The sequence below is a fragment of the Schistocerca nitens genome, chromosome 8 (genome assembly GCF_023898315.1).
Source record: "Schistocerca nitens isolate TAMUIC-IGC-003100 chromosome 8, iqSchNite1.1, whole genome shotgun sequence".
Lineage (NCBI taxonomy): Eukaryota > Metazoa > Arthropoda > Insecta > Orthoptera > Acrididae > Schistocerca > Schistocerca nitens.
This window is the reverse complement of record NC_064621.1, coordinates 511032273-511320630: the sequence shown is the minus strand read 5'-3', so window position 1 is coordinate 511320630 and position 288358 is coordinate 511032273. Positions and strand designations below refer to the sequence as shown.

Sequence of the window (288358 nt, the reverse complement as noted above, 5' to 3'; positions counted from 1 at the left end):
TATCCTCAAAACCTTTGACATAATCTATCCAACTGGTATGATTCTTTCTACAATATGTTCTAAACAGTCTTCCAATCTCTCTAGCATATCTTTCTGCAGGGCTACTCGAAGGATGTTACACTGAAGTTAGAATATGTCCTACCTTTGTGTGATCAACAAAATCTTTCCAAGCTTGTGATATAAACTGAGAACCATTATCAGAAAAATTGTTTTACGAATACCCACCTAATGAAAATATGTGTTTTACATCTTAGAGATGATTTGCTTACTTGTAGCTTTCTTAAGAGGAAACAGCTTTATGAACTTTGAAAATAATCGACCACCACAAGAACATAACAAAATCAATTCTTAGACTTAGGTACAGATCCATAAATATCCACAGACACAAGATCAAGCTTACTATTAGCCAGTATGTTTTGTATTTGGCCTCTACTTGTTTGGTTACTTACCTCCACTCTTTGACATCTGTCACAGCTGACAATCTTCTTCTTGATTCTCCTATCTATGTTATAAAAATAGATGTTTTCCTGAATCATTTGTATGCATTTGGTTGAGCCACAATGACCAAAACTCTCATGTTTATAAGTAATTAAAGTATCAACACACTGTTCCGCCCTACATAATATCCATTCCTCTGAGTCAGTCTTATGTTTTCTGAATAAAATACCTTTGTGTACCTTATAATACTGTTCTTTCTTTTTTCCTCCTTTCTTACCCAACATGCTCGTATATATTACATTCATGGCAAACAAAACACAGTTACATAGTCTTAAAAATCTACGGACATAGTGAATATTTTCTTCTAGGTAAGGTATCATTATGCATCCACATTCGTATATCTTGTCTCTATGCTTAATGTTAAATGTACCTGAGATTTTACCAATTTGTTTTGCTTATCTGTAGCTCCTCTTACCTTTACACATACAATGGGCATTTCCACAAAATTCTTACTTTATTTAATCTTGTCTCTAAATTGTTCAGATATACCACAAATTGGACTACCTGTATCAATCAAACAGTTCCCTTCCCACTGATCAATCTTAACCTTAATGTAAGGACATCCAAAATCTGAATCATCATCTTTGTTACTGGACACTTCATGTAAGAGATCACTTTCAATTTCAATTTTATCAACTCTACTTGTATCATTGCATTACTATGGTTACATATGTTTTCAGGTAATGATTGAATACACTGTATGGGTTCCATAGCACAACTAACATCACTTGTTACAGAAGCAACACAAAATCTATTACTATCAAAATTACACTTCCTACTTAGCTCTTCTTTCACTTCATTCCACCAATTTGGATACAAATTTTGACAAACCACAGGCAACTTGTTCCAGAATGCATATTTATCTATGTTATCATCAAGTTGGTTCCAAACAAATTTCAAAAAGTTTTCACCATTATTCTCTACGCTTACAGATAACTCACCTTTACTGTTTGGATCATTACTTTGCTTAACATTAATGAAAAACTGCTTTGCATGGACTGTTATTCCATGTTTCTCACTCACATCATTGCATGCATCACTTACCTTACCTATATTTGCAAATAACTCTGAAACTTCATTATTCTTAAACTCCACAAATACCTGATACTCATCATCATCATCATATTCTTCCAAAATTATTTCATCAATAATATAATTAACACCACAAGTCTCATCTCCATTAAAGTCACACACCTCACCTACATTCATTTCCAATAAGCTACCAGTCTCAGACTTACCAACCTCAGTCATTTCATAGCTCTCATTCACATCTACATCAAAAATACCACCTAATTCAGATCCAATACAGTCATCATCTGTTTCACATACATCAATAACACTGTTTTCTGACCAAGAGAAGAAATCATTAGTACACACTGCATCAAAATTCTCATTACTCGCTCTTTCTGGTTTAGGGTTAGTATCTACATTACTATAATTAAACATAGTATTCCAAAACTCTTGCTCAAAACATAAATGAGAAATCTGATATTCCTTCTGGTCAACTTCAGATACCTATGCCACATTAATAATATTTTTATTATTGTCTATTTGTAAGTGTAAATTGGGGGTCATGTTCTTGTGTCAAGAAACTGTCAACCTTCAATGAGGCGGACTGCTGTTTCCTGAACAGTTTCCTCTATGATTGTTTCGCCTATTAAAACCCACGGTTATCCCCATTGTTCCTATTCTTCTGATGTTCAAAGTTCTGTCTCTGTTACCATTCTGACCCTGATAGAAATTACCATTATCTCTGTTTCTTAGTTGTTACCATTCTGATCTCTATCATTACAATTGTTATGGTAACATGTTTCTTTCTACTGCCCTATCCAGCTTGTCAACATATCATAAAAATTGTTCAAGGCAATTGTCAGGTCCATGTACTAGATCCCACTGCAATCTTACTGGTAATCTCCTTTTTTGTGCATCAATCAATGTCATTTCATCAAATGGCCTGCCAAGGTGTGTTAATTTATAAAGTTGATTTTTACAAAATTATTTTGGTGTGCTGTCCCTATTCCTATAATTAGGAACATCCAAAAATTCACTTTTAATTCTCCCCTGTTTAGCTTCTAACCACCCATGATTATCCCCATTGTTCCTATTCTGCTCATGTTCAAAGTTTCTGTCTTTGCTATCATTTTGACCCAGATAGAAATTATCATTATCTCTGTTTCTGTAGTTGTTACCATTGTACCTCTATCATTACAAATGTTATGGAAACATGCTTTTTTCTACTTCCCTGTCCAGCCTGTCAACATATCATAAAAATTGTTCAAGGCTATTGTCAGGTCCATATACTAGATCCCACTGCAACCTTTCTGGTAATCTCGTTTTTAGTGTATGGGAAACGGGAATACAGATAACTGTATATGCAACAAACTGTTCCCATAAATGTCTATATATACATAAATATTTCAGCACAAATAAAGATACATGTGTACACTGTACAAGGTACAAAGGCTGACTGGAACATTAACATGGGGTGCGGTGTGCGAGAGTACCAGCCCCTAATGCAGATCAAGCCGAGGAGGTGAACGTACGAACTCTTGATGGATCGCACTCTCAGGGAAGAGACAGGCTATGCACTATCTTGACATCTTGTTCCTCGTTGAGTGTCGAGTCTGCACTGTCTGTAAGGAGCATGAGCACATGGATGTCGAAAGCAACAATCGACACATCGTTGACGCGGTTAGGTGGTACATTCCAGCACAGGTTGAAAGACGGGGAGCAAGTTTCTCCAGTAGATGAAACGTCATCAAAACCTGTGCATGGGGTTGATGACGACATGCTTGGAAAACCCACCAACTGCAGTGACAAATCATCAGAAGGAGAAGACCCTACCATGGGATGAGCTAACTCATTATCGGGCTCGGCAATGGAAAATTCCGGATGGTCCAACTGGGACGGCAGAGTGGCGTTGGAGTCCACGAAAGCAGGCTTGAGCCTGTGTAGCGAAATGGGCTACGGGCAATGTTTAACCATAATGTCGAACGTTGTCTCACCCATCCGGTGTACGTCAAAGAGGCTGAGGTATGGGGGTTGTGTAACAGATTCATCCCTGAGCATAACATGGGAGCATGTGTTGAGTGCGGTTGGCATGTAAGTGTCTGGCAGGGAATGACTGATAGGTGGGTGTAGCCGTGCATGTCTAAAGTGGGTGTGCATTCTACTAATAAAGTCTGGGTAGGTGGGGAAATCCTCGGGTGCTTGAGGCAGATGGTTCCCTGTAAGTCAGGTTTAAAGGTCGAAAAGAGATCGAGTAACACCCAAGGAAGTGGCTCAGACCAGAGGCAGTCAGGGCACCTGAGTGCTATTTTAAGGGTGCAGTGCCATCGTTCCACTAAACCATTGCTTTGTGGGTGGTAGGCTGTTGTATGAATTTTTTTTTAATACAGCAAAGGTTACATAGGACTGTGAAAAGTTCAGACTCAAACTGTCGACCCTGGTCGGTGGTGATGGTGGACAGGCAACCGAACCTAGCCATCCATGATGAGACAAATCCCTTGGCCACGGTTTCTGCTGTGATGTTGGGTAAAGGAACAGCTTCCACCCAACGAGACATGTGGTCGATTGTGGAGAGAATACATCTGTGGCCCTCTGACAGTGGCAGAGGGCCGATAAGATCGATATGTACATGACAAAAACGTCCTTGAGGAATGTGAAACTTCCCAAGGGGGGGAGAGGTGTGGTGTCCGATTTTGTTGGGTTGGCAGGAAATGCAGCTGCGTGCCCAGGTTTGACAGTCTTGCTTAACATTTTTCCAAACAAAATGCTTGGTGACAAGGCATGTGGTGGCATGGATGCCAGGTTGGGTGAGGTTATGCAAGGTGTTGAAGGCTTGTCAGTGCAATGTGGGAGGGAGCAATGGCCACAGAGTGCCAGTAGAAGAGTTACACCACACTTTGTCTGAAACGCCGGGGAACTTGCTTTGGTAAACACGAGCGATGTCTGAAGATCCATGATGAAAGCTTGAGATTCCTCATCAGAGGCCTGGAGAGCGGTGAGGTTGGATAAATCGACGATGTGTGAGACATTATTGGTCCACAAATGGAAATCAGCCGGAATGTTTTCTGTGCCTTTGATGTATCATATGTCTGTAATAAATTGAGAGACCAGGTCGAAGTGGCAGATACGCTGAGGGGGTGGGTCCTTGGGAGAGTTGCAGAAGGCATCCACCAGTGGTTTGTGGTCAGTAAGGATGAAGAAGGAATGGCCCTCGATGTCAGGGCGAAAGTATTTGACGGCTTCATAGATCACCATAAGTTCTCTATCAAAAGCGGAATATTGCTTCTGTGCTGTAGACAGTTTTTTGTGAAGAAATGAAGGGGTGAAACCGTGTTGCCTTTGCGTTACTGTAATACTGCCCTGTCTGCAATGTCACTGGCGTCCTTAGTGATGAACAACTCAGCAGACAGATTGGAGTGGGCTAGTACGACAGCGTGAGCTAACACTGTCTTTAGAGCCCTGAAGGCCTCTAGCATAGGTTCAGTCCAACAGACTGGCTTAAGGCCTGAAGTCTGTTTGCCAGACAGCGAGTCCGTCAGTGGGGCCTGCATGGTGGTGGCAGAAGGCAGATGTCAGCGGTAGTAATTTGTAGTACCCAGGAAACATCAGAGTTCTTTGTACATAACCGGATGTGGCAATGACATAATAGCCTACATGGGGGATTTGAGAGGCTGTATTCCGTCTGTGGAGACGGTGTAACCCAAAAATGTCACAGAAGACTGGCAAAATTGGAATTTATATTTGTTGACCTCAACACCGTTGGTGTTCAAGGTCTGGAGGACCTGGGATAAGTGATCTTTGTGGTGTTCAGTCGACTTGCTGAAAATGAGGATGTCATCCTGGTATACAAATCAGAACTTGAACTGTCATAAGATTGAGTTAGTGAAACGTTGCCACATTTGCGCCACATTCTTTAAGCCGAATGGCATGAAGTTGTATTGGAACAAACTGAGCGACATGATGATAGCAGTTTTTGGAATGTCTTCTGGCGCTACAGGAATCTGGTGATAGGCACGTTCACAGGCAATCACACTGAAGATTGTGGCGCCCAATAACAGGTGGGTGAAATAATTCATGTTCAGCACTGGGTAATTGTCCATGACATTACGAGCATTTAAGCATCTGTAATCACCACACATTTGAAAAGAACCGCCATGTTTGGTGACGAGGTGAATCAGTGAAGACCAATTGCTGTCCGATGCCTGTACAATGCCTGCCTCCAGAAGTTCGTTAGTTTGCTACCGGGCCAAACGCAACTTAATGAGGTTGAGGCATCTAACCTTGTCCCTAATAGGAGGGCCAGCAGTGGTAATTAACTTGTGTGTCATTCCGTCATTGACGGAAGAGACTAAGAACTGCACACAAGGCTGAGTAACATCCTGATGTGAAGTTTTGGGACGAGAGGGGCGCAATGAGCTGTAGCCATTAGGGCGAGTGGGAAAAGGCAGCACGAAAGTCACATGCCTATTACGTGACCATGGCAGGCGCTTGTTTGGAGAGGTCAGCTGCGCATGCAGCATGGATCGGATCGGGACGCGCAGCGACTGTCTGTTGTTAGCTTTGCCTTGAGTAACAGTTGCGGGTGAGAGAGGCATTGGTGTCACCCAGGGAAGGGCGATGGCCACCGAGTCACATGGTTGGCACCCGAGAGAAGAGGAATATTTACCAACACACGGGGCAGCTACCTGCATGGTGGGCATGTTCGCATTGCATGCACGACTGTCTTAGAAGCACTGTCTGAAACACATGGCACTGCACATAGTGGGTAAGTGGCAGGTGCAGAGATCACTGAACACGAATCGTCACACACAAATGAATGTTTTTGAACTAACCTGATGAGTGACCGTGCTGGTGTCTGCTGATGAAAGTCGATCATGTGAAGGAACTGTGGATTGCAGTTGCAGGGGGACGAGGGAGGCTTCAGAGTATCTCAGAAGGCCTGCTGTCCCATGGTGGGATAGTCTGTCCTGTAACCCAGCACTGCTGGTGTGGGCGTGTTATTAGCAAACACATCCCGGACAACGGCCAGTTGCAATTTCCCTGATGAGTCACGGAAGCACGGTGCGGGCGGCACAGTTGGTAACATGGGAACGAACGGATGTGCAGCATGTGAGGTAGGCCTGTAAACTGGACTGGAGGTTAAAGGCACAGTACTTAAATTGTCCACCTCAGAAGTGATGCGGAAGTCCGGCACGGCAGGCACAGACAGTACTGCGGAAAGAGCGTGCGGCTGTATGGTTTGAATCAGGGTCCCCCATGAGTGAGGGGGGGAGAGAGAGAGAGTGGGGAGGGGGGGTGGGGGGGGGGGGTGGTAGGTGGGGGTGGTTTGGTACTTGGTGTGGCAACAGCAGCGAGAGTTTACTGTGCACATCGGAAATGCACCCCGTGTGGTAGGACCATAAATCACTGGTGAAACTTGCTGGGCGTCACATTGTCATGGTACAATGTTCCTGGATGGCGAAGCACTGTCGGGTGTGCTTGAATGCAACTGGTCGAGAAACTGGGCAACATCTGGTGGTTGAGCCTGGTAAACTTGATGTATAAAAATGTCCATTATTAAATTGTGAGGAAGGCAAAACTGGCATAGCTTGATAGCAGTTGACCGCGTGTGCATTTTGCATGAATTGCAGCATTACACATGGAACTACTGTAACCGACAATGCAATGCGTAGAGGATCAAAGCATGTGTGCAAATTTGGGTCCCTTTGAACACTACATGAGTGATCGGTCATTACACGATTCTGGAAATTGTTCACTTCATCTTCCACATGTTGGCGTGTACAGTCCGGCGACATGAAACCTGAGTCCATTGTTTGAGGTAACGGTGTAACACTCTGCCATTGTAGATCTGCATAGTTTGAGCTTAACTTAATTGGGGATCATGAATCACTGTCTGTTAGCAGTGAAAAACCATTGGCAGGGGATTGGAGTGGCCTGGTAGTAGTAGCTGAGCCTCCAAATCCTCATATAAACGTTGGGTGGGGCAGCCATGTTGTTGAACGTAAAATCTGTTGATTCCACACAGCCAGCGTGGAAGTCACAGAAGACATAGAAACTTCATAGTCATCAATATGGGAAATGGGAATATGGATAACTGTATATGCAACAAATTATTCCCATAAATGTCTACACATACGTATATTTCAGCACAAAGAAAGATACACATGTACACTGTACAACATATAAAGGCTGACTGGAACATTAACATGGTGACTTGTCAGAGCAGTTAGAGTTCAAAAATCATGCTTTACATGTTCAATGTGACCTATCAATGGTACAAGGGCATCAATCAATGTAATTTCATCAAATGGCCTGTCAAGGTGTGTTAATTTCTTGAGTTGATTCTTACAAAACTCTTTCAGTGTACTGTCCCTATTCCTATAATTAGGAACATTCAAAAATACACTTTTAATTCGCCCCTGCTCAGCTTCTGACCAAAATTTATTTAAAAAACTTAATTCGAAACTTTGGTATGTTTCCCACTGACTTAAATTTAGATTTACCCAAGAAAGAGCTTCACCTTCAAGGCATCTTTTAACAAACTTAATTTATCATCACTCATGCCTGGCACAGAAATACATCTACATTGGTCTAGGAAAGCCACTGGATATAAATTGTCTGATTGAAAACTATTGATTGGAATGAAACTTCCTGGTAGATTAAAACTGTGTGCCCGACCGAGACTCGAACTCGGGACCTTTGCCTTTCGCGGGCAAGTGCTCTACCATCTGAGCTACCAAAGCACGACTCACGCCTGGTACTCACAGCTTTACTTCTGCCAGTATCTCGTCTCCTACCTTCCAAACTTTACAGATTGATTGATTGGAATGTTGGACCATGCAATATCATTGTCTGAATAATAATTTTTATGAATATAAGTATCCTAACTTAATGAAATTTTTTGATCTAAAACATCTACATTACTTAGCATACTGTTTTCAACATTTAATATTTTTTGACCTAAAGTTCTGTTCCATTTTTTCCTCTTCAATCTTCTGTTGAACTCTGACATCATTAAATTTCTTCTCCTGTTGTGAAGACTGTGCAAATAACTTATTTTCCAAAACAATAAATTTACTTTATAAGACACAAACTTTTTCATTGATACTTTTTAATCCATCTGACAACCCATATTTTAGTTCCGAAACCTGATTACCAAGTTGATCTATTTGGTGTTGCACCCTGTCCATTTTGCTATTGTTTTCAGACTGTTCTGTTTTCATTTCCTCTAATTTTGCTAAAATCAACTGCAAAATATCAGTTTTAACTGTTTCTTTGCTGACTACACTTTCACTTGGTTTAAACATGTCTTGGCTGGGCCCTACAGCTTTCACTTCATCACTACCCTCATCTCTATTCATTTTCCTAGAAATCATGAGTCCACCAAGAAAATCTAATTTCACAAATGGTTTTTACTTATCTTTTCTGATGTCCTTCGTCATAGTTGTCAAGTCCTCTTTCAACTCACCTGGTCAGTCATTGTTGATATTATCTCGTCACATTTGTTATGACTTTGCTGGGCAGCTCTAGGGTCTTCTTTTGTCGAGTGATTGAAATTCATTTACATAAAAACCTCACACACAAATAATTGTCCTTTCTTCTTCTGCAACAGACAAAACTTCGTTATCAGTCCACAGACCACTGCTGATGCCCACACTTGTAATCTTACCCTCCCACACATCTCTATTAAAATTCTCTATCTATAAAAGTTTCGAAAGCCTCAAGAGGCATAATATACACGAAAGAAGAACTTTTTACTTATCTTCATTTTCTCTTCTTGTTGTTGGCTCCAGTTATTGTGTCCAGGGGTACAGTCTTGAAGCTGTAATTTTTATAATGTTGTGCGTTCCTGTTGAACTGAATAATTGATGAAGATTTGCCTGTACATTTCTTGAATTACATTCTTTGTCACATTATTAAATATCACACCATCTTTACATTTTGCAAATTAAAAAAAAATAATCATCATCATCATTACATTGTTGTTGACAAACATAGAAAAACATCTACTTCCACCAGAGTCATGCCCACCACTACTTACATTCTGCAGTACTAACAGTTTTCAAAGAGTTTACAAAACAAAAGAGTTTACAAACTTTCTTGTCAAAAAAATAATCCCTACCAAGATATAACATTATTTTATAGACAAATCAAGAAACAAATTTAATAATTCACATTATATTGTGCAATTAATAATATGAATTTTAAGTATGCCAGAAATTTCGTAATTTCAAATATTTCAGAAAGAAGAGTAATTTTAACTGTACATACAGAGTTCTAACAAATCAATTTCTTTTTACATATTTTAGCCCAAAACATAACACATTGTATACAAAATCATATGAAGTTCATTCAGTTAAACAGTTGATATAAAGTTCACCTATACAAGAATCAATAGTGTAAATGGAATCAGTTATTTCTATAGAAAAAAAGGTAATATATCTATTTTATATATATTGTTTCCACGTGGAATGTTTCCCTCTGTTATATTCGAAAAAAAGGTAATGTTAGAAAAGGGTGTCCCATTGCATGCTAAAAGACTCCAATACCCCTTGAGCCAAATACAGCATTCTGAAAAATTAGCTCTTTGTTACAGCCTTTTAATAAATTAATTGTTTCTGACTCATTTAATGGAAAATAAGATAAGTCATAAAATGGTTAAATAAGCATATCAAAAACCCAGATATTGTATGATGGTTCAAAAAATATGCCCATGGTACAAGTCCTTTCCTTGTACTAATCAAAACCACAAAATCAACTGTATTGGATACCGCCCTGAAGACTTTTTTTTTTGAAAGGGACACACAATTTCCTTCCAAATTCTTATGCAATTTGAGGTTGTACATCATTTCTGAAGCCATCATTATTGCCAGGATTGAAAACTCTGATCTTCCTGCTTTCCTTTCTTTGAATAAAAATTTGTCTTATGTAATTTTGCTCTAACTGTATTGAGTTATAATCCAATAAACAAACACTTAATTGAAAAAACATCCTGTGCAAGAATCAATATACTTTTGCAGACAAAAAATTAAAAATATATTAAAACGTTAACAAAAGGATCAGTTCTCACTGATTAATATTAGAATAATAATAAAAATAAAAATGAAGTACTAAACATTTGATGCTTTCAGATTCCATGTCAATCTTTTGCAGAGAAGTTGTTTGGGTTTCATAAATATTCTTCAGCAAATTTGTGTCTGTGAGTAGATCTGTAGTTCTGCACTTGTGTGGTGTGACTGATAAAATAAACCATGTCTTTTTGTATTTTTTAATATGGGATGCTGTTTTGCTACAAGAATGACATCATTTTGCGTAAATAATATTGAATTTTAGGTGAATTTCATGAAGGCCTGTGGCCTTCACTTTATATTGTGTGAATGTACATTTTGAGTTATTTGAAAATGGAAGAAGCATAGGATTAATGCAGGAAGAAGCAATCATGGAAGTGGGGCTAGAAATAATTGGACAGCAGCAGAAATTGGAGATGCTGTATAGGAAAGACATGAGACCCACACATAAAGGCAAGATCAGGATAATAACTGTGGTTATTAATTCATTTAAGGTAACTTACATCACTAATAATACAAATTTCAGTGGAAACAGATTTATTACATACTGAATAACTAGACACAATTCAGCAGAAAACATGAGTGTTACAGCACGTGAGAAAGCCATCATCAGACTCAACCAAAGAAAGTCGTTCACAGATAAAACACACTTTTAACTTGTCAATAGTCACCACATAACCTTTGAATGAAAGCTGTATGAGTGACACAAGGGAATATTAGTGGAGTTTGATGTAGATAGGAGAAAGGGACTAAAGGAGGTTGAGGCTACATGGGATTCCGTAGATGAATTATATGTTAGAGTCTAGTTTCTCAACTGTACAGTTCATAAAAGCTGTTGTCATAAGGGAAAATCAAGATAGTAAAGGGTAATTCCACATCAACTGGATAAATTTTAGGAATCAGTTCCACTTAACTGTCTCCAATTGGAACTAAATTTTACACAGATGTTCACTATACAGGGTGGTCCATTGATCGTGACCGGGCCAAATATCTCACAAAATAAGCGTAAAACGAAAAAACTACAAAGAACGAAACTTGTCTAGCTTGAAGGGGGAAACCAGATGGCGCTATGGTTGGCCCACTAAATGGCACTGCCATAGGTCAGACGGATATCAACTGCGTGTTTTTTTTTTTTTTTTTTTTTATAGGAACCCCCATTTTTTATTACATATTCATGTAGTACGTAAAGAAATATGAATGTTTTAGGTGGACCAATTTTCTCACTTTGTGGTAATAGTCACAAACATTTGGCTCACAATTTTAGACGAACAGTTGGTAACAGGTAGGTTTTTTAAATTAAAATACATAACGTAGGTATGTTTGAACGTTTATTTCGGTTGATCCAATGTGGTACATGTACCTTTGTGAACTTATCATTTCTGAGAATGCATGCTGTTACAGCGTGATTACCTGTAAATACCACAGTAATGCAGTAAATGCTCTAAATGATGTCCGTCAACCTCAATGCATTTGGCAATACGTGTAACGATATTCCTCTCAACAGTGAGTGGTTCGCCTTCCGTAATGTTCACTCATGCATTGACAATGTGCTGACGCATGTTGTCAAGCATTGTCGGTGGATCACGATAGCAAATATCCTTCAACATTCCCCACAGAAAGAAATCCAGGGATGTCAGATCCGGTGAATGTGCGAGCCATGGTATGGTGCTTCGACAACCAATCCACCTATCATGAAATATGCTATTCAATACCGCTTCAACTGCATGCGAGCTATGTGCTGGACATCCATCATGTTGGAAGTACATTGCCATTCTGTCATGCAGTGAAACATCTTGTAGTAACATTGGTAGAACATTACGTAAGAAATCAGCATATATTGCACCATTTAGATTGCCATCGATAGAATGGGGGCCAATTATCCTTCCTCCCATAATGCTGCACCATACATTAACCTGCCAAGGTCGCTGATGTTCCACTTGTCACAGCCATTGTGGATTTTCCATTGCCCAATAGTGCATATTATGCTGGTTTACGTTACCGCTGTTGGTGAATGACACTTCGTCGCTAAATAGAAGGCATGCTTAAAATTTGTCATTGTCACGTAATTTCTCTTGTGCCCAGTGGCAGAACTGTATACGACGTTCAAAGTCATCACCATGCAGTTCCTGGTGCATAGAAATATGGTACGGGTGTAATCGATGTTGATGTAGCATTCTCAACACCGACATTTTTGAGATTCTTGATTCTCGTGGAATTTGTCTGATACTGATGAGCGGATTGGCCACGACAGCAGCTAAAACACCTACTTGGGCATCATCATTTGTTGCAGGTCGTGGCTGACATGTCACATGTGGCTGAACACTTCCTGTTTCCTTAAATAACGTAACTATCTGGCGAACGGTCTGGACACTTGGATGATGTCGTCCAGAATACTGAGCAGCATACATAGCACATGCCCGTTGGGCATTTTGATCACAACAGCCATACATCAAAACGATATCAACCTTTTCCACAATTGGTAAATGGTCCATTTTAACATGGGTAATGTATCACAAAGCAAATACCGTCTGCACTGGTGGAATGTTACGTGATACCACATACTTATACATTTGTGACTATTACAGCGCCATCTGTCACAAAGCGAAAAAAGTGGTCCAACTAAAACATTCATATTTCTTTACATACTACACAAATATGTAATAAAAATGGGGGTTCCTATTTTTAAAAATGCAGTTGATATTTGTTTGACCTATGGCAGCGCCATATAGCGGGCCAACCATAGTGCCATAGTGCCATCTGGTTTCCCCCTTCAAGCTAGACGACTTTCGTTCTTTGTACTTTTTTCTTTTGATGCTTATTTCCTGAGATATTTGGCCCTGTCACTATCACTGGACCACCCTGTATAATCAAACTAAGTTCTGCAAAGTTTGAGCTCAAGATACAAAAACTTCAAAGATTTAGGAAATTTTCATTAGAGAGCGGTAAAATTTTGTGTGAGCTTCACAACAGTTCGGCCCAATTGCAGATGGCTCAAAATTAAAACTAGTAATAATGTAATTGATATATTTGATTTAGATGCACAAATTTTTACATGCTTTCAGAATTAAAAGTTTTAAGTCTAGTCACACACTTACAACAATTTTTTGACCATTTTGTGATGGAAATAATTTTTGAGCAAAATACACTTTTTAGTAGTTAGGCAGAGACATTAATTTTTATCTGTTGTACAAAACAGCAGCAGTTATTTGTAAGTATTATAGAAGTCACTAATATATTGTAAAGTAACAATGAAACCCACTGGTTGTAGTATATGATACGTTTCTTCAACAAACATCCTGCTACACTGTAATTTAGTTATGTAAACATATATGTATGGTCATGTCTTAGTTTTCAACCTGTACTAATCATTATATAGTAACACTAGGAATAATAATCAGTCCACTAAAGAAAATAATGTAATAGATGGTGGTGGTTAGTGTTTAACGTCCCGTCGACAACAAGGTCATTAGAGACGGAGCGCAAGCTCGGGTTAGGGAAGGATTGGGAAGGAAATCGGCCGTGCCCTTCCAAAGGAACCATCCCGGCATTTGCCTGAAACGATTTAGGGAAATCACGGAAAACCTAAATCAGGATGGCCGGAGACGGGATTGAACCGTCGTCCTCCCGAATGCGAGTCCAGTGTGATAACCACTGCGCCACCTCGCTCGGTAAATAATGTAATAGAAACCTATGTAATAATGTGATTGATTGTTCATAGCATAAACAGTTTTCAGTTTACTAGTCTTCAGTGCATATTGGAAAAACGTTTTGTTCATAGACTGAAAGTAAGTTAGAATTAGAGTTAACACTATTATCAGGAGTTGAAGTACTGTTCTTTTTTAATTACAACTTACATGTTGCAATAGCAATTAAAAATGAATTTATTTTACAAAATTAGGCATAGAAAAGCTTTGTAATTGTCAAAACAGTTAAACAAAAATATTTATTTATTTTGTATTGATATTGATGTCACATGTGAATTTATTTATGTTAATCTTTTTTCACTGTAAGTGAATTAAAACATTAATCATAACAAAACTAAAAACTGTTTAGTCAAAACTCTATATAAGGCTGATGTTATGACAAAGCAGTTAGTTGTTACTCATTTGTGGTAGTTGTGCTTAAGTATTAAACAATCACAAGCAAGAAATTATTATGATTATGGAAATAAGCAAAAAAAGAGGTCAGGTTACCTTTCACCTGTAATTGATTATAGAAATGCATTTCTTCAAGTTCTGGACACAACCACACCTAATCTTTCCCAGACACACAGAGGCTATTGCGTGCTGTGTTTTAAATATTGCTGGCAGCCTAACTGTTAACATGTTGGTTTTGTGTTGCCACAAAACCAGGTGGAACAAAACTGTTCAGTTTCATCAGCGACTTGTGCAAGCAAGTGCCGCATATGTACTGCAGCTGGTAGCACAGTTTCAAAACTTGGTTCTGTAAAGTAGTATCATCATGTAAACATGCCTTAAGTTATTTCCATATGCTGGTCCTGACCGTCTTGTACAGTTGATTGTTCAGATAATTCAGTATACCATAAGGCTCTTTTTATTAATTGTAAAAAAGGACTGTGCAGGATCATACCATAGACCTGAGAGGGAGGGGAGCAGGAGAGGCGAAGGGGGAGTCACATATATTGTTCACATTACATTGTTACACAGTTTGTGAAATATCCTCAGTGCTGTCATCGACACGGTGAGATGATGTGGCAAACAGTGGCAGTACTGTCAAGTACCCAGCCAGTGTGGCAGATTTGCACAAAACCATGATACGTTGTGGTATACAGCATCATCTCTGTAGGAAATGTGGTACCAGCAGGAGTGCATACATAACAAATGGTACACAGAGTGTGGTAGGCAAATCCTTACTTTATTTACATCATGGTCTACACTGGTCAAAAGTTCAACAGATAATGTCTCATGACAGATATTATTGTTCACTCTACTGCACAGGGAACCGATATTATTGTGTCACTATGTCATCACAAAATAAATAAATAATGATATTCCCAGAGTGAAATTTTCACCCTGCAGTGGAGTGTGTACTGATTTGAAACTTTCTGGCAGACTAAAATTGTGTCTTGGACCGAGACTCGAACTCGGGACCTTTGCCTTTCGCGGGCAAGTGCTCTACCAACCGAGCTACCCAAGCATGACTCACAACCCATCTTCACAACTTTACTTCTGCCAGCACTTCATCTCCTACCTTGCAAACTTCACAGAAGTTCTCCTGTGAAACTTGCTGGAGTAGCACTACTGGAAGAACGGATATTGCAGAGACATGGCTTAGCCACAGCCTGGGGGATGTTTCCACAATGAAGTTTCACAGGAGAACTTCTGTGAAATTTGGAAGGTAGGAGAGGAGGTATTGGGGGAAGTAAAGTCGTGAATATAGGTCATGAGTCATGCTTGGGTAGCTCAGCTGGTAGAGCACTTCATTAGAAATTTCATCTACTCAGCTCACTTTCCCTCAAGACAGGAATGATAGTAAAACATATTCATGACCAAATATTATAGGTATTATAGAGTAGTTCGACAACAAATTCAGCACTCACATCTCTCCATATCATACTTCCCCACAGTATTGACTGATTATACAAATAAGTTCACACAAAAAGATATATACACATATTCAGTCATAGATTTTTGTGGATCAGTTGCTACATGCAAAGTTTTGAATTTAGTGGTGTTGTCAAATTCAATGCCACCCACGATTTTTGACGTGGAGGTTTAAATCAGTTGGTAGCTAGGTGCAGATTGATGACTTATGTCGGGTGGTATCATATAAAGACAGGCATATTGATAATTTGTTAAATCAGTGATCAAACGTTAAGCAATTCTGAATGTGGCATTAGAGTCAGTGCATGAATGATGGGACACAGCATCTCCGAGGTAGTGATGAAGTGGTGATTTTCCCACACAAGTGTAAAGTGAATATCAGAAATCTGGTACAACATCAAACCTGTGACACTGCTTTGGCCAGAAAAAGATCCTGCAAGAACGACTGAAGAGAATCATTAAACATAACAGAAGTGCAACCCTTCCACAAATTGCTGCAGATTTCAATGCTGGCCCATCAAAAAATGTCAGTGTGCAAATCATTCAATGAGACATCATTGATATGCGGAGCTGAATGCCCACTTGTGTATCCTTGATGACTGCACAGCAAAAAGTTTTATGCCTCACCTGGACCCAACAACACTGACATTGGATTGTTGATGACTGGAAACATGTTGCCTGGTTGGGTGAGTCTCAGAGTCTCATTTCAAACTGTATCGAGCGATGGACGCGTGTGGATAAGGAGACAACCTCATGAATCCATGGACCCTGCATGTCAGCAGGAGATTGTTCAAGCTGGTGGAGGCTCTGTAATGGTCTGAGGAGTGTGCAGTTGGATACATATGGGACCCGTGATATGTCTAGATTTGACTCTGACAGGTGACATGTACATATACATCGTGTCTGATTACCTGCATCCACTCACGTCAATTGTGCATTCCAATGGACTTGGGCAATTTCAGAAGGACAATGTGACATCCAAAAGAACCAGAACTGCTACAAAGTGGTTCCAGGAACACTCTTCTGAGTTTAAACGCTTCAGCTGGCCACCAGACTCCCCAGACATGAACATTTTGAGCATATGCGGAATGCCTTGCAACACACTGTTCAGAGGAGATCTCCACCACCTCGTACTCTTGTGGATTTGGACAGTCCTGCAGGATTCATGGTGTCATTTCCCTCCAGCACTACTTCAGACATTACTCGAGTCCATGCCACTTCTGTGTGGCATGTGTACCAGTTTCTTTGGCTCTTCAGGCTACAAGAATTAAATTTGTAGTGGTGTCATTCTGGAGTGTTAGATACTAATTTTGTTTAACTTTATGCTAGGTATGTATAAAAGTATTAAAACTGAAGGTACTATTTGATTGATACACTGTACACCTATGTGTTGTAGTGCTAAGTTTCATGTTAAATTCTCAGCTTTGTCTTCTTTTTTGGTGACTTTGTCCTGCATCGCAGAATCTCTTCCACTTTTGCACACACGTCCAGGGCACACAGTGTTCACCATACATAGTGGACATGCAACAATGAATTTTATGTACATCGGTACCGTCAGCCACCTCGAATCATACTTCTCCGCTCTTCTTTGCTTGCCATCATGTGAACAACTGGATGAACAAAGTAGACCAGTCCACCAACAATCAAGGTCATAACCTAACATCTGTTTGCCCTTTGATGTAGCACTAAGCCATTCCCCTACCACATGAATGACAATATTGAACCATAAAAAAAAATGCAGCCAACTGTCATGCAAATAGTGTGATATGGTGGGTGTTCAGTTTTGATTTGACTGCCTCTTATGATTATCTTTGTAATACTAAATCATATCTTTAGTGTGCATTTCTGTGTTTGGCTTGTAAACAACAATAAGCAAGCAATACGTGTTTGTTGACTTTGTTGTCTGTATATATTTTATATATTTGTGATTAAAAACATGTTTGACAGAAGGAAAGTGGTATAAATACTTGTAGGAAACCTGCAACTAAAATAATAGATTGCTATTCATCATAAAGATGACACATCTAGTTGAAGACAGGCACAGCAAAAATACTTATATAATTTAGTTTTCGGCTAAAGCCTTCTTCAGAAAAGGAAATACACACACACTCACTCTCTCTCTCTCTCTCTCTCTCTCTCTCTCTCTCTCTCACACACACACACATACACACACACACACACACACACATTTATTCACATAAGCCAGTACACCTCATGCACACGTGACCATCATCTCCAGCAAAATGCAATTGTCTCATTGAACTGAAAGCAGCAGTCTGGAGGAGGTAGGGACGGGGAAGGCATAGCGAAGTGAGGATAGAGAAGAGTGCTGTTTGGTGGAGCATGCAGGGACTAGATGGAGGCCTACAGACTGCCACACACAGTTTTGTTGGGATTCTGTTGGGCAGAGAGGTGGGCAGGGGGGGGGGGGGGGGGGATGGGCAGATACTTTGGTAGAGGGCAGCACACTGTGAGAGTGATGGTACATGAATGGGGAGGAGTTGGTTGGACAGTGGGCGCAGAAACTGTTTTGTGGAGTGTGTGTGAACAACAAGTTACCACAGGTTGAGGCTGGATAATTTCAGTAGCAGAGAATGTGTTGCAAGTAAAACTCCCACCTGCACTGTTCAGAAAAGCTGGTGATGGAAGGGAGCATCCGAGTTGTTATACCGATGCCTCTTCTTTAGTCTTTTCCTTCTTCTTGTTTATCCTGGCTTCTTGAGATCTCTTGTGAAGAGACATGATACAACAAGTTCCATATGGTGTGGGTCAATCAATGAAGTTACACAATAGTTAATAATTTAACTTTTGAAACTGCCAGTTTATTGGCATTTATGGAAAGAAAAACACTCTCATACTAAAACATTACTATGAATTAATTTTGATTTAAGTTAAAGTACTGATCATTGCTGGTGGTCTGTTGCAGCGCAAGTCCTGGAAAACAGTGACTGTAGGATTTAACTATAAAGTTAAATGAATATTTAATCCAGTATAATGTTTCAGCTGAATATTTACTATGACCTCAAAGTAAATAAAAGCATCTTGACAAACATGAAATAAGTTGTAACATACATACAATAATGAAATGAATCATGCTCAGCAAGCTACATGCTTTCTGTCCAAATGCACACAAAGTACTGACTCCCTACGCCAATATGACTACCCCTATATATGTATTCCAAACAACCCCGAACAATACTCAGCATTGTTTAGGATCATTTTTTGATTAACTAACAATGAAAATTAATATATAAAAACTGAAAATACATATATAAATGTATGTTACTCCAGAACAGCAAGTACAGTTCTATGTTGGGTCATATTTGTGATACTATTTGAGTATAATTTCTCAAATACATCATTACAATAACGCATTTACATATCTTGTTAATTACTTGAGGCTTCCGTCATGGAAATTGTTCCCTTCATTTACAGATCTTCTACACTTTGAAGTAAATTAAATCAAACAATTATTTTTGCTGTTACAATTTTTTATAGACGAGTTACATATTTTTGTATGCATGTGTAATTCCGAATTCATCTGGAGAATGCATGTTTTAAGTGAGTCTAACTGGGCTCTCATGCCGTCAGCAAACTTCATGTAACATTTTGTGTGTGTAATGGGCCTTACTACGTCGCAAATTGTTCTAATGAATTAATTAAGCTGCTTTACAGTTTTGCTAGGCAACGTAATCAACAAGGTGATACATGTCTGAATTAAAATTGGACCTTGATATTTTAAATAAACTTTTGGTTCATTTTGTCAAAATCAGCACTTGTCTCAAAATTAATTTCCAACTTTGTGCATTAAGTCCAAATGCATTTACAACTATTGTATGCTATTTACTGGACAGCTCTATCATGCACTGGCATGTAACGTATTTCAAATCAAGCATGAAGGTTTCAGTTTTTTCTAATGGCTAAATTACTCATTTGTAATAACGTGATGTGTCTATCTCATGTAAAGTTTAAATGAAACTGGATTTACTCTCCAATCGGGTCAATATCACAAAATAAAATTCACCACATAGGTCAGCAAACTGTACACACACACTTTTATCACTCTAAGTGACAACTCATCTCAGAGTAAAAGCCACACATAAATTCACACTTTTTTATGCATATAAAATTCAAAATACCTTTTTATTAAACAAATAAATCATGGCATGTAATTACTACTTAAACATTTCCAATTCTGAATAAACTTCAAGAACTTGTATTAAAATTTTATCGCCTAAGAGAAATTATTAGTTTGCTAAAATGGATTCAGATTACAGTCAACTTGTGTCTAGACGTTGACATCACGAACTGACCCTTGCTTGGAATTAATGAAATACCTGTACTGAAAAATATTGTCCATTGAGTAATGTACTGACTTTTATAACAAATTTGGTACCCCTTGCATTACTACATTGTGAAGCAACCGTTGAAATCAAGCATGTTATGCTCATCTGCATATTGTGCCACAGGGTGGCCAACTTTGCTCTTCACCACAGTTTGGCAGTGGTCATTCATCCTGGTCAACAGCTTGTTGGTAGTCACACCAACACAAAAAGCTCTGCAATGACTGCAGCAGAGCTGGTATAGGACATGGCTGCTTTTGCAGGTGGCCTGGTCTCTGATGGGGTAGGATAAGCCTGTAACAGAACTGGAATCAGAAGTGCCAGGTGAGTGTGCTGGGAAAGTATTGCACCTGGGTCTTTCACAGTGATATGATCTCTGTGGAAAGGGTTTTGGATTGGGAGTGGTACAGAAATGAACTAGGATGATGTTGAGGTTGGGTGGTCAATGGAACACCACTTTAGGAGGGGTGGGAAGGATCTTGGGTAGGATGTCACTCATTTCAGGATGTGCTGATAGGTAATTAAAGCCCTGACAAGGGATGTGGTTCACTTGTCCTAGTCTGGTGTGTTACTGGATGACATAGGGGGCGCTCCTTTGCAGCTGGTTCTTGAGGTTTTTGGTAAGATTGGTGGTATGTAGGGAATGGCACTGAAGATCTGTTTGCAGCCTAGGTCTGGGAGTTCTTGCCACTTTAAATATGCCATCCAAGCTGTGTGGGAGGGATTTTTTGGTGTGGAAGGGATGACACCTGTTGAAACGCAGGTAATGTTGGTGGTTGGTGGGTTTAATTTGGACAGAGGCATGGATGGAGCCTTCAGAGAGGAGGAGGTCAACGTGTAGGATGGTGGCATGCTGGGTTGAGAAGAAGCAAGTGAAACGCTTGGGAGATTGTGAAGAATGAGGATAGGGTGGTGCTGAGCCCAGATCATGAAGTTATCATCAACGAACCTGAACCAGACCAGGGATTTGGGGTTTCAGAAGGATATGAAGGTTTTCTCTAGATGGCCCATAAACAGGTTGGCACAGGAGAGTGCCATGTCGGTGTCCATAGCCGTGCTGCAGATTTGTTTGCATAGCTTCTCTTCAAAGGAGAAGTAGTTGTGTGTTAGGACAAAGTTAGTAAGTTGTATAAGGAATGAGGTAATGGGTTTGGATTCTGGAGGATGTTGGGGAAGGTAGTGTTCGATAACAGGAAGACCATGGGCATGCCATCCCTCGTGCCACACTTTCTATTCCATTCCTGCCACAGGACTGTTCTACCCCATCAGTGGCCATGCCACCTGTGAAAGCCATGTCATATACTGCCCAGCCAGATCATTATGATGACCAACCTACTATAAATAAAAACCCAACCAGGTAATAGCAGCATCACCTGGTGAGGAATGACTGCTAGTCAGACACTTGTGCGGTGCACATAGTATCAGTGAGTGTGTTGTCTGTGTATAGAATGGGGAAGGTACACAGTCTATATGAGTCTGACCAGACTGGTAAAACAGGACAGATGATGAACTGTGTTGGAACTAACTTAGACTTAAAGAGTACAAGTATGACTGAACACACAGTGCACCAAACACCCCTGATGATGGGCCTCTGCTGCCAATGACTCATGCTTGTGCCAATGTTAATACCATGATATCGGCAACTATGACTGAAATGGGCACATGACCATTGGTGCAGTAGCAGAGCAGTGCATGGTCTGATGATTCCATCATATTCAAGGGGAACAGCTCCTTGACAACTGTACTGTGGGACAGAGACAAGCTGGTGGTGACTCCAATATGCTCTGGGGAACATTCGTGTGGGCATCAGTGGGTCCAGTGAAGCTCATGTGAGGTACCACAACAGCCAATGAGTACCATTCATTGGTTGGAGACCACATACACCCCTTCATGACAATCATGTTTCTTGATGGCAGTGGCATTTTTCAACAAGATGATGTGCCACGTGACAAGGCCAGAAATGTGATTGAGTGGTTCAAGGAACACAGTGGCAAGTTCCAGTTAATGTGCTGGCCCCCAACTTGCCAGATCTGAATCCGATTGAAAGCATCTTGGATGTGATTGAAGGATTGAATGTGGCATCAGAGCTCATTGCGACCCCCCTCCCCCCCTGCCCCCTGCCTAGAATTTACAGGAATTAGGTGACTTGTGCATGCAGATGAGGTGCCAACTCCTTCCAGCAATCTACTGAGGCCTCAGGGCTTCCATGACACAACGCATCACTCGTATTATCCAAGCCAAAGGTGGACATATTGGCTATTAGGTAGATGGTCATAATGTTCTGGCTGATCAATGTACACCAGCTCTCCTCTAATCGTTGCACAGCTTTTTATAATGGTATGACTACCAAGCAGCTGTCCGCCAGTATGAAGCCACTGCCAAACAGTGGCCAATAGCAAAGTTCACCACTTTGTGGTACAATATGCAGCTTAGCATAATATGCTTTATTACGATGGCTTCTTCACAATTTGGGCTATCTGCATCCTCCCCTCCACCACTAACTTTTCTGAACTGTGCAGATAGAAATATCCTTACAACACATTCCTTGAACCTGAAATTATCATGGCCACAACCTAAGGTAATCTACTGTCCCCATACCCCACATCCAATTGTTACTGCCCCCTCTGTCCTATCACCTCCTCCCCATTCATGTCCCCTCACCCTCATTGTCTGCCATCCTCTACCACTGCACCCACCTGTCTTTCCCCTTCCCTGGTCTTATGCTTCTCCACACCATGTCCCCCCTCCCTGCCCCGCAGACTCCTGGCACCGTGCCTGGCAGTCATCATGCTTCCATCTAGTCCCTGCACACTGCCAGACAGCATTCATCTCTTTCTCCTCCTGCACACTGCTACCCTTCCCTTTCCCTGACTGCTCAAGATTGCTGCTTCCATTCGATGTCTCAGTTGCATTCCAGTCCAATTTGTCAGAGATGGTGGGTGGGCATGTGTCTGAGAGGCATGCTTGCTTATGTGAACGAATATGTGTGTGTTTTCTTTTCTTAAGAAATGCTCTAGCTGAAAGCTAAATTGTAGCAGTCTTTTTGTTGTGCCTGTCTGCAACTCAATGTGTCATCTTTATGGTGAGTAGCACTCTATCCTTTTCCTTATATTGTTGATATTCCAACCTCAAGCTTCCACTGTTAGAAGTAAAGGTAAGTTAGGGGGAACAGAAATGAATAGCACAATTAGGAAAGAGAGAGAGAGAGTCACAATAAAGTAGATATATATGAAAAAGGGAGGGGGATGTGTTTAATGGATATTAATCCCAGGAGGGTGTTGGCATGCAAGGGTGTGTAGAAGGGCAGGTTTCCATCTCTAGACTTAAGGAAAATTAGTATCAAGTGGGGGATCTGAATAGCACATATGTTGTAGCGAGCACTCAGACAACTTGAGATATGCTGTAGAGCATTTTGAGCTACTGGGCACTGTATGTTCTCAAGGTAGACAGTTCTTCTATGCCCATTCCTATACTCAGCCAGTTATGTGGTGGTCATGCCTATATAATCATTGTGCAATAGGCACTAGTTAGTTGTATGAATTTTCCTTCGAGACAATACACTGAAACTGTCAGTCATCACTTTCACTAGTTGCTGTGAGCTTAAGGTGAAAGTTGTCTATGTAAAAGAAAAACCAAAGATTCATCTTCAATAATTAGTTCCTCATCTCAAATTTTAGATCTTCTACCATCAGTAAAATTTTGACCCCAAAGTTATGACATACTCTCTAGACCATAAATTAGTGTGTAAACATCAGATAAAAGTTAGGTGAATGCTACAATAATCCAACTTTGTTTTGCTTTCAAGGCATAGAGTGCTTGTTAAAGGACAGCCTCATTTGGCTGTTGAATATAAAGACAGAACATTTTTACTTGCCACTGAAGAATACTTACGTACATTCATGAGACAACCACAGAAATATATCAGTGAGGAAATGCACTCAATAAAACTAAATAATCCAGATATACAGGCAAAACAGGTAATGTAGTGGTCCATTTAGATTTAGTGACATAGACGAAATTTTATATAATTTTAATAGTTTATAATGTTTCTTGTTGTTTTCCTCTAGTGTTATATTAATTTGTTCCAAATGCAACATGCTAAATTAGCACAAAATATATTGAACATAGGTCTTAATCATCTTTAACATTGTAAAGTAGGTGCTTTACTTTTCTGAAGGGACTGAATTAGTTTGGGCCACATTTCTCTAAAAGAATACTCATATTCTCAGAGACAGTGCATTACAGTGCAGATAGGTGTCTTTTGTATTTTTGTGCATGATCTTAATCTATTACAGAAATATGGACATTCTTTGGTGAAATGCATATTTGATTTGTTGAACTGATCACCCATACTTTTATAAAATTATTTTCACATGCAGTATTTTTTGGCAATGCCCACCTTCTGTCACATCCTCTTAGTTCCATGGACCTTAAATCCTTAGATTGTCATTTCTGTGTAACAAAAAAAGACAACTTCAGATATGGAGATAGAGACTGTTGCATATAAGCGTAGACCCAGCACTCTGTATACTGATTTCTTTACTGCCACAATAATGAAACTAGCTAGCCTTCTTTTTTTTGTGCTATTACAATATTTTTGTTATAGTAGATAGAGTTTAGGTGTATGAAGAAATCTTGAACTTTTTTTTGCCCATTGCATCTATTGCACAAATTTGTTATCCATGTCCAATAGAAAGCAAAATTATTAGATTTGTTCATTTTGCATCAGAATATCATCATCAAACAGAAAATTATTTGATGTAGGAGAATACTTATAGTTGAGAAGAACACTCATCAAAATTTCACACATTTTAGCTCCAGTGATTCAAAAATTGGGGCTTGCAAAACCCCTAATTAAGCTGGTCATAATATCTGCATCCTGGAAATTAATTTTCTGTGGTAAAGTCAGAAGTTTAACAGAGGCAGGATTAACATATTTATTTCAAATATTCCATCATTTAATATGATGTTGCACTGGTACATCCAACTACCGATCTTATAGGAATGATTTCCTTCTGTAACAGTAGTCACTGTTATATAGTGTGGATAAAGCCAATGATGATACTTGGAATGTTATGACTAAATTTTCATCCATGCATGAAACAAACTGGTTAGTAAATTAATAGGTAATAATATGTTTGCACTGAGAAACACATCAGTGTGTACGTAGTGTTCAAGAATATAATTCAGAAGGAAAGATGTGTCCTCTGCAATAGGGTTTTGTGTAATATTTGCATTGTATGTCTGTTACATGAATGTATTAAAAACAAAGATTCCATGACTTACCAAACAGGAAAGCGCTGGTAGATAGACACAATAAAAAAACACACAAACACACACACAAAATTTCAAGCTTTCGCAACCAACGGTTGCTTCATCAGGAAAGAGGGGAGGAGAGGGAAAGACGAAAGGATGTGGGTTTTAAGGGAGAGGGTAAGGAGTCATTCCAATCACGGGAGTGGAAAGACTTACCTTAGGGGGAAAAAAGGACGGGTATACACTTGCACACACACACATATCCATCCACACATATACAGACACAAGCAGACATATTTAAAGGCAAAGAGTCTGCTTGTGTCTGTATATGTGTGGATGGATATGTGTGTGTGTGCAAGTGTATACCCGTCCTTTTTTCCCCCTAAGGTAAGTCTTTCCACTCCCGTGATTGGAATGACTCCTTACCCTCTCCCTTAAAACCCACATCCTTTTGTCTTTCCCTCTCCTTCCCTCTAAGCTTGAAATTGTGTGTGTGTGTTTGTGTGTTTTTTTATTGTGTCTATCTACCAGCGCTTTCCCGTTTGGTAAGTCATGGAATCTTTGTTTTTAATATATTTTTTCCCATGTGGAATGTTTCTTTCTATTTTATTTATATCATTGTTTACATGAATGTGTTCATATAACTCAGCTATCTTTCAGGTGTTTTTCCTGCAATAAAATAGCTTTTGATAAAAAGGTGTGCAGTTTTGCCTTCAAGAAAAACGTGAACCATATCTCAAACAAATATATTAAGGAAGGGCACAATATCTCAATAGAATTATGTTGACATTTGGACTTTGGTAATAATCTACTGTGTGTTACACAAGGACAGTTGACTGCATTGGCTGTAGAAGTGCAGGATATGAAATTTAATTTGACATACATCAATGACACTAATTTTCATATCTCATATGCACTAAGATTTTTCTGCAGTTAAAGTGTCAGTAATTGTCAGAAAATATTAGTGTACTGCTGTAATCATTACCTTTGCCTTAATTGATGTAACTTAATAAAACCCACTCCCTACACTTTTTCAGCAAACAAAGCCTAACTTTCACTCCTTTTCTTAAAGCAAAATTTTAATTTTGTGCAAATTTGCATGTATCTGCAATTGGCAGTTATTTTACTGTACTGGTGAGCTAGTTTATATGGATGTATGGCAGTGCTACTGAATGGACTGTGTGATTAACATTATTTTCCCATTAAACAATGAAATCACTGTCTCCCTTTGCACAAATATCACCTAAATTATAATTACAAAATTGTAAAAATATGCCACACACTTACTTCAAAATAAACTTTGTAATTATAGGTCCAGTTGTTCCCAATTCTTGGTTTCCTGCAACAGTTTGCAGCAGACATTGTCAGTCAGTGTATTATTTCTGTTGGATCTCTGCGCCCAAAATATCCTTTTATGAATCCAGCTACATCTGTTGCTTTGTACATTGGTTTCTACCTTAAAGGTAAGTGGCATTTTCACTTATACATAAAAAATAACTTTTTTTGAAGTGAATACGGGCAGATAAAAGTTAGTTTGAGGTTAGCCTGTTAGTGCCATGAAAACAATAGCAGATTCAAGTATGGAAGTATAAAGTTAATAAACGTAAGCAAGCAGAATGCAAGATAGCGCAAGAGCACAGTCTATAACTCTTACCCGGTCCTATGCACTTAAAAAAAAGTGCTTATTCCATACTTCAATCTGCTTTTGCTTTCACGGCAGTAACAAGCTACCCTCAAACACAGCCAAAAGTAAAATTGTTAAGACTTTTGTGGCCAGTTGACAAATTTCCTGTTGGCTTCTGACTCAGGTTCTTCAGCTGATGTATGTTTCATGATTTTTCTGACATTTCATCTGCACAAATGGCTGGCATTGTTAAAGCTCCATCCTCCATTGCTGGTGGTGGATTGGCATTGATCTCATGGCCACTGAACAGGTCTGATAGCTCTTCTCTTCAGTGATAACTTCTCTGCTGTAGAGAAGAGCTTGTTCTAGGAAGCTATAGAAATACTCAAGCATGACAATGGCTTCAACAAGAAAGAAAAAAACCTCAAGATGAACAGATCCTGGATTCCCATACTGCAGCAAACAAGCATTGCGAGTAGCAAGGGGAGTTGCCCCCCCCCCCCTCCCCCCCAACCCTCAGTTTCCCAGCAGTAATTGCTTCAACAATGCCAGCCTCTTGTGTCTGTGAAATGTCAGAAAACTCATCAAACAAACATCGGCCAAAGGACTGCTGAGAGTGCTTCAGAATTATATGACACTTCACGTATTAAATAAAAATTATGATATAATAAACAACATACACCTCCAGTCCCTATGTAATCTGTCTGACAATTAATTTGGTTACATTTGTTAACTTCATAACGTGTTATGTAAATCTACTTTTGACATCGTGATAATAACCCTTCAGCCTCCTGAAAATGCTTTCTGAGCATATGAAATTATTTTTGATGAAAATAATTTACTTTCCTTTTAGTTCAAGACAATTTTCCTAATGTTTTCTCCATTGAGAACTTTCCAGGTACCAGGGCATGACTTGGTGTCTGGCAGTGAGGCTGGAGGGGTAGTACTGGATGGCTTCATAAAGAAGATTTTGAAATGGGGATAATTGCGCGTCTAGAAAGTTTGGTGTTTGGTCTGTCATATATCACATTATGGTGTCACATTATACCTGATGATGGTTCATTTTAAATCAAAACTGGTTGTTTAATGCAGTGATAATACAGCTAGTGGAAATCATGGTATTCCAAAAATTTCTAGAAGTTGTAAATCACTGCCTCTTCAAAATAATGTAGTTATAAGGGCTGAGGAATGTCTTAAGACTAAGAGGGAAGGCCGGGGCCCCTATTCTGTATCTTTCCGCCATTTGGCAGATCAGTTCAGTATGCAAGTACACCGAATGGTCTTGTTTCTGAAGGAAAGCTCCAGCATTATTCTGTAAGCATTTTGGAAGCGAGACACTGTTGTCAGTTCTTGCGCCAACCAATCAAAAGCAATCTGCCTCAGATCTGCACATGAGCACTGCAGCGCCACAGCGGCATGAACCCAAAGCGTCTAGCAGCCGATACAGTCAAGCTATTCTTCACAGTACCAAAAAGTGTGGTTAGAGCATGTAATACTGTTTAGATTTTGCTGACCATGTGCTTCCATGAATGTATGATAATGATAGGATATTGACTGTGTTCTATAAACTGTCATAAATGTCACATTATGTCATTTTATTCTCATTCACATCAACGTCTTGTTTTGGATTTTATGTTTCAGAATATGAGTAAGGAACAGAGTGTAGTAACACATTGTAAAAGACATCTATATAAAAACCCAAAAAATTCGCCATTTTTTTCAGTTTTCCGTCATTCCTTATTGCTTCATATTTCATGGAGGTGCATTCCATCTATGCAACTAATTGAAGGCAGTTTGTTTATTGCCACACACATTTCACTTCTTTTATTTGTGAAGCATCTTCACAAATAAAAGAAACAAAATGCTTATGGTCTTCAATTAGCTGCATAGACGGAACATACCTCCATGAACCCAAAAAATACCTTAAGAGAGTGTCAAAGAATAAGAAGATGCATAGAATGTGGTTGTAACTCACTCCTGGAGACCCAAATGATGAAGTAGCCTATTTCCCTATGTGATATATCAATGATTTGGTTCTTAAAAACAAAATTTAAAAAACACCTTTTTGAGAGTGTGTGGCAAGTGCAGCTATTGAAGTTCCTTGTAGTTTATAACATACATATGATGAATCTAAATGTTTCATATATGGTGGCATAGTCTAAAAATATTATGGTGGGGATCTTTCATCTCTGTCTACTATTGTTAAGGATCCAATGGCTAATTTATACTTGAAACAATAAAGAGTATAAAGACGGTTGCTGCTAGTTTCACTCGCAATAATTTAAGTTGTGCTCTTAGATTCCTGTCTGACCACACACTCAGAAATTGCTACATATTCAGAAAAAAATGTTGAATTATTTGTGACAATAAAAAATACATATGTCATTGTCAGTTGTTTCACGCACAGCAATTTCATCTTTCATTCCTTAAATATACGGAAGTCATGAACTGAAAATGACATCACTACAGATGCTAACACATTGCGCTGATCGGTATGAACGATACAGAATAGAGCCCCTGGGAGAGGTTGTTGGTGTAAGAGTTGAGGAATTTGGTGGTGGAGGAGGTGCATTTGTCATTGATACCTAAGCTGTAAGGAAATGAATGATGTGAAAGTGGTAATTGTGTCAAAGTGTTTATTGTTGCTTATTGGTTGATTTCATATGGACTGAGATTGGGTGTGGGCTTCAGTGAGGTGGAGTTCAGTGTGGCACTGAGTTTGGAAAAGGAGCAGGTGAATATGAGTTGAGAAAAGCAGTTACATTGTTGCATGAAGTGGAGTTCTTCTTCACCATGAGTCCAGACCACAAAGATGTCACTGATAACTTCGTACCAAGCCCAAGAGCCCAACTTCGGAGTCTGGAGGAATGCCTCCCACAAAAAGGTTATCATAGGGCAGGATCACACTGGTTCCCACAGCAGTTCCCCTGATTGTTTGGAAGTCTAACCATCACAAGTGAAGTAGTCATGGCTGAGGATGAATTTGGCTTTGGTAACAATAAATCAGATTTTAGGAAGTCTTTCGGTTGGCCACTGCAGAAATAGTGTTCTAGTGTTGAGAGGGTGAGTGTATGAGGGATGTCTGTGTAAAGCAAAGTGCACATCAGTCATGACAAAGAGAGTTCCCGGTGGGAGATAGGAGTGGATTTAGACGTTTCAGGAGGTGATTACTATATTTTATGTAGGACAGGAGGTTCTTTGTGATAGATTGGAAGCACTAGATAAACAGGGTTCATTTGGTTTTGGTGGGGGTTTTAAGGCCAGCTAGTATGGATTATTGTATAAGGTCCATTGCCACAGTCCACACTATGCAGATATCATTATCTAAATCATTTTACAATTTGTTCTGAATTTCTAATGACTTTACTATGTGGTAAATGACAGAACGACCTGCAAACAATCTGACTGTTCAGATTCTCTCCTAAACTGTCTATATGGATTAAGAACAGAAGAGAGACTAAAACATTTCCTTAGGGACCCTCAGTTATCGCTTTGGTTTCACTAGATGACTTCCCATCAATTACTATGAGCTGTGACTTTATTAAAGAGGCAATATTGAATCAAGTCACACAAATGAGATGATACTGCATACTCACACAAATTGATTAGAAGATCATTGTGAGGAAAGTTTTCTGGAAATCTAGAAATATAGACTCAACTTCAGGTTCCTTGTTGACAGCTCTCACTACTTCAGGCAGAAAAAAATCCAGTTATGTTTTACGGAAACAACATTGTCAAAATCTGTGTTAGTTATGCATCCATAGATCATTTCCTTGGAGATATTTCATAATTGTGGAACACGGTAAATGTTCATAAATCCTACTACAAATCAATATGAGTGACATGGGATATTTAACAGATTAGCTGTCTTTCCTTTCTTACAGATTGGAGTGACCTCTTCAAATTCTAGTCTTTCATCTAGTGAGTAGTTGTATATGGTTACTAAAAATAGAGCTATATCATCAGCAGATTCCAAAAGGAACTGAATTGTTACAGAATCTGGACAGGTTAGACTTGGCTTTATTAAGTGACTGAAGTTGCTTCACTACTTCGAAGGTATCTGTTTCCAAATACCATTGTTGTGCTTGGCCAGTCTTTACTTCCGCCAGTGCCATGTGGTAGTAAAATGGTAGGTATTGCTTGCTAGGTTCCATTACCAAACTTAACACTGATGGCAGTTATTGCTGCACTTTATATAATCCCAGCAAGTACCGGTCCGGTAGAAACAAATTAGTGCTCAGCTGCCCATATAAAGTGTGATTTAAAGCTTCCTCCAGGCAAGTCACTACTCCCTGCACATCCCACAGACTGTCAGCTACTACCTGCAAAAGTCTCATCAACATGGTCCTGGTATAATGCACTTCCAAGCATCCCTATAATGTTCCTAGATTTTGGTTCATGATGTCTTCGGATATTTTAGCATACTTCTCCACCTTTTCTGCCAACTTACAAAGTAGCCATGTATTGTTCAGGACTACCCCTTCCAAACTCTATATTTGTGTCACATGCCATGCCTCCATTGCTTTATTCTCCTCTGCCAATTTCTTTACAGTTCAATTCCCTAATATCGCATTCATTGCTCATTCCGCATTCACCCCGATGAGGATGACGAGATGCACCAGGGTCAAGGTTGCCATTTTTGGTAACCAGAGGACAGGAATCACCTTTGCCCTTCCTCCATTTTCAAGAGACTGCTGCCCCTAGTAGTCTCTATAACACACATAAAGTCAAACACATAACTAAATTACAACAGAGTGGAATGGTCAGTCACTACTAACTAATAGAAAAAAATTACACCTACTTCCTACTACCACCTAAATCGCAACGCATATGGCACTTCACGCTCTGGCTCAATCACATCTTACTGTTTCTCCCTTTGCTCTACCTTTTCTGTTTCCCCTTTTTTCATTCCAAAATAGCCAGAATTCCATCTGCACATCCATTAAACAACCACAGATGCCCAGTGTGCACAGTTGACTAGTGGGCAATTGAAGTGTAATGTTGACAGGTGATATGGCTTCTGCTACCTCATGTCACCCTTGATACCAGGTGATGAATTTCTTGGTCTCCCCTTTTGGCATATATGAGCTCAACAGCATCTCCCATTATCCCACTCTGTATCATGACAAACTCACCATCCATCTCACTGCCTCCTCCTGCTTTTCCATTTGCTTTTTGCACTCACTTCCACATGTCCCGAACAATTATCATGAACTCATGCACTGATTCTCCATTTCTTCCCTTTCCCACCTTTATCAGATCAAATGGAGAAGGCATTTTCCATCCTTATACTATCTCTTCTGGAGACAACCTGGTATTCATGTGGACATTTGGGTTGTAAGCACAGATGACATACCCCAGATATTCATCCCAGTCCTGATGATGTGAGTTCATATAGTAACCCAGCATCTTACCAACCATTCTGAACACACATTCTGTCCTCCCATTTGCCTGCAGATGCAGCATGCTCATCCACAACTTCTTTACCTTCAGCAATCAACAAAGTTCTTTCAATAGAAATGACATAAAATTGGTACCCTGGTCAGCATTATCATTTTGAGTACACCAAACTTCAAACAACACTTGCATGACTATCAAGCCTGCTGATTCAGCATGGCTACCATTTCTACATACCATGAAAAATGGTCTATTATTATTAGAATGAATATGTTCCCTGCTGGTGTTCAACTGAACAGTACCATGATATCAGTCTCCAACACAGAAAATTGCTTGATGTTTCTGGCAATCTCTACAGTTGTATCTGCTTCTGGCTCAAATAACCCCTTTGCACACACTATATATAGCTTCTCTCATACTGGTCTACATAATTCATTGTTCCCTTCCACCAATACCTCTCTGGCACTCTCCTATTCATCTACCTACATCCACTATTACCAGACAATACATCATCATGCACTTCCCTTATACTTTCTCCTTTAGCTTTGCTGTCACCACTACTTGTGATCCTAACCTCATTTACCTGCACAAAAGACCATCATGTGTGCTACACTGTGCCTGTGTCCAGTACCACTTACAATCACCATAAGTATCCTGTATTTTCTACCATGCTGCAGGATCATGACCCAAGAATTTCACCATTGCCTCCTTTTTACTTAGTGTGTCCATATTATCACGCTTTTTCTCTGTCTTGTGTAAGACGCCATAGTCAAACTAACTAAGCCTTAAAGCCTACCTTGCAATTCTATTAGATGGATATTTCAGTTCCAGCAGCCATTTAAAAGTGGTGAGGACTGTTACCACATGAAATTTTTGCCCATAGAGATAACACTTAAAATATGCAACCTCATAAACCACACTACACGTTTACCTCTTTGTCATTAAGTGATTCCTTTCTACTGCATTCTGTTATATTGATGCATAGGCCACAGGATGCTCCTTCCCCTCAAGTTACTGGCTATGAATACACCCCAGTGTCTGATTATATGTGTCACATGCCAGAATAAACTCCTCCTCAAAATCTGGAAAAACAAGAATCAGACTCAATGTCAGCACTTCCTTTAATTTGTCAAATGCTTCCTGATACTCCCCCACTCCCCTGTCCACTTAAACTTCACACCCTTCTGTAAGAACTGTGTAGAAAGGACACTACTTGAAGATAGACATAAATTATCCCGAGAAAACTTATTATAGGATAAGATTAGAATAATTACTGCATGCACAGAAGCATTCAAACAGTCATTCTTCCTGCACTTCATATGTGAATGGAATGAGAAGAAATCATAATAACTGGTACAATGGGAAGTACCCCCTGTTGTGCATCTCACAGTTGTTGCAGAGTATAGATGCAGATGTATATGTAGATTTATTTTCAGGATTGCTTTGGGAATTTAATGTTTTGCTTGTTACAAAAGCATCAATATTTGTTGTAAGTTTAAAATACTGATTCTTGCTTGTTATAGCTTACACAACTTTATTATATTTAAATATGTCTGCTTGTGAGATGTCTGCTTGTGTCTGTATATGTGTGGATAGATATGTGTGTGTGTGTGTGTGCGAGTGTATACCCATCCTTTTTTCCCCCTAAGGTAAGTCTTTCCGCTCCCGGGATTGGAATGACTCCTTACCCTCTCCCTTAAAACCCACATCCTTTCGTCTTTCCCTCTCCTTCCCTCTTTCCTGATGAGGCAACAGTTTGTTGCGAAAGCTTGAATTTTGTGTGTGTGTTTGTGTTTGTTTGTGTGTCTATCGACCTGCCAGCACTTTCGTTCAGTAAGTCACATCACCTTTGTTTTTAGATATATTTTTCCCACGTGGAATGTTTCCCTCAATTAAATATATATAAAAACAAAGATGATGTGACTTACCAAATGAAAGTGCTGGCAGGTCGACAGACACACAAACAAACACAACCATACACACAGAATTCAAGCTTTCACAACAAACTGTTGCCTCATCAGGAAAGAGGGAAGGAGAGGGAAAGACGAAAGGATGTGGGTTTTAAGGGAGAGGGTAAGGAGTCATTCCAATCCCGGGAGTGGAAAGACTTACCTTAGGGGGAAAAAAGGACGGGTATACACTCGCACATACACACATATCCGTCCACACATATACAGACACAAGCAGACATATTTAAAGAATTCTGTGTGTATGTTTCTGTTTGTTTGTGTGTCTGTCGGCCTGCCAGCACTTTCATTTGGTAAGTCACATCATCTTTGTTTTTAGGACTGTTACCACATGAAATTTTTGCCCATAGAGATAACACTTAAAATATGCAACCTCATAAACCACACTACACATTTACCTCTTTGTCATTAAGTGATTCCTTTCTACTGCATTCTGTTATATTGATGCATAGGCCACAGGATGCTCCTTCCCCTCAAGTTACTGGCTATGAATACACCCCAGTGTCTGATTATATGTGTCACATGCCAGAATAAACTCCTCCTCAAAATCTGGAAAAACAAGAATCAGACTCAATGTCAGCACTTCCTTTAATTTGTCAAATGCTTCCTGATACTCCCCCACTCCCCTGTCCACTTAAACTTCACACCCTTCTGTAAGAACTGTGTAGAAAGGACACTACTTGAAGATAGACATAAATTATCCCGAGAAAACTTATTATAGGATAAGATTAGAATAATTACTGCATGCACAGAAGCATTCAAACAGTCATTCTTCCTGCACTTCATATGTGAATGGAATGAGAAGAAATCATAATATATATATATATATATATATATATATATATATATATATATATATATATATATATATATATATATATATATATATATATAGAGGGAAACATTCCACATGGGAAAAATATATCTGAAAACACAGATGATGTGACTTACCAAACGAAAGCGCTGGCACGTCGATAGACACACAAACAAACACAAACATACACACAAAATTCAAGCTTTCGCAACAAGCTGTTGCCTCATCAGGAAAGAGGGAAAGAGAGGGAAAGACGAAAGGATTTGGGTTTTAAGGGAGAGGGTAAGGAGTCATTCCAATCCCGGGAGCGGAAAGACTTACCTTAGGGGGAAAAAAGGACGGGTATACACTCGCACACGCACACATGTCCATCAACACATATACAGACACAAGCAGACATATACAGAAGCATATATATATATATATATATATATATATATATATATATATATATATATATATATATATATATATATAGAGGGAAACATTCCACGTGGGAAAAATATATCTAAAAACAAAGATGATGTGACTTACCGAACGAGAGCGCTGGCAGGTCGATAGACACACAAACATACACACAAAATTCAAGCTTTTGCAACAAACTGTTGCCTCATCAGGAAAGAGGGGAAGGAGAGGGAAAGACGAAAGGATGTGGGTTTTAAGGGAGAGGGTAAGGAGTCATTCCAATCCCGGGAGCGGAAAGACTTACCTTAGGGGGAAAAAAGGACAGGTATACACTCGCACACACACACACATATCCATCCACACATATACAGACACAAGCAGACATATTTAAAGACAAAGAGTTTGGGCAGAGATGTCAGTCGAGGTGGAAGTGAAGAGGCAAAGATGATGTTGAATGACAGGTGAGGTATGAGTGGCGGCAACTTGAAATTAGAGGAGATTGAGGCCTGGTGGGTAACGGGAAGAGAGGATATATTGAAGAGCAAGTTCCCATCTCCGGAGTTCGGATAGGTTGGTGTTGGTGGGAAGTATCCAGATAACCCGGACGGTGTAACACTGTGCCAAGATATGCTGGCCATGCACCAAGGCATGTTTAGCCACAGGGTGATCCTCATTACCAACAAACACTGTCTGCCTGTGTCCATTCATGTGAATGGACAGTTTGTTGCTGGTCATTCCCACATAGAATGCATCACAGTGTAGGCCGATCAGTTGGTAAATCACGTGGGTGCTTTCACATGTGGCTCTGCCTTTGATCGTGTACACCTTCCGGGTCACAGGACTGGAGTAGGTGGTGGTGGCAGGGTGCATGGGACAGGTTTTACACCGGGGGCGGTTACAAGGATAGGAGCCAGAGGGTAGGGAAGGTGGTTTGGGGATTTCATAGGGATGAACTAACAGGTTACGAAGGTTAGGTGGACGGCGGAAAGACACTCTTGGTGGAGTGGGGAGGATTTCATGAAGGATGGATCTCATTTCAGGGCAGGATTTGAGGAAGTCGTATCCCTGCTGGAGAGCCACATTCAGAGTCTGGTCCAGTCCCGGAAAGTATCCTGTCACAAGTGGGGCACTTTTGTGGCTCTTCTGTGGGGGATTCTGGGTTCGAGGGGATGAGGAAGTGGCTCGGGTTATTTGCTTCTGTACCAGGTCGGGAGGGTAGTTGCGAGATGCGAAAGCTGTTGTCAGGTTGTTGGTGTAATGGTTCAGGGATTCTGGACTGGAGCAGATTCGTTTGCCACGAAGACCTAGGCTGTAGGGAAGGGACCGTTTGATGTGGAATGGGTGGCAGCTGTCGTAATGGAGGTACTGTTGCTTGTTGGTGGGTTTGATGTGGACGGACGTGTGAAGCTGGCCATTGGACAGGTGGAGGTCAACGTCAAGGAAAGTGGCATGGGATTTGCAGTAGGACCAGGTGAATCTGATGGAACCAAAGGAGTTGAGGTTGGAGAGGAAATTCTGAAGTTGTTCTTCACTGTGAGTCCAGATCATGAAGGTGTCATCAATAAATCTGTACCAAACCTTGGGTTGGCAGGCCTGGGTAACCAAGAAGGCTTCCTCTAAGCGACCCTTGAATAGGTTGGCGTATGAGGGGGCCATCCTGGTACCCATGGCTGTTCCCTTTAATTGTTGGTATGTCTGGCCTTCAAAAGTGAAGAAGTTGTGGGTCAGGATGAAGCTGGCTAAGGTGATGAGGAAAGAGGTTTTAGGTAGGGTGGCAGGTGATCGGCGTGAAAGGAAGTGCTCCATCGCAGCGAGGCCCTGGACGTGCGGAATATTTGTGTATAAGGAAGTGGCATCAATGGTTACAAGGTTGGTTTTCGGGGGTAACAGATTGGGTAAGGATTCCAGGCATTCGAGAAAGTGGTTGGTGTCTTTGATGAAGGATGGGAGACTGCATGTAATGGGTTGAAGGTGTTGATCTATGTAGGCAGAGATCCGTTCTATGGGGGCTTGGTAACCAGCTACAATGGGGCGGCCGGGATGATTGGGTTTGTGGATTTTAGGAATAAGGTAGAAGGTAGGGGTGCGGGGTGTCGGTGGGGTCAGGAGGTTGAAGGAGTCAGGTGAAAGGTTTTGCGGGGGGCCTAAGGTTCTCAGGATTCCTTGAAGCTCCGCCTGGACATCGGGAATGGGGTTACCTTGGCAAACTTTGTATGTGGTGTTGTCTGAAAGCTGACGCAGTCCCTCAGCCACATACTCCTGACGATCAAGGACCACGGTCGTGGAACCCTTGTCCGCCGGAAGAATGACAATGGATCGGTCAGCCTTCAGATCACGGATAGCCTGGGCTTCAGCAGTGGTGATGTTGGGAGTAGGATCAAGGTTTTTTAAGAAGGATTGAGATGCTAGGCTGGAAGTCAGAAATTCCTGGAAGGTTTGGAGAGGGTGATTTTGAGGAAGAGGAGGTGGGTCCCGCTGCAACGGAGGACGGAGCTGTTCCAGGCAAGGTTCAATTTGGATGGTGTCTTGGGGAGTTGGATCATTAGGAGTAGGATTAGGATCATTTTTCTTCATGGCAAAGTGATATTTCCAGCAGAGAGTACGAGTGTAGGACAGTAAATCTTTGACGAGGGCTGTTTGGTTGAATCTGGGAGTGGGGCTGAAGGTGAGGCCTTTGGATAGGACAGAGGTTTCGGATTGGGAGAGAGGTTTGGAGGAAAGGTTAACTACTGAATTAGGGTGTTGTGGTTCCAGGTTGTGTTGATTGGAATTTTGGGGTTTTGGAGGGAGTGGAGCTGGAAGTGGGAGATTGAGTAGATGGGAGAGACTGGGTTGGCGTGCAATGAGAGAAGGTTGAGGTTTGCTGGAAAGGTTGTGAAGGGTGAGTGAGTTGCCTTTCCGGAGGTGGGAAACCAGGAGATTGGATAGTTTTTTGAGGTGGAGGGTGGCATGCTGTTCTAATTTACGGTTGGCCTGTAGGAGGATGCTCTGAACAGCCGGTGTGGATGTGGGAGAGGAAAGGTTAAGGACTTTTATTAAGGATAGGAGTTGACGGGTGTGTTCATTGGCTGAGTTGATGTGTAGGTGAAGGATTAGGTGGGTGACGGCAATGGATTGTTCAGTTTGGAACTGGTATAGGGACTGATGAAAAGAAGGGTTGCAGCCAGAGATGGGAACTTTAAGTGTGAGGCCTTTGGGGGTAATGCCAAATGTCAGACAAGCCTGAGAAAATAGAATATGGGAGCGTAATCTGGCTAGGGCGAAGGCATGTTTGCGGAGGGAATGTAAATAAAACTTAATGGGGTCGTTGTGGGGGTGTTGTGAGGGTGACATGGTATTACAAGGTGGAAAGTGTAACATGAGGCTGAAATGAAAATGAAAATAAAAATATATGGGGAGAGATAAAGGTGGACTGGAAAGTAACTGGAGATCTGGTGTGAAAAAAGGTGAGAAGGTGTTGGTTACAGCTGGGCTATGTTGGACTTGGGTTGGTAGACAACGATGTGCACAAAGGTTAGGTGGTTGTGTTGCCGCCAAAACACGTTAAAGGACGGAGAAATTCGGGAAAATTTCGAAAAAACTGCGTGTAATATATTAAAAGGAGTGGTTTTGTGGTGGCATCACCTTAGCCAGCTTCATCCTGACCCACAACTTCTTCACTTTTGAAGGTCAGACATACCAACAATTAAAGGGAACAGCCATGGGTACCAGGATGGCCCCCTCATACGCCAACCTATTCATGGGTCGCTTAGAGGAAGCCTTCTTGGTTACCCAGGCCTGCCAACCCAAAGTTTGATTCAGATTTATTGATGACATCTTTATGATCTGGACTCACAGTGAAGAACAACTTCAGAATTTCCTCTCCAACCTCAACTCCTTTGGTTCCATCAGATTCACCTGGTCCTACTCCAAATCCCATGCCACTTTCCTTGACGTTGACCTCCACCTGTCCAATGGCCAGCTTCACACGTCCGTCCACATCAAACCCACCAACAAGCAACAGTACCTGCATTATGACAGCTGCCACCCATTCCACATCAAACGGTCCCTTCCCTACAGCCTAGGTCTTCGTGGCAAACGAATCTGCTCCAGTCCAGAATCCCTGAACCATTACACCAACAACCTGACAACAGGTTTTGCATCTCGCAACTACCCTTAGGAGGAAAAAGGACGGGTATACACTCGCACACATACACATATCCATCCACACATATACAGACACAAGCAGACATATTTGAAAGAATCACATATAATAGGTTAATGGAATTTCTGGATAAGAAATGCCCAACATGGTTTTCAGAAAAATAAATCTACAACCAGAGTTGTTGTATGTTGTTGTTGTGGTCTACAGTTCTGAAACTGGTTTGATCCAGCTCTCCATGCTGCCCTATCCTGTGCAAGCTTGTTCATCTCTCAGTATTTACTGCAACCTGCATCCTTCTGAATCTGCTTAGTGTATTCATCTCTTGGTCTCCCTCTACAATTTTTACCAGCCACGCTGCCCTCCAATGCTAAATTGGTGATCCCTTGATGCCTCAGAACATGTCCTACCAACTGGTCCCTTCTTCTTGTCAAGTTGTGCCACAAACTCCTCTTCTCTCCAATTCTATTCAATACCTCCTCATTAGTTATGTGATCTACCCATCTAATCTTCAGCATTCTTCTGTAGCAACACATTTCGAAAGCTTCTATTCTCTTCTTGTCCAAACTATTTATCGTCCATGTTTCACTTCCATACATGGCTACACTTCAAACAAATACTTTCAGAAATGACTTCCTGACACTTAAATCTATACTCAATGTTAACAAATTTCTCTTCTTCATAAACGTTTTCCTTGCCATTGCCAGTCTACATTTTATATCTTCTCTACTTCAATCATCATCAGTTATTTTGCTCCCCAAATAGCAAAACTCCTTTACTACTTTAAGTGTCTCATTTCCTAATCTAATTCCATCAGCATCACTCGACTTAATTCGACTGCATTCCATTATCCTCATTTTCCTTTTGTTGATGTTCATCTTATATCCTCCTTTCAAGACACTGTCCATTCCGTTCAACTGCTCTTCCAAGTCCTTTGCTGTCTCTGACAGAATTACAATGTCATCGGCGAACCTCAATATACAGATTGAATAACGTCGGGTAGAGGCGACAACCCTGCCTCACTCCCTGCCCAACCACTGCTTCCCTTTCATGCCCCTTGACTCTTATAACTGCCATCTGGTTTTTGTACAAATTGTAAATAGCCTTTTGCTCCCTGTATTTTATCCCTGCTGCCTTTAGAATTTGAAAGAGAGTATTCCAGTCAACTACAACCAGTCCCATATATAATTTCTTAGAAATTAATCTAGAAGCACTGGATAATAAACAAAATGCTGCTGGTATTTTCTTAGATCTGAGCAATCCTGTTGGAAAAACTCCAAAAGTATGGCATAAGAGGCTCCGCATTAAAATGGTTCTCCTCATACCTTACAAGCTGAAAACAAAGAGTACTGTAATAATAACATATGAACTAAATGCTAGTACTAGAACATATTTTTCAGATGCAGGCATAATTAAAACTGGAGTCCCTCAAGGATCCATTCTCGGGCCTATTCTTTTCCTTCTGTATATAAATGATGTAGGTGTAAGCATAGACTCACACCTAAATATTTTGCTTGCAGATGACACAAGCATACTTCTTAAAGGGGAAACACAAACACAGCTAAAAGGAAACATAAATAAAGCTACAGACTAGCTAAATGACTGGTTTGGAGGAAATAAACTAATAATAAACACTTCCAAAACAACTGTGCTTAGTTTCTACTTGAAGGAGGAGGCCTGCAACACTTCTGTGACAATAAACACCAGTGGAATTACACCCTAACTGGAAATAAAATTTTTAGGCATATGGCATCAAAATTATTTTAGATGGCAGACACATATAACAAAAATGAATACAACAATGAAAAAAGTATGCTGCAGCCTACACTTACTTGCACACAAAGCAAGCTTCCACACTGTTAGAGTTGCATAACTTGCCCAGTTCCACGGTATTCTACAGTATGGAATTATATTCTGTGGTAGCAAAGCTGCTAGCTCAGTAATCTTCCAGACCCAAAAAAGAGCTGTAAGAGCAATGCACCATGCAAAACTGACTGACTCATGTAGTTCTCTCTTTAAAAGTCTTTCATCCCCCCTCTCCCCAGTCTTTTTATTCTAAAAAATTGTAAATATGTGAGGAAAAATATCAAAGAGATAAATAAAACATGTAAAGTACACGAACATAATACCAGGCCAAAAAAAACCCTCCATGTTCAGTCAGTACGGACAACAGTCTATAAACTCCAGTACAAATAGTGCAATACAAATGTACAATAGTCTGTCACATAAAATTAAAGTTATTTTTTCATTTTCTCTGTTTCACAAATTCCTAAGGGCATTCTTATTAGATCACTGCCTATATTCAGTGGCAGAATTCTTAAACCATGTAAAGTACAACAGACATGAAGTAAGAATATGCAAAAACTACTACTGCTGCTAAAGCAAGATCAAATATAACGAATTTATTGTACTATTAAAATGTACCTTCCACATGTGAGGTTGAATATTTTATGACTCAATCTTTTTTCAGTGAACAATTGCAAGGCCCCAGTGGAACAGCAGCAGATATTTGCTGAAAGATGGAAGGACTTCAAACATAAGTGTGCACTACTTACGTCACCTGAACATCAAACATGTATGCTAGAATTATATCCTGTGAAGAATATTTCAATATAGTTGATTCTGAAATAATGTTGCACCCTTTCTCTAGAAGGCATTGTGTTCTAGAAGAATTGCTGACTAACAAGTTATACATGTTAAAATGCTTACTGTTGCTACAATTTATGTAGTTATGACTGTTTCTTGTTTCCCTCTTTCTTAAGTGACATTAGAAAGTGGTAGAGGAAGTAAAAGCACCATTAATTTCCCCTTTGTTATTCTAATTACTCATCCAATAAAGAGTACGATATATCACTACTAGTGAAATTTTTGTCACTTGTAAATATGTATAAAAATAATAAAAGACAATCTAAACTCAGGATTATTACTATTTCACAAGTTGAAGCTAAAATAGAGCACAGCTCATTATGTTCCACTTTTCCCTATCATGCTCATTGTTTTCAGTCATGACTCGCACATGCAAGTGGTAGCAGCTTCCTTTGGCTACCGTGTGTAGGTTTGAGATTCTTCTGTTTCAAACACTGTTTCTCGTCAATAACTTAAGTTTTACCATAACTGTTGATAACTCATCTTTTAGATAACTCATCTTCTACTCATTTATGTGTTTGTTTCTACCAAAGGAAATGATAATCTATACTTACATATAAAGGGGAAATGTTATTAGCAAAAGTCTCAAAGTTCTTGATTGATTTTTTAAATAACATTGTACAGGTTTTCTATTAAAACTGATTGCAAGGGAGAAAATGCTGTGCTGTGAAACGTTTGGTTTCATTTTCTTTCTCACAGCTGGTTTTTACTACACTAGCATAAAGTGAATGAGTAAATCCGTTGGGATCATTGGTATACACGGGGTATGAGAGAAACCTCTCTAGCTGTCACATCTGTGTAGATAATAGTTTCAATGACATTATTTTGCATAGTTTCAATCTATGAATGTGTAGCGTTACAAAGTTACAGAGTTTCCATTGCAGTGACCTACTGTCCTCCTCCCAATGCCTGCAATGGAAACACGTCTGCGCCACTCCAACCAAAGCCAACCTAAGTCTAACATTAAACCTGCCTCTCCCAGTTCATACCAATACCCAACCATGATCCTCCCCCCCCCCCCCCCTCCCTCCTACCAACCACCCGCTGCCAGTCACCTTCCAGGAATTCTTTAATCCAACTCAGCCTCACCATACTTCCTCAGGTCCCTTTCTCAGAACAACATCCATTCAGTAGAAGGAATAATAGCCATACACTATCTCAAAACAAATCCTGACCTAATCATCCTAACTGCAGACAAAGGTTCCACCACTGCTTTTATGAATCGCAGTGACTACCTGGTGGAAGACCTCTGCCAATTACCTGACTCCTTCACCTGTAAACACGGTCAGAGTGATCCTATCCCAGAAGTCCAACACAACTTCCAATCCCCACTTAAAGCCTTAGGCCCTCCCCTTGATCTCTCCCCTGAATCCCTTTCCTCCTCCCACCTATGACACCTTGCACATGTACTTTTTACATGCTCCCCAAAATCCACAAACCCAACAATCCTGGATGCCCCATTGTGCATGGTTATTGTGCCCCATCTGAAAGAATTTTCGTCCTCATTGGCCAACACCTCCAACCAATTTCATGTAATTTAGCATCCCACATCAAAGATATCAACAACTTCACCAACTCTCCATCATCCCCACTCCTTTAACTACTGCATCCGTACTCATCACTGTTAATGCCAGCTCCCTAGACACCAAAATCTCTCGTGCCTTTGGCCTTATTGCTGTTGAATACTACCTTTCCCAATGTCCTTCAGGCTCCAAACCCACTACCTCATTCCTCATACACCTTACCAAAATTTACCCTAATCCACAATTAGTTTTGCTTTGAAGGGAAGGTATACAAACAAATTTGTGGCACAGCCATGAGTACCCGAATGGCACCCTCCTGTTCCAACCTGTTTATGGGCCAACTAGAGGAGACCACTTAGCCTCCCAAAACACCAAACCCCTGCTCTGGTTCAGATTCATTGATGATATCTTCATGATCTGGACTCATGGCCAAGAGACCCTACCTTCATTCAAGACATCGTACTTTCCCCCTACCACAACCTCAACACTTTCTCTCCTACCCATTTCACCTAGTTCTCCTCAACCCAGTGTGCCACCTCCTTAGACGTTGACCTCTTCCTGTCTGGCGGCTCCATCTGCACCTCTGCCCACATTAAGCCCAACAGCAGCCAACAGTACCTGCATTTTGACAGCTGTCATTCATTTCACATCAAAAAATCCCATAGAGCCTGGCCACCCAGGGACAGCGTATCTGCAGTGACAAATGCCCAGTATGCTGAATATCTCACCAAAACCTCCACAGACAGGCAAACCCCCCTCCCCCCCCCCCCCACCAGACCTAGTCCACAAATAGATCTCTCATGCCATTTCCCCTCACAAATCCAATCTTCCCACCAGCCCCCAAGAACCAGTATCTGACTGTAGATCCTTTCCACCCCTCCTAAAGTGTTGTTCCATCACTTACCCAACCTCCACAACATCCAAGTTCATCCCCATCAAAGTCCCAATCTGAACTCCTTACCAGAAAGATGATATCCCTGTGGAAGACCCAGGTGCAAGACCTGCCCAATACACCCAACCATCACTTCCTATCGCAGCCCTGTCACAGGTTTATCTTACCCCATCATGGGCTGGGGCACCTGTGCAAGCAGCCATGTCATTTACCAGCTCTGTTGCAGTCATTACTTTGTATGTTGGTATGACTATCAATCAGCCGTTCACCATGATGAACAGCCATCATCAAACTGAGGCTAAGAGCAAAGTAGACCATCCTGTGGCACAGCAGCTGATCACAACAGGCTCAGTTTCAATGGCTGCTTCATTACCCAAGCCATCTGGATTTTCCCCTTGACCATCAGCTTTTCTGAACTCTGCACTTGGAAGTTATCCTTATGGCACATTTTCCGCTTCCGTAATAATCCTGGCCTGAACATATGGTAAAATATTCCGCACACCCACGATCCAAAAGTTTCCACCTTCTCGGTTCTATGACCTCCCTATTGCCTTCTCCCATCATCTTTGTTTGCTGCCCTCTGCCAATGCACCCACCTATCTTTTACCATTCCCCTCTCTCTCTCTCTTTCTGTTTTTTTCTGTTTTTTTTTTTTTTTTTTTTTTTTTTTTTTATCCGATTTCCCCACCTCCCTGCCCCACAACACCTGATTCTATGCCTGTTAACATTCTAGTCCCTGCACACACTGCCACGTAGAATTCATCTCTCCCCCCACCCATACATTGCTATCACTCCCTCTTCCATCCACCCCCATTAGCTGAGTGGTCAGTGCGGTGGAATGCCATGCTAAGGGGCCTGGGATCGATTCCATGCTTGCGTAGATTTTCTCCACTCAGGGACTAGGTGTTGAGTAGTCATCATCATCATTTCATACCCATCTCCGACACGCATGTCGCACAATGTGGCATCAAATGCAAGAAGTACTTGCCCTTGGCGACTGAACTTCCCCAAATGGGGGGGGGGGGGGGGGGGGGGGGGGACTCCTGGACCACAATGCCGTACGCTCATTTCCATTTTCACTCCCCCTTCCCTGCCACCTCCCAACTGCTGCTTCCATCCCATTCTGGCCCAAGCTGCTAGAGTTGGTGGTCATGTGTGCATGAGATGTGCTTACTTGTGTGAGTAGATAGTGTGAATTTCTCTTTTTCTGGTGAAGGCTATGGCCAAAAGCTTATTTGTAAGTGTCTTTCAATTGTGCCTGTCTGCAACTTAATGTGCCATCTGTATGGCAAGTAGCAATCTATCTTTTCCTTCATTTTTTATATTCCTACCTGGAGTTTCCATTGTTGGGCAAAGGCCTTTGCTATGTATAGAAAAAACATACACATTCATACAAGCGGCAAGAGATGATAATGGCCATGTGTCTGAGAGTAATGTTTATGTGAATGTCTGCGAGTTTTCTATGTCTGATGAGTTATGTGGTCCAGTTGCTGAATATATGTAGCATTCTTTTTCATTGTCTGCTGTTAGAAGTAATAAGCTATGTTATTTCAAAATAATGTATGTAGAGTTTAATAAGTTGTTTGAAAGAAATATATAGAGAAAATTGTTGGTTGGCATTTAGTAGGCTTCCTGCAACAAAGAAAAAGAGCTAAAATCTTATATCACATTGGGTTATCCATGTTACCAGCAATAATTACAGTATTTCAAACATCTGATGCTCAAATTGCTTGAAAAGAATAGAAAACGAATGTGCTCACTAAATGCCTTTATTTTTCAAATGCTGTTATAGTGATGTTCGTGTCCATATGTAGTGATTGTGAGTTGAATTCCCAGTAACATCAGCAGTATCCCACAAGTCCATTCTTTTTACAATTGCAATGAACCTTCTCCAGTGTACACTAGATGGTGTGTAGTTGCAAATAACCTAGTAATGCTGGAAGCACCCTACACAATTATTTGAACCTGTTGTGACTATTTTTCCATTCTATTTTAATTTTTTTAATTAGTTAGTTGCATTTTTTGTGGATCATAATTGCATATGTGCATGTCCAGAGGAACTTTGCATCACAGTCAGAATAACACAGGCACTGCAATATCACGTATAACTGCCAATACTGGGCAAGCGACTTTCTAGTAAAATGTCTGACCTGTATGGGAATATACATAACTGATACAGGAGTACAGGCTATGGACGCATGGTTGATGACATTTGGAAGTTTGGGTCTGGCTGTGAATCATGCACGGGTAGCTAAATGGTAAGGTGACCACTCTTGACAAATGGGAATTCCGGGTTTGAGTCCTGGGCCGGCAAAAATTTTCATTGTTGTCATTCCATTCTACAGCTGATGGTAGTCCTTATTTGCAATTGTGAATTCATTTGTTGTGTTTTGTAATGGCTGTGGTCACCACAGTGCCCTTTCCTTTGGATATACATGCATGTACCAAGGAACTTTGCATCATAATCAGAATAACACAGGCACTGCAATAACATAATTATCTGCCGATACTGGGCAAGTAACATGAACATACCAATGGATGTACGAGTACAGATCGCAGACACAAGGCTGACGACATATAGAAGTTTGGGTCTGGCCATGGGTCATGCACAGATAGCAAAATGGTAAGGCAACAGCTCGTGATAAGTGGGAAATCCAGGTTCGAGTCTCGGTCTGGCAGAAATTTGTCATTCCATTCTCCAGTTGATGGATTGTAGTCCTTATTCACAACTGCAAATTTATTTGATGTGTTTTGTACCAGCTGTGGTTGCCACAGTGCATGCATACATTTCCAAAGGAACTTTGCATCATAATCAGAATAACACAGGCACTGCAATATCATATAGAGGAGATGTTGAGCTGCAGACAAGCACAACACGATTGCCACACATTTGAGCTTTCAACCAAAAGACCTTCTTCTAAAGTAGGAAACACACACACAATCATGCAAGCACAAAGCCACACACACACAAACACACACACACACAAATGCGAGCACGAGTGCAAGTGTGTGTAAGTGCAAGTGCACATGTGCGCACATGCCTTTGACCTCTGTCTCTCGACATTGAGGCCAGAGTGTCAGCAAAAGCGTGTGATGGGAGAAGCAACCTGTGAGTGGTGGGGGTAAGGAGGAAGCTGAGTCATGGAAGTGGTGGAATAAAAGGGTAGGGGTGGGGCACTACGTAGTGCTGCTCGCGGGAGCATGCAGGAAAGTGGTGGGGACAGGACAGGGATGCTACGTGCAGTCAGGAAGTCTGACGGAGGGGGCACAGGCAGTAAGTAAGAGAAGTAGAGGAAAATAAAAAGATTAATGGATGCATTGGTGGAATAGGAGGCTGTGTAGTGCTGGAGTGGAAACAAGGAAGGGGATAATTGGGTGAATTCTGTAAGTGCAAATGTTGCTATTCAGTGTAATCCTTAACGTGAGAGACCCTCTCAATACACCAATAGTAATTGGAATGCTTCCCAAGGTAGCAGGAACATTTCAATGTGTTGGAGGTGCTGGGATTGCACAAAGGTGGTCTTTAATATGTTTGTATGTTCGCAGACAATAGTGTGTTGCCATGTACAAAATTTGCACATGGATTTGCGAATAAAAGAACTTAATAAGTGAAGGATGACCAAATCATCACTGGACTGCCACACAAAAGATGAGTATGATATTTTTCAGTAGCTAACTTTCTGTTCAATTCGTTTTCATAGTGTTTGTGAGTGACTATATCGGAGGCAGGCTAAGGTGTTAAATGCATGTGACAAAGTTTGGGGTTAGGATTTGCTGTTGTGTATATTGTGCCCTCCCATAACCATCACCCCTCTAGCTCTGAGAATATAGACATTACAGGAGAAACATCTACTCCATTACAACAAACCCACATGTCGACACCAAACTGGCAGCTATCATTGAAAAGCCCACCATTTTTGGGATTTGGATCAAGAGAGCAAGCATCTGGTTTACTAGCGAACTTAGCAGAACTATTAAAACAAAATAACAAGGATCTGCAACAAGGTCTACAAAAGGACGTTAAAGACCTGAAAGAGGATACTGATAGCAAATTTTAAGGTTTAAATCATACTATTGATAACCTGAACAATTAACAAGATATTAAAGACTCTGATGAATATGTTAGAAATCAGTCAGCTACGCGAATCTACTGCCGTAGGTTTTCAAACAGTTAATGACAGGTTGGAAAATGCAGAATCCCCTGTTAAGAACTCGATAGACGCAATGCAGAGTTTAAGGTTATCAATCAATACATTGAGCAAGAAAGCTCCTTTATTGAGGAAAGACTAAAACTGAACGATAATCAAAAGCAGGGACTTTTTTCAAATGTTAACCATAAAATAAGTGTTGTTTCTCAAAATATGCAAACTTTCGAATCTCGTCTGAACAATGCAGAATCAACTATGGTGCACCTACAAGTTAACGGTAGCTTTGTACCATCCTGCAACTTATTGCTTAAATATTTTCCCAGGGATTTTAAGGTGCACCTCATTGATTTTATCTGTCAGTGTAGAGATAGCTTTCTTGCTGGCTTGTCTCACTCGTCTAAAATAAAATTAGCAAAACAGTTTCTTGATGGTCAAGCCCTGTCTTGAGCCAGGTAGCATATTCAAGCTGAAATTACATTTAAAGAATTTGAGCAGTTATTCTTAAACACATTCTGGTCTGCAGACAAACAGGCCAGCATTAAAAGTGCATTTTTAAATGGTAGCCATTACAGGCCTGGTAATATATTGATGAGGGAATTCTGTGAAAGACAGCTGCGCAAGCTTGCTCATCTCGACAAACCGCTAGATGATTTAATACTTATAGATACTTTAAAAAGACGTTTGCCCAGAAGAGCTCAATGGGGCCTAGCCTGCAGTCCCGATGACACAATTAATAATTTCTTAAGGCACATTGATAAATTAGAAAAACCTTTAGATGAGGAAGACAGTGTGATGTCACCGCCAGACACCACACTTGCTAGGTGGTTAAATTCGCGGCGGTCCGGTAGTATACGTCGGACCTGCGTGTCGCCACTATCAGGATTGCAGACCGAGCGCCGCCACACGGCAGGTCTAGAGAGACTTCCTAGCACTCGCCCCAGTTGTACAGCCGACTTTGCTAGCGATGGTTCACTGACAAATTACGCTCTCAATTACAGAGACGATAGTTAGCATAGCCTTCAACTACGTCATTTGCTACGACCTAGCAAGGCGCCATTATCATTTGTATTTATCTTGGGATGCATGTACAGTCAGACTGATGTTCACCAATTATGGATTAAAGTTAAGTATTCCAGCAGCTACGTACTTTTCTTGATAGTATAAGTACTTTACCTGTTCCAGACCTCACACCAGCCTGCGTGAGCTTAAACGCGTGCCTTTCGGCTTCCTCCAAACCCTGTGAATTGGCTCCTGCCAATTCACAACATTGGCGACGAGCTAAATCGCGTTTGTACCAATTGATACCCTGATTTACTTGTCATGGCTTCGCCACCATCTCCAGATGTACTGTCCGAATTTTATCGCTTACAGACCCAGCAGACGCAGGCCTTGCTGGATGCCCTTGGACAGCTCGTCCAGGGTCAACGAGCAATGCAAACCGATGCGGCAGCAGCCGCTCCACCGCTACCGCAGCCACAACACGCTGTTGCACCACCTTTTCATCTGTTTAATGCTGCACTAGAAAGCTGAACGGAGTGGTCACGCCAATTTGGATTCCATCTCACCGCCTACAGAATTCAAGGTAATGAGTGGGAGCCTTTTCTCCTTTCCGCCGTAGGCGTCCAAACGTACCGTGTGATAGTGAAATTATTTCCCCGATGCGACGTAGCAACTCTGTCCTACGACGAAATTTTGTCTGCATTAGATGCATATTTCAAAGAATCAGTCAATGTAGTTGCGAAAAGGTATACCTTCTTTCGTACAAAACGTACGGCCGGTCAAACTAATCGGGAGTGGGTTGCAACTTTGCAAGGCCTTACTCGGGATTGTGCTTTTGAGTGTGAATGTGGACTCCCTTATTCCGATACTATAGTTGCGAAAAGGTATACCTTCTTTCGTACAAAACGTACGGCCGGTCAAACTAATCGGGAGTGGGTTGCAACTTTGCAAGGCCTTACTCGGGATTGTGCTTTTGAGTGTGAATGTGGACTCCCTTATTCCGATACTATGGTGTGTGATGCAATTGCACAGAACATTTCTGATGTTCGAATAAGGGAACAGATTTTGAAACTAGTCAATCCCTCCCTTCAACAAGTGATGGACATATTGAATCGGCAGGACACACTTGACTTTGCTCAGGAATCATTTGAAACTTCACCAGCCATGTGTCACATTAACCGGCCCGCCGGGCGAGCTGCACGGAACAGTACACAGCCCTCGCGCCCGTCCGCGCAGCTGCCACCAAGCTCTCCGCCACGTGTCCCGCGCCGGCAAGCAAATGCAGTGAAATCATGCCCGCAGTGTGCTACTAGACATTCACGTGAGAGTTGCCCATCACGCCAGGCTATTTGCTTTTTCTGTAATAAAAATGGACATGTTCAAAGTGTTTGCCAGAAAAAGCTCAGAACGGACACTCACAACCATTCCAGGCCCTTTGCTTCACGCCGGAATCGAACCAAGAATACTCAGGCTTGTGAATATTCGCCCATGGAAATTCATGTAGTTCATTCCACTGCGCCCAGTGCTACTCTCTCTAACAGTGACTGTGTTCGTCCCACAAATAGTGTGCGTCGACATCGCCGGAAATTGTGTCAAGTCGCAAGTGCTTCTGTACCAGTGTCTGTTCACGTTGCACGAGACAGTCGCTCTTGTTGTCAGCAGGACAATAAACTTTTTGTAGACTTGGACATTCATGGCAACATGATACCATTCCAGCTCGATACCGGAGCTGCAGTTTCCTTGATCAATCAAGACACGTACAAACAGCTGGGCACACCTCCGTTGCGTGCCGCAAATGTTAAGCTCAGTAGTTATTCAGGACAAGCAATCCCTGTGTTAGGACAGTGCAGCCTTCTTGCAACATACAAGGGACAAACAAAACTTGTGTCATTTTACGTCCTTCGTTCTTCTTCTGCGGTGAACTTGTTTGGTTTCGATTTATTTCAGTTGTTTAACTTGTCTATAGTAAATCAGGTCCTCTCAGTGAACCTGACTGTGCCTTCAGACAGTGTTTCTCGTCTATGTGAAGAATTTGCAGACATTTTTGCACCGGGCCTTGGTTGCGCTAAGAAATATGAAGCACATTTGGAACTGAAAGTAAACGCACAACCAAAATTTTTCATAGTGCGCAATGTTCCCCACGCATTGCGTGATGAGGTCGCAAAAACATTACATGATTTGGAATCACAAGGTGTGATTGAACGAGTGCAGGCTTCTCTCTGGGCCTCACCCTTAGTAATTTTGCCAAAACCTTCCGGAAAATTGAGACTTTGTGTGGACTTCAAGGCAACAGTGAATCCACAACTGGTGATTGCAACTTTTCCTTTACCCCGCCCGGAAGATCTTTTTGTCAAACTGTGCCCGGGTAAATATTTTTCGAAGTTGGACCTCGCAGATGCGTACTTGCAAATACCGGTGGACGAAGAATCCCAGCGCATTTTGGTGGTTAACACGCATCTTGGTTTGTACCGATTCAAACGACTGCCATTCGGGTGTGCATCCGCCCCTGCATTGTTTCAGCAATATCTGCAAACTGTTTGTGTGTCAGTCCCTACTGCAGCAAACTATCTGGACCATATTGTGATCTCTGGAAAGACAGAAGAAGAACATTTAGTCAATCTCAGAACATTATTTCAGGTCTTGCGACAAAATGGTCTTCGCTTGCGGAAGGACAAATGTGTGTTTTTTGCTCGTGACATACCCTATCTGGGACATGTGATTAATGCCCAAGGCATCCATCCCAGTCCAGAGCACCTCCGTGCCATACAAGACTTGCCTTTGCCGCAGAATTTGAAGCAGCTACAGAGCGTGCTGGGAAAAATCAATTATTATCATCGCTATGTGCGCCACGCCTCTTCCATTTCAGCTCCGCTTCATCGCTTACGCCGTAAAGGTGTTCCGTTCGTCTGGACGACGGAATGCGAATGCGCCTTTCGCCAGTTGAAATTGGCGTTGCTTTCCAATACTTGCCTTACGCCGTTCGATCCCCAGAAACCCCTTTTGTTGATGGTAGATGCATCGGATTTCAGGATTGGTGCTGTGCTTGCGCACAAAGATGGATCACATGATCGCCCTATTGCCTTTGCGTCCAAATTGCTCTCGTCTGCGCAAACAAATTATTCACAGATTGAGAAAGAAGCATTGGCTCTCGTATTTGGTGTTACTAAGTTTCATGATTTCTTGTATGGTCGTCACTTTACCATCATCACAGATCACAAACCTTTGACATCGCTTTTTCATCCGAACAAGCCTGTACCTCCACGTACAGTGCAGAAATTCACTCACTGGTCTATTTTCCTCTCGCAGTACCGCTACGATATCTTGTATCGGTCCACTGCTACACACGGAAACGCCGATGCGTTGTCCCGTTTGCCTGTTGCTGCGGATAGAGAATTCGATTCCTCCGAACTTGCTTGCATGTTCATTGATGCGGAAACCGATGACGTGGTCGAATCGTTTCCGATTGATTTTCATCGTGTAGCTACAGCCACAGCTGCTGACCCTGTCCTTGCTACCATTTTGCGTTTTGTTGCTACGCAATGGCCCTTGTCAAAGTCACGGATCGAGGATCCGTTGGTTCGCCGATTTTTTGCTCACAAGGAGAGACTTTTTGTACAACGTGGTGTTTTGCTGTTGCATTCTGATAATGATCAGTCCAGGGTCGTGGTCCCACGTTCGTTACAGTCCTCTTGTCTTACGGCTTCTCCACCAAGGACATTGGGGTATAGTGCGCACGAAACAACTTGCTCGTCAGCACTGTACTTGGTTCGGACTCGATGCTGTGATTACGAATATGTGCTCTTCTTGCATGGCGTGTGCCAAACAACAATCCGCACCACCATGGAAATTCTTTGCATGGCCGAAAGCCACTTCTCCTTGGCAACGTTTACACATCGATTTTGCTGGTCCATTCTGGAATGCTCGATGGTTGGTTGTGGTCGATTCATTCAGTAATTTTCCTTTTGTTGTCCGGATGTCTTCCACGACGTCATCTGCCACCATCCAAGCGTTATCTGCTATCTTTTGCATTGAAGGTCTTCCAGAGACTATTGTTTCCGACAATGGCCCACAATTCATGTCTGCAGAATTTCAGTCATTCTGCAAGGCCAATGGTATTCAACATCTGACATCCGCGCCATTTTCGCCTCAGTCAAACGGTGCCGCTGAACGATTGGTCCGGACTTTCAAGTCACAGATGTTGAAGTTGAAAGAGTCGCATTCTCGGGAGGACGCGTTATTGCTCTTTTTGTCCACCTATCTTTGCTACATCCACCGCATCAGGTTCCTGTGCAGCGGCAGACACCTGCTTTTGCCCCAGGTGACGTTGTATACTATCGCAACTCTCGAGGTTCACGGCGTTGGCTCACAGGGCACATTCTTCGCTGCCTCAGCCGCGCTTTGTATTTGGTTTTGGGGGCCTCTGGTGAGGTGCGTCGGCATCTCAATCAGCTGCGCCCCTGTCGTCGCAAGGGATCTGCTGCTCCCCGTCTGCTTTCAGCGACAGTGCGGTCCGGTCAGCGCCCTGGGGACCCATCTACTGGCTCGCCTCAGCCCCAGGTGTTACCGATGCTGCCTTCCGTTTTGCCCCATGGCGATGCGCCGCTGCCGCTGCCTGTTCTCCTGCCGGCGACGCCCGCAGTGGATGCGTCGCTGCAACCGCCGGGCGCCTCCCTGGGTCACGCCCCGCCGATCGCTTCCCGTGACCCGTTGTCCTCCGCCATGGACTTCTTGCCCGCTCCGGACCATAGGACGTCTTCGCCCGTCGGGTGCCCCGACTCGATGGAGGTCGACCCTTCGGCCCCTCCTGTCTCTCTACGGGCGCATACACCGCATGTTGGCGTGCACCCTGGACTAGGTTTTCAGGCGTTTCCTAGCTCCCCTCGGACCGAATGGCAGGGTGCGGGTGGCACAGCCTCGCCTGTTGTTAGGCTCCCCACCTCATCGCATACGTCAACATGGGGTCCTCCCCACGGTGGGCGGAAGCCTTATAACACAACCATACGCCGATTTGCGGGGGAGGAATGTGGTGTCACCGCCAGACACCACACTTGCTAGGTGGTAGCCTTTAAATCGGCCACGGTCCGGTAGTATACGTCGGACCCGCGTGTCGCTACTATCAGGATTGCAGACCGAGCGCCGCCACACGGCAGGTCTAGAGAGACTTCCTAGCACTCGCCCCAGTTGTACAGCCGACTTTGCTAGCGATGGTTCACTGACAAATTATGCTCTCAATTGCAGAGACGATAGTTAGCATAGCCTTCAACTACGTCATTTGCTACGACCTAGCAAGGCGCCATTATCATTTGTTCTTTATCTTGGGATGCATGTACAGTCAGACCGATGTTCACCAATTATGGATTAAAGTTAAGTATTCCAGCAGCTACGTACTTTTCTTGATAGTATAATTACTTTACCTGTTCCAGACCTCACGCCAGCCTGCATGAGCTTAAACGCGTGCCTTTTGGCTTCCTCCAAACCCCGTGAATTGGCTCCTGCCAATTCACAACAGACAGATACAAAAATTCACATAACACAAATGGTAACCATAATGGTGGTTCTGATAATCATAACCAGCAGAACTTTTACAACAGACACAGAAGGAACCACCACAACAACAGTAACCACAACAATCACAATAATTGAAATGGTAATAGGAACAATAACCACAGCTCCCACAACCAGGAAAACCAATAATTCCTTCACTTGAGGCCTTTCAAGTGGTGTACTTAGAAATATTCAATAATAACCATACCAGTTATTCAATGCAGAAAAGCCAACTAATTCCAAGTAGTCAACATACTGAAACTGACAGTAGAATTAAGGAACACTTCAGAAACTGTGGGGAGGTTGCAACAGATAATATGAATATCACCAACTTGATGTGAACAGTCAGTTAACTGCTCACACCAATCCCATCTTCAATTGTGAATCAAATCAATTAAGTAAAGATGTTCTTAACATAGAGATACCCATTCATCCTATACAAATGTCCAACAATAGTGTAAACCAGTTATGTGACTTAGACTTTAAGGAGGTTGAGAATGATTTATTGAGAGAAGATAATGTTAAAGAACAACATAATTATACGGGTAGCCCATACATAAGAGATATTGGTTGGTAACTGGACAGGTTTATGTCTGACACTGGCAGTGCAATTTCAATCATATCTGATAAATTTAGAAACAGAGTACAGAATAATCCTGACTACATTGAGTTTCCTATCTCAGGAATTAAAATCTAAGTTGCAACTGGTAAGTACAGCAAAGTGGTTAATAAAGAAGCATTAATTACCTTCCATATAGGAAAAACTGTGTTTGAGCAAGGTTGTCTGATTGTCAGTGATATCAACGATGAGATACACCTGCGAATAGATTGGATCTTAAAGTATAATATGTCTTTTGACTGGATTAATTCGGAGGTTCAGTATGGAATTGACTGTTGTGAGAGCGAAGTTCAAATTTTGGTCATACTAAGCTATATCTAAGAACTGCTGATTCTACAACTAATAAAGTGTGTGGCTATGAGGTAGAAGTAAAGAAAGGAGTTTTAGATGATCTTACGGGTGTTGATGTTACTGTTAAGGACTTGGATCATTTGGTTAGTGATAAGGTCAATGAGACTGATAGGCTTACTGAGTACAAAAAATCTGAACTTGAAAGTGTACGGAGAGAGTTCAAAGATATTTTGAGCGTTTGAAGATATTTTCAGTGAAAAGCCAGGTAAAGTTAAGAATTATTCTTGTAAGCTTCAGCTGAAGCGGCATCAGCCCTTCATAAGACCATACTCAGTACCTACATGCAAGAAACAGATTGTGGAACTCCAAAAGTTGCAAGAGTGTGGAACTATTGAAAGAAGCATAAGCCAGTACAACAACCCTCTTGTTGTCGTATCCATAAAAGATGGTGGAGTCAGGGCTGTACTTGATTCCAGACATCTTAACAAATATTTGGAAAGGGAAACACATCACCCAAAGTCAATGAAAGAATTATTAAATAAGTTACATGGTGCCAGGTACTTTATTTGTTTGGATCTGACATTAGACTTCCATCAGATCACTCTTGATCCTAGTTCCAGAAAATACACTGCCTTTTTATTCTCTGGAAAAAGTTATGTCTCAATGTGCCAGTTGTAGAATTTATAAGAGCCTTGGATTTAGTGTTAGGTAGCGAGATACTATCCACGCTGGTTATTTATGTTGATGACATTCTCATAACGAGTAGTTCATGGAATGAACACATCAAGACAATTAAGAAGGTAGCAATGAAATTCAGAAAAGGAGGTACGACCCTCAAATTAGCTAAATGTAGATTTGGGCTTAAATCTTTGAACCTCTTGGGTCGCACCATCAGTGACGAAGGATTTCTGCCCAATGTAGATAAAATTAAAGCTATTGCCGGTTTTCCCAGACCCACGAATAAAGAGGAACTGAGATCCTTCTATGGATTATGTAACTTCTACCATAAAGACATAAGATCACAATTTCTGAATGAACCATGTTTACTTCATTTATTAAAAAAGAACACATTAAGGGAATGGTCCACAGAATGTCAAACAGTTTTTGATGAAATCAAAAAACAGCTTTGCAATAGTCAGATTCTATGTAGGCCTGATCTTTCCTTACCATTTTGTCTTATGGCAGATAGTTGTGATTATGGGCTTGGTGCCTATATTTTTCAGCAGAAAGAGGTTGATGGTCAGATGGAACAATGTGCAATAAGTTTTGCAAGTAGGAGTTTACTTAAACACGAAAGGAATTACACAGTCACTGAGAAAGAGTTTCTTGCAATTTTGTGGGGTTTCAAGAAATTTAGGAACCATCTCATTGGACATAAAGTCATCGTATTCTTGTACCATAACCGAATCACTCACTGGGCATTATTTCTTCAGCAATTTTATTACACTATTTCCCAGATTGAAGGTGAGCAAAATTCTGTTGCTGATGCCTTATCTAGGTTGTCAGTTGGTAATGATCAGGAGAATATTGAGATTCAGAAGGACAAGAACTTTAGAATTATGTTCATTAAGGCAGTGAAATGTGAGAGAGAAATTAGAAAAATTTGTGAACAATTACAGAGACACCAAAACCAAGATGAGGACTTGAAACTAGTGAAAAGCTTACTCAGTAAGAAAGGTGAGGATAAAGTTGGACAGTATTACCAGGTGCACATGCGTATTTTGTTCAGGAGAGACAGACCAGACTCTGATAACTGGAAGCTATGTTGGCCCTAACAACATACAGACTTACTCATCAAGTTTATACATGAGAGTTTTGTCCACTGTGGTATTATGAAATGCACTCAAAAGCTACAAGAAAATGTTTATTTTCATAATATATCCAGGAGGGTAAAATGTTGGCTAGCTTCTTGTGATAGATGCCAGAGAGTAAAGGTAACAAATCAGTGCCATAAAGATTTTTTAAATAGCATTATACCCAAAGGTAAATCTGAGTTATTTGGAGTTGACTTCTTTGGACAATTACCTCATTCCACAGAAGGATACAGTTATATCTTTGTTGTGGCTTATTTGTTTAGTAAATTAGTTAAATTGTACCCATTGAAAAAGGCTACCAGTACAAAAATTATACAATGCTTTGAAAATGATTATTTCACCAATGCTGGCAAACCTAAAGCTATATTGTCCAACAATAGAAGCCAGTTCATCTCACATACATGGAAACAGTTTATGGCAGATCAGTATATCATATTTGCATTTCCATTTACTCACCATCTTACAGTCTTACTGACAGATATGTGCGTGAGATTGGTCGACTTTGTAGGACATACTGTTGCAAAGATCATTCAGATTGGTACTCATATGTAACACAATTTGAGGATATTCTCAACCATCTGCAACACATAACTACTGGATTTTCTCCTTACACGATACATTACAATAAGAAACCAACTAATTTATTGTATGAACTAGCAAAGTTTCCCAAGTGTTCTGAGTTGTCTCCTGATAAGAGAGAAGATATTGCGAGGAGAAATATGGAGATGTATCACAGCAAGAAGAAGTTAAGGTATGACAAAAATGTTAAGGTGATTCAGTACAAAGTTGGTGATCATGAGAAATCAAAAGCTATAAATAAGGTGATCAAAAGTTTATGTCCTTTTGAAATTTGTGAAATGCCACATCCCAATGCATACAGACTCATCTATCCTAGATCCAGGAAAGTGTTTGGATTGAGAAACACAGTGCAGCTTAAACCGTATGTACACTACTGGTCATTAAAATTGCTATAACAAGAAGAAATGCAGATGATAAACGGGTATTCATTGGACAAATATATTATACTAAAACCGACATGTGATTACATTTTCAAGCAATTTGGGTGCATAGATCCTGAGAAATCAGTACCCAGAACAACCCCCTTTGGGCATAATAACGGCCTTGATACGCCTGGGCATTGAGTCAAACAGAGCTTGGATGGCGTGTACAGGTACAGCTGCCCATGCAGCTTCAACACGATACCACAGTTCATCAAGAGTAGTGACTGGCATATTGTAACGAGCCAGTTGCTCAGCCACCATTGACAAGGAGTTTTCAATTGGTGAGAGATATGGAGAATGTGCTGGCCAGGGCAGCAGTCAAACATTTTCTGTATCCAAAAAGGCCTGTACGGGACCTGCAACATGCAGTCGTGCAGTATCCTGCTAAAATGTTGGGTTTCGCAGGGATCGAATGAAGGGTAGAGCTACGGGTCATAACACATCTGAAATGTAACATCCACTGTTCAAAGTGCTGTCAATGCGAACAAGAGGTGACAGAGAAGTGTGACCAATGGCACCCCATACCATCACGCCGGGTGATACGCCAGTATGGCGATGACGAATACACACTTCTAATGTGCATTCACCGCAATGTCACCAAACGTGGATGTGACCATCATGATGCTGTAAACAGAACCTGGATTCATCCGAAAAAATGAGTTTTGCCATTTGTGCACCCAAGTTCGTCATTGAGTACACCAACGCAGGCGCTCCTGTCTGTGATGCAGCATCAAGGGTAACCACAGCCATGGTTTCCGAACTGATAGTCCATGCTGCTGCAAACGTCGTCAAACTGTTCGTGCAGATGGTTGATGTCTCGCAAACGTCCCCATCTGTTGACTCAGGGATCGAGATGTGGCTGCACGATCCGTTACAGCCATGCGGATAAGATGCCTGTCATCTCGACTGCTAGTGATACGAGGCAGTTGGGATCCAGCACAGCGTTCCGTATTACCCTCCTGAACCCACTGATTCCATATTCTGCTAACAGTCATTGGATCTCGACCAACGTGAGCAGCAATGTTGCGATACGATAAACTGCAATCGCAATAGGCTACAATCCAACGTTTAGCAAAGTCAGAAACATGATGGTACGCATTTCTTCTCCTTACACGAGGCATCACAACAACATTTCACCAGGCTACGCCAGTCAACTGCTGTTTGTGCATGAGAAATTGGTTGGAAACTTTCCTCATGTCAGCACGTTGTAGGTCTCGCCACCGGCGCCAGCCTTGTGTGAATGCTCTGAAAAGCTAATCACTTGCATATCGCAGCATCTTCTTCCTGTTGGTTAAATTTCGCATCTGTAGAACATCATCTTCGTGGTGTAGCAATTTTAATGGCCAGTAGTGTATCATAAAGTTACACTTCAGTAGCACATCACTCATATACGGATTGATACATCTGATTTTCTGTTGTTGTTTTGCATACATTTGACAGTGGTGAATTTTGTCTTTTGAAAACCTGAGTGATACATTTGAAAAGTACTTTTTGGTACTGAGACAAATTGGATTGAGAATTTGAGAATGTTGATTGATGAAGAAATTGTTTTACATTTATACATCAGCTTATGACATTTGACAAAGCTATCAGGAATTTTGACTCTGAAGGTGTTTTTCATGCTCGATCCAGGGGTGACATCAGCAGATAGGGGAATGAGTTGGTTGTGCGATGTTTCGAATTGGTGACTCCGCTTGATACCATCACTCTTGTAAAGCTTTAGGATTTTTGGATGATTTGGTCAGTGAATGACCAGCCTTTTCAATATTTGTGATATACATTTTTTAATGAACATGTTACATTGGTTGATATCACTTGAGTTTTTTTAGCTTGTTAGGATTGGTTCATGTGTGTATGGCAACATATTGCATCTTGTTCCACCCTTATCAACAGGCTGGGGGGGGGGGGGGGGGGGGCGTAGTTTTAACTTAATGATTTTTGATGTGTTTAGGTTAGATGATTTTAACTTTGCATAGTACATATGAGCGATATTGTGAGTTGGAGGAGATGGTTTCCTTAGAGGAACAGGTTTAACACTACTGAGATTGAAAATAAAAATTGACACTTGGACTTAGACTGTACAATTTCAGTGACATAACTTGGATAATATTACTGGAAAAAAACAGTTAGGTTAAGCTATTTTGATGATTTTGTATTACTACTTTACATAAATCTCTCTTACATTGTACAGGGTAACTTATTGTTGCTGTGTCATACAGTTAACACACCTATTGCATGTATGTACAACTTATTCTTCATGAAACCTCAAGATGACGCTGTGTATCCTGAGACTCTGAAAGAAGATAAAACCTTACTTGGCTCTGTGCAATTAGCACAAACATTGTTGTGGTTATTGATTCTAAATCCACACTCACACTAACTACACTGCTTATAGTAAACCCATATTTACGTTGTCCAAACTGTTAACATGAAATGTTTGTCAAGATAAGTTGAGCAAGCTATTTAGATTCGGGGCATTGAGATTACCTTGACTTGGCTATTCGATACCATACCTGAATTTGACTTTTCCATAACTACTGAGGGGGACATGTCAGAATGAGAACTAGCCTACGATTATTTTTCTTACTTGTATTTTGTGCCATTTTCATTTATCTTGTTTAGTGTATTTTCTATATTTTGTATATATAGCTGGATTTGGCTTAAAAGTAGTCAGTCTGGTTTCGTGCCAGAACTAAAAACATTATGCAAATATAAAGAAACGTTCATTATACCTGAGAGACAATACATGATAAATAGAGAACTTGTAATGTTTAAGGTATAAGGACTCTGATTTAAATGATTGTGTATGCAATATATTCAAGTGGAATGGAACCTAATAAAACTAGTTTCAGGAACTGAAAAGTCTAAGATACCTGAGACTAACTAATTTAAAGGACCAAATTTGAGAGCAGACACCTCTCTGCAAGAGACTTGGTCTCTGACAAAATTGAATTAATGTAAAAAGAAAACCTCTGTAAGTAATTTACATGGTAGCTTATACTTATTAAATTCTGTTACATTAATTCTAGTAAATATTCATTGTCAACTTTGATAAAATATGTTTCACTGCCTCACACCAATGTATGGAAAAATTTATAGTGTTTTGCTATGCCAATTTCCTTATAGAATTGTAGAACAAACTTTTTCATGCCACTTTACTAGTTTTTCGTAACTTTTGCATTTTGGTTACTTTTGTTCAGGTGCTTAACACCATTTAATACAGTTTTGTAATTTATGCTGGCAATTGTGCTTCACACGACACCACTCTCATCTACTTCATTTATTAATTTCACTGATGCTTTACACCATTTAAAACTTTTATGTACGATTTTGCACTTGCACATTTGTATTTCTACATTAATAAATCTGCATTTTGAAAGTAGGGTTTAAAATTCACAAATATATCATTCCATTGACTCTCATCATGGGTACTGGAATTTTGCTTACCTTCCCAAATTTCACATACAATCCACTTGCTGGTCGTAGAAGAGTTTTCCATGAAAGTTCTTCAGGGGATATTGAAATGGAACCACTTTCCATTTCTATCCTTCCCATTACTATGTGCAGATCTTAGTATCTAATTTCTGTTTTATGCAAATTATGCGCAGATCTTAATTACACATTTTTTGGTGTGACATAATTATTGATATTAATTTTATTGTTAATTCAAACAACTTTATATTATGTGCAGATCTTAATTATACATTTTCTGGTGTGACATAATTATTTATATTAATTTTAACTGTTAATTCATTAATCTTCCATTTCCGAAGATGTTAATGTTTTGTCAATTGTTTGTTCTTTGGAAGAGAGGTGTTTTGAAGCGAAGTTTTTAATGGCAGTTGAGTGCATGTGGCTGGTGGTGATGGAACAATTGGGCAGAGGAAATGTTTTGTATTTTTCATGAGTAAACGATGATGACTCAAAATTTCTGCAGATTATTATTGCAACATACACATATAGGAAGACCAGCTGCAGTAAGACCTAGGATTCTCTTTCCTAGCGGAGCAACCCATGTCCCAAGGATTTTACGTGAAGTATTGCTTTTGCCAGCAACAGAGAACTGACTCTGCAAATACAAGTCTTTTAGTTTTTCCAGATTTTTCTCTGGAGGAACAAAGAAATGTGTGTCTAATTCCTTAACTGCAGACATTACTATTCACTGTAATCCTTAACATGTGAATACCCTCTCATCACATCAATAGTAATTGCAAATGCTTCCCCAAGGTAGCAGGAACATTTCACTTGGCAAGGGACCATTTACTATAGCCCAATGTGAAGAATGAGTGTAAGCTTAGGACTCGTACATGCATTCTGTGCCAAAGAAGCAAGGTATCACACCATGCTCAACCAACCACCCCTGCAACACTCTGAAGTCCCAACAGGACGTTTTCTGCATGAGCACGCTGATCTCGTAGGATGTCCCATCTCTGACGGCTATCGCCACACCCTGTTGGTGATCAATTGCATCACTCAATGGGTAGAAACCGCACAGCTTAACAATATTATAGCCAAATCCACTGCCAATGATTTTATTGACACAAGGATTTTTCAGTTGTCTCATATTCATAATGACCAACTGAGGCTGGCCGTTTGAATCGGCCCATTTTCCTTGAGTTGTGCAATGTTGTCAGCACACATCAATTGAGAAAGGCAGTTTATCATTCAAAGAGCAGTGGGCTTGTTGAGCAGTGCCATCACACCTTAAAGGTGGCTCATGTGCCACAGCAGATGCTGGACAGAGGTAATACCATTAATACTCCTGGAAGTCCATATGTCCCACAAACGTGACTTTGGAGCCTCAAATGATGAAATTTTGTACAGCAAATTGCTCTCTCAGCCTGCTAACAACAACCTTCAACTATGCCTCCTGATCAGCCTCATCTATTTTCTCAAATAAAATGCCATGGCATCCAATTCTGAGTACCTACCCTCTCCCTTACATTGCACCTAAGGTTTTCCTCCACAAGACTCCAAAAGTTGTGAGATTGATATGTTATGTGATGACACAATCTGATCAGTTTTCAACCGTCATACTCAGTTGCCCACAAGGTACTTAATGGGATGACCATACTTTTGTCATATTGTTATATGGCAAACCTAAGACTGGGTCTGTCAATCACCTTAAGCTGAAGTGGACTCTGTAAGAAGCTTTAGTGAATGATGATCTCTGCCAACTTCCCTCCACTACTCTACCAGAAAAACCATTGTCTCCTGGCGACGTACCCCTGACTTCAAATTATGCCCTGATGTTCACAGTTTTCTTCCTGAAGGGCTTAGCATAAACTGAGATGTGGCATTCACACCACCAGATCGCGGACGGCTCTATCGCCTGTCACTTCGAGGGAACCGTCTATATAAAGTAACATCGCTCTCACCTCCCACTTCGCCGTTGATGGTTTCCTCACCATCATGGCTGCCTGTCTGCCCTCTTTGAATCATCCCCCCTCACCAGTGCCATCCAGCCCCGGTGACCTCTCAGTCACCCCTCCAATCTCCCATACCAGCATGCATTCATACTTCAGCTGTCCCCATCACATGCCAGCATGTCTTTATGATTATCACCTGTACACCATGTGGCACCTACTATCTCCCTGCATGGACTTCACTAGAGATGTCAACACATTTGTCATGCCCACATGGGACCTGGACGATCTCTGTGCCCCCACGCAACCCCTTCACCTCTCTCACTCTACACATCTTCCCCAACAGTGCTCCACACTACCGTGGGAGGGAGCTTTGTAGGAACTCTGCGACAAGAAACAATAAGACTGCAGCCATGAGTAAGAGATCCTGACAGACAATTCATGTAATGGCTTCAAGCACTGTAGATGCACCACTGTTGTACCAATTTTATGAGAGTAAATTGTGCACTTATCCAGATGTGCTATTGTTCATCAAACATCCCATCTATACTACAGCATTACAAAGTTACTGATGTTACTTTTTAGCTATTATTACCACTGGCAACAAGTGCAACATTGTTGGTAGAAATGCAACTACTTATTGTAATGGGTTCATTCAGTTGTATTTAATTTTTGTTATTTTAACGGGAGGGAATATCAAAATGGTGTGCTCTTACACTAAAAAAATCACAATGTTGCAGCTTTCAACATCAAAAAAGAAACTGGCAAATTGTATGGAAAAGTTTGAGTAAATACAAGGCACTGGACAGTTTTGATGTCTTATGATCAGTGATCTGAACTCCAGCTTTGGCAACTGAAATAAGGTTTTTCTTTTTTAAAAAAATTCCTTGTTTAAGTTGTAAACTGAGAGAATTGCTCACCAGATTGAAAGAGGGTATTTTTATTATTGTTTTAGGGTGCAAAACAGCTATGGTCATAAGCGACCATTCTGTAGCTTAGTGAAGGGTAAAAACAGGAATTTAAATCAGCAGCAATGGGAACAAAACTCAAGAAGGAGGGAAACTAAAAACGGAAGGAAATCCTAGAAAACTGCTACTGAAGGGGTGTTGTTTTCCCTGAAAAGAGCTTTAAATGACCGATGTCATCTCACTAACACTTATAAACTCAAGGACATGAGCGGCTGAGCAAGTCATCTGCTAAAACGGAAGATATGTCAGGCGACAGCTGTAAACGGGCATGTATTGGGATTGAAATAGGGGCACTGAAGTAAAAGGTGTCTCACCGCCTACAATTGAGAGGAGTGGGGACAAAGCAGGGAAGGATCGCCACTTAAAAGATGTCAATGGCTAAAAAGACAGTGCCCAATCCAGAGTCTAGTTAAAATTACCTCCTCCCGATGATGAGGCTGGGAGGAAGAGGTCCAAGCACAGGGGAGAGGTTTTATGTCCCATAATTTATTATCCTGAAGTGCAGACCAATGTGCGTGCTGTCAAAGAGCAAAACGATGATATAAAATGCTCTGTAGATCAGTAAAGGGAACCGTGCGAACAGCGGGCCGAAGAAGAAGAGAGACAGCGGCCTTTGCTGCTACATCAACTGCCTCGTTTCCACATATACCAACATGCCCTGGGAGCCAGAGGAATGCCACATAGATGGCCCTCAAGTGGAGCATGTGGAGGTAGTCCTGAATCCAGTGGACCAGAGGGTGAACAGGATAAAGAGCTGCTTGGAGGTTGAGAAGAGAGCTGAGCAAATCCGAGCATATAATATACTGTATCCACTGATGGCGACGGATGAATTGTACAGCCTGGAGAACAGTGTAAATGTCCACAGTAAAAAACCAAAAACTGGTCGTGAAGAAGAAATCTTATAGGGGTGCCGTCGATAATATAGGCACTCCCGACACCAAAGGTGGTCTTTGAGCCATCAGTGTAAATAAATGTGGCATCCTCCATTTGTATGCATAGAGCAACAAATGCCAGACAATAAACTACAGGGGGAAAGTTGACAAAGGTCACAGAGAAGGCAGGTCTGGGGGCAAAGCCAAAGTGGCTTCGTATCCCCATTCGTCAAGAAAGTTTTAGGAAATTGGAAGGGAAGTGAATGTAGAAGTTGACAGAAGCGGACTCCCAGTAGTAGTTGAGAGGAAATGCTGCCTGCATACCCTAAATCCAAGGAGGCGTCGAAAAAGAAAAGCATGGGTTGGATGAGCAGGCACGGAAGAAAGGGGACTAGTGTAACAACTCAGAAGGACAGCATGCCGATTGGACAGAGGAGGTTCAGCAGTCTCAGCGTAAAGGCTCTCCACGGGTCTAGTGTAAAAAGCTCCAGACGCTAAACACAATCCATGGTGATGGACAGAACCTAGATGCCAAAGAACAGATGGCCATGCAGAAGAGTAAAGTATGCTTCCATAGTCCAATTTCAAGTGCACTGAGGCGCGATATAGGTGGATGTCCACAAACAGAAGATAACAGGGCCTAGATGTAGGGAACGCAGATAATACTCCATACAATGCCACAAATTTACACAGACGGTCTTACTGGTAGAAAATCGGAAGCTGGTTTCAATGCCCATGAGTGGAGGGAATCGAGACATCCTTCAAGACGTCGTTCAAGAAGGCTTGTCCATTGAGAGCTGTAGTAGACTGCAAAATCATTGAAAAAGAGGGAGCCCAAGGCAACGGGAAGGAGACAATTCATAATTGGATTTATGGCAATGGCAAAGAGTACAACACTTAGCACGGAGCCTTGGGGCATCCTGTTTTCTTGGGAGAAAGTACGGAATAAAGTAGTGTTCACCCACATATTAAATGTGCGCTCTGTCATAAATTCACGGATGAAAAGGGGTAGCCAACCTTGAAAGCCCCCCCAGAGAACAGTGTGCAGAGGATGTCTGTCCTCCAACAGGTATTGTATGCCCTCTCCAGATCAAAAAATATAGCTACCGTTTGGCGTTTCCTGAGAAAATTGTTCATGATATAAGTGGAGAGGGCAACAAGATGGTCAACAGTGGAATGATGCTTTCGAAAACCGCATTGGGAAATTGTTAAAAGGTTTCAGGACTCCAGCCACCAGCCTAAACGGCAATTTACTATATGCTCCAAAATCTTACAAACACTACTTGTGAGAGGGATTGGGTGATGGCTGGAGGTGAGATGTTTGTCCTTTCCAGATTTTGGAACAGGAATGAAGACAGCTTCCCACCATCTTCTGGGAAAGGTACTGTCGACCCAAAGTCAATTATAAAGGCAATGGAGGAAGCAAAGTCTAGGGTATGACAGATGTAGAAACATTTGGATGTGGATATCATCCGGTCCCAGAGCAGAACAGCGAGGGAAGGAGACTGCATGTCTGAGTTTCCACATAGAAAAAACGGCATTATAGCTTCCACAATTTTGGTGGGTAGTTAGAAGGTGTGGAAATCTCAGAAAAGTGTCAACCCAATGAGTTAGAGATTGCAACTGAGTCCACTACAGTATCCCGCATGACAGTTAGCCCAGAGGTCACGGAAAAACTGGACATGCTGGATTCAGGGAGTGAAGGTACTAAAGGCGCTGGCAAAAATTTCCAGTTTGCCTTCTTGCTATCATGTATGATGCGATGGCGTCACGCACGTAACTGCTTATAGCAGATACAGTTGGCCAACATAGGATGATGGCGGAAAAAGTGAAGAGCACATCTCCGATAGCCCGCCTTGTTCCACCAAGGAACTGGAGGACACTAGGGCAAAGGGGAGGTATTAGGTATTGAAAATTCCATGGCTGTAAGAATAACTGCCATAACATGAGTGACCTGATCACTGGTGCTAGGAAATTGACAGTCATCAAATGTTGCTAAGGAGGAGAAAAGTGTCCAATCGATTTGGGAAAACTTCCAGTGTTTTGCATGAATAGATGACGGTTGTGGCTGTTCTGGTGTAACCACAAGCACCAGAATGAAGACAAAGAACACAAGATCAGAAAAGGCGTTGAAACGACATTAGCCAATGGTGCACTGATTAGGACCATGCCACGACATGAGCGACACCTGCAAGAACTGGATATAAGTGCCGTTCCCCACAAGCCTCATCCGGACATTAGTGGACAGTATTAGGGTGACCTAGCAGAGAGTGCTACAATAACAGATTGTAGTGATCCATATCCATTGCTTATTTGAACATTGTGTATAACAAAGACTCAAATTTATGTTGCATGTCACTCATCGTTTGTAACACCTTTGCACATTCAAGTTAAGTATTGTCAACCTGCTTTATTGGAATAAAAGTGTGAATGTTATTTGCTCGAATTGTTGTATAGCATTCCAAGAATGCAGCATCCTTTAGGTGCCCTATACGAGACGAGTGGGCAAGACCCAACAGCTGTAATCAAAGGACACAGGGAAAATGGTCACTCGAGTGTGTATCAGCAAGAGTGAATCATTCAAAGCACCAAGCTAGCTAACAGTACCAACCGAAAGGTCCAAATGAGAGTAGGTTGCAAATGAGAGTAGGTTGACGTGGAAGCAGACAAAAATGTAGGTTCCCCAGTTTTGAGGCAAACAAGGTCCACTTGGTGGAAGAGGTCAATCAATAGGGAGCCTCTTGGACAAGGATGCGGAGATCCCCTAGTAGGTGGTGGGTGTTGAAGTCCCCAACCAGTAAATATTATGGCAGTGGGAGCTGACCAAGGAGATGAAGGGGATCAGCTCTTGCTATTGGTGTGGATGATGGAATGTATATGGTTCAAAGAGAGAAGGTGGATCCAGAAAGGGAAAGACGTACAGCAACAGCTAGGAAGGAACTGTGCAACTGGATTGGGTGATATTGGATAGTATCATGGAGAGGAACCACAAGTCCCCTATGTGCCCGCACGCCAGCACCAGAGGGGAGATCAGACCGGACTGAGTGGCAATGTGGGAAGACAAAGTGATCATGGGGACATAGCTTTGTTTCCTGAAGACAGAAGATGACTGGGGAGTCAGATTGTAAGAGGAGCGACAGTTCATCCCAATTGGAGCGAACTCTGTGGATATTCCAATGAATAAGTGACATAGGGTGGACGAAAAAAGGAAAAATCTCACCATTGATGCCATCAACTCAGTGACCGCTGAGAGCCAGCGGCCGAAGGTGTGGAATGGCATTCAGCCAGAGGCAGAAGATCCTGATCCATAGGTTGTTTGGGGGCAGCTCCTGCTGCCAGTGATCAGCTGGTAGATCGGCCACCAATGGTGCATCTCGGCGACACAGAAGATGGCTGAGGGCAGCTACCACTGGGTGGTGCTGTAGAAGAGAAACGCTGTGGTGGGGACGGAGAGGAGCCTTCTTGGAAGCAGGATGTTGAGATGAAGGACGAGTTGATGGTTGTGAGGTCTGGATACATAAAAAATCTTCATGAGTAGACTCTTTTTTGTAAGTCTGGGTGTTTGATTTTGGGGGCCATGATTTAGCACAAGCCAATGAAGATTCAGCCTTAGAGTGAGCAGGTAATAGTGGGGAGGTTGAAAGGGCAAACTTTGGGCTGGCCAATCTGACGACAAAAGCACTAAAGGCGAGATCCCAAGTTTGCGTGGCTACCTCCTTAGTAGTTTGAGGAGAGGTGAGGGTAGTGCTATATTTACCCGCTGCAAGCACAGTGAGCTTTCTACTGGTGAATAACTTATGAGCCGCAAAGGTAGACACCTTTTCCTTCACTCGGATTTCCTGAGTAATTCAATCATCTTTAAAAGTAGGGCAATCTCTAGAGGAATGAGCGTGGTCATCCGTACAGTCGATGAGGGTGGACAATCAGCCTCAAGGGCATTCCTGTCACATGTAATGCAATTGATCATTTTGGAACAAGACTGGCTGATATGATTAAACTTCTGACATTGATAGCAACACGTAGGGTTGGGGACGTAAGGGCAAACTGAAATTATCTCATATCCTGCTTTAATGTTCGATGGAAGTTGCACTCTCTCAAACATCAAGAAGAGAATGTGGGTTGGTACCAACCCTTTTCATTATTCAATGAAGAGCTGTTACTCCCTGATCAGACAGGTAATTGTGGATGTCCTCATTTGATAATCTGCTGAGTGATCTTGTATAAACCAACCCATGTGAAAAGTTTGACTTTAAAGTACGGTGCACTTCAGCCGGTCAGGGAAGGTGTGTAGCAGTGTAGTTTGAAGCATTTCTTGTGCCTGGTGGGCACTCTGTTTCTAACGACAAGGTTCCATTTCGTAACCGGGAACAGTACTTTACAGGACCTGCAATTGTGTAGTCACCTTTCTGAATTATAAAAGGGTTTACTGTTGAGAAGTCTTGACCTTTGTCAGACCGAGAAACAACTAGGAACTTTGGCACTGATGGAAGAATTTTCTTTGGCTAAGACTCATCTAGCTTACTGTTGTGGGCAAAAGTTGTAGAAGTAGAAGAAACCATTACGAAAGTAACCCCATGATTACCAGCATATCCGATGGTGTGCTCCTTCCTAGTGGGGGCCCACTCTGAGGGCATTCCCACCTTAGGTGCTTGTCCATACCTCAAGCACACCTCCTGAGAAACGGACAGGACCAATCAGCATCTTCGGAATGTACCAGCTCGGGTAATCACCCCTCCTTGGACCTGGCCTTTACCAGGGGGTATGTACATGTCCTACTTGTCTAGCTGGGCCATGGAATTACTCGTTACCCCATCACTGGCTATGCATGGGAACGCATGGGTTGGCTTTCAAACATGCACAAGAAGGAAAGAAATAAAAAGGGAGGAACAAAGAAAAGGAAAGAAGAGAAGAATTCTCAAATGCTGCAGCAGAGAAGAAGGTAAAGAAAAGAACCAAGGAAAGAGAAAGACAAAGTAAGGACAGATACTTTACATTGTAGAGATAAAAGAAGAGAAACCACTTCATTCATTCACAAGCATCCATCTACAGATGTAGGTGCAAAACATACTCCCAAAGAGAGGGAGAGGGGGAAGGGAAGGGGCGGGGGAAGGATCAGGGACAGGGAGGGATGTGGAAAGGCAAGGTACGCAGCCCAGAAAGGAAAGAGAGCTGCATGAGCTTAGGTCCTGTGCTCACCACATATCCACAAAAAGAGTTGTGAACTCCCTGTGGGGAGACAGAGAGAGGGTGGGGTGGGAGGAGGGAGAGGAAAAGATTAATAAAAGCCAAATTTCTTTAGCAAAGTGACAAAAATGACTTCATTATAAAATCTGAAAAATGAAACTAATAATATATTTTTGCCTTCCGTAGTTATGCGAATGTATTTTAATTCATTTGATAGCTCCTGGTCACAGAAATCAGTTTTATTTTCATTTGATGTGGGAGCTATTAATGAGGAGGAAACAGCAAAATCATTAAATGTAATCACAGGTCACATGGAGTCTAACCCCCCTCCCCACTACAGCTCACATTGCTCTGCACATGCGTGAATCTGGCTGCTTGGGTGCGCCCAACGTCTGGCTGCTTGCTGCTACTGCCTATACAGCTAACAGCCACACTTCAAGTAGCCAGAAGCGGGAGAAGGTACTGCTCATACACGACTCAACCTCGTATGCACTTTATCCCGGTGGCAACTGCACAAATGAACCTAATGAAATCATCAAAAGCAGTTTGTTGTTAGGAAGTATTGCATAGCCTTTGTCCTAAGGCCTTTGACACATTTTGCTGTTGGCAGGCACTTGTGTGTGCACGGTGTTTTGTGGTTGTAAATGGCATATTTTCTTTACAACTAAAGTATTATTTTTTTTCTCATTTCTGTTTCATTGCTGCAGTACTATTCTGCAATAGTGGGATACAGTAATATTCCTTGTTAGAGTATCAGTTCTTACCAGTCACAATAATAAAAATTTAGCTGAAAACTAAAACAATAAAAGATTCCCAGAATTCCAGAAGGTTCCCAAATTTCTCCCGGATGAAAAACATCCTCGTGTTTTTCCCAGGGCATATACACCCTGTAATTATAACTAAGGACCTGACTTTTTGGCCCTAACAATACATCTAAATGGAGGGAAGAACGATTAGTGCTTAATGTTCTGTTGAGAATAAGGTCATTCGAAAGATCACAAGCTCAGATTGGTGAAGGATATTGGCAATCTAGCTGCCGACTTTTCCAAAATAGTATTGTATTCTGCAATAGTATCTCACCTTAGCAGCCCTCATCAAATCACAGTTTGTGAATCAGAAGGGTTGTTCTAATTCCTCATACCCAGCATTGCTTCACAACCCTTCCTCAGGTCCCTACATGACCTCAACCTGTCCTCTGCAGAACTCCAAGCTCTTTGTTCCCTAAAAGCTAATGACTCCATCATTATCTTCCCAGCAGACAAAGGGTCTACCACTCTAGTACTTGACCAAAAGGAGTATGTTAGTGAAGGGCTATGCCAGCTGTCCGGCATTTCTACATACAGCATCTGCCATCAAGATCCCATCCGTGTGATTCAAACTGGCCTGCCGTCCCTCCCTAAAACCTCAGACCCCTCGAAAGGTTTAAAGCCTCAATCCATAGAACTTCTCACCCCACCCAAACTATGCACTCCTCCCACCTTTTACCTTCTTCCTAAGATCAACAAGCTGAATCACACCTGAAACCCATTGTACAAAGACTTCCCTCCTATATCAAAGATACCAACCATTTCCTACATTGTCTGAAATATGTGCCTGTTCCACTCCCACCACACACTTTGCTTGTCACCATTAATGCCACCTCTCTCTATACTAACATGCCCCACGTATATGGTCTGTCTGCTGCTGAACATTTCCTCACTCAGTGTCCACCTGATTCCAAACCTATGACATCCTTCCTACTCACCTTAATCAACTTTATACTCACCAACAACTACTTCACCTGTTAAGGGGCAGACATACAAACAGACAAGGGATATGGCCATGGGAACTAGAATGACTCCTTCCTATGCCAACCTTTCCATGCGTCGCTTGGAGTTGGGGTTCCTAGGATCCATAAGCCTTCAGCCCCTGGTTTGGTTTAGATATATTGATGACATCTTTACCATATGGACTCATGGTGAGGCTGACCTGTTACAATTCCTGGAACCTCTGAGTACATTCTCCCAATTAAATTTCACATGGTCCCGTGCCATTTTCCTTGATGTTGATCTTGTCCTCAACGAAGGCACGCTACACACTTCTGTCCACATTAAACCTACTAACAAACACCAGTACTTAAATTTTGACAGTTGCCATCCTTTCCCTGTCAAATGTTCCCTCCCATTCAGCCTTGGCATCCGAGGCAAACATATTTGTTTGGATGCCGATTCTTTACAGCAGTACACCAATATTTTCACCTCAGCCTTCATTGGACATAATTACCCCATCTGCCTAGTTCAAAAGCAGATTTCACGGGCCATCCCATCCGATCCAGGTACTGCTTATGCCTTCAAAAAACAACTTTGGAGCACACCACTGGTCACTCAGTATTATCCTGATCAAGAATGTATTAATAAGCTACTTCGACAAGGCTGCGACTTCCTAAAACCATGCCCTGAGAATGAGATCCATTATGTCAGATTTTGCCCACTACACCTAGAATAGCTTTTCGCCGCCCTCCTAATCTCCGTTATTCTTGTCAGACCCTATGCTGCTTCTGCGCCCATCTCCCTACCATATGGTTCCTACCCCTATGACTGTCTCCGCTGCAAGACTTGCCCTATTCACCCTCCTACAACCACCTATACCAGCACTGTAACTGGCAACACATATACGATCAAAGAGAGAGCCACCTCTGAAATGACACCAGCTGTTATGTAAATACTGTTCAGCCTTTTACATTGGTACAACTACCACCAAATTATCAGTGAGGATGAATGAGCATAGGCAGAGGGTGTATAGTGGCAACACACGACATGCCATTGCAGAGCATGCTCCACAATATGACAATCGTGACCTGTAGCTTATTTCACCACATGCGCCATCTGGATTCTCCCCCCAGACACCAGTTCCTCAAACCTCCGCAGGTGGAAACTACACTACATGTCCTTGGTTCTTGACACCCACCTGGCATTAATTTAAGTTAATTTGTTGCGTATCACCATTTCTTCACAATAACTACTTCTTTCTTCACTCCGTTTTAGTGTTCACTTTATTACCTGATAATTATCGCCATCCCCCTACCACCTCTATTATGTGCAATGTTCTTAGCTTTTCACTCTTATTAACTTGTGAATGATGTTTAAGCAGTAATCTCTGTTTTGCATATTACCCTGCCTCCCACCTTTGAGCTCAGGTTTTCAAATCTCGTCCGGTGTAGTCCCCTACAATCAGTCTTCCCTTCTCATTCCACCTGGTAAGTCTCCCCTGACTCACAGTTCTGGGTGACTTTCCCAAACTCTATCCCCTTTCGTAGACCTCTCCAGTCTTTTTCCTTCACCCCTCCTCCTTCCCCCTCAACCCTTCAGCCAGAAGGAGCCAATGGCTCCGAAAGCTTGCCAAATTATAACCTCCTTTTATGTGTGTGTTCTGCCGCTGCTTGGTGAGTAGATTTTTTATCTATCCATTTATATTAAATAAAAGTAGTGTGTACTACAAAGTTTCAGGGAATGTGGACTGACGAACATTTAAATTGGAATGAAGATGTTGTGTATCTTGCAGAAACTCAGTTCAACATGTTTTGTCTTGCGAATAATATCGAAGGTATGTGCTACAGCTGTGTACTTTAGTTGTTTCCAGTCAGTTTCAAGCTACAGCATAAGTTTTTTGGACTTCTTTTTTTACACAAAAAAGAGCTATTGGTATCATGATTTACAGCAAACCACAAACACACTGTAGACCTTATTAAATAGCTAAAGATACTAACAATACCATCTATATATATTTTAAAATGGCTGGAAAAGATCAGTGAAAATCACTGTAATCTTAAAACCAACTCTAACTAACATAATCAAAATACAAGGCATTGTAGAAACTTCCAGTTTCCATATGTAGCAAAAACTAAAAGACAGAATCATGTGAGCCACTTAGGAATCAACCTTTTAAATGCACTTCCATCCCAAATCAAAGAGCTGGAAGCATCCAAGCATGAAGTAAAAAAATACCTGATGGACAGATGCTTCTACAGTGTCAATGAATATCTGTCTCAGATAGTAAACTGAAACCTTTACTTGCTTTCAATAATTTACAGAAATTTAAATTTATTTTCAAATTACAAAATACTTATAAAAATTCTGTTAAATGCCCTCCCAAATACATTTTGTTTAAAAGCCACATATGTTTATCACAAGTATGTGTTTTTTTGTGTAGTAAGTGTTTGTTCTCTATTTATAGACTATGGGTATGTAATCTGCTTTGCCTGTTTATTATGTTATGCATAGTTATCATGTGTTACAGGTAAACATTATAGGTTGGTTGGTTTAAAGATTAAAGGGACCAAACTGCAAAGGTCATCGGTCCCTTGTTTCATAAAAACACAGAGCACAGTAAAACTATCCACCAGTCAGGCGAAGCACTAAAATAAAAATTCCGGGGGAAGAAAAGCCCCATGGTCAATGGTAAGACAACACGGAAAACGGAGCACAGCAACAAAAACAACATAGAGAACAAAGGCAGAAGGAATTAAAACTGCACAGCAGAGGACTGTGGATGGCTGATCACGAAAATAATAGGATGAGCCAGCCACTCTGCAACACGTTAAAACCTCCAGCATTAAAGATTAGGGTGGAGTCGAATTACAACACAAAACTAAGTAAAAGATACAGCACAATAGAGGGTGATGCAATAAAATTAGAGGGACCTATAAAAGCCACTTGCTCGAATAAAACTTAAAACACGATCTGCCATAGACACATCGTCACCTAAAAGAGATTATAAATCACTCAGGACATTAAAAGTTCGCCTGAGGGCGGTTAAAAGAGGACATTCCAACAATATATGGGCCACCGTCATGGTTTCACCACAGCGACAATGAGGGGGGTCCTCTCGACGCAGCAGATGACCATGCGTCAGCCAAGAGTGACCAATGCAGAGCCTACAGAGAATAACAGAATCCCTGCGAGAGGCCCACATGGAGGAACCCCACACGGTTGTGGTCTCCTTTACACGCCGCAGCTTGTTGGGTACAGACAGAGTGCGCCATTCATCTGTCCACATCCCAAAGACCCGACGGCGTAACACCAATCGGAGATCAGTTGCCGGGAGGCCGATCTCCAACGGCAGTTTGCGGGTGGCTTCTTTAGCTAACTTGTCGGCGTGTTCGTTTCCTGCTATCCCAACGTGTCCCGGGGTCCATATGAACACCACTGAACGTCCACGCTGTTCAAGAGCATGAACGGACTCCTGGATGGCAACAACAATGGGGTGGCGTGGGTAGCACTGGTCAAGAGCCTGTAGACTACTGAGAGAGTCACTGCAAATGACAAAAGACTCTCCAGTGCTGGTACGAATACACTCAAGGGCACGAAAAATGGCTGTTAGCTCTGCGGTGTAAACACTGCAGCCGTCCGGCAAGGAGCGCTGGTCTACATAGTCTGCATGAGCATAAGCGTAACCCACACGGCCATCAACCATCGAGCCATCTGTATAGATAGCCTCTGAGTCGCGGGATGCGTCGAGGAGAGCAAGAAATTGGCGGCGCAAGACTGCAGGAGGAACTGAATCCTTTTGCCATTGTGAGAGGTCCAGCCGAAGCTGCGGTCAACGAATACACCAAGGTGGTGTATGTGGGTGGACCTGAAAAGCAGATGGAAGAGGCAAAGACTCGAGGTCACTAAGGAGTGACCGAACACGGATCCCAATGGTATGGCCTGATCGAGGCCGCCGGTGTGGGGTATGGACTGCCGCATTAGCGAAAAGGAGACGGTAGTTAGGGTGACGAGGCGAACAACGAACGTGGGCAGCATAGTTGGCTAAGAGTTGTAGACGCCGAATGTGGAGCGGAGGAACCCCAGCCTCAGCAAGTAGGCTATTAACAGGACTGGTGCGGAATGCTCCTGTCGCCTGTCGAACCCCACAGTGGTGAACGGGGTCCAGCAGTTGCAATGCTGAGGGCGACGCTGAGCCATACGCCACACTCCCATAATCCAGTCAGGACAGCACGAGGGCTTTGTAGAGCTGCAGCAGCGTATTACGATCTGCACCCCAAGTTGTGTTGCTGAGGCAGCAGAGGGCATTCAGATGCTGCCAGCACTGGCGCTTGAGCTGACGAATACGTGGAAGCCAAGTAAGCCGGGCATCGAACAGCAATCCCAGAAAACGGTAAGTGTCAACAACCCTGAGCATGGCATCCTGAAGATAAAGCTCAGGGTGGGGATGGACAGTTCGACGCCGACAAAAGTGCATAACACAAGCCTTCGCAGGAGAAAATTGAAACCCATGGGCTAGGGCCCATGCCTGCGCCTTGCGTATGGCTCCCTGCAACCTACGTTCTACAACAATAATGGTGGAGGAGCTGAAAAAGATGCAGAAATCGTCAACATATAACGTGGGTGAGCAGACGACCCTACTGCTGCTGCATGGCCATTAATAGCCACAAGGAAAAGGGGCACGCTCAATACAGAGCCCTGTGGAACGCCGTTCTCCTGGATATGAAGTGAACTATGGGATGTGCCAATTAAAACGCGGAATGTCCGAACAGATAAAAAATTCTGAATAAAAATGGGGAGAGCGCCCCAGAGACCCCACCCGTGCAACGTGGCGAGAATATGGTGCCGCCACATCGTGTCATATGCTCTGGAGAGGTCAAAAAAGACGGAGACGAGGTGTTGGCACCTGGAAAAAGCAGTGCGGATTGCAGACTCAAGGAAGACCAGCCAGAAGACCCCGAGACTCGAGCAGCCAACACAGCCGTCGACTCACCATACGTTCCAGTAGCTTGCACAGAGTATTTGTCAAGCTGATGGGCTGATAGCTATCCACATTAAGCGGGTCCTTACCAGGCTTCAGCACCGGAACGATGGTACTTTCTCGCCACTGCGACGGAAAGACACCATTGCCCCATACGCGGTTGAAGATGGCAAGAACACATCGCTGACAGTCCGGGGACAGGTGTTTGAGCATCTGATTGTGGATGCCATCTGGCCCAGAGGCTGTATCGGGGCACTGTGCCAGGGCGCTTTGGAGTTCCCACAAACTAAATGGGGCGTTATACGCCTCAGGGTGGCGAGAAGCAAAAGAAAGCCGTTTGCCTTCCTCCCGGCGTTTGAGCGCGCGAAACGCAGGCGGGTAATTCCCCGACGCAGAGGCCTGAACATAGTGCTGTGCGAAATGCTCGGCGATTGCATCGGCATCGGTGGATACCGCCCCGTTGACGGTAAGCCCTGGGACACCTGTAGAGTACTGCAATCCAAAGATGCGCCGGATCTTCATCCACACCTGGGAGGGTGAAGTACGGGAACCAATGTTGGAAACGTACCTCTCCCAGCACTCCTGTTTCTGCCGTTTGATAAGCCTCCGGACCTGAGCACGGAGACGTTTGAATAAAATGAGGTTCTCCAGAGACGGGTGCCGCTTATGTCGCTGAAGAGCCCGCCGACGTTCTTTAATGGCTTCAGCGACCTCTGGAGACCACCAAGGCACTGACTTTCACCAGGGGCACCCTAACGAACGAGGAATGGTACGTTCCGCAGCGGAAACAATCGCTGCAGTCAGTGTCTCAACCGCCACATTGATGGTACCGTGGGGGAGAGATTCAACAGTGGCAGCAGAGGAGAACGTGTCCCACTTGGCCTTGCTAAATGCCCATCTAGGCAAGCGTTCAAGGAAGCGACGCTGTGGTAGTGAAAGGAAGATGGTAAAATGGTCACTACCACACAAGTCCTCGTGGACTCTCCAGTGGACCGATGGTACAAGCCCTGGGCTGCACAACGACAGATCTATGGCTGAGAAGGTGCCGTGCGCTACACTGAAATGTGTGGAGGCGCCAGTGTTTAAGAGGCAGAGGTCGAGTTGGGAGATGAGATTCTCGACCTCTCTGCCTCGGCCAGTAACCTTCGTTCCACCCCACAGGGGATTGTGGGCGTTAAAATCCCCCAGGAGAAGAAAAGGCGTGGGGAGTTGGGCGACAAGTGCAGCCAATTCGGTCAGGGAGACTGTACCACCTGGAGGGAGATAGACACTGCAGACGGTTATGTCCTGGGTAGTCCTTACGCGGACAGCCACAGCTTCCAATGATGTTTGAAGGGGCACAGGAGCAGTATATACAGAGGTAAGGACATACACGCAGGCTCCACCTGACATACTATTGTAAGTGCTACGGTTGCAGTAATAACCCCTGTATCCATGAAGGACAGGGGTCCGCATTGCCGGGAACCAGGTTTCCTGGAGGGCAATACAGAAAGCAGGTGTCATGCTCAGAAGCTGTCGTAGCTCAGGGAGATGGCTAAAATAACCGCCACAATTCCACTGGAGGATTGTACAAAGTGTGTCCTGTAGGGGCATTAAGGTACTGAAAAAGCAAATTACTTCACAGAGTCACATGCTGCCACCGACTGAGTGACAGACGTCGCAACTGCCATTGTTTCTGAGACGGCGAGATCGAGGTCATCAGGGGACGCAAGGAGCTCGACGTCATCCTCAGAGGCTGAGCTGACAGGAAGCATTGGCGCGGGAACCACTGGGTCCTTAGGCTTCTTAGAGAGCTTCCTCTTCTCTCTCGTCTTTGGGAGGAGGGTTCGCATGCTGGGAGGGCTTTCCTGATGCATTGTCAGGAACAGAGGAAGAGCGTGAAGCCCTTCGACCAGCAGCTGGTGGCTTCCTCAGCCACTGGCTAGCGTCTTGTGAGACACTGGTAAAATCCTTGGAAGGGACTCCCCCAAGGGACCCCTTCAAAGCGAGTGAGGCCTGAGGAGGCTGTTGCCTCTCCGGCTGAGCAGCCGGAGGAGGCTGTTGCCTCTCCGGCTGAGCAGCCGGAGGAGGCTGTTGCTTCTCCAGCTGAGGAGCCGGAAGAGGCTTTTGCCTCTCCGGCTGAGCAGCCGGAGGAGGCTGGTGCCTCTCCAGCTGAGAGGTGGGGATGGATGTCACCAGTTGTTCGGGGTCCACTGCTCCCAAACCGGGTGTTTTGGAAGCAGTGGAAGAGAGTGTGGCCCCTACCAGCGGTGGGGCAGGCGTAACTTTACTGTTCTGTGGGCCAACTGAGAAGGGAGTCTTTGCAGGAACTGGTGGCGGCAGAGTTGCAGCAGCATAACTCCTCAACATAGATGTGGGGTTGAGCCATTCTAGCTTCTTCCTTGCCTCTTGGTAAGTTAAACGGTCCAGGGTCTTAATTTCTTGTATCTTCCGCTCTCTTTGGTAGACTGCAGTCTGGCGAGCAGGGAGAACGATGCTCCCCACAGTTAACGCAGGTGGGAGGCGGAGCACATGGAGCATTAGGATGTGAAGGTCGTCCACAATCATGACACGTGGGGCTGGCATTGCATCTGGAGCACATATGTCCGAACTTCCAGCACTGGAAGCATCGCATAGGGGGCGGGACATAGGGCTTGACATCGCACCGGTAGATCATGACCTTGACCTTCTCAGGCAAGCAGTCAACCTCAAAGGCCAGGATGAAGGCACCGGTAGCGACCCTATTATCCTTAGGCCCCCTAAAGACACGACAGACAAAGTGCACGCCTCGTCGTGCCAGGTTCTCCCATAGCTCATCATCAGACTGTAGCAGAAGATCTTTATGAAAGATAATCCCCTGGACCAAATTTAAGGACTTATGGGGAGTGACGTTAACGGGGATGTCACCGAGCTTCTCACAAGCGAGTAACGCCCATGACTGTGCAGATGAAACTGCTTGTATCAAAATAGCCCCGCTCCTCATTTTTGAAACAGATGCCACTTCCCCAAACTTACCTTCAAGATGGTGAACAAAGAAGAGAGGCTTAGTCCCCAAAAATGAATCCCCATCGATTCTGCTGCACACAAGGTATCGTGGAGAATACGACTCCTGTCTGTCCACAGCCCTATGTTCCTCCCATGGCGTGGCTAGGGAAGGGAACGATTTGGGGTTATATGTCACAGCATTAAATTCTGTCTTATCGCGCTTAGAGACGTTGGCGGTCGTGCGACCACCGGATTGAGACTTCACCCGCTTCATTGCGGGGCATCCGCCCCGATGCCACCCACTCCGACCAGGGGCTCTCCCCACGGGCGCCACCCAGCCACAGCAAAGGCCACCCAGCAGAATGGCCATTGCCGGGAGTCCTGATGCCCCAGAGAGATGAGCATTGACTCCTTGGCTTACGTGGGGAGGTGTCAGCTCAGGCATCGGCAGTACGATCCCTGTGTTGTCAGGGGGCTACAACCTAGAGGGTACATGACGACCCCACCACAACGGGCTGGCTACCGTGCTGGATTTTGGGTGCCATGGGTAGTCCATAGTGATCGTGGGTGCAGATGGTGACGCACTAAGGGCGTAACTTACACAATCCATCAGGTGTGTAAGCCCAAAATTAGGGATGGAGGGTGCAGTGACGACGCCAAGGCGATAAAGAGTGCCAAGGTCTTAGGGCAAAGAGGACTCATGGTGCACCACGTAAGGAGTCCTTCCTCAAAAGGCTCGTACTTCTGTTGAATTTGGAAAAATGGAGGTCAAACCCCAATGGGGACCATCACATTAAAGGCCGAAACAGTTGAGACTCCTTTTAGTCGCCTCTTACGACAGGCAGGAATACCGCGGGCCTATTCTAGCCCCCGAACCTGCAGGGGCGGGGGAAGGGGGGGGGGGGGGTAAACATTATAATGATAGATCTTATATCACATGTGAGATCTTTTTGATGATGATGTAAAGCATCCACTACAGTTCAAAAGGAACAATGATGTACATAATTACAGTACTAGAAGGAAAATGATATTCATTACTCCATGTTAAGGTTGTCTTTAGCACACAAAGTTGGCACAATGCTGCAAACACAAATTTTTGATCACTTACCTATTGATACAAAATGTCTGACAGACAGCAAAGTAAAATTTGAAAACAAACTGAGAAAGTCTCTCCTTAACAACTCCTCCTAATCTGTAGAAGAATCTCTATTATTGTAATGTGTACAACTAGGTGGGCAGGAATTTTTAAATTACATCTGTATATCGTTTTTCTATTTGCAGAGAAAAGGAAAAGAAAGAACTTAGAAATGTTCAGAATTTAGCCATACATACAAATTAATTCACAGTGTGAATGTAAAATGACTCGTTCTGCATCATTACTATTTATCATGCAAAATGATCCATGGAACATGTAACTAACTAAATCTTTTTCGAAGGAAGCATCTTGGTATTTGCCTGAAGTGATTTAAGGAAACTACAAGAGACGTATATCAGGGTGCTGGGGTGTGGATTTGAACCACCATCCTCCCAAATATCAACAAAGTGTCTTATCACAGTGACATCTCACTTGTCCTCTAAACGGAAACCAGAATGAACAGATCTGTTACTACAACAGGTTATGAATTTTAAAAATTATAAGGTGGTGTTCTACAGTCATTTACTTATAAAACTCTACCCGAGTCTCTCCAGTCACTGCCCTAAAGCAATCTTATGATGTTTCTATTAGACGAGTACAATTTTCAACTATTTGTGTCAAGTTGCTACATGTTTCATCTATGCACATTACTGTAAACCATATACATTTTTTACTTAAAGCTGTGTTGCAATAAAATCTGAGGATAATCATGGACTTCTAAATGGAAGTCAAGCAAACAGTATCAGATGCACGCAATAACTTGAACTCTGCTGGTCACGTATGTAATAACCAGAAGAGCTTTGAAGCAGTAGACGGTCTGTTGGTTTCTGAAGTGACTACTTAGTGACAAAGTAGTTTGCTTATTTAAGTAACACACATTTAACCACCAAAAAGGAGAAGGAACAGTCTTAAGTATTCAGCAATTCACATGCATCATTATAAAACAAAAATTTTATTATAACTCTTTAGTGTGAAAATTGATTGCTACAACATTTGACTGTCTGAGAAATGACAGTTCTAGTGAATATCCTAAAAAAGTCTTCACAAGTCACAACTCTTATATTGCTCTCTTTTTATCTGTAATGCAGTACATCATTAATATATCAGGAAAACATGAGTCACATTGACCAAGTTATGTTCACATTTTTGACATGTCTGTGTACAGAGTAACAATTCCCACTTCATTTTACCAGCTATTACAATTTAAACTTGGTTTGTACTTGTTTACTGCAATACTTTTTCTTCCCCACTGATTTTTTACATATATAAAATAATAATATTTTATTACAACCTCATTTTTTTCTACTATTCTATGTGGTGACTGTAATTTAAGATGTTTCCACAAAGCATCTGATGGATCCTGATAGAAATCAATTATTACAAACCTTCAAATTCTTGCACAAATTCAAACATCAAATTATGACGACAAAAATTTCAGTATGGAGACAACAAACAAAAATAAAGCAAGGCAGCTATCCATTTGTATCTGATTAATGCATGGAATATAGACATTTAACAGCACAGATTTAGTTTCCTCCAGCTTTTGACAACTGCTCTTCTCTGGTTCACACTTTCAACACCCAAGACTTTCACCTGCAGTTGCAGCAACACCAACTATTTCATCATAGCTGTAGGTGGATGTGTTTGGGTGTGTCTGTAAAAGTGGTATTTAAACTAAAAAGAGTGGTAGCTCAATAGCTAGTAAACACTCTCCATGCCACACATCCATGTACTAGTCATAGGTTCCCTTTTTCATTTTTATATAAATATATCTTATTAGAGCTTTTTGAGTGAAATGCCAGTCTCTGTACACAGTCTATTATTTTCTAGTGAAAAGCATCAGCATTCCTGTGAGATAATAAGTACTGGCCAACCACCATTTCCCAATATTATTGCTATTTCCCCTAACCTAATCTTAAGTTTTACAAACTTTTTATTTTGTATTTCAACCTGGCAGTTTTTAACAACATACTCCAGAAAATTAATGTTTTTTCTCTTAATGTTTTGTTTTATTTGTGTATATCCTCTCTGTTCTTTCTTATCATCACTGCAATTTCTCTGTTTCATCAGGTGAGGAAACCCAGGGCATTTTATATGGCTATTGACTGTTATATGCCATGTCTGTGTTAAAAGTAACACACTCCTGTTCCATTATTCCCCCTCCCCGACACCTACCTTCTGTGTGCTATTACATCCTACCAAACAGTTACTAAAAAGGGCCACCATTCATAACATATATTTAATTTTACTACTATATAAGAGACAGATATTCTCAATGAACCTTGTCAGATTTCAGCACTTGAATTTCATAGTTTGTAAGAAACGGTCTTTATGGCCTAATTTGGAAAATTCCTCATACAAAACATTAATAATGTATGTGATTGTGAAGATAACTGGTATTTTGTTCCTATCAGCTCCGCATTCAAATTGCATATTTTTTTGTGACAGAAAACTTCAATAATAATAATATAGCATTATTCCAAAACAACAAAATTTTTCACACATATAGTTCATAAGAATTTCACCTAGCTCGCTGAAATAGTTCTTACTTCTCTAAATCATTATTACAAGTTTCCCTCTCAAATTATTATGTATTTCAATATAAATGCCTATAGGAAGCTCAATACACTTGAGACTTACTACCTCTCCCACCAACACCTACCACATCTGCAGCAGCCACATAAAACTAGATACAGAAAATGTAATACATCAGTCAGTAGAAGGATAGTCATGACTGCTTACAGTTTGTAAAGTCAAATGATATGTTACATTGTATAAAAACATATGCTCTTTGACATTTATAACACAAAACTTATCTCAAGTTACATACCATAGCATATTATTGCATCTATTTTTAACAGTCTTCTTTTCGCTTCTCAAATGGAATTAATCAAGGATTCATTTTTATACTTTTTACATTGTGCACAAATTTCAACTCTTGAGTAACAAATCATTCAGAATACATTACAAACAGATACACAAAGGCACAGGTACTTACAAATAATAAAACCTGAACACAATGCTCATTACGCTCTGGAGATAAATAAAACCTTCGTTACTGAGTTTTATTTTTCAGAGCTTCACTAAGCTATTTATGATGTCACTGACAGCAAATGATTACTGACAGATACTTTCTAACTGTGATGCTGGAATATATCAGGTCTGCACAAATTACCGTGTGTTTGATACACTGTTTTGCATGTGTGACACTCAGCTGTCCACTGAACATTCACTGACATGTGCGCAGTCATTTTGAATGTCCTGGGTTGTCTCTGTAACTGGCAACAAACCTTGCCATAAAGAATCAGTGTGGACTGAGTGGTTCATAACATGCCTTGCCATATTAGACTTATGCTTGAAACCCTTGCCACATACTTCACATTTGAATGGCCTATCTCTGGAATGAGAAGGAAGATGCCGTGCCAGGTGAGACTGTGATGTGAATTTCATTTGGCAAACAGGGCAATACAAAAGCCTTTCCCCTGAATGCACTCTAATGTGAGATGTTAGATGTGATGAATGGGCAAATAGTTTCCCACAAATGCTGCAGCTGAAAGGTTTCTCACCTGAATGTTTTCTATAATGAGATTTTAGTTGAGACGACTGAGAGAATGCCTTTCCACATTGTTCGCACGAGAATGGTCTCTCTCCAGTGTGGACTCTTCTGTGGACTGTGAGATGAGATGATGTAACAAATGTTTTCCCACATTCATGACAAGAAAAAGGTTTTTCACCCGTGTGCTTTCGTAAATGTACTACCAAGCTTGTGGAACGTGCAAACTTCTGGCCACAGTGTGCACAAGAAAATGGTTCTTCACCAGTATGGATCCGCATATGGACAGTCAAGTGGGATGATGAAACAAATGCTTTACCACACAACTTACAAGGAAATGGTTTCTCACCAGTATGTGAACGTATGTGAACTGTTAACTGGGATGATGAAATAAAACGCTTGCCGCACTCTATGCATTTATATGGTTTCTCACCAGTGTGAGTTTTGAAGTGAACGCTCAGCTGCGAGGAAGACACAAATGTTTTGCCACATTCTATGCATGCATATGGCTTTTCACCAGTATGTATTCTCCTGTGTATTGTTAATTTTGATGAAGACACAAATGCCTTTCCACAATCAGGACACCCATATGGTCTTGTTTTGTCAGTTACATCTTCTGCAGGAAATTTCTGGGCACTTCGTTGTGGTGCTTGTCGGCGAATATTACTCACAGCTGCATCATCTTTCTTGAGTGTAAGTAATTGCTGACGAGTTGCTGCATGACTTCTACTCCTGTAAAATAAAAAAAATTAAAATATGTTGAAATTTCCACATTGTAAATTGGGAAGCTGCAATCAATAGAGTGTAAACAATAAAGAACAATCAATAGAGTGTAAACAATAAAGAATATTGATGTGGTTCTTCAAAATGCTCATCAAGAAGAGAAACGTTAGGCAAAAGGATTAAAGCATTTTCACTGCTAATGCAGAGTGTGTCATAATCGAATATACAACTTTGGAATGATATAGAAATTTATTGAGATAACTTACAGAATCGGTAGATGTGTCGTTTTGTAGCAAACTACCTCAAGTTTCACAAAAAGTGTCAAGTGTCATGTTGGTTCAATGTGACTACCACTTGTGATGCTGCAAACATACCACCAGTAATCAATTTCTTCCTACATTTTTTTGCAGCAAACTGGGCACAATTTGTGCAACAGCAGCTTAGATTTGATTTCTCGGGTCAGTTAAACTGTTTGGTAGGGAAGAAACATACACATGGTCTTTAATTAAACCACAGAGAAAGAAATCCAGTGCTGTCAAAACACAGTGAGCATGCTCTGCACAAGTAAAAGTAGCCATTTTAACTGTGCAGTATGCTGGTGCTTCTGGTGGCAGAATGTGGTGCTGGTGCACTACATGAATTACACTTGATGTTGCTTGCTACAAAATGACACATCTACCGATTCCGTAAATTATCTCAAAAAAATTCTATGCCATTCCAAAGTTGTAAAGTCCTTTTTGACTCACCCTGTATAATGCTCTAGATCAAAAAGAACTGTTAGCACAGTATTTTTCTTTGATAACAGAAATATCTGAAAAAAAAATAATAATTACTTTCTGTCAACATTAATATCCATAGAGCACTATTTTGGAATAGACCTAAATGAAGGAAGGAAGCAACTGCAAAAGAGCATTGCTTGCATTTGACTTTTTGATTTCATTAAATCATAGAAAACCTGAATAGGTATGGCAGCCAAATAGGGAATTGAACTCAGAACCACCTGGAAATGAGTCTAACGTCCTGACCAGCCAACACCAACCAACCTGGCCACAGCAGTATTCAGCTAAGTATCAAAATCCGATTGACACAACTGTTCAATTACACGGAAACATAAAGACTGGCCAGCTCTTAGCTTTTGGAGGTGTAATTTCAAGTACTGCTGGTAGAAACACTTAAAATTAGAAAAAAACTTTCAAATTTTAAGATCTTTTATATTTGTTCAAAAGTGACAGATTAGTTGGGGAATTTGAAAGAAAGGAGGGGCAAGATTGAGAGTGACCCCCCTGTTGCGCAAGCAAAATTACCAAACTTCTTGCAGAGAACTCTTTAAGAGTTTTGTAATTTTTCCACTCACTTCCCAGTAAATTTACTCTTTAATCGTACATGCTTCTGGTGATAAAACAAAAAAACACTGTGTCAGTTGTACTGCGATTTTTCATTCACAATACAAGACACAAAAATAGCACTCACCAACAAGTTTCCCTCTTGTCAATGGTTCAGGGTGGAGTTATGTACTCTGTTCCAAAGGTATTCACAAAGCTTACATGTTAGATTAAACAAAAAACTGGGAATGTCATTAGTTGTGCTAATACTACTCATCTAGTTTGAAGATTCCTTTTACTTGCCTATAAAGTAACAATGTTAACTGTAAACACACTTCTATTATAACATTTCTCTGCAAAACGTTTGGACAAACTAGGTAAAGTAACACAATATGTTTTATAATACGTTAACTATTCAGGACAATGAAGAAGTGTGGGAACATGTCAGAAGTCTCCCAGTAGCGCACAGAAAGTTGGACATCACATGGCATGAGGTCAGTGTGACTGTAGCAGCAAATGGGGCTGGCCCCGTAACAAAAGACAGTTGAAACAACAAGAAAAGACAGTGTGTTCAATCAGTGAGCAGTTACACTGCATTGTGGTGGTTTTCTTCATTACAACATGGCCTGGAGATAACATTTGAATGACTTCACTTGGGAAAGAATCATAGGGAAACTGGAAGAAGGACAAAGTGTGATGAGGTATTGCTCACAGCAATTGTTTCACGTGCAGGGAAAGTGTTCTGGACCACAGGCACTGCTGCCTGAGGGGGAGGAGGTGCCGACCACAGTAAACTATCAGCAGCAAATGATTGCTACATTGTGCAGCATGCAAGATGGGCCTCACATCAAACAGCAGGTGCAGTTGCAATCACATTTAACAGGACTACAAGGCACACAATCTCTCAGTCCGCCAAGGCACAGCTACTGCATGGGGGGGTGATCTCTTCGGCCAATGGACAGCATGTTGTGTTCTACAGGCAACCGCACATCAGTGGCACTATTTGCGATCATACCAAGAGCATCAGGACAATGCACCCAGGAACATCGTTGAACATCATCATTTTGGTGGTCCAGGTTTTATGGTGTGGGGAGGCATAATGTTGCATGGGCATACTGACCTCCAAATCTTTGAACACGGGACACTTACCAGTCAACATTATTGTGACACCGTATTCCTTGCTGCAGTGACTGCCACTTCACGTTGTAGCCAGATATGAGAATCAAGACAGTCCGAGCAGCTGCAGCACCATCTTCCTACCTCTACCTCAGCCAATCCACCAAAGAGATTAATAACAACAACATCACCAGCCACAGCATGCCAGGAAGGCTCGCCAGACAGGCTGACTCCGATATGTCTGACAGAGGGTGAACCATTGGTATCTAGAAGCGAGTCCCCCCTTCGGCCACCACTACGCTCATGCAGGTGCAAACACTACTTGTGGTCTGATTTAAATGAGCACACAGACCACTACAGCCAGTTTATCTCAGTGTGCTGTAGGACAAGGACTCTGAGATCAAAAAGTCATTCCAACATATCTGTATATGGCTTTACTAAAAATACAAAGAAAAGTAGGAATATCTTCCCCCTAAGCAAGACAAAAAGAAACATTTAAGATTAACTGAGTGGTACAAACATTTCATCTGAAGCAATAAATGTTGGGTTTTTAATGAAAAAAGTTCAGTACACCTTAAACAGGTAAGTGTCCAGATCTTAAACAGGTAAGTGTCCAGAAAAGTTGTGAGGGATATATGAGACCCTCTGTGGTTCAACAGCCATGTTAAAAATATACTAAAAAAGCAAAGAGAGCTTCACTGCAAATGCAAATGTATCTAAAGCCCCACAGACAAACAAAAACTAAACGAAACCAAAATTAGTGTAAGAGGAGCCACGCGTAAAGTGTTCAACCAATTCAAAAGTAAAATACTACCTAAGAATCTATGTGATGATAATGACATTGAAATGGAGGATGACATAGAAAAGGCCCAAATACTGAACATATTTTACAAGGCTGCTTCCCAGAGAATGATCATACTGTTGTACCTGCTTTAAATCTCTGCACAAATGACAAAATGAAAGACACCAAAATAAGAGTCCACGGGATATAAAAGTAACTGAACTTGCTCAACAGAGGAAAGGTCATTGGACATGACTAGATATTGGTACAGTTCTAGACAGACTATGTGAAAGAACTTTCCCCTCTTCTAGCAGCAGTGTACCACACGCCTAATAGGTCTCCAGAGGAGCGAAGAGTTTGTAATGATTAGAAAGAAACACAGGTCATACTTGTTTTCAAGAAGGGTCCAACAGACACACAAAACTACAAGCCTCTATACGTGATGATGTACTGCTGTAAAATTTTGGAACGTGTTTTATACTTACGAATTATGGTATTTCTGGAGACCAAAAATCTCCACTGTAGGAGTCCATGTGGGTTCAAAAAACAATGATTTTGTGAAATCCAACTCTGTCTGTTCATACACGACAGTCAGACAGCAGTAGATACAGGGCATTCAATACAGTTCTGCACTGCTGCCTAGTGATCAAAATATGAACATACAGAAAATCATGGGCTCAAAAGTCTTTTTTTTACATGTCAAGTTCCTAGGACCAAATTGAGGAGCAAATCTCCAAGGTCATGGAACATGTCAGTACATAAAATTACAACATAAAAGAAATAACAGATAAAAATAAAATGTTTATGAACCCGACAAAAGTCAAGCCATAAGTTTAAGTAAACGCAATCAACAATACAACAAGAATCAGCTTAATGTTTCAAGGAACTCCTCGACAGAATAGAAGAAGTGACCCCAGCGCATGGATTACTGTTAATATTTTTGAATCTGAGTGGTACCTTATTGAAAATGGATGCAGCACTATATTGCACACCTTTCTGCAAAAGAGTTAAGGAAGACCGATCCAAATGCAGGTTAGATTTCTGCCGAGTATTAACTGAGTGAAAGCTGCTTGTTCATGGGAATAACATAATATTGTTAACAAGACACGACAGTACATCTACATCTACATTTATACTCCACAAGCCACCCAACGGTGTGTGGCGGTGGGCACTTTACGTGCCACTGTCATTACCTCCATTTCCTGTTCCCGTCGCGTATGGTTTGCAGAAAGAACGACTGCCGGAAAGCCCCCGTGCGTGCTGGAATCTCTCTAATTTTACATTCGTGATCTCCTCAGGAGGTATAAGTACGGGGAAGCAATATATTCGATACCTCATCCAGAAACGCACCCTCTTGAAACCTGGACAGCAAGCTACACTGCGATCCAGAGCACCTCTATTGCAGAGTCTGCCACTTGAGTTTGCTAAACATCTCCGTAATGCTATCATGCTTACCAAATAACCCTGTGACGAAACACACCGCTCTTCTTTGGATCTTCTCTATCTCCTCCGTCAACCCGATCTGGTACGGATCCCACACTGATGAGCAATACTCAAGTATAGGTCGAACGAGTGTTTTGTAAGCCACCTCCTTTGTTGATGGACTACATTTTTTAAGGACTGGTACCTGCCTTACCAACAATTAATTTTATATATTCATTCCACTTCAAATCGTTCCACACGCATACTCCCAGATATTTTACAGAAGTAACTGCTACCAGTGTTTGTTCCGCTATCATATAGTCATACAATAAAGGATCCTTCTTTCTATGTATTCTCAATACATTACATTTGTCAATGTTAGGGGTCAGTTGCCCCTCCCTGCACCAAGTGCCTATCTGCTGCAGATCTTCCTGCATTTCACTGCAATTTTCTAATGCTGCAACTTCTGTGTGTACTACAGCATCATCCGCGAAAAGCCGTATGGAACTTCGAACACTATCTACTAGGTCATTTATATATATTGTGAAAAGCAATGGTCCCATATCACTCCCCTGTGGCACGCCAGAGGTTACTTTAACGTCTGTAGACGTTTCTCCATTGATAACAATATGCTGTGTTCTGTTTGCTAAAAACTCTTCAATCCAGCCACACAGCTGGTCTGATATTCCATAGGCTCTTACTTTGTTTATCAGGTGACAGTGTGGAACTGTATCAAACGCCTTCCGGAAGTCAAGGAAAATAGCATCTACCTGGGAGCCCGTATCTAATATTTTCTGGGTCTCATGAACAAATAAAGCAAGTTGGGTCTCACACACGATCGCTGTTTCCAGAATCCATGTTGATTCCTACAGAGTAGATTCTGGGTTTCCAGAAATGACATGATACAAGAGCAAAAAACATGTTCTAAAATTCTACAACATATCAATGTCGGAGATATAGGTCTATAGTTTTGCGCATCTGCTCGACGACCCTTCTTGAAGACTGGGACTACCTGTGCTATTTTCCAATCATTTGGAACCTTCCATTCTTCTAGAGACTTGCGGTACACGGCTGTTAGAAGGGGGGCAAGTTCTTTCACATACTCTGTGTGGAATCGAATTGATATCCCGTCAGGTCCAGTGGACTTTCCTCTGTTGAGTGATTCCAGTTGCTTTTCTATTCCGTGGACACTTATTTCGATGTCAGCCATTTTTTCGTTTGGCCGAGTATTTAGAGAAGGAACTGCAGTGCGGTCTTCCTCTGTGAAACAGCTTTGGAAAAAGATGTTTAGTATTTCAGCTTAACGCGTGTCATCTTCTGTTTCAATGCCATCATCATCCCGGAGTGTCTGGATATGCTGTTTCGAGCCACTTACTGATTTAACATAAGACCCAGAACTTCCTAGGATTTTCTGTCAAGTCAGTACATAGAATTTTACTTTCGAATTCACTGAACACTTCAGGCATAGCCCTCCTTACGCTAACTTTGACATCGTTTAGCTTCTGTTTGCCTGAGAGTTTTTGGCTGCGTTTAAACTTGCAGTGAAGCTCTCTTTGCTTTCGCAGTAGTTTCCTAACTTTGTTGTTGAACCACGGTGGGTTTTTCCCGTCCCTCACAGTTTTATTCATCATGTAACTGTCAAAATGCATTTGTGATTGCCTTCAACTTTTTCCATAAACACTCAACACTGTCAGTGTCGGAACAGAAATTTTCATTTCGATCTGTTAGGTAGTCTGAAATCTGCCTTCTATTACTCTTGCTAAACAGATAAACCTTCCTCCCTTTTTTATATTCCTATTTACTTCCATATTCAGGGATGCTGCAACAGCCTTATGTTCACTGATTCCCTGTTCTGCACTTACAGAGTCGAAAAGTTCGGGTCTGTTTGTTATCAGTAGGTCCAAGATGTTATCTCTATGAGTCGGTTCTCTGTTTAATTGCTCGAGGTAATTTTCGGATACTGCACTCAGTATAATATCACTCGATGCTCTGTCCCTTCCACCCATCCTAAACATCTGAGTGTCCCAGTCTATATCCGGTAAATTGAAATCTCCACCTAAGACTATAACATGCTGAGAAAATTTATGTGAAATGTATTCCAGATTTTCTCTGAGTTGTTCTGCCACTAATGCTGCTGAGTTGGGAGGTCGATAAAAGGAGCCAATTATTAACCTAGCTCGGTTGTTGAGTGTAACATCCACCCATAATAATTCACAGGAACTATCCACTTCTACTTCACTACAGGATAAACTACTACTAACAGCGACAAACACACCACCACCAGTTGCATGCAATCTATCCTTTCTAAACACCGACTGTGTCTTTGTAAAAATTTTGGCAGAATTTATCTCTGGCTTCAGCCAGCTTTCCTTACCTATAATGATTTCAGTTTCCATGCTTTCTATCAGCACTTGAAGTTCCGGTACTTTACCAATGCAGCTTCGACAGTTTACAATTACAATAATGATTGCTGCTTGGTCCCCGCATGTCCTGACTTCACCCTGCACCCTTTGAGGCTGTTGCCCTTTCTGTACTTGCCCGAGGCCATCTAACCTAAAAAAAAAACGCCTAGGCCATGCCACACAACCCCTTCTACCCGTGTAACCGCCTGCTGCGTGTAGTGGACTCCTGACCTATCCAGCGGAACCCGAAACCCCACCACACTATGGCGCAAGTCGAGGAATCTGCAGCCCACACGGTCGCAGAACCGTCTCAGCCTCTGATTCAGACCCTCCACTCGGCTCTATACCAAAGGTCCGCAGTCAGTCCCGTCTACGATGATGCAGATGGTGAGCTCTGCTTTCATCCCGCTAGCAAGACTGGCAGTCTTCACCAAATCAGATAGTCGCCAGAAGGCAGAGAGGATTTCCTCCGACCGATCGAGGTGGCGCAGTGGTTAGACACTGGACTCGCATTCGGGAGGACGACGGTTCAATCCCGCGTCCAGCCATCCTGATTTAGGTTTTCCGTGATTTCCCTAAATCTCTCCAGGCAAATGCCGGGATGGTACCTTTCAAAGGGCACGTTCGACTTCCTTCCCCGTCCTTCCCTAATCCGATGAGACCGGTGACCTCGCTGTCTGGTCTCCTTCCCCAAACCAACCAACCGATTTCCTCCGATCCATAGCAACACACATCATTGGTGCCGACATGAGCGACCACCTGCAGGTGGGTGCACCCTGTACCTTTCATGGCATCCGGAAGGACCCTTTCCACATCTGGAATGACTCCCCCCAGTATGCACACGGAGTGCACATTGGATTTTCCTCCCCTCTCTTGCTGCCATATCCCTAAGGCGCCCCATTACACGCCTGACGTTGGAGCTCCCAACTGCCAGTAAGCCCACCATCTGCGACCGCCCGGATCTTGCAGACTGAGGGGCAACCTCTGGAACAGAACAAGCAGCCATGTCCGGCCGAAGACCAGTATCAGCCGGAGACATAGCCCGAACCCAGTTCGTCAGACAAACTGGAGAGGACTTCCGTTCAGCCCTCCGGAATGTCTTTTGCCCCCTGCCACACCTCGAGATGAGCTCCCACTCTACCACAGCTGAGGGGTCAGCCTCAATGTGGGCAGTATCCCGGGCAGGACTTATTGGCCTAGCCAACCATTTCTGAGCCAAAAATATCCTTTTAGAATGGGAAGAGTTACCTCAAAATATAATACCATACAACATATGCAAATGAAAATAAGCAAAGGAGACTAATTTTTGTGTTGAACGATCACTCACTTCAGATATCATTCGAATAGTAAAAATGGCAGCATTAAGTCTTTGAACAATATCTTGAACATGGGCTTTCCACGGCAGAGTACTATCTATCTGAACACCTACAAATTTGAACTGTTCAGTTTTACTAATCACATGCCCATTCTGTGAAATTAAAACGTGGGGTTTTGTTCAATTGTGTGTTAGAAACTGTAAAAATTGAGTCTTACTGTGATTTAGCGTTTATTTTCTACAAGCCATGAACTTATGTCACGAGCTACACTATTTGAAACCGGCCAATGTTGCACACAACATCGTTTACTATCAAGCTAGTTTCATCAGCAAACAGAAATATTTTAGAGCTACCCACAATACTAGAGAGCATATCATTTATATGGAACAGGAGTGGCCCCACACTGATCCCTGCCCCCCTGCCGCCCCCCCACTTGACTGTACCCCACTCAGACCCCATATCACAGCCACTCTCAACACTGTGAATGATGACCTTTCTGGCAAACAGAACACAGTATGTCATTCTTAACAGACTGAAGTCTTCAGAAGTAAAAGTGATTGGATAAAACTCAAGGAAGTGTTATAACACCATTACTTTTCATAATATATTTAAATGACCTAGTAGACAAGTCAGAAGTTCAATATGGCTTTGCGTGGATAATGTTGTTGTGTACAGGGAAGTTGCAATGATATAAAATTGTAGTGAAATGCTGGGGAGGGGATTGACGCCTTATGCAGGGACTGGTAATTCACCCTTAACACAAGCAAATGTAACGTATTGCACATAAATAGTCAAAAAACTCTTTATTTTGTGAGTACACAATTGCAAAATAACCACTGGAGAAGTTACTGTTCAACAGTCTTTCTCAAACTATTTAGGGACACAACTTGGTTGGAAAAAAAAAAATCTCTCCCATATCATTGCCTCATTCATCAGTTTTATGATGAACTGCCTACCATTTTGTTTACAGTAGCAGATATTAAGCATGCTACTGCATGAAATTTGAAAACTTTGCAATGAAAATAGGGTTCCTTTTGAGTATGCATTACGTGTATGTTAGGTCATGCAATGCTGTACACTGGTAGTAGCTAACATACTTAAATGCAATAATGGAAGTTCCAGGATGGAACAGTATGTAAAACCACGTACCTATAGCGGCCTGATGTATGGAGTATAGAAACACGTAGTGGTTGTGTGAGTGAATGTTTGTACATTTGCGACAAAAAGAGCAAGAGCTCAAAAGAAAGCATGAAAAGTGTTTCGTGTTATGTGTTTCTATGCTCCACACACCAGTCTAACATATTAAATTAAGATGAGATCCATATCTGCCTCCAATCTCGAGAAAATGGATTGTATATAGTGCATTCACTTCCAATAGTGCATGCAGACACTACAGTGAAAATGAAATATTCATAACACCCCTCATATCTCGTAAACGGTTCAAGATATCAAAACAAGTTTTGGGCACATGACACCATGAAAAGCAGAGAGTATTTTGTCACATAGTTGACATGACACACTTTATCTGCCATGATATATGAAAAACGACAGGTTTTTTATTTAAAAAATTTAATTATTTTAAGGGCCAATGACAGCTGGTGAAATGAGAATTAGTAAGGGTTTGCAACAACCTAATTTTTCATAAGCTATTAACTTGACTTGTCCTCAGTTTTTCCTTGTATGTGATGCATTAAAAAAGAAATGAACTAGAGGCTATAACATGAAAACTACTGAAAGAATCATAATGACGTTGCCTGCAGAAGGAGCGGACCCTACAAGAGCACTTAATGTCCAAAACTTGTCACTAGAGGAACACAGATGCACACCCACATGATGACAGAGCAAGCACGCACACACTTTGACCACCTACTGCACTGTCTGCTGCAAACAGCGAAATGGAGGCTTCAAAAGAAGAGCAAAGGAGTGTAGTGCATTTCCTGACAGCGGAAGGAATGTGGGGAATGGAAATTCATTGAAGAATGGCACAAGTGTACGGAGAGCACTGCACATCCTATCCCTGCAGCGATAGCTGCTACCATAACTTCTGGCCTTGAGTAATGAGGGCATCCACCTGCCAGACAATGGTGTTGGTAATGTGATGTGTCATTCCAGACCATGCATCAATGGCCAAAAACATCCATCCTTCCCAGAATTGCTTGTGCAATGTTTTAATTTTGCAACAGATGTGCAACACTCTCCATTCATTCTTGAATGAATTTCCATTCCCCACATTCCTTCCACTGTCACAAAATGCACTACACATCTTTTCTTTTCTTTTCTTTTGAAGCCTCCATTTCACTGTTTCCAGCATGACTGAGTGCAGCAGACAGTCAACATGTGTGTGTGCTTGCTCTGTTGTCATGTGGGTGTACACAAATGTCCCTCCAGCAGCAAGTTTAGGACTACAGCATTTTATAGGAACCAACCATTCTTCCGAAGGTAATGGCATTATGATGTTTTCGACAGTTTTCATTTTACAGCCCCTGGCTTGTTTCTTTAAGGCATCAACAACAGACTTTCAGGATTCTGTCACAATTGCAACTGCATTACTTGAAACTGTGTAAATCCTGGTGTGTTTTGATGAAAGAAGCTAATTTTAACATAACGACAAGAGAAAGGAAAAATGGGTTTAGAAGTCAGGTGAGAATAAAGTGCTCCTTCTTGTGCAATTTCAATGTAATCTTGTACCCCACAGTGGTTTTAATAATGAATGGTTGACATGTTGGACTATGGGTCGTACTGACAATATTATCATTTGGAGACTCACTAGTTGAGCTTACAAGTTTTGCTTGTGATCAAGCTTCAGCTTGCACCTCAGCTGCACCTTCCCTACTGCACTGTCTACTGGCAACTAGTAATGCAACCCGAACCATTACCTCACCTCCTCCCTACTATGCTGTTTGCACAAGTAGGTGCCAAGTTGTTTTTTTGAACACTCTGCATCATGGAATGGCCTCCATAAAACACCAAACACACTGAGAAGCCATCCTGATTCATAACCACTCAACCATGAATCACATGTGCAAATTATTCAGAGCTGCACCCTAGTCACGCACAAATCATTCAATTACGTCCCAAATGTACTCATTAGGACTGATAACAGGTAACTGGAGTGAGGCAGGGCACATAAGCTGGATGCTACAGGCAAACAAATAGATGCAAATGATGAAACAGTAAGTTTCTTTATTTTACACTGGTGAAAGATGATGGCAGACATATCTGGGAATTTGTTTCATCCTGTGTAAGCAATCCCTACACAAGAACATCTCCATCATCTGCTTGAAGAGTACCTTTTACAAAGTGGTTTGAACTGCATCATGTTATTTTAAATATGTTCATACTCTGTGATCCGCAAATACCAAAATGTACCATACTCATCAGTACAGATAACCTTTCTCCTTATTCTAAGTGTTCCATGAAAGTGCTCTCAAGTCCATTTAATATTAGTGTTCTGGGGCATGCCATTACCGCTGCTCACTGGTTATTCTTATCCAGCTCGTAACTGGCAAGTGATGAGCGAGACTGTGGCTCGTCTTGTGAAGTTATAAAGGTAAATTGAATTAAATAATTATACATTATATCCTATTATAATAATACAAAATATTATATATAATTATATATTTTACTATATAATAATATATCTAAAAACAAAGATGATGTGACTTACCGAACGAAAGCGCTGGCAGGTCGATAGACACACAAACATACACACAAAATTCAAGCTTTCGCAACAAACTGTTGCCTCATCAGGAAAGAAGGAAGGAGAGGGAAAGACGAAAGAATGTGGGTTTTAAGGGAGAGGATAAGGAGTCATCCCAACCCGGGAGCGGAAAGACTTACCTTAGGGGGAAAAAGGACGGGTATACACTAGCGCTCGCGCACACACACACACACACACACACACACACACACACATATCCATCCACACATATACAGACACAAGCAGACATATTTAAAGACAAAAAGTTTGGGCAGAGATGTCAGTCGAGGCGGAAGTACAGAGGCAAAGATGTTGTTGAATGACAGGTGACGTATGAGTGGTGGCAACTTGAAATTAGTGGAGATTGAGGCCTGGTGGGTAACGGGAAGAGAGGATACATTGAAGAGCAAGTTCCCATCTCCGGAGTTCGGATAGGTTGGTGTTGGTGGGAAGTATCCAGATAACCCGGGTGGTGTAACACTGTGCCAAGATGTGCTGGTCGTGCACCAAGGCATGTTTAGCCACAGGGTGATCCTCATTACCAACAAACACTGTCTGCCTGTGTCCATTCATGCGAATGGACAGTTTGTTGCTGGTCATTCCCACATAGAATGCATCACAGTGTAGGCAGGTCAGTTGGTAAATCACGTGGGTGCTTTCACACGTGGCTCTGCCTTTGATCGTGTACACCTTCCGGGTTACAGGACTGGAGTAGGTGGTGGTTGGAGGGTGCATGGGACAGGTTTTACACCGGGGGCGGTTACAAGGATAGGAGCCAGAGGGTAGGGAAGGTGGTTTGGGGATTTCATAGGGATGAACTAACAGGTTACGAAGGTTAGGTGGACGGCGGAAAGACACTCTTGGTGGAGTGGGGAGGATTTCATGAAGGATGGATCTCATTTCAGGGCAGGATTTGAGGAAGTCGTATCCCTGCTGGAGAGCCACATTCAGAGTCTGGTCCAGTCCCGGAAAGTATCCTGTCACAAGTTGGGGCACTTTTGTGGTTCTTCTGTGGGAGGTTCTGGGTTTGAGGGGATGAGGAAGTGGCTCTGGTTATTTGCTTCTGTACCAGGTCGGGAGGGTAGTTACGGGATGCGAAAGCTGTTGTCAGGTTGTTGGTGTAATGGTTCAGGGATTCCGGACTGGAGCAGATTCGTTTGCCACGAAGACCTAGGCTGTAGGGAAGGGACCGTTTGATGTGGAATGGGTGGCAGCTGTCATAATGGAGGTACTGTTGCTTGTTGGTGGGTTTGACGTGGACGGACGTGTGAAGCTGGCCATTGGACAGATGGAGGTCAACGTCAAGGAAAGTGGCGTGGGATTTGGAGTAGGACCAGGTGAATCTGATGGAACCAAAGGAGTTGAGGTTGGAGAGGAAATTCTGGAGTTCTTCTTCACTGTGAGTCCAGATCATGAAGATGTCACCAATAAATCTGTACCAAACTTTGGGTTGGCAGGCCTGGGTAACCGAGAAGGCTTCCTCTAGGCGACCCATGAATAGGTTGGCGTACGAGGGGGCCATCCTGGTACCCATGGCTGTTCCCTTTAATTGTTGGTATGTCTGGCCTTCAAAAGTGAAGAAGTTGTGGGTCAGGATGAAGCTGGCTAAGGTAATGAGGAAAGAGGTTTTAGGTAGGGTGGCAGGTGATCGGCGTGAAAGGAAATGCTCCATCGCAGCGAGGCCCTGGACGTGCGGAATATTTGTGTATAAGGAAGTGGCATCAATGGTTACAAGGATGGCTTCCGGGGGTAACAGATTGGGTAAGGATTCCAGGCGTTCGAGAAAGTGGTTGGTGTCTTTGATGAAGGATGGGAGACTGCATGTAATGGGTTGAAGGTGTTGATCTACGTAGGCAGAGATATGTTCTGTGGGGGCTTGGTAACCAGCTACAATGGGGCGGCCGGGATGATTGGGTTTGTTAATTTTAGGTAGAAGGTAGGGGTGCGGGGTGTCGGTGGGGTCAGGAGGTTGATGGAGTCCGGTGAAAGGTTTTGTAGGGGGCCTAAGGTTCTGAGGATTCCTTGAAGCTCTGCCTGGACATCGGGAATGGGATTACCTTGGCAAACTTTGTATGTGGTGTTGTCTGACAGCTGACGCAATCCCTCAACCACATACTCCCGACGATCAAGTACCACGGTCGTGGAACACTTGTCCGCCGGAAGAATGACTATGGATCGGTCAGCCTTCAGATCACGGATAGCCTGGGCTTCAGCAGTGGTGATGTTGGGAGTAGGATTACAGTTTTTTAAGAAGGATTGAGATGCAAGGCTGGAAGTTAGAAATTCCTGGAAGGTTTGGAGAGGGTGATTTTGAGGAAGAGGAGGTGGGTCCCGCTGCGACGGAGGACGGAACTGTTCCAGGCAGGGTTCAATTTGGATAGTGTCCTGGGTAGTTGGATCATTAGGAGTACGATTAGGATCATTTTTCTTCGTGGCAAAGTGATATTTCCAGCAGAGAGTACGAGAGTAGGACAGTAAATCTTTGACGAGGGCTGTTTGGTTGAATCTGGGAGTGGGGCTGAAGGTGAGGCCTTTGGATAGGACAGAGGTTTCGGATTGGGAGAGAGGTTTGGAGGAAAGGTTAACTACTGAATTAGGGTGTTGTGGTTCCAGATTGTGTTGATTGGAATTTTGAGGTTTTGGAGGGAGTGGAGCTGGAAGTGGGAGATTGAGTAGATGGGAGAGACTGGGCTTGTGTGCAATGAGAGGAGGTTGAGGTTTGCTGGAAAGGTTGTGAAGGGTGTGTGAGTTGCCTTTCCGGAGGTGGGAAACCAGGAGATTGGATAGTTTTTTGAGGTGTAGGGTGGCATGCTGTTCTAATTTGCGGTTGGCCTGTAGGAGGGTGCTCTGAACAGCCGGTGTGGATGTGGGAAAGGAAAGATTAAGGACTTTTATTAAGGATAGGAATCGACGGGTGTGTTCATTGGCTAAGTTGATGTGTAGGTGAAGGATTAGGTGGGTGAGGGCAATGGATTGTTCAGTTTGGAACTGGTATAGGGATTGATGGAAAGAAGGGTTGCAGCCAGAGACGCTCCCATATTCTATTTTCTCAGGCTTGTCTGACATTTGGCATTACCCCCAAAGGCCTCACACTTAAAAGTTCCCATCTCTGGCTGCAACACTTCTTTCCATCAGTCCCTATACCAGTTCCAAACTGAACAATCCATTGCCCTCACCCACCTAATCCTTCACCTACACATCAACTTAGCCAATGAACACACCCGTCAACTCCTATCCTTAATAAAAGTCCTTAATCTTTCCTCTCCCACAGCCACACCGGCTGTTCAGAGCACCCTCCTACAGGCCAACCGCAAATTAGAACAGCATGCCACCCTACACCTCAAAAAACTATCCAATCTCCTGGTTTCCCACCTCCGGAAAGGCAACTCACTCACCCTTCACAACCTTTCCAGCAAACCTCAACCTCCTCTCATTGCACACCAACCCAGTCTCTCCCATCTACTCAATCTCCCACTTCCAGCTCCACTCCCTCCAAAACCTCAAAATTCCAATCAACACAACCTGGAACCACAACACCCTAATTCAGTAGTTAACCTTTCCTCCAAACCTCTCTCCCAATCCGAAACCTCTGTCCTATCCAAAGGCCTCACCTTCAGCCCCACTCCCAGATTCAACCAAACAGCCCTCGTCAAAGATTTACTGTCCTACTCTTGTACTCTCTGCTGGAAATATCACTTTGCCACGAAGAAAAATGATCCTAATTGTACTCCTAATGATCCAACTACCCAGGACACTATCCAAATTGAACCCTCCCTGGAACAGTTCCATCCTCCGTCACAGCGGGACCCACCTCCTCTTCCTCAAAATCACCCTCTCCAAACCTTCCAGGAATTTCTGACTTCCAGCCTTGCATCTCAATCCTTCTTAAAAAACTGTAATCCTACTCCCAACATCACCACTGCTGAAGCCCAGGCTATCCATGATCTGAAGGCTGACCGATCCATAGTCATTCTTTCGGCGGACAAGTGTTCCACGACCGTGGTACTTGATCGTCGGGAGTATGTGGCTGAGGGACTGCGTCAGCTTTCAGACAACACCACATACAAAGTTTGCCAAGGTAATCCCATTCCCGATGTCCAGGCAGAGCTTCAAGGAATCCTCAGAACCTTAGGCCCCCTACAAAACCTTTCACCGGACTCCATCAACCTCCTGACCCCACCGACACCCCGCACCCCTACCTTCTACCTAAAATTAACAAACCCAATCATCCCGGCCGCCCCATTGTAGCTGGTTACCAAGCCCCCACAGAACATATCTCTGCCTACGTAGATCAACACCTTCAACCCATTACATGCAGTCTCCCATCATTCATCAAAGACACCAACCACTTTCTCGTATGCCTGGAATCCTTACCCAATCTGTTACCCCCGGAAACCATCCTTGTAACTATTGATGCCACTTCCTTATACACAAATATTCCGCATGTCCAGGGCCTCGCTGCGATGGAGCATTTCCTTTCACGCCGATCACCTGCCACCCTACCTAAAACCTCTTTCCTCATTACCTTAGCCAGCTTCATCCTGACCCACAACTTCTTCACTTTTGAAGGCCAGACATACCAACAATTAAAGGGAACAGCCATGGGTACCAGGATGGCCCCCTCGTACGCCAACCTATTCATGGGTCGCCTAGAGGAAGCCTTCTTGGTTACCCAGGCCTGCCAACCCAAAGTTTGGTACAGATTTATTGATGACATCTTCATGATCTGGACTCACAGAGAAGAACAACTACAGAATTTCCTCTCCAACCTCAACTCCTTTGGTTCCATCAGATTCACCTGGTCCTACTCCAAATCCCACGCCACTTTCCTTGACGTTGACCTCCATCTGTCCAATGGCCAGCTTCACACATCCGTCCACATCAAACCCACCAACAAGCAACAGTACCTCCATTATGACAGCTGCCACCCATTCCACATCAAACGGTCCCTTCCCTACAGCCTAGGTCTTCGTGGCAAACGAATCTGCTCCAGTCCGGAATCCCTGAACCATTACACCAACAACCTGACAACAGCTTTCGCATCCCGTAACTACCCTCCCGACCTGGTACAGAAGCAAATAACCAGAGCCACTTCCTCATCCCCTCAAACCCAGAACCTCCCACAGAAGAACCACAAAAGTGCCCCAACTTGTGACAGGATACTTTCCGGGACTGGACCAGACTCTCAATGTGGCTCTCCAGCAAGGATACGACTTCCTCAAATCCTGCCCTGAAATGAGATCCATCCTTCATGAAATCCTCCCCACTCCACCAAGAGTGTCTTTCCGCCGTCCACCTAACCTTCGTAACCTGTTAGTTCATCCCTATGAAATCCCCAAACCACCTTCCCTACCCTCTGGCTCCTATCCTTGTAACCGCCCCCGGTGTAAAACCTGTCCCATGCACCCTCCAACCACCACCTACTCCAGTCCTGTAACCCGGAAGGTGTACACGATCAAAGGCAGAGCCACGTGTGAAAGCACCCACGTGATTTACCAACTGACCTGCCTACACTGTGATGCATTCTATGTGGGAATGACCAGCAACAAACTGTCCATTCGCATGAATGGACACAGGCAGACAGTGTTTGTTGGTAATGAGGATCACCCTGTGGCTAAACATGCCTTGGTGCACGACCAGCACATCTTGGCACAGTGTTACACCGTCCGGGTTATCTGAATACTTCCCACCAACATCAACCTATCCGAACTCCGGAGATGGGAACTTGCTCTTCAATATATCCTCTCTTCCCGTTACCCACCAGGCCTCAATCTCCGCTAATTTCAAGTTGCCACCACTCATACGTCACCTGTCATTCAACAACATCTTTGCCTCTGCACTTCCGCCTCGACTGACATCTCTGCCCAAACTCTTTGTCTTTAAATATGTCTGCTTGTGTCTGTATATGTGTGGATGGATGTGTGTGTGTGTGCTATAGTTCAATTCTTTTATCTTGGCGGCTCGCGCATGCCCGCCCAGACGCGGGAGATTGCTGCGTTGCCAGTTGCACATGACGCACGCGCCAATAGAAGCAGCGCCATAGTATAGCATAGTTCGCAAGCTTACATTTAGGGGGGAGCGCGCAGTTCATGAAGTAAAGCCACCACAGCCACATTAACCCTTTAGCTGCTACAAAGATGTGCTACCTGCATTCCGCGCTGTGAGCGATTTTGTCACTGCACTGCTCGCCTGTGCAGACACATCGTGTTCCGACTGCTTTAACACTCTTATCAATCGATTGCACAAAAACTATTTGGCCCAAAAATTAGATTTTTACACATCTTCTTGACTGATACCTTCCCCCCATAAACGACTTAATTTTGTTTCGATGTTCAACGCAGTTATTATGCAGCATTAAATATAGTAAACCATTGCACGAAATTTTGAAGAGTTTGCAGAGGTAAAAAAGTCCATAGAGTATACTTTCCGTATGGTCGATTTTAGTTGCCACAATGTTGAGAATGAAATGTGGACAAGATACCTAAATTTCATATAAAATTTACTGTATAACAATAGCTCATTTAAGTACGACATAGGTGTCGTATGTAATATTGAGAAATATTCAGTCTTTCACGACTGTAACAAAAGTTTTATTTACACTGAGCACATTACGCTTTATTTTAAAGCACTTCAATCAATCAAAAGGAAGTAGACAAAATACATTAAACAAAACTGTGGACTTACAAAAACATTAGGACTTGAATATACCGTCTATCAGTGAAGTGCTCTGAGCTATGTCAAATATAATTTTTGTGTGTGGCACACACAAACATCATTTATTTGCTAAAACACTGATCTGCCAACACAAACGTTGAATATTGTGTTACCGCAGCACAAAACTACGAAAGGTGACTTCGCAATGGAGGAGACAAAATACTGTCCACTGAAGATGCTTCAAAAGAGAGAAGCGCGTCTGGTCTAAATAAGCCCCTCATTACAGTTGCAGAAGAGGAATATATTTCAGTACCATTGGTAAAACTGCGGCTGTGGAACAAAAACAAGAAAGAGAACATGAGTACCATTGTGTATGTGCCATACCTTTCCTTGATTGAAGTGCTTTAAAATAAAGCCAAACGCGTCCGATGTAAATAATATTTGTATTACAGTCGGGAAAGACGGGATATTTCTCAATATTACATATGACACCTGTGTCGTACTTAAATTAAATGAGATATTGTTATACAGTAAATTTTATATGAAATTTGGATATCTTGTCCACATTTCATTCTCAACATTGTGGCAACTAAAATCGACCATACGGAAAGTATACGCTATGGACTTCTACCTCTGCAAACTCTTCAAAATTTCATGCAGTGGTTTACTACATTTAATGCTACATAATAACTGTGTTGTACATCGAAACAAAATTAAGTCATTTATGGGGGGAAGGTATCAGTCAAGAAGTGTAAAAATCAAATTTTTGGGCCAAATAGTTTTTGTGAAATCGAATGATAAGTGTGTCAAAGCAGTGGGAACACCATGTGTCTGCACAGGCGAGCAGTGCAGTGATGACAAAATCGCGCACAGCGCGGAATGCGGCGAGCACGTGTCTGCAGCAGCGAAAGGGTTAATGAAGAGACAAAGCACTAGAAATTTGAAAAAAATTGCGTTCAAACGAATATAATTCGTGAAGTAAGGCACTTCGATATTGTTTTTAAATAATGAAAACGCTAACGCACCTCGTCTGACTATATAACGCCATGAGGACTATAACACGTCACGCAAAATACTGACAAACACTATTGGTATGACTATGAATTACTCACGCTTAGTCGAAGTACAATAGGAAATAAACAATTACCGCTGTTCTTTATTGCGAAAAAGCGGTTCGTGAGAGTGATACAAACACCTTTCCTTGCTATCGCCTGAATTAGGAGTCTTATTGCTTGTTTGGTTTAATTAATTAATAGAATATGAAGCAATTGGTATAAAGAAAGCTTTTTCCAAACTTTCTATAAAAGAATGTCTGCTATCAAGACATTGCTTTTGTTCTATTACTTTATTTATGACTGAATGTTTCTAAAACTAAAGACACTTGTCCATGCTCTGCACTGCAGTCGAGATGTGGCAACGTCGTTCTCTGTTCATTGGCTGACTGTTTTTTGTGACGTCAGATGCGCAGAACGAACCTAAACTCGGCCGCCAACATAAATGACGTGCACTTTAGTGTATACCCGTCCTTTTTTCCCCCTAAGGTAAGTCTTTCCGCTCCCGGGATTGGGATGACTCCTTATCCTCTCCCTTAAAACCCACATCCTTTCGTCTTTCCCTCTCCTTTCTTCTTTCCTGATGAGGCAACAGTTTGTTGCGAAAGCTTGAATTTTGTGTGTATGTTTGTGTTTGTTTGTGTGTCTATCGACCTGCCAGCGCTTTCGTTCAGTAAGTCACATCATCTTTGTTTTTAGATATATTTTTCCCACGTGGAATGTTTCCCTCTATTATATTACTATATAATAACCTGTTCTAAACCAAAAACATAAGGAATCTGCAGTATTCAGTGTTGGACAATGTCATCAAAAAATGGCTGTTCACAGCAGTTACTAGTGGGGGTGGAGTTTCCAAAATATTCAAGTACTAAAACTACGTCCTTCACATTGCAGCACAATGAAAGCTGGTGCTTTGATGACTTTGGAGGTGAAGTGCTCCTTATTTGATATAGCTGTGATTAAATGTTTCAATATAGTACGTGTTTTGCAACCTGTGCTCTGCTGTCGTAAGAACGGACAGTACAAACTCTGACATCTCAAGTCACAGGACACACTGAAGTATTACTTCTGCCAATGTAACAAGAGCATTCTGTGTTCTATACAACTACTCCTAATTAAACTACTTATTTCAGCTCTATTCTTCAACTTTTCAATAAAATAATAATAATAATAATAATAATAATAATAATAATAATATCATACAGTGGATTATAAGAAAACTAATACAGACAAAAAACTGACAGCTGGCAAACACAATCTGAGAATGACACTGCAAATAAAAGTGGAACAAAACAGCCTGAAGAAAGAAAGAGAATTCATGCAGAAAAAATGAGAGCTGCCTAAAAACATAAAAATGAATCCTAAGACTTTGATACAAACATATAAATATGATCCAAATGCACATAATATATAAATTATTATTATTATTATTATTAACTAATGAGGAGGTATTGAATAGGATTGGGGAGAAGAGAAGTTTGTGGCACAACTTAACTAGAAGAAGGTATCGGTTGGTAGGACACGTTCTGAGGCATCAAAGGATCACCAGCTTAGTATTGGAGGGCAGCGTGGAGGGTAAAAATCATAGAGGGAGGCCAAGAGATGAATACACTAAACAGATTCAGAAGGATGTAGGCTGCAGTAGGTACTGGGAGATGAAGAAGCTTGCACAGGATAGAGTGGCATGGAGAACTGCATCAAACCAGTCTCAGGACTGAAGACCACAACAACATCATCATCAACATGATTATTATTATTATTATTATTATTTCTTTCCTTTCTCAGACCTTAGGTCTGGTTCGAAATGAAAGTGACGCGGACCTTGATCAAGCGTGACTTCCTTTTAACTGTACTGTATATGTTACATTGCGTTTAGGAACTTTCGGGTAATTGAACATGTATCAATAATTACGGATTTCTGTAGTTGTATATATATGTTTGGATGTAGCTGTATTGCGTTGATGTACGGGTGGATATTGTGTGGTATGACTCCTGTAGTTGATAATATAATTGGTATGATGTCAACTTTATCCTGATGCCACATGTCTTTGACTTCCTCAGCCAGTTGGATGTATTTTTCAATTTTTTCTCCTGTTTTCTTTTGTATATTTGTTGTATTGGGTGTGGATACTTCGATTAGTTGTGTTAATTTCTTCTTTTTATTGGTGAGTATGATGTCAGGTTTGTTATGTGGCGTTGTTTTATCTGTTATAATGGTTCTGTTCCAGTATAATTTGTATTCATCATTCTCCTGTACATTTTGTGGTGCATACTTGTATGTAGGAACATGTTGTTTTATAAGTTTATGTTGTAAGGCAAGCTGTTGATGAATTATTTTTGCAACATTGTCATGTCTTCTGGGGTATTTTGTATTTGCTAGTATTGTACATCCGCTTGTGATGTGATCTACTGTTTCTATTTGTTGTTTGCAAAGTCTGCATTTATCTGTTGTGGTATTGGGATCTTTAATAATATGCTTGCTGTAATAACTGGTGTTTATTGTTTGATCCTGTATTGCAATCATGAATCCTTCCGTCTCACTGTATATATTGCCTTTTCTTAGCCATGTGTTGGATGCGTCTTGATCAATGTGTGGCTGTGTTAGATGATACGGGTGCTTGCCATGTAGTGTTTTCTTTTTCCAATTTACTTTCTTCGTATCTCTTGATGTTATGTGATCTAAAGGGTTGTAGAAGTGGTTATGAAATTGCAGTGGTGTAGCAGATGTATTTATATGAGTGATTGCTTTGTGTATTTTGCTGATTTCTGCTCGTTTTATAAAGAATTTTCTTAAATTGTCTACCTGTCCATAATGTAGGTTTTTTATGTCGATAAATCCCCTTCCTCCTTCCTTTCTGCTTAATGTGAATCTTTCTGTTGCTGAATGTATGTGATGTATTCTATATTTGTGGCATTTTGATCGTGTAAGTGTATTGAGTGCTTCTAGGTCTGTGTTACTCCATTTCACTACTCCAAATGAGTAGGTCAATATTGGTATAGCATAGGTATTTATAGCTTTTGTCTTGTTTCTTGCTGTCAATTCTGTTTTCAGTATTTTTGTTAGTCTTTGTCTATATTTTTCTTTTAGTTCTTCTTTAATATTTGTATTATCTATTCCTATTTTTTGTCTGTATCCTAGATATTTATAGGCATCTGTTTTTTCCATCGCTTCTATGCAGTCACTGTGGTTATCCAATATGTAATCTTCTTGTTTAGTGTGTTTTCCTTTGACTATGCTATTTTTCTTACATTTGTCTGTTCCAAAAGCCATATTTATATCATTGCTGAATACTTCTGTTATCTTTAGTAATTGGTTGAGTTGTTGATTTGTTGCTGCCAGTAGTTTTAGATCATCCATGTATAGCAAATGTGTGATTTTGTGTGGATATGTTCCAGTGATATTGTATCCATAATTTGTATTATTTAGCATGTTGGATAGTGGGTTCACAGCAAGGCAGAACCAGAAAGGACTTAATGAATCTCTTTGGTATATTCCACACTTAATCTGTATTGGCTGTGATGTGATATTATTTGAATTTGTTTGGATATTAAGTGTGGTTTTCCAATTTTTCATTACTATGTTTAGGATCTACTTTGAATGTTTCCAATATTTGTAGTAACCATGAGTGGGGTACACTATCAAAAGCTTTTTGGTAATCAATGTATGCATAGTGTAGCGACCTTTGTTTAGTTTTAGCTTGATATGTCACCTCTGCATCTATTATCAGTTGCTCTTTACATCCTCGTGCTCCTTTGCAACAGCCTTTTTGTTCTTCATTTATAATTTTGTTCTGTGTTGTATGTGTCATTAATTTCTGTGTAATGACTGAAGTTAATATTTTGTATATTGTTGGTAGGCATGTTATGGGGCAATATTTAGTTGGGTTTGCTGTGTCTGCTTGATCTTTAGGTTTCAGATAAGTTATTCCATGTGTAAGTGTATCAGGGAATGTGTATGGGTCTGCAATGTAACTGTTAAATAATGCAGAGGTTAAATAATGCAGAGGTGACATATCAAGCTAAAACTAAACAAAGGTCGCTACACTATGCATACATTGATTACCAAAAAGCTTTTGATAGTGTACCCCACTCATGATTACTACAAATATTGGAAATATTCAAAGTAGATCCTAAACATAGTTAAAAGTATTTTCACTTTTTTTGTATCTCCTAAGTCGTTTGGCCAATGCTTGTAATTTCTGCTTCTTCTCATGTGATGATTGTGTTGATAGTTTTTATTGTTGTTTCGACTTGTGGGTTACTTGGCAGTCTATGCAAGAATGGTCTAATGTCTGTATTTGTGTCTTTGTATTCTATATATGTCAGCTGAAATTTTTCTTCTATATCTAACATGTGTTTCACTTCGTGTTCTATTTGTGCTTGTTCTGGTGGCTGTCGTAAGATTTCGTTTTCCTCTGATTGTTTAATTGATGCGTGTTGTTCTTTGTTTGTTTGCTCTGGGATGTTCGAGTCCATTACTGTATTTTCTTCTTCTTCTTCTGATTGCACATTATTTTGTTCCAGTATTTGTTGTACTTGTTGTTTGATGTTTTCTAATTCTGACTGGGGTATCCTGTTATTTTTGATTATTACACGGATCTGATCAGCTAGTCATTGTTCTGTTAAAAATTTTAATTCTGGGTATCTGGTAATAAATGTTGTGTATACTTGTGATCTGTATCCAGTTGTGTTGGTTCCCAGGTTTGTTGCTTGGTAATAACAGAACATGAGGTGTAGATTAACTTCATCTGACCATCTCATCCTCTGTCTTTGTTTTCCTTCTAGGGTGGTTGTAGGAAGCATATCCTACAAAACACCTCTATTTGGATTTAAATCATTTTCCAGTTGGCTAGCAGTGTCGTTACCATTGTGAGCGGGCATAGGGTTCAAGCGTCGTCCCCGACAATGACGGCGCTTGTCCGAGGCTTCTTTAGTTCTGTCCTGAACCAACTCATCACACTAAAAGGGGGGTTAGCCCTATTAGTGGTTTGTTCTTTTCGTCGCCTTTTACGACTGGCAGAACATACCGGAGGCCTATTCTTTTATTATTATTATTATTATTCTTTACTTTCTCAGACCTTAAGTCTGGTTAAAACTGAAAAGTGACGCGGACCTTGATCAGGCGTCACTTCCTTTTAACTGTATGGTATGTGTTATTATTATTATTATTATTATTATTATTATTATTATTATTATTATTAGACTGTGTAAATGTACCACATTCGTGGACGTCCATCAGTAAAGTAATTAATGAGTCTTAAATATAGTACAGATGCAAGTAGTGTCTCCAAAAGTGGGTACTACTCTGTTGTCTGTACTACGCTACAATTACAGTCACTTGACACCTAAGCACAATGGATTTAGAAACATAACAAAGACTATGTTTTATTTACAGCCTTTCTTTTTCACTGATGTGACTAATGAGTATTCCCAATTCAACAGTTCAAGGCACTCTGAATTGCCCCCTTCCTTCCTCTAAGAAATATGCCTCTACACCCCGCCTCCCCCAACACGACATTTTCAGTACTATACTATGATGCATTCATAATAAATTATGGATACTGCAGTGACTGCCACTTCACATTGTAGCTGGATATGAGAAGTAAGACAGTCCGAGCAGCAACAGCACCGTGTCCAACACTGGCACCTCAGCCAATCTGCCAAGGGATTAACATTAACAACAACAGCCACAGCATGACAGCAAAATTCACCACCTGGAAAGACATGCTGACTTCAGTACAGCCAAAAAAAGAGTGAATAATCGTGACCTGGAAGTGAGTCTTACCTTTGGCCACCACCATGCAAACACAACACAAATACAACAAGGGGCCTTATTTAAAGCAGAATGCAGGCCACTACAGTCAGTTTATCTCACTTTGCTGTGCTATGCTGCTACTGACACCAACAATAGAGAGTTATGGTCATGCTCTGAATTCTGGACTAGCATTATGGTGTATTGTGCCATTCACCGTCTACGTTTGGCTGGACTATCTGCACACTGTTAATCAGAATGGACTTTGGGTTGTGAACTGGACTTGTATTTTTATGGTGTGAGTAATAACTGTGTGTCAGTAAGTGATTTGTGTTCTTTCTGTCATAACACAGAAACTGGCACAGCCTAATAATGGAGTCAACTCAGGCATATGACCATATTGTTCAAGTGATCACTCAACGGATGGCTCAGCAAAAGAAACTAATGTAGGTGCAAGCACAGACACACAGGGCGATCATGGCTCAAATGCAAATTATGATGCCCTGAATGAAATTTTCACTCTGCAGTAGAGTGCAAGCTGATATGAAACTTCCTGGCAAATTAAAACTGTGTGCCAGACTGAGACTCAAACTCAGGACCTTTTCCTTTTGCAGGTAAGTGCTCTACAATCTAAGCTACCCACGCAGGACTCATGACCTGTCATCACAGCTTTAATTCTGCCAGCACCTTGTCACTACCTTCCAAACTTCACAGAAGCTCTCCAACAGACCTTGCAGAACTAGCACTGCTGGAAGACAGGATATTGTGGAGACATGGCTTAGTCACAGCCTGGACGATGTTTCCTGAATTAAATTTTCACTCTGTGCGCTGATATGAAACTTCCTGGCAGATTAGAAGGTAGGAGATGAGACTGCAAGGTAGGCATATGAGGTACTGGAAGAATTAAAGCTTTGAGGATTGGTCTTCAGTCGTGTTTTGGTAGCTCAGATGATAGATCACTCGCCCACGGAAGGTAAAGGTCCCGAGTTTGAGTCTCAGTCTGGCACACAGTTTTAATCTGCCAGAAAGTTTCGTATTAGCACACACTCAGCTGTAGAGTGAAAATTTCATTCTGAAACATCCCCCAGGCTGTGGATAAGCCACATCTCCACAATATCCTTTCTTCCAGAAGTTCTAGCTCCACAAGGTCTCCAGGAGAGCTTCTGTGAGGTTTGGAAAGTAGGAGATGAGGTACTGGTGGAATTAAAGCTGTGAAGATGGGTTGTGAGTCATGCTTTGGTAGCTCAGATGATAGATCACTTGCCCACGGAAGGTAAAGGTCCCAAGTTTGAGTCTTGGTCTGGCACACAGTTTTAATCTGCCAGGAAGTTTCAGGATCCCCTGTTACAGCAACAGCATCCGCAGTCACCATGCTTTCCTTTGTATGACGAAGCCACTGAGGAATGAGGTTTGTATGAAAATCATATTCAGGAGAACGCACAACTTTTAAGGTAGGAGATCAAGTCATCAACAAATCACTTTTTCTCTCCTGTTGCAAATCTCAAATTATATCTTCTTCTTCTTCAGTAGCTCTACAGCCCTTGGTGAGCCTTGGCTTCTTCAACAATCTTCCTCCACACGTCTCGGTTATTTGCTGCTCTTTTCCACCCCCGGACTCCCATATTGCTGATATCCATTATTACCTCATCGATCCATCTTCTTCTAGGTCTCCCTTTTCGCCTAACTGAATGGATCATACCTTTCATCATTTTCTTTGGGATTCTATCCTCTGCCATTCTCTCCAAGTGTCCTAGCCATCGTATTCGCTGAGATTTCACAAATTTTACTATGTCCCTGCCTTGTATTAACTCTTGTAATTCGGCATTGTAGCGTATTCTCCAGCCTTCTTCCTCCCTTATTGGCCCATAGATTTTGCGTAGTATTTTCCGCTCGATGCTTCTTAGAGCATTTTTATCGTGTTCTGTCAACGTCCATACCTCTGAGCCGTATGTGATAACTGGGCGGACTAGGGAATTATATATTAGCAGTTTAGTTTTTCTAGTAACAAGGCTATTTTTGAAAAGCTGCATATTTGCAAAGTAAGCTCTGTTTCCTGCTTGTATTCTTTCCCTTATAGCCTTTCCAATACTGTTATCATTTGTTATTAGGGCTCCCAAGTAGTTAAAAGAGGACACTCCATTGAAGCATTTCCCATTGATGTTTAGGTTTTTAGGGGTTCTTCTGGCCTCAGATTGTGACATTACCATATATTTTGTTTTGTTTTCGTTTACTATGAGGCCAATTTTTAAGGCTTCTGTTTCCATTGCCCGGTATGTTTCTAGGAGTGTATTGGTATTTCTTCCTACTATAGCAATGTCATCAGCGTATGCACATATCTGGCTAGTTTTCATAAATATGGTGCCTCTTTTGTTGATTTTATTTACTGCACTATGCAGGGCTATGTTGAATAGGACAGTGGAGAGACTATCCCCTTGTTTCACACCTTTATTAAAGTCAAAGCTATCACTTGTTCTGCTAAGGACCTTTACTTTTGCTCTTGTCTCTGTCATTGTCATTCTGATTCGTCTTATTAATTTAGCACATATACCAACTTCATTCAGTACTCTGTATAGTTCTTGCCGATTTATGCTGTCAAAGGCTTGTTTGAAATCGATGAATAAGAAATGCAGATCTATATCATATTCATAGAACTTTTCCATCATTTGCCTTATCACAAATATTTGATCTGTTGTTCCTCTGCCTGGTCGAAAGCCACACTGATATTCCCCTAGTATGCCTTCTGCACACTTCTGTATCCTTTCGTTTAGTATACTTGTGAAGATCTTATAAGCTGTACTTAGGAGTGTTACACCTCTATAGTTTTCACATGCTGTTCTGTCCCCTTTCTTATAAATGGGGACTATTATTCCGATTTTCCAATTATCCAGCATAGTTTCTGTTTCCCATATATCTGATATTAATGTGTGCAGTTCCTTTATTACAGCCTCACCACCAGTTTTTATTAATTCAGCAATTATGCTGTCTTCCCCAGGGGCTCGATTGTTTTTTGACTTGTGCACAGCCTGGGAGACCTCTTGTAGTGTTGGCTTTCTTGCCTCATTGGTTTCATTGTCTACTTCCAGCTCCACTCTTCCCGCCTGTGCAGCTGTCTCTTCATCTTCTAGGCTGGTGCTTAGTGTATCTTTGAAATACTCTGCCCATCTTCCCACTATCTGTCCTTCCTCCCTTATCATTTTCCCATCTTTACTGGAACAGGCCGTTGTTTTTGGTTGGAATCTATTCTTCATTTTGCCTATGGCATGATAGAACTTTCTTATTTCACTCTATTCCTTTAGTTCTTCTAGTTCTTGAAATTTCTTCTTATTCCACTCTCTTTTCTTTCTCTTGCACAGTCTGTTAGCCCTTCTCCTTAATTCTCTATATTGTTCCACATTATTTCTGGTTTCTCTCTGTAGCACTTTTGTTCTTGCCCTGTTCTTTTCCTCTATTGCTGACCTGCAATCTTCATCAAACCACTCCTGGGTTCTTCTGTTCCTTCTTATGCCTATTATTTCCTCTGCAGCATCCTTAATGGCTTTTTCAAACCTGTGCCACCTTTCATCTACTCCTACTGTGGTCTCTTCATTGCTCAACTTTCTGCTTAGTGTTACTTGGTATTTTTTTACTTCATCAGGGATGTTCAGTTTGTCTGTATTCCATTTCATCATCTTTCCCATTCTGTTGCCCTTTGTTAGTGACAGTTTCTCTCTCAAGACTGATTTTATCAAAAAGTGGTCTGAATCACAGTTTGGTCCTCTACAGCTCCGTACATCCGTAACTGACGTGGAGTGGCGTGCAATCACTAAAATATGGTCAATCTGATTGACTACTCCATTGGCTACAGACTTCCAAGTACCCGGATGGATCCTTTTATGTGGAAAGCAGGTACTTTTAATAATCATATTATTCCTTGCTGCGAATTGGCATAGTAAGTCTCCATTCTCATTGTTTTCTTCATGTAGTGAATATTTTCCAGAAACTCCATACGGATGTTCATTCCTCCCTATTTTTGCATTAAAATCTCCTATTACTAGCATCAGGTCATATTTAGGTACTGCACAGCATACTTTTTCCAAGTCTTCATAGAACTGTTCTTTAATTATATCCTCTTTTTCCTATGTTGGTGCATGTGCATTAACTATTGATATATTCCTAAATTTACCTTTTAGTCTGAGTCTGCACATCCTTTCATTTATGGGTTCAAATTCTAGAAGGCTTTTCCTAACTTCCCTAGTTATTATAAACCCTGTTCCAAGTTGGCCTGTTCTTTCTTCTGGTCCACTATATACCAATGAGTACTCAGGTTTATCTATCTGCCCATTCCCCTGCCATCTTATTTCCTGTAGCCCTACAATATCATATTTGAATTTTAAAATTTCATTGGCTATTTCTTTCATTTTTCCAGGCTGAAGCATTGTCCTCACATTCCATGATGCTACTGTTAGATCCTTTATCCGTTTCCTTTGCCGGGGTCGTGATACATGCTTTCCATCCAGTTTCCGAGGCTTCTGTTGAATTTCCGTAATATTCTTTTTTTACAGTATGGGGTTATTAGCCCCATGCCCAACCCCCAACCTGGAGGACCAGGATTTGTATGAGGTTTACTCCTCTAGGGAAGCTGGCTTCACTGCGCCTCTAGAGCCCTCCCTGCCCTATGTTGTGGGACACACTTTGTCTGGCTCCTCTGTCGAGACCAGTCCGGCTTGGGAGACCCTGCCAGTAGCTATGCTACCGCCGGCATAGCTCTCGACTTCACCGAAGCACGCAAACCCTCTCGCCCGGCACTGAAGGTGCCTACTATAAGGCGGTGTCCCCTGGGAGGGTCTCAAATTATATACTTCTGGGTAAATTAGCACCTTTCAGTGTTAGCTTTTTCTCAGTGCATATTGTTGGCAGCACTATCATCTTGTTTCGGCATGGGTAGAATTTCATGAGTACATGCAGCTTCCTACCACTCGTATAGGGCGTGGGCAACCAAACACCATGGGCTCAGTAAAAAATCTCATTTTGTGATGGCCACACATAGAAAGTCTAACACAGAAGACATGTTGTGAGACATGATCATTTGATCAGCCCTGGATAAACAGTTCCAACACAATGCCCAGCCATTAGCTAACCCCATGTTAGAATAGGTGCTCACATTCACACAATCACATGGTGTTTTGAATGCAGTTAGAAATATGGGAGAACATTGCAGCGGTCAACCATGACCTGGAAAAGCTGTATATATGGGACCAGGATGATTAAATAGCCACAATTCAATCTCGCCAGCAATGGTAGGTTGCAAAAACTCTGTACTGGTGGCAAACCTCCAAAACAAAGTCCAGAAACAGGGGCCCACTTCTGTCATGCTCTGATTGTTTTAAGAAACATTGTCAGGATGACTGCCCAGACAAATGGAACTTTTGCAACATTTGGGACCAACAGGGGCACATACCATCTGTCTGCAGAGTAAAAACGCACTGCCCCTTTTCCCCAGCAAAGCACACCTATGGATGTTAGGAAGAATGAGTAAAGTAGATGATCACTGGCCAAGCTTTTTATTGACATTACAATTAAGGAAAAGGCAATCCAGCTACAGGTGGATGCTGGTGCTGTAGTCAGTTGAAGCAATTGGCCAACAAATGTTGGACTGGGATAACGAAAGATGACTCCCACACAGCGGCAAACAAACTGTCAGCTACAACAACAGCAAATTCCGTGGAAGGGCCAAATCACTGTCTTGGCTTTGTACATGAGCATAGGTCAGAAATAACTTTCTTACTAGTGAACAGTAATATCAAAGAAACTTTATTTGCCCTAGATGCCTTTCAAAGTTTTGCCTTCTCAATCCAAGATCCTGTAAAAAGTGTTGAATAATGCCAATTTAAAGAACCAGACAAGTTATGCAATGCCTACCGCCAAATTTTTGCTCCCAGATTCGAAAAAGCCAAGTTTTTTGAAGCTCATATAATGCTCAAGCAAATGGAGAAACAGCACTTTTATAGCACTAGCCTGGTGCCGATGTCCCTTCAGGCCCAGGTAAAGGAGGAACTGACCAGTTGGCTCAGTCAAATGTTACAGAACTTATCACCACCAGCAAATGCGCCATGGTGCTGGTTGTGGTCAAAAAACCATCCAGGAATTTATGGCTCTTTGGAGACTTCAAAGTGACTGTCAGCTCTCAAATGGAGGGGGACACAGATCCCACTCCTAGGCTGGAGGAACTTCTCACAAGATCAAGTCGGGACAGGTGCTTCTCCAAAATCAACCCAGATGAGGCACATCTACAGCTTCCCTTGGACCAGGACTCTCCAAAAATTCTAGTCGTAAATCCATAGCCAATGCTTCAGACCATAGCGTGGAGGCAGTACACAGTAACAAAAATGCTGATGAATCATAACAGCCCATCACTTTTGCATCCAAGTCATCGAATGCTGCACAGCAGGGAAATTTGCAAATAGAGAAAGAAGAATTGGCAATCATGTTGACACTAAGGAAAAAAAGAAAGAAAAAAAAACAAACTTCTTTATCTCTATGGAAATACCTTTCAACTCATCACTGACTACAAGCCACTGGTCGCACTGTTCAATCCGGATGGCAAGATTCTGGACAAAACTACTCACCTCCTCAACACATGAGTTTTATTACCTACGGATTATGGCTCGGAGGAACCCTGACAGCAACATCACCATGTTGAATAATGCTTTACGTGCAGCCACAGGACAATGTGTTGCGACTCAAACTGTGCGCAATGGGCTGCATCATGCGCAGATGGGCTGCATCATGTGCAGCTTCACTCCCGACATCCTTGGCGAGATCCATCTTTGCAGCCACAGCACCATGCAGTGCAGTACAGATGGGCCCAACAACATGCCGAAATAGACCACTCAGGATTGGCATCACATTCTCTCATCATGTTCTCTCCATCGATGATTGGCATACGCCTTCTACCAGACAATCATCGGAGACGTGTTTGGAGGAAACCCGGTTGGGCTGAAAGCCTTAGACACACTGTTCAGCGAGTGCAGCAAGGTGGAGGTTCCCTGATGTTTCTGGATGGTATTATGTGGGGCTGACGTACGACACTGGCAGTCGTGGAAGGCACCATAACAGCTGTACGATATATGAATGCCATCCTCTAAATAATAGTGCAGCCAAATCGGCAGCATATTGGTGAGGCATTCATCTTCCTGGATGACAATTCATGCCCCCATCGTGCACATCTTGTGAATGACTTCCTTCAGGATAACGACATCCTCCACTAGAGTGGCCAGCATGTTCTCCAGACATGAACACTATCGAACATGCCTGGGATACATTGAAAAGGGCTGTTTATGGACGACGTGACCCACCAACCACTCTGAGGGATCTATGCCGAACTGCCGCTGAGGAGCGGGACAATCTGGACCAACAGTGCCTTGATGAACTTGTGGATAGTATACAATGACGAATACAGGCATGCATCAATGCAGGATGGCATGCTGCTGGGTATTAGAGGTACCGGTGTGTACAGCAATCAGGACCACCACCTCTGAAGGTTTGCTGGTTTTCATGAGCAACAAAAAGGGTAGAAATGATGTTTATGTTGATCTCTATTCCAGTTTTCTGTACAGGTTCCGGAACTCTCAGAACTGAGGTGATGCAAAACTTTTTTTGTTGTGTGTATAGGTAACAACAGTCAACTGAAGATGTGCTACGTCTGTTCTTGAGTTTGTACAGGTCCACGCTGATGGGCAAGAAAAGTCCAGCTCCTTGACAGATGCCAACACCGGATCCTCTTACATTTACCCTGCAGCCCGACCACTCGCCAGCACTGCCATTCAGCAGGTACCGGACAGAAACACCAGTGTGGGCACAGGGGTAGGACAACAGTCACCCCGGTTCCTGGTCACCATCTTTCATCAGTGGGGGCGGAAGGTCTTCATCCATGTGGGGGACCAGGAAGTCATCTGCCACACCATTCAACTTCACCTGTGCCATGGTGACATCCCTCAACAGACCCACCATTCCCACCTCCAGTCTCACAACCAGTATATGGCTCCCCTTCCACCTCAGCCCTTTCCACCTGGCCTCCACATATCTGGGATCTTTTATCATCCTCAATATTAACATGTCTCCTGCAGACTTACACTGTCCTTTGTTTTCATCGACAAATGCTCATCCCCTTCTGGAGCCTCTATGGGACCTGCCATCACTGTTAGCTGACTCCCAGCAGCCGTCTTCCATCAGCCAGGTCGCTCCCGAGCAGCCTCAGGAACCGTCTTCGCTGGAGAGCCCCAAGACAGCAATGGCTCTGTCACCTTTCAGTGACCATGTCCCTGCACCCAGAGCTGCACCTTCTAGGAGCTGTCAGCAGTTCCACCCACGCTACTTTCAGCCCTACAGTCTTACCCCAGCCAGCCAACAGCTATTGCGGGACATGGACGATCGAGCACTGGGAGACAACCCCAGATTGCCGGAGAAAAATCAACATTACCCACATCAGGAACCCATAGAACTTTGATTGCCACCAGGGCCCGGATAGCCACCCTCTCCCCCCCCCCCCCCCTCCCTCCCTCATGAAGGGATAGGGGTGGAAGGGTGCAGTTACCGCCACTCCACATCATAGCCAGATATGAGAAGCAAGATAGTCTGAACAATGAAACCACCATGCTCGGCTATGGCTACCTCGGCCAGTCTGCCAAAGAGATTAACAACAACTACACTAGCCACAGCATGTCAGGCAGACACGCCAGCTGGCCAGACAGGCCAACTTTGATACAGCCAACAGAGGACCAACCATCGCAACGTGGAAGCGAGTCTCACCTTTAGCCACTACTACAGTCATGCAGGTGCAAATACTATGAGCAGCCTTTTTTAAACAAGCATCCAGGTCACTGCTGCCAGTTCATCTCACTTAGCTGTGCTACGCTGCCACCGATGCCAATGATCGAGAGTTACAACAATGCTCCGAATTCTGGATTAGCATTTTGGTATATTGTTATCATTCACTGTCTACGCTTGGCCAGACTAATAGGACACTGTTTATTGGAATGGACTTTGGCTTGTGAATTGGACTTGTATTTTCATGGTGTGATCAATAAACATGTCAGTAATTGATTCTGTGTTCTTTCAATTATAGCAGATTTTCTTTCTTTTCAAAAATATGAAATTATATCAAAACTTTTATTACTAAAAATGTAAAAGTAGATCCAAAACTTAAAGACTGCTATATATAGATATGCACCTTTTTGCCTACTTCATTTACTTTTGCTATTTGAATTTTATTTTCATCTTGCCTATCCATTTTTCCTGGAAACCCATTTTTATTTTTTCATTAATGCAGCATATTGATTTACTTTGATATGTGTAGATTACTGAATAGTTTCTGGTCTCTGTTCTAGAAATATCTTGATATTCTGCAGTACTCTGCTTCATTCTGTCACAGTGTGTATGCACACATGCAAAAGCAATGACCTATATAAAGGCAGAGACTTGTAATCTTGACCTCGTTAGCAATCAATCAATCAACTGGTGTCATAAGCTGTCCTTTGATGTGTTCTCAAACTTCTTCACAGCTATATATGATGGTGGTCTTGATTTACAATGCCAGTGGTATAGCAGTGAATATTTTACATGATGATATGGGTATACCAGCAATGATGCAAAATTTGTTACATAGTGTTTCCTCAGTTCATTAATAAAAGAACATTTGGTTTCGATCCTTCTCATGGCGTCCTTATTCACAATTTCTGATATTCTCTCCAGCCAATCAAGCACACCCACGTATCTTCTACTGACTTGAATAATTTCTGTTAAGGAAAACTCAGAAAAAGACTGTAGGTGCATAATGAATACTCAACAATGTCCCACCTGAGAACTATTTCATACACACAATTTATAAATTTTCTTAGTAAACTGTAACCTAGCATTTGAATTACCTATGGCAAGTTTGTATGATCATTTTATAGATATCTGAATGGTTTCAGCAAGTTTTCTGATCAGTTACAATGGCACTACTGATGTGTTATTGATGCTACATTCAAACAATAAAAGGTATCAGTTGCTAAGTAAAAGTTTTTTCTGGAGAAGTATGTTCTCTTGTTTGGTCTTTTCCGTCTTAACATAATCAAGAGCACTAAAAATTTAGAAACAGCTACTAAAATCTAAGTCATGAGGGAAATTAGTGTACTGAAGAATTAAATGAGCAACCAGACTTATTTTTCACTTTTTTTCGGAATATGTCAAACATTTTGTACCACAAAAGATTCTCACCGCAAAGATCTGTTGCGTTCGCCACTGTTCCCTTTCTTGCCCTCAGCATTCTCCTGCACAAAATATCCCTGTGCTTCCATTTCATTTCCTGTGTGAGAAATTAAAAAAAAAATGTATCTGTTTTAGGTGTATAAAATACAAACAATGTTATACAAAAAATGTTGTACAAGTTATACAAAAAATGTTATACAAAAAATGTTGAAACATAAAATCCAACTAAGATCAAACACCACACAATTACACAAAACATACGCTGTATGTAGCTAAATCAACAGCACCCTTCTTCAATGTCATATAAGGTCCCTCCTCAATCTTTTTTTATGGAACTCACTGGTCAACTAAGGGAATCTATTTCATACCTTTAAAGGTATGATGATGCTAGGATCTACTTATAAATTGGGAGCATTTAAAACAGCATAGCATTTGTGGCAAATGCTTCATTATTAACATCATATGAATCTATTACTACAACTCAGTATATTGTGAGGGGAAAATTAGCAAGTTAAAATACCCATTATGGCAGTTAGTCTATAGGTGTTGTATGAAAGTTCTGGTGGAATGTAAATGCTTTTAGATTTTTCCAGTGAATGATCTTCTGTAATCCAAAAGTAATTACTCTATAGATATTAATTCTGTAACAATATACCTACTAGTTCATGATATTTTATTATTCAAACAGTGCCAGCAGAGGGAACACCTACCTGCAATAAAAATTCAAGGAACAATGCTACCACAGATCACATACACAAAATTTGTTATACCGTGGAACATGTCAGTATACTGTCAGAGAAAGAGATCAACCATTTGACCACCACTGCTGGATAAATGTCTTCTCTGGACTTTTCCATGTATCATGGTCTTCAGCATTGTTTATCCATGTTGCTCATGCTGGTTTTCTAAGATCAACCACCATTTTTTACTACACCATCATTGCCATCTCTTCACATCTTTTGTATTCCAGCACAACATTTCCTTAGTCCATTTACGGTCGATTCATCTCATCAGGCCTCACTACCTCCATCTCTTTTAGTGCAATTATAATTATGTATTCCACTCCCCTGTTCCCTGATCCATTTGTTTGCTTTCCTTTTCTCATAGTAATTCTTACAATGCATCTCTCCATTACCTGTTGAGCAACCAATAGTTGTTCATGCGTTTTGCATTTTCGCTCCATGTCTCACTGTGTCAAAAGTGGCATATACAATGAATGTAAGTTAACCATTTCAGACACACTGGAAGTTTCATTTTGAAAACTTAATTTACCAAAATAATTTATATACATATGCCACTACAGGAGCTGTATTCTTTAAATAATCAACAAGTCTGAATCGTTAGTCTTGTACAAGCCTGCTATGACAACAGTTATACATTTAAAAGGCAGCTGTACATGTTACAAGTAAGCACCTGGAAACTGCAAATTGCCAAAATCAGCTGACTGTATGAAGTAAAAGACTGTGCTCATAATACAATTAAACTGGAAAATGGTAATATCCTTTAATAGAAGAAGTTACTAATAATGATCTCTATTACTTTAGTTTTGAATATCTGAGAATTTCCAATCTCCTGTCTGATGTAGTAGAAGTATAAGGTGTTCAAAGTCTTTTGCACCAGAATAAAAATCTCCACTCTGAACCATAGAAAGTGATGTATAGTCTATTTGGAGGAGTCATAAAGTTAATATAAATAGGTTTAAAACAAATTACAGTCACTCATTTTTGACAATTCCTTCAACTCCCTATGATATCTTAACCACTGATTATTATCAATCTGTAAAGAAATGCACAGGATGTGATGTTTCTAAACCATTTTCATACTGCAAGTTATCATAATACAGTTATCAGAATAAAACTATATACAAAACTTGATATGAACATACTCAAGGGAGGTGTATCACATTAAAATAAGCAATAATTCACCATCCTGGAAAATGATTGTTACATAGTCATGTACAAAGGTACTTAGCCAAACAGCAAAAAATTCTGCAGCTACTGAGAAGCAAAAGAATAGAAAATCTCAAATGGAATGAGGCATCTATTAAGGAGAAGACATGAGTTTCAAACCAATGGTAATAGGAACTTGATAGAACATGGTGAATTGAGCAAAAGTATTTTGCTTTTGGATCCAAAACATCATGATGTACATGAGTGTCCATTTACCAGTGCTGTTCAAATGAAACTGTGAATGGCAATACACATAACAACTGCAGAACAAACACAAATTTCGCAGCATTGACTAAATTTGCCAATGATGATACCTTTCAAATAATAAAGAAAAACATGTATGGCACAAAAAATTCATTTCGGTCAGTTATAATTAGACTAATCTTGTGATAACTGTTGATGCAATACCACACACAACTTATAATGACAACAAAAGTTAAAGATGCAACAAAAGTTAGAGGTGTTTCAGTTGTCTGTTCAGTAATTATTCTACTGTTTTAAATTATATCACTGCACTGTAATCAGATACGATGTTTTGTAAATCTAATTGTACATTATAGTCAGAGAGGCCATTCACTTCTACATAAACACTTATACCACTAAGTGTTCACCTAATAAATGTTTTCTATTAGTGTACTGCTGTCTTGTGTAATTCTGGTGTAGTTAACAACAAAACACATGTTGTACGTGTTACGCAACCTTCCCAAGTCATCCCTTTTATTTGAATCTTTCAGAAAATTAATATTAAGATTGCCACAGAACATATTTACTTTCTTTTGTCTGCAGGTGACATAATAATGACTCAACAAATATGTGAAAGTTTTCCAGTAAGGATCCACAAGGGATGATCGAAAAGTAATGCACAATGATTTTATTATCAATAAGTTTAATAGATAACAAAAAATTATAAATGAACTTACATGTTTTACCTACTTTTCTACATATCACCAACATTGTGGTACCAGTTTCAATATGCCCTGTCCATAAAAGTCTGTTTGGTTGAAGTATAGCCATCTGCAGACTGCCGATTTTGCTTCCGCATCTGCTGCACAGTGTTGTTCATCCATAAATCTCTTCATTGGACGAAACAGATGAAGATCTGATGGTGCAGGGTCCAGACTGTATGGTGGATGCTGGAGAACCTCCCACCCAAATTTGACAATTTGCTCACAAAGAGGAGCAGCAAGGGCGTGCATTGTCATAAAGAAGTTTCAGCATCAGCTTCAACATTGTGGCATTTGTCATGAAAGACATGATGCAACTTAACAAGAGTTTTAATGTAGGCTGCAGGATTCACAGTTGTCCCATGTTCGGCAAAGACCACCAACAACACATCGTGCATATCCCAGAACACTGTCACAAGCACTTTCCTAGCAGACTGAGTCCCTTTGCATCTTTTTCGCCCTGAGGAACCAGCATAGCCAATGGCCTTGCCACAGTGGTCACACCAATTCCTGTCAGGTCACCAAAGTTAAGCACTGTCAGGCTGGGCTAGCACTTGGGTGAGTGACCATCCAGTATGCCAAGCGCTGTTGACAAACGGGGTGTACTATTCCCTTGTGAGGCAAACTGAGGAGCTACTTGATTGAGGAATAGTGAATCCAGTCTTGTAAGCTGACAGCTGGCTGGGAGAGCAGTGTGCTGACCACAGGCCCCTCTGTATCCGCATCCAATGAGGCCTGTGAGCTGAGGATGACACAGCAGCTGGTCGGTACTGCTGAGCCTTCATGACCTGTTCGGGCAGAGTTTAGTTTTAATTTGGTTTTCTTTTTCTGAGGAACTAGCATGCTTCCCCTCCATAGAGTTCTGCTTGGTTTTTGGCGTGCAGTGGTACGTCCACAACCCATCACCAGTGGTGACTGCTTTCAGGGAGTCATGCCCTTCTGCGGCATATTGCGTTAAATGATCCAAGCTTGTCATCATTTACTAGCCCTTGTTGTTGCCTGTCAGGTTCTTAGGCACCCAGCGAGCACTAGCTTTACAAAATTCCAGTATTTCATGAACAATATTACACATGGCACTATAGGAAATTTTGAAGTCCTGCAATAAAGTTCGCAGTTGCACATGCCAGTCACTCAAAATTGTTGCTTCAATGGCTCTAAAAATCTGCAGGGTTGCAGCTGTTACTGGCTGTCGGGAATGTGGCAAATCACTAAGGTTCACATGGCCATCTTGGAACCATGCACACCACCTAGAGACATTGCTATGGTCCATACAGTCATCCCCATACACACATCACACATACATAATCCCTAAACATATCACACATTCCCTTGTAAAACTCATTTGGATCAGGCCATTTGGCCCACAAATATAGAACTACACTTTATTGCTCTTCACAAGTTGATGATAGTAACATACACACCATGTTTGTTTCATAGTTCAGGCTTTTCTTTCTAAAGCTGCACGTGAAAACAAAATACCCTTTGCAGTGCAAACTTCAAATTCTATTGTCACAAAATTTCAACATTAGAGTTGCAATACTATGGGAGAAAAAAAGTATTGTACATTAGTTTCCGATCCTCCCTTTTTTTTTTTTTTTTTTTTTTTTTTTTTTTTTTTTGTGGTTTTAGGGCGCACAACTTCAACGGTCATTAGCGCCCAGACTACGTTAGGAATGCACCGCGAGTCACAAGTTTAAAACAGCAACGAAACGGAAAACGCGATAAAAGACAGACTGACAGGCATAGGATTAAAAAAAGAAAACAGCATAATCAAATGTCCTGAGAGTGGGTTGTCAAATTGATAAAATGAAGAACGCGAGCAGCTGCTCGTGGGTCATCCGCTAAAATGGCTTCTAGAGTACATGGCAGGCCAAGATCAAGACGCAGTGTGTTAAAATCCGGACAGGACGTTAAAATGTGGCGGACCGTCAGCAATTGCCCACATGGGCAGAACGGTGCCGGCGCAGCCGTCAGCAGATGGTGATGGCTGAACCGGCAGTGTCCAATTCGTAACCGGGCCAAAACTACCTCCTCCCGCCGAGAAGGGCGGGAGGAGGACGTCCAAGCCACGGGAAGAGGTTTCAAGGCCCGAAGCTTGTTGTCTGTAAGTGCAGCCCAATCGGCATGCCACAGCGATAAAATGCGCCGACAAATGACCCTGCTACAATCTGACGAAGGGACACAACAAGAAGCTGTCCGAGGCTGGAGGACCGCAGCCTTGGCCGCGGCATCTGCAGCTTCGTTCCCAGGGATACCGACATGGCCAGGAACCCACATAAAGGTAACCGGAGAACCGACGTCCACCAGCTGCTGAAGAGAGTGTTGGATCCTGTGCACGAAAGGGTGAACCGGGTACGGATCACTGAGGCTCTGGATAGCGCTCAGGGAATCGGAGCAGATGACATATGCAGAATGTCGGTGGCGGCAGATGTAAAGAACAGCCTGGTAGAGGGCAAAGAGCTCAGCTGTGAAGACCGAACAATGGCCATGGAGCCGGTATTTGAAACTTGGTGCCCCGACAATAAAAGAACACCCGACCCCGTCATTGGTCTTAGAGCCATCTGTATAAATGAAGGTCATATTAATGAACTTCGAACGAAGTTCGACAAAACGGGAGTGGTAGACTGAACCAGGGGTAACCTCCTTCGGGAGCGAGCAGAGGTCAAGGTAGACGCGAACCTGAGCCTGGAGCCAAGGTGGCGTGTGGCTCTCACCCACTCGAAAGGTTGCAGGGAGTGAAAAATTAAGGTGTTGAAGGAGGCGACGAAAGCGAACTCCAGGGGGTAGCAGGGCAGAGACATACAACCCGTATTGACGGTCGAGAGAGTCATCAAAAAAGGAACGATAAGACGGGTGGTCGGGCATTGCCAGTAGCCGACAGGCATACCGACAAAGCAGTATATCGTGCCGGTAGGTGAGTGGCAACTCACCAGCGTCAGCATGAAGACTCTCGACGGGACTAGTATAAAACGCTCCGATCGCAAGTCTTAAACCCCGATGTTGTATGGAGTTGAGGCGGCGTAAGATGGATGGCCGTGCAGAGGAGTATACGAAGCTCCCATAATCCAGCTTGGAGCGGACGATTGACCGATATAGGCGAAGTAGGACGGTTCAATCCGCTCCCCACGACATACCACTGAGAACACGGAGGACATTTAGAGAACGGGTACAACGGGCAGCCAAATATGACACATGTGGAGACCAACTAAGTTTCCTGTCAAATGTAAGACCTAAAAATTTTGTTGTCTCCACGAATGGGAGAGCAACGGGACCGAGTCGTAAGGACGGTGGGAGAAACTCTTTGTAGCGCCAGAAGTTAATACAGACCGTCTTCTCGGCAGAAAAACGGAAGCCATTGGCGACACTCCAGGAGTAAAGACGGTCAAGAGAACGCTGAAGACAGCGCTCCAGGAAACACGTACGCTGCGCGCTGCAATAGATGGTAAAATCGTCCACGAAAAGGGAGCCTGATACATCAGCTGGGAGGCAATCCATTATTGGATTGATCGCTATGGCGAAGAGAGCGACGCTCAAAACTGAGCCCTGTGGCACCCCATTCTCCTGGCGAAAGGTGTCTGACAGGACAGAACCCACATGTACCCTGAACTGTCGATCCATTAAAAAGGAACGAATAAAAAGAGGGAGGCGACCGCGAAGGCCCCATGTATGCATGGTGCGGAGAATGCCCGCCCTCCAACAGGTGTCGTAAGCCTTCTCCAAATCAAAGAACACAGCCGCGGTCGGGCGCTTCCGCAAGAAGTTATTCATAATGAAGGTCGACAAGGTAACCAGATGGTCAACAGCAGAGCGGCGCCTACAAAATCCACATTGTACATTGGCAAGTAGGCGTTGAGACTCGAGCAGCCAAACCAATCGAGAGTTAACCATTCGCTCCATCACTTTACAGACACAGCTGGTAAGCGAGATGGGTCGATAACTGGAAGGTAAGTGCTTGTCCTTCCCCGGCTTAGGAATCGGGACAACAATAGACTCGCGCCAGCATGTGGGAACATGCCCCTCAATCCAGATGCGATTGTAAGTACGAAGAAGAAAACCTTTACCCGCAGGAGAAAGGTTCTTCAGCATCTGAATATGAATAGAATCAGGCCCTGGAGCGGAGGACCGTGATCGGCCAAGTGCGTTTTCGAGTTCCCGCATGGTGAATGGGGCATTATAATTTTCACGATTCGAGGAGCGGAAGTTAGGTGGCCTAGCCTCCTCTGCCTGTTTGCGGGGGAGGAAGGCAGGGTGGTAATGAGCGGAGCTCAAAACCTCTGCGAAAAAGTGGCCGAAGGCATTGGAGACAGCCTCAGGGGCCACAAGGACGTCATTCGTGACCGTCAAGCCAGAAACTGGTGAGTGGACCTTAGTGCCAGATAGCCAGCGAAGGCTACCCCAGACAACAGAAGAAGGAGTAAAACTGTTGAAGGTGCTTGTGAAAGCAGCCCAGCTGGCTTTCTTGCTTTCTTTAATAATACGACGACACTGTGCATGTAATCGTTTATAATGGATACAATTCGCCACTGTAGGGTGGCGTTTAAAGGTGCGTAAAGCACATCGCCAAGCACGTAAAGCGTCTCTACATGCTGCGGTCCACTAGGGGACCGGTACGCGACGTGGAGAAGAAGGAGGGTGAGGGATGGAATATTCAGCAGAAGTGAGAATGACTTCCGTGAGGTGTGCGACCTGACTATCGCAGCTTGTGAAGGTTTGATCCTGAAAGGTCGCCCTGGAAGAGAAGAGCCCCCAGTCTGCTTTAGAGATGGTCCAACTAGATGAGCATGGAGAGGGGGTATGCTGCAGGAGATGGATAACACACGGGAAGTGGTCGCTCGAATATGTATCAGAAAGTGCATACCACTCAAACCGGTGTGCAAGTTGGGGAGTACATATAGAGAGGTCTAAATGGGAATAGGTGTGAGATGTGTCCGAAAGAAAAGTAGGGGCGCCAGTATTGAGGCAGACAAGATTGAGCTGGTTGAAAAGGTCTGCTAACAGGGAGCCCCTGGGGCAGGATGCTGGAGAGCCCCAAAGGGGATGGTGGGCATTGAAGTCTCCAGTTAACAAAAATGGTGCAGGTAGCTGAGCAATAAGTTGCATCACGTCTGCCCTGGTAACGGCAGACGACGATGGAGTGTAAACGGTACAAATGGAACATATAAAAGTGGGGAGAGTAATGCGGATGGCAACTGCCTGCAGGCCGGTGTGCAACGTGATGGGATCGTAGTAAATATCATCCCGGACCAGCAACATAACCCCTCCATGATCGGGATACCTACCACAGAGGGTAGGTCAAAATGCACAGAGGTGTAGTGTGCCAAGGCAATTTGATCGCATGGGCGTAGCTTCGTTTCCTGAAGGGCTACGACGAGCGGACGGTGCAAGCGGAGCAGCAACTTCAAGTCCTCTCGGTTGGAGCGAATTCCAGTGAATAAGTGCCATCGTAAGAAAAAAAGGAAGATGAAAGAAGGGGTCACCTCGAAGGCCGCTGAGGGCCTGGCTTCGAGCGAGCACTGCCGCCGCTATCAGTAGGCGGACAGTCATCGTCCATTGGGTCTATAGGTTCATCTGCCATCTTGGGAAGATGGTCGGGAGGGGGAGCTTCCTCCGCCGGTGAACGGCCAGATGTTCGGCTACCAGCGGTGCGGCCAGGCGAAACGGATGACGGCCTGGGGCGGCAACCGCTGGGTGGTGCAGGAGAAGAAATGCGCCGTGGCGGAGAAGGAGAACTGTGCTTCCGATGAGCCTTCTTGGAAGGTCGTTTGGTGGAAGTACCGGTCGAAGGCTGGGAGGTCGAGGTACGTAGGAAGTCTGCACAGGACGGTTCCTTCTTGAAGGCCCATGAATCTGACTTCGGGGTCTTCGTCGTAGCAGAAGCTGATGAAGGGGCTGGTGTCTGTGGGGTGATGGGAGGAAGAGGAGACGTTGACCGCGCGATCTTAGCACTGGCCGAACGGACGACCGTGGTGCTGAAGGTCAGATCGCATGTCTGTGTTGCCACCTCCCTGGTAGTCCGAGAAGAGGCGAGGACAGTACTGTATTTCCCCGCTGGGAGCAGCGTGGGCTTCCTACTAGCCAATAGCTTGCGAGCAGCCGAGGTGGACACTTTCTCTTTGACCCGAATTTCTCGGATACAGCGTTCTTCCTTATAGACAGGACAGTCGCGGGAGGATGCGGCATGGTCACCCTGACAGTTCACACAACGAGGAGACGGAGGTGGACAGTCACCCTCATGGGCATCCCTGCCACAAGTGACACATTTAGCCGCATTGGAACAAGACTGTCGAGTGTGATTGAAACGCTGACACTGGTAGCAGCGCGTAGGTGTTGGGACATAGGGGCGAACAGAAATAACCTCGTAGCCCGCCTTGATGCGCGATGGCAGCTTAACACTATCAAAGGTCAAGAAAAGTGTCCGGGTCGGTACAAGGTCATTGTTGACCTTTTTCATGACCCTATGGACAGCCGTCACGCCCTGCTCAGCGAGGAAAGATTGAATCTCCTCGTCAGTCAATCCGTCGAGGGATCTAGTATAGACCACACCACGAGACGAATTCAAAGTTCAGTGAGCCTCCACCCGGACAGGGAACGTGTACAGGAGTATGGCCCGAAGCAGTTTTTGTGCCTGATAGGCGCTCTCAGTTTCTAGTAATAAGGTACCGTTACACAACCTGGTACAAGATTTGACAGATCCGGCTATGGCATCTACGCCCTTCTGGATAACGAAAGGGTTGACAGAGGAAAAATCCTTTCCGTCCTCAGATCGAGAAACGACGAGGAACTGTGGGGCAGGCGGTAGTACTTTTGTCACTGGTGGCTGGTCAAGTTTCCGTTTTTGGGCAGAAGTCGAGAGAGAAGAAGAAAAATCCATTGCGGAGGAATCCCCCATGATTGCCAGCGTCTCCGATGGCGCGCTCCTTCCTTGTGGGGACCCTCTCAGAGGGCACTCCCACCTTAGGTGAATGTTTACACCTCAGGTCACACCTCCCGAGAAACAGACGGAGGGACCAATCGGCATGGTCAGAAGGTATCAGCTCAGGCAATCACCCCTCCCTGGGCCTGGCCTTTACCAGGGGGTACATGCGTGCCTTACATGTCTACCCAGGGCGGGGAATTACGCGTTACCCCGTCACCGGCTACGCGTGCGAACGCGTGGGTCGGCCTTCAGGCGCGCACAGGGAGGAAGGAAGAAGAGGAAAAAGAAGAGAGAGAGGGAGAGAGAGGACAGACTGTCTCAAACGCCGAGGCGGAGACCAGAGAAGGCAAGGAGAAGAAGGCAATGAGAAGGCAAGGAGAAGAAGGCAATGAGAAGGCAAGGAGAAGAAGGCAATGAGAAGGCAAGGAGAAGAAGGCAATGAGAAGGCAAGGAGAAGAAGGCAATGAGATGGCAAGGAGAAGAAGGCAATGAGATGGCAAGGAGAAGAAGACAAGGGAAAGAGTAAGGAAGACAGTGAGGTGGAGAAGAGCAAAGAAAGGAACCAACCAAAGGAAGGAAGAAACAAGAAGTGAAAAAGCAAAATGACCACAAATAGAGGTCGTGGAACCGTCCGTCTCCGGACGCAGGCGCTAACTACCCCCTTGAGGGGGAGGTACTCCTTTTAGTCGCCTCTTACGACAGGCAGGAATACCTCGGGCCTATTCTAATCCCCGGACCCGCAGGGGGGCCGATCCTCCCTTGTAGATTATAAATGACTTTTAAATGACTTTTCGGTAGCAGCTACCAGGGATATTTATGAGAGGGCATGAAAATGACCCACCCATCATTGTAATGCACAAATGGAGACTGGAAACTGTCACTTTCAACAGTTGCTACAAACTTAGCAGTTGCTGCTCTGCCTAAGTTATTTATAGGTGACGAAAGCTGTCAACTCAGAGATTTACTAGACATGGAGACTGTGTATCCTTGCCTTCCTCCAACAGCTGAAGTAACTCACACAGGCAGTTGTATGGGAAAAACACAGTTTAATTCAATCCCTGAATCATGCTGCACCTTCGATTTTTCCTGCACATAAACCACTACCTAATCTGAAAGAAGCATTAAAGGATATCAAAAATCTTTGGACATGTAGTCTGATACTTATCTTTTGATCCACATGAACTAGTATCCATACATATACTAGGTCTAGGGAACTCATACCAGTTAGAAACCAAAGATGCTAAATATAGAGGTCGCAGGGTTTGGTAAGACATGACAATACTGCAAAGTGACAAAGATGTTGAAGAACTTGAGAGAAGATCATTAATTTCTGAAAAAGTCACAGCTCAATAGCTCTTGGAAAATAAACTGGTAATAAACCTAAAAGAAGACTGTAACCAGTATTCAGAAACAAAGAGAGGGCTGGGCAAATGGATTTAGAGGTGGGTGAAACAATGCTGGAAGAAGTAGAATCCACTTGATTCTTAGATATCACCAATGATGATGAGCTGAAATGGAAGCAGAAATTTAATTTTGTCTGTATGAAACTAATCTCCCTCATATTCATAATGAAGCAGTTATCACAGTATACAGACAGCTTCTGTATACCGCACTCTTCGCATCACATCTGCGGAAGTGTAGGGGAACTCAAACAATCAAGAAACACAAAGAGGGTTCATGTTATGGAAAGAAGCAATAAGGTTCATTTTAAGACACAAGACTTCTGAAACATGCAGAAACTTCCTCAAAAATCAAGGCCTCTTAACTTTCACATCTTTGTACACATGTAAGAGAACAATACACATCACAAAAGATAGGGTACAGTGGATTATAAATGCTAGTGTACACACCCACAACACATAAAGGAACAATGATATAAAAAGCATACACCACTGACTGAGAGCACTAGAAAAAGGACCTCAGTACTAAGGCATCAAATTACTAAGCAGTCTGCCTAAAAATCTGCATGATGGTGCACAAGACACTAACTTTCCAAAGAAACTCAAAGACTATCTGGTGGAAAAGAAATTTTTACAGTGTTGAAGAGCACATATCACATTAAATTTGTATACATTGTTCTTTATAATCAGTGATGTTAGAATGTAAGCAAAATTGTTACAAAGTAAGTGATAGTTTTTCTGTTTGTGACATGCCCTATATTATATGTACAATTATTGTGCACAATGTAATCCTACAGCAGAAAAGAAGATTCCACTCGGTTCTTCATTTGTGGGGTCATATTGTCCATAGTTGCTTTAGATTTATTGAGAGCAGACTCTCAACAATTCAATTCTATTCAATTATAAGGCACAAGTCCTCAACTCGGTTCACTATTAAAAGCCTTCAGTTATTACCATAGCTTATTTAAAATGTATGTTGCAGAGATCTGCATTTGAGCAACATTTAAGGATGTGCTTCCAACACGTTTTCACTGAAAGGGCGCTGTAATTCTTTTTAAAAGTTATCTACCCTGAATATTAGTAAACAGATATACTGTGATGTTAATGTAAGAATCCCCCACTTCCAGAATGAGATTTTCACTCTGCAGCGGAGTGTGCGCTGATATGAAACTTCCTGGCAGATTAAAACTGTGTGCCCGACCGAGTTCGAGTCTCGGTCGGGCACACAGTTTTAATCTGCCAGGAAGTTTCAATCCCCCACTTGTTACATAAAGATCTACACGAGATTCACAAATGAACATTACTACAGCCCTAAAGGCTTGCTCCTGGGCAAAAAATATCATTTGTTTCTGCCTTAAGTTGCCCTCACCTCATACATAATGACAGTATGCAAACTAACATTTCTTCTGAAGAGGAAAGGATAGCTGCTATCTGATAATACCTATGTGACATTGCTTTCTCCACAAGTTCAATTACATTCTCTCTTGATGTGACTGCATTGTCGTTTTTATCTGCTTCTGGGTGCAATTATTAAAAAGGATTTTCAGCTGTATGTTTCACACATCAAATGGTGATATAATCTGTTATAGGATGGTGGAATCAATTTTAGTTTGTTTTAAGATAAGTGTAACAATAAATACACTGTCTCTCAGTGGTTTCCCTCTATCATGCTCTTCCCAAGCATCCTCGAGCCTCCAGCATCTACCCCCTACCTTGCACATTGGACAATATTCCCCTGTGTCTCTGGAACATTGGGCAACTATGACTGCCTGCATGTAGGTAATCCTGCTCTTATGCTGTACTGCTGTCCTCTACCCCTTCTGTTCCTTTCCTTGTGTTCCTCTGTGTGTGTGTGTGTGTGTGTGTGTGTGTTTTCAACAATATTATAATGAGATATTGCACATTTGAACATGGCTTTCAATGCACTAATATTACTGATTAAGTGCGGATAATACCTTTTACATGACCAGTACTGTCATCCTTCTGTTCTGAAATGTCTCTGAAAGTAAGAAAACTTTTAATTACTAATTTATATAGATACTGTGATATTTAAAATTTAGCACACAAAATTTTCAAATATAGTACTCCTTAAAAGCCGAAAAAGTATTAAAAACTTGGAAAGTAACAATGAAAATTAGCTCCATTCACTTTAATATAGAAAAAAATGAATGGTAGTTCCTCATAACAAATCCCTACATAAATTTAATATGTAATTTTATGTAAACAAGAACTAAACTAGTGATAATCAGTAACTAAAAAAAAAACTAAATGGTCAGAATTTAATTCATTACAGAGATGTATGCAAACATGAGAGAAATTATCATCATTCTGTGGCTACCACAATATACCATTAAATGTTAATGAAACATCCCCTTAAATATTAGGGTACACCATACATGATACTGCAGTCTTCCAGCCATGTCTTTGCTGCAACTAGATTCCACAAATGATAATGGAGGCCTATGAAATGTATAGCTTCAAAGATAAATTTAGATGGATGAATTTTGGACTAATAGAACTCAGTGTGTTGCACTGGGTAGCAGATGTTCATTAGAAATGAAAAGTAACATTGTGTGTACCCCAAGTAACTAATAAATCCTTTATCAGGGAGGAGAGAGGCACAGGGTGGGGAATGTAAAAAAGAAAAGACAGGTCACTCAAACCCTACCAGAGATTGAAGTATAGCAAGGATGATGGTACACAAAGATCTTAGTTTACACTCATAACAACTAAAGGTGGGTTCCTTTTATCCTGCAGTCAGTGACATGCCCTTACTTTTTAACCTTCCCCAACCCATCTCTCTCTCCTCCCTGACTAAGGGACTATTTTCAATCTAAAAGCTAAGCCTTTGTATCTATCTATCAGCAACTGAAATTCTGCCTCCTGAAAGTGGGCACTGATCAGACTTCGGTCTCAAAATTCTATAAGAGTGTCACATACAGTGGCATGTACATTCAACTCCCCTTGCACATGCCACAATTCCCATCCCATTGGAACAAACGAAACTAGAACCATGCATTCCTAATAATGAACACTTTTTTCTTTCCACATGTTTCTTTGAAACCAGTTATCCATATTACATATACACTCCTGGAAACTGAAATAAGAACACCGTGAATTCATTGTCCCAGGAAGGGGAAACTTTATTGACACATTCCTGGGGTCAGATACATCACATGATCACACTGACAGAACCACAGGCACATAGACACAGGCAACAGAGCATGCACAATGTCGGCACTAGTACAGTGTATATCCACCTTTCGCAGCAATGCAGGCTGCTATTCTCCCATGGAGACGATCGTAGAGATGCTGGATGTAGTCCTGTGGAACGGCTTGCCATGCCATTTCCACCTGGCGCCTCAGTTGGACCAGCGTTCGTGCTGGACGTGCAGACCGCGTGAGACGACGCTTCATCCAGTCCCAAACATGCTCAATGGGGGACAGATCCGGAGATCTTGCTGGCCAGGGTAGTTGACTTACACCTTCTAGAGCACGTTGGGTGGCACGGGATACATGCAGACGTGCATTGTCCTGTTGGAACAGCAAGTTCCCTTGCCGGTCTAGGAATGGTAGAACGATGGGTTCGATGACGGTTTGGATGTACCGTGCACTATTCAGTGTCCCCTCGACGATCACCAGTGGTGTACGGCCAGTGTAGGAGATCGCTCCCCACACCATGATGCCGGGTGTTGGCCCTGTGTGCCTCGGTCGTATGCAGTCCTGATTGTGGCGCTCACCTGCACGGCGCCAAACACGCATACGACCATCATTGGCACCAAGGCAGAAGCGACTCTCATCGCTGAAGACGACACGTCTCCATTCGTCCCTCCATTCACGCCTGTCGCGACACCACTGGAGGCGGGCTGCACGATATTGGGGCGTGAGCGGAAGACGGCCTAACGGTGTGTGGGACCGTAGCCCAGCTTCATGGAGACGGTTGCGAATGGTCCTCGCCGATACCCCAGGAGCAACAGTGTCCCTAATTTGCTGGGAAGTGGTGGTGCGGTCCCCTACGGCACTGCGTAGGATCCTACGGTCTTGGCGTGCATCCGTGCGTCGCTGCGGTCCGGTCCCAGGTCGACGGGCACGTGCACCTTCCGCCGACCACTGGCGACAACATCGATGTACTGTGGAGACGTCACGCCCCACGTGTTGAACAATTCGGCGGTACGTCCACCCGGCCTCCCGCATGCCCACTATACGCCCTCGCTCAAAGTCCGTCAACTGCACATACGGTTCACGTCCACGCTGTCGCGGCATGATACCAGTGTTAAAGACTGCGATAGAGCTCCGTATGCCACGGCAAACTGGCTGACACTGACGGCGGCGGTGCACAAATGCTGCGCAGCTAGCGCCATTCGACGGCCAACACCGCGGTTCCTGGTGTGTCCGCTGTGCCGTGCGTGTGATCATTGCTTGTACAGCCCTCTCGCAGTGTCCGGAGCAAGTATGGTGGGTCTGACACACCGGTGTCAATGTGTTCTTTTTTCCATTTCCAGGAGTGTATGTGTATATGTCCTAGTCCGTCAAAATTTTATTCAGGCCATATTTCACGCAAATGCATTATTGAGTTGATAATTTTCATTGTGATGATTATAGAGGTGTATTTAGTTTTCTGGAAACCATATTAATTAAAAGTAATGGATGACTGAAATTACTACCATAGTACGTAGTACGAGATTCTGGCTGAGCTTATCAGTAGTTTTAGAAATGTTGACACCTACCATTAAATTACTGTAATTTGTTTTAATTTCCTGGAAACTAATTAACCAAAAAGATATTTGGTATTACAGTTCAGATACACTCGAAATTACTGTTCCCTTTTGCGCCATTATGCCTGTTTAATTCCCAAGTTTACCATTATAATTGTGTTGCCCAAATTATTCTGGGCAGCATAACATCCATCATTAATTAATCAATCTGCTAACATCATGTAGTAAAGTTGGTGCCTAGAAAGTACCCAATTGACTTTTTGATGCATGGTCATGATCTATTAGATCCAGCTAGCCAGTTTAAGATATAAAAGTCTTACGGCTGTCACATATTGATCAATTAACATTTCAGTGTCATTTATCTTGTTAATAACGTGGCTGTGTGAAATAATTGTATGAACTTGTTTGGCTATCGTGTGTATGAGGTGTGTTTACCAGACTGCAATTCATATATGAATTTTGACTTGGGCCACACTGAAAATTTATATTCGTTTTAATAATAAGTAGTGCTCAACTGACCGTGTTTCTATAAACTATCATTTATGAAAGGAGGAAGTGCATGACGAGTGTAGTCACTGAACCTGTCACTGGATATGTAGGCTAGCCTGGTTTTGCCTGAACATGTAGCTCATCCGCTCGAGTACAGACTAAGTCTGGCTTTGGCGGCTAGAGAGAGTGGTTCTTTGTGTGTGTGTGTGGGGGGGGGGGGGGGGGGGGGGGTATGGTGTTCATTCTCATGAGAAAGGCCTGTTTGGCCAAAAGCTTAGTTTGACAACCTTTCTGTTGTTCCTATCGGCGACTCAGCACCTCCGCCTTCCTACCCAAAAATCTTCCGTCTGCTCTTGTATTGTGACGTTTGTGCTGAAGTATGAATGTGCTAACATCTTCATGTCAGTATCCTCCACCCAGTAGTAAAGTTCATCCAATTAGGAAACTGGCCATCATCCAACAGGTCAATTGAAGTTAATAAATGTGTGACCAAGTGAAACTAAAAAACAGTTCTGTTGTGTGCAGTGTTGTATAACATAGTTCAATATCCAACAAGTTTTCAGTCTGGAAACAACAAACCGGAGGTGTTACCAGGAAGACAAGGCTCAAACCAGGTTAGTATCATCACCTCGTACCCTTGCTGAATCTCCCTCCCAGCTAGTCAGCCATCCTTACCTTCAACCCTCCCTCCCTCCCTCCCCCCCCCCCCCCCCCCCCCCACAGTCTGCCCAATACAACCCATCTACATAGATACTCCGAAAGCCACTGTATGGTGCATGATGGAGTGTAGAGTGTACCATGACCACTACTAGTCAAATAGAGCAAGAGAAAAACAACTGCCTATGTGCCTTCTAAATGAGCCCTAATTTCTCGAATCTTATCTTCATGATCCTTACATACAATATGTGTTGGTGGCACCAGAATTGTTTGGCAGTCAGTTTCAAATCCTGGTTCTCTGAATTTTCTCAGTACTGTTTCTTGAAAAGAACATATCCTTCCCTCCAGGTATTCCCATTTGAGTTCCCGAAGCATCTCTGTACACTTACATATTGTTTGAACTTACTGATAAACCTAGCAGCCTGCTTTTGAGTTGCTTCAATGTATTTCTTCAATCCGACCTGGTACAGATCCCAAACACTCAAGCAGTACTCAAGAATAGGTCACACCAGTGCCCTATACGCAGTCTTCTTTACAAGTGAACCACTCTTTCTTAAAATTCTCCCGATAAACCAAAGCTGACAGTTTATCTTCCCTACCACAGTTCTCACATGCTGATTCCATTTCACATCACTTTGCAAAGTTATGCCCAGATATTTAAGTAATTTGACAGTGTCAAGCAGGACACTAGTAATCCTGTAACCGAAGATTACAGGTTTGTTCTTCCTGGTCATCCACATTAACTTATGTTTTTCCACATTTAGAGCTAGCTGCCATTCATCATACCAACTAGAAATTTTGTCTCAGTCATCTTGTATCTTCCTACAATCACTCAACTTTGACACCTTACTGTACACCACAGCATCTTCAGCAAAAAACTGGAGATCGCTGACTACCCTTTCTGCCACACAATTTATGTATATAAATAACAACAGCAGTCCTAGCACACTTCCCTGATGATACCCTTGTCTCTCATGAACATTCGTCATCGAGGACAACATACTGGGTTCTATTACTTAATAAATCTTTGAGCTACTCTCATATCTGTGAACTTATTCGATACACCCGTACCTTCGTTAACAGCCTGCGATGGGGCACTGTGTCAAATGCTTTCTGGAAATCTAGAAATATGGAATCTGCCTGTTGCCCTTCATCCATCGTTCACAGTACGTCATGTGAGAAAAGAGCAAACTGAGTGTTGCTTTCTAAAACCATGCTGACACTTGGACAAAGTCTCAAGAAAGTTTGAATATAATAAACTGACAATAAGTTTAAGGATTCTGTAGCAAACCGAAGTTAGGGATATTGGTCTGTGATTTTGCAGGTTCATTCTCTTACTTTTCTTATGTACTGGAGTCATCTGTACTTTTTTCCAGTAGTTTGGGATGTTATGCTGAGTGAGAGATTAACAATAAATGCAAGTTAGGTAAGGGGCCAATGGCACAGAGAAGAACTCTTTGTAAAACCAAATTGGGATTCCATCCAGACCTGGTAATCTATTTGCTTTCAAAACTTTCAGTTGTTTCTCTATAGCAGGGATGCTTATTACTATGTCGTCCACATGGGAGTCTGTCTGATGGCCAAATGACAGTACATTTGCACGATTCTCGTGTGTGAACAATTTCTTCAGAGCGAAATTTGAAACTTCAGCTTTTGTTTTGCTATCTTCAACTGTCACACCAGACTTGTCAACAAGGAAATGATAATTAAATCTAAACCCTTAGCTGCTGACAGGTGTTGCTGATATACATCAATGGGGACAGCTGAAAATGTGTGCCCTGACCAAGACTCGAACCTGGGATCTCCTGCTTACATGGCGTACGCTGTATCCATCTGAGCCACCAAGGGCAAAGAGGATAGTGCGACTGCAGGGACTTATTCCTTGCATGCTTCCCATGAGACCCACATTGCCAACTGTCCACAACCTACATTCGTATTGTTACTAATACTACAAATGTAGGTTGCGGACAGTTGGGAATGTGGGTGTAGCAGGAAGCGTGTAAGGGATAAGTCCCTGCAGTCGCACTATCCTTTGTGCCCTTGGTGGCTCAGATGGATAGAGCGTCTGCCATGTAAGCAGGAGATCCCGGGTTTGAGTCCCAGTCGGGACACACATTTTCAGCTGTCCCCATTGATGTATATCAACAACACCTGTCAGCAGCTAAGGGTTTCGGTTTAATTATCATTTCATTATAGAGAAGCTGCACGGTCATCAATGGTATCTGTTCTTTCGGCAACAGATACCATCTTCATATTGTCAACAAGGGACTGAATGGAAGCCTTCATCTCAGTTATGCTGTACTACCAACACATTGTAATTCCACAACAAATGAACTATGCAAAAAAGTGTGTATATGTGTGTGTGTGTGGGGGGGGGGGGGGGGGCTTTCTGTACTTGCTAGCTCTGAAAAAAGAGCATTGTTCAAAAGCTTAGCAATATTTTCAGTCTCACTTACGTGCCTATTTGGCACTCAATGCTTCAATTATAAAATGATTTCTTACTTTTACTACATGCCTCGGCAGAATTTCTATTTGGAAAGATGAATAGCAACTTGCTTTGAATGTGAATAAATGTAGGTTTATGTGTATGGAATGAAAAAATATCCGTGTAATGTTCAAACACATTCTTATCAATTAAATATCTATGCATAACATTGTGAAATGATGTGTAATGGAATGAGCACATAAGGTCAGTTGTAGGGGAGCTAAAATGCAGACTACAGTTATTGGGAGGGTTCAGCAAAAGTGAAGCACACCTTTAAAGGAGACCACACATAGAACAGTCATGCAATTAATCGTTTTGTATTGCTCATGTGTTTTCGATCCTCTCCATGTTGAGTTAAAGAGAAAAATCAAAGTAATTCAGAGATTTATTACTGGTTGAGTCGATCAGTATGAGTGTATTACAGACCTGTGAGCTCAGATGGGATCACTTCGTGGAAGAAAGTGATCTTTTTGTGGAATGTTATTGAGAAAGTTTAAAGTGCTGGCATTTATGAGACTGTAGAATGATTCTGTTACCTCCAAGGGGTATGTTAAATAAGGACCATAAGGTCAAAATTAGGACGAATACAGAGGCACATATACCATCATTTTTTACTAGCTTTTTCTACATCCATGAATGGAACAAGAAAGGGAATGGCAAGAAATGGTACAAAGTACCCTTCACATTGCATTGTACAACAGCTAGCAGAGTGATGTATATAAATGTGAATCATCAGATCATCACAGATGAACACAAGTGTCATAATGACAGTTACTTCTGTAACACAACAAGACTGCATCACAAGACTCACTTTTTGTATTGCAAGAAAAACTTGTCTCTTATGGTCTTTCAACAACCCAAATATTGCAGGATCAGGTTGATTATCATTAGCACTGCATTTCACAAATTTTTGAAACTTTATGTTTTAAATAAGCACAGAGAATTAACTGTCCACACTATTCCTATCACTACACTTTCATTTTGTGGTGTGTAGGGACGGACAGTGCTGCCACCTACCCTCTCTCTTTTCAAATATGAAAGAGCAGCCATCAGGGGTGTATCAGGTTCAGTCTTCTTCATGAGCCCTTGTAAATCATGCTCAATGAGGCAAAAATTAATGTAACAAATTCTGGTAGCAAGTAATCCTTTTTTTTTATTATTATTTCAAAACTGTACGGAACACCATGTAGTGCTGAATTCAAGATCTTATTCTAAATAGATAATCCTGAGAAGACATTTCTTGCTTATGCAATGTACAATCAACTATTTCTTTCAGAACCTGATTGTTTAACAACCAATACAAAATTACTACACATTGTACTGGAGGGAAAAAAGTCCTTGTGCTTTGAAATTCATCGCAACAACAAATCAGCAGTACACAATCTGGTTAAGGACCATATTCTCATAATGTAAAAATATGCTGCATGTAAATGTGTTGCTATGTCTATCGAATAAATATATAACACAAGCAGCTGGAAACAGGAATTTTTGCAGAATTGCTACCAAATGCATTATACACTACAGCCAAAAAGTTAAAACATGCTCAGAAATCTCTAATTCTCCCCCAAACACAGACGCATGCACGCGCGCACACACACACACACACACACACACACACACACACACACACACACACCAGAGAGAGAGAGAATCAAAAATAAACATTGCATGTTTAGGAATAAAAACTATACTTGTGAGCACTATTGTAAAGGTATTTGAAACTTGAGTGTTGTGAGTAAAAATATTTTATTCCTGGACTAGACTTTCAATCACACACTTCATTTACTAACATTTGATGTGATTATTTAGCTAATTTTAAGTAAAAGCTATAACTACACAAAAACTACATCACAGATGAGTACAAAAGCTATCTGGAATTGTAACACTCATTGGTTGTAGGAGAAACAATTTGTATTGCTTCTTGAGATCTGCCACAGCAAAAGCATTTACATGACTCTATTGCTTAAGACAAAGAGGTAAAAGTGGTTTAAAAGATAGAAAGATTTTCATGCCACAGCCAAACCAATGAATATGAAAAATGTTTTACAAACAGAAGCACAAATCACACTGAAAAGTTCTGAAAATGAACAGTATGTTTTAATTAATTGTATAGTACTGTTTAGATAATACTGTTTAGAAACAAAAATACATATGTAAGAGGACATTCACTATTTTTTTAAAAAAAAAAAGAATAACTCTTACTCATCATATGTAGCCTCCACTTTAAAAGGAATGTAATCTTCAAATGTCATCTCGTCAAACTCTTCATCCGGATCACCATTTCCATGGTCTCCATGATCAACATTAGGCTCCTGAAATAATGAATAACTTTCAGCTGAATAAGTTAAAATGACAAGGAAAGTCTGTTGTTCAGCCAATACAGCACAAACGAGTGATAAACAACTTTTATTTGCATTTCTAAAATTAGATACCATTTTTCTCCCTCTTTCAAAGGCTTGGCCAGCAACAAAAGTAATGGTTGTACAATTTCATTACACACAACAGATGAGTTTTGAAAATGAACTGATGCCTTCCACACCCAATAAACCTATCTATTTTGTATAGTCTGTTCCTTTAGGTTCAACAATTGACTAATGAGTATCTTCTTCAAATATGACTGTACTTCTCCTAAAGATGTTCAGTGTAAAGGTTGTCCAAAAACTGCAGCCACAGATGAAAATAGAAAGAAATTGCATAACATGCTACCAGATAATAGGTATTAAAATATGCAAAAAACATTTGACGTCTTTGGCATATCAAAATAAAGAGAATGATGCATTCTGCAAAAGAATTAACAATGAGAAAGGTTTGTAAAATATAAACATGTTGACCAAAATCAAATTCCAAAATGAATTTCTCAGCAAGATTTGAATTACCTTAACAAGAACACAAGTGCTTTGTGCATCAATATTTTACTGAGGATGAGACTTGGATCCACCACTTCATGCAAAAGAGTAATTAAAGCCAGAGGCTTTGTACTAAAAAAGGAAAATGCAACTTTATCTACCAGAAAGTTATGGGCAGAAGAGGTCTGGTTCGGACAAAAAAAATTCTTTCATTAGGATAACACAATCACTACAAAAATTTTTGACAATGGGGAAACTGTAGAAGTCAAAAATACGAACTGCTGGAATATCCAACCTGTTAATGTCATTTGACATCTGTCTTCCACATGTAATGAAATTTATGAATCAAAAAGTTTTGAGCCCAATAAAAAAATTATGGTAATCAGACAAAGGGATTTTGCAGGCCTTCTAGAAATGCACTTTTGGGATGGAGTTTGGTCATTCCAACAAAGTGAATTTTTTTAAATTGGAAAAACGTAGTGTTTCTCTGCCATATTAATAAATTTTGTCCGTGACTTTGTACCACATCACATTATTTTGAAGAAACATAAACCACAACTAAGTAAGCTGTTGGAATTCAAAATCCTTTCAAAACCTCTAGGGAATAGATTCTTACATAAATGAATTGTTGTAAATACATATATTTATTCTGATATAGTATGCAGTTTACGATTAATGAAAGTTATGAGTCCAATATCACCACTGCATTTATTTTACCCAGTGTCAGTAATGACAAAAAGGGAGATATATCAAGCTATACTGTTGGTACAATGGGTTCTGTGACAAGACTGGAGTGAATAACCCATTGGATTACACATACAAAATTTTTTCCCATATAATTTAAGATATCAAAAACATTCTGGAACCACAACTTGTAGAATACCGAGGAGGATTCCACTTATACAAAAACTGCCCACAAAGAATTCTCAGCTTGAAATAGCTTATGGAATATTACAAGTATAGAAATAAAGAGCTGTTTATTCCATTCACATATTTCAGAAAAGCCTATTATAGTATCCATACACATACACTTTTAAAAATCCTCAGATCATGTGGTCTTCATACCAAATGAATAGAAATCATCGAACTAACTGTAAAAAACACACATTCCAAGGTAAAGTTCAAGGGAAAAAAAATTTCTAAAGTTTTCACAATACATACTGATGATAGAAAAATTGGTGGATTAACCCCATTGCTTTTTGGTGCAGCTCTCAATTACATTATGAAAATTTGGCAAAAGGAAAACCCATCTAAAATCATAATTAGAGCCAAAGTCTCAATAAGAACAAGCTGCTTGGGTTTTGTAGACGATTTTGGTCTTTCTTAAGTCTTGATGTAAAAGCACAAGCCCAGACCATGTCTCCAAAAAATATCTTAAAACAGAATTACAAGATTTGAGAAAACTGAGATCATTCTCACAAAATCCATAAAAATAGCTAACATCTTCATAAACAACCAAAAAATTAACATAGTTCTGAAGTATAAATATCCTGGAGAAATCATCACACTTATGTCAAAAAGAAACATAGATAAATAGAACCAACAAAATAAAGAGAGATCAGTTTCCAACCTTGCCAATGAATAATAATAAATGCTTCTCTATTGACACTAAGATCCAACACTATAAAACTGTAACTCTTCTGGGAGTCACTTATGCATGCAAAACCAGTTCCAAATTAAAAATGAAAGAACACTGATCATCTCTCGAAACTGAAAGAAGAATCATCAGAACTAGTGTAAATAAAAAATACCAGATCAAAGAAGTCAAGACTCCTGCCCAATGAAACTGTCTCTCTCAAGAGACCCATCACCAGCATAATGAAGAAGAAAAGAATCTCTCCTTTCTTCCAGATCTTGCAAATGAAAACAAACAGGATTTTACAACTTGTGATGAGAAAGAAGACAGGATGCCAATGGATCTGAGAAATGCAGCTAGACCTTAAGGTAGTTCCAGATAATAGATGCAATATTCAGTGGAAATGATGCATAGAAGGAGTGCAGAGATTTCAGACAAATACGGAAAATTACGATCAAAAAGAAAAAAAAAAGGTGTATTGGGCATGCTAGAAGAACCAAACAGTGCAAATCAAGATAATAACAACAATATAGCCACAGAATCATGTTTATAAGGGATATAAGTTACAGCAACTGTTGAAGAAGCATATAGCTTTTCATTACAATGATTTTTTTTAAATATTCATGCACTGTAAACAACAGAACATGCATATCTTTCCACTACAATCATTTTAAAATATATATGTACTGTAGAGCACAGAGTACAGGGGATTCAAAAGTCCATTAACATTTGAAATTTCAATACTTCATGGAATAATATAAGTAGAAGGTAAAATTGACACATGCTCGAAATGACATGGGGTCTTATTGAAACCAAAAAATAGGCATGAAATGGCCGACAGATAGCACTTCATGTGATGCAAGAGCAATAATTAGTGTAATAGTGGATTTTTATCTAGACAATGTTCTTTATAACAAATGCTCAACATGTCGGCCATCAATCAACAATACCTGTAGTTGTGGGACACTGTTGTGAGCAGCACTGTACTGCATATCAGCAGGTACAGTGAGAAAATGCTGTCCGATGTTATCTTTTAGCACACCTAATAAGCCTGGATGATAGTGGCTTCAGCTAAAACCTCAACCAATCATCACATGGCAAAGGTCTGTGGACCAGGAAGGCCAAGCGCGACTGACGTGGAGGCTCAGCACATAATCTTCACCATACAATGTGCGCAAGAGATCTTGCACAAATCTAGCAATATGGGATGAAGCACTGTCCTGCATTAAAGTCGCACCTTCCAGCAGGTGTTTATCCTCATGTGGCGTCACTGATGTGTTACTGTCCAGCACCACCTGTTAGCCGGTTTTTGCACTCATTTTTTGTTTCAATAAAACTCCATGTCATTTCAGGCATTTGTGTCAATTTTTACCTCTACCTAGATTATCCCATGAACTGCAGCATTTTCAAATGTAGATGGACTTTCGGGTCACCCTGTACATATATCAACAAAAGTATTAAATGTAAGTTAGCTACCACACCATTCAACATTATTACATTGTCAACAAAAAGTTACATGTGACATAAATTCGTCTCCATAAATTCAGCAACACAATAAAAATAATGCTGGAGTATTATACTGGTAACTGTCTTCCCGAAGGATTTATTATTTTGACTGAGCAAGGTAATTTATTACAAAATATGCAGTCCTTGTGCTTCAACACTGTCATGGCATTTACTCAGTCTCTGACTAGTAAGATGAATGTTGTTACAGGGAGGAAGCCACTGCATGTAGGCTTGATTTGCTAGTTGTTTTGCCTTAGATGTTACTTATACGGACCTTCTAGTGAAGTTAAAAAACTGAGGAAATTTGGATCTTATGGAGCTACACTTTGCTCATAGAGTGACCTACTAGCCTCGCATGATACTCTCATAACCTTTGTGATGCAACCATTTTGAGTTTTGTGCACTGACCTGTTTTACTGGGAAGGCAATATTGAAAAGATGACAGATTATGTACATGAATAGTGAAGTTTTCTTATCTAAATCATCTTCCTCATAAATTTACTAGACAATGGTAACATTTAATTTCAATTCAGCTTATATTTATGATTATTAAGGCATTAAGAACAATTATAAAATAAGAGTTTTGCAATCCAGTTTAAAAAATTAGTTTATAGTAGAGGCAATTATGAAACAGCTACAGGGATGTCTTCAGCATAAGGAAAGTTCCTACAAAGGAAATGTTAACAAAGTTCTCCCAGAGACTAGATTCAGCCTGTTTTCATCTGCTCATTCATTGTATTATGTAGACCTCATCAAGAGTGAAACCTTCAGGGATGTAGAACAAGTCATGGTATACACAAGACAAACATATCATAGAAAATTAATTCACATACTGTATAGATGCTATTCACAAGTATGCCACCTAAAATTAATAAAGAAAATAAGCGAGAAAGATGCTACTTTGATAAAAGCTCTTGCCATCTTAGTTTTACTACAGAGCTGCCGTTCATCTGCTATTATTAGATTAATATTTATTTGGTTACAATGGTATTTTTCAAAGAAAAAACTGACTTACATTTATAGTACATTATTTCTTGTTATGCAGCTTTATAACTAACATGGCTACTTACCACGTAGTTCAGAGAGCTTTTCTATCACTGAATATAGATATTCAGATAATTTGTAGAAACAGTGGCTAATGCTGTATTGTTGAATAACTTACTAGCAGGGTATGTAACTCAATTCTGAACTCTGGACAAGGAAATGAAAATTATTTTTGTGTATATGATATTGCAGTGCCTGAGTTATTACGAATTGTGATGCAAAATTCCTTCAGACATGCATGCATGCATGACCGAAACAAAAGGCAATGCAGCGACTACAGCCATTATGAAATAGAAGAAATGTATTTGCAGTTGCAAATATGGACAATCATCATCTGTATAACGGAATGATAACAAAGAAAATGTTTGCTGGACTGGGACCTGACCCCAGATTTCCTGCTTATCACATGCAGTCACCATACCATTTGGCTATCTGAGCACGAATCAGAGCCAGAAGTTTAGGTCTGACCATGAGTCGTGCTAAGATAGCCACATGGTATAGCAGACGCGTGGTTGAAAGTTTTAGCATTTTTCCCTGACAAATTTTGACACCTCAAGAGTAAGCTAAGATGGAAGTTGACAATCTGTCTTTGCAGCTATGGTACAAGAAACAATAGTGCAAACAAGGAAATATTTAACAAAAACTTGCAAGCAGATGATGTTTCCTGATATGAGCAGAAATATTAAGTACTAACATCAACAGCTTTTGTAATGAACTGTTTTTTAGATGGAGAAAGCAAGCCAAATATTATAAGTTTTTTATTTAAATCATTGATGTTGTTTACTTCAATAAAACGAAACATATTTTGTGACAAAAATACGGATTTCCTTGGAGTCGCAAGACAGATTTAAAATACATTCACTGATTTCTGAAATAACTTCAGAAAAAATAGGCCTCTTGAAAGAAGTGTATAAGGTTGGGAAGAATTGTGTAAACCAACAATGTAGGTGACCGCAATAAATGTTAGTTCTACTATGTTCATTATTGTCAGTTATTACCTACTGTGTTATATCTATTATTTTACAGGTATTTTGCAATTTTTCTTTTGAGAAATCTATGAGTACATAGCGTACAAACTGTCAGTGACTGACAATTTTCTTCTTCTTATCGTCCATACTTTCCAACATTTAAACTACTTTTGAAATGCCAAAATGTAGTAGAACAAATAAAATGTCCATAAAATGCCACACTGTACAATATAATTGCAGTGAGAGTTGCAATTCCTGAAATCCATCACATGACCTCTGGCCTGCTGATGAGCATTGCAGTCCTGGATCCACGGATATATCATGAACATCTGCTGCTTTACACCACACAAAAACAGACAGGGCCTGTAGGGAGATCAGTGAGACTAGATCCGACAGGCAGTGTCTGCACATTAGTGGAAACTGAATTGCTTCAGACCAGCACGCACGATCCATTACAGATACTCTTAGTAACAGCCTGTGGTTTTGGCCCGTTGTGGAAACCCACTCGTGTGGCCAGCTAGTCCTGAACCACAGACATCATGTTGATGAAATGAGACCATAGTGATCAATCCATACAACAGACAACGTGTTCAAATACTCTGAGAATCAATAATAACGAGGAAAGGCAGAAACTCACCATAAAGATGATTTCTGAGCCAGAGACAGGCAGGTAGGAAAGACAATTACACTCTCACAACTAAATTTTCAGCCATAGCTCTTGTCAGAAAGCATACAGTCACTCAGAAACAACTCGTGCACTCACGACCACTGTCTCCGGCCACTATGTCTACAGTCTCTAAGAATCAGATCCAAAAAAACCACTTCTCATGCCTTCCTGCCACTTGTAGGCAGCTGCTAGGCTAGTGGCGAGATGTTGTGGCAGCACTGACTGCAAGCTGGGAGGAGTGGTAGGAAGGAGAGAACTAATAGTAATGAGGCAGTAGGGAAGTGGCACACATACTCAGCTGCACCTAGCCAGCAATGATGCATGATACCTCAGTAAACAAACCATTTCATCTACTGAGATAAAAACGAGATTTTTCCAATGTTTTTTTTCCACATTTCCTTGACATTTTCCTGATAAGTTTGAAATTCCCTGATATTCCCTGATTTCCAGAACCTTTGGCTACCTTGGGTAAGGCAACTGCTCGTGATATGCACAAAATCCGTGTGAGTCCCGGTGCAGCACAAATTGTCATTGTCGTAATTTCATTATACAGCTGACGGTTGTCCATATTCGCAACTGCAAACGCATTTTCTGTTATGTCATATGACTGTGAATCTCGCAGTTCAATTGAAACTAATTTGTATTATCACCAACAAAAACCATTATAAATAAATGTACTGGGAAGTGAGTAAGAATTCCAAGGTACAGTGTGTGTTTGGGACTCACAGGCGCCCAACAGCAAGGTTATCAGTGCCCTCACACACATTAAAAGAAATTAATGTGAATAAAACATTGAAAATGTTAACATACACACTACGACAATGAAGAAATTCTAAAATGTGCTATACAGCAGATTAAAACATAAGTAAAACGACAAAGGAGCTGAAAGAAAGGTCAGGGAGATGTGACTGGCTGACCACTTACAAAATACTTGGGTTAGCCAGTCACCCAGTGAACACATTAAAACAATTCCCCTAACATCTTCAGAAAAATATTGGACAATTCACAAAACTTTAAAATCCAAACCACATCTGTTTGCATGCTACTTAAAATAGAAGGCAGACCCATCAGCAAACCTGCCATGACCCACTGGTCAGAAAATGAAACACAGTCCAATAAAATGTGGCACACAGTGATCTGTATTCCACAAGCACCAAACACTGGAGGTTCCTCTTGCCTGAGCAAGAAGTCACACATCATAGGGTTGTGGCCTATGGGAAGAAAAGTGAGGAGGACCTCGTCCCGTCAACGTGGCTGGAAGGAGGTATGCCACGGCCACGTTGTGAGCTTTATTTGACAGAGCTTAGTGTCTGTCACTTCCAGCCACTCATCCTCCCACTGGTACAAGACTTTGGATCCCAACAGTGAGGCACACATGGATGGCACACTCAAATAACTGAGTATCACGACATGCCTTGGCTGCTAGATCCGTCCTGGCACTCCCCGCAATACCCATGTCCCTGGTACCCAGCAGAAAGTCACCTCCTTCCCCAGTCGTTGCAGTTGGAGGAGGGCATCCTGGATATTGTGGGCTACTTTAGCTGCTGGATACAAACGTTTAGAGAGTGAAGGGCACTCAGAGAATCGGAACAGGCAGGAAATTTAAAACCGAAACAACGTCTCATCTGCTCCAGTGCCTGCAAGACTGTATATAATTCTGCATCAAAGACATTAAATCTTAAGGCAGTCCGACCTTGATGACACGATCTGGGAAAACAACGGAGGAATGTACAGTAACCCTGTTTAGACCCATTCGCAAAGACAGCTATATACTTGTGGTGCTAATATATGACAGAAAATATTGTATTAAAAACAGAAGCAATAGTACAATCTCTCCTGTACTGACGAAACCTAAAATGAGTCTGGGGCTCTGCAGTAATCAGGGTGGCAGATGACTAAAACCCAGGATTTGAGGCTGGACTTGCTTCACTCTAAGTGACTCCAGTACATGCCGAACATGTACCTCAAATGGCCTTATCACTCATGATCAATGGGAGAAAAGGCATTCAACAGGGGGTGAGCAACAATATGGTATGCAGGTGAATTCAGAGCTGTGAGGAACTTACAAGCATGACACACATTCAGGAGTTGCCTTCAAATTTTAAAGCATCAGTTCACCAGCCTCAGCACAGAGACTGGGTATGGGGCTGGGAAATAAGCACTCACGCACAGCCTAATCCCCTCATGGTGGATAGCATCAATAATCTTCAGATAACGAGGCCTCGTCGACCCATACACTGTGCACCGGTAGTCTAGCCACGAGCACACAAAAGCCCTATAAAACTGGAGCAGATGTGTCCTGTCCCCAAGATCTGTGGTTAAAGCATTTTATGATGTTCAGCACCTTTAGGGTCCTGGCTTTCAGGTCTCTCAGCTGTGGCAACCACAACAATCTAGAGTCAAAAATGAGGCCCAGGAACTTCACCGAGTCACTAAAGTGTAGAATGGTGTCATTCATACGCAAGGCAAGTAAATTAAAAATACGACAAGAATGATTAAAATGAACACACACACACACACACTTATCTGCAGAAAATTGAAAACCCGTGTTTGCAGCCCACTCCTCTAATCCACAGTGTAAGTTGCAACTGATGGCTCACTGTTGCAACACTGTAGTGAGAACTCAAAACAGCAAAATTGCTCGCAAATAAGGAGCACTGTGCAGGACTCCTTAGCGTAGATAAAATGCTATTTATGGCTGTGGTAAAGAGGGTAACACTTAAAACACTACACGCTGCCCTGAGGAACACCGTTCTCCTGCTCAAAATGATCTGACAGCATATCACCAACTCGGATCCTAAAAAACCGCTGAGACAGGAAAGACCTTATAGAGATGTGGAGGGGGTCATGAAAGCCGTATTGATGCAGTTGTACAAGAATACTGTGTCTTCTAGTAGTCTTACATGCCTTACTGACATCAAAGAATATGCCAATACAGCTATGTTCACATAGAAAAGCCTGTTGAATAGCTGCCTCTAGTAGGTTCAGGTTGTCGACAATGGACCAAAATCTCCAGAACTGAGAGCAGTTAAGGAGTTGCCTAGCCTCTAATAACCAGACCAGAATGACTGTTAACCATTTGCTCAAAAGTCTTTCTTGCACAGCTCATTAAGGCAATACTCCGGTAACTACTGGGCCATGTCGAGTCCTTTCCTGGTTTGAGGAGAGGTCTTAAAATTGCCTCTCTCTCCCTGCAGGCTGGGGAGGTGACCTGTCTACCACATAAGATTAAAACATTCGAAAAGTATTTCTTTGACACTGCTGGCAAATGTCTAAGCATGCAGTACCGGATTTGGTCATGACCAGGTGCAGTGTCACGAGTCTCAGACAGGGCCAATTCCAGCTCCCACAAGGAGAAAGGGGAGTTGTAACCCTGAACAGTGTGATCTTAAATACAACTTGCCCCTCTCTACAGTCACAAGGTAGCAGCGAAATGCCGGATCTTGGTTGGAACTGGCAGTAGTTTTTGCAGAATGCTCTGCCAGCATCTAAGCAATGTCTGTAGGCACTGTTTGGGAACATTCCTGTTTCAGCACTGCTGCTATTGGTACATGGCTGCATTTATCGAATGAAGGTCGTCAATCACCTGCGACTGAACAGAGTCTGCAAGGGCTGGACAGCAGAAAGAATGATCGATTGCTGAGAATGACCCAGTACCAGTACAGAAATTAGTGGAAGTAACTGTGTTGAGGATACACAGCTCATGAGACGTCATGATGGCCTCCAAACCCAACCCTGAGGGTCGATGAGATGGGCATTGAAGTCTCCCAGTAGGAGAAATGGCTGCACAAGTTGTTCCCAAGATCTATGAGAGCCTCAAGACTCTACTGCATTTTGCACAGGTAGATACAGCAAGCAAATAGTGATCCTCTGCTTACAGGTTGTATCCAGCAGAAGAGTGATGTGCATTATTGGCACACACGACTTGGCTCTGCCCCAATCAGCTCATCCTTTCAGAGGAGGGTACAGCCCCATAGCACAGAAACGTCAGTGGCTTTAAAATGTGTTATTTGTAAACACAAGCACATAGGCATTCCTGCACTAGCAGTTTCAGTTCCTCCACATGTATCGTGAACCCATTAATGTTCCATTCCATTTTCATCCTGTCTCTCCACCAGGAAGGGAGCCCGTAATGGATGGGGGTTCAGTCCGACACAAAGGTCCATTAGTTCTACCGAAAGGTCAGAGGGACATCAGACAGTATGATGACATTCTCGGACTGTTTACTTCCCACCTCCGTCGCTGGTGAATGCTTGGCCTTTGATTTTTTGCCCTGGGTAGGCTTCAGAGCCACAACCAAAGAAGTGGCAATGGCACCGCTGGACTGTGGACCAGACTGAACCTAGGAGGAGCAGGGAGCTCCGCAATGTTGGTGACACCAGACTTTTTCGATTTTTTGGAAAGAAGTGTAGGTTTTGAAGGAACTGCAACAGTACAAGTGCACTGACAAAAAGGTAATAGTACTGACACCCAGGAACCTCCGTTTGGGTAGCAGCATCAGTCTTCTGAACTGGTTGTTTAAGAGCAGACACAAAGGAGGTAGTGAACTTCGTGAGCTGCAAGGCCTTATAGATCTTTTTGGCCTCACCATGTGAAAAACACTTATTTGTTCTGATCTCTTGTACCTTTCTTTCTTCAAGGAAGACACTGAAGCCCCTACCCCAGTCAAAGTGATCCCCAGAGCAGTTTACACACTTTGGAGGAGGTGAACAACCAACACATTCATTCATGGGCAGCCTTACCACATTTGTCACAAGTGGCTCCTCCCTTACAATCTAAGGTGGTGTGCCCAAAGCACTGACATGTAAAACAGTGCACTAGGTTAGGATTGTTGGTTGTTTTGGGGAAGGAGACCAGACAGCGAGGTCATCGGTCTCATCGGATTAGGGAAGGAAGTCAGCCGTGCCCTTTGAAAGGTACCATCCCGGCATTTGCCTGGAGCGATTTAGGGAAATCACGGAAGACCTAAATCAGGATGGCCAGACGCGAGATTGAACCATTGTCCTCCCGAATGCGAGTCCAGTGTCTAACCACTGCGCCACCTCGCTCGGTTCTAGGTTAGGAAAATAAGGCCGTACACTGAGGTGGCAGAAGAGTCCAGTGTCTAACCACTGCGCCACCTCGCTCGGTTCTAGGTTAGGAAAATAAGGCCGTACACTGAGGTGGAGGAAACCAGCCTTAACATGCTCTGGAAGTTTTGTGCTGCTGAAAGCTGGTACAAAGGAGTCCGATTTTACGAAATTGCCATACACCCATTTCATTACGTTCTGGACATCAGCGGATGCCATTCTGGGATCACTCAGCTTTCAGTTATTCTCAGGGAATGTCAACCAGATCGCAGCAAGTCACAACATCTTTACTATAGTTCAAGGTGTTGTGCAATTCAAATTCTATTGCATACTACCTGAGGCACTGAGCTTTCTGGAGGTTTTTCACCTGTTGGGAATTGGATGTTTCTACCAACAGGGTCCCATTTCACAACCACCTGACAGGTTTAGATTTTCAGTGATTCCCTCTAAACCTTTTTGTATGCAAACACTGGCTCAAAGCTTCCCTCTTTCTGTTTAATTATAAGAAAGACATCCTGACCACCAGCATGTGGGTCTCTCTCTCTCTCTCTCTCTCTCTCTCTCTCTCTCTCTCTCCCTCTCTCCCCCCCTTTTTTTTTACTCGAGAAAGACTCTGTGTAATCCCCAAGTAAGGAGGACTGGCTACATGAGCCCTCTTGTTTGATTGGATGTTGGTACCTATCAGCGGCCCACCCTTTCCACAGGGAAGAGGAAGAGAAGATTTTGAAGTATCCATGCTGGTCCCAAAAGTAGTTACGGAAATAAAAGTCTACCTAGACAGAGCCCCTCATGCCTAGGTAACTCTTATATGACTGAGGTGTGACAGGTTCCGCAGAGGTTGCCCGCTAACTACTGTTCCACCTCAACAGCACTGTATCTCATCAGCATGCAGCACACCTTGAGACGGAGGATTTTGCCATCCTCGCAATCTGGTCAGTCAAGTCATGATCCTCATTCCCTGTGACACACAACGTTCCACCGCCGTGCTGACTGAAGCATGCCCAGAGCCTATGGTGACCAGGGATTGGTGGCGCTAACCGGTCCCCAGCTCAGGAACCCCGGGGTCACCAAGCCCAGCAAATAAATGCTGAGCCCCTGAGAGGAATTCCAAGGTATTAACAAAGGGTTCTGAAAGATGAAATGTTATCTACTTTAGGCATATGTTAACATTGTAATGCATTACAAAGAACACTAAAAAATAAGGAAGCAAGTTATCCAGAAATCTAAGCATCTTTGTTACAAGAAAATGGTAATTACATTAGGCAACAAAATAAAAACTAATGGGACATAGTGAAGACAGAGACAGGTGGGGCCAGAAACAAAGAGGAACGGATAGCTCTAAGAATAAATGAGACATTGGTAACAAGTGCATGCAATGTTGCGAACCTCTTAAGCAAGTGCTTTGTTTCTTTTACTGTCAGCTTGGGGGGTTATCAGATCCAGTAAACAGTGTAATGGAATACCTGAGACCAGTCTCAGTAAACTGGAAGTGACACACACTTCTCCCAAAGAAGTAGCATCCATCATAAAACCCTTAAAAACAAAATAGTTTAGTGGTTATGATAACATATCAACGAAGTTAATCAACGAGTGTTCATGTGAGTTGAGTTCTAAATTAACTTAATTGTGTAATCAATGTCATCAGTAGAACATTTTCAGACTAGCTAAAATATGCTGAAGTTAAGCGTCATTACAAGAAGGGGGATAAAGAGATACTGTCAAACTGTCAACCAATTTCACTTTTTCCAGCATTTTCAAAAATATTTTAAAAGATTGTGTTTAAGCATCTACATTTGACTGCAAACAATGTGGTGTCACAGTTTGGGTTCCTTAAGGGTTTCGATATAGAGATGGCTCTTTACGCATACTGTGAAAATATACTTGATTCATTACATAACACATCAGAGGCTACAGGTATTTCTTGTGACCTGTCAAAATCCTTTGAGTGTAAATCACAGCACACTCTTAAGTAAATTAGAATTTTATGATGTCACTGGCAGTGCTGCAAAATGTTTGAGTCTTACCTAACTAAAAGGAAACAGAGGGTGTCATTGTGAAGTAGCTGTGGGATAACTAATCAGTCTTCACATGACTGGGAATTAATTACATGTGGTGCTCCTTTACTTTTTCTTGTGCACATTAATGACCTCTCATCTGTTACATTCCCAAATGCTAAGTTTGTTTTGTTTGTAGATGATACAAACATTGCAATAAATAGCAAGTCAAGTAAAGATTTAGAAATGGCTGCTAACCAAATTGTCACTAACATTAATAAATAGTTTAAAGATAATTCACTGGCATTAAACTTTGGAAAGCCCCATTATAAGCAATTCAGAACCTGTAAGAGATTTCCTTCCAGCATGTGTATCACTTGTGGTGTAAATTCAAGATCAACATGTAGAAACCTGTTCAGTAAATTTATTCCTTAATGAAATTAGTTGCAAATAATATGTCTGTTTCCAACCAATAGCTCAATACATAGTATCAATATTAGGAACAATAACAATCTACATAAGACTTCAAATCACTTACCTTGGTCCAAAAAGGAGTCCAATATTCAGGAACACACATTTCCAATAAATTGCCAGTAACCATTAAAAACTTGGTTTCAGATTTAGCACATTTCAGAGTTTGATATTTTGGTAGGAAACTCCTTCTACTCTATAGATAAATATCTTAACAGAGACTGTTAGACCAGCTTAAGTAAAAATGTCTGTTAATTTCAGTTTTGACACCATTTGGTCACAACAGTCAAGATTAGGCATTTTTTTGTATGACAAATTTATTAGGGTGTATAACTATGTGTCATTCTAACAGTGTATTAATTTTGTAAATATTAGCAGTTCCAGTTTTTCTGTAATGTACTGACAAATGTTGACAATCTCCTGAAAAATGAGCAGGGAAGTGAGTATTATATTCAAACACTCCATGTTTTTTATGTTATACTTTCTAACACATCCCACACCAATGAGAATCATCTCATTTTTGGGTCTATGGAACAAAAACTGAATCTAATCTGATCTAATCTCCATATTCTTACTGCTTTGTTTACTTTTGGCAGTATCGAGTGAAAATACGCAAAATAAGCCAACATTTTTGTTTATATACCAAAACAATGAGAGATTCTTCCAAGGGTATAACAAGCTGAACTGAGCTGCTTGGTTCTGAGAATTATGTCAAAAGTTTGCTTATTGGTAAGTGCATGAGTGGTGTATTTTCAGTATTATCAAATACATGTAACATGCGCACCGATACTTTGGAATACAACTGTATCGTAGTGTAAGACACAAACAACAGCATGGCCACAATGAACCAAAGTTCAGTTTTCTTCCAGCAAACAACAGTTGAGAATATATCCACGAACACATAAACAATCATAGTACATATACAAGCAGTTGCTGACAATAAGTATGAACATAATATGAGAGCAAGTGCTGGCTGCACTGTGCTCACAAAGAGGTAGGCTCTGGTAGAGGACACGCTGTATTCCATGGCGTGTGCACAAGTCATGTGGCCCACAGCAGACGGTCTCTGGTTGCCGGTTCATGCAGATGCCATCAGCAGAATATTTGAAGTATAGCGTGCCAGCAGCCTGGTGCCATGGTGCATATCAAAGTATTACGTACAAGGTTATAGCACCCCTCCCCCCTAGGGGAAAGGGTGTTGGGGCAACTGTTGAAACATTATGGTCTCTGCATCAGAAGCCACAGGCAATGACAGCAGCTGCAGGAGGAGATTCTGGTCCAAAAACAATGAGTAGGGGCGGAAATGGCACAGCCGAGGACACACATCGCAGTCACTCCCCCACAAAGTACCATAAGGGAGGACAATGACAAGGGTGCTGGTAGTATCACCATGTCCAGTCTCTTGACGTCGTGGTTTAAATGATGGTGAAGAAGCCTGTCGCTTGGTCAGGGATACAGTTTTCAAAGACTCGTAGTCGCTGGCGCAGCTGGTGGCAGAATCATCGATAGCAGTGAAGCATTACAGGGAGGCCTGGTAGCAGGCACCTGGAGGCTTGACCTCAGAGAAAAAGTAGGAGGCAGTTGTGACGACAGGGATGCCTCGCAAGGCTGACAGAGGTGCTGAGGGAGGAGGCAGAGCCAAAGCCCTCGCCGTCGCTTGAGGATGTCTTGGTGGTGGGCCACCAGTCCATCACTGGTTCACACATACAAAGGTATTGGCCTCAGCAGTTGTGGACTGTGGCCAGATTCCTCTTCTGTCAACAACCAAGCCTGAATTGTGCAGCAAGGAGTGAACTGCGACGATACCATGTTGGGCATCAGTGGGGCGACATGAACAGATGCAGGAGGGTGCTTCACTGGTGACCATGAAGCATCTCACCCAGACACCAATCCCCCAACAAGGAAGTCAGGGCGTCGTCCACAGAGGTGTCTGCAACATACTTCTTTATTTGAACCTCGAAATGTTCCAGCTCGCTGTTAGATTGGAAGTGAAAAGGAGGAGCAGTCACGTGGCAAATGCTCTGCCTGGTGCAGAATTGTGGAGGGCCGGAGACAAAAACAGTTGACCATTATCCATCACAAGAGTGTAAGATAATATTTCAATACAAAAATTTTTGGGAGGTGGCTTCAGTCACAGCCACGGCTGATGTCGAAAGGTAGCAGGTAACGTACACGGAAACTTAGTGAAAGCATTGACAATAACAACCGGTAAGAATTTAGGAAGAGTCCCGCAGTATCAATATGGACATTGCAATGTAAGCCATCGAGAGAGTACCACCCTCTGTGCCACCTATTAGATAGCACAATGAGATCATGCCGCAACAAGACGTGCAATGTTATGATCAATGACGGCCCAATAGCTTGGTACATGAGACCTCCTAATGTCTCTGATGTAGGAGCTGAAGCACATCCCGCCATAGAGCGGAATGGATTATGCAAAAATATGTGAAATGAGTAAAATAATCCCATACTCAGAAGCACATGAGACATCTACTCTAGAATATGCTGCCTACTTGAACAAACATGGCCAAAGGGTGAGATCCAGCTCATGATTGGGGAGGGAGAGAGGGAGAGAGGGGCAGAGGGGCAGAGGGGCAGAGGGGCAGAGGGGCAGAGGGGCAGAGGGGCAGAGGGGCAGAGGGGCAGAGGGGCAGAGGGGCAGAGGGGCAGAGGGGCAGAGGGGCAGAGGGGCAGAGGGGCAGAGGGGCAGAGGGGCAGAGGGGCAGAGGGGCAGAGGGGCAGAGGGGCAGAGGGGGAGAGGGGGAGAGGGGGAGAGGGGGAGAGGGGGAGAGGGGGAGAGGGGGAGAGGGGGAGAGGGGGAGAGGGGGAGAGGGGGAGAGGGGGAGAGGGGGAGAGGGGGAGAGGGGGAGAGGGGGAGAGGGGGAGAGGGAGAGAGGGAGAGAGGGTGGGGGAGAGAGGGAGAGAGGGGGGGGGGCACTTGCACTGTATTAATTTAGTGTTGCAGACACTACCCATGGCTAAGGGATCAGTTATCGTAAGTGTTTTTGGACAACTATTTAAAAAATGACTGCTGATAGTGATTGCAGATATTAACACACTAAATTTCAAGCAATCAAATGATATGCCTGCAGCCAATTTGCTTGTCTACTTCAAATGCCTAGCTTGCTGCCTTTTTTTGTCCTTTTTCCTATTCACATTAATAAATAATTCTTCCTCATTGTGGACATATTAAAATTCTTCAACTGTCGAAATTGAATGCAATTTATAATGAATCAGTTGCAACCAGTTGCTATTACAGGTGTTTATTTTTCCATGATGACATTTCAAGATGCCTGGCACTCATCTTCAGTTCAAATTTATTTAGTTGTAGCAAACATTGCTTCTTTACTAATGGCATTGCAGAATTTTGCAATAGAAATTTTTAAGACAACTATTGTAAAACATTGGTAAGTAAAGAAACAATGATCAAGATGCACAAATAAATCCCCCTCTGAAGATGGGGTGAACATAAATTGAAGGTACTCTCAAATAAGAGTGGTCTGAGGCATAATTTGTTGGCATGGCACATCAGAAAAGAGTTACCATTCATATCAGTGGGCTACCCCATAAAAATTGATGTGCTAGCTACAGCTCTGATCTTCTGTGCTACGAGCAGTGCTGTCGCATCAAATGACGAAGCAGCCCACGAGCTTAAAAAAGTAAGTGAATCAGGCCTGCAAGTAATCAAAGGTTCCCCTTGTGTGGGCTAAAGGATGGAACATGAGAAAAAAAAAAAAAAACACTATGATAAAACTCAAAATATTTTCATTAGACATTACTCCCAGTTCCTTCACATTTCTCTAAACTCAAAATTTCATTGCTAATACCATGGTGCTAAGATGACAGTTCTGTTTCTAAAAGCTACTGAGGTAATCCCATAATGAACAAGCCTCATCAGTGGATATTTGATTGAGCCATCATATTTACAATATAATAATTCCAATATAATAATTCCAATCCCAAAGAAAGCAGGTGTTGACAGATGTGAAAATTACGGAACTATCAGTTTAATAAGTCACATCTGCAAAATACTAACGCGAATTCTTTACAGACGAATGGAAAAACTGGTAGAAGCCAACCTCGGGGACGATCAGTTTGGATTCCGTAGAAATGTTGGAACACGTGAGGCAATACTGACCTTACGACTAATCTTAGAAGAAAGATTAAGGAAAGGCAAACCTACGTTTCTAGCATTTGTAGACTTCGAGAAAGCTTTTGACAATGTTGACTGGAACTCTCTCTTTCAAATTCTAAAGGTGGCAGGGGTAAAATACAGGGAGCGAAAGGCTATTTACAACTTGTACAGAAACCAGATGGCAGTTATAAGAGTCGAGGGGCATGAAAGGGAAGCAGTGGTTGGGAAGGGAGTGAGACAGGGTTGTAGCCTCTCCCCGATGTTATTCAATCTGTATATTGAGCAAGCAGTAAAGGAAACAAAAGAAAAATTCGGAGTAGGTATTAAAATCCCTGGAGAGGAATTAAAAACTTTGAGGTTCGCCGATGACATTGTAATTCTGTCTGAGACAGCAAAGGACTTTGAGGAGCATTTGAAGGGAATGGACAGAACAAAAGCAAAATGAGGATAATGGAATGCAGTCGAATTAAATCAGGTGATGCTGAGGGAATTAGATTAGGAAATGAGACACTTAAAGTAGTAAATGAGTTTTGCTATTTGAGGAGCAAAATAACTGATGATGGTCAAATTAGAGAGGATATAAAATGTAGACTGGCAATGGTAAGGAAAGCGTTTCTGAAGAAGAGAAATTTGTTAACATCAAGTATAGATTTAAGTGTTAGGAAGTATTTTCTGAAATTATTTGTATGGAGTGTCACTATGTGTGGAAGTGAAACATGGACAATAAATAGTTTGGACAAGAAGAGAATAGAAGCTTTCGAAATGTGGTGCTACAAAAGAATGCTGAAGATTAGATGGCTAGATCACATAACTAATGATGAGGTATTGAACAGAATTGGAGAGAAGAGAAATTTGTGTCACAACTTGACTAGAAGAAGGGATCAGTTGGTAGGGCATATTATGAGGCATCAAGGGATCACCAATTTAGTATTGGAGGGCAGCGTGGAGGGTAAAAATCGTAGAGGGAGACCAAGAGATGAATACACTAAGCAGATTCAGAAGGATGTAGGTTGCAGTAGGTACTGGAAGATGAAGGAGCTTGCACAGGATAGAGTAGCATGGAGAGCTGCATCAAACCAGTCTCAGGACTGAAGACCACCACAACAACAACAACAACAACAACACTTACAACAAGAAGGACCTGAGAGATGACAAGCATGTATGGAAAGTTGTAATTTACTATTTGAGTACTTGCTTTAATTTGTGATTTAGCAATATTTGTTACATTTTACTTGCACATCAATAAAATTACATCTGTTTAAATACACTACTGGCCATTAAAATTGCTACATCACAAAGATGACATGCTACAGACGCGAAATTTAACCGACAGGAAGAAGATGCTGTGATATGCAAATGATTAGCTTTTCAGAGCATTCACACAAGGTTGGCACTGGTGGCAACATCTACAACGTGCTGACATGAGGAAGGTTTCCAACCGATTTCTCATACACAAACAGCAGTTGACCGGCGTTGCATGGTGAAACATCGTTGTGATGCCTCGTGTATGGAGAAGAAATGCGTACCATCATGTTTCCAACTTTGATAAAGGTCGGATTGTAGCCTACCACGATTGCAGTTTATCATATCACGACATTGCTGCTCGCATTGGTTGAGATCCAATGACTGTTAGCAGACTATGGAATCGGTGGGTTCAGGAGGGTAATAAGGAATGCCGTGCTGGATCCCAACAGCCTCATATCACTAGCAGTCGAGATGACTGGAAACTTATCTGCATGGCTGTAACAGATTGTGCAGCCACATCTCGATCCCTGAGTCAACAGATGGGGACGTTTGCAAGACAACAACCATCTGCGCGAACAGTTCGACGACGTTTGCTGCAGCATGGACTATCAGCTCGGAGACCATGGCTGTGGTTACCCTTGATGCTGCATCACAGACAGGATTGCCTGCGATGGTGTACTCAACGATGAACCTGGGTGCATGAATGGTAACACATCATTTTTTCGGATGAATCCAGGTTCTGTTTACAGCATCATGATGGTCGCATCCGTGTTTGGCGACTTCACGGTGAACGCACATTGGAAGTGTGTATTCGTCATCGCCATACTGGTGTATCACCCGGCGTGATGGTAAGGGGTGCCATTGGTTACACATCTCGGTCACCTCTTGTTCGCATTGACAGCACTTTGAACAGTGGACGTTACATTTCAAGATGTGTTACGACCCATGGCTCTACCCTTCATTTGATCCCTGTGAAACCCTACATTTCAGCAGGATAACTCACGATCGCATGTTGCAGGTCCTGAACGGGCCTTTCTGGATACAGAAAGTGTTCGACTGCTGCCCTGGCCAGCACATTTTCCAGATCTCTCACCAATTGAAAATGTCTGGTCAGTGGTGGCCGAACAACTGCCTCATCACAATACGCCAGTCACTACTCTTGATGAACTGTGGTATCGTGTTGAAGCTGCATGGGCAGCTGTACCTGTACACGCCACCCAAGCTCTGTTTGACTCAATGCCCAGGCGTATCAAGGCCATTATTATGGCTAGAGGTGGTTGTTCTGGGTACTGATTTCTCAGTATCTATGCACCCAAATTGCGTGAAAATGTAATTACATGTCAGTTCTAGTATAATATATTTGTCCAATGAATCCCCGTTTATCATCTGCATTTCTTCTTGGTGTAGCAATTTTAATGGCCAGTAGTGTATTATCTTGCACGTGAGCAATGTGTGTCTTGTTTGTAAACAAAAAAGCGAAGAAAGGCTTAAATGCTCGGTGAAATGATTTGTCTAAAAGTAAGAAATAAAAAGAGATTAGAGAAAAATTTAACATATCATTGAATGATGCTCAAAATCAGGCACAACAAATGAGGTGCCTATTGAAAATTTTAAGTTCAACATTTAACTTGGTATTTTAGAATTTTAAAGAGTACTACACAGTATTTGTCTTTTGGACTATCACTCAGTGATCTCCTTATATCATTAACACATGAACATCTCAGCTACTGTACACGATTTTGAGAATCATTGAGGGCTCATAAGATATTTCTCTAATTTATTTCATTTCTTACTTTTAAAGAAATCATTTTACAAAATATTTAACCTTTTCTTCATTTTTTTATGTTTCAAGTTTTGTTCAGAAATTATGAAATATAATTTATATAAATATCGATCAATTTTCTAATGTTATTCTTAATATTATTGTTGTTATTATTATTATTACGAGACTATAAATCAAGAGAAAGCAGAGACGTTCTCATTAGTTTTTCACTACTCTCGTTACTTTCAAGCAATTAAACATCCCTTTTCTCCCAAAACTAGATCTCACATCGGTCAGTTTGACACCTTTCCCATTTCTCCGTTTTCCACTCTTCATTTAGCTATGAAAATTCGGACAACAATCTATTGTGTAATTTCTAGGACGTCTCACGTTCATTCCACTCAAACTTTTGACCAATAACGCTTTTTTTTTATTACAACAATACACAAGTTATCATTTGAATACAGAGAAAAAGGAATAAAACCTCTCCACACACAAACAAATGTAATTCCGAATTTCCTTTATGAACAGTGGTTAAAGCTAATAGGCTGCCACTTGATGACATCTATCTGTGATTTACGTTTCTTAATTTCCGCAGTGTTGACAGAATGTGGCAACGATTTAACATCATACAACAGAGCAGATTATAATGAGGCCTTTTATATTCTCAGCAGTTGATTTGTATTTGAGGTTTCAATATGCGTTCCATAGATCCATATATGACAATACGTCAGAGGAATGTTAAAAAATGTAAACATTTTGAAATTACAAGCAATGATCTAAGGAACTATTGATCATGGCATATAAAATTGTAATGGTTTTTTCATGGTGACCTTGTTCGTAGGCTATGACAAACTACATCAATGCTATATTCTCTATGTTAAATGATTTCCCAGACAATAATAGAAACCTACAATGTATGCCGAAGACACATGTTATCTGTGCAGATGAGACAAAGAAGAAGCTTGAAAAGGAAGTAGTCCTGAATATTGAAAATGCAAATAAGTATCTACTTCAAAACAATATTTTTTATAAGCAATTCTAAAAGAACATGTGTTATATTTCAAACCAAACACATGTAAATGTCTAATGTAAATATGAAAATAAATGGAGTGGCAATTGAAGAAGTAAGTAGCACAAAAATTTTAGGAACTATTATGGATAAGCATTTGATATGACATGATCAAATAGATATGCTGTGTAAAAATATAAATACACTGATCTTCCTTATGTGCAAAAGTTGTGGATGATCAAATTCTCATGGAAGTGTACTGTGGACTAATGTTGACACATCTGTCCTACTCAGTTCATATGTGGGAAAAAGCACAAGCTGGCTACTTAAAAAGAATATTTGTGATTCAGAAAAGAACAGCGCAATGAATAGTAAAAATACTACCCAGGCAGTCCTGTAGACGAGCTTTGATACAGCACAATATTATGACAGTGTACTCACCACATATACGGGTGGAGAAAAATTTTGTCACAAAATTTTAATCTTGGATAGCTGATGCAACTAGGAACCAAAATTACTAAAGTTGTGTAGTTCAACAACACACCATTTCTAAATTATGGAAACTTGGCACCACCTGCTCCGATTCGCCATGGGATTGCCCTGTTGCCATTTGTCAGTTGACAGGCAATGCTATGGTTGTCAGTTGTCACATACAAACATCCCTCACCCTGTCACTGCCCTAACATGATATGCATACATGTCGAATAGGTCTTCCTGTTTGTCCAGACCTCACATCAGAAACATTCACACGCAAGTTTCGCTTCAGAGCACATGCACACGTCACCTGCGATTAGTCATACCATAAGCATGGCAGTACAGAATTCATTTGAAGAACAACGAGATATGATTTTTGTTTATGGACTAGCTGATGGTAATGCTCATGAAGCTCGACGGGTGTATGAGGAACAGTATCCAGCAAGACACTATCCAGTCCCACAAACGTTTACAGCAATTCACCAGCGACTTGGCGAAACAGGCTCATTAGCGGGAAATCATGGTGATTCTGGAAAACCTCAAACACAACAGGATGCTGCATTTGAAGAGACTGTTCTCGAACGCTTCAAGGAAGCACCTACGGCATGTACTTGAGTGGCTGGACACAATGTGGGGGTCACTCATCGGTTAATCTGGGAGGTTTTGAGGGATGACGGCCAGCATCCATTTGGTTTCCACCCTGTCCAAGACGTAAATCCTGTGGCAGACTATGAACACAGGCTAAGGTTTTGCTGGTGGTTTCTGCGATGTGTTGCACAAGATCCCAACTTCCCCGCCATTGTGTTCTTTAGCAACGAGTGCACCTTCCATCGGGATGGCCTTTACGACACTAGAAACGTTCATTACTGGGCACAGGGAAATCCTTGTGTCACGTATGTCCACAGACACTAGGAACGATTTTTGCTCAACATTTGGAGAGGCATAGTGGGTGACCATCTGATTGGGCCAGTCCGTCTACCTCCTCAACTTACCTGGGCAAATTACCTTCACTTTTCGCAAGAAACTCTACCCAGCCTGCTGGGAGATGTTCCCCAGGGCATATGGCTATGCATGTGGTTGCAGCATGATGGGGTGCCCATACATAACAGTTGTGCTGTGCACGGATATTTAAATGAACTCTTTGATGGCCGGGTAATTGGCAGAGGCGCTCACAGGACATGGCCCCATGATCACCAGACCTCAAGCCAACGAACTTTTTCCTGTGGGGATTCTTCAAGCTTCTAGTTCATCCACCCAGACGATAACCACCCAGAAACAAAGAGGAATTAACGGATCGCATTCAACATGCTGTCAATCACATTAGGGCAGTGCCAGGAATCTTTGAAAGAGTTCAGCAAAACACCATTCGACATTACCAAGCTTGTGTCATGTCAGAGAGTCACCAGTTTAAGCAGCTGCTTTAAGTAAACAATGTCCTAGTTACGAATAAGGCCCTTTTCAGGGTGACACAATTTGTAAAAGACTTTCTGTATGTGAACTAACAGCTTCTCACGGGTTTATTCCCAGTACGTCTTATCATGCAATTACAATGGATGTGTTGGGACCCTGGAGGATTCGCGCCAGGCCCCCAAAGTGGAAGGATGGTGTGTTACCAAAAAGCGTGCGAGCTGCCTTGGATACATCACAATCTCCGGCAAGCAAGCATCCACAGTCATGCCTTGTCCAGAACATCTGGCACCAGGGTGATCCCGCAGCCAATTGGAGCACATGTCGCCGAGTTTCCGTAGTTTAAAAATTGTACGTTGTCGACCTACACAACATTATTAGTTTTGGTCCCTACTGGCATCAGCTATCCAGGATTAAAATTTCGTGACACCTTTTTTCTCCACCCTGTATATTAGAACATCATGGCAGTGAGAGCAAGTAATAAAGATGTACATGACCATGCAACAATAGGAAAGGAGACAGAATTACACAAGCCAGTGAAATCTCAAACTGACAATAAGTGCTCCAGGTGAAGCAGGCAAAAGGTTTTTTAATGAGCTACATATCTCAATTAAGGAAATAAATGGAATATAAGTTTTTTGAAGTCCTTAAAAGTGTATTTCTCAGAGAAAGTACATACAGTATACAGAGTATTTAAAATGAAACTAAATGTCAGATGTTAGATTGTAGTAGAAAATATTTAACAACCTTTTATGTGCCTACAAAGAGTGACCCTTTTTATTTTTATTGTCTATGGATTGTAATTAATACTTGATGTAACGGAACATGGTAAATGGAGTCAGAACACAGACATTACATCTGTATTAGCCTCTCTGCACTTGAAATTGTATGACACACATAATACTCTCACCTGAAAATTATTATATGAGAGTCCATAGACAATGACTGAATGACTTGGTCAACTCAGCAATAGTTAAAAAGCAGCTTAAGACATTCTACTAGAATGGAAAGGCAGTAGCACCTTCACCCAACTTCACACAAAAATGCCACCACAAGTACTGTGAACAGCGAAAAGAGAGAATTCTGACATGTGGACTCAAATGAGTTCTATCTTGAAAGCAGCAAACACAAATACACTTTCTTCTGTGTCAGACTTCACACAGGACTTTTTCTGGAAGAGTACAAGAGCAAATAGTTCATCCATTGAAACTGAACTGTGCAATTTGGATTAAACTTGTCACAAGTGTAAAGACCTAGTTAAAAATAAAAAAAAATGCCACATGCTAATATGCTGTGACAAATATTTTCTTAGTAATCCATGTAATGTCTTATCTCTTGTTTTGAGATATTTTATTGATAAAGTGGGAAGTCAGCTCTATGTGAATCTTGAAGTTTTCCCAGTGGGTCAAGTATTTAACAAATTTTTAATAATACTACCTTTGTGAACTCATTCTGGAAAATAGGTAGAAAGTAGGCAGCTGAAAGCCAAAGTTATGAAAAGGTTGCTGCAAAATTAGTTATTACTATGGCTGCAATAATGAGAAAAAAAAGAGAAAAAATACTTTCGCTTAACAAGAGCGACAAACAGATTTTTAACTATCTTAGCAGCCAAAAGCAAACATTTCACACAGGTGAGCAATATGTGCAGAATCTCTTGCATAAATTCCAAAACTATTGTTGGGCATCCACTAGACATTTAGGCATTATTCAAAATAGTAAGGGATGGAAAGAATCAAATATTGCTCTGTTATGCTATCACAAAGCACTCACTTAATACTCGTCTAAGTTACAACTGTCACTCAGAGAAATTTAAGGTGGAACGACAATGTATATCTAACCACGAGCAAAGCATACAGCACACTGAAACTCAATGTAAGAATGGTAAGCAAGGGTAATTCATTCAAAAACATCACTTACAAAATTCTTGTCCATCCAGTTCTTTATTACTGTCCATTAGTCTGAGACCATTATCAAGTTGGATAGCTGTAAGAAAGGGACAAATTTCACAGAAGAGTTAAGAAATTCATCACAAGTTTGTTTACTAAGCGCAAAGGCATCAGATATGTGCTCAAAAATCTCCCTTGGAAGATGCTACATGGAAGAAGTTGTGCAACACATAAAGAATTATTCTTACAACTGAAAGATAAATCAAACATGTATATACAATACATTACTTCCTTCCACACAGCACCATGTACTGACTATAATGGTAACATTAAAGAAACAGAAGCTTTCATGGTGGTGCACTAAAATGATACCAATAAATTACGGACCCTCCGCAACACTCATCATACGGACTTGGTGAGTACAAAACCCAGGTTTATTAGTCCACAATGCACTGGCTGAATTTTTGTGGTGCTATTCAAACATGACCATATTATTTCATTCTGATCAAGATAATTATAGTGTCTAAAAACAGAGATTCCATGACTTACCAAACGGGAAAGCGCTGGTAGATAGGCACAATAAAAAACACACAAACACACACACAAAATTTCGAGCTTTCACAACCCCCGGTTGCTTCGTCAGGAAAGAGGGAAGGAGAGGGAAAGATGAAAGGATGTGGGTTTTAAGGGAGAGGGTAAGGAGTCATTCCAGTCCCGTGAGTGGAAAGACTTACCTTAGGGGGAAAAAAAAAGGACAGGTATACACTCGCACACACACACCTATCCATCCACACATATACAGACACAAGCAGACATATTTAAATATGTCTGCTTGTGTCTGTATATGTGTGGATGGATAGGTGTGTGTGTGTGTGTGTGTGTGTGTGTGTGTGTGTGTGTGTGTGCGTGTGCGTGTGCGCGCGAGTGTATACCTGTCCTTTTTTTCCCCCTAAGGTAAGTCTTTCCGCTCCCGGGACTGGAATGACTCCTTACCCTCTCCCTTAAAACCCACATCCTTTCATCTTTCCCTCTCCTTCCCTCTTTCCTGACGAAGCAACCGGGGGTTGCGAAAGCTCGAAATTTTGTGTGTGTGTTTGTGTGTTTTTTATTGTGCCTATCTACCAGCGCTTTCCCGTTTGGTAAGTCATGGAATCTCTGTTTTTAATATATTTTTCCCATGTGGAATGTTTCTTTCTATTTTATTTATATAATTATAGTGTCTGTTTCGTGATGGGACCTACAAAATATGATGAACAAATAAATGCTCATACAATGGTATCTGTTCAACAGCTGAAGAATTTGTCATTTTTACCAGACAGAACTAACACCTGGTGACAAGACCACTGAAATTATATATTACAAAAAGTTTAACCTGGCACAATGTGGTTTCCCTGAGAATTTCCGGTATCTGGAGCGAGATGGTGTGATACAAGATGCATGGTAAATTAACATTTAGCGGAAGAGGGGGAATGGAGTTAGGCCATAGTTTTCAGACAATAATAATTTACATAGAATAACATTCACATAATTAACACACTTTGAAATATCAAGTATCTTAATATTTGTGATTTATAAAACTCAATAAAATTCAATTCTAATGATAGATTAAAACACAGAAATCCCTGGGATTTTATGAAAATCCTGAAACTCTCTAAGATTTTCCTGATATTTCCAAGTAAAATGTAATTCCCTGAGAATTTCAGGTTTTCCAGAAGAATCTGCACCAACAAGCATTCAGAAGGAATCACAGATATTTCTTTGTGTGTAGTGGTTTATGAAATTGTAGGAAACTGTTTGTACTGTGCAATACCAATGTAGTTCAATGGGAAAAATAATTTTGTGATATGTTAAAACCATATGCCGGACCACGTCTCAAACATGGAACCTTTGTATTTTGTGGGCAAGTGTTCTACTGACTGAGATATCCAACCCTACAGCTTCACTTCCACAAATAATTCTTTTCTTACTGTCCAAAGCAACACAAGTTCTTCTGCACATCTTGTATGAATAGCACTCATGGAATAAGAACATTGCAGAGAAATGGCTTGACCAGAGTCTACGATTTTATTTCAAGAATAAATTTTCACTCTACAGTGGAGTATACTCTAGGTTCAAGGTTCAAGTTCTGGTGCAGCATACAGTTATAATTTGCCAGGAAATTTCAAATTAGTGCACACTCCACTGTGCAGTGAAAATTCATTCTAGGAGAAAGGTTAGAGTTAAAATCTTTCTGATGACAGGGCCACGACAGAAGCTCAGTAGCAAGAATGAAACGGACCTGGCTGTGGCCCTTCAAAAGAAACCTGTAACACTATAGAGAATGTATGAAGTAGGCAGAATCTGTTCCCATCACTGTTTGGTGCAGTAGATGATTGGAAGATTGTAAATGGCAGTAGTCAGAGAGAGGATGAAGCAAACTTTTGGACTGTCATAACGAAATTGGAGTGGGTTCCAGTCCAAGAATGTACTGATCAACATGTATTGAGTTGTTAAGTCCATTTTTATAGGATACTAATAAGAGCAGTTTTGAGCATGTATATACACATACATAGGATTGTGGGTTCCTTCACAGCAAACTAAGGAGATAATGATAATGCATAAGGCTACTCCAAGAGCGCCACCTGCAGGGAGTCCAGCCACCTTGTGCAAGACTTTTTAGTTGACACCAATTCGGCAACTTGCATGTTGATGAGAATGAAATGATGATGAAAGACAACACAATACCCAGTCCCTTAGCAGAGAAAAATCTGACTCAGTGTGAGGGTATGGGATTTTCCATATGTTTTGTCTCCAAAGTTCTGTGAAATAAATGATTTTGTTAACTGAGGATGAACTCTTGTACTAATCTATATAAATAAAAATGTAAATGTTTGTTTGTTTAATAATGTGTATCTCTGAAAGTTCTTCACCCAATTGCCTTGAAATTTTGACACAACACTGCATTCTAATACTAGTGTGTATTTAGGTACCTATTTTTTATAACTTTTTGAGATTTTTCTGTAACAACATGTCCCTATTATTAAACTCATAAGAAATTATATATGACATATATTAAAAAATAAGTATATAAAAAAGTGTAATGCCAATGCCAATGCCATTTTATGTCAAAATCTCAAAGCATTTGGTCAAAAACTTTCAGAGATTTGCTATTAGGAATATCTACAGTTTGTTTCTTCCAAATCTCAAACCACCAAGTTCTTCATTGATTGCTCTGAAATTTTGACACAGCATTTTATTCGAATACCCAAGTGTTTTTGTGTACCTACTGGAATGCCATCTGGTAGATATATAACAAAATGGGTGCCTTTATAAAAATATAAATATTGGTTTGTTCAAAATCATTAAGCTGCAAAAGTTCTTGACTGATTGCTTTGAAATTTTGACTTCTGTTGATTTCTAATAAAGGCAATTTCTTACTTTTCCATTTAAGCATATTGAGCCACAGGAAATCATGGCCACTTACAGCTAGTTTTAGATATAAGTAAACTAGCTTTATTACCAGAAGATTTGTTCATTTGTTTATTGAGAAAAATCGTCCAGAACTTAACAGTGTTAGTACTGTGTAAGAGGATTTATTAAGGAGCAAGTCTTGTTGCATATGTTCTATTATATGACTGAGGTACTCCGCATTGGCCCAATGCTGTCCCAAGAACGTTAAAGCTGTGCTTGGCATCCTTTGCAAAGTAATTGGAGGTAGCAAAGAATCTGTCGCGAGACCCATGGGATCAAGGAATACCAACAACTAGAAGATTATAACAATAATGTACATGCTCATGTATTGACATTCCATTTTGGGAGGGGGGGGGGGGGGGGGGGAAGTTTGGAGTTTGTTCAAAACAAGCTGTAACTAGATGATTAACCTCCGGCCACATTTTGTCATTAAAGGCACAACAGAAGCCTTCCCATAAATCAGAGTTGATGAGTCCTGGTTCTGGCAGAAGGTGAGTTCTTCTACAGACGTGAGAAGAACTGTCAATCTCTCTGGGTATAAATATCCAAGCAGTCACTTTTCTGTGTTTTAAATATGATATAGTGTACCATTAACTAGATTTTAAGCCACTGCAGCCGTGTTACAGGAACATTATATCGTAGACCGATTGTAGCTAGACACTGTGGTAAATGGGGCTGGAAAAAATGACAGAAATTTAATAATTGTTAACAAAACATTTGTGAAATGTAACAGCATTTCTGTTCCATAAACATTTCATTGCCGATTACTAAATTTCCATCAATTTCACCAGACACATCATCACAGTATCTTGCTACACTTTATCCACGACAATGTTCCTGTGACATTTCCAACTGATGATATGCTTGAAGTGGCTCAAAAACTAGTTGACGGTGCAATAGATTGTATCTAAAATCCAAAAAAATTAACTGGTTGCATATTTATACCCAGATAAATATGCAATTTAAATCACAATTGCACTTCATCATGCACAATGAATATACTGAAAATAAGAAGAATTATCAACAAGTTGGGGATTCGCGGACATCTCAGAGCTGAAGACCAGCAATAAGGTAATTTATAAATTAACTGAACCCTCGCACTAGCCGGGAATCGAACCTGGGCACCTTAGACACTGACCGCTCAGTTACAGAGGTGGAAACTGAGGTGATAAGTACACACCACATAAAATCCTACTTGTTATATTCATGGTAGACATGGTACTTACCTGATCCCACACAGTTAAATTCACTGTTAAATTTCAGAATATGTTGACAGTTAATGTTATTACCTTCATTCAGACTCCTAGTGTTCCTTGTCCTGTTGCTCTCTCTTTTGAATATAGTGTACTGTTTTAATACAGTACTCAAAAGTGCCAGTGAAACAGAAACAGTAGAAAGAATAAAAGTATTAACCACATAATCCAAGCTTTGAATGGTTGGCAGAAACATAAACAAGACTGAGCTTGCAGCTAAGATTAAAGAGAAAGTCCTCAAACAGAATAGTATGGCCGCGCCAGCAAGTTCACCCCAGTGCAAAATAGGGAGTCACATCATGTACATGATGAAATAGGAGGCATGAGTCAAAGTGAGGGAAAGAAATGCAGGAATCTGAATACAGTAGTCACCATAATTGCACATACATTTATAAATACGAGTACGGCTGAGTTGCTATCCACGACTATCGAAATATTCTGGTTTACAGCAATATAATATGCTACCACTTCCTTAGTTATAACTAATTAATACTACAGCAACTGGATTCAGATGTACGGTCATCATCACTTACCGCTACATAGAGGAACTTATTCCTTATGGCTGACGAAACTAAATTTCGTTAAAAAAATAAAAAAATAAAAAAAAAAAAAACACCCTCTCTTTTTTTGAAACAATATGCACTCGTTAATGCTGCTAAATTGTAGCAATGCCCTGACACTGGACAAGGAGGGATCACAATTTAGCAGCATTACAGAGCACACAGTTTCTGAGAAAAAAATAGTTTACCCAAAATGCAATGTTTATAACAAGTCTTACAGGAAACCATAAGTAATGATTTGTACAACCTTGAAACTTATATCCAATTCCTAAATTTAACTAGCTGATTTTGACATTTAATTTAGCAGCAGAGTTTAAATTTATATATGACATATAAATTACACCATCCTAATTGTAATTAATTAATTTTTGTTTTGCTTTGACCAGTCTACACATCAGTTTAGGTCATGCTCAAGGCATTACAGAAATATTTTCAAACACACATAGTATTACGCAGGACAAGTGGCTCACAGTGGTTAAGGACTGATGGGAGTTTGAACCCTGCATCTGCCAAACGTAAGTCCAGTCTCTTAACACTGCACCACCTCAGGTAGTATTTTGTTTGTATACAGTAAACTACACTGACATTATTCCAAGATCTAAAAATACTAAAAAGAAATATGAATTAGCATACTAAATAGAAGATATTACTGCCAAATTAATAAATTTTGTTGCTTTGCTCCCATCCTTTGCTGAAACCTTTGTCTTTAAGTTGGACGGTGGTCTGCCCTCCAGCTTGTCTGTGTTACATCCCTAAATTTCCATTACTGAATAAATATTTCAAGGATACCTGCTTACATATTGTTATCAGACCTCACAGAACATTGTTGAGAGAAATGTTATAATATGTAAATTACAGGCTGTAAGAAAGCATGTATGCAATCAACTACCTGAATTCTATATCTGAAACGAATCTGAAGAATATGTAACAATACAGTTAAGAGTTACCAGAATCCCACTGGCAAGATAAAATATAATTTTACAATCGGAGAAAAAGGAAATGCACCAAAACAATGAAGTCTATTATTTTCCTGAGGTCTAAATAAAATAAAACGTATATACTTAAAATTTGTGCTTCAACTAATTATCCAACTGAAGTTAAATACTCAATGTACCAATTCACACAAAACTGGATATTCAGGACTTACAACAAATACAAAATTATGGAGCAGTGTTTATCAGATGTCAGGGCAGGTGGGGCTGATGATTTCTTACGTTTCAGCTTGTGCTATCTTACGGCCCCCGTGTCACCAATTTTTCACTTCTTTTCCCAGCAATTATAAATGGAATTTAACACACAGAGGCAAATTAATGCTGATATTTGAACCGTGCACATTTCTTTATCATGCAGTGTTTTCTGTCTATATAATACATTGGGCATAAATTAATAACAATGGATATGGAATGGTACTGCAGTTCACTAACAGATGGGCATAACTGCAATTCACTTGCCAAAAACAAATATACTGGAGAGAACAACTGTTTGTAAAACTTTTATATTGCTGCTAACTTTACTCTTTCCAGTTTGCCCGTGTCAGACTCTGCGTTTCCATGTACAATTACAGTCTGAAGAAAAGAAATGGGAATAAAAATATATTTGAGCCCTTCCACTCCAAAATATTCACTTGTGGTATCCCCTTCTAAAAACACACTGCTAAGTGTCATGCTTCATAATTTCTTAACCATTCTTGCTTATTGTTACTATCTGAGTCAAAATATATGAGAGAATCCCTTCACAATAAGGTCTTCATATCTTCTTCTTGTGGTCACTTTTACAGAAATAATCACATAAAAACTAAATTCAAGCATATTTTAATGATTTTCAATCGTTTGCGAGTGACGCGCTCAATCCATATTAGTTTGCCGCAAATAATTACTCGTCTCTCATGTGTCAAACTTATTAAAGGACATTGGCAAAAAAAACAAACACTGTCATTTGTGACAGCAGCTGTGCAGGGCTTCGTAATCTAAATATCTTTGCATAGCCGTATCTGGTACCGTGCAGTGAATAAATTGAAAACTGAGATCACCGCGGGGGTGTTGCTGAATTACGTTAATATGTCACAAACAACAGTGTAGGAGACATTGAAGCCTACCTCTTTCATAACACGGTTGAATGCTGGGCCAGACATGACGTCCTGGTATATAGCTTCCAAATGATTCTGTAAAAGCGATAAAACAAAACAGTCATCATCATTTGTGGCAGGCAAGTATATTTCGAAACAGGTTAATTCTGAAGTGGTATTTGTTGTGAGCCTCGGTAAAAATACACTCCCTCCCTAGACGCCATAACACTGACTACAAGATGTTTACTGTCTGAGGAGAAAAATCTTCCCACCTGTTTCTTCGGCTAAGAAAACTATTCAGGTTGCTCGAAAAGTAATTTGCAAACTCGTAAAATATAATACAAACCTTAGTTGTACGATAAATTAATTCACTAATCGAAAACAATTTAGAGTAAAATCCAGTTCCTTAACGAACCAACTTTATGCAATTCAAAGGAGCAATCTATACTAATGATAAGTGAAAAGGAAGGGTCCGCTTTAACATCAGGCCACCTGGACACATTAAAATTAACTAATTTACATCATGTAAGATAGTACGACCGTTATTCTGATTCGAGGAGCATGTGCGGTTTCGCTAGATTTGACGTTAAAAGTGAAAACGATACGAAGAATGAAAGAAAGAAACTTGTTTATGAAACATGTTGGTAGTGCTGTTATTGCAAAATGCAAGCAATCACTGTCACTTCCTGATTAAAGTATATGGTAGCGAAAAGTGTAGAGTTGTCTTGAAAGCGCAAGTCTTGAAAATTTACGAAGTCGACACGCTATGTAGCTAAGGCATGGTTTAAGAAATAAACCACTTGAGATTTCTTAGTGACATTTTCTCCATTCTTGCGGTATCGGGAATACTGTACAAGTTGTACTACATCACTAAATGCACTATTATACTTCAAAAAAAAAAAACAATCGGCAAAAGGAATTTCACACGTCTTAGCCGTATTCTGATGTCGATTGTAGGCCGTAAATATGCATAATACTAACGTGTTTGAAGTGAATAATTACGGAGATTAAAATTGTCTAGATCCCTTTTGGGTGAAGGTAAATTTATAGATAGTGCAATATACATGATACTTTTATCATTTTTCTTGTAACTATTAAGCAAGACTAGTAGTAAATAAGTATCATCATCTTTAATGTCAAAGTAGCAGCTGTTCTTAATGTAGCTGACTCTCCTTCCAGTTGTGTCATTTTTTATGTGCTGCCTTATAAGTGAGACAAGACTAAAGATTATTGATAAACGAGACAAAAATAAAGATTATTATTCATAATCTTCAAACATCTGTTAATAATTTATGCTTCCATTTATTGATAAAGGTTCGTCACTGTGACATTGTGAACATGATAGGCTATAATGATAATTGTATGAATTGTAACATATAATTAAATGCTATTACCCTAATAAGCTTACAAAAGGAGGTCTGGTCCCAGACCATGAGCATCTTTACTTCAGTGGGTAGTTAGTAACCATAGACTACTGCATTTAACACTCTCGTCATACTGTGTTGCCTGAAATTGCTGCAACAGTTCTCAGTTTGTTCCTGTGCAACAGATTTACTATTGCAAATCCTGTGTTTTACAGTACCATATTATTTCATGTGAGATGTACAGAATTATCACTGTCATAACACTATAGGCCTACAGGTGAATCTGAAACTGCTTGTATAAAATAAATTATGAAACAGGTTTTATTTTATTTAAAAAAAAAAAAAAAACACTCAAAATCATTGTGAACCATCCTGAACTGTAATTAAAGAGGGATAAAGAAATTCCAGGCAGCAGGATCCAAACTGAGTGCTATTTTCTCAGTGAATATTATCTAAATTGTAGTAGCCTGATCTCCCAATAAATACAGTAGGCTACTATACTCACTAAATTGCATCTTGTATACAGAGACCCTACTCACTTGACCACAACAAATAAGAAATGTGAACTTCTTTTGGGTCATGGAAACACTGTGTATTGTTATTGTGTTGCAATCTTCATTCTGAGACTGGTTTATTGCAGCACTCAACACTGGTGTATCCTGTACAAGCCTCTTCTGTTCTCTTCTTGTCTGAACTGCTTATTGTCCACTTATCTATTCTCTATTCTGTACCAGGCTACACTTCAACCCTCTAGAAAAGGCTTTGTAACTTTTAAAATTATGTTAGATATTAACAGATTTCTCTTTCTCATAAAATGCTTTGTTATTATTATTATTTTCAATATGTACGTCCTTCAGCCATCATCAGTTATTTTACTGCTCAAATAGATAAAATGATCTATTACTTTTAGTGTGTCTTTTCCTAATTTAATTTCTTCAGAATCACCTAATTTAATTTGACTAAATTCCATTAACCTTTGTTTTACTTTTGTTGATGTTTGTCTTATAATTTCTTTTCAAGATACTAGCTATTCTGTTAAAATGCTCTTCCAAGTCCTTTCAGTCTTGGACAGAACTACAATGTTGTCAGCAAACCTCTTGGATTTTCTCTTCCCAGAACTTTGATCCCCATCCTACGTTCCTCCTTGATTTCCATTATTGCTTGCTCAGTATGCAGATTGAATAATGTAGGGGATAAATTACAACCTTTTCCACTCCCTTCACAACTGCCACATCCCTCTCCTGTTCTTGTAACTGTGGTCCGGTTTCTGTACAAGTTATAAGTAACATTTGCTCCCTGTATTTTATCCTCATCACCTTCAAAATTTGAAACAATGTAGTCCAGTCAGCACTGCCAAAAGGTTTCTTTGAATCTGCAAATGCTATAAATTTATATTTGGCTTTCTTCAATCTATCATCCAATATAAGATGTAGAGTCAGTTTTGCTTCATGTGTTCCAATATCTCTTCAGACCCCTAATTGATCTTCCCTGAGGTAGGCTTCTACAGGTTTTTCTGTTCTGTGAATAATACATGTCAATATTTCAACCATGATTAACTTATGAGTCAATAGTATTCACACTAGTTATCATTTGTTGTCTTTGGAACTGAAATCATTACATTCTTCTTGAAGTCTGAGGGTACGTGTCCCATATCATATCTCTTGCACACAGGGTGTAATAGTTTTGTCGTGGCTGGCTCTGCCAAGGATCTCACTAATTCTGAGCGAATGTTTTCTACTCAAGGGGCCTTATTTCAATTTTGATGTTTCATTGCTATTTCAAATTCTTCTCACAGTATCATATCTTCCATCTCATCTTCACCTACTTCCTCATCCCTCTATAATATTGTCCTCAAGTTTGTTTCCCTTTACGGACCCTTTATTCGTTCCACCCTCCACCTTCTTTGGTTGTTACTGGCTTGCCATCTGGCCACTAAATATTAATACAGCTGCTTCTCTTTTCTCCAAAGGTCTCTTTAATTTTCCTGTAGGTGGCATATCTTTTTCCCCTTGTCATATACATTTCTATAGCCTTGTGTTTGTCTTCTAGCCATTCCTGCTTAGCCATTTTGTATTTTCCATCAGTCATATTTCTTAGGCATTTTAATTTTCTGTTGCCTGCTTCTTTTGCTGTATTATTATATTTTGTCCTTTCACCAGTTGAATTCTGTATCTCAGCAACCCAGATTTTACATTGTTAATTCACTATCTCCTATGTTATGCAAAGATCTCACTAGAACTTCAATTTTTACCTATGCAGTCCTCTACTGCCTTACCTATTCCATCTCTCAGAGCTTCCCAATCATCTTCTGTTGTATTCCTTTCCTGTCCTTCATTTCAGCATTACCTAATGCTCTTTCTGAAATTCTCGAAGTGTTTGATTCTTTCATTTTACCGAGGCCCCATCTCCTTCTCGACCTCATGTCTGTCTTGACTAAAATAATACAATCACTGAGCTGTTCAGAGTAGCTTACCTCCATTCCTGTTTTCTTGTTCATTACTAGGCCAACTGCTGCATTACCCGTACTTGAATTTATTTTGATAACACTGTACTCACCTGACCAAAAGCACACTTGTTTCTCCCATCACTTTTCACTTAACTCTCACTATATCTAACTTAAACCTATCCATTTCCCTTTTAAATTTTTAAGCTTCCATACCCAATTATGGAACCTAATATGCCATACACCCTCCAGCAAAATGCCAAGCCACTCCCCCCCCCCCCCTTGATTACGATCTCCTGCTGAATAGTCCCCACTCGGGGACCTGACGGGTATATTCTAGCTCCAGAATATTTTACCCAAAAGGATGGCATGTTCATTAACCCATACAGCAGAGCTGTGCACTGTTGTTGTTGTTGTGGTCTTCGGTCCTGAGACTGGTTTGATGCAGCTCTCCATGCTATTCTATCCTGTGCAAGCTTCTTCATCTTCCAGTACCTACTGCAGCCTACATCCTTCTGAATCTGCTTAGTGTACTCATCTCTTGGTCTCCCTCTACAATTTTTACCCTCCACACTGCCCTCCAGTACTAAATTGGTGATCCCTTGATGCCTCAGAACATGTCCTACCAACCGATCCCTTCTTCTAGTCAAGTTGTGCCACAAACTCCTCTTCTCCCCAATTTTATTCAGTACCTCCTCATTAGTTATGTGATCTACCAATCTAATCTTCAGCATTCATCTGAAGCACCACATTTCGAAAGCTTCTATTCTCTTCTTGTCTAACCTATTTATCGCCCACGTTTCACTTCCATACATGGCTACACTCCATACAAATAATTAGAGAAACAACTTCCTAACATTTAAATCAATACTCGATGTTAACAAATTTCTCTTCTTCAGAAACACTTTCCTTGCCATTGCCAGTCTACATTTTATATCCTCTCTACTTCGACCATCATCAGTTCAAGACACTGCCCATTCCGTTCAACTGCTCTTCAAGTCCTTTGCTGTTTCTGACAGAATTACAATGTCATCGGCGAACCTCAGAGTTTTTATTTCTTCTCCCTGGATTTTAATACCTACTCCGAATTTTTCTTTTTTTCCTTTACTGCTTGCTCAATATACAGATTGAATAGCATCGAGGAGAGGCTACAACCCTGTCTCACTCCCTTCCCAACCACTGCTTCCCTTTCATGTCCCTCGACTCTTATAACTGCCGCATGGTTTCTGTACAAATTGTAAATAGCCTTTCGCTCCCTGTATTTTACCCCTGCCACCTTCAGAATTTGAAAGAGAGTATTCCAGTCAACATTGTCAAAAGCTTTCTCCAAGTCTACAAATGCTAGAAACATAGGTTTGCCTTTCCTTAATCTTTCTTCTAAGATAAGTCATAAGGTCAGTATTACCTCACATGTTCCAACATTTCTATGGAATCCAAACTGATCTTCCCTGAGGTCGGCTTCTACCAGTTTTTCCATTCGTTTGTAAAGAATTCGCGTTAGTATTTTGCAGCTGTGACTTATTAAACTGATAGTTCGGTAATTTTCACATATGTCAACACCTGCTTTCTTTGGGATTGGAATTATTACATTATTCTTGAAGTGTGAGGGTATTTCGCCTGTCTCATACATCTTGCTCACCAGATGGTAGAGTTTTGTCAGGACTGGCTCTCCCAAGGCTGTCAGTAGTTCTAATGGAATGTTGTCTACTCCCGGGGCCTTCTTTCGACTTGGGTCTTTCAGTGCTCTGTCAAACTCTTCACGCAGTATTATATCTCCCATTTGATCTTCATCTACATCCTCTTCCATTTCCATGATATTGTCCTCAAGAACAACCTTTCTGCTTTCCCTTCTTTGCTTAGAACTGGGTTTCCATCTGAGCTCTTGATATTCATGCAAATGGTTCTCTTTTCTCCAAAGGTCTCTTTAATTTTCCTGTGGGCAGTATCTATCTTACCCCCCGTGAGATACGCCTCTACATCCTTACATTTGTCCTCTAGCCATCCCTGCTTAGCCATTTTGTACTTCCTGTCGATCTCATTGTTGAGATGTTTGTATTCCTTTTTGCCTGCTTCACTTACTGCAATTTTGTATTTTCTCCTTTCATCAATTAAATTCAGTGTCTCTTCTGTTACCCAAGGATTTCTACTAGCCTTCGTCTTTTTACCCACTTGATCCTCTGCTGCCTTCACTATTTCGTTCCTCAAAGCTACCCATTCTTCTTCTACTGTGCACTATCTGAAACATATTGTGGCTGTAGCCTTTGCTTTCAGCTTTTTGTAATACCAATGGAGCATGACCTTGTTGGCTATTGTCACAAAGCCAGATCTATTAAGACCAGTGGCCCTGTAATTACTGGAAAGGCTGTTGCTCCTTTTCAGGCACCACATTTTAGTATGGCCTCTACACAGGTACCACTTTGTTATGATTGCACCTACATACAGCTATCTGTAATGTTGAGGCACGCAAGGTCCATATTTCATGGCAAGCAAGCCACTGTAACTGACATCAATAAATCAGCAAATAAATTTAGCTTTTCCAGAATAAACATTAAAATCAGCAAAAATTAAAATCACTTCTCTGTCCTTAGCTCTAGGGCAGGTCAAAGTAGACTGAAGTAAAGATTACTACTTCTTAGTGTCAAAAATTCACTGAAACTAAAATATAAATTATTAAATACACCTCCACAACACTTGGTTAGCCAAACAAAAGAGGCTCCAATAATGAAATTAAAGGAATAACACTAAATTCAAAGTGGGGAAACAATAAATATGGCGTGCAGCAGTGATTGGTCTAAATAAATTATTTTCTTGGGACATTGGAGGACTCTTCAAGAATGTAATGCTGGCTCATGGCGCAACTATTTGAGAAAAGGTCCAAACACATCCGTACCAGACATGACCAGGAGAATAATGGAACAAACTGATTTACAGGCAACATCTTGACCCTAAATATCTCAAAAACTCGTAACAGATAAAGTGAATGAAATCTGCAAAACGCATAGTATAAATCAAACTGTTGGGTTCACCAAACAAAAGTTGATAGCTTTAAACGTAATAAGTTAACTCAGTTAACTATTTACCTGGCCCTTATGGTGTCACACTATGGTCAGAAAACACTGCAATAGCTGTAGTCTGAAGTCCTTAAGACGTGTTAGATGTTGCAATAAAAGAAAGTTTTCCTTGAGATTATTTAAAAGAGAGTAAAGTGAACTTACTTTTCAACAAAAGGAAACAAATGTGAAGTAAGAAAATACAAGACAATATAAGCTATCCCTTCATTTTCAACAATTTGTAGAGATATGAAATGAAATGATCATGTAGCCGCAGTCATAAATAAAGCATGCAGCAGACTTCAATTTGGTAGATTACTAGAGAAATGCAATCAATCTGTGAAGGGTATTGCTTATTAAACAATAGTGTGACCTGTTCTAGAATATTGCTGAAGTATGTGGGACCCACACCAGATAGGACTAACAGGGAATATTGAGACTGTACGAAGAATTGCTGCAAAAACAGTCACTGGCTTGTCCCAGAGATGCTGAAGAAACTAAATTGGCAGATACTTGAAGATAGATACAGATTATCCCAAGAAAGCCTACTTACAAAGTTTCAAGAACTAGCTTTAAATGATCACTCTAGGAATATACTGCAATTCCCCTATGTATCACTCCGACAGGAATCACAAGTACAGGTTTTGATTAATTAGAGTGTACATAGGAGTATTTAACAAGCACACTTCCTGCACTCTGTAGTTAATTGAATGAGAAGAAGTGTTAATGATTGGTACAATGGGAAATACCATCTGCCATGCACTTCGCAGTGGTTTGTGGTATATGGATGTAGATTTTCTATAAATTGTAAAAAAAGGAAATTGTAAGTTAAAGTAGTTGGAATACTACAGACATCTTAACAGGCATTCAGGGAAGGAAGCTCATTCAAAATGGAAAATATGGTTTTTGATATTCATTCATCCGTACATTCACTCATTGTGTTCCGTAGATCCTTTCAAAAAGGAAAACATTTACAAACTGAACCAACTCTTATAAATTTTGTGTGTACACTGTATAACAATCATTATCCTGCTTAATATGATTTGTGCTAATGCCAGCTACTACTTGGAAAATAGCTGAAACTTTGTTAATTGTATTAAACAGAAATTATTAACCACTTGCTGGTAACTATTAAGCTTCAAGACCATGTTTAACACTAGAAGTCTTGTTTTAGCAGGGAATGACCTCTTTGCCTGTTCTAGTGTAATTGTGTCCTTGTTTCGTCTGTGGTGCATTATTTTTTCTTCCAAGGTAGCAGAATTTGTTTACTGTGGCGTCTATGTGGTCCCCAATTTTGATATTGTGATTATTACTAGTTTAGTCTTGTCTGTCTTCGGTGTACTTCTCTGTCAGTATTTTGTACTCATTTGATTGCCCATTTCATTCAACAGGTCCACTAATTCTTCCTCACTTTCACTGAGAATAACACTATCTTCAGTGAATCTTATCATTGATATTGTTTCACCTAGATTTTTAATCTTGCTATTCTATCTTTCATTTATTTCTATCATTGCTTCTACAACAAACAGGGTTCTGCATCCTTGCTTATGCCCTTTTTAATTTGAGCCCTTCACTCATGGTCTTCCATTTTTAATGTTCCCTCTTGGTTATTTTACATATTGTGGTGGTGGTGGTGGTAGTAGTAGTAGTAGTAGTAGTTGTTGTTGTTGTTGTTTTATTCACTCATGAATCTCTTTTACAAGTATGAATAAAATAGAGGGAAACATTCCACGTGGGAAAAATATATCTAAAAACAAATATGCTGTAACTTACCAAATGAAAGCGTTGGTATGTTGATAGAGACAATAAAACACACACACACACACACACACACACACACACACACACACACACACACAAATTTCAAGCTTTCGCAACCCAAGGTTGCTTCATCAAGAAAGAGGGAAGGAGAGGGAAAGACGAAAGGATGTGGGTTTTGAGGGAGAGGATAAGGAGTCATTCCAATCCCTGGAGCAGAAAGACTTACCTTAGGGGGAAAAAGGACAGGTATACACTCGCGTGCACACACACACACATATCCATCCATACATATACAGACACAGGCAGACATATGTAAATGCAAAGAGGTTGGGCAGAGATGTCAGTTGAGGCAGAAGTACAGAGGCAAAGATGTTGTTGAATGACAGGTGTGGTACGAGCGGCGGCAACTTGAAATTAGCGGAGGTTGAGAGCCTGGTGGGTAACAGGATGAGAGAATATATTGAAGGGCAAGTTCCCATCTCCGGAGTTCTGATAGGTAGGTGTCAGTGGGAAGTATCCAGATAACCCGGACGGTGTAACACTGTGCCAAGATGTGCTGGCCGTGCACCAAGGCATGTTTAGCCACAGGGTGATCCTCATTACCAACAAACACTGTCTGCCTGTGTCCGTTCATGCGAATGGACAGTTTGTTGCTGGTCATTCCCACATAGAAGGCTTCACAGTGTAGGCATGTCAGTTGGTAAATCATGTGGGTGCTTTCACACATGGCACTGCCTTTGATCGTGTACACCTTCCAGGTTACAGGACTGGAATATTAGGTGGTGGTGGGAGGGTGCATGGGACGGGTCTTACACTGGGGGCGGTTACAAGGGTAGGAGCCAGAGGGTAGGGAAGGTGGTTTGGGAATTTCGTAGGGATGAACCAAGAGGTTACGAAGGTTACGCGGACAGCGGAAAGACACTCTTGGTGGAGTGGGGAGGATTTCATGAAGGATGGATCTCATTTCAGGGCAGGATTTGAGGAAGTCGTATCCCTGCTTGAGAGCCACATTCAGAGTCTGATCCAGTCCTGGAAAGTATCCTGTCACAAATTGGGCACTTTTGTGGTTCTTCTGTGGGAGGTTCTGGGTTTGAGGGGATGAGGAAGTGGATCTAGCTATTTGCTTCTGTACCAGGTCGGGAGGGTAGTTGTGGGATGCGAAAGCTGTTTTCAGGTTATTGGTGTAATGGTTCAGGGATTCAGGACTGGAGCAGATTCATTTGCCACGAAGACCTAGGCTGTAGGGAGGGGACCGTTTGATATGGAATGGGTGGCAGCTGTCAAAATGGAGGTACTGTTGCTTGTTGGTGGGTTTGATGTGGACGGATGTGTGAAGCTGGCCATTGGACAGATGGAGGTCAACATTGAGGAAAGTAGCATGAGATTTGGAGTAGGACCAGGTGAATCTGATGGAACCAAAGGAGTTGAGGTTGGAGAGGAAATTCTGGAGTTCTTCTTCACTGCGAGTCCAGATCCTGAAGATGTCATCGATAAATCTATACCAAACTTTGGAGTGGCAGGCTTGGGTAACCAAGAAGGCTTCCTCTAAGTGACCCATAAATAGGTTGGCGTATGAGGGGGCCATCCTGGTACCCATGGCTGTTCCCTTTAATTGTTGGTATGTCTGGCCTTCAAAAGTGAAGAAGTTGTGGGTTAGGATGAAGCTGGCTAAGGTAATGAGGAAAGAGGTTTTAGGTAGGGTAGCAGGTGATCATCGTGAAAGGAAGTGCTCCATCACAGCGAGGCCCTGGACGTGAGGGATATTTGTGTATAAGGAAGTAGCATCAATGGTTAAAAGGATGGTTTCCGGGGGTAACAGATTGGGTAAGGATTCCAGGCGTTCGAGAAAGTGGTTGGTGTCTTTGATGAAGGATGGGAGACTGCATGTAATGGGTTGAAGGTGTTGTTGATCTGCATAGGCAGAGATACCTTCTGTGAGGGCTTGGTAACCAGCTACAATGGGGCGGCCGGGATGATTGGGTTTGTGAATTTTAGGTAGAAGGTAGGGGTGCAGGGTGTCGGTGGGGTCAGGAGGTTGATGGAGTCAGATGAAAGGTTTTGTAGGGGTCCTAAGGTTCTGAGAATTCCTTGAAGCTCCACCTGGACATCAGGAATGGGATTACCTTGGCAAATTTTGTATGTAGTGTTGTCTGAAAGCTGACGCAGTCCCTCAACCACATACTCCTGACGATCAAGTACCACGTTCGTGGAACCCTTGTCAGCCGGAAGAATGATGAGGGATTGGTCAGCATTCAGATCATGGATAGCCTGGGCTTCAGCTGTGGTTATGTTGGGAGTAGGATTAAGGTTTTTCAAGAAGGATTGAGAGGCAAGGCTGGAAGTGAGAAATTCCTGGAAGGTTTGGAGAGGGTGATTTTGAGGAAGAGGAGGTGGGTCCCGCTGTGACGGAGGACGGAACTGTTCCAGGCAGGTTTCAATTTGGATAGTGTCTTGGGGAGTTGGATCATTAGGAGTAGGATTAGGATTTTTTTTCTTCGTGGCAAAGTGATATTTCCAGCAGAGATTACGAGTGTAGGACAGTAAATCTTTGATGAGGGCTGTTTGGTTGAATCTGGGAGTAGGGCTATAAAGAACCATCCCAGCATTTGCCTGAAGTAATTTAGCTAAACTACGAAAAACTTGAATCAAGATTGCTGCATGGGGATTATAGCCTCAGTTCTCTGAATACAAGGCCAGTTTGTTTAAAACAGCACTACCTCATTTAGCGTATCTTGAGTGTACAATTCTGTTTTGTTTATACACTCTTGCGAGGAGTTCTTTAGTAATGTAAAAGACTAGTGATACAGTGTTCATTCATTTGTATAGTACCCGTCTTAAGTCCATCTTATACGTATTTTTCAAAAATATTTCACCATTTTATGTTGTTGAAACATTTCCTACATGGACTAATTCTATGAAGGTCTCTTGATTTTTCATAACTCTTGCTTTCATTATCAAGTGCATCATCAAAACAACCTCTCTTTCTTCTAGTGGAACATGTCATTTGTAACAGAGCCTCAATTTTCTATGCCATTCTTCAGTATATTATTTTTGTCACAATTTGGATGCATGAGCTGTTAAGTTGATTGTATGATGGTGTTCGCATTTATTTGTCTTTGATATCTGTGAAATTGTTGGGATGATATTTTTCTTTAAGTCTAGTGATACGTCTTCAACCTCATAGATTAACACACTAACTTGAATAATCATTTGGTTGGCACATTCCAGTGGATTTAGAAATTTGGAAGGAATGTTATTTATACCTTCTACCTAGCTTGACTGCAGCTCTTTCAAACTTTTATTCTAATACTGGATCCTTAATGCTTACCAAATTGACAATTACACCCATTTCAGTGGTGTAAGTACTTTTTTTCTATTCCGTTCTGAGAATTTTTCAAACCACCCTCGTATTTCATTTCCCAAGTGGTATATTGCTGTATTCCTTCTTATGAACCGTTTTCGATTTTTTGTTTCGATTTTGAAGTGTGTCCTCTGCCACCTAGTGTTTTTTTCTCACATACCTTCCTTGTGTGTGTGTATATATATATATATATATATATATATATATATATATATATATATATATATATATATATATATATCCAGCTTCTGTGATTACCCCTTCCAAGCTATGACCATTCCTCTACAAATAAACTGCCTACTGTAGTATTCATTATCACAGTATCTACAGCCTCAGCTAATTTCAAAAACATGTTATCATACCTTAATACTTCGGTATCCCACTTCCTTACACATTGACTGATCACTACATTTTTCTTAAATTTCTGTCTACTCTTAATCATTACTGAATTCTTATCTGATCTTATTTCTGTTCCTGGGATGCCCTACAATCCACTACCTGCTTTCTGCTCTTGATATTCTTGAACTGCGTATTTACTGCTACTAGATGGAATTTATTGCAGAACTCGGGTTCTTTCTACTCTCTCATTCACACTACTAAGCCTTCATTCTCCCTCCACCTTCTACTGCTTTACTTTGTATAATGTTCCAATCCCTTACTGTTATAAGATTTTTGTCTCCTATTACATACTTAGTTACTTATTACTGTTAGTGTCAGACTGCTTTTGATTCAGTAATGGTAAGCCTGTCACTGAACTGTTAACAGTAATTCACTATCTCCTTATTTGTAATGGACCCTTTTCTCACTATACCATTTTCTGCTGCTGTTGATGTTACCCCATATTTATCTGACCATAAATAGTTATCTTCTTTCCGCTTCACTGACTCTGCCATATCTACATTAAACCTTTGCATTTCTATTTTAAGCTTTTGGAGCTTCCTAATGCTTCTGACATTCTTTGCTCCTACTCATAGAAATTTATGACTTAATTGGTTTTTCTCCACTGAGAGCCCCTTCCCAAGATCTGCTAATCCAAAATTTGTAGCCAATGGAGAAATCATGATGACAATTTTTCAGTTACATACAACACTTCCTGTTCTGGCCTAACAACAAGCACCGGCACGAAGATCAAGAATGATACAGCAGAGAGGGTTGTAAGATGACGTCGCGCAATAGCACACTTACTAGGATGGCACCACGACAGCAGCAGCAAAATTGGCAAATTATAGCACACAAAGTGGAAAGATCTTTGCCATATGATTAATATGTGAAACTTTCACATCTGTGACATTCAAGCAAGTACAAATCTTTTCAATAAAATGATATTAGTTTTAAGGACCATTGATAGCTGGTGAAACAAGAATTTCTGTGGGTTTTGCAACAATGTAAATGAAGTTACAGATTTATTTTTATACTGAGAGTGAGCTTTTTTATGACTATTAACTTGTCTTACCCTCAGTTGCTAGTTCAACAATGCACTGTTTCAGAATTCTGTCACAGCTACAACTGCATTAGATTGTTAGTAAGATGAATATTTGTAATAACTGCTGTGTTTTGGCAAAAGAAGCAGATTTTAACATAGCAACTCAAAACTTATCACAGTCCTTCACAAATCCCTCTCCTCACTTACCGTCTTGGTATGGTTGACAACTCGGGACCAGTCCTAAGGTGTAACATTTGTAATGGCTCCTTTTGTCTGCATTTCAATACCTCACTGCACTTAAATTTCTTGTTGCTTTTTGTCACATTACTTTTCGCCAAGGTCCATATATTCTCAGCTATCTTTAAATGAGCATGATACGGAGGAAGCCTGTTTAAACTATGCCCTTAGTGTTAGCGTTAGCTAGTTTGTTGACCTGGTTGCATGGAATGTTTGGCTTGTACAGCATTACACGTTCCAGTAACTCTGTCTTGTATATGCTATGTTCAGCTTCATCCATCACAGCAGAGTGGTATGTGCATTGTCCATTACTATTGTCGAATTCATAGGTATGTTTCACAGCAGAACATTATCTTTACAGCCAGTGCCGGCCGCGGTGGTCTCGCGGTTCTAGGCACGCAGTCCAGAACTGTGTGACTGCTACGGTCGCTGGTTCGAATCCTGCCTCGGGCATGGATGTGTGTGATGTCCTTAGGTTAGTTAGGTTTATGTAGTTCTAAGTTCTAGGGGACTGATGACCACAGCAGTTGAGTCCCATAGTGCTCAGAGCCATTTGAACCATTTTCACAGCCTGTGAACGTGTTCTTGGTCAACAACTTTTAATGCGAACCTCGTGCTCAGAAGTGCTGCACTGTTGTTATTAATGTAATGCCAACACAAACACTTGTCCACAATACCTGACAGCTGCAGAACACTTCAACACCAGAAAATACCACTTTACTATGAGAGCTGATGAATGCAGATATGCATCTAACATGCAACACTATGAGATGCTGTTTACCCACGGCTTGGCAACAGGGGCGCTCTACTGACTCAACAACTGGTGGTGTGGTAGGGAATCCAGCTGGTCATTGGTACTGGTGTTACCTGAGTAACGATGTCACATCCCCTCTGGTGAGCCAAATGTCAAAAGCCACAACTGATTTGAAATGTGCTATAATGTTCATGGACTTGCTGCTATTGAACACTATCTTTCCCAATGCCTAATGGGTACCTACAACCTCCTTTCCGGTCACCATGACCAACTATATCATCATCCACAATTACTTCACCTCTGAAGGCACCACGTACAAACAAATCTCTGATAAGGCAATGGGACCCGCATGGCATCATCCTTTGACAGCCTATTCATGGACTATCTAGAGGAATCCTTCCTAACCACCAGAATCCTCAACCCCTCATTGGTTCAGATTCACTGGTGACATCTTCGTGAAATGGATCAAAGCTGGGACACCCTGTCCACATTCCTCCAGAATCTCAACACCTTCTTCCTCATTCACTTCACCTGGTCCTCCTCAACCCAACAAGCCACAATCCTCAATGTTACCTCCATCTCAAAGATGGCTACATCAGTACCTCCATCCATATCGAACCTACCAACCACCAGCAGTACCTCCACTTCGACAGCTGCCACCCATTCCATACCATGAAGTCCCTTTCACGCAGCCTAGTCACCCGAAGCCGTCTCATCTGCAGTGATGAGCAGTCTGTCTTCAGATACACCAAGGGTCTCACTAAGGTCTTAACAGGCTGAAATTACTCTCCCAACCTTGTACAAAAACAGCTCTCCTGTGCCTTATCTCTCCAGTCACCCAATTCCTCTCAAGGTCCCACTATCCAGCCACAAAGGAGCATTCCTCTTGTGACTCAGTACCGCCCAGGACTTTAGCAACTGAATTATATTTACTACCAGGATGTCAACTACCTCTTATTATGCCCTGAAATGAGGAATATCCTTCCTACCCCTCCCACAGTGGTATTCTGCCACCCACTGAACCTACACAATATCCTCTTCAATACCTGCTCCCCCTACTCCAAACCCCCATTAGTCCCTGTCTTTCACCCACTTTCCCTGCTCCCACTTCAACACTACACAGCCTCACGTTGCACCAATGCACCCACAGTCCCTTTACTTCTCCCATTTTCCATTCCCTTTTGCCTCTCACCCCTGTCTAACCTCCTGACTTTATCTAGCTGCCCTACCCATCCTGGATTTTTCATTGTTTTATTTTGAGATACCTTCCCATTAATAGTTACCGCTCGTGCTACATGGTTTCAAAGCCTGTTAAGTGTGGTCTTATGCCAGCACTCCTGCTTCAACTGACCCCAGTATGTTTAAGGTACACACAATGGTCTCCTTAGATGTGATGAATGCAAATTTTGCAATATATTAAAATTTTATAATGATGCTCCAGAAGAGTGAAACATGACAATAAAAGTATTGTTTCCCCTGCAATCAAGCGTGTTTTTCTTTCAAAAATTGAATGTTTTTTTTTGTGATACTTTTAATTAACATAGTTTGCATACAGATAGGGGGCTGATGAGTCTACAATTCAAAAACTGAGCACTGCTCTGCCAACACCAATAAAGTGAATGTTTGAAATTACTAAGAGAGATAGGAAGACAAGCAAATGAATCAGGAAACAGCGTGGAGTGGAAAACGGAATTATGACTGTAAAGTAAAGTAGATACAACATTGTTGGCTTGGAAACCCCTATGGATAGGTTAAATTGACTAGTAGGAAATGCTTATTTTTTTGCCGCACACTGTGGCTGCTTTGCTTACAAATATGAGAGTTGTGTAATATATGTATTTGTGAATCATAGATGAGTTTAATGAATGCGTGTATAGTGTGGTGTTGTGTGTGTTGTAGGATGATAATGATGAGAGAAGGAAGGGTGTGGAACCCAGTGCTGCCACACAGCCTACACGCCTCGAATAGCACCAAAGGGACTGCCAAGCTTAATGTCTCCATCAATCAGATGGACCACCAACATGTCACATGCCCTCACTTAATAACTGAGGAGAGGTTTGGAATTTAATCCAGGAAACTAGCGCAAAGTCTGATGGTAAGGAAATGTACCCCGCCACATCTCCTCACCTTGCTGGCAGAGTACTGGCTGTGAAAATTTCATCTCCCCTCAGGATTTGAACACACACACTTCTGAGTCGAGCACCACCACACAGGTGTGCTTTAGTGACCTCCACTAAAGGGGCTGGTATTGTCACTGAAATGAAAATGAAATGAAGATAAGTGGAACGTGAATTGAAATCAATGGATGGCACATTCACTATGGAAGTTCTTTACTGAATGCAATAAAGACAGTGAAGAGAATCTAACAGAAGGTGGATGGACAACATCAGAAATCTCGAAAACATACATAGTGATATGGATCTATCTTGTTGAAGACCACAGTGTCTGCAAAAATACAGAGGAGGTCTGCATCTATGAAGCACAAAGAACTGGTTGACATGAATGATCATCAGAAGTATGTATAACATTGAGGAAATAGCTAATAATAATTTTTTACTGTTAGTATACAGGTACTTTTTTGACTCACTTCACTGAAGGATCACATTTATGATGGAACATAAGGAGCTTGATGATCAAGTACACTAATTAATGAACAAATGCTGATTTCCACTAAGGTACCAGAAGATCTACAAGCTGTTAAAATTGGGAACTGGTATACCTGGTGAACCCATACACTACAGACAAAATTTCAGAAATAGTTCAGGGGCATTTTCTAAGTATTTTTAGGACAAGGGGTCCATGATCTCATGTGGCCCAATACAAAGTAATTTAATTGTATGTGATTTCTTACACCCCTTTACAGTGAGGTGACAAAAATTGTGGGATTAGTGATATGCATACATACAGATGGCGGCACTATCATGTACACAATTTATAAAAGGGCAGTGTATTGATGGAGCTGTCATTTGTACTCTGATAATTCATGAGGAAAGGATTCCAATGTGATTATGGCCGCACATCGGGAATTAACAGACTCTAAACGCAGAATGGTAGTTGGAGCCAGACGCGTGGGACGTTCCATTTCGGAAATCCTAGGGAATATGGTGAACAGTGTCAAAGATGTACCGGAAATACCAAATTTTAGGCATTACCTCTCACCATGGACAACACAATGGCCGATGGCCTTTATTTAACGATTGAGAGCAGTCTTTGTTGCACAGAAGAGAGTTATCAGGATTATGAGTAGAGTGCATTCTAGATCTTCTTGCAGAAATTTATTCAAACGGCTGGAGATCCTCTACATGCCTTGTCAATACATCTTGTCACTAATGTGCTTCGTGAACAAAAATTATGCAATTTACGAAATGAGTAGTGCATGCCATGATCACAATACACGAAGAAAACATGATCTTCACATAGATTTAAAAGATCTCAGCATGATACAGAAAGGAGTTCATTATTCAAGTATAAAAGTGTTCAATAAACTTCCTGTCCATATCAAATCAGTCATTGGGGATCATCCTAAATTCAAAACAGAGCTAAAACTTTATGTTTTGGATAATTCTTTCTATTCTTTACAGGAATTCTTTGATAATGTGAAATACTTCTTGAATTTGTGTTTAATTTCATGCATTTCTAATAGAACTGATTATGTAGATTAGCATATCACTTGTTAGCAGAATATTTTTAGATGAATTACTTTAAATTTGTTTATGTAATGATCTATGTCATTACTGCACTATTATTTATGCAATCATCTATGTCATTACTGTACTATTATCTGTGTTGTTATCTGAATTTTTGTGTGTAATTATTTGACATGTGGATGTCCTTTTTCATGTATCTGCTTATATATGTTAAATTGGTTGCCTCATGATCATCTACATGTGGCTATTTCTGTAATAACCTGACACGATCTGCATCCTAGCGATACATTCGCGTCAGGGATCCACAGAACTCAAAAATAAATAAATAAAAGTGTTGCGTGGAGTTGTCAGTGCTAACAGACAAGCAACATGTCTTGAAATAGCTGTGGTAATCAATGTAAAATGTACAACAAACATATCCATTAAGAGTGTGGTGAAACATGGCGTTAATGGGCTATGGCAGCAGACAGCTGACGTGAGTGCCTTTGTTAACTGTAAGATATCACCTGCAGTGTCTCTCGTGACCATATCGGTTGGACTACAGACAACTGGAAAACTGTGGCCTCGTCAGATGAGTCCTGATTTCAGTAGGTAAGAGCTGATGGTAGGGTTACCATGTTGCGAAGACCCCAGGAAGCCATGGAACCAAGTTCTCAACAAGGCACTGTTCAAGCTGGTGGTGGCTGCGTAATGGTGTGGGGAGTGTTTACAAAGAATTGACTGGGTCCTCTTGTCCAAGTGAACCAATAATTGACTGCAAATGGTTAATTTTTATGGATGGCAGTGCGCATTATCACTGGGCCAAAATTGTTCATGATTGGTTTGAAGAACATTTGGGACAGTTTGAGTGGATGATTTGGCTACTGAGATCACCCGATAAGAATCCCATTGAACATTTATGGAACATACTCAAAAGGTCAGTTCATGCATAAAATCCTATACTGGCAGCACTTTCACAATTATTGACGTCAATAGAGGCAGCATGGCCCAATATTTCAGCAGGGAACTTCCAACAACTTGCTGAGTCCATGCTATGTCAAATTGCTGCACTATGCCAGGCATCAGGAGGTCCGACATGATATTAGGAGGTATCCCATGAGTTTTGTCACCTCACTGTATCTATATATTTGTAGTACACTGAAAATCCTACACAACAGTGCAAGTACCGATGGTATGCGCTGTGTGTCACGTTTGGAAACAAACTTGTTCCAGTCACTCACAGTAGTTGCTGTTAACAATAGTAAACCCAACTTTATACTATACCCTCAAGCTTGCATTTGGTACTGGTCGGTTCTGTCTCTGACTTCTAGTGATGCAAAGCAGTATGTCTTGGTTTATCGATGAAGAGTTGGTCTATTATGCACCTCAGTTGTGTGTTGGTTCACTGTATGCAATGGAAGTGCGGCAAAACAACACTATGCTGAGATATTTCTGCAGCAACAGCAACCAAATCCCATAACGCTTGCATCTGCACATACACCAGAATAGTCTAGCAAAACTGCTTTAGGCCTTAACGTGTAAAACATGACAGCTAAAAACGGTTTCTGAAATTTGGTTACCTTCTTCTGGAGGTTACATCTAATGCGAATATAGCAATATGCACTTATGAGATACTGGATCATTCCATGTTATGCCGACTGCATATTATAAGCATTTTCAGTGTTATGGAGGCATTTTTATACAAATTGGGTAGTAAATCGAATAAATAATAATTACATTATTACTCTGTAACAAGCCATCGGGGAAGGCGGGTCTCTTTTTTCCAAAAATATCATTGAAGAAGCACCAAAATTTTGTTGGATTCAGATTTACCCAATATACTAAATGCCCTGGGAAAGCCAATCTATTTCTGAATTTTATCGATGTTTATAAATCACCGTAATTTTTTAGGTTTTTACCTCGGAACTTATATTCCCTCTGGTGTGAAACCATCTGACAACAATGGTCCCTCCTGCCAAAACAACTAAAAAACTGTCCGACATACAATCTTTGTAATCCATATTAAAAGTAACAGAGATGTAGATATGGTGGGGGAGGGGGGGTGAGGGGGGGGGAGGGGAGGGGTTGTCCAAGCCCCTCCCCTCCCCCCCAGAGCCATGAAGGCTTTCTTTTTACCTTTGTTTAAAGCCGCTCATGTTAAAATGGCAGATATTAATTATAATTAATATGAGAATAAATTCTCTCTGTTAAACACTTAGGCTCTACAATGACTGCAAGGAGCGTTGGATTCCAAAGTTTGGCAGCAGCGAGAAGTGCCACGGAATCTGTTAAGTTGCATTGCTAACAATTTTTGGCGCTCTATTGGTTGGTACACTTGCTGTGTTTCTTTTTCGACTGCTGCCAAATCCATTGATCTAACAACGGTAGCACCACAGTGTAATGAGTCAAGACACTCCGTCTTGTTTTTGCACTAAACGGTTTAATTACGATTCTCTTGTAACATACAGACATGTATTAAATAATGTCATTTACCTTCAACAAAAAATTGATACTAAACACCTGAAAACCTGACCATTTACAGAAAGACGTCTATCTATCCAACACAGCAAGAGTTTTGTTCGCTACACTTTCAGTCAAAGCAGTGAATGTGGAACGTATGAAACCTATATGGAATGTAATACCTAGATTATTTAATACATCAAATAAGCCACCACAACCGTTACCTTATGGAAAAACCATACAGGTATGATGATAAATCACAAAAAAGGCAACAAAACTGCTTCCCAACATAGGAGAAACCAATTCCACAATTGTCGCTAAATTTGAGCTACGAACGGCAAGAATATACAACACATTTGCTTTTGAAGCAAAAGTGATTACATTGACAAAAACATTCATGTATTAGAAAGTAGAGTGAAGCATAAGAAAGGGCTAATCATTGGACTCAATAAAAAATTTAAGTGTTAAGGAAAGTACCTGTGATAACAACAACAGACATCTACAGAAACATATGCTTCTCGTGCATTAAATGTGTTTATATTCTCTTGCTTTCAGCAGAATAAGCCGCAAATACAGACATATTCGAGAATATTTCTTCATGAATGAGCTATGTGTTATATGTTTGTTTATTAGCTGTTCAGCATGTTTACCATGAAATTGGCTTCGTCAAAATACATTTTACCCATTCATAAAAGTATAGTTGTTACTAATTTTTACATTATACATTATGCATTATATATACAAATACATCTTTTTAGTAGTTAGTAATGTTTACATTTTCCACAAATCATCATTTTGTGTATACACACAAAAAACATAAATTTCTTACTAATCTGAAGATTTCAGTTATAATCATTATATAGTTTACATTCAAGAATTAATTATACAATTTTACACATTTAGTTAATGATAGTTACATTATTTCATTGTTTATACATTCCTTCCAAATTAATTCCAAGATAATCTTCAATTGAGTAATGTGATCTATTTTTAAACAGTGTGTCTAATACTTCCTTTAATTTAATGAGGGTGAGGGTTTTGACTGATTGTGGCAGCTTTAGACTTAGGTGTGTCAGTGACAGCCTAGAATACAGTATATCAAGCATGCAGTTGTTTCTAGTGCTGTGCAGAAGATTTATTCTCTGTGTGAATTTTCTTCTATGTACATTAAGCAGTTATTCCTATAGAGACTTGGGAGGGTCATTATGTTTAATAGGCTGAAGTACTCCTTACAGGTTTCTCTTGAACCCAATCCTTGTATACATCTAATTGTTTTTTGCCATTTGAATACACAGTTTGTGCCTGTTGAATTATCCCATAACAGAATCCCATATTGAAGCTGTAACTGAAAGAATGTGTAGTAGCAAAGCGCTAGTAAACTTTTAATGGCAGAATATCTTAGTTTATACAGCAGGAATATCACATGTGCAAGTTTGCCTGTCAGATAGCTTATATGGCCACACCATGACAGCCTTTGGTCTATTTGTAGTCCCAGTAGTTAGACACTGTGATTCCCTTCTTTCTGTACCTTCAGATTAAAATAAATTACCTCAATTTTTGTGTTTTTTATACATAACTGGTTAGCAATACACCACACCTTACATTTTTCAAAAAGTTCATTATTTTTGGTTACCACCTCTGCATACTCTCACTTGTGGAGATCATGGTCACGTCATCTGCATATAAGATATTTTTGCAGTTTATTTAGTTTGAGACGTCATCAGCATAGACAATAAAGAGGAAGGGTCCAAGAATGGAGCCCTGTGAAACTCCTCTCTTAATTTTCATTAGTTCTGACCTATCATTGTTCACATACACTAACTGTTGCCTGTTATTTAGGTATGATTTAATCAATTTAAGTGAATTGTCTGCAATACTATAATATTCTAATTTTTTAACAATTATCTCGTGATACTGAATCAAATGCTTTGCTTAAGTCTATGAGTGTGCATAGGTGGTCAGTTTCCTTTCAAAAGCATTGTGGATTTCAGTGATTAGGCTTTTATGGTAGAGTGATTAGTTCTAAATCCAAACTGACTGTCATTAAGTAATTTATTGCTCTCAAAGTACATGTAACTTAAATCTGTGTGTGAACAGCTCTCTATCATTTTGGCCAGTATAGGGACAATTGATAATTGGTCTATAGTTATCTGGTATTTCTCTGTGACCCTTTTTGTATATGGGGAATGTAACCATAATTTTAAAGCAATCAGGGAAAATGCCATCATCAAGGATTTTATTTGCAAGGAATTCTAATTTCCTTAATTATAGCCTTTATTACAAAGTTACTGAATCCATAGTAGTCTTCTGTTCTAGAGTTGTTCAGCTTGTTTACAGATTTACTTATACCTGTTATACCTGTAGCAGTTATTCTACTCTGTTTTATTTTGTGATTGCAAAATAAAAGCTTCTGCATCAGTTAAATCGTCACTTTCTGGTACATGGGTGTTCACTGAATTTATGAAGTATTCGTTGAGAGTATTACAATTACGATGGTAATCCCAAAAGTAAGATCTCCTATTTTTTTATAAGTACATAGACCTGTTTATTTCTACAATGGTTTACATCAGTTTACAGCTTGAACATTTAGCTATTTTTTGACATAATCACCATTTCTGTCGATGCATTTTTGTAGACGCTGTGGCAGTTTTTGTATGCCCATGTCATACCAGCTCGCCGCCATGCTGTTAGGAAAGTTATGAACCTCTTCGTTCACCGAGTCGTCGGAGCTGAATCGCTTTCCGGCCAGATGTTCTTTTAACCTAGGGAACAGGACTGGGCGCCAAGTCAGGACTATAGGGTGGGTGGGTGATTATGTTCCACTGAAACTGTTGCAGGAGAACAACAGTTGCCGAGCGATGTGTGGGCGAGCGTTGTCATGAAGAATGTTTACTCCCTTGCTCAACATTCCTCTTCTCCAGTTCTGAATTGCCCGTTTGAGTTTTTTCAGTCTCACAGTACCTGTCAGTGATAACTGGGGCCCCAGTGAGCATAAAGTCGACAAACAATACCCCTTTCCGATCTCAAGAAATGGTTCTCATGACTTTACCGGCAGACTGTGTTTGTTTTAATTTCCACGGCTTTGGCAAAGAAGGATGCCGCCAGCCACTGGTGTGATTGTTGCTTGGTCTCAGGTGTAAAGCGGTATGCCCATGTTTCGTCACCTGTGACAGTTGAGTCCAGAAAGTTGTCCTGTTCGGTTGCAAGGTGGTGAAGAAATGCGCGGGAAGCATCAACTCATTGCTGCATATCATCCTCAGTCAGCATGCATGGCACCCATCTTGCGCACGCCTTCTGGTAGTTCAATGTTTCCGTTAAAATTCTGTGAGCGGTGCTTCGGCAAACGTCAGGAACCAACGTGCAGAGATCTTCCAGGATGATCCGCCGATCTTCACGCATGCTTTGCTCAACCTTCAACACTGTCTCCTCAGAAACTGATGGTCTCCCACTCCTTTGTTTGTCATGAATTTTGGTCCAACCAGCTGCAAACTCTCTACACCACTTACAAACATTTTTGACATGCGTGCACGACTCACCAAACACTTTCGTAAATTGGCGATGGATTTCAATTGTCGCAGTGCTCTTTGCGTTCAAAAGCTGAATAACTGTGTGCAATTCGCACTTGGCGGTAACATCCAATGGGAGCTCCATTCTCAACGGCTGCCAAGCCAAGACTGTGCATGACAGTGTGACCAACTGCCACATAAACAGAGTTCTGCACTTACAAAAAAATAGGAGACCTTACTTTTGGAATTACCCTCGTAATTGGGTTACTGATTTCTTCCTTTCCCATGCTTATCTCACTTTTAACTATGTTCCAGGCAGCTTTACATTTGTTTTTTGAATTTAAAATATATATTCATTTGCTTTCATTTTTGCTGCTTTAATTTCAGGATTGTATATTTTTTCTTAAGTTTATATATGTACTCTTGTTTTCTTGACTGCTTTCAATTTTGTGTGGGGTGTACCACTTTTTTTTGTATGTTGCAGTTTATGCATATTGCTAGGGTTACATCTCTTAGGGCAGTTACTGTCGAATGTATTTTTTATATTGGATATGAATGCAGAAAAGCTTTCATTTATATCTTTGTCAATGGTTAGTATTCTAGCCCATTTTATTTACTCAGATCTTTTCTCATTATTTCAATGTTTTCTTTTGTGAGATCTCTGTATGTAGTTAGTATCTTGGTATCGTCAAGTGTCAGCTTTCCAGTTTTGAGCCATATGCCATCGTAGTTTGATAGTCCTAATTTGATAGTGCCCCACTCTACTTGATTCCTACACACATTGCTAATTATATTGTCAAGGCATGCCTCCATTTTGGTTGGTTTTTCATTTAAGCAGCAGTAATTCATTGATCTTGGGATGTATACCACAGTTTTTTCTCTTTACTCTTACATCTATATTAATGTCTCCTGTGATAAATGTTTTATATTGCTTATATTTGGCAGTCAGTAAGATTATTTCAGAGATTTTTTCTGTGAATATCTTCCGCCGAAAGCAGGTGGTTGGTAAAATGTAGCTTTATGTCAGTGAATCAGTGTGATTCGGCTGTTGTTGTATGTATTTCACGATATTTCATGTTTCTTGGTAACTTACTAACGCACGGAACGCAAAAATATAACAACTATTTCGTTAATTAAGTAGGAAATAATTGAAAACAAACATTATCCATATGACTTAAGTGACTGTCTGCTGGTTCACTGCTTGGACCGCTAGTGTCGCTCCACCTGTCAAACGGTAAAAAATTTCGCACAAGAGCATCGTGGCTTTATTTATTATACTGTGGTAGCACTATAGTAGTGTGGCAAACTCTTATTGTGTGTTTCAGCTGAAAAATAAATAGCCTAACAAGTATGTTTGAACACAGCCAACCTTGTGATATGCTTTCACATTACCTTGTTATGTCCGTGTGTAATACATACCATAGCCGCTGATTATCTGTGCGCGTGTATGCCTAAAGCGGCATCATTATGGCAGACAGCTAACATTCCCCTCTCAAACATCCATCCTCAACGTTGGGACAAAATTCTCCTTCCTGATTTCTCCGCAACCCTCTCTCCACTGAGGGCAAAGCTTAAAGCTGGGTTCATACATATAGTAAAAGTGTCGCCACAGGTAGTGGCATACTGCAGTTGCATATGTGAACTTCCAGTTTTTAATGGCACAAAAAAAACAAGACGCAAAAAGTTCAGCTTGGTTGTACTTTGTTCTGCCACTTTCCTACCACAACTGTCCCCTGGTGGCTGTATTGCAAAACACGAGCATTCTGTCGTAGTTATTGTGCAGTAATTGCTGCTGTACTCCATTTGGCTTCAGCATTTTAATTTTATTACTGTATGCGTGCGTGTTTGTGTGCACATGCAATGTTTGCAAACCAATGACATATATGACGAAGGAATAAATAATTAAACTTATTATATGTAACCAAAAAAACAAGTCATATAAACTTCATGATTTGTGAGACCAAGCATTGTATAAATTGTGGATTGTGTGCGGGAAATAGCACCAGAGTGTGATGTGGCAGCTGTTAAACTAGAAATTAGTTATTCAAATTGCCTATATCAATTAATACAATGAGATTCTAAAATCTTGGAAGAGAGCTATGTCTGCAGATGATATTTACATGCCAGCTGTTGGTTAGTTTGTCACTGCAGACAACATTTTCATCTTTGAGTGTTAGTCTTTCATAAATGCTTAATGGAAAATCTCGTATAAAGATGTGAAACAAATACTAACAAAGAGATAGAGGGGCTGGCCAGTACTTACCTTACCTTACCTCAACTCAGTACAGCCGATAGATACACAAAACACAGAACCGAAAATTTACGTTCCTAGCTTTCGGAACAAATGTTGCTTCATCAGGGAGGAGAGAGGGGAAAGAAAGGGAAGAAGGGAAAGTGTATTCAGTTACTCATAACCCAGGTCATGAAGCAACAGGGAAAGGAAAACAGGGAGGGTAGCAAGGATGGAGGCATGGTTGTCAGAGGGAAGCCAAAGATATTCTACTGTAAGTACTGTGCCAGCTTCAAACCAAAGAGGATGCATACAGAAGTAAAGAGGTATACAGTATAAAGATAAACACAACTATGTAGGATGACAAGATGCGTGAATGGCTAAAGAGGAAAGGGAAAGAGGAGAAGACTGAAGAGTAAATGGGAGTGAGGTTGTTTAACGTAGGTTCAGTCCAGCGGGATGGCGGGATGAAAGGATGTGTTGGAGTGCAAGTTCCCATCTCCGCAGTTCAGAGGGACTGGTGTTGGGTGGGAGAAGCCAAATGGCACATACGGTGTAGCAGGTTCCTAGGTCCCTAGAATTATGCTGGAGGGCATGCTCCACTACTGTGTATTGGACATCTCCTAGGCGGACAGTTCCTCTGTGTCCGTTCATGCGCTCAGCCAGTTTAGTTGTTGTCATACTGATGTAAAAGGCTGTGCAGTGCAGGCATGTTAGCTGATAAATGACATGTGTAGTTTCACACGTGGCCCTGCCTTGAATTGTGTATGTTTTACCAGTAGCGGGGCTGGAGTAGGTGGTTGTTGGGGGGATGCATGGGGCAGGTTTTGCAGCGGGGTCAGTTACAGGGGTAGGAACCGCTGGGTAGAGAAGGTAGTCTGGGAATATTGTAGGGTTTAACATGGATGTTACAGAGGTTAGGGGGGCAACGAAAGGAAACTCTGGGTGGTGTGGGGAGAATTTTGTCAAGGGATGATCTCATTTCAGGGGTTGACTTGAGAAAGTCATATCCCTGGCGGAGTAATTTGTTGATGTATTCGAGGCCAGGATAATATTGGGTGACAAGGGGGATGCTTCTGTGTGGTCTGGGGGTAGGAACATTGTTGTTGGACGGGGAGGAGTGTATTGCTCGGGAAATCTGTTTGTGGACAAGGTCTGCAGGATAGTTGCGGGAGAGGAAAGCACTGGTCATGTTATAGGTGTAATTGTTGAGGGATTCATCACTGGAGCAGATACGTTTGCCACGAATACCTAGGCTGTAGGGAAGGGAACGTTTGATGTGGAATGGATGGCAGCTATCAAAGTGAAGGTACTGTTGTTTGTTTGTGGGTTTGATATGGACAGAGGTGTGGATGTGAGCTTCAACAAGATGAAGGTCAACATCCAGGAAGGTGGCTTGGGTTTTGGAGAAGGACCAGGTGAAATTCAGATTCGAAAAGGAGTTGAGGTTATGGAGGAAATTAAGGAGTGTTTCTTCACCATGAGTCCAGACCACAAAGATGTCATCTATAAACCTATACCAGGCCAGGGGAAGCAACTGTTGGGTCTTCAGGAAAGCCTCCTCCATGCGGCCCATGAAGAGGTTAGCATAGGACGGAGCCATCCTGGTTCCCATGGCTGTTCCCCTGATTTGTTTGTAGGTGTGGCCTTCAAAAGTGAAGTAATTATGGGTTAGGATGAAGTTGGTAAGTGTGATAAGGAACAAGGTTTTTGGAAGATCTTCGGGTGGGCGTTGGGAGAGGTATTGCTCAAGGGCAGAGAGACCATGGGTATGTGGGATGTTTGTGTAAAGGGATGTAGCATCTATGGTGACAAGAAAGGTTTCAGGTGGGAGAGGAGTGGGAATGGATTTGAGGCGTTCTAGGAAGTGGTTTGTGTCTTTGATGTAGGATGGGAGTGTGCGGGTGATAGGTTGGAGGTGTTGGTCTACCAGAGCTGAGATACGTTCTGTTGGGGCTTTGAAGCCTGTTACAATGGGACGGCCAGGATGGTTCTCTTTGTGGATTTTGGGTAATAGGTAGAAGGTAGGAGTACGGGGCTCAGGTGGAGTGAGTAAGTCTGTGGAAGCCATTGTGAGGCCTTGTGAGGGACCTTGGATTTTTAGGATTTTCTGCAGCTCAGTCTGGATGGAGGGAATGGGATCCTGGATAACAGCTTTGTAGGTTGAGGTGTCGGAGAGTTGACGCAGTCCTTCTGCCACATACTCCACATGGTCAAGTACCACAGTTGTGGAGCCTTTATCCGCCGGGAGGATGACAATAGAGCAGTCTGTTTTCAGCTCCTTAATGGCACGGGATTCAGCTGGGGTGATGTTGGGGGTTGTCGGGATGTTCTTCAAGAAGGACTGGGAGGCAACACTGGATGTGAGGAATTCCTGAAATGTCTGCAAGGGATGGTTTTGGGGGAGGGGAGGAGGATCCCTTTGAGAAGGCAGTCGGAACTGTTCTAGACAGGGTTCAACACTGGGTCTAGTATTTGGGGGCTGTGTTTGGGTAGTGAAGTGATATTTCCAGTTGAGGTTCTGGGTGAATGAGAGGAGATCTTTAACCAGGGCAGTGTGGTTGAATTTAGGCCTGGGGCTAAAGGTTAAGCCTTTTGATAGAACAGATGTCTCTGGAGGAGAGAGGGATCTGGATGAGAGGTTTAGAACTGAATTGGGACTGGTGATATGTGGCATTTGACTGTGGTTATAGTTGAGATTCAACTATAAAATGCGTTTGTTTCCCTTCATTTATCCATGTGCAAAATCTATTTTTGGATCTAACATTTAGGTTTCGTCTTTTTTGTATTTAACTCTTGTCACAGCTCTAAGGCCATAACCTAAAATGTAACATTCATACCCACCCATATGATTTCAGTTGAAGCCATATTGAAAGCTGTGCAACTATGTAGAATTAGTGGCATCCTGTGTGAATGGTAGCTCACAATGCCACTACAACAAGGCACAAGCTGTGGTGCCGCATTGGTTGGGTGTGTGAATCTGGTTTAACTTAGCACCAACTTATATCAACATCTATCGATATCTACAAAGCAGATCTATGGTGTCTGAAATCACTAAAACTTGAAATAAAAAAGCATGATTTAAAAATGATAGTGATCATCAAAAACCTCAACGCTTTTAATACATTAGACCTTAGAGCATCTCAGAGTTTGATTTATAATGATGTAACAGCACTGTACCCATAGGCGCCTGCAAGGGAAGGCCCCCTCCCCCAGAAACTGTAGTACAGAGTTTTTATTTGTATATTGATTGGATAATCGACAATTCTCTGTGATATATGTTTTCTTTGAACCCAGGGTGGTTGGATCCTAGGGCTACTGACCAACCACCGAGCGTGTGTTTGTTTACCTAGGGGTTAACCGACAAATACAAGCATAATCTGTGGAATTTTTAAAACATTTTATCACACTGATTGCAAGAAGGGAGTTGCAGTACTTACCATGACAGATGTGGTGTTTGGGCCAGTTCATCTGAGGTGACATTTAAAGGTAAGTATTTATATTTAGGAAGAGTGAATTTAATCATGCTAACTTTATATGATGATAAATTAATTTTGTGATCATCAATTCAGTATGAAGGCTAGGCGATTACCACTGAAATAAACCATAAATAGTTCATTCTAGTGTCCTTTTAGATGCTTAAAAAAAAGGATAACGCTCCAGAAGACACAATGGGGAACAACACTTTAAGAGTAGAAATGTTACTTTATATGTATTGTAACATACAGAATAATGTTCATAAACAAACGGAAAACGTCTGACTACTCAATTATATGGATGTAATGACCATGCCCACAATGCCTGCTGAAAGAGAGAAGCCATCTTTTGACAGGTATAGCTCAATATATAATTTTGCTTCTGATTCGTATTTCATTTCAGTAAGGGCTGCCAATCCTCCTTTAATATGACACATCTACATATTATGCCTTAAAATACGCAATTTTGAGATTATTTCCAAAATGTTTTCATTTGAAAAACAGCAAAAATTGATACCTTAGTGAAGGAAACTGAAAACTGACAAATGCTGCTAAATAAACCTGTCTTCCTGCCATAAGCCAATAGCAGCATAGTTTGTTCAGTGGAATGTTATGGGTGGAAATTGCTCACAGTATTGACATTTTCAGCTCACGTTGTGATCTGACCATTTTCTGTGATGGAAATGATGCAAGAAAGTATCAAGGTTTCGTGAAAGCGCATTAGGGCTATGTTCATGTTCACATCTGGCACTTATTTGTAGCTATGACAATGAAATGAAATTAAAGGAACACCTGAAGGACAACCAGTTTACTGCGTAATGTCTAGTGCAGTGCCACTTAACAATTAGCGTCAGCTCGTGTACATTGTAAGCGTCACGGAAACTTCCGAATTCTTAGCTGTGCTAGCCCTTAAGCGGTCGCGTGAGGTGTTCAGAACACCCCAGTCATCCTTATCGATGGGTTATTACTTAATGGATAGGAGTATAACGCCATGTTCTTTAGTATCTTTATAGGACGTAATATGAAAGCTTTGGGTAACAATAGAATCTACAATGGAAGCGCAAGTTCCAAGAAAACATGCAACAATGTGCCTTGGGGTGTTGTAAGCACCCCCGAGCGACACTTTATGTTGCAGTGCTGCCAGAAAGCGTACAGTTGTGTTCCGTTGTAGATGCTTGTATTTTGTTCGTCTCTGCAGTTAAAACAGCTATGGATCGTTACGAAATAGAACAAGAGAGACTGCGGAAGCTTCTGGAAGAGGTCTTAGACGAAACTTTTGAAAGAGGAGGAAAGAGACAGTTGTGAAGTTCTCTCTCGTCACAGTGACACGGAAACGGAGGATGAAGACAACCCGGAATTGGAACCGCAAGTAAGTGCAGCGGATAATGAAAACAAGCATGATTTTTTATTGGAAAGGGTAAGGTTACAAAATGGATGAAAAGATGCCCTTGTCGTAACGTAAGAACTAGAAGTGCAGACCTCATTATTCGTCTCCCTGGTGTGAAAGCTATCGCAAAATCTGCGAAAACTGCTGTGGACTGTTTTTCGATATTTATAAATGACATAATTAGAACGATTACATCGTTCACAAATATTTACATACAACACATTGCATCAAATTTCACAAGAGACTGTGGTGCCAAACCAATAAATGAGGAAGAAATCAAATCTCTTCTGGGTCTGTTGATATTGGCTGGACATTACAGGGCAGGACACAAAAACCTGGAAGACTTATGGGACAAAAATCGTTTTGCAATTGCAATAGTTCATGCAACAATGAGTTTACGCCGCTTTCGTTTCTTATTGCGTTGATTGAGATTCGATTATATTCGAGACAGACCACAGTGTAGAGAACTTGATCGCCTAGCTGCGTTCAGAGAAATATTTGAATTATTCATGTCAAACTGTGTCAGTAATTATACTGGCCCTGAATATACGACAGTGGATGAACAACTGGTTGAATTTAGAGGCAAATGCAGTTTCCGACAGTATATACCAAGCAAGCCTGCGAAATATGGTTTGAAAATTTTCACCTTATATGACGCAAGAACATGGTATACTTTCGATCTATGTTGGGAAACAGCCAGAGGGTTCCTTTGCATTGTCTAACTCGGCAAAGGAGATAGTAAATAGTCTTGTACGGCCTATCGAAGGTACAGGACGCAATGTGACACTAGACAACTGGTTTTGTTCCATATCACTGGCTGAAGAGCTCCTGAAAAAGAAACTAACAGTAATGGGAATTCTTAGAAAGAATAAGAGGGAGCTCCCTCCAGACTTTGTTTGCACGACGAGAGGTCGTGAACTTAGAAGCAGCCTTTTTGGATTTAGAAAGTATATCACCATAGTTTCATATGTGCCAAGAAATGGCAAAAACGTTATTTTCCTTTAATCTTTGCATTATGACAGTGCCATTAACACTAACATTGTGGGGGAAAAGAAACCAGAAATTATAACAACGTACAATAGGACTAAAACAGGGTGGACACAATAGATTAAATGTGCGCTACTTACTCAACCTCAAGAAAAGCTAGAAGCTGGCCACTTGCCCTATTTTTCCGAATGATTGATATTTCCTGCATTAACGCCTTCATCATATATGCAAATAATAACAATGAGAGGATTTCCTGGAGAATATTGTTACGTGATGTTGGAAAGTCATTAGTAAATCCCATAGTGTGCAAGAGAGCAGCCACTCACTCCCTGCGATGTTGGAAAGTCATTAGTAAATCCCGTAGTGTGCAAGAGAGCAGCCACTCACTCCCTGCCTAAACAAGTTAGAAAGCAGCAAAAAATGGCGGGAATTGAAGACATCAACAATGCACCACCTTCTGAACAAAGAATACGTAAGCCCAGGTGCCTCACAGTTTTACCTTGGAGTAAAGATACAAAAGTTAAATCGCACTGTGCTCGATGTTTGAAAGTTATGTGTGTAAAGCAAATGAGAAATTTGTGTGAATAGTGTTACAATAACGAACCCCTTGCAGCCAGTGATAGTGACTGATTTCATAAAATGTATGAGTTGACTGAACAAATGTGTAATTGTATGTATAATGTCTTATACCTGTAATGAAGTATGAAGAATAACAGAAAAATAAATAAACAAAATATTGTAAAAAATATGTTTCAAATAACCCTATTTAATAATAAGGTAATATTAAATAAAACGATAATGTACCAGGAGATAACATTCTAAATAGCCATTTCTGAAGTAAACATATTCATATCAGTGATATGCTGCAAAACAATGTCATTATAGCCACTTTTATTTGGGGTGTTAGCAACACCCTGCGTGACTTTACGTTACTACACGTTACGAAAAGCCGCGCGACTGAATAAGGGGGGCATTGCCTCTAGCAAATTTGGACAAGCTGTATGGTATGGCCACATCACGCGAATGCAGTTGCCCTTAGCGTACAAAATAAAAGGTTACTTGACGCAAACATTTATGTATGATGCGGATCAATTGCTTGGTTCGCCACTACATGAGTGCGGAAGAAACGGGAATGATATGTTAAATGTCCACTACTTTACCTTATATATATATATATATATATATATATATATATATATATATATATATATACACACTCCTGGAAATGGAAAAAAGAACACATTGACACCGGTGTGTCAGACCCACCATACTTGCTCCGGACACTGCGAGAGGGCTGTACAAGCAATGATCACACGCACGGCACAGCGGACACACCAGGAACCGCGGTGTTGGCCGTCGAATGGCGCTAGCTGCGCAGCATTTGTGCACCGCCGCCGTCAGTGTCAGCCAGTTTGCCGTGGCATACGGAGCTCCATCGCAGTCTTTAACACTGGTAGTATGCCGCGACAGCGTGGACGTGAACCGTATGTGCAGTTGACGGACTTTGAGCGAGGGCGTATAGTGGGCATGCGGGAGGCCGGGTGGACGTACCGCCGAATTGCTCAACACGTGGGGCGTGAGGTCTCCACAGAACATCGATGTTGTCGCCAGTGGTCGGCGGAAGGTGCACGTGCCCGTCGACCTGGGACCGGACCGCAGCGACGCACGGATGCACGCCAAGACCGTAGGATCCTACGCAGTGCCGTAGGGGACCGCACCGCCACTTCCCAGCAAATTAGGGATACTGTTGCTCCTGGGGTATCGGCGAGGACCATTCGCAACCGTCTCCATGAAGTTGGGCTACGGTCCCGCACACCGTTAGGCCGTCTTCCGCTCACGCCCCAACATCGTGCAGCCCGCCTCCAGTGGTGTCGCGACAGGCGTGAATGGAGGGATGAATGGAGACGTGTCGTCTTCAGCGATGAGAGTTGCTTCTGCCTTGGTGCCAATGATGGTCGTATGCGTGTTTGGCGCCGTGCAGGTGAGCGCCACAATCAGGACTGCATACGACCGAGGCACACAGGGCCAACACCCGGCATCATGGTGTGGGGAGCGATCTCCTACACTGGCCGTACACCACTGGTGATCGTCGAGGGGACACTGAATAGTGCACGGTACATCCAAACCGTCATCGAACCCATCGTTCTACCATTCCTAGACCGGCAAGGGAATTTGCTGTTCCAACAGGACAATGCACGTCCGCATGTATCCCGTGCCACCCAACGTGCTCTAGAAGGTGTAAGTCAACTACCCTGGCCAGCAAGATCTCCGGATCTGTCCCCCATTGAGCAATTTTGGGACTGGATGAAGCGTCGTCTCACGCGGTCTGCACGTCCAGCACGAACGCTGGTCCAACTGAGGCGCCAGGTGGAAATGGCATGGCAAGCCGTTCCACAGGACTACATCCAGCATCTCTACGATCGTCTCCATGGGAGAATAGCAGCCTGCATTGCTGCGAAAGGTGGATATACACTGTACTAGTGCCGACATTGTGCATGCTCTGTTGCCTGTGTCTATGTGCCTGTGGTTCTGTCAGTGTGATCATGTGATGTATCTGACCCCAGGAATGTGTCAATAAAGTTTCCCCTTCCTGGGACAATGAATTCACGGTGTTCTTATTTCAATTTCCAGGAGTGTATATATATAAAGCGAGTTTCATGTGAACAGTGGCACAGCAATCACACTTTTTCATTTAAAGTCAAAAAACTTCAAAACAGAAGTGTAAGGCATAGAAACGTAACACACGTTAATCACACTCTTCAACCGGTCATCACGAGCTCTTCAGACTCTTAAGACAAGCATGCCATGAAGAGGTGAAGGTTTAAACATAGATAAAGTTTATAAGGACTTTGTCAGGACGCATTTATTACGACCCTATAGAGCCAATACCGAAGTTCTATGCCTTTACTAAATACCCTCCGCTGTGAAGGTCTTGCAACTAAACAGCAATAGGAGCACCTTGGTTGGAGTGGAACTGGATAGACTTCTGAACGAAGTACAGGTGAATATAATCTATCTCCAAGAGCCGTACATGCGAGACGGGAGACTCCTAGGCCTTCCCAAATATAACAATTACTGGGACCCCAAATTCCAAGGCTTCATTTGTGATGGCGAACATAAGTTGCACAGCCACAAAAGTAACACAACTTCGTTCTGAGTGTGTAACCATAGTTGAAATTACGCATGGACGAGAATCTTGGATTATCACATCCATGTATGCACAGTCTTCATATGACAAGTAACCGTTTGCTGACCTAATAGGAGATACAGCACAATTTTCGAGGGACATAAGATTACTCATACTTAGTGACATCGATGCACGGTCGACTCTATGGCACGCAGGCAGAACAGACAACAGGGACAAATCGTACTTGACATAATAAATGAATGCAGCTTCTTTGTTTTAAACAAAGCAGGACTAACACCTACATGCTGCAACAATGCAGGAGGATCCAGCACTATTGACATCTCACTAGCAAATGCAAAGTCCATAATGTACGATAACAAATGGGAGGTACTAGAAAATACTAACACAGTGACCACAACGCCATACTTGACCACACAAACACATACACAAGCACGAACACACACATCACATCAACAAAGACGACGACTTCTTCTAAACACGGCTGACACAAAGATTAATGGACATGGTTGAAGAATTTTCCCTCCATACAGTCAATGGTAGCATAGACTATAAAGCTCACATCCTGACGAACTAGTTTCAAAAAACACAACAATTAGCTATCGCAAAGATCGGCTGTGCACTGAAACAGAAACTCCCCTTGTCCACTGAGGTAGCAAAACTAAAGAGAGACGCTAGGGACAAAAGGAAACAATACCAAAAAGCAAAAACAGCACAAGAGAGGGTGGTAAGATTGGAACTAAACCGTGATGTAAAGCAAAACTATAAAAACAAATTATAGAAGACCAGACAGGATCACTGGAACAATTTTATCAAAATTCAGGTGCAAAACAATACATGGGGGAACCATTTAAACTTCTATCTGATAAGGTGGAAACGCCGACAGTACTGCCAACTCTTAGGTGCACAGACAGCACTACTACAATTGGCTATAGATGTTCAATAGAGTACCTGCTGAACAAGCTTCTCCCTGATGACTAAAAGGCAAATGATTAACAACACAGACAGACTTACGAAGACACCTACACAAATGGTCCCGTTACTTTTCCATTTGCCCAATAAAAGGTACCGTTAGCAGCAAAACAGTCAAAGAATAAGAAGATTCCTGGTCCAGATGGCATACACTGTTTCATAGGTCACACCATTTCTAACAGTTACTGAGTGAAGCACTGCTACAAGGCGAGCTCCCTGCTGTGTGGAAAGCAGTGAATGTAGCAATCATCAAAAAATTGGAAGATTGGGACCCAACAGATCCAAAGATTTGCAGGCTCATCTGCCTCTTGAACACTTTGGCTAAGGTGCAAGAGAGGCTCCTGTGTAATCAACTACAGACATACAGAACTCTCTTCAGCCTTAGGAGACATTAGTATAGTTTTAGACCAAAGGGCTCAATAGACGATACAGTTAACTGCACATTGGAAGTAGTACAGGATGCAGAAGAAAAATACGCAGTAGCAACTGTAATAGATATAGAAGGCGCCTTTGACAATCCCTGGTGGCCTGCCTTACTTTAAAGGCTACGAGAGATGCAGATGCCAACAGTATTGTATAATAGCTTACTCAACTACTGCAAAATGGGATAGTGCAATGGCAAGCAGGAACACAAAATGTTATCAAGAAAATAATAAAAGGATGCCCACAAGGTTCAATCTGTTGGCCAATTTTCTGGGATATTGCCATAGAACCGCTCCTAAACAATTTGTAAGAAGATGATAGGGTGAAGGGTATAGTAGCCTATGGTGACGACCTGCTAGTAGTATTAACTGCAAACTGGAGAATACAATTCGAAAGCAAGGCTACGCAACTCCTTATAAAAAATAAGTGCCTGGTGCAGTCATGAAAAGCTCACTGTTGCGACAAAGAAGACAGTACATTTACTGATATAAGGGGCCTTCCAGAGAAGCCCCATCATTAGGCTGCAAACAGTTGCATACAGAGGAAAATAATAGCAAGATACCTAGGCATACACCTCGAAAAAAGACTTACAAAGTGAAAATACTAATGCGCTAACTCGCCATACTGAACTCAACTCACTATGGACTACTATTGCAGTCACTACAAATGTATCATACAGCCGTCTTTGAGTCTCCAATGTCTTTCGCAGCAAGTGCCTGGGCACATAGACTGCCACTCATGACAAAAAAAAGAAAAAAAACACTGTGAGGTGTGGACAAAGAGGTATATTGCTCAGAATGTCACGAGCATTTGGCACCACGTCCATGGAAGCCCTATGCATTGTACTTGCAACATACCCTATTGACATAACCATCAGACACAGAACAGCACGATACTGGTTGAAAACGAGATAACTGGATAAGGTACATGAGATAACAGGGGAGCGTACTACACAAAAACGCCAATTAAATCTTTGGAAGGTTGAGACATTGCAAAAAGGATGGGAAACATCTGACAAGGGCCGTCGGATTTTCTCCTTTTTCCTGAACATCTGAGAACGGTTGGGGCTCAGACACGTTGACCCAAGTCGCAGTATGGTACACTTCCTGATGGGTCATGGTCTGTACCCTACACACCTGCACGAACCGCTTTGGCCTTAGCCAAAGTGATATGTGTGAATGTGGCAAATATGGATCCCCTGAACACATAACTCTGAAGTGTGGCGCACTCACACGTGAGGCTGACGTCAGAAATCGAAGACATAGGGCAAGCTTCAAGACACCTAGATTTAGAACATGCTTAACTGCATCACTGATGAAATATTCAAGAGCGCGACACAAGACTTACAAGCACAATGACCATACACGAGATCACAACCCGAAACACACCCTACACAACAACGTGATGGATGGGACAACAAAGAATCAAACACTGATATGGGAACAGGTAAACATATAGACACAGATGATGACATGAACATTCTAATATCACCAGATACATATACGTTATAGCAGCAGATCACACGACTGCAACAATACTACAGGTAATACAAAAATGTAATTTAGAAACAAGTTAGTAATACATTAAAACAACGAATTTTCCTGCTTGCACAAGTAAAACAAGTAATTATTTAATTCTTTGGATCATTATTTTCAAACATGTAAATGTGTAATTTGTGAAATTTACAAGATGCAAACTGTAAAACATGTGAACTTTATAAAATTGTACATAAACGTGCATATGCAGTATAATAAGATGTACATACACAAACACAGACACATAACATAGATATGAAGCACCCATCGGGGATACGAGGCTCGAAGTTACCCACCGAGGCTCCTCTCTGCTTACAGCACGGTTAAGTGGAGGAAGCAATTACAAACACATCAAAAAAAGTTTTGCATCACCTCGGTTCTGAGACTCCCAGAACCTGTACAGAAAATTGGAATAGAGATCAACATAAACATCATTTCCGCTCTTTTTATTGCTCATGAAAACCACACATTGCATGTTGTATATCCATACAGCGAGACCTTCAGGGGTGGTGGTCCAGATTGCTGTACACACCCATACCTCTAATACCCAGTAACACGAACTATTGCACTGATGCATGCCTGTATTCGCCATGGCATACTGTCCACAAGTTCATCAAGGCGCTGTTGGTGCAGATTGTCCCACTCCTCAATGGCGATTGGGTGTAGATCCATCAGAGTAGTTGGTGGGGCACGTCGTCCATAAAAAGCCCTTTTCAATCTATGCCAGGCATGTTCGATAGGGTACATGTCTGGAGAACATGCTGGCCGCTCTAGTTGAGCGATGTCGTTATCCCGAAGAAAGTCATTCACAAGATGTGCACGATGGGGCGCGAATTGTCGTCCGTGAAGACGAATGCCTCGCCAATATGCTGCCTATATGGTTGCATTATCGGTCGGAGGATGGCATTCACGTATTGTACAGCCGTTACGGCGCCTTCCGTGACCACCAGTGGCGTACGTCGGCCCCACATAATGCCACCCCAAAACAGCAGGGAACCTCAACCTTGCTGCACTCATTGTATAGTGTGTCAAAGGCGTGCAGCCTAACTGTGTTGCTTCCAAACACGTCTCCAACAAGTGTCCTTTTGAAGGCATATGCAACACTCATCGGTAAAGAGAACGTGATGCCAATCCTGAGCGGTCCATTCAGCATGTTGTTGGGTCCAACTGTACCGCACTGCATGGTGTCGTGGTTGCTAAGATGGACCTCGCCATCGACGATGGGAGTGAAGTTGCACATCATGCATCCTATTGGGCACAGTTTGAGTCGTAACACGACGTCCTGTGGCTGCACGAAAAGCATTACTCAATATGGTGGCGTTGCTGCAAGGGTTCCTCCGAGCCATAACCCGTAGGTAGCGGTCATCCACTGCAGTAGTAGCCCTTGGGCGGCCTGAGCGAGGCATGTCATCGATAGTTCCTGTCTCTCTGTATCTCCTCCATTTCCGAACAACATCAGTTTGGTTCACTCCAAGACGCACGGACACTCCCGTCGTTGAGAGCCCTTCCTGGCACAAAGTAAGTTGGAGAGTGTACCAAATTTCTTTAATGCTGTTAATGTAAGATGCTTTATTCATGTTTTTGTAATCCTGACGTTGTGTATAGTTGTAATCAGTTGAATGACAATAAAATTTAATTAATTTATTTATTTAACAATGTGGACGCAATCGAACCGCAGTATTGACCGTCTAGGCATGGCTGAACTACAGACAACATGGGCCGTGTACCTCCTTCCTGGTGAAGGATCATTATTTTGTCGCACCCCCTCCTTCTAATAGACGCTGCTCGTGTATGGTTGTTTACAATTTTGGGCGTGTTTAGTGACTTCTTTTAATAGTCAAAAGGACTGTGTCTGTGATACAATATCCATAGTCAGTGTCTGTCTTCAGGAGTTCTAGGAACTGGGGTGATTCAAAACTTTTTTTGATGTGTTTAGTAACAAATAGTACTGTCATACCTTACACACAAATCGTGTAGAGTTAATATCACAACATACACATACATATAGTAGTACCTATAGTAGAATAGAATATGCTAATTCAGGTGAGACGGGTGTTTACCAAAGACGTCCCACTTGAAATAGATAGGTAAAGGAACCTCTTTTGCTATCAAAATCTTTCCTTTCATGTATTATTGTCTTCTTAAGAATATAGTAATTGTTCCCAATTATCGCGAATGATCCAACTTGTTTTGGCGTTGGTGACATTTTGATCGAATGCAGCCACTGTGTTCATCAGAAGAATATACCCGATATAAATATTGCACCATGTATTCTTCCGCGTTTGGTAGAATCTCATTGGATTGCGTTTCACGTGGAGCCGAAGCCAAGCTCTCCCAAGTACAGTCAAATGCGATTATAGGCATACGTTTCATACCGTGCTGGCGTGTAGTACACACTCATTGACTGAGCGATAATATGGGACAACAGCTTTACCGGCTCATTTAACTTGGACAGCTCATGCCAGACAGCCAACCAGCAGTTGCAGTTAGGACGTAAAAAGAGACGAGCAGAGAAACAATATGCCTTTTAATGTCATTTAATTTTTAACAGAATTCGACAATCCAGCAACATCGGACGCCTTCGCTGGGCCCGGTAACACCAACATTGGACTGTTGATGACTGCCGGTCGGAGTGGCCGAGCGGTTGTAAGCGCTACAGACCGGAACCGCGCTGCTGCTACAGTTGCAGGTTCGAATCCTGTTTCGGGCATGGATGTGTGTGATGTCCTTAGGTTAGTTAGGTTTAAGTAGTTCTAAGTCTAGGGGACTGATGACCTCAGAAGTCCCACAGTGCTTAGAGCCATTTGAACCATTTTCATTTTTGTCCTAAAAGTTTAATTTGTTATGTTTTCTTAAGTTAGAAGACCTTTATTAACAATCTTTTATAAAATATCGAATATCAGGAATTTATATTTGAAATGAAAACTGGAATATTGTGTGCAGTACATAATTAGAAACAAGATTATGTGCATTTTTCATAAAAATGGTGATTAGATGTATGTTAATTAGCATATATACTGAAGAACCAAAGAAACTGGTACACCTGCCAAATATCATGTAGGGCCCCGGCGAGCACGTAGAAGTGCCGCAACACGACGTGGCATGGACTCGACTAATGTCTGAAGTAGCGATGGAAGGAATTGACACAATGAATCCTGCAGGGCTGTCTATAAACCCGTAATGGTACGAGAGGGTGGAGATCTCTTCTGAACAGCCCATTGCAAGGCGTCCCAGATATATTCAATAATGTTCATGTCTGGGGAGTTTGGTGGCCAGCGAAAGAGTTTAAACTCAGAAGAGTGTTCCTGAAGCCAGTCTGTAGCAATTCTGGACGTGTGGTATGTCGCATTGTCCTGTCGGAGTGTACAATGGGCGTGAAAGGACGCAGGGGATCAGACATGATGCTTGCGTACGTGTCACCTGTCAGAGTCGTATCTTGACGTATCAGGGGCCCATATCACTCCAACTGCACACGCCCCACACTATTACAGAGCCTCTACCAGCTTGAACAGTTCCCTGCTGACATGCAGGGTCCATGGATTCATCAGGTTGTCTCCATACCCGTACACATCCGTCCGCTCGATACAATTTGAAACGAGACTCGTCCTACCAGGCATCATGCTTCCAGTCATCAACAAAAAAATGGTTCAAATGGCTCTGAGCACTATGGGACTTAACTGCTGAGGTCATCAGTCCCCTAGAACTTAGAACTACTTTAACCAAATTAACCTAAGGACATCACACACATCCATGTCCGAGGCAGGATTCCAACCGGCGACCAAAGCGGTCGCGCGGTTCCAGACTGTAGCGCCTAGAACCGCTCGGCCACTCCGGCCGGCAGTCATCAACAGTCCAATGTCGGTGTTAACGGGCCCAGGGAAGGCGTAAAGCTTCGTGTCGTACAGTCATCGAGAGTACACAAGTCGGTCTTCGGCGCCGAAAGCCCATGACGATGACGTTTCGTTGAATGGTTCGCACTTGTTGATGATCCGTCATTGAAATCTGCAGAAATTTGCGGAAGGGTTGCATTTCTGTCACGCTGAACGATTCTCTTCAGTTGTCGTTTGTCCCGTTCTTGCAGGATCTTTTGCCGGCCGCAGCGATATCAGAGATTTGATGTTGCACTGGATTCCTGATATTCATGGCACACTCTTCAAATGGTCGTACGGGAAAATCCCCACTTTATCACTACCTCGAAGATGCTGTGTCCCATCGTTCGTGTCCTAACTGTAACAACACGTTCAAACTCACCTAAATCTTGGTTACCTGCCGTTGCAGCAGATAAACCGCGCGGAGTAGACGCGGTGTCTTGGGCGCCTTGCCACGGTTCGCGCGGCGTCCTCCGTCGGAGGTTCGAGTCCTCCCTCGGGCGTGGATGTGTGTGTGTTATCCTTAGCGTGAAGTTAGATTAAGTAGTGTGTAAGCGTACGGACCGATGACCCCAGCAGTTTGGTCCCATGGGAACTTACCACTACCATCACTGCAGCAGCACTAACTGATGTAACAACTGCGTCAGGCACTTGTCTTATATAGGCGTTGTCGACCGCAGTGTCGTATTCTGCCTGTTTACGTATCTCTGTATTTACACTTGTCTATACCAGTTTCTTTGGCACTTCAGTGTATTTGATAGGTTTTAAACTTGAAAGACGTAAGTATTCCAAATTGAACGACAAAAAGATAAAATCAACTTAAGATTTGAACCAGCGATCCATGGACGTCAGATTATGATGGTGCGACGCTACCGATTCAGCTACACACCCTATTTGCTGTAAATGACTATTTATTAAAGTTGTTAAAAAACATTCAAAGGCCGTTTGTTGTGTAAAATAGTGAATTACGGTGAGAACAATGTGTTTCTCGCCATTTTTTAACGGTGTCCTACACGCGTTTTTCACTACGGAATAGGAAGCTGCGTCAGCCATTTTCACACTACATATTAGCAGCGCGATAATCAGAGCACAACAGTACAGAGATGCAGACCCCTGTCTCCCTCTGGGTAAGTACCCAGGGCCCCGCGATCGATAGGGGCCCCCAAGTTCCTGCCAGATCACCAAACGATAATTGATGTTTATTATCGAAAAACAAATTTATTTCGAAAACGTCGAACGATAATTACTGACTACAATAGCAACTTGTTTATTAGCTTTGCGCACTGCACAGATCTGCATGGAGCGAACAGCGACGTAAAATTAAACGTGGCCGATCGACTTAAAAAAGGGACTCAACGATCGGGAATTACCCTGTATTTGTCTGCGGTGTTGTGACCTTTGTTTTGTTTGTAGTTGTTACTTACTGTACTCTGAGGCATTCTTTGATTAAATCGTCGTTTGCCTGTTTTGTTTTGTGTTAGTGACTACTATTGGTTCAAATGGCTCTGAGCACTATGGGACTTAATTTCTGAGGTCATCAGTCCCCTAGAACTTAGAACTACTTAAACCTAACTAACCTAAGGACATCACACACATCCATGCCCGAGGCAGGATTCGAACCTGCGACCGTAGCGGTCGCGCGGTTCCAGACTGTGGCGCCTAGAACCGCTCGGCCACTCCGACCGGCTAGCGACTATTTTCGATGTAAAAATAAATACTGAATTATAGTATAAAATGTCGAGACGGTCGTATCCTAGTGGATCTGCAAGAAGAAGAAAAGCTGTACATCAGAGGGAAGTAATTGAAAAGTTACCAAAATCAACACCATATTTTACTACTACTCTGTAGCAACTTCTTAAGTAGCGATCAAATAATAAATCTTCCACATGATGAGTCGTGTCGATCACAAATTGCGGGAATTTCTGAATGCTCATGTTCTACATCAATTTCAGATTTCTACCAATTTAGGAAAAGAGATTGAATCAGAAAGCTACCTTCCCTGCGACGAAAGTGCAACAACTTCGGTGACTTCACCAACACCGACAACTGTGTTAGTTAAACAACAGTTTTCCAGCTGAGAAAAAATATCACACGATCCCGCTGATTATTTTCATGAAAATTTTTCGGAAAGAAATCGCGAAAATTTGATTTGTAAGGGACCTGTATATTTTCAAAATAAAGATTCTGACTTTTCGAGGCTTCTAAAACCTACAAAAATGGTAATAAATCAGTAACTAGGTATTTCAACAACCCGTTACTTATGAGCAAATTAAAGAACAATGAAAACGTTGAAAGAGAATGGTTGTTGTACTCGCCTTCCAAAAGCTCTGTATTTTGCTTTTCATGCTGCTCATTTAACCCTTCTGATGTAAATCTATTCTCTCCGAGTGGATGTAATGATTGGAAGCACATTAATCACATAATTTTAAACTATGAAAATAGCCCAGCACATAGGCAATCTATGATGACTTATCTGGCACGAAGTAAAGCGGTTGGTGAAATAGATATAGACATTATCTCAACGTCAAGAAGAAGTAGATTATTGGGGAAATTTACTTAAACGGATTGTAGCTGTTGCAAAACTTTTGGTATCGAGAAGGCTTCCATTTCGCGGTGGCAGTGAAATCCTAGGATCCCCCAACAATGGAAATTATTTGAGATGTGTGGAATTATTGGGTGAATTCGATCCGTTTCTTGCAGATCACTTACAAAAATTTGAGAATCCTGAAAAAGGTAAAACTTCTCATTTATCAGTGAATATCTGTAACGAGTTTATTGTCGTCATGGGAAAACAGGTCCTAAAAAAATTATAAAAGAAGTTAAATTAGCAAAATATTTTTCTATTAACGTTGGCAGTACGCCCCATCTGTCTCATATTGACCAGCTAACTTTTATAATTCGGTACGTAAAAGACCGTGTTACTGTTTAAAGGTTCCTGAAATTTATACCTATTAAAGACCAAAATCTGAGTATTTAGCGGAAACCATATTGAATTTTTTAGAGAATGATGACATTCCCATAAAGGGTTGCAGAGGACTAAGCTACGGCAATGCTTCAAATAGGTCGAGGAAGTATACTGGTCTACAATCAAGGATCAAGGAGAAATGTGAATTTGCCACCTTTATACCACGTGCAGGGCATTCACTAAACTTGGTAGGTGTCCAAGCTGCTGGGTGTGTATAAGAGGCAACAAACGTTTTTGAAATGGTTCAGAAAATGTACAACTTTTTGTCGAGCTCTACCCGCAAATGTAATATATTGACAGAACAGTTAGGTTCAAAAAAAGTTATTAAAGTCTTTCACAAGCCAGATGATCATCCCGAGCTAATGCAGTAAGTGCCTTGCATGAAGGTCATAAACAAATTTTAGAAACTTTGATGTCCATCGCAGAAGATACAGAACAGACAAGATAAACTAGAGACGAAGCCCTTAGTCTGTTCAGAAAAATGGGAAAGCTAGAATTTATTATACTAACGGTAATATGGAGCTCTATATTGGAAAGAATAGACAAAATAAGTAATTATCTTCGGAAAGAAACAATAACATTGCACGCTGCAACTAATTTGTTCGCTCCACTTGATGATTTTATCATTAACCTCAGGGATAAATCTGACTTCGAATCGTCCGCCAAAGAAAGAAACCCGGAATCTGATTACAAGCCCCAGTCTCAAAGAACAAAACGTAGAAGCTCATGCCACAGTTTTTTTCATAGCTGTGCACTGTCAGTCCAACAGATTGGAAAAGAAAAATTCAAAGTAGAAACCTTTCTTCCCATAAGTGATACCCTGAGCGTTCATCTAAAACAGCGATCAAGGTCGTGTAAGAACATTAGTCAACGTTATGGTTTATTTTTTCGATCGAAAACGAGCAAGCTGATAAAAACCTCATACCTGGCTAGTTTTAGAATTGCAAGAAAAGCAAAACCTCACACAACTGACGAGTCTGTCTTACTGCCTGCTGCTAGACACACGGTCCAAACAGTTTTTGATGAAAAATCTGCTGAAGAAATACAAAAAATTCCGTTATGCAATTAACTGTAGGCGTGTCTTCCAAAATTGAAGAAACTTTGTTATAACAACTGCAAAAATGCACGTGTTTAGAACTTCAAATATACAGTACTATAGTACAGACGTCAAAAATATGGAGGTGTTATTCGTTTTTGTGCGTTTTGACCATCATAAGAAGAGTTTTTAGTTTCAAACTGCATAAGTCAGTTGCTGAGCAATAACTTTTCGCATTACGTACTCTTTCATCATTTTTGGAAGATAATGAACTAGATCCTATGGGAGATTTGCTTCGAGACGTTATTAAACATTTAGAGTCTTTCAAACAAGTCACGAGAAATAGTTTCCCAAAGATTGCACAAAATATGACTGGATAAAAAATCCGTTTTCAGAAAAAGTGTCAAAAGAAGTAATCACAAAAGAAACTTTCATCGACGTGACGAGCTAAAGGTCAATGGTAAGTGCTTTCAAAAAGAAAATTCTGCTTTCTTTTTGGATGGAAACAAGCAATTCCATTTTTGGTGCCATTTGTTGCTACTTACATGCGTGAAAAAGGGTTTTCTGATTTGTTATACACTGAAAATAAATATAGAAATAGTGTTAGTGCTGAAGAAGACGGGAGTGAAGTTGAACCTCTGATTAAAGACAAACAGCTACATGCTTCCAACTGAAACATGTATACATTCTTTCTTCAGAGTCTGAATTTGAAAACTGTCTAATTACTGATTCTAAATTCTGGTTTAGCGTCGAAGTTTGATTTGATACTGATTTTGGTGTTTGGATACTAATTTGCCATAATCAGTGTCCAGTTTATTAAAAAAAAAAAAAAAAAAAAAAAAACACATGTGAGCACGAACGACTTTGTAAAGAAATGCTTCCACAAAACCTTATTACTTGCATATGTCACATTTCAACCACACATGGTAGTTAATCGGCACGACGCAAAAACCGCGCGTGTGTTGTCGACACTGAGGAAAATGACGCAAATTATTCCTCCCGTACAGTTCCTCAACCCTGCGGCAGTCGTCGCTCAACCTTCCGCACTCACCATCCGCCCTCCTCCTCCCGTCCCCCACCCCCACCCCTAGGCTTTGCTAATAAGTGAACAACCCTTAGGAGGATACTTAAATTCCTAAAAATTTCATGTGGTACGCAGTGCAAAAAGTCTGGGAACCTCTTACCGAAGACAGTCTGTAGACCTTTTAAACATTTCACTTTTTGTTGTTTCTTCCTTTCCAGACAACACAAGTTCTAGAAAATCACCTTGCTTAGATTACTTTCATTATTTTTCTTTAACACACAGAATTTATGATTATTTTAGCCCTACAATGTCAAATTATTTCAACACCGAACATTTCACACGTTCACTGCCTCTTTTTAGGAACTATCATGACGCCAGCGGCACAAAGAGGAACTTCATAAGCACAAATCAAATCATTTTTTTTCGGCAGCACCCAATGGAGATATTAAGGAAATTTACGAAGATATTAAAAACACAGGAAAATAGTTGTAGAAAATAGGTACGATTATGTTAACGTTTCTCTATTTCCAACTCCGCCTGTAAAAAGTGACATTTCTTCCGTTCCTTGACAGAAGTAACTACGTTGAGAAAGAAAGCATTTGAAACGGAGTGTTGAGTAACATGCACTCTACAGGCGCTAAGTCTAGCGATTTACACGGCATCAATAGCATCGCAATTTTGCTACTACAATACCCTCATTTCTATTCATTTGTATAAGAATTGTCAGTAGATACAACTTGTTTTCCAGTTCTAAACGTTGAAACAGTTTATGACAGTTCAGCTGCTAATACTTTGCGACACTGACTTGAATGAACATCTTGTACTTGAACAGAACAGAGCCCCCCTTGACAAGGAGCACGCCTTCCAAGTTTCATGCGCAATAAGTACGATTACTTGCTGAAAAGTAATGCCCCCGAATTTTTATGTGAAAACTCTTATAGCTTTTTAAATAACACAATTTTTGTGTGAAAATTCTTATAGCTTTTTAAATAAGACAAACGTTATTGACGTTTTAGCTCTTTATTATTCATGTCTATATATTTGCAGCTCCCTGCCGCTAAATAGTTCCGAAGTCTAGTGTGTAACATGGAGGTGTGTGACGTGACAGTGTCGGTGCCTGAGAAACAGTGTGCTGTAATCGAGTTTCGAATTCGACTAGTTCGTCCACACATGGAGCATCCTCTTGTGGAGCATTGCAATGTCAAACCCTACGCGAGCGCTGCAACATCTACAACAATCCGATGTCTTGGGTCCACTGTCACCGATTACCCTCCATACAGTCCCGACTTGCCCCATCCGATTTTCACCTGTTTCGAAAACTTAAAAGATCTTCGAGGACTCCACTTTGATAGCGACGAAGCGTTGGAAGAAGGGATGAGGTTGCGGCCCCGTCAACAAAGTCAAACATTCTGTAGTGACGGTATCTACGAACTGATCCTTCGTTGAGAGAAATGTGTTCGCCGCCAGGGTGACTATGACGAGAAATAAACACTTACACATCGAGAATAAAAATGTAGTATGTTTTTAACGTTTCCTGTATTTAAAAAGCTTTAAGGGTTTTCACATAAAAATGCAGAAGCATTACTTTTCACTACGGCCTCGTAGATCTGACTGCTAACTAGTGTAGCTCTAAATGAATTTTGCTAAAAGTTGCCATATTTTTCGAAAAATCTTCGGTTTCATTCTCAGGCCTGGTTGACAGCTAGAGAGGTACGTCTGAAACAGTAGCTGATCTACCTTGACATTCTGGGGATGTTCAGAGATTAAGCAGTGTGAGCAGAATTACGATTAACGCATGCCAGGTCCTTCGACAGGAAAGCATACATTTCTTTCGTCAGAGCACATCATTTCAGCTGTCAGTGCCGGTAGTGGCGTGTTGTTCGTGTCCACATCGGGCGAAAGTTGTAACTGTATCGCTACACCGTTAGGTGTGTGACACATCAGTGTTACGACAGCTCTCGATTACTATGGAATCTCCTCAGAAGTCATTGTTCCAGATGGAAAGTTGAAAGAAAAAAAATGTGTACGAAAGAACCTTAGTAATCAGCTTTAATTATATCTTTATCTTTTGTATTACAATAAGTTATGCTGCCTGTCATAGGATCTATGTCTACATCTATATCCTACTGATTAATGCAGAGTGCATCGCAAGGGGTGTTTTTATTGTGTTAAGTTTCTTCTTGTTCCACTCATAGGTGGAGCGCGTATGAAATTATTAAGTCTCTATGCTGTCTGTTGTCAATCAGACATTAAATTCACATTCTCTTCAGCAGTAATATGAAGATAGAGTTATCCCAATTCTGTGTTTATAGTCTACAATATTTGTGCTGGTACGTACATTCGAGAGAGGCCGCAGCTCTAGTCTGTCACAAGCGTTGCCATTTGTCGCTGAATGTGTTCTTTGAGTCAATTACTCCTGAGCGGCGTGAAGGAAACAGAAAGGGTTTTACTTTATAGCTCCGTTTCTAGTGTCGCATATGTTTACTACCGTCGGCCTGATATCACTACCTCGTCATTTATCAAATATCTGCCCTACCTTAGTTTACCGGCTTCAGGAGAATAATCATCTCTCTTTGTAATGACTATCTGATTTAGGCACTGGACTTGCATTCGGAGGAAGTGGAGTTCAAATACGCGTCTAATCCGCGTTTTTTATTTCCAATGATCTCGTCGACTGTACGTAAAACACTGTCTTTATTCCTTTCTTATTATTTTCTGGGGTGAAAGATACATCTATCGAAGATAAATTGAAATTGTGGTAAGGACTATGGGACCAAACTACTGAGGTCATCGGTCCCTAGACCTACCCACTACTTAATCTAACTTAAAGTAACTTACGCTAAGGACAACACACACCCCCATGGCCGAGGGAGGACTCGAACCTGCGACGGGGAGAGCCGCTTAGACCGCATGGCTACGCCACGCGTATCGAAGATAAAAAATCACCTGTACTTCGCAGAGCATCCTACTTCCTTTCTGCTGAGACAAGATAATATTTGTGCTTGAGGAAAAGTTAAACTTGTAGATCTTAGGATGGTTCTGTGTATATGGTTTTCACTACAGTATTAACTCCCAGTGCAGATTGTTTCAGATAGACAACCATCATATTAACTAGCGAATTCACTAATTACATACAATAGATTAAATAACTGGGCAGCTACTGGCCATGTAAAAACGAATAAATAAAAAATAATTACACAGACGAGACAGGTCTTTCCAGAAAAACTGCTAAAAGTTATCTCCTAAATAGTTACTGTGCAGTTAATAACTTTAAATGATAGAATAAAGACCCGTGAGGAATTTAATGTAAATAAATAACGCAGTGTAATTGCTCTTAAGAGATTGTGCAACACATTTGCTTTACTTTTTCTTCTTCTTTTTGTAGAGCTTTACAATTTCATTACGGAGAGAGACTGTTTCAGCTGTGCAAGTCGCTTGACTTGAAGACTAAGAAATGCTACTTTCTGACAGTAGCTTCATTATTCCTCGTTTAGTTCAGTGTATTTTTGTGCATGCGTGTGCATGCGGGAGGAAGAGAGAGAGAGAGAGAGAGAGAGAGAGAGAGAGAGAGCTTGTCTAGTAACGTTTTTTGTCCAGTGTTATTGTCGTTTAATTAATTACGAAGTTGTGATCTTACTAAACTATGGATGTTGTACTGCATCATATTTTCCATTTTGTATCACAGAATGTTTGTATTACACTTTATGTTGTGAAGGATATCTACCATGTAAGTCGTGTCACGCACAGTCCGCAATAAACGAAAATACATATTTCTACGATTACATAATTATGTGAAACACAGGTTGTAAATTTGCGTCAAATTTTTAGCTGGTAAACAATTGATAAATAAAAGTAGTTAAACGCTATTTGTCTCGCATTTCGCAGAGAGGGTTTTCAAACAGTCTGCTAATTATGGAAATTCCCAAATATGTCAAACCGATGTTTCATTTTTTTAAACTAGATATATACTGTCATAGAATCAGAGCCTTCTGAACATCTTTATCCAAGCATCCACGTACATAGAGAGCATGGATGTCATACTGCATCATATTTTGGATTCTGTATCCCAGACAGTCTATATCACATATTATGTTTGAGGAAACCCCAACCATATAACTGATGTCACGGCAAATCAGCAATAAACGGAAATACATGTTTCTAAGAGTGTGTATGTGAAACACGGATGGTAAATTGGCGTCAGAGTTTTAGCAGCCAAACTTTTGGTTAAGAGCAGTTATGTGCAATTTGTCTCTCATTACGTAGAGGGAGATTTCGGACAACTTGCTAATTATAGAATTTCCCTTGTATGTCAGACTGGTACTTTCTTTGTAACTGGATAAATACTGTAGTAGAATCAATGCCTTCCGAATATATTTATTCAAGTATCCACTATACAGGAAGCAAATCTAAGAACTGCAGTTTTAGCAATGAAGGACATATGTAAAAGTAGCTGAGAGTACTCTCATCTTCATCCAGTTATAAATTATGTAGTATACGGGGTTACGAATGGTAGGTGTTGAGAATTTCGCTGTCGAACAACACCATTAATATAGCATTTACGATCTGCAGCGCTTGTATGTATGCTCGCTGGTCGGCCGTTAAATCTACACAATTATCCACGAATGTCAAGCTCCCCGTATGCACCTCTTGAGTTCTGGCGCTGGTTGCACTGACGTTTCAAACTTTGTCGTTTGCCGGCTGCATGACCATAAACCAAATGTAGAGGAATGCACAGACAAGAGAGACCACGGATCCGATGAGCGTGTGACGTACGAGGACGCAAATATCCATGCAGTCGTCGTCGTCACCGACCTCGGCGTCGGCGCCGTCGCTGGCGCCCGCGGCGTCGCCGTCTGCGTGCATGTGGCCCGAGGGTGAATCACTCGAGAACGACTTGCAGGTAACACACAGCGCCTACCACTGCAGACAGCTGCCACTCCATCCGAGCCACACAGCAGGGCTGGGAGAGGGGGCATCGAGCATTACGAAAGCTTCAGGCCTGCTCCACAACACTCGTATCGCACCTTAGGCTTCCAGGAAAGCTACGACTATAGGAGAGAGCCCGTGTCTCGGCGCCTACGGATTTCTGTGAATTAAACTACATACTGTTACAACACTTTCACTGTAACGATTACAATCAGTAATATAAAAAAATTCCGTTTCGATCGTAAAGTATTTTTTATTAAAACATCAATTCCTTGCACGAGGGATCGCCTGCGTACACTTATGTCATATACTTTTCTGATTCTATCTGAGTAAGAAGTATGCAGAAATTCGTACCCATTGGTTTAACTACTTAGGTATGGAAACTGAACCAAGACTTTAACACTTGTAATGGGATAAGTATTCTGTCTCATTTCTTCGCATTCATTCATATTCCTTCTTTTTTTAAAACACTTCTTGTACCACAAGAGATTGGAGTTTAAATGAAAAGACGAATAGATTTCAAAGTAACTTTTATTTCAGTTTATAAACTATACTAAAAAAAACGTTCGTTGTGTTTGTGAAATATCTTGTAAAGGACCAGCACTGTATCACGCCTTCTTCCAGCTACAGAACTTCACATTTGATCTGTCTCCAGTTATTTATCTTCCATGTAGTACTTTGGTAAATTTCATTTGGTAGGGAGGGACGAGATGCCGTTCTGTGGCACATTTGACCCTACACACCCACTCCCTCGGCCTTAGGGGTACTAGGGGTGTCTTACTATAACAGTAATTTTCTGCACACAGCAGGCTGTAAGTGAGCCAACTTCGGCAGAAATTGCTCCAGGCATTACAGAGATATGCTGACATGTCACTGTCTTTGCAACCCCCCCCCTCCCCCACTTCTAGGGGTGAAACTGTACCAAGACAGTCACCAATGACGCTGGTGAACCGAAAACTATGGATCCGATTCTAATACAGATCATTATCGAATGTCTTTACATGTCATGACTTCTCACCTCCAACCCCGCCGCCTCCTCCGCCTTCATCCCCACCCATAGGGTTAATAGGGTTATACACCCTCAAAATATTTTTGTACAAATAATGAGTCCTATACGTACATATTTTGTTCGACTTTTCTCCAGATATACTTGAATTACGATTCTATGTAAGCCCGTTGCACCCCATCCTCACGGAAGGAAAATGCTTCAAATGGCTCTGAGCACTATGGGACTTAACATCTGTGGTCATCAGTCCCCTAGAACTTAGAACTAATGAAACCTAACTAACCTAAGGACATCACACACATCCATGCCCGAGGCAGGATACGAACCTGCGACCGTAGCGGTCACGCGGTTCCAAACTGAAGCGCCTAGAACCGCACGGCCACACCGACCGGCGAAAATGCTTCTTTCTAGATAGTAAGTGATAAGTGTACCTGGTATGGTTGAAATTCAACAAATGATTTTGGAGATGTGAAACGCATATCGTACAATTTTGATAATATATGTGTGTGAATACACAGATGGAAAAAATTGCATCATCAAAAATTAATTAATGTAAAGTAATGAAATTTCGGGATTACACTTGTTCAAGTGACATATTTAAGTTATTAACATTGCAGTATCACAGGTTAATGTAAGCAAAAGATAAGCCATTGAAAATGTGAAATGCTGGTACATTTATAACCGCTATAATCGCCAGAATGTTGAATGCAAGCATGCAAACCTGCATGCATTGCGTTGTACAGGTACCGGATGACAGTTCGTGAGATGGAGTTCCATGCCTGTAGCACTTCGTTGGTCAACACGGGGACAGTTAATGCTGGTCGTGGATGACGCTCGAGCTATCTTCCGATGATGTCCCATATGTGCACTATTGGAGACAGATCTGGTGGCAGAACTGGTCAAGGCAACAGTCGACACTCTGTAGAGCATATTGGGTTACAACAGCGGTATGAGACCGAGCATTATCCTGTTGGAAAAAAACCCCTGGAATGCTATTCATGAATGGCAACATAACAAGTCGAATCACCAGACTGACGTACGAATTTGTAGTCAGGGTGCGTGGGATAACCACGAGAGTGGTCCTACTGTCATACGAAATTGCACCCTGGGTCATAGCTCCAGGTTGTAAATGGTCCGCCTGAGTTGTAGATATTTTGCTAATTGCTGTTATCGCACTATTTCACTCCAATTTACGGAGCTTGTTAACACTTGATGTTAGGTTGGCGCCATTACAATGCATTATAGTAATCGCTGCTGCTTGCTGGATCGCTGCTGTGTCTCGATGCTGATGCTGGCTCTAAATTTGGTTGTCTAGGGTAAACACATGAGGTCCCGTGTTTTTCATGTGCTTTTGATGATAAAGAACAAACGAAACCAACACATATGTAAACATCAAATATTTATTACTTTGGTGGCCATCTTAATTCCACTGTCCACCAAAGACCATAACACAACACAAAGTAGTACTTCCTTTACATGTTCTTTGCATTGTTTTTCCATCCCAAACAATAACACAGAAACACACTTCACCAAAGTGACATTCCGACTGCCCCCCTGATTGCCTCCGACTGCCTCTCGACCCTTCTCGCTGCTTGTATTTATAACATTGTCAAAGAACTACTAAAAAGAGATATAGTTTATAAGTCACATGTACATCTGTTATCATAATTTGTGCAGAAAAGTTATTAATTTGCATCGAGTGACATAATTTAACATGTTATTAAAATGACAGACAGATTTGTTGACTTGACAGAATAATTCTTTGTTACAAAAAGGCCGTTTTTTAGAAGTTTGTCAATTGACTTCTCTAATTTGCATAAATAAGTAAGTAACATGAATTATTAAGAATTACATTGGTTTTCGTCTAAAATAGGATTGATTACGTGAATACTGAGTGAAAACGCTCCTAGTGAACAAATAGGTTTCACTGGGTGATTTTTATTTAAGGAGATCCAAAATACCTAAGTTGGCCACTATTTTTCGTACTTCATATTAATTATTTAAGATAAACGTAGTGTTTTTCATGATGACATTTGCTGTATCAGTGATCAAGTGATATAAACTTTTGTGTGGGTCAGTTATTCAGTATAATTTAATGGGTTGACTGTTTATGGAGACATGTTGTGCAATCATTGTTAACATACACAATAACTTTTCTATAATCATAAATACTCATTAAACTGGTTGAATGTGGAAGGGATCGCATACTTCATTAAAGTAAAGCCTTTAATATGTTCCGTTACAATACCCCCCTCGGGTAATATCATTTACAGAATGTTAATGATATTAGCCGACTAGGACAAATGTGTCAATTACTATGCATAATGTGTATATATACAACAACCGTTACACCGTTTCAAAATGACTTTTTCCTGCAAATATTTTAGTTGTGTTATTTCAAATGCACTTTGTGTTATGGCTGTCAGTATGACAGCATCATAAAAATATTTAGTAATATATGAAAGTAAAAAAAAATGTTAATCTTTGCTCCCAGTGAGCCACATGGAAAATGATCAAAAACAGACACAAATATATCACATGTGATTTTAAGATATGTAAAAAATATATGTAAATTATTTCAAAGTCAGCTCTCATTGAGTCACAGAATAATCAAGATAATAGAAGGAACATAAATATATTACATAGATGGACAGGTCAGATGTCCATAGGAAAATATTGCAACTGTCTGCTCGTTTTGAGCCACATAAAGGAAATGAAAACAAAGAACATAATTATAAGTATGGACATGATATATAAACACAAACACTAGAGAAGTCACATGTATGAATGCATTTGAAAAAAAAAGGAAATATTTAAAAAACTTGTCTCCCATTGAGACACATAGTCAAGACAGTACAATAACATATTAATACTAAAATTGGACACTTAAATTGGTCACAACATAACACAAACATCAAACTTGCTGAACATCTGATTAGCTGTAGAAAATTGTACACAAATCTTATGCCTAAGAAAAGAATAGTAACAAAATGATAAGTCTTGCACAACAATTTTTTTTACATTGTCTTTTATTTGGTGCAAGTATGTCCCATATTCAACAATACAAAAAGAAAGTAATAAATGTTTGTCACCTTCTTGCCCGTTGCAAGTAAAGAAGATATCTCAAAATTTAATATTCAATAGTGACAATAAAAATATAAAAACATTCTCTCAGAGATCTGGAACTTTTCCAGGGTCTGTAGCATGAGTGGTAGTTGCTATTTGACACACCCAGTAAAAACTTTGCTGATAACATGCTTTATGGAAACTGGGTAAGTAACTGTATTCAAACAGGGAAATGTGCTTAATCATGTTTATATGGTTTCAATTCAGTGATGTTTCTTAATCCAAATAACCTTCTTGATCTGGGAAAGATAAGTCTATACGCATTAGGATGTGGGCTTTCTTTTATTTCAAATGGACTAATGTCAATGTTTACTTTAACATATAGCCAACCTAGATCAACATCTTTGTCTATTTCAGTATTTTCAAACAATAGATCATTTTCAATTTCTTTAGTTCCTAAGTCTAATGTCTCTTTCCTACATTTAGCCACATCCCTCTCTGTTTGCAAAGCATTGACATTTAAACATAAACCTTTGTTTTCATCTGTTCCTCTTAACACTGTGTTGCCACTCAACAAATTATTGTTTTCACCCCATTTTTTATAAAGTCCACTACGGATTCTTATCCACCATATAGGATACAAGGTTGCACTTACCTTTGCTAATTCTTTCCAAAAGGCATCTTTGTTTATACAGTTTCCATAGCTGTTCCACAAAACTTCTAAAAACTTTTCCCCTTTTTCTTGAAAACACACATTTACATTCCATCCCTTTATATTTTCTTTAATATTATTATTATTACCATTCTCATAGATTAGTGTTTCATAGTTCCCAATAGGCACTAGCTTGTCCTCAGATACACATTCCCTAGTCTGCATTTCACTTAAATTAACCTCATTATTACCCATGTTTGTCACATCACTTATCTTTATCTCATCATCACTTTTCAATTCTACAAATACTTTTATTTCTTCCTCCACACTCTCATCAATAACATCACTTGATTTAGGATCATTATTTAAATGTCCCTCTATTACTTCTTCCTCCTTCTCCACAACAACCCCATCTTCAGTTTCCCCCCTATGTATCTGAATCTCAGCAATTGAGTCTTTGGCTCCATTAAACACTTCGTCATCCCCCTTCTTATCAAATAAACCCCCCAAAATAGATTCTATTTGTGGTGTGTCTGACTTGTTATTAACACCAGTATCCTTTTCAGCCCAACTATGGAACTCTGCAATACCTTCAACTTCTGCACTTTCACTAACCACCTGTGCTTGAACACACTTTTTATTAACTGTATCACTTTTACTCATAGTATCCCAAAACCTTTTATTAAATTCTAATTTATTCATTCTAACAACATCAGTATTTTCATGGTATTTACTCTTTACATTGTATCCTCTCCTTTTCCAGTTTCGGTTATGTGTTGTCCTGTCATAATATTGTCTAGCCCCAAAACTACGGACATCTAGTGGGACTGTCCACCGTTTCCCGGCTGGTTTCCTCGGTCTGTCCGTTTGTAGTTGTCGTTCAGTTCACTAGTTTCAACAAACCCCCTTCTCTCTGGTTCTCTTCCCCAATACCTATTTCTATCATTCCTGTTATCTCTCCTCCATCCTCCCTCCTGTGTATTGTTTCTGACATCATTTTCATATCTCCTATCTCCCCTATTTGGAGCATTATTTCCAGAATTTTCAAAGTCTCTCCTCCCATAATAATCTCTATTTACATTCCTGTTCCACCCCCCATACTGGTTGTTGCCAGAGCCAAAACTTTGGTTACTTTCTCTTTCCAAGGCCCTATCTAATCTATCTACAAATTTCAGGAACTCTTCCATTGAATCCTCTGGTCCATGGACCAATTCCCACTGCAGTCTCTCTGGTAACCTTCTTTTTAAAACATCAATTTGTGTCATAATATCAAAAGAGTTATTCAAATGAGCAAGTTTTTTCAATTGATCTCTGCAAAATTTTTGCATTCCCCCTACTTTCCCTCTATACACTGGTCCATTTAGAAATTCTGACTTTAATCTGGCTTGTATGGATTGTGACCAAAATTTGCAAATAAATTTAGCTTCAAACTCTTCAAAAGTATTCCAAGAATCATTATTCTCATTTGCCCAGGATAGGGCCTCCCCTTCTAAAAACCGTTTTACTAACTTAATTTTTATGTTATCTGACATTCCTACAACAAACATATCCTTACATTGGTGAATAAAGTCAATAGGGTGCAGATTTTCACCAGGAAAGCATTTCACTTGGATGTGCCCATACATTGTATTTTTATTGTAAAACATTTGTTTTGACATTAATGCATCTTCCAATTGTGTATATTTAGTGTGTATATTTTCTACTTTTGTATCTACATTAGTGGTGTACAGGTTGTATTCTTGTTTAAGGTTTTCTGATGTTTTGTCTATTCTCTGATCTAATCTTTCAACTTCAGTATCTACTCTGTTGTAGATGACAGCAATGCTGTCTGTGTTCGCTTGTATGTTTTCATTTAAACTTTCAACTTTAACTTGAAATTCTTTCCTGAAGTGTATCAACTGTTCGCTAGTGTTCTTACTGAGGGTAGTTTTAATTTCCTCACACTTCTCATTGAGATGAGTACTTAATAGATCAAAATCCAAACTTAACTTATCCAGTCTATCTGTGTTTTCTTTAAGTTTCAAACTTACTTGTTCATTTGATTGTTTGAAATCCAAACTTAACTTATCCAGTCTATCTGTGTTTTCTTCACTTGATTGTTTAAAATCCAAACGTACTTCTTCACTTGATTGTTTAAGTTGCGAGCTTATTTGAGTTGCAAACTCTGCTAGCCACTCTGTTAAGTTTAATTGTTCACCACCCCCTGGTTCAATTTTTACATTTCCTACGATCTCATCCCTCTCAGGTAGAGACATGTTAACAATTAATTATTTTAAATGACAACAACAAAATACCTTGCTTTATGTAGCTATGCGGTGATGTTGTGATCGGTGTTCTTGTTGGCTTTCTTCACTTATATTCGGTTTTATCGAAGCTGAAGTCTTGATTGATGAATTCCATTGACATAATCCAGACGTTAATCTTCCGAGCGGTGTGATGATAGTTTTTCGTAGTCGCACAAACACACTTTACACACGTTCTTTCTTTCTTTTCACTTTGACATATTTTCACTGTTGCCACACTGCACAAATAAACTTTTTTGGAGTGCTAAGCACTTACGAAATTTATCGCTGCACTATTATCATCGATGCACTTAATGATCCCGGACGAGCCCCCACTTTTGTAAATGGTCCGCCTGAGTTGTAGATATTTTGCTAATTGCTGTTATCGCACTATTTCACTCCAATTTACGGAGCTTGTTAGCACTTGATGTTAGGTTGGCGCCATTACAATGCATTATAGTAATCGCTGCTGCTTGCTGGATCGCTGCTGTGTCTCGATGCTGATGCTGGCTCTAAATTTGGTTGTCTAGGGTAAACACATGAGGTCCTGTGTTTTTCATGTGCTTTTGATGATAAAGAACAAACGAAACCAACACATATGTAAACATCAAATATTTATTACTTTGGTGGCCATCTTAATTCCACTGTCCACCAAAGACCATAACACAACACAAAGTAGTACTTCCTTTACATGTTCTTTGCATTGTTTTTCCATCCCAAACAATAACACAGAAACACACTTCACCAAAGTGACATTCCGACTGCCCCCCTGATTGCCTCCGACTGCCTCTCGACCCTTCTCGCTGCTTGTATTTATAACATTGTCAAAGAACTACTAAAAAGAGATATAGTTTATAAGTCACATGTACATCTGTTATCATAATTTGTGCAGAAAAGTTATTAATTTGCATCGAGTGACATAATTTAACATGTTATTAAAATGACAGACAGATTTGTTGACTTGACAGAATAATTCTTTGTTACAAAAAGGCCGTTTTTTAGAAGTTTGTCAATTGACTTCTCTAATTTGCATAAATAAGTAAGTAACATGAATTATTAAGAATTACATTGGTTTTCGTCTAAAATAGGATTGATTACGTGAATACTGAGTGAAAACGCTCCTAGTGAACAAATAGGTTTCACTGGGTGATTTTTATTTAAGGAGATCCAAAATACCTAAGTTGGCCACTATTTTTCGTACTTCATATTAATTATTTAAGATAAACGTAGTGTTTTTCATGATGACATTTGCTGTATCAGTGATCAAGTGATATAAACTTTTGTGTGGGTCAGTTATTCAGTATAATTTAATGGGTTGACTGTTTATGGAGACATGTTGTGCAATCATTGTTAACATACACAATAACTTTTCTATAATCATAAATACTCATTAAACTGGTTGAATGTGGAAGGGATCGCATACTTCATTAAAGTAAAGCCTTTAATATGTTCCGTTACAATGTGTAGGCAGGGCCTCTGAGAGCCAGGGATGGGCCTACAGCAGGATGTGTAAATGGGTCTGATGTTTAAACATTGCATCCCAGTTTTATTGCTATTTTAAAGAACGTTTGACATTATTCAAACATAAAGTAATACAGGTAATATTGGAGATACATCTAAATTCTCATTAGGATGAAATGTGGAATAAATATAATTTCTTATTAAACAATAAACAAATCTTTACCAGTACCACTACGTCCCTAACAGCCGAACGCCAAAATGTGGTTTTTCAGGCGGTCATACACTATGTGATCAAAAGTATCCGGACACCTGGCTGAAAATGACATAAGTTCGTGGCGCCCTCCATCGGTAATGGTGGAATTCAATATATGTTGGCCCACCCTTAGCCTTGATGACAGCTTCCACTCTCGCAGGTGTACGTTCAATCAGGTACTGGAAGGTTTCCTGGGGCATGGCAGCCCACTCTGCACTTAGTGCTGCACTGAGGAGAGGTATCGATGTCGAGCGGTGGGGCCTGGAACGAATTCGGCGTTCCAAAACATCCCAAAGGTGTTCTATAGGACTCAGGTCCGGACTCGGTGCAGGCCAATCCTTTACAGGGGTGTTATTGTCGTGTAACCACTCCGCTGCAGGTGCTCGATCGTGTTGAAAGATGCAATCGCCATCCCAGAATTGCTCTTCAACAATGGGAAGCAAGAAGGTGCTTAAAACATCTTTGTAGATCTGTGGTGTGATAGTGACACACAAAACAGCAAGGGGTGCAAGCCCCCTCCATGAAAAACACGGCACACCATAACAACACCGCCTACGAATTTTACTGTTGGCACTACACACACTGGCAGATGTTCATCGGGCATTCGCCATACCCACACCCTGCCATCGGATCGCTACATTGTGTACCGTTATTCGTCACTCCACACAACGTTTTTCCACTGTCCAATCGTGCAATGTTTACGCTCATATCAAGTGAGGCGTCGTTTTGCATTTACCGGCGTGATGTGTGGCTTACGAGCAGCCGCTCGACCATGAAATCCAAGTTTTCTCACCTCCCGCCTAACTGTCATAGAACTTGCAGTGGATCCAGAAGCAGTTTGGAATTCCTGTGTGATGATCTAAATAGATGTCTGCCTATTACACATTGTGACCCTCATCAACTGTCGGCGGTCTGTGTCAGTCAACAGACGAGGTCGGCCTGTACGTGCTGTACGTGTCCCTTCACGTTTCGCCGGCCGGAGAGGCCGAGCGGTTCTAGGCGCTACAGTCTGGAACCGCGTGACCGCTACGGTCGCAGGTTCGAATCCTGTCTCGGGCATGGATGTGTGTGATGTCCTTAGGTTAGTTAGGTTTAAATAGTTCTAAGTTCTAGGGGACTGATGACCAAAGTAGTTAAGTCCCATAGTGCTCAGAGCCATTTGAACCATTTGAACCTTCACGTTTCCATTTCTCTATCACATCGGAAACAGTGGACCTAGGGATGTTTAGGAGTGTGGAAATATCACGTACAGACGTATGACACAAGTGACACTCAATCACTTCACCACGTTCGAAGTCCGTGAGTTCCGCGAAGCGCCCCATTCTGCTCTCTCACGATGTCTAATGACTACTGAGGTCGCTGTTATGGAGCACCTGGCAGTAGGTGTTAGCAAATATACCTAATATGAAAAACGTTTATTTTGGGGTGTGTCGGGATACTTTTCATCACATAGTGTATCTCGCTTTATGTTGATCACAGAGATAAGGGGTCAAGTGTTTTGGATAACCCTTGACCTAATGATCATTTGTATATCTGACGGAAAAACGGGCATAATGTAGCTATCATTCAGTAGAAGGTCAAAATTTAAATGCTACGCAGGCCAGGAAAATTGTGCTAATTGGTTGGTTTTCTGCATTAGGTGTGGTCTAGGGTGGACCTTAAGCGGCTTATAAAAGCTCCATTTCTTCATTGGCCATTCCTGAGAAAACCCCGAAAAACCACGATATTTGGATACGAAAAATACCATTCTTGGGAATGGCAAATTCTATAATTTCTATTGACGGTAGATGGTCGAAAATTTTACCGTTTGTTCTTAAGATGTCATTCCTGGAGGACCTCGAAACTTTTTTCGATTTCATTATCCGTTGCCAATAACCAGAGGTTCAAAGTTACCGAACTTATGCAGGAAACCGCAAAAATCGGTTTCTAGCCGTTTTTGCACAAAGGTCGCAAGAATCTAAAGAACTAATCATAGCAAAAGAGTCAAATTGTTACTTTACGTTCTTTAGCCATTCATCTATAAGCCCTATTTCACTCATTATCGAAAATATGTACCGTTCTGAAGACACACACGAAAATCCGTTTTTTGGGTAGCAAAACTATCAGTTGTTGAGATGGCCACTTCTGTAATTTCTATTGATGACAGATCGTCGAAAATTTTACTATCGCAAGTTCTTAAGATGATATTCTCGAGGAACTTCGAAACATTTTTTGATATAATGATACGTTACCAAGATCTAGAGGTTCAAATTCGTCGTGCCGATGCTGTAAACTATGCATTTAATATTCGGTCTGAGGCATAAATGTAATTTTAACTGACTAGTGAACACATTGTAAGGATTCTAGGGTCGGTGCTAGGATTCCGAGGTCACCAAACTATGTTTTTAACCAATATTTTTTCATCAATAAAATTTTATGACGCAGTGCGCCTGTAGAATGTACACTTTACGCGTATACAGATAGGCACATAGACATAAAAAGGCTAAAAAGGGTGTGAAAATGCCTGAAAAGAACTTAAATTGACTGCAATAGATTATATAAGACTGGAATTCAGTAAAAGATTTCTAATAACTTTTTTACTCTATTATGGTACGACTCATAACGGGGCGTTTTCACTGAATTGAGATCGATGAGTAAAGTATTGAGAAAAAGCGTAAAGCAAACGATTTTGTGTTAACCTTATATCATGCATAGTTATTTGTTCATATATGTCAAGGTATATAAGTGTGTTGGGAAAAGAAGGGAACCAGTGGAAAAAGCAAAAAGGCGAATATGCTCCTCTTGAAAACATTCTGACAGGAAAGTAGGGGACCAGCCGCCCCAGTCCTCATTCCATTTTCGTTACCAAAACTTTTGGCATGCGAACTTTCTTGAGGCTTTTTGTGCTGAAAGAGAGTATCGGAGAAACAGTGACGGTGGAAGAGAGAGGACACAGTGATGGTGGGAGAGAGAAAGTGTCAGTGAAAGAGAAAGAGAGATGGATCAAGACAGTAACAGTGAGAGCCAAAGAGAAAGGAGATATTGATGGTCAATGAGAAACAATGGCAGTAAGAGAGAGAGAGAAGAGAGAGAGAGAGAGAAAGAGAGACAGAGAGAAGAGGTACTGGGAGGAAAAGAGAGAGGAGGCAGTGGAAATGAAAAAGAGAGATGAGTAGTCACCATTCAGAGGCTTGAGAGGGGAGAATGATCTGGATCCTCCCGGATCGGCAAACTTTAACACGTAAGTATTGGGAAGGGTACATTTTGGAACCAAACTTTAAAGGGGAAAAAATTTAACTGGACTGCCCCCCTCCAGAATTTCTGACCTGCCGAGAAACAGTGGAGACAGTGGCAGTGGCAAAGAAAGACAAACGTAGTAAGTGAGTAAGTGAGATTGGGGACAGTGGTAGTGGGATGTACTGTACATCAATGGGAGAAAACAAGACTGTAGGAGGAAGAGGGCAATACTGAGTATGAAGGCTTCACTACAAAGAGAGACTGTATAAAAGGATGTTCTGTGTTAAAAGAGCGCAAATATGATCACATGTCAAAATTTTTGCTGGGGAAGGCGGTATAAGGACTGAGCTAGTTGGTTCCTCACTATTCTGTCGCAGTCTTTTCAAGAGGAACGTATTCACCGTTTTGTGCTCTGACAGGAGCATTTTTCCGCTGGTTTATACCGTGGTAATATACGTACCACGCGATACTGTCGGCGGAATTTTAGTGAATTAACAGTTGCTCCTGGTGCAATAAGCTGAATCAGAGTGTTCGGTAGTATACACAAGGGTATCATCGAGCCACTACTAATTCTTCTAACTTCCATTTGCATGTTGTATTCAGTGTTATCCTGTATTACAGAACATGTGGACATTCCAGGAAGCTACACAGACCGTTACTTCTCATTGCATTGTATTTGGAATGCGAATGCCCCCGAAGAAATACCGCAAAGTGTTCCGATGCTGAGCAAAATTTTATACAAGGTGGTCCATTGATCGTGACCGGGCCAAATATCTCACGAAATAAACGTCAAACGAAAAAACTACAAACAACGAAACTTGTCTAGCTTGAAGGGGGAAACCAGATGGCGCTATGGTTGGCCCGCAAGATGGCGCTGCCATAGGTCAAACAGATGTCAACTACGTTTTTTTAAATAGGAACCCCCATTTTTTATTACATATTCCTGTAGTACGTAAGGAAATATAAATGTTTTAATTGGACGACTTTTTTCGCTTTGTGACAGATGGCGCTGTAATAGTTACAAACATATGGCTCACAATTTTAGACGAACAGTTGGTACCACGTAGGTTTTTTAAATTAAAATACAGAACGTAGGTACGTTTGAACAATTTATTTCGGTTGTTGCAATGTGATACATGTACCTTTGTGAACTGCTAGAGCGTGATTACCTGTAAATACCACATTAATACAATAAACGCTCAAAATGATGTCTGTCAACCTCAATGCATTTGGCAATACGTGTAACGACATTCCTCTCAACAGCGAGTAGTTCGCCTTCCGTAATGTTCGCACATGCACTGACAATGCGCTGACGCATGTAGTCAGGCGTTGTCGGTGGATCACGATAGCAAATATCCTTCAACTTTCGCCACGGAAAGAAATCCGGGGACGTCAGATCCGGTGAACGTGCGTGCCATGGTACGGTGCTTCGACGACCAATCCACCTGTCACGAAATATGCCATTCAATACCGCTTCAGCGCTTCAACCCCACTCGAGCTATGTGCCGGACATCCATCATGTTGGAAGCACATCGCCATTCTGTCATGCAGTGAAACATCTTGTAATAACATCGGTAGAACATTACGTAGGAAATCAGCATACATTGCACCATTTAGATTACCATCGATAAAATGGGAGTCATGGACTGTGCGGCTGATCCAGGCGGAGGTTCGAGTCCTCCTTCGGGCGTGGGTGTGTGTATTTGTCCTTAGGATAATTTAGGGGAAGTAGTGTGTAAGCTTAGGGACTGATGACCGTAGCAGTTAAGTCCCATAAGATTTCACACACATTTTTTGATAAAATGGGGGCCAATTATCCTTCCTCCCATAATGCTGCACCATACATTAACCCGCCAAGGTCGCTGATATTTCACTTGTCGCAGCCATCGTGGATATTCCGTTGCTCAATAGTGCATATTATGCCGGTTTACGTTACCGCCGTTGGTGAATGACGCTTTGTCGCTAAATAGAACGCGTGCAAAAAATCTGTCATGGTCCCGTAATTTCTCTTGTGCCCAGTACACGACGTTCAAAGTCGTCGCCATGCAATTCCTGGTGCATAGAAATATGGTACGGGTGCAATCGATGTTGATGTAGCGTTCTCAACACCGACGTTTTTGAGATTCCCGATTCTCGCGCAATTTGTCTGCTACTGATGTGCTGATTAGCCGCGACAGCAGCTAAAACACCTACTTGGGCATCATCATTTGTTGCAGGTCGTGGTTGACGTTTCACATGTGGCTGAACACTTCCTGTTTCCTTAAATAACGTAACTATCCGGCGAACGGTCCGGACACTTGGATGATGTCGTCCAGGATACCGAGCAGCATACATAGCACACGCCCATTCGGCATTTTGATCACAATAGCCATACATCAACATGATATCTACCTTTTCCGCAATTGGTAAACGTTCCATTTTAACACGGGTAAAGTATCACGAAGCAAATACCGTCCGCACTGGTGAAATGTTACGTGATACCACGTACTTATACGTTTGTGACTATTACAGAGCCATCTGTCACAAAGCGAAAAAAGTGATCTAACTAAAACATTCATATTTCCTTACGTACTACACGAATATGTAATAAAAAGTGGGGGTTCCTACTTAAAAAAACGCAGTTGATATCCGTTTGACCTATGGCAGCGCCGTCTAGCGGGCCAACCGTAGCGCCATATGGTTTACCCCTTCAAGCTAGACGAGTTTCGTTCTTTGTAGTTTTTTCGTTTGATGCTTATTTCGTGAGATATTTGGCCCCGTCACTATCAATGGACTACCCTGTATACAGGAGTATCGGAGTATCTTACGTCTTAGAGGTCAAGAATGTAAACATTACCGATACTTATAACTAAAGCAGTGTCTGCAAATGCCATACAAAAGCCAGAGCTCATCACTCAAGTTTTAGATTAATTTGTTTTAGTTGTCATTCTTAGTATGGAAGCAACGAACTACTGAAGTTGGTTTGTTATTATAAGTCGCAGTACAATTTCTGTGAAATTTGTTTACTTAATTGCCGATATTATAATATGAACATTGTTTTTCTACGAAGGTGCGGAAAGACGGGCTTCCTAATTACAGAACGGACACTGAAAGTTAAATTTCTTGCCTCTAGTACGTCATTTTTTTCCGAGCACATTTTCTGCGTTCACGTTTCAGTTTTCCATTCATATTTTCAATCAGAATTAGAGTAGATTGCGATAACTACAAATTTAAAAAACATTTATAAGTATATTTCTAATTTTCTTTTTATTCAGTTGTAATAATTTCATAGAAAAAAACAGTAGCACACATGCGTGATGTACCCCTGCCAAGATCATGCTCTATTCTTCACACTCGTTTTGTAAGGAAGTCTTTCCAGCACTTTTATTACAATACATAACATATTTCATCCCAATGCAAATTCAAAACAACACATAACTAGGTATTACTTTATTGAAAAAAAATTAATTTCATTCCGTCTATTATTTGAGAATAGCTGTTAGGATACACCTTGCATAATGTTCTGTTACAGTAAAAATTATTTGGAATGTATTTAAAAAAAAATAGACGTCAAACATGTCTTCAGTTTCACTCTGTGGGTTTGAAAGAACTTAATACACCAGGCAGATGAATCATGAACGAGTGTGCAAATGTTAAACATATCGAGTATGAATACTAGAGCCATGACGCTTTCATGGAGTAGGGGACTGAAAGAACTGAAATAAACTGATTTCAAAAGTAGTGACGAAGACCGTTATCAGCAATCCAAGACGACCACAAGTAGGGAACTGGTAGATAGCTCAACCATGATGTACAAGACAAGTGAGAAAACGGATACGACTGAAACTTCCAAGTTCGGCTTCAGATGCTACCCAATAATGAATTACTGTAAAATGCTCGTACGCTCTACTTCATTTTATTTTGAAATTGCTTTATTTTACCTTCACTCCATTTTAAAACAAAAGTCTAAGTATTATACTGATTTGTACATTGACGAAATGTATGGTGCCAGTAACACTGCGATAGGAGTGTTCCGACTCCACTTGTCCTTTGGCGCGCCCACAAAAATGGTTCAAATGGCTCTGAGCACTATGGGACTCAACTTCTGAGGTCATCAGTCCCCTAGAACTTAGAACTACTTAAACCTAACTAACCTAAGGACATCACACACATCCATGCCCGAGGCAGGATTCGAACCTGCGACCGTAGCGGTCTCGCGGTTCCAGACTGTAGCGCCTAGAACCGCACGGCCACTCTGGCCGGCGCGCGCCCACACATTTCAGTAAATAGACGCCAGCGCATTCGCATGTAAACCCCAATGAGCCATGCAACGGATGGCGTATTACATCCTACTTGACTATAACACTGTTCATGGCGCTTCGCAAGCTCTTCTTTCGGGAAATGTTTGAATCACGGCATAAGAGCTCAGTTGCCTTGCCAAATGATATTCATTTGCCAAGATTTTGATGAGTAGTTGATATGAGACAACAGTCACCGGAAGAGCGTAAAATATGCACAAAGCTGCGGAAACAAGCTTAAAATTTTAAGTTCGTGCATCTTATTCAAGAGTTCCGATGGTTCCAAAGTAATTTACTTAAAGTTGGAAGTAGAAATTGTATTCGAATATTTAATTTCGCCCTCTAAATCCGTTGTGGCATCATTATGATATTCGCTTATATATACAGTATAACTTCCATGCCTCAGCGACGTGATCATCATTCGTCTTTGAATATTTCCATAAAACTCAAATGTTTCATTTAAAATCTCATTGTTTCGTATTGGGATTTTAAGTTAAATACTAGACTGCCAATAATGATATAAAATACATTTATCTCGAATAAATCACTGAATTCACACCTGTCACTTCATTCCTGGTTTCATAATGAAATGATTTGCTCTTTTTAGTCGCACCTCCGGACATTCAGGACTGATATTAATTGCATTGGCAACTACTTTCGATCAGTGGGAATGGTGTCTCAATATTCACGAAGATACGTTAGTTAATTTAACAAGCTCTCAGAGCGTCCTGCCTCAACACAACTGGTAGTATTTAGAGCTTTTAATAATTGCTTCTGTAGTGAACTGGTACCTATAGCTTTAGCTAGATTGATGCCGTGATTAAACACTTGAATGATCCCACATAATCCAAAACACCCCGTACCACAGAATGTGTTTTAGTTGACAAATTCAACTTACTGAGAGTCTCAACAGCATTGGCAATCGTATCCAAGTAAACTGCAACTGGTATTGCAGCATCAGCCCGTGCACTCCATCGGGTATCAGACATGAAGTATAAACATCTTCCAACACACTGTTTCATAATTTACCACCATTGTGGACTGCTACGGAACAACTTGTGAAGATGCTGAATCACTCTGAAAAAAGTATCCTATTCTTGAACGCTGGTCCACACAAAGCAATGACAAGTGCAAATAGAAAATTTTTCAAGAGGGTTTCATTGAAGAAAATGTATCTATTTTCCTTTGTAAGATTCTCTAATATTATTTCCGTTACCATAACCTTGCCCACAGCCTTCACTGATGGGTACTGAGTGTTTCGCAAGTGCTGATCGAACTAAATGTGCGATACCAACTCTCGTTTTCTGATTACAATCTACGAATTCCAAAAACTGTTCGTTTATTTCATATTCATCAACTTCCTTCTTGAAGTAAATGAAACGCAAGATGAATGTTGTCCGTTCGTTATGACTTGAATCCGGAGTTGCATGAACAGTTGAATAATACTTCTCATTTTCCCTCTGTTCCAAGATCGCACCCGTTACGTGATGAGCCCAACTAGAAATAAATTCATTCTGAGCATCATATGATAGATAATGCCCTTGTATCTCTTTCCCGGTTCTTGTCGGGCTCTGACCTTGCTAATGTGTTTTATAAGAAATGGATCACAGTGACTTAAGAGCTGTAATATTTCTGGGAAATTTCCATTATTTGGATCTCCAATTTTCTAAGCTGAGTTTCTGAAGTGCAAGCCTCTTTGACCAAGAAATAATGCCACATCAATTTCGGAGAATCGGCATGTCCATTTCTTGTCGATTCATTTCTTCACTTTTACTGTTCTTCCAGGACAACCACATACAAATAGAAATATTTTATTTTTTGTTTATTGTCGAATGCAAAATATTTCCTGTATACTCGTTCTTCGTGTAAAATTACCTTGTGATGGAATCAGAAGTTCCTTATCTTTGAATGTTGTTGGCAAACCTACCAAATTATAACAACGTTTCAAAGCTGTTGCTGTGTACATTTGTTGGGTAAATTTTTTGGTAGGAGTTTCAAAAAGAAAGCGCATTTTCTACTGCATACAAGGTGATTTTAGTGCCTATATCTAAAGAAAATATAGTGTAGTCAATATAAACATGATGCAGAATTGTACAAATGGTTTTAGTGTATGATGTCTAAAGAAAATGTAGTGTATTCAAGATGAAACACGAAATGGATTTGTATCCAACTGGCCTGTACGACTCATAAAACTGAAGAACTGAAGTGGAAAAGAATAACTAGATTGGTTACGCTGGTGCTAATGTTCTTTTATTTATTATATGACACAAAATTTAATCTTACCATAGCATCTGCTATTTGCCAAATTTGCACTGTGAGTGATCTGAGCCCTTGAGAGACTTGGCCCCCTGAGGCTTGGGCCCCAGAGATGTTACCCCTCCCCACCATGACTACGCACCCTCTCGTCGGACCTGGGCGTAGCTTCATTGTGTCTATAGTCTGTCGGTAAACTGAAGAGCGAGCGAGCGAGTCCCCACTCTGCCAACCCAGCTACGTCACGGGGCTCTTCTACAGACTGTTTCACAACGTAGTACCGGCCCTGTCGCGGCGCGCAATTTAAATTTGTGGCGACGCCGTACACAGATATTTCCCGGCTGCGATTATTTTTAGACAAATGCATTAAGACGATAAGGAATACAAAAGACGATAGCTTCTTTCGAAATACAACAATAGAGTAAATAATTATAACATAAGAACGGAAGTCAGGATTCTACTGCAAACATAGAACCGAATGCCTGTTCATGTGAATATGGTATATATTCCTCTATTGCTATTCGTGAAACGAACCGCACATAATTCAATCAATCTGTAGAATTTAAGGCTTGTTCTTACTTTGTGTTTCTACTTAAAGATAGAAGTTTTCTTTGAAGGACAGTATTGAAACTTAACAATTCTTGCAACATGAAGAGTGTTTAAAAAGTAAGCAGAAATTTATAATTTTGTGTGTTAGTCCGATTTGCACTACTTTTTTGTCACTGTCTTTGTGAACATGTCTCTGAAGTATGTGCACAATGTTATGCATACTGGCTATTTACTCTGTTGTCAGTTGTCAAAAAGATTACATGTGTTTTGGTAGCATCAACGATTATTTGTTTTGTATAAAAATAGATAAGAGAATCTTTATCAAATTTTGTTGTAAGAATGGAATAAAATGTATGAAATTTTTCGAAATGTTGAATGTTGCTTTTGGTGAACTTGTTATGAGTAAAGCAAGGGCATACAAGTGGTATAGACATTTCAAAGTGGGTCTTAAAGGGCAGCAGTTTTACAAGTATGGATGAGATTAAAAATGTGCAGTTAGAAGACCTATAAACTATCCCGAAGAAACAGTTCCTAAAGTGTTTCAGGAATTGGAAAAAGCGCTGGCATAAGTGTGTGGTTCAAATGGCTCTGAGCACTATGCGACTTATCTTCTGAGGTCATCAGTCGCCTAGAACTTAGAACTAATTAAACCTAAGTAATCTAAGGACATCACACACATCCATGCCCGAGGCAGGATTCGAACGTGCGACCGCAGTGGTCACTCGGTTCCAGACTGTAGCGCCTAGAACCGCACGGCCACTCCGGCCGGCTAAGTGTGTAGTATGTAATGGGGAACATTTTGAAGAGTATAACATTGCTGTAGACTAACGAATAAAGTTGTTACCAAAAAATAAAAGTTAATATGTAAGCGCACCTCGTATGTCAAGCTTTCTGCTTGGAAGTCCAGAATCAGGGTATGTGTTTCGAAGGAAATTTCAGCAGTGTTTACAAAAGCTATTGTGCACATGTTTTAAGCAATATGTCTTAGAATCGGGTGAATAGTGACCGAGACAGAGATTTAGTGTTCCATCAGCATCAAAGGTTTTACGTGATTTTGAAACTGTCTATAACGATGGGTTTCCTCACAAAATTATTAATTTCCTTCGTGGCGATTCCAGTAAACCATGCGGCTTATTTCTGCGTTTCTTCTTTATGCGTCCTATTGGGCGACGTTTGCCTAAATTGCAGCCTTTTGGTTGGGAGTGGTAATATTAGCCAACAGTCCTTTTTGCGTCGCCTCTTTAACATACGCTGTACTAACAGTAGAGACGATCAAACGCTTGTTACTCCGCAAATACCTCCTCTTCTTCGTATTCTGCACGTTTTCTTACAATGCTAGACGATTATATGGAAGTATATCAGTAAGTATACAAAGTTAACTGACACTGGCAACTAAAATCCCACGAACAGAAACGACTTATATCACTGCCCGCCGATCTACACCGCTGCGCAGGTAACGGGCAATAGATTTTGGGTGCCCCTGTAGGCCGGTGGCAGCGGTCTTCCGGGAAAGGCCACTTCCTCCACCAAAAGCGCTGCTCGCTCTTCAGTTTACAGATAGACTATAGGACGCAAGCAAGTTGGTTGCAGACCCTCAACTGACCTCCGTTTAACCAACAAACGACCATTACTGGCACCGAGGCAGAACCAGCTTTCATCAGGAAGTACAAAAGATCTCCACTCTGCCCTCCAATGAGCTCTTGCTTGATAACACTGAAGTCACAAATGGCGGTGTTTTGGAGTCAGTGAAATGCACACTACGGGGTCTATATCCCAAAGCTGTCCTTGAAGTAACTGATTTGTAACAGAGCGCTGTGTCACTGTGGTCCCAACTGGTGCTCAGATTGATGCTGCAGATGGTGTCAGGAAAAAATTGCAAGACCAAGATGGAGCTGTGCGAATAAACGAAAGCTGCAAGGCGTGTTTCTACATTTGAAAGATGATGTCTATCCATTGTCGCGAGTAGTGTCACTATGAGGATGTTAATCAGATTTGCTTTAAATACAGGCTGATAAGGCCGTGAGCGTTAGTTACCTTTGAAATTGGAGGTAGTGAGTTAATAATGTTAGTCTAGAATGCTTTCAAGGCGACAAAAATGCCATTATCAACACTTCACTAAGTTTGAAATAGGTTGTGTAATAGGGCAACGAGATGCTGGATGTTCTTTCTGCGATATTGCAGAAAAACGTGGTAGAAATGTAGCTACCGTACGTGATTGCTTGCAGCGGTGGTCACATGAATGTACCGTCTTAAGAAGACCGGGCTCTGGACGGCCACGTGGTACTACTGACAAGGGAACCTCCCCATCGCAACCCCCTCAGATTTAGTTATAAGTTGGAACAGTGGATAGACCTTGAAAAACTGAACACAGATCGATCGAGAAAACAGAAAGAAGTTGTGTGGAACTATGAAAAAATAAGCACAATATACAAACTGAGTAGTCCATGCGCAAGATAGGCAATATCAAGGAGAGTGTGAGCTCAGGAGCGCCGTGGTCCTGTGGTTAGCGTGACCAGCTGCGGAATGAGAAGTCCTTGGTTCAAGTCTTCCCTCGAGTGAAAAGTTTATCTTCTTATTTTCAGTTTATGTGACAAACTCTTATGTTTTCATCACTTTTTTGGGAGGGATTATCACATCCACTAGAAAACCTAAATCGGGCAAGGTAGAAGAATCTTTTTACCCATTCGCCGAGTGTGTGCTAGTTAGGTGTGTCGACAACATATTCCTGTCATGAGACGCACATGGTGTCACCAGTGTCGTATAGAATATATCAGACGTGTTTTCCTGTGGAGGAATCGGTTGACCTATGCCCTTGCGATCAAATGTTTTCGGTTCCCATTGGAGAGGCACGTCCTTTCGTCAACTAATCGCACGGTTTTGCGGTGCGGTCGCAAAACACAGACACTAAACTTATTACAGTGAACAGAGACGTCAATGAACGAACGGACAGATCATAACTTTGTGAAAATAAAATTTTCAGTCGAGGGAAGATTTGAACTAAAGACCTCTCATTCCGCAGCTGCTCACGCTAACCACGGGACCACGGCTCTCCTGAGCTCACTATTTCCTTAATATTGCCTATCCTTCGCATGGACTACTCAGTTTGTATATTTTGTTCATTTTTTCATAGTTCCACACAACTTCTTCCTGTTTTCTCGATTGATCTGTGTTCAGTTTTTCAAGGCCTATCCACTGTGCCAACTTATAACTAAATCTGAGGGGGGGGGGGGGGTGCGATGGGGATGTTCCCTTGTGAGAGGGAAGACCATCGTGTGCTGTGTACGGCTGTGGCGCATCGCACTACATCTGCAGCAGCAATTTCAGCAGCAGTTGAACACCACAAAGAACTGTTACAAATCGATTACTTCAAGGACAGTTCCTAACCAAACGCCCTGTAGCGTGCATTCCACTAAACCCCAACCGCCATTTACGATTTCAATGGTGTCAAGCGAGAGCTCATTGGAGAGCACGTTGGAGGTCTGATATGTTTCATTGTGAAAGCTGGTTCTGCCTCGATGCCAGTGATGGCCTTGTGTGTTGGTTAGAAGGAGGCCAGTTAAGGGCCTGAAACCAATCTCTCTGCTTGCTAGATACACTGAACCTACACCTGGAGTTATGGTCTGGGATGTGTTTTCGTCTGACAGCAGAAGCACTCTTCTGGTTATTCCAGGCGCCCTGATTGAAATTTGTATGTCAGTCTGGTGCTTCGACCTGTTGTGCTGCCATTCATGACCAGCATTCCAGGGGGTGTTTTCCAATATGTTCTACAGAGTGTCAACATGTTGCCTTAGCTTGCTCGATTACCAGATCTGTCTCCAATCGAGCACGTATGGGACATTACCGGACGACAACTTCAGCGTCTTCCACAAACCGTATTAACAGTGCAAGATTGCTTGACAATTCACATAGCGAACATTTTTTTTTATAAATACAGGTGTTAAAACTACTAATGAAAACTAAATGAAATGTCCAACGGTCCGCTGTAGCTATATTTGTTCCTGTCACTTATAAACATACACAACCAGTTTCGCAACTTTTGAGTTGCATCTTCTGGTACAAATATAAAATACTGTGTCATAGGCTACAGAATGCCGCAGAATAACAATTGGAGTGGCTAGGTAAACTTTTCACCCCTCCTCAAACGATAAAAAACCATCGTCAATTGATAGAAAGACCATCGTCAATGATGAATTTCATGTCTGTGTTAAGTTGCGAACTGTACACTTTCCGATTAAAATATACAAAATGCCCCTCATAGGTGTTATTCAGGGAAGTACTGGGCCCTTTACTGGCCAAATCCGACGCGTTCATGTGTATAGGCCACTAACATAGCAGCTGACAACATAAGCTACGAGCGGCCAGCGTGTTGTCGAATCGTGTGCGGTAGCTGCTGTCCGGGTACTAAGATGGTGACGTAAATTACCCCCGCTTAGTATTAACCGTCACTGTATTGGCCGACCAAGTGCAACAGACATGGAACTCCACCCCACAAAACTTACACCTGGTACCTGTAAAACGTAATGCAAGCACATTTGCATGCTTGCATTCAACATTATGGCGGTTACACCGGCTATTAATATATCAGCATTTCACATTTGCAACGGCTTATCTCACGCTTACATTAACATCTACATCTACATTTATACTCCACAAGCCACCCAACGGTGTGTGGCGGAGGGCACTTTACGTACCACTGTCATTACCTCCCTTTTCTGTTCCAGTCGCGTATGGTTCGCGGGAAGAACGACTGTCTGAAAGCCTCCGTGCGCGCTCGAATCTCTCTAATTTTACATACATGCATTGTGTTCTTGCGATGTTCATCACTTAAATATGTTACCTAAACAAATGTATTGCCGAAATTTTATTACTCTCCATAAATTGTGTTTTGGTGTTGCGATTTTTTCCGGCAGTGTACGTATTGCCCTCCCAATCACCAGCCACTATAAACGAAATAGCTAATCAGCATATATCCCATAAGTCTGGCCACCTTGTTCTCTGCACTCCCACTTGCTGCACAAAAATTAATGTTGGTCAATGTTTGCAACCACTTTGGTGCAAGGCAGAATGGACTCTTAAGTGCCAGATTGCTATTTCCATCTCTACATTGTCTGTATTATTGTTCTATAACAGTACTAAATACGTGCGTTTCACTTGTAGAACTATTGGCGTAACTCACAGGTTAATGTACATTTGGTGGCAACTGTTGTTCGATCTTTGCTCCGGTGCAAAACGCAATGGACTTTCAAATTAAGTGCCACAATGTTATTTTCATACCAAAATTGTCTGTATTATTTGTGAAAACACGCACAAAGATTTGTTATATAGCGATACAAAACACACGTGGCTGCGACATTTGCTGATCATAACTATGATTCAGGGCTCTCTAACAAGTTTACAGACTGTATCTCTTTTCCTTGTCATAACTAACTAATAAATAATACCAACAGCTAACTCCAAAATTAGCTCTATGTTACGTTTATTCGCCAACGCCACATTTGCCGACATGAAATGTATTCGCAGTTACGAATGTGGACAACGATCTGCTGTATAATGGAATGAACGACAGTGAAAATTTCAGCCGGACTGGAACGGGAAGCCGAATTTCCCGATTATCGACAGCGATTGCCTTACAATTAGGCTATCCATGCACGATTCACGGCCAGACCCAAATTTCCATATGTCGCCAACCATATGACTACAAGCTGCAATCGTACATTCAATATGTATACATCCCTGTACAGGGAAGACGCTTTAATTGAAAATCGCTTGTCAGGTGTCGATGGATAAATACGATATTGAAGTGGCTGTGTTGTTAAGAAGAACGATGCAAAGAACATGCAAGAATCATGCATGTCCAAAGGAACATTGACTCGTTCTCAACAACACAGGTACTGCAATGTCATATTTCCCGACTTTTCACGCAACGAAACGTACTAACAATGACGTGTTTTGGAGGGATATTTATTTGCAGCATATCGCTTGAACTGCATATTTTCGTAATATGCAAGTACAATAAAACTACGAAAAGCACGAAGTACGACATGTCAGCTCTGTAAGCACAGAGCAATAAGACAGCTATTGGACTTGCTTCTGCCAACCAACCACAGAACAGGACCTGTGGCATCGCAAAAACATTATTGTTTCATCATGTGAACTCAAACTGAAACTGAAGAAACTGCAGAAAGGTGGGAATTTAAGGAGATGGGACCTGGATAAACTGACTAAACCAGAGGTTGTACAGAGTTTCAGGGAGAGCGTAAGGGAACAAATGGCAGGAATGGGGGAAAGAAATACAGTAGAAGAAGAATGGGTAGCTTTGAGGGATGAAGTAGTGAAGGCAGCAGAGGATCAAGTAGGTAAAAAGACGAGGGCTAGTAGAAATCCTTGGTTAACAGAAGAAATATTGAATTTAATTGATAAAAGGAGAACATATAAAAATGTAGTAAATGAAGCAGCCAAAAAGGAAAACAAACGTCTCAAAAATGAGATCGACAGGAAGTGCAAAATGGCTAAGCAGGGATGACTAGAGGATAAATGTAAGGATGTAGAGGCTTATCTCACTAGGGGTAAGATAGATACTGCCTACAGGAAAATTAAAGAGACCTTTGGAGAAAAGAGAACCACTTGCATGAATATCAAGAGCTCAGATGGAAACCCAGTTCTAAGCAAAGAAGGGAAAGCAGAAAGGTGGAAGGAGTATATAGAGGGTCTATACAAGGGCGATGTACTTGAGGACAATATTATGGAGGTGGAAGAGGATGTAGATGAAGATGAAATGGGAGATACGATACTGCGTGAAGAGTTTGACAGAGCACTGAAAGACCTGAGTCGAAACAAGGCTCCGGGAGTAGACAACATTCCATTAGAACTGCTGACGGCCTTGGGAGAGCCAGTCCTGACAAAACTCTACTATCTGGTGAGCAAGATGTATGAGACAGGCGAAATACCCTCAGACTTCAAGAAGAATATAATAATCCCAATCCCAAAGAAATCAGGTGTTGACAGATGTGAAAATTACCGAACTATCAGTCTAATAAGTCACGGCTGCAAAATACTAACGCGAATTCTTTACAGACGAATGGAAAAACTAGTAGAAGCCGACCTTGGGGAAGATCAGTTTGGATTCCGTAGAAATGTTGGAACACATGAGACAATACTGACCCTAAGGCTTATCTTAGAAGCTAGATTAAGGAAAGGCAAACCTACGTTTCTAGCATTTGTAGACTTAGAGAATGCTTTTGACAATGTTGACTGGAATATTCTCTTTCAAATTCTGAAGGTGGCAGGGGTAAAATATAGGGAGCGAAAGGCTATTTACAATTTGTATATAAACCAAATGGCAGTTACAAGAGTTGAGGGGCGTGAAAGGGAATCAGTGGTTGGGAAAGGAGTGAGACAAGATTATAGCCTCTCCCCGATGTTATTCAATCTGTATATTGATCAGGCAGTGAAGGAAACAAAAGAAAAATTCGGAATAGGTATTAAAATCCATGGAGAAGAAATAAAAACTTTGAGGTTCGCCGATGACATTGTAATTCTGTCAGAGGCAGCAAAGGACTTGAAAGAGCAGTTGAACGGAATGGATATTGTCTTGAAGGGAGGATATAAGATGAACATCAACAAAAGCAAAACGAAGATAATGTAATGTAGTCGAGTTAACTCGGGTGATGCTGAGGGAATTAGATTAGGAAATGAGACACTTAAAGTAGTAAAGGAGTTTTGCTATTTGGGGAGCAAAATAACGGATGATGGTCGACGTAGAGAGGATATAAAATGTAGACTGACAATGGGAAGGAAAGCACTTCTGAAGAAGAGAAATTTGTTAACATCGAGTATTGATTTAAGTGTTAGGAAGTCGTTTCTGAAAGTATTTGTATGGAGTGTAGCCATGTATGGAAGTGAAACAATGACGCTAAATAGTTTAGATAAGAAGAGAATAGAAGCTTTCGAAATGTGGTGCTACAGAAGAATGCTGAAGATTGGATGGGTAGATCACATAACTAATGAGGAGGTGTTGAATAGGATTGGAGAGAAGAGAAGTTTGTGGCACAACTTGACTAGAAGAAGGGATCGGTTGGTAGGACATGTTCTGAGGCATCAAGGGATCACCTATTTAGTATTGGAGGGCAGCGTGGAGGGTAAAAATCGTAGAGGGAGACCAAGAGATGAATACACCAAGCAGATTCAGAAGGATGTAGGTTGCAGTAGGTACTGGGAGATGAAGAAGCTTGCACAGGATAGAGTAGCATGGAGAGCTGCATCAAACCAGTCTCAGGACTGAAGAACACAACAACAACAACATGTGAGCTCATGATCAGTGCGGACTCTTCCCCATATTCTAGTGGATTTTGCATGCATAGAACTTACGTTTACCACTTTACCAAACGAATGTTTGTTAAAGTAGTGATACCACCAGTTTTAAACTCTGCTAATGGCTTTTCTGTTGTTAGCTGCACTATATTGGGGTTAACCCATTGAGATACAATGTAAGCATATTTTTAAGCAGATCCAAGTGAGAATGGAGGTTTGTAGACAATTTTTTTCGAATATTCTCTAAAGTAGTTAACATCATTGAATCCATCATTTTCTGTGAGTACTCCAACATATGACCACTTTCCATGGAATTACCATACCTTCTCTTCTCTAGTATGTACGTACAGTGTCTTGTATATGCTGTGTTTAAAGTAATTTATCTGTTTTGTTTGCACATCCGCAATTGCTTGTTCATTTTCCAGGAGCATTTTACATTCTTCTTTCATTGCAATCGTTTTCGCAATATACTCCAGTTTGCTTTTTTTTCTGTCCTCGACCTATTCCATTTCCAGTTTTCTTTTGTGTGCACATAACGAATTAACTGCACTAAAAGGAGTCATTTCTGTAATATGGAATGGTTTAAGCCTGATACATTTCTTTTTTCTCTTAAAACCTCCAGAATAACAGTCCTAATTCAGCAATACCTATATTTGACAATATTGATGAGAACAATGTCCTAAATTGAAAAAGATGTTTCTGCATCTTTAATATAACACTTATGTTGTTCTTGCTGGAGTCCATGTTAGAAACTTCTACATAATTTACAGGTAAATGATTGCAACTGTAGACAGACACAATATAGTTTATAATCTTTTTCTTAGTCTTGATTGTCTAGAAGGTTGGACACCAGTCAACTTTTGTGTAATCTTATAGTCCCCATCAGATTTATTGTAGAACACTGTTAAAAACGCACAACAGCTGTTCTATAATCTATCTGATAGTGTACACCCCTCAGAAGTGCCCGACACAGAATTGAGTGGAGCCCATTGTAAATACTGTTTGTTGGTGTTTAATATGAGGTGCAACAATAAAGTAATGAGAATGATGTGAAAAAAAGTTGCCTACCATTTTAGTCAAGTTTAGTGTTGTCTCCTTCAAAGTAGTTCCTTTCTGATTGCACTCACTTTTCCAGCGCTTCTGCCATTGATAGTAACATTTCTGGAACTCATCTTCTGTAATATCCTTCAAGACCCTCGTTACAGCTTTTTGATCTTGTGTTGTTTGAAAATGGTGTCCCTTGACCGCCGTTTTGACTCTTGGAAATAGAAAAAAGTTGCACGGAGCGATATCTGGTGAATAAGGGGGCTCTGGTAGTACTGAAATTTGTTTTGAGGTTAAAAATTGCTGTTCTGACAGAGAAATATGGAATGGCGTATTATCGTGATGCAGAATCCAATTACCAGCAATGTTGCCACGGACACGAAGAACTCTTTCACGAATTTGTCTAAAATTTCTTTGTAGTAATATTGGTTAACTGTTTGTCCATGAGGCACCCAGATCAGATCGTACGAGTTCACGCACCCTGGCCAAGTTGACATCCGTTCATGAGGTTGATGGTCGTCCACTGCGGTCTTCATCTTCAACATTCGTTCTGCCTTCACTAAACATTTTATGCCAATGAGAAACTTGAGCTCTTGACGTAACCTCCTCTCCAAAAGCCTTCTGAAGCTTACCGTAAGCTGTCGTCGCGTCTTCACCGAATTTAAAGCAAACAGAAATGGCATACCGTTGCGCAATATTATGCAGTTCCATTTCCATGACGAGAGACACAAACATGTGTTAAGTTATTACAGCCATTGGGTAACAAACACAGTACCACGGGATTGCCCTGATAAGCCAAAACGGTCACAAAATTCCTGGTAGTAGTGCGACCTTGCAGAGTACCCAGTGGGCCCATGGAATACTATGATATGGCTGCCCAAATCATCACCGAACCCCCTCCATGTTCCACATTCCACACTTGAGACGTAAACTCGGCCAGAAAATCCACTTGCAATGCCTTGAGAACAAATAACACATCTTCATTTATGTTCTGTCATGCATTTCTTGTGGTGTTTTCACATTTTTGTCCAACCCCTGCATATTGGACTTAACGACAACAAACAGCTAGTTCTGACCTCTTTCAGGGTGTCCATCTTGAGGCCGGTATCAGTGGCCCTGAAGCAGTTGTAGCGACAATTATTACTGAAATACGAAGGGTAACTGAAACAAGTAGAATGATTTAAAAGTTCAGTGCTCTACATAAAGAGGCAGTTGTGTCGTATGTTGAAGAGGAACTGCGAATATTAACCTCTGGGCAGGAGAATTTAGAAGAACTGTGGCTCAAGTTTAAGAGAGTAGCTGACTGTACAGTGGATAGGTATGTACCCACTGGAGTTGAACAAAAATATGGAAATACTGCGAGATATGCATGAATGAACATAAATGCAGATGCTAGCCAAGCCTGCACATTCCGTTGTTGTATTTTACCATGAATGGCACCTGTGCAATGTTCTCAATGCGTTTCATGTTTCAGTGTTCTGTGTTTGTGAGTGCATTTTGTCGGAGGTAGTGACTTCGGTCGTGGCAGATTGTTGGTGCTCGTATAGTGGGCGCTTCCACAACCAAGATAACCGAAGTCTTTGGTGTTTGAAAAAGCACCATATCGAAGGTTTATACCGACGCAGGGAAAACGGGAAAGCATTATCAAAATGAATGAGATTTTCACTCTGCAGCGGAGTGTGCGCTGATATGAAACTTCCTAGCAGATTAAAACTGTGTGCCGGACCGAGACTCGAACTCGGGACCTTTGCCTTTCGCGGGCAAGTGCTCTACCAACTGAGCTACCCAAGCACGAGCTCAGTTGGTAGAGCACTTGCCCGTGAAAGGCAAAGGTCCCGAGTTCGAGTCTCGGTTCAGCACACAGTTTTAATCTGCCAGGAAGTTTCATATCAGCGCACACTCCGCTGCAGAGTGAAAATCTCATTCTGGAAACATCCCTCATGCTGTGGCTAAGCCATGTCTCCGCAATATCCTTTCTTTCAGGAGTGCTAGTTTTGCAAGGTTCGCAGGAGAGCTTCTGTAAAGTTTGGAAGGTAGGAGACGAGGTACTGGCAGAAGTAAAGCTGTGAGGACGGGGCGTGAGTCGTGCTTGGGTAGCTCAGTTGGTAGAGCACTTGCACGCGAAAGGCAAAGGTCCCGAGTTCGAGTATCGGTCCGGCACACAGTTTTAATCTGCCAGGAAGTTTCATTATCAAAATGGTTCAAATGGCTCTGAGCACTATGAGACTTGACATCTGAGGTCATCAGTACCCTAGAGCTAAGAACTACTTAAACCTAACTAACCTAAGGACGACACACACATCCATGCCCGAGGCAGGAATCGAACCTGCGACTGTAGTGGTCGCGCGGTTCCAGACAAGCGCCTAGAACCGCTCGGCCACTCCGGCCGGCGAAAGCATTATCCGCCAAGTCACAATGCGGACGAAAGTATGTATTGAGTGATCGTGACAGACGGTCATTGGAGAGGACTGTGACGAAAACGAGAGGACGACAGCTGCAAAAGTCACTGCAGAATTGATTGTAGCACTCGCGAACCCTGTCAGCACCAAGACAACACGAAGGGAGCTCCACAACCGGAAAATTGCAGAGTGAGGTGGAATTGCAAAACCACCCCAACAATGATGCAAATGCCTGTAACAGGAGAACGAGATGCTGAAACCCAACCTGAGCGGTGGAGCCATGGAAGAAAGTCTTTGGTCAGATTAGTTCTTATTGCACACTGTTTTCATTTTCTGGCCGAGTTTACGTACCAAGACCGAAACATTGCGGAGGTGCGTTGACGATATGGACACCCTTATCGTGGTATTCCAAGGGCCCCATAGGTACTATGTAAGGTCACATTACTGGCAAGGATAATCTGACCATTTTGACTGATCAAGTCTGTTCCATGGTACCATGTACCATGTTTGTTCCCCAGTACTGATGCTGTATTCCAGGATGACTGAGGCCCTGTTAATACAGCTCGCATAACCCGAATCTGATTATATGAGAACGATAATGAACTGTCGCGTCTCCGCAGCCCACCACGGTCACCAGATCTAAATATTATTGAGCCTTTGTCGTCTGCTTCGGTGAGAAATGTGCGTGATCGCTATCCACCTCCTTGCGAACCATACATGGTTCAGTATGTATCCATTCCGAGACAAGTGGAAGCTGTTTTCCGTGCCAACGGCTTTCCTACAACACATAAGGCATCGTAATGTGTTGTGTTTTTGATGATTTCATGTTTTTGTGCACCCTCTGTATTTTCGTCATGAGTGGGCTTGCGGACTATCCGTTAAAGACAGATTTCAGACAAGGAGTTTAGTAATGTTTGACAGGATGTCTTTTCTCGTCCACCACATACAAAACTGTAATTTTCCCAGTTGATTGTTGGATGACCAGAGAACGTTACATTCGTAACTGAGGTTTCCTATCAAGTTTTCGGTGACATCTGGGTCTGAATCTGCCGGTCGACAGTTAGATCCAATTAAAAATTTATGCCCATGCTTGATACTGGCTGTTGTCCATCTTCAGTTTCTATCCGGTGTATTTGAATTTTTTGTCTTTTGCAACAAAAACATGACCTCTATTTCTCATTAGTCTAAACTGACTATATACACTTAGATCTTCCTCAAATGTAGCTTCTAACAACCCTACCACAACACAGGTCAAAAATTAATTATGATTGTAGTGTTGCTCACGCTGCTAAATATTTCATTTTCGGGCAACAACAAAGTTACATTATGTGGCAGGTATCATTAGAGCACAGTTAATAAAGTCATTTCTTGAAATAATGGATAAACTAGGCACTCATCTTTTCGTGTTTCCCACGCTGGTCTCGTTGTGAACTCATGGCTCAATCGTCGAAAATCTAGGTAGTGATGATTCCAAGCTCGGGTGCAAAGAGGCCTAGGTGTTATTCTGCGATATTCAAAAGTTTTATAGATGTGTTTCATAAACCATTCTTGAAGATTAAACTTTTGCAAGTTAGGACATTGGTGATGTAAAAAAGTAATCAGCACTCCGAATTTAAGTTACACTTCTTTTTTTAATTACTTTTGTTGCAATATCACGTAACTCGTTCCAAAACATCACTTCACAGTATAAAACATACTTGAAAAAATCTTCCTCACTGTTAAAGTTCACATTTCATAAAGTGACTACAATTTGCGTCTTTTTAATATGACGACCAAAGCTTGACTCTCTAATAACCGCTACGCGCCCAAAAATCAGAGTTACAAGTACGTCAATGATCATAGTGACAAAAGAAAGAATGCACATAAGAATAATATCATTGCAATATATACATATCGATGTATCGAAGTACCTCTACATTAATGAAATCAAATCTGAATGTTGTCACAGAAATATGTTAACTATTTTACAGAAACACAGTAGAATATTGCTGGTATCGAGAGGTTGTGGTGAGGTGCCGTAAGGGTTACGTAATTCAAGTACCATTACAACCTCTGCTGTCAATTTTGCGTTTTAGCCAGCTTTCTGTACGTAATATTTTAAGAGCTTCAGTGCTTGTTTAGGTTTGATTCAAACTCTGCGTCTGTGGCGAATTCTTCGGCATCTGAGCACTAGAAATTTAATCGTCTAATCTGGAGGGTCGAGGGCATTTCTTTTAATCTTATTCTAAAGCTTCGGAGTCTCCTAGTGGTATCATTATATAATCTGAGCTAAAAAGCTTTCGTGTGCACTCCACACAGATTCAGCCGCCTGGGTCGGCTCTGATATACGAGTACAGTGCAACCCTGAACCATTTAGGGATAGCCTCCAGTTTCCAACCCTTTGTCGCAAGTCCAGGAAGTCAGTCCTGTTAGTCACAGAACCTTTGAGGTGTTTGCTTCAACAATTCTACTCAGTCAGGATTGAAGTCCCCGGTTAGTTCTGGGGACAATGCTACAGGCTGTAATATTCGTTGAAACTCCGTAAGCGAGTCTCGTCACCTCAATTTTCTCTGCTAGTCACTGAAATAAACGAAAGTTGGTAGGCCTGTTTCTACTTCTGAAAGATGATTTCTATTCAGATTTCGCACCAGTCGCATAAGAGTAGCCCTAGTAGCACCATTATTAGGATATAAATCAGGTTTGCTTTAAATACCCGCTGTAACGGTCGTGAGAGTTAGTAACATTTCAGATTGGACATGGTGAGTTGATGTTAAGCCAAGAATGCTTTTAAGGCGACAAAGACGCCATTATCAACACCTCACTGGCTTTGACCGATGTCGTGTAATAGGGCTACTAAAAACTGGATGTTTCTTCTGCGATATTGCAGAAAGACTTGGCAGAAATGTAACTACTGTACATGGCTGCTTGCAGCGGTGGTCACCGGAATGTACCGTCTTAAGAAGACCGGGCTCCGGACGGCTACGTGGCACTACCGAGAGGGATGACCATCGTGTTCGGCGTATGGCTCTGGCGCATCGTACTACATCTGCAGCAGTTGACACCACACTGACACAAAGAACTGTTACAAACCAATTACTTCAAGGACAGTTCCTAGCCAGACGTCCTGTAGCATGCATTCCACTAACTCCAAACCGCCTCCATTTACGACTTAAGAGCTGTCAAGCGAGAACTCATTGGAAGGCAGATAGGAGGTCTGTCATGTTGTATGATGGAAGCTTGTTCTGCCTCGGTGCCAGTGACGGGTATGTGTAGGTTTAAAGAAGGCCAACCAACCTATCTGCGTGCTAGACACACTGGACCTACACCTGGAGCTATGGTCTGGGGTGCGATTTCGTGTAACAGCAGGAGCACTCTCGTAGTTATTCCACGCACCGTGACTGCAAATTTGTACGTCAATCTGCTGATTGGACTTATTTTACTACCATTCATGAACAGAATTTTGCATCAGGATAACATATCACCCATATACAGTTATTGTAAGCCAACATGATCTACAGAGGGTCGTCATGTTGCTTTGGCCTGCTCGATCATCAGATCTGTCTCCAATCGAGCACATATGGGACATCATCGGACAACAACTCAAGCGTCATCCACAACCAGCATTAATCATTCTGTATTGACCGACGAAGTGCAACAGCATGGACCTCCATCCCAGAAACTAGCATATAGCAACCGTACAACACAATATGTGCACATTAGCATGCTTGCATTCAACATTCTGGCGTTTACATCGGTTATTAATGTATCAGCACTTCACATTTGCAATGACTTATCTCGCACTTACATTAACCTGTGATTTTGCAATGTTAATCACTTATGTAGGTGACTTTTCCCCATCAGTGTATGACAACGACACGCATTGTCAGTGTCCACGTGCACCACAACCTGCAGTTGGTTGCACCTTATTCTCTCAATGGGGATATTCAGATTCTTGCATCATGTCTACCGGCAAACTATTACAGAATTTTCACACCAGTTTCCTGGAGTGGAGACGGTATACACGGGCGAGGATCTTGCTTGAGGAAGCTTTGGTATTTCTAGTACGGGTCTCTCTGCTGCTCCCCAACAGTTTCATTCCTAGCAGCTTCCAGTCTCTGAACGCTGTCAGGGCGATTTCCAGCTGCTTCCGAAGAGCAGCTAATCGGAATATTTTTCTGAACAGTAATCAAATAAAAATAAGCTTTCCGAATCTATTTTAATTTCTGAAAATGTTACGCTAGAATGACTACAAGTTCTCGTTAGGGACTAGCACCCAAGAAAATTATATAGTGTTGTGCTAAGAGAAAAACCTGGGATAACAGTTACGTTGGATCTTTATTGTCCGCAGCTCGTGGTCGTGCGGTAGCGTTCTCGCTTCCCACGCCCGGGTTCCCGGGTTCGATTCCCGGCGGCGTCAGGGATTTTCTCTGCCTCGTGATGACTGGGTGTTGTGTGATGTCCTTAGGTTAGTTAGGTTTAAGTAGTTCTAAGTTCTAGGGGACTGATGACCTAAGATGTTAAGTCCCATAGTCCTCAGAGCCATTTGAACCTCCTCACAACAACTTTTTACACCATTCACTGATACTATCCTTATTGCCCCATAATCGTCAACCAGACTTCCTCGGTTTCTTTAGATTTACTTCACTAATTTATGTCAAGTCTGATTCTGCATGTCTATCTTTCCTTGTAACATGCTCCGTTCTTCCCACAACAATCTAGATCTAGCATTCTGAATCCTAATTCGTAGAAACTGTTTCTGTTTCTTCCATCTGACGTCTTCTTCCTGTAAAATATATAACTGCAGATTCCAACGGAATTTATTTTTCGAACGAAATGATCTTCATGACTTTTAGATGAGTCTGTTCGTGACCTGTGTCTACAATATTTACGTTGTCTACATACATACCCATATCTATAATCCGTAAGCCACCTTTCGTTGTGTGGCGGAAGGTACTTCTGGAATCACTATTTTTCCCTTTTTTCTGTTCCATTCACGAATAGTGCGTGGGAGGGATAGTTGTCAGTGAATCTCTATGTGGCATCTAATTTCTATGATGTTCTCGTCGTGATCATCTCGCGAAACGTATGCGAGAGGAAGTAATATGTTTCAAGCATACTGTATCGTATTTCAGAAGTTGTTTGAAAGTTCAGATTTTCTTGGTTCAAGCTATGAATGTGTTACGGGATGTTGCTCCTGCTCCTTCCACCTTGGACAGACCAGCAGCGAGTGAAACAGTTTGATGACCAGAACTACCAACATCTTAGCAGCGTCGTCAGCGCTCGAAAGTGAAACTATGACAAATAACACCCTCATTAAACGAGGGACGGACCGGAGGAATGTTGCCGAGATCAGTACAGCGATATTGGCCCTGATGGGATGGCAACAGAAGACTATCGACTAACAGCAGATAACAGAAAGTCGCCGGAGCCTGCAAGTCCCGACGGTGTACTAGCAGAATCACGCAATGATTAACTGCTGGCCATTAAAACTGCAACACCAGAAAGAATGCCAAATAACAAAATTTTACCGATTGACAAACGCAGTATACGAGTAGTAGGAGGAATACAAGTATACGACTGAACTTGCAGGTCATATGAGAGTACACAGAGCGCGAAATGTAATACGCAGAGCCGCCATCTCTGACAGCAACAGTGGCTACAACCGGGCTGGGTATCGAAACAATCTGAGCTTGAATGAGAGACACAGGAACGTCATTCCATGCAGTTTCAGCTCTTCGCCACAGTTCATCAGTTGTATTGGGCTGACGAGTGGTGGTGTGCCATTCTCTTGCTAACCCATGACCAGACTTTATCAGTAGGTGAAAGGTCTGGAGACCTTGCTAGCCAGGGTAACAGACGAACTGCCTCTGTATCGAGGTAGGTCAGCACAGCATGGGCAGCGTGGTCTTACGATATCAAAAATGGCTCTGAGCACTATGGGACTCAACTGCTGAGGTCATTAGTCCCCTAGAACTTAGAACTAGTTAAACCTAACTAACCTAAGGACATCACACACATCCATGCCCGAGGCAGGATTCGAACCTGCGACCGTAGCGGTCTCGCGGTTCCAGACTGCAGCGCCAGAACCGCGCGGCCACTTCGGCCGGCTTTCGATATCTTGTTGAAAGATAGCATGGAGACGTAAAAACTAGGACACAGCCACTGGCCTTTTCACGGCAGAAATATAATGGCTGCTGTCTAAATTACCAGGTGTATGAACCCAGCGGCACCTAGATGATGAAAGTTAATGCAAACTGTCAAAGATTGTACTTCTCAGAGCCTCCACACACGGATACATCCATGGTGATGCCGCACTCATACCCGAGACTCGTTTGAAAGGACGACGTGGTTTCTCTCCTGTGTAAGGTGTTGTCACTGGGCACCACATTGTCGGCGCGCTCCTCTCTTCTGTCGCCATCAAGTGAAGTTGCAACAATGGTCGCCATCTTGACACTCCGCTGTACTCCTGACGTCGTCACACTGTCCGTCTTTATGTGAACAAACTTATTTCTTGACTCAAGTTATATGAAATTCTTGTTATTATAATAGTAATCCACCAAAGCTGATTCTTTATATTTATGCTGCCGCTCTCGGGCGATGGCTCATTCTGAGGTGGTACGTTATACGATCTGAAATGTTATTTTCAGATATGATAAAATAATGTTGAAGACTATAACGTAACACTCGAGAATGCACTATCGCTCGAAACCCGTAGCAGTAAACAAAATATTTTCGAAGAAAAAAATGAAAAAAAGAAAGAAAGAAACCGACACACTACGGACAAACTGGTCAAAAATTGATATTCATACAGGTGTCGACGGAAAACCTGAAACTAATCTTTGGCGGCCGATGGATGAATGTGTGACGCTGCAGTGCCATTTCGCCGCGCAGCTGGCAAGGGTGTAATGTTAAGTGAGCCTCACTGCCCTTTTTTTTTAAGAAAACTAATTTGTGCCTGATTTTATTCTGAGAAGCTCGGTAGTGTATGTAACTACCGTAAATGGAAATGTGATTCGAAAAGTACTTGGAGTGAATTGAAGCGCATCTGGACAGCAAGAAACTCTTTAGCGCGCAATCCCCGTAGCGATAGTAATTGTGAATCTTTGAGTATGGACTCTAAAAAAAAAGACAATTGATTTATTTAAAAAAAGAGGACTGTTAATCTGTATCTTGTGGAAAGAGGACGTTTTGTTAGGCCGTCGCTCAGGACGTATTGTTACAAGAAATGAAAATTGCTATTGTAGTGATAAAACTGAGTAAAGTATGTGTAAGAGTTGCCAAACATTTATGCATACAAATTTTCTGTAAGTGAAGAATAGAAATATCTTGTTTCTGGAAACGGGGGTGAACTTCATTGTCGTCGCCGTCCATCAAATGGCTCTAAGCACTATGGGACTTAACATCTGAGGTCATCAGTCCCCTAGACTTAGAACTACTTAAACCTAACCAACCTATGGACATCACACACATGCATGCCCGAGGCAGGATTCGAACCTGCGACCATATTAGCAGCGCGCTTCCTGACTGAAGCGCCAAGAACCGCTCGGCCACAGCGGCCGGCCGCCGTCTATCAATCGACAGAATTGTAAGTGTACAAAGTTCACTAAAATACAGGAAAAGAATTCTCTATAGTTTTCATTCAATACGTAACAACCTCTCATAATTTCTTAGTTACAGTAGTTAGATATGTTCTTGTACAACAGTATGGTGCTGAACTCTACTGACAAATTTTGATGTAGCAGGACGTGTAGTTTTAAGGAAGTTTGTGTGCCAAGCAATCTCCTTTTCTCACGAAAAGCAGATTGCTGTTTGATCGTATGTACTTACAACAGTGGCCCTTAGGTATGATAAGCTACGAAAACTTGGGCTCAAAGCTATCCGCATTACGGCGAAGTAACCAACAGAGTCGTACTTGAAATCTTAAAGAACTTCCTCCAAATTATAATACGTCACCAACTGGTGCAGAAGCTGATCATTTAAGGAGGCAGCAACCAAAATTCTGGTACCAGTTACGACTTAAAGTAAAGTCTCAATCAAAATCAATCTCTATCTCACCAAACACATATATAAATATTCATATTATTAAGATAAAAGTCATTTTACAAGGGGACATGTCGTTACCAGGGCATAAGCTCTTTGCGAATTTCATTCCGTGTACTCAGTTGGATAGTAATTATGCCTCACAGATAGACGCGAGAACAATACAAGCAGATGTCAGTATTTTAGAGAGGATATGTAGTTGGGCTCAAAGCAGGTGATTGGAGTAATCGGCGAATCGCTTGACATTTGAATAGGAGTGATACCACTATTCGACGATGTTGTAGGAATGGGTGAAACATGACCGACGACAGCGTCAAGAAGGAAGTGGTCGACCCAGAGAACGGCAGAACGAGAGGACCGAGCAGTTGTCAGAGAGGCACCCAGAGCCCTAGATTCATCATAATCATCGATTCGACGTGCAGCTGGTGCTTCAGTGATCTCAAGGACAATTAATAGGCGACATACAGTAAGGGGGCTGACTCGCGGCGCCCCTTGCTTCAACTGCCATTGACCTTTGCTCACTAACAAGCGCGTTTGCAGTGGTGTTGGGCACATTCAGCCTGGAATCTCATTGACTGAAGTAAAATTTGCTTCAGCGGCAAGCCCCGCTTCGAACTGAGTCCAGATTACCAGCGAGGACGTGTCTGGAGTAGTCTGGGACAGCGTTAGGATACCAATTTGACTGTCGTCCGCCATACGACCCGACACCCAAGGTCTGGGGCGCAGTTTCATTTTACAACAGGACCCCTTTGGTTGTCATCTGCGGCACCCTTACAGCACAGCAGTACGGCGAAGATATTCTACGCCCCGTTTTATTGCCCTTCATGGCAAGCCATCCTAGGCTTACACTTCAGCAAACTAATGCTCGCCCGCACACAGCGAGAGTTTCTACTGGTTTTCTTCGTGCTTGCCAAACCATACCTTGGCCAGTAAAATGGCCAGATATTTTCCCAATTGAGAATGCATGGAGCATTATGGGCCGGGCCCTCCAACCAGCTCGGGATTTTGGCGATGTAACACGCAAAGTGAACAGACTTTGGCACGATATCCCTCAGGAGGACATCCTACAGTTCTGTTAATACCAAGCCAAATAACTGCTTGCATAGGGGCCGGAAATGGACCAACGCGTTATTGACTCGCTCAATTAGTGAAGCTCTTCTGTTGAATAAATCATCCAATTTTTCTGATAGTGTAAACATTTGTTTGTCTGTACATGTGCATCACATCTACCGATTTCCATCCCATCCGGATAATTCCTTCGTGGTGCGTCTTTTTTTGTCTTAGATTCTATAAAAAAACATCTGTGGTGGATTAATACTATAGTTTGTTAAGACTGCAGAGCAGCATACAAAAAAATATTCCTGACACGAGTTACGTGATTTGATTGCACGATTCTCACGGCCGAATGAACAGTATGTCTGTTAAGGAAAGATGGTAGCCTGTTTAAAATTTGACTTGGCCATCAACAGTCTCGCAGCCCCCCCCCCCCCAAACTCCCCCTCCCCCCGCACACACTTTCACCTACCCCAACGACTGACCAGTTTAATGTCACGGTGTTGTCGACCATTTTCCCTTGTATTGCCAAAATTCACATTGTTCGTTAATTTATAAAAATCTTTCTCAAATGCGCATGACACGGCGGCCGCTGTGTCCGAGCGGTTCTAGGCGCTTCAGTCTGGAATCGCGCTGATGCTACCGTCGCAGGTTCAAATCCTGCCTCGGGCATGGATGTGTGTGATGTCCTTAGGTTGGTTAGGTTTAAGCAGTTAAGTGACCTCAGATGTTAAGGCCCATAGTACTTAGAACCATTTGCGCATGACGCATATGATTTTTTACCGGTGTTTAAGTCTATGTAATCCTTCAACCTGAAGCTCTGCTTGAACTGGATAACTTTGATGACTCTAATCAGCTCCAAATCCAAATTGAGACATTGCCTGAGGTTTCCATTATACATCTCTTTGCCCCCCAGCGTAGTCTTCAGCTTGAGGAAAGAACTGTCACAGAAGTTGGTGCTCTGGAAGTGTGGCAAATAGGTGTTCGTCATGCAAACTATCTAGGTAGGCCAGAATGAGATTTTCACCCTGCGGCGGAGTGTGCGCTGATATGAAACTTCCTGGCAGGAAGTTTCATATCGTCGGCCTGGGTGGCCGAGCGGTTCTAGGCGCTAAAGTCTGGAACCGCGCGACTGCTACGGTCGCAGGTTCGAATCCTGCCTCGGGCATGGTGTGTGTGATGTCCTTAGGTTAGTTAGGTTTACGTAGTTCTAAGTTCTAGGGGACTGATGGTTCAAATGGCTCTGAGCACTATGGGACTTAACATCTGTGGTCATCAGTCCCCTAGAACTTAGAATTACTTAAACCTAACTAACCTAAGGACATCATACACATCCATGCCCGAGGCAGGATTCGAACCTGCGACCGTAGCAGCCCCTCGGTTAGGGGACTGATGACCTCAGAAGTTAAGTCCCATAGTGCTCAGAGCCATTTTTGAAGTTTCATATCAGCGCACACTCCGCTGCAGAGTGAAAATCTCATTCTGGAAACATCCCCCAAGCTGTGGCTAAGCCATTTCTCCGCAATATCCTTTCTTTCAGGAGTGCTAGTTCTGCAAGGTTCGCAGGAGAGCTTCTGTAAAGTTTGGAATGTAGGAGACGAGGTACTGGCAGAAGTAAAGCTGTGAGGACGGGGCGTGAGTCGTGCTTGGGTAGCTCAGTTCAGTCCGCCTTTGGCCGCAGAGCAGCTCGTACTTGTTTGCGTCCCGGCTGCGAACGTTCGCGGAAGTTGCGGTGTTTACACCGTCATCACTCGCGTGTGTTACTGTTTGAACCGAACGTAATGACACACAATTTCCGAAAAACCACGATACAGTTCACGTTCTGTAACGAGTATGCAAGACCGAAGGCTTTCGAAATCGAACGTTTCTTGAGGGACGAAGTGCATCTTAATTACACGAAGATTATTGGAATTCATTTATCAATCGTGAGCACCACTCTTTACGTAAAGATGATTGACGACGCAGCATGCGATAGAATCATTGAAGCCGCCAAACGAGGATTCCAGTTCCGACACTCGGATGGTCATATTGGCGAAGTTTTAGTAGCTCATTCGGGCCTGGGCGTGCGTACGATTCGAGTCTTCGAGCTGCCTTTCGAGGTACCCGAATCATTGGTCACTGAATCACTCCAGCCATATGGCAGAGTTATTAGTCATACGGCCGAACGTTGGGCAAGTTTTAGCACGTATCCAGTGCTCAATGGTGTCCGACAGGTGCGAATTGCCCTTACGAAACATGTGCCATCGTACATAAACATCGATGGCTGTAGAGCTATTGTCATCTATGATGGACAGCCCCGGACATGCTCCGGGTGTGGGGGTGAAGGACATCTTCGATCTGCGTGTATGCAGAGGAGACTCGTGCAACTCCCCAGCGGAGACTTCCAGAATCCGACTACACCGACATCACTGCCGATGACTTACGTGACGGTGCTTCGCGGGGAGGTGACGCCGAGATCGTAGCGCACTAACGAACCGACGCCGCAGTTGATTGAGGCGCCTTCGGACCCCACTGAAGAAGGAATGGCTCCGACCAACCTCCAATCCCAGACGCTACAGGTGGTGCAGAAAGAGGATGACAGCATCACACTCGGCATGGAAGCTGAAGTGGAACGGCCCCAGGGCGTTGTGGCAGCGGCGAGAATGCAGGAGATACAAGATTCGCCGACACCAGAGGCCGAGGTTAGGACCCGCAAACAACGCTCGCCAAAGCGCCGCAAGAAGCGCCGACTAAACTCTGACGCTCCCTTCTCTTCTTGGGAGCCCAGATGAGTCTAACACTATGGACCTGTCTGACATGGAACCACAAGCTTCAGATGTCGCAGACCATATGAATTCGGACAGTGAAAAGATGTCATGTCGTTCAGAAGACGCATCCGCTCAGGGGCCTGACACCCCTTCTGCGGCGGAGTCTAAAGCTCGGAAGAACAACAGATGTCACACATCAATGCCGCGCAGGGAAATATGGAGCACCCCAATAATATCATCTGGTATGAGCAGGACGATGAAATCACCGATGCGGACCATTCTATTGGTGGGGACTCGCATCCGTCGGCATCTCAAGAAACCTAATACCGCAGGACGCGTCCGTCGGGCGACCCTCTGCGGATGTGCAAAGGGAATATCGATACGGTGAAACTTTGTCATTTTAACATCATGTGGAGATGACAGCTACTCGGCCCCAGGCATACAGAATAGGGACAGTGAATGTAAATACCATTAGATCGCCCGTGCAACAGCAGCTGTTTAGGGACATGATATACGCGTCGGATGTGGATATACTGATCGTGCAGGAAATTTACATTCCTGAGTTCCAGGAAGTACATGGATACATCTCCTATACCTCGCCTCACTCGAACAACGACAGACAAACGGCGATATTGGTCCGGGACGGGATTCCGGTTCGCGACCTGGCTTATCTACCTTCGGCACGAGGACTGGCGATAACTGTTAATGGAATTCGCATTCTCAATGTTTATGCCCCTTCCGGCACAGACGACAGACGGGCGCGTGCGAGATATTATTCGGAAGAGATTGTGCCCTTATTTACCGGCAGATTCGATCATTTCATTATAGGTGGTGACTTCAATTGTGTTTTAGCTCAAAAAGACCAGACACCACATTACAATACCTGTCGTGAATTGCATGTGCTATGCCGGGATCTGGAGTTAAGCGACACCTGGGACATGATTCATAGGAACCGTGAGGGATATACTTTTTTTAACAGTCACTCGGCGAGCAGACTCGATCGAATATATGTTTCGGTTGGCCTACAGGATAAGGTGGTCGACGCGGAACGATGGCCTGCGGCATTTACTGATCATCTGGCTTACATTTGTACCATATCACTCCCTAGGCAAAGTGTGTGGAGAAGCCGCGGGACATGGAAGCTCAATTCGTCACTTTTAGCGAACCCCGAATGTCGTCAGTGAGTCGAGGAAGTATGGGCCACATGTCAACACCGTCTACTAACATATACCTCCGTGCTTCAATGGTGGCTCGAGTGTACTAAGCCGGCAATAAAAAGAGCTCTAATACAGTATGGTCGGGGTTAGACGAGATGGCAACGAGACACTCTTGATTATTATTACACCATTCTTCGTGAGCTGTCATTCCAGGTGCCGTCTGCAGAACATCATGCGGAAGCTCATCGTGTCAAGGCACAAATCCTATCGATCACGCGTCGACGACTGGGTGGCATCCCAATACATACGGGCAAGATGTCTCGACACCATCACCGGGGAACGTACCTCGATGCACCATGTGTCGCGGGAACATAAACGTTACCGCCGCGCATTGGTAACAGTGCTCCACGGTTTAGATGGCCGTCAACTGACAACACAACAGGACATTGCAAATGATTTTTAGAGCATTTCCGCCACCTCTATGCCAGTACGCCGACGGATCGTCGAGTGGGGGAAGAGATATTGCAACATCTGCAAACGACATTGACAGAGACGGATAATGCAGCGCTTATGGGACCACTCACAGAAGACGATATAAAGGTGGCACTCACAAAAGGAGCGGCCCATAAATCACCAGGGCCAGATGTGATTACATTAGAGTATTATCGAGCATTCGTGGACATGATGATGCCACAGCTGGTGTCGATGTACAATGAGGCGATGTGTCCGGACATGCGCCTACCGTCGGATTTTGTAACGGGCTTTCTTCTTCCCATCCCGAAGATGGCGGGGAGTCGCAGTGTTAATCAATATCGGCCTCTCACTATGCTAAACACCGACTATAAAATCTTTGCACGACTACTAGAGTCTCGTCTAAAGCTGGCGATATCCAGGACAATATCCCCCGATCAGGCTAGCCTAGGGGTGCGAAGCAACATCTCCTCGGCGTTAAGTGAATACCGTGACGTTATCGCCCTTGCGGAAACGTGTAAAATGCGAGCAGCGATGATATCTGTGGACTTTGATTATGCGTTCGACAGGATAAACCATGACTTCTTGGCGTCAGTCATGAGCCGAATGGCGATTCCACTTGTTTTCATCTCCATCGTTATGAGACTAATACGAGGGGCTACGTCGAAGGTGATTGTAAACGGTCGGGAAGCGGGCTCGATTCCCATTAACAGCTCAGTCCGACAAGGGTGCCCAGTCTCCATGATGCTGTTTGCGATAGCACTTGAGCCTCTGATGTGTGTTATGAGGCACTCCCTTACTGGGATAGCGCTCAATCAGAACTCTTTCGTTTGTCGCGCATATGCGGACGACCAGCTCTTCCTTGTCAGATCAGGACATGAAGTGCGTCAGGCTGTTGAACATCTAGACTCTTACGGGACGGCGGCAGGCAGTGTCGTTAACATGACGAAATCCAAAATTATGCACATTGGACGGGGTCTGGAAGACGTACCGGGACCGTTTCAGACGGTGGAATCGCTGAGATGTCTGGGGATCACATTTACCCGTTCACTACGGCGGTCAGCGGCGGCGAGTTCTCGGCGGCTTCTGCAGAATGTTCGTCTGACGATACGTAACAACTCACTGAGAGCCTTTGACATTATCCAACGTGTGGCATACACCAACGTTCACATAGCGTCACGACTGCCACATTTAGCGCAGATCCTACCACTACCGAAGGGTATTGCAGACCGCCTCATGGCTGCCTTTCGTTACTATGTTAGTACTGGGATGTTATTTAAGATCAAATATGACACGTTAACGCTACAGTTCCGGAACGGTGGCCTCAACCTCACAAACGTGCGAAACAAAGCTTTGGCGCTTTACATGCGAGCGATGATACGAAATTGGCAACAACGAAAGCATACCATAACGTCAGCTCTGATAGAAGTACTTGTTCCGCCTTCGCACGAACCCCCGATAGCGGTGGGCAACATTTCGCCTTCTCTTGCACACATTGCCTCATTTCTTGTTGATTATAGTTATGTTCGTCTGAAAGTACCTTCGACGAGAATACCCACGACTCGGGAGATCTATAGGTGCTTGATGGATCACCATGGCCGCAACATATGGCTGGTTCAAATGGCTCTGAGCACTATGGGACTCAACTGCTGTGGTCATAAGTCCCCTAGAACTTAGAACTACTTAAACCTAACTAACCTAAGGACATCACACACATCCATGCCCGAGGCAGGATTCGAACCTGCGACCGTAGCAGTCGCACGGTTCCGGACTGCGCGCCTAGAACCGCGAGACCACCGCGGCCGGCGCCGCAACATAATGGAATTCAAATACCCGTCGACAACGTGGAACCACATTTGGTGTGCAGTGCATACTCCATTACTGTCAACAGCAGCGAGATCGATGTGGTATATTCTTATAAACCGTAAACTTGTGACCGGGAGTCGATTACATACAATTCATATGGTCGATTCTCCTCTTTGCACAAACTGTGGACTGTTAGCAACGGAAGACCATGGTTTAGTGTGTGGCGCAGCGAGGGACGTCTGGATGCTGACACGTCGAATACTGGCCTTCCTTCGGCGCACTAACTACACAGAAATCACATCGGATGTATTTTTTCTACCGGACAAGACCTTTTTTCCCAAACAAAAGACGTATGCGGTCAATTGGATCGCTGGACATGCCACGAAATATTTGTATTCGTACGATCTTAAGTCCGTGATGGATTATTGGATGTATTTACAAGAACAACACGAGCTCATGCGGAGTCATTCGAAATATAGGACTTACTTTTCCAATTTTTTAGGAAGTGTTTTTCACAATCCGCCGGACAGCTGGCGTGTCCCAGCGATGAGAAGACTCCTGCAGCAGAACGACTAGAGACACTACTGTACGGTTCAATTATATTGGCATATAGCACACTGAGAAGAAAACTGGCTCCTACCTGCTGGCGCCAGTTATGACTGGATTATATTAACGTGAAAAAAAAGAACACACACACACAACTATGGTAAATACGGAAACCGCCTCAGATAATGGTCCTTCGAATGGTCGACGCAGGAGGAATACATGCCGCCCAATATGGCAGAAATGACCACGATTATATGGCTTTCTGCCAGATTTATGATGCGACACCGCGTGCTGCAGGGATTGTGATGCAGATGATAACTTCATTTTCACTCCCGCCCGTGACTGGATTGTCATTTACTTTATTCATGTCAAAAAAAAAAGAGGGCGGCCTTTACGTTGATATTATGATTTCCAAATTGTTTTTGCTGTCTCGATACTTTTCTTATCCCTAGGACAGCACAGTTGTACGAATAAAGATTGTTTGTTTAGCCTGCCTTCCTGTCCCCCCCCCCCCCAAAAAAAAGAAAAAAAAGTGGTCGCGTTGTTGGACCATAAAGCGGAGGAACCGCGTTTTTATTTTTATTTTATTTTTTATAAAAAGTAAAAAAAATAAAAAAATTAAAAAAAGATGGATAGAGCGTCTGCCAGCCAAAAAAAAAAAAGTTGGTAGAGCACTTGCCCGCGAAAGGCATAGGTCCCGAGTTCGAGTCTCAGTCCGGCACACAGTTTTTTATCTGCCAGGAAGTTTCATATCAGCGCACACTCCGCTGCAGAGTGAAAATCTCATTCTGGAAACATCCCCCAGGCTGTGGCTAATCCATGTCTCCGCAATATCCTTTCTTTCAGGAGTGTTAGTTCTGCAAGGTTCGCAGGAGAGCTTCTGTAAAGTTTGGAAGATACTGGCAGAAGTAAAGCTTTGAGGACGGGGCGTGAGTCGTGCTTGGGTAGCTCAGTTGGTAGAGCACTTCCCCCGAAAGGCAAAGGTCCCGAGTTCGAGTCTCGGTCCGGCACACAGTTTTAATTTGCCAGGAATTTTCTTATCTAGGTAGGCCATTTCTACCTCCAAGATATATTCTACATCAGAACATCAGAATTACCTGCCACAGACAAAAACTCTTTACCATCAATCTGAGCACGAGTCAGCCACCGGAACTCTCCAACAGGTAGGAATTGTTGCATGGCAGACCCGCAGAAATCATTAACATTCAAATATAGGAAGTAGCCTGAACCCATGGCATCAATGAACAATCCATCCACTCGTCGATTATATGCCTCGCCGAGTCGTTAAATAAATTGACAAAGTCTCCCACGATACCTGACGTCAAAGAAAATCAAAATGCCGACATTGGTTGTACTTCTGAGTCTTGCATCGCAAGATAACCTGGGCACGATGCAGAAATGAGCAGGATCCAGTCTGTATATTCCCAGCCATGTACCTCAAGAATTGTATGTCTGTGTCCGTGTAAGGTCTTGCGTATTCTCCTGCCAAATGCACATTAAATGCTCATATTCTGCATCTGTCATGGCATCGCCTGTATATTTTCTGAAGGATGTACCTAGTTGTATATTGGGTGACGTAGTTTTGTAATGTTTCCACAAATTCTGGGTATTTCTACGGGAAGATTCCTTTTTTCTTAATGAACTGGATCTTTGCGTCATAGGGACGTTCAGTTTACGAGATGAAGAGTTTCAGTGAGTTTCTGAAGTGATGCGTGCAAGTATTTTAATGAATCTTGGTAGTGAAGTGTTTTAGGCTTTGTATCCCTGGGCTATGACACTAATCCTGTCATTGCTTGGCCCAGAACCAATCAAGTTCTCTATAATGAAGTGAGAAATGTGTTTGCTCATACTGTAGAAAAACACAGGTAAGTGAAGTGGTAGCTTGTAATTTGGGTAACAGTCATTGTGTGCTGCGCCACAAAATTTGCTGGTTACATGACGGTGATACATACGTGCTTTTCTATTGCCTAATTTCAGCCTACAAATACAACACGCACAAGATCATTACTTTGCAGCTAAACTTCCTGCTTTATCGTCAGGGGAACGATGGTACTATAGATCTCTTCGACTTCCTTGCGCCTGAAGCTCAGAGAGCAACTACGTCACAGGATTGATCCCGTCATAGGATTTAAAGTAATTATGGTTGGAGTCATACGAAAATACATCCCGATCTGCTGAAACCGACTGTATGTCGTACACTCATCAGAATCCTTTTACGATTCTCACTTTATTGTCATTTATGGAGCGTTCCCATGATTTAGTTGACATATTATAAATATAACAGGTGCACTCAGAAAAAAAATACAGAAGAAGTAATCGGATTCCCTGTCATTTCAACAAGCTATGGAGCGTTTCAGTAGAACTGTTAAAGGTTTCGCTTCATTGCTCAAGGGACTGAATATGAGTCAGGATGAGAGGTAGACCATCCACAAACAGCGTGAGCACAAGCGTGAGACAATTTTCATCCCAAAGTGCATTAAATGCAGACATTGCAGTCTTCGGTCATTTCGGAAGGAGTTACATAATTTCATAATTATCACAAGTACTAGAGAAGTTTGTCAAAACATGCAGACGCGTGATGTCACATCACTTAGGTGAAATCTCTGGAATACTAGCTGGGAACTAAAGAATAAAATTGTCTCCACACACAAGGTGGACACTAGCTCTCGTAACGTTACAATTAGAATTTTTTGCCGCTGGAAAGCCATAATCGCAGCTGTGAGAGCGTCCCTACCACATATGGCTGAGCCTGCCGCGGTCGCAGGTTCGAATCCTGCCTCGGGTATGGATGTGTGTGATGTCCTTCGGTTAGTTAGGTTTAAGTAGTTCTAAGCTTTAGGGGACTGATGATCTCAGATGTGAAGTCCCATAGTGCTCAGAGCCATTTTTGAACATATGGCTGAATGTTATGTTTAAGAGACAGTGGGTAGCTCATTCAGAAAGTAGGAGTTGACTGCGACTTTTAAAAATGACAAACACTCTTGGACAAACGTCCAAAGTGTGACGTAGACAAACCATTAGCTTCGTCGGACCTTGCGGCAGCACAGACACGTAAAAACAGAGAATAAACAAACCAGTCAAAGTCATGCTTCAAATTACAAAGTGCATGGACTGAATAAACGTAACGGTAGCTGTCAAGTTAGATAACGCCACAATATAACAGGGACGACGCCATATACACTCCTGGAAATGGAAAAAAGAACACATTGACACCGGTGTGTCAGACCCGCCATACTTGCTCCGGACACTGCGAGAGGGCTGTACAAGCAATGATCACACGCACGGCACAGCGGACACACCAGGAACCGCGGTGTTGGCCGTCGAATGGCGCTAGCTGCGCAGCATTTGTGCACCGCCGCCGTCAGTGTCAGCCAGTTTGCCGTGGCATACGGAGCTCCATCGCAGTCTTTAACACTGGTAGCATGCCGCGACAGCGTGGACGTGAACCGTATGTGCAGTTGACGGACTTTGAGCGAGGGCGTATAGTGGGCATGCGGGAGGCCGGGTGGACGTACCGCCGAATTGCTCAACACGTGGGGCGTGAGGTCTCCACAGTACATCGATGTTGTCGCCAGTGGTCGGCGGAAGGTGCACGTGCCCGTCGACCTGGGACCGGACCGCAGCGACGCACGGCTGCACGCCAAGACCGTAAGATCCTACGCAGTGCCGTAGGGGACCGCACCGCCACTTCCCAGCAAATTAGGGACACTGTTGCTCCTGGGGTATCGGCGAGGACCATTCGCAACCGTCTCCATGAAGCTGGGCTACGGTCCCGCACACCGTTAGGCCGTCTTCCGCTCACGCCCCAACATCGTGCAGCCCGCCTCCAGTGGTGTCGCGACAGGCGTGAATGGAGGGACGAATGGAGACGTGTCGTCTTCAGCGATGAGAGTCGCTTCTGCCTTGGTGCCAATGATGGTCGTATGCGTGTTTGGCGCCGTGCAGGTGAGCGCCACAATCAGGACTGCATACGACCGAGGCACACAGGGCCAACACCCGGCATCATGGTGTGGGGAGCGATCTCCTACACTGGCCGTACACCACTGGTGATCGTCGAGGGGACACTGAATAGTGCACGGTACATCCAAACCGTCATCGAACCCATCGTTCTACCATTCCTAGACCGGCAAGGGAACTTGCTGTTCCAACAGGACAATGCACGTCCGCATGTATCCCGTGCCACCCAACGTGCTCTAGAAGGTGTAAGTCAACTACCCTGGCCAGCAAGATCTCCGGATCTGTCCCCCATTGAGCATGTTTGGGACTGGATGAAGCGTCGTCTCACGCGGTCTGCACGTCCAGCACGAACGCTGGTCCAACTGAGGCGCCAGGTGGAAATGGCATGGCAAGCCGTTCCGCAGGACTACATCCAGCATCTCTACGATCGTCTCCATGGGAGAATAGCAGCCTGCATTGCTGCGAAAGGTGGATATACACTGTACTGGTGCCGACATTGTGCATGCTCTGTTTCCTGTGTCTATGTGCCTGTGGTTCTGTCAGTGTGATCATGTGATGTATCTGACCCCAGGAATGTGTCAATAAAGTTTCCCCTTCCTGGGACAATGAATTCACGGTGTTCTTATTTCAATTTCCAGGAGTGTAAATGTAACCATCTTCCCTTTAATAAATATACGACATCAAATTTCTTCCGTAAGTAGACGTTTTTGATATTCTGTAGGAGAGTAACAGACCGGTTTACGTCAGCAAACTACAGAACTTGGTAGCGGCAAACTATTTGGACACCAGAATCATGCGTTAAAAATCTGTATAATTGAGTCAGGATCTTATGGATAGAAACTGTTGTCATATGAATTGTTAACAGGGTGTAGCTCCCGCTGAAGAATTCACTCACTCGTTGATTATTTCCTTCGACCTGACGCGAAGTTGCGCCCTCAAAGAACAGCAACATATCGACATTGGTTATGTTCTTGAACACTGCGTTCCACGTTAACCTAGGATCCAGACTGTATCTGTTCGAATGCATATGCAACATTGCATTGATCTGTATCTGTACATAAGCCTCGGTTAAATTCATGACTCACCTGCTGTACATGCTCACATTCAACGTCCACCGTAAGTTTCCTGTTGACGCAGGGCGAAATTTAGAGGGATGTATCACGTGAGATTTTACGTCGTACACATATTTACTAACTTAGAATGGATATCAGTGACCTTTCGTAATGTTTTTAATTGTATTGTATGAATACATTCTAATACAGACTACACATATAGTAACTTCAACACCTTTTATGAAAAGAATAAAGAAAATAATATATTACCCTGTATTTTTGTTCTTATTTACAAAGAAAGAAACCGTGTCCTGACTCCCATACCCTGTCACAGTAACTGAAAAAATTGATTTACATAAATCGGAAAAATTCTGAGGTTAAAAATATTTCACGTGAGTTGTAGCTATGTCAGTAGTTTGGCTCTGACAGAGGAAGATGTGTCATTACTTGAAAGCTCACTGACAGTTCTACCACTCATTTAGAATATGTGTCTATACATGTAACCTGTACAATAGTGGTGAACCAAGCTGGGCGTTCCCGCATACAGCGTGTGCTCCTTAGCGCACTACTGCAAGAATAGTTCCAGATACATTTTTAAGGTATTTGATGACATCGAAAAACAAGTAGGATAGAAGACGGCGCAATTTAGTAGTAGTAATAGTAGTAGTAGTAGAAGAAGTAGCAGCAGCAGCAGCAGTTTTATTTATCTGTACATATCTCTTAGAAGGATATTGGACACTTCTTGGTATTTCAGTTTAAGAACAACAAAATTAAACTATTTCACATGTGCAGACATTTAAAGACTTACAGGTCTGGAATGACAAGGATGGGACAGGTAACCAGTCGTGGCCTTGTAGTGGAAACCTTCACGGCATTTGAGTGAATTAATTTAGGGAAACCAAGAAAAACGTAAATTAGGATGGCTAGATGAAGATTAGAGTATCCACCCTTTCGCACACAAGGCCACTCTGATTAAAACAGTGCAATCTAATTCGATTTACCCTAATGTACAGTATTGTATTACAAATAACTTATTTAATAATGGTAAAAGGCTAATGCTACGCTATTCATTCATATCTCACTCCCGGCGTCTCCACACACTATACACACGTTGTTTTGTAAGACTGCACACTCAATTAGCTAACGTCAGGACCATTTTGTGCTCCACAAATCCCTTTTGCTAGCCTGAGGAACTAAGACAACATCCCTTTACGACGAGTGAGCTGCCGAGCTCAGAAAGAGGACAATGTGCTAGTATTACACATTGCAAAGCTTTGGAAGTAAGATCTCCCAGAAAAGAAAAGAACGAAGAAAAAACACCTCGTGTGAATGTGTTAGTGCACTGTCAGATGTTTTATTATCGTTAGTATCATTTGCGGTGCATATTTTTAACAAACCCTGTTCGATGTTATGGCTGGGCTAATAGTTCCTTCTTAAACGCCTCTTTAAAGTTTTATTCTAGTAGTTACTTTAATCTCCTTTGGTAATTTATTATACAGTTTTATTCCTTGGCAGGAAATGCTGTTTTGAGTTTCATGTTTATTCTTTCTTGTAAATGTAAGTTCAGTGTAGATTTTGCTCCATGGTCATGGACATACCTGTTTGTGCAGTAATTACCAATGTTATTTTCGTTGTGTACAACCCCAGTGTTTTGAGCAGATCCTTACAGTAAGTTCGACTACCATTTTTGTTTGTTATTCTTATTATCCTTTTCAGCAGTTTGAAAACAGTGCTCATATTTTGTGCATTTGATCCCCAGAAAAGCTGGAGACGCTAAAAAATGGAGTGCCAAGTGAAGAAATCGGAATATTTCTGATGCACTCTTCTGTTTGAATTCAGTAGAGGGGTGACAACAGCGAAGGCTGCCAGAACCATTAGAGCCTGTATGGGGAATGCCACTGGACAGGAACGACAACGCCGGCCGTAGCGGCCGAGCGGTTCTAGGCGCTTCAGTCTGGAACCGCGCGACCGCTACGGTCGCAGGTTCGAATCATCCTGCCTCGGGTATGGATGTGTGTGATGTCCTTCGGTTAGTTAGGTTTACGTAGGTCTAACCTCTAGAAGACTGATGACCTCAGATGTTAAGTCCCATAGTGCTCAGAGCCCAGAGAACGACAACAAAATGGATTTCTCATTGTAATATGTTTTGTTTTGAGATTTGTGACTCTCCACTTTCAGGAAGACCTTTGGGGTTTGACGAAGATCGTTTAAACACATTTACCACAATGATCCACGTCAGTTTACTCGAGAACTGGCAAATGTGTGACATTTGCATGCAACGGGGAAGTCTCAAAAATCCGGTGTTACCGCATGCTCTAGCAAGGAACCTCTTGAGAGCGAAGTTGCAAAAGGATTGTGACGTTTGCGGCATTTGACGCCCCACATATTGTCTCTAGGCAAAAACAAAACTGGCTGCTAATGTCAACAGGAGGCGGGACTGGAGGTATCCAGTGGTGAGCACAGCATGCGGCTATGGAGCTTAGTTGCACTGCTTAGTAGACGACGAGTGACTCGCAACAGTTCTACAGTGCTAGTGGTATTTATACAAAGCAGAGTAACATAAGCGATAAACAAAGCAAACAGTGCATTATATCTACAGCAACAGTTGCCGAAGTTGACATTTCGTCACAAAGGAACCCAAGAAATTTCGCAGAAATGGCACGTGAAATATTAGCATTCCAGCAAGATAAGCCAGTGGAATGTGTGGTGTCGTATACGATGGATTGTACGGAAAATGCACGTGAGAACAATTATGACTATACGTGCTTAACAAGCAAAGTGGCATTGACACAAGTGTCGAGCCACGTAGCTCATCATCCTTGGCTATCAGGGAACTACAAATCCTGTCTCCAGTGAAACGTAGTAAAGGACAATCCAAGGAGTGGTACTAAACATAATTACGTACATGGAAGACCATCCGCAACATAGTAAAAAAACAATTACGAACAGATTTCGAAAAAGTCCGCAGCAATACGACCGTGTAATGCATAAGAAAAACTAATGATATTCAAAGGAGGACAAGGCGCACTTATTATAAAAACTGGTGTTTGCGCGTTTCAAGGTTCCTAGGCGTCTCAATATAATTTATAGGGTGTGCTTGATAGTGAACTACTATGTTATGCACATCAAATTGTGCGCGATACAGATTACAGTGATATCAAGGGAACCAGAGGATGATTGCATAACTTCAAACAGTGCTATAGAACTGGAAGACGTAAGATAACGAAATTTCAAACAAAGCATCAAGTTGACAATGCACAGTAAACTGCGGAATCGGCCCGAAAATTTGTAAATGAGGTTAACAAACTTATCCCATCGTTCAGTAAGGAATCTGTTTTCAACTCGAACCAATCGGGATTTGAAGAGGAAATGCATATGAAAGGAAACCTGAAAATTAGAAGTACCAAGAGAGTTGTATCACGATCAACTAACATCAATGCCTTAACGCAGGGGTCTCCAAACTACGGCCCGCGGGCCGAAACCGGCCCGCGAGGGCCGTCAAACCGGCTCGCGTTAGCTGGCCGGACATCCCCGGTATCCGGCCAGCCAAACATTTGAGGTGGTACCTATACTGGCAACAATTGAGTTTCGAGGCCTATCGCGACCAATATACCGCGACATTGGCTCTGCTACTCGCTACTAGACTACGTAACTAAACTTATTGTTGCGCCGCTTGAAATAACAATGCGTTGACATACTCTACCTCTGTTACGTCTTGCGGTAATAGTGTTGCTAACAATGATTTTGAGATTTCGTTAACTTTGCAGGGCGCTTTTGTGAAGAATGTGCAGTAACATATTTTATGTCGGTGAAATTCGCCAGAATAAAATACGCCAGAATTTCGGTCAGGTACGTCCACCAATCAAAATTATATAATTAAATAAAAATCGTAGCTCGTTTCAGTGCTAGCTATTCACACAACCTTAAATTTTTGCGATTTCATCTTTCCTTTAGCCTTACATTACGGTGATCATGGAGTGCTAGGGTGCTTTAATCCCACTAGGTAGATCTTGGCCCTTATGACTTCGTGGAGGAGTCAATGTGGCCTGCGGACTAAAAAGTTTGGAGACCCCTGCCTTAACGCATTCGTATATAATTATGCCGACTCTTAATATGGCTCGTAAATTGGCTGGGAAGTTATTTAATGCGCTGCGAGAAGTTGGAGGAGCTCAGCGCCCTACGATTCTTTCTCGTGAGCGTTATGTTTCAAGGGCAGTAGGGAATATTTACGTCACAGCAGGCAAGAGTGGGAAAATGGGCGTAAGAGAACTACAAATATCATTGAACACTGCTTTTGGTCAATAGCTGGTCAAAATAACTTCCTTTTGCCTGATTCCTGGCCTACGTATAAAAATCGTACTCCTTTGGAGCAAAGTACGCCTCTTGAAAAGTCCGTGGCTTCGCATTTCATACCACCTGGAACCACTGTACAAATGCAGCCTCTGGAGTTTTTCCGTATCTATAAAAGATATTATCGCGCTATCTGCAACTACATCTTAAAGGATAGCCAGTTTCACGGTAAGCTCCGCGACAGACTGTTTCGCATTCGGTTGCATGCCATTACATTGCATCACTTCTCATCACCCCTTTACATCAATATGGTTCTATACGTTTTCATACCTTGCTGAACGTCCTGCACGGTTCGTAACTCCAGAGGAGTTCGCCTTCGATCTTTATGGTGCGAACCTTTATGATCACCATGACGCCATTTTTCATTCGCTGTTCATGGTGGAAGTTAATGGTTTGTTTTGAACATTTATTGAATGTCGATGACGTCCATTTTGTGAAGTGTAGTACATACACCCCATAGAAAGATGATCTCTACACCTCCAAGACACTCATTTACTGTTTCCCTCCTGATGCACGTGGTGAGTCATTACCAGATAGTATTTTTCCCGTCATAATTGTTAACAAAACACTTTCAAAGAAACCTTACTAAAGACTGAACTTGCGACCTCGCACTCAAGGGGGTTACTTGTAAGCCAAAATCACAAAAATCTGCGGGTGGCAGTATGTGCACCTCTGCTTGCTCGTCAAGTGGCTTATGAACAAACCATACCTTTTCTACGAGGGCGGTTCAGAAAGTAACCTCCGATTGGTCACAGTGCAGGTTGTGGGGGGAGTAGCGACGCCATCTGTGCGTTCACGCACTCAACAGGTCAGTCGGCATCAAGCCGTGGTCGAGTGAATGTCGTACCTGCGCTAGTTTAGTTTTTGTGGCAGCTTGAAATGTGTGCTGCAATAGAAAACCCCGCCAAATGTGAAGTGCGTGCTGTCATAAGGTTTTTTACAGCCAAAGGATATTCTGCAGCAGTTATTCATCGTGAGCTTTGTGCCGTGTACGGACCAAGAGTTATGAGTGAAGGAGTTGTCCGTGAATGGGTACGTTTATTTAAAAGTGGACGAGAAAACGTTCATGATGAAGAGAGGAGTGGTAGACCATCATTGGTGACTGACGAACTAGTTCAAACAGTTGATGCAAAAGTTCGTGAAAATCGACGTTTCTCAATGTCGGAGTTGTCTACTGGTTTTCCACAGATTTCTAAGACTCTCTTGTACGAGATAGTGACAGCAAGATTGGGTTACCGTAAGTTCTGTGCACGATGGGTGCCCAAAATTCTTACCGACCACCACAAAACTCAAAGAATGGCCTCTGCATTAGACTTTCTGTCATGTTATGAGGACGAAGGAGAACCATTGTTAAACAGAATCGTGACCGGTGACGAAACCTGGATTAAGTACGTGAACCCTGAGACAAAAGAACAATCAAAGATGTGGGCACATTCAAATTCGCCTACCAAACCAAGAAAAGCCTCGCAAGATTTTTCTGCCAGAAAACTGATGGCAACGGTGTTTTGGGATGCCAAAGTGGTGTTGTTGGTTGAATTCATGGAACGTGGTACGACCATTAATCAAGACGTGTACTGTGAAACAATAAAAAAGTTACGACGGGCTATACAGAACAAACGCCGTGGTATGCTGACTTCCGGTATCGTTTTTTTGCACGATAACGCCCGTCCTCACTCTGCTCGCAGAACAACGGCCCTTCTTGAGTCCTTCAAGTGGGACGTTATCAACCATCCACCTTACAGCCCAGACCTGGCGCCAAGTGATTATCACCTCTTCATGCATTTGAAGAAATGGCTCGGGTCACAGCGGTTTGATGACGACGAAGAGCTCAAAGATGCGTTCACAGGCTGGCTCCAGGCACAAGCGGGTGATTTTTATGCAGAAGGAATTTCAAAGCTTGTGAAGAGATACGATAAGTGCCTCAATCGCTATGGAGACTATGTAGAAAAATAGTGCAAAGATGTAGTTGTAAGATGTATATATTAAAATATTTTTATTTAACTTGGTGTATTTTTTTAAATCAACCGGAGGTTACTTTCTGAACGGCCCTCGTATATTGTTACTGGTAACGTGAAATGATGTCTTTCTAACACAAGGAAAGGAAAGCAATGGTTGAGTCCAAAAAAGAAGCGGTTCCCCATACAAAGACCTGCGGGCATCGAGACGTCTTGCAGATGCAGTCCAAGAAGAACGGCCAGAAAGCCAATGTGCACTTGGTATGTCTGTCGGGGTGCCTCATCTGAGATGTGGAGGCAGCCTTGCTTGTGCCTATCGAGCGTTCAGGGTGCAATCGTCTGCATGTTGTTTAGCAATTTGCAGCGTCGTTCCCAGAACTGATCGGGGCCCTTTGGTTTGGAGCTTAGTGGAGGGTCTCAACCAAAGACTTCGTCGACTCTATGACAGTCTTGGCTGCAGATTTCTAGACGTACGTTATCGTGTGGGGATTTGTAGGACTCCCCTTGATAGGTCAAGGGTGCACTACTACACGAGTAGCAGAGTACTTGAGGGGTGCACATGACGGTTTTTACGCGAGGTGGTAGTTGAAGGTCCTCTAGTGAACACTCGCCAGTCGATTCACAAGAAGGGTAGACAAACGGCGTTCGCAATAAAGACACTTCGACTGCCACAATCTTACTGTGTATTTGTAATAAAGTTCCAGAATTTACAGCCCTCCAGGAAAGTTCCGTGCTCAAATCATTCTTGCGACCGAGAGCTGGCTGAAACCCGAAG

The 288358-nt window shown here is 41.7% G+C and overlaps 2 protein-coding genes and 1 long non-coding RNA gene across 9 annotated transcripts; 2 read left to right on the top strand and 1 right to left on the bottom strand.

Moving 5' to 3' along the window:
• The first annotated feature begins 19846 nt into the window (after positions 1 to 19846).
• Positions 19847 to 42701, top strand: LOC126199646 (adenylate kinase 9-like). The gene is made up of 4 exons (XM_049936573.1): positions 19847 to 20016; positions 24287 to 24458; positions 27050 to 27200; positions 42556 to 42701. Exons 1-4 carry the CDS (start codon positions 19847 to 19849, stop codon positions 42699 to 42701), a joined length of 639 nt encoding a protein of 212 aa, XP_049792530.1.
• A 41012-nt stretch (positions 42702 to 83713) lies between these two features.
• Positions 83714 to 178380, bottom strand: LOC126199258 (oocyte zinc finger protein XlCOF6.1-like). 7 transcript variants are annotated; one of them, XM_049936062.1, is made up of 7 exons: positions 178283 to 178302; positions 177773 to 177838; positions 170446 to 170511; positions 144555 to 144664; positions 135962 to 136005; positions 122807 to 122894; positions 83714 to 87062 (listed from the first exon to the last, which is right to left on the bottom strand). In XM_049936062.1, the coding sequence occupies exons 3-7, from the start codon at positions 170458 to 170460 to the stop codon at positions 85988 to 85990; spliced, it is 1332 nt and encodes a 443-aa protein (XP_049792019.1). In that variant the 5' UTR covers positions 170461 to 170511; positions 177773 to 177838; positions 178283 to 178302; the 3' UTR covers positions 83714 to 85987. The 7 variants fall into 7 exon arrangements, with proteins under 7 accessions (XP_049792019.1, XP_049792018.1, XP_049792016.1 ...); XM_049936061.1 differs by lacking the exon at positions 178283 to 178302 and adding an exon at positions 178089 to 178159; XM_049936059.1 differs by lacking the exon at positions 170446 to 170511 and having other exon boundaries at positions 178283 to 178380.
• A 47-nt stretch (positions 178381 to 178427) lies between these two features.
• On the top strand, positions 178428 to 196164 carry LOC126199259 (uncharacterized). Its single transcript, XR_007540138.1, has 2 exons — positions 178428 to 178780; positions 190799 to 196164. It is a non-coding gene; the product is annotated as an uncharacterized LOC126199259 (long non-coding RNA).
• The last annotated feature ends 92194 nt before the right edge of the window (positions 196165 to 288358 follow it).

Excerpts from the sequence above, each read along its gene's own strand:
- LOC126199646 (XM_049936573.1), top strand. The coding sequence starts at position 19,847 with ATGTCTGAATTAAAATTGGACCTTGATATTTTAAATAAACTTTTGGTT. Across the intron at positions 24,459-27,049 it reads CAGATATACAGGCAAAACAG|GTCCAGTTGTTCCCAATTCT; the intron begins GTAATGTAGTGG and ends TTGTAATTATAG. Across the intron at positions 27,201-42,555 it reads CATTGGTTTCTACCTTAAAG|TGAACAATTGCAAGGCCCCA; the intron begins GTAAGTGGCATT and ends ATCTTTTTTCAG.
- LOC126199258 (XM_049936059.1), bottom strand. The coding sequence starts at position 177,808 with ATGTCTGGCCCAGCATTCAACCGTGTTATGAAAGAG. Across the intron at positions 144,665-177,772 it reads TCAACCGTGTTATGAAAGAG|GAGCCTAATGTTGATCATGG; the intron begins GTAGGCTTCAAT and ends TCATTATTTCAG. Across the intron at positions 136,006-144,554 it reads GTGGAGGCTACATATGATGA|AGACATTTCAGAACAGAAGG; the intron begins GTAAGAGTTATT and ends TCTTACTTTCAG.